The sequence below is a fragment of the Callithrix jacchus genome, chromosome 8 (assembly GCF_049354715.1).
Source record: "Callithrix jacchus isolate 240 chromosome 8, calJac240_pri, whole genome shotgun sequence".
NCBI classification, from domain to species: domain Eukaryota; kingdom Metazoa; phylum Chordata; class Mammalia; order Primates; family Cebidae; genus Callithrix; species Callithrix jacchus.
Window position 1 is genome coordinate 58,680,695 of NC_133509.1, and position 243,111 is coordinate 58,923,805.

Consider the following 243,111-nt stretch of genomic DNA (forward strand, 5'->3'; position numbering starts at 1 on the left):
CTCATGACATGGCAGTTGGGGCTTACCCCATTGTAAGCTATCCAAGAAGCCACAATGGAAACTTTATAACCTTCCTTTGGAAGGAACTGTCACTTCCACCATACCCTATTCATCACACAGACCAGCCCTAATTTAGTGTGGGGACACCAGAAGGTGAGGGTTATATGGGGCTATCTTGGAGGCTGAGTGCTACATTCATTCATTCATTCAACAAATATTAACTAGTACCTATGAGTGCCAGGCACTGTTCTAGACACTGAGGATACAACAATGAACACAACAGACACACCCTTGTCTCCATGGAGCTCACATTCTAGTGATATGTCATTCAATGCTTAAGACAATTTGGGAAATGCTGCATCACAGATATTTAGAAGAGTAAGTGAGAATTATGAATACAGAATGATAAATGTGGCCAGGTGCCACATTTATCTCTATATAGATTTATAATTCATATATGTCTAAATGATGTATATGTGTGTACACACAGATATAGAAATAAATATAGATATGGTACACATAGATATGGTACACACACACACACACACACACACACATATATGTTGGTATATATACATATATTTGCTAGCGTTGTCTGTAAAGAAAGCCTAAAAAAAGTATAATCCCATTAGCAACAAGTGTACTTAGCATCCAGATCTTGATTTCTAAATAACATTTTCCAATAAAGGAACCAGGGTTCCTTGGAAAAATGGTTAATTCTTGAGCTGGGACTGGGAACACATAAGATGATCCTGGAACAACTTGTAATGCCAGAAAATAAAGAAGTGCTTAAAAAAAAAAAAAAAGTCGGGGGAGGGAAGGGGCATATCAAAGGGACACAGGAGCCAACTCAAAAGAGCTCCCAATGGCCAAATCTGGAACAGTTTGAGCAGTATAATAGATAATGATATTGGATTATAACTCCAAGAGTAAAATAAACCTTTGTGAATCCATATTGATGTAAAAGTATTGAATAAATAACTAAATGAGAGAGAAGGAACAAATCTTACCTGCAGAAGAATTCTAATTACAAATGTATAAGGAAAAGGAAAATAGAAAATCACTATTAGATCATCACAATAATAATTGCTACAGACAAGATCCATTGAAGAATGCTAAAATCAGTAGATAAAACTTTAGAAAAAAACAGGACATTTGCAAAACTTTCAAGTATCTGCCCTTAAATATATGAACACCTGAGTGGTTTTCACACACTATCACAAGTTCTTTGTTGTCCCTTTCTCCAGGAGGTGCAGCTTAATTCCTCTTGCCTTGAGTGTGAGCTTGGGGACCTGCTTCTTACAGACTATGGAAAGAGAAAAACAGTAACTTTACAGTAGAGAAACCTCACAAACACCACCTAAACCGAACGGTCAAGATGAAGATCACCAGCAATAAATCATGCTGACATCATGTGCCCCCATATGCTGCAATGGGAAGACACATTACCTCTGTGCTACTTGGGCCAAAATCGACAACCTTAGTCTATTCATGAGAAAACACCAGACAATCCCAGATTGGGGACATTCTACAAAATACCTAATCATGAGTCTTAAAAAGTGTCGAAATTTAAATTAAAAAAAATTTTTTTTTTTTTTCTTAAACAGGGTCTCACTCTGTTGCCCAGGCTGGAGTGCAGTGGCATGATCATAGCTCACTGCAGCTTAGCCTCTGGGCTCTAGCGATCCTCCCATCTCAGCCTCCAAGTAGCTGGGACTACAGGTGTGCGCCACCACGCCCAGATAATTTTTGTATATTTTGTAGAGACACGGTTTTGCAATGTTCCCCAGGAACCCCTAAGCTCAAGTGATTGACCCACCTCAGCTTCAAAGTGCTGGAATTACAGGTGTGAGCCACTGCGGCCCACCCACTTTACATGTTTTAATTCTAAATTTGCTGCAGTCCTAAACGAAAGCTCATAGCAATTGATTAAGAATAGCAGCAGCAGCAGAAGAAGAAATCACGTAAAGGAGGCTGGGCGTGATGGCTCCTGCCTGTAATCCCAGCACTTCGGGAGGCTGAGGCCAGAGGATCATTTGAGGTCAGGAGTTTGGCACCAGCCTGGCCAACACAGTGAAACTCCATTTCTACTAAAAATACAAAAATTAACAGGGCATGGTGATGGGTGCCTTTAATCCCAGCTACTCAGGGGGCTGAGGCAGGAGAATTGCTTGAATCCAGGAGGTGGAGGTTACAGTGAGTGCCACTGCACTCCAGCCTGGGTGACAGAGACTCTGCCTCAAAAAAACCAAAACAAGAAAAAACAGAACAACAAAAAAAGGAAACACGTTAAGGAGTATTATCTGCTCCAGGAGGCTTGACAAGCCCTATACGTATATAGCTCATCTCATTTAATCACCTCCCAACAGTCCTGAAAAGTCAGTCCCATTATTATCCCCATTGTACAGATCAGGAAACTGAGGTACAGAGGGTTTAAGTAATGTCTAGAGTTCCACAGCTTGCCAGAGACAGAGCTGGAATTTGAAGGTCTATTTCCTAACTCCAGGTCTGGAGATCTTTTCCACAGCACTGCAGCTAACACCTTAGCACATGGGTGAAATCAGATGGAAAGTAAACATCCAGGGCAGTCTTCAAATGAGGCAGCCAGACAGGACAGAGATCGAACTTCAGACTTTTAACCAAAGGTTCTGGGATTCATGCTCCCAGTTGGACACTGTTTACTTCTTAAGTAGTAAAATGAATGGGGTTGGATTGGTCCAAATAGTGCCTAAGATTCCTTCCAATTCTAACACTCCAGTAGTTTATGTTTCAAAAGAACAACCTGCAGAGGAGCCTGCAGAAGGGAACACTCCCACTCATGGTGGCCCGACAGAGTATAGGACATGCAGTCCAACCCCCATCCGCCTCCGAAAAAGGTAGAGTTGGGGTGGGAAATATCAGCTGAGTGTGCGTAGAATGAGGGTATTTTTTTTAACTCCCACGGACTCCCTTTCCCTATTGCATTCTTTAGGTTCTTTAAAGATGCTGCTCAGGCTTGGAGAGAAGACTTCTTCATCCTGATGGCAAAGGGCGTCTGTCTTGGTACCTTGCCAATCCCTAGTCCCTAACATGAAAGGTTTTTCCAAGACAGAGTAGGTAAATTTCATTTTTTTTTTTTTTTTTTGAGACAGAATCTTGCTCTGTTGTCCAAGCTGGAGTGCAATGGCACAATCTCGGCTCACTGCAACCTCTGCCTCCTGGGTTCAAGCGATTCTCCTGCCTCAGCCTCCTCCCTAGTAGCTGGGATTATAGGAGCACACCACCATGCCTAGCCAATTTTTTTTTTTTGTATTTTCAGCAGAGATGGGGTTTCACCATGTTGGCCAAGCTGATCTTAGGTGATCTGCCCACCTTAGCCTCCCAAAGTGCTGGACTTACAGGGGTGAGCCACTGCACCTGGCCTCAATTTTATCTTGTGTTATTTTTGTATTATTTTCTCCATCCTCAAAATTTGGACACTTCCTAACTTAGTACTCATTGGCTACTGCTCATAGTCCTGCCTGTTTTTGGGGTTTCCCAATTTGGGGTGGATCTGGCTACACTTCATTTTCTGCCTCCATCAAGACTCCCTATTGTTTCTTTGAGGTTGTGTAAGGTCAAGGCAAGCTTCTTTTGTTCTCCCAAGATGTAGCAAAATGTCACAATTCTTTTTGGCTCCATTTTCATTAGCTACTCCATTTTGTTATTCTATTTGCACTATTTCATCATTGAACAAACTTTCTTTTTATACAGATTTGTCGTGGTTAATTTTATGTGTCAATTTGGCTGAGGTAAGTGATGCCCAGATAGCTGGTAAAATATTATTCCTGGATATGTCTGTAAGAGTGTTTCTGAAAGAGATAGCATTTGAATTGGCAGAATAAATGAAGATCTTCCTTCACCAATGTGGGTCCATATCACCCAATACGTTGAGGGCCCAAATAGAACAAAAAAGTGGAGGAAGAGCAAATTCTCTCTCTTTGAGGCACGTTGTCCATCTCCTCCTACCCTCGGACATCAGAGCTCCAGGTTCTTGAGGGAAGGGCACACATAGATTAGTGTTTTCTGGACAACGAGTTCACTCACTTCTCCTTGTCTGACCCATGAATGTGTCTGTATCTTCTGAGGTTCATTTTGTTCAGATCGTACAGACACCACCCTTCCCCAGGCTACTGAAATGACTTTCAAATTTGGACTGAATTGCACTACTGCAGTCAGCAGATTGTGGGACTTCTTGGCCTCCATAATCACATGAGCCAATTCCCATAATCTCTCTCACTCTCTCCTCTCTCTTCTATTTCTCCTATTGGTTCTGTTTCTTTGGAGAACCCTGACTAACACAGGATGATAGAAACCGCAGGAGAAAATGTTAATACCTGTTGAGATTAGAAAGGCACATACAGTCAAGCCCTATTCTCAAGGCTGCTTCAGCTGTGATAGGAGCTTGTCATATAGCTCCATTTATTTGTTCACAAAGGATTTACTATGTGTTAATTATCAGGCAATGGTAGGCACTCAGGATACCGAGATAAACAAGATATGACTCCTGTCCTCTAGGACTTCACACCTGAGAGATCACTAACTGGTGACTTGAGGTGTTGGTTTGATTGGCAAGGTGCCTTAATAATTTCTGTCTGTTATCTATGACTTGTAACAAACCAAGCTTAGTGGCTTAAAACTACAATGATTGACTTTTCCTCACAGTTCTGTGGCTTAGCCTGGTGATTCTCCAGCTGGTCTCACCTGGGCACACTCATGTGGTTGCATTCAGTTGGCAGTTCAGCTAGTTGGTCCTAGACAGCCTCACTCCCATGTGTGAAGCCTCAGCGGGGGTGACTGGAACAGCTGAGATGACTTTGTTTCTCTCTGTCCATGTGACATCTTTCTGCTGGTATCTCAACTTTCTTCCTTCCGGCTATCCTGGGCCTCTTTACACAAGGGCAGAGCATTCCAAGAGGGTCAAAGCCAAAGTTGCAAAACTTTTTGAGGTCTCAACCCAGTGTTGCAAATGCTACTCCCACTGCATCTTATAGGCCAAAGCAAGTCACAAGGCCAGGCTAGAATGGGAAGGAGGAGGAACAGAATTCATCTCTGATGGGGGAGCAACAAGGTCATATTGTAAAGGGTGGGCAGATAGAGATGGGAGGATTTTGTGGCCATATGTTGCAGTCTACTACAGCTGCTACAGCAAAACAAAATTATGTTTATCATAAACATCAAGTTTACTATGTTTTTTCCTCAACAATGGGGAGATCTGGCAACAGCCACTGGAACTGAGTAACTGCTGTGCCATTTAGACTGGATGTTCCTTCTCTAGTCCATCGTAGTCTCTACCACTTCTTTAAAGAGTTGGGGTCTTGCTCTGTTGTCCAGGCTGGAGTGCACTGGCATGATCATGGCTCACTGAAATCTCATCCTTCTGGACTTAAACAATCCTCCCGCCTCTGCCTTCAGAGTAGCTGGGATTACAGGCACACACTACTACCCCAGCTAATTTTATTTTATTTTTTTGGTAGACATGGGATTTTGCTTTGTTGCCCAGGCTGGTCTTGAATTCCTGGCCTCAAGTGATCCTCTTGCCTAGGCCTCCCTGCTACCACTTTTTAAAGGTGAGGAAATTGGGATCCTAGGGCTAGAATGTAGTAGTTTCTGGGCTACTGGTATCAGAGTCTATGTTTTGTTTTTTTTTTTTGAGACGGAGTTTCGCTCTTGTTACCCAGGCTGAAGTGCAATGGCGCAATCCCGGCTCACCGCAACCTCCGCCTCCTGTGTTCAAGCAATTCTCCTGCCTCAGCCTCCCGAGTAGCTGGGACTACAGACGCGCGCCACCATGCCCAGCTAATTTTTGTGTTTTTAGTAGAGACAGGGTTTCACCTTGTTGACCAGGATGGTCTCGATCTCTTGACCTTGTGATCCACCCGCCTTGGCCTCCCAAAGTGCTGGGATTATAGGTGTGAGCCACCGTGCCCGGCCCCAGAGTCTATGTTTTTAACCACTGTATTCAACGGCCATCACCAAATGGGTTCTATGGATGATGACCTAGGAAACCACTGCTGGGGAGTTACTGAAAAAGCTTGAGTAAGCTCATGCCACAGAGAAAGTGATGCTCTTCAATTAACTAGGGGTCTGGATTCAGGGCTGAATAGGGGATCTGGTGTCTGCTAGATCAGTTTGAAAGTTATTTCAGTAGCCTGGGCCAGGGAGGTGTCTGTAGCATCTGAACCATATGCAACTCAGAAGATACAGACACATTCTTGTGTCAGCCAAGGAGAAATGAGTGAACTGGTTGTGTAGAAAACACTAATCTAAGTGTGCTACTTCCCTCTGAGAAACTTTGTTGGCTCCCTCCTGCCTATACCTGCAAGTCCCAGTGGTAACACACAGTTCCATTAAAAAAAAAAAAAAAGGTTGTAATGTAAACTATGGACTTTGGTTGTTAATGCTGTGTCAATGTTGGGTCATCTATTCTAACAAAAGTATCACATTGGTGCAGGATGTTGATAGTGGGGGAGGCTGTGCACATGTGGGTGCTGATGGGAAGTCTCCTTTCCACTCAGCTTTGCCATCGACTTAAAACCACTTTAGAAATAAATTCTATATACACCAAAAGTGGAGGAGGAGGATGGTTTCTGAGGTGAGTTTAGGAAACTCAGGTAAATAAAGTTGATTTTTTAAAAAACTGCAGGACTTACAGCATTACTTTTCCTTCAGAACGCTGAATATAGTCACAAAACATAATTATGCAATTGTTTTTTCCACTTAAGGCATAAGCTCTGTGAGAGCAGGGCATGTGCTCATTGATGTATCACCAGCACCCAGAATGGCTTGGCACGTGGTGGGCACTTCTCAATACAAGGAAGAAGGAAGAAACAATCAATTCGCAGGGCTTGATGATTGACTGGCTGAGAGAGATGGGGGGCAGTTAGCTTCAGAGTGGCTTTGGTTAGTCATACCCTTCCTGGAGACCCCCCCCAAAACTCCCACTTCCTGTCATTCTCTGCTTGACTACTAATAGCCTGAGACCCCTCAGCCTCCATGGGACCAGCTTTTGCCTTCACCCTGCCATCAGTGGCTTCTAGGCATGTGACCTTCATCCGCTGTGCTCACTGACCAGCCTTCAGACTTCCAGCCTCCTGCATCTACTCCCCCAAAAAGTCCCTTTCACAGCAGCTACTCCCCCAAAAGTCCTTTTCACACTGCTTGGAAGCCCAGCCCAACACACTGAGTTCTGAAACACTGTTGCTCCTTTTTTTTTTTTCATGAATCACCCAAAATGCAGCAGTGCCTCATGGTAGTAAATATGGGTAAGTGTGGGAACTCCCAGGGTCCTCTGGCGTCCTTGGGCAGCCAAGGAGTAGATCCCCCTGAACCTGCCCCCAGGCTTGTTTTAAGAAGGGCTGGAAATACGCCAGCACTGAGGCAAGGCAGAAATCACCGTATCTGGTGTGATGTCGGGACAGACTCTCTTTGCCAGCTCAAGCCAAGATAAACAGTAATTCTAAAGTCCCAGGGATAATGTTTGTTTCAGAAACAAGTCCCAGAGAGAGGTGGGAATAGCCTTTTCATGTAAAGTTAGAACATTCCTGCTAACAGAGAACAATTTCCCCTCTAAGTATTGATATAGTTGTGTAACAACAGGTGTACCTTCTTTCTGTTAAAATTAAAAAATTATAAAGATAATATCTGCTTATTTTTAAAATTCTGAAAAGAATGTAAAGGACTCTGAAGCAGGAAGTGGAAGCCTCCTCTTGTACTCCCTACTCACTCTCATCTTAAAGGCATGCCATATATCTTGTTTTGCAGCCTGTGCCCTTGTGTTCCTCACCGCCCCCCTCCTTTAGGAATTGCTCTGCCCTCTACTTCATTATTTTTATTGGCCACATAATTTACCATGGTACGGGTATTTATCATAATTTACCATGGTACGGGTGCACCATAATGCTGAATAACGATCTAAGCGTGCACAGCCTTCAGTGCAATCATTCTGTTTCTAGGAATCTGTCCTACAGAAACACCTGCACCAGCGTGAAACACTGTAGGTACATGAATGTTCACGATAGGATTGTTTGCTAATAGTGAAATACTAGAGACAATCTGTTCACTTGTAATAATTAAAGAGAGATGAGGAGCCAACCGCTAAGGCATGTATGAGAAACTCTGACTTTAAGAACTCTGTCAAAGAGACAAAAGACCACTATAAAATACTGAACATGAGTTTTCTACTCAGACAAGTTTCCCTTTTGGGGGGCAGACAGGGTGGTATAAGGTTTCCTGTCCTCTAACCTGGACTCCTGGGATCGAAAACTATCGGAAGGCCACTCCCGACAGCAGCAGTAGTAGTTGCTGTCCTCCTACTCTTCTTTCTTTCTCTCCCTCTTTGTTTTTTTAATAGATACAAGGTCTCACTGTGTTGCCCAGGTATCACCTTGGCCTCCCAGAGTGCTGGATTACAGGCGTGAGTCACTGTGTCTGGCCTTTTTTTTTTTCGTTTTAATTAAAGACAAAAGTTAACATGGTATTCTGATTTTGCTTTTAATTTTTGGTATAAATAATAGAGAAATCAAACCAAGTTACACATTTTAAAAACTGATAAGTACCAAAAATACCCTAAAATCCAGAAAAATAACGTGGTATTTAAAAAAAATTAATAAACTGCCCAATACACAGTTTCTGTGACCTCTACCTGTGTGTGGCCATCCCAGGTGAGGTGGCACAGTGGACAATGGGAATATATCTGAGAGGCTTTTCAGCACATCATGACAGACAATAAGTATGCATATGGAAGTTAAGGCAAATCACGTGAACACATCCCACCGAACCCACAATGAATGTGTCTCTAACCTACTTTCCCCACAGCTAAGTCCCAAAAAAGCCTGTGGCTGCTCCAATGTCACTTGACAACAGGTGATGTGTGATGGAGTGGAAGTTGTAAGAGAAAGACAATAGTCTTGAACAACCATGGTTAAAATATCTTTTGCAAATACTATAAAAACACAGGACCATGTGAACACACTGCTGGGTCCCCTCCCAGGGCCTTGGCAGGGGCCTCTGACTTGAAGCTTTAGCTTCCTTAGCAGACACTGTGCCTGAGGGTATGGGTGCTGCTGCATGAACGGGGGTGTTCCCGCCAGCTCTCCTTCCTTGCACTTGGCTTCAAGTTTATCTTTACATGTCTTGGAGATAGTCCCATATTAGGACAAACAGAAGTGCCTAATTCTACTCCCACTTCTTTTGCATGATAGTATTCCATTGTATGAACATCCACATTTCGATCATTTCCAATCTGCCATAATGAATAATGCTGCAAAGAATATCCTTGCTCAGATGGATATTTAGCAGTTGTGAGAATGTATCTATAAAATAGAGTCTCAAAAGTGTGATTTCTGGGTCACAGAGTTGGTCTAGTTGAAATTTTGATAGATATTGTTAGTTGCTGTCCTTGGAGACTATGAAAATATGCCAGCCGGGTGTGAGAGTGGGCAAGGCTGTGTGTTAGCAAACGTTGCTGATCCTTGCAGCATTTTTTTTAAACCTCTGTAAGTAAAAAAAATGGTACCTTGCTGTAGTTTTTATCTGCATTTCTCTTATTAAGAGTGAAGTGGAGCATGGTTTCATATTTTAAGAATCATACAGTTCCCTTTTTGTGGACCGTTTTTATCCTCCGTCCATTTGTCTATGGGTTAATCTTTTTCTTCTTTATTTGTAAGAGTTGTTTAAATACTAAGGAAATTAGCCCTTGATCTGTGATATAATTGGCAAATATGGCAAATATATTCTACTAGCTTTTCATGTGTCTGTTGACTCTTTTTCTGATGTTTGTGTTTCCATGGGAAATTATTCTGTATTTATGTAACTAAAAGTATTAAACAGTTTTAAAATGACTTCTAGTGCGGGTATCATTCTTAGGAAGGCCTGCCTCTCCCAAATGTAATAATATCAAAGTTCTTCCATGGTTTGTTGTAGTACTTTTATGATTTCATTTTTATTATATAAGTGTTTGATCTTTCAGAAATTTGTTTTTCTGTGTGATGTTAGGTATGAATATTTTATTTTATTTTCCCTCAGAAGGTTACCTTATTGTTCCAAGATCTTTTATTGAAAAATATATTTTGGCTGGGCGTGGTGGCTCACACCTCTAATCCCAGTACTTTGGGATGCTGAGATGGGCAGATCACCTGAGGTCAGGAGTTTGAGACCAGCCTGACCAACATGGAGAAACCCCATTTCTACTAAAAATATAAAATTACCCAGGTGTAGTGGCACATGTCTGTAATCCCAGCTACTCAGGAGGTTGAGGCAGGAGAATTGCTTGAACCCGGGAGGTGGAGGTTGAGGTGAGCTGAGATAGCACACTACTGCACTCCAGCCTGGGCAACAAGAGAAAAACTGTGTCTGAAACAAAAAAAAAAAAAAAAAAAAAAAGAAAAATGCATTTTATCTCCACTGATTAAAAAACTATCTTGATTAGAGGAGAAGACCTCCTGGCAAAAACAAACAAACAAACAAAAACAATCTTGAGCATACTATATACTGAAATATAGTATATAGTTGGTCTTATTTTCTAGCTTTTTAGTCTGTTGCATTGAACAGTTTATTTACGCACCAGTTGCTCACATACCTTTAATATGTTTTGATTTGGGGGCCTCTAGCCTCCAGAACTGGGCGAGAAAAATTTTCTCTTATTTTAAGCCACTCACTTTGTGGTAATTTATGATAGTAACCCAAGAAACTGGTACAATGGCAGAGCTGGGATTTGAACCCAAGTCTTGACTCTAAGTCCTGTGTTCTGAATGGGAGCACAGGAATATTCATTTCTGTTCCTAAGAGAGAGTGTTTATGAGGGAAAGAGAAGGGGAAATTAGTATAATTCAGTTGCCTTAGGTCTCCCCAGCCTGTGGGTATTAAGAGATGGAGTATGCTGAATATTCTCTGTGTATTCTTCATTCTTTTCCATCCTGCCCTGTGTCCAGGAGGCTGACCTCAAGGGACAGTTTAGCCTCCCATGGCCTTGCCATTTGGCTTCTGGTTGGGTTTGCCCAGTGCTGGGCATTTGCAAGCCACAGGAAGGTGGCTCCCTCCATGCTGGGCCACAGCTTGCTGGTGGCTGTGGTCTTTACCCAGGCCTATGGCTTCTGTCTTGTGGTCTATGGCTCCAGCTCTTGCCCAGTGGTTGGCTGCAGTAACCACTTCTGCCTTTTCCCTTTCAGGCCTACTGGTGGTAATAGCTTCTTGCTGCTACCTAGCCCTCAAGTACTGCACCAGTCTCTTACTGGTTTTCCTTAACCCCACTCAAATCCCCATAAAAGATCCATTTTTAAAACTTCCTTCAGTCATCACTTTTATGGGTACCATGTTTCCTACTGAGATCCTGGCCACTCTGGGGACCATATTGCATGACACACAGAGAGCAACTCAGGTTTCCTTGACTCTAGCCCTCAGTGCTCATTTGGAGCCACCTTAAGTCCTGACCATTCCCTGTGCTTCTAGGAAGGCACGTCTGCTTTGCAGCCCTCAAGGAATGCAAGTTGCTCAGGGACTATGGCAAAGTCAGGGAGAAGCCTGTCTTCTCTCTGGGTTACTCCTACACAGAGGTCCCAAGCAGGACTGCCTGGGTTCAAGGGCTCCCTGCCCCATCTACAGGAACTTGGATAGGTGTGGATCTGGGCCAGGTATTTGAGTGACAGAACTGCCTCTCTCTCTGAAGCCTTGGAGGGATAAAGATCTATTACTCTGCCAAGCTTACAGGGCAGGCTCCTCCTTTAATCAAGATGAGCTTTCTTCTTAGAGATTCTCATTCCTCATGCAAACAGACTCCTGACAGGGTGTGCTTCCCTGTTGCCAGACATGCCTAGACATATCTAATTCTACTTACACTTGAGCTGGGATCCTTTTATACAGGGTTAGGAAAGTAAATGTGGGCCAGGTTGCAGAAGGCCTCCAACACATCAAACCAGTTTTAACCTAATATTGTAGGCAAGAAATCACTGAATGCATTCTAGATAGGGAGAGACTTGGATCAAGAACTGCTAAGAGCATAGCTTGGTTGCCATCTCAGTGCCCATATTCTTGCTCTCCCTCTAGCTGAAATATCCCCTCAGCAGAGAGGCCCCATGAAGGTATTCTCCATTATGGTACATTATCTATTTCCAGCAGAGTATTTCTCCTTCTCTGAAATCTCACACTCTTTTCTTCTTTTTTCTTCCCTATTCCATGGGGCAGGGAGATCTCCATCTTAGTCAAGGCTATAGTCTCAGGGCATGGCTTATAGTAGACACTCAGTGAATACATGTTAAATTTGTTGAATGAATGAATGAATTTGATCCTATGAATGAATTCAGATGAGGAAGCCCAGAGAGGTCAAGGGACTTAGTGACCTGCTTGAGTCTGCTTTAACTCATTACTGGCATAACTGGGATTGAAACCAGGCTACCTAACCAAATCTGCTACCCCCAGGAGAGGCAGGAGCTCGGGCATGGGTTAGTAAGAACAGTGAGGAGAGGATTTCTGGGAAGGTTTGGTGACATGTTGGCCAGAACTGAGATGGGGAAGAAAAGACAAGCTCTTGGAAGTTGAAATTAACATGCATCAGGTATCTACTTTGTGCCAGGTACTGTGCCTGTGTGGTCTGATTTATACCCTCTGCTGTATAAATCCCAATTTATTATTATCCCAATTTTCATGAGCTAAGGAAATAGGGGCACAAGAGTTTAAATAAATTGCCTGCTTTTACCCATTTATTTATTTTCAATTTTATTTTTGTTAGTCTTTATTGCATAATCATAAACTTAACTGCAATCCAGCTAGGCATGGAAGGGAACAAGGAAAACATAAAGGGAACTGCAGCGAGAGCACAGATTTTAGGATACTGCGAGCAAATGGGGTGGAGAGTGCTCTCCTGAGCTACAGAAAGAATGGTCTGGTGGTTAAGATAAAACACAAGTCAAACTTATTAGAGTTGTCCACAATCAGCAATGGTGATCTTGTTGCTGGTCTTGTCATTCCTGGACCCAAAGAGCTCCATGGCCTCTACAGTATTCATGCCTTCTTTCACCTTGCCAAAGACCACATGCTTGCCATCCAACCACTCCATCTTGGCAGCGCAGATAAAAAACTGGGAACCATTCATGTTGGGTTCAGCATTTGCCATGGACAAGATGCCGAGACCTGTACGCTTTAGGATGATGTTCTCATCATCAAATTTCTCCCCGTAGATGGACTTGTCACCAGTGCTATTACGGCGTGTGAAGTCACCACCCTGACATATAAACCCTGGAATAATTCTGTGAAAGCAGGAACCCTTATAACCAAATCCTTTCTCTCCAGTGCTCAGAGTACGAAAGTTTTCTGCTGTCTTTGGAAACTTGTCTGCAAACAGCTAGAAGGAGATTCAGCCCAAGAACACAGTAGGGTTGACCATGGCTGATACTACAAGGCTCCAGGCGGTGGCAGCGTCTGCAAAGCCCGCTTTTCTCCATTTACAAAGAATTGACTCCTAAGCTTGACCTCTTCCGACCCTCAACATGGCCTCTTTGAACATAGGATTAAACCCAGGAGTTCTCCATGAAGATGGTCACCATGCTTGGGGTTCATGGTCAAATATAAGAGACAACAAGAGCTAAGTATTCATTCAGGGAAGGACTGGGGAACAGGAGTATGTGGCTCTCACCTTGCTTTGTAAGAGAAACTGAAGCACAATAAGGGAGGAGCCTCTTTTGATAAGAGCAGTTTGAGGTGGAAAGAGGGCCAGAGACGGATATTCACCCCAAGGGCCTTTGGCTTCAAGGTACCGTAGAGGGGCAGGACAGGGGGGCCAGGGAGGGTGGAGCAAAAGGCTTTGGAGACACAAGTAACACAGATCACTTTTTCCTTTTCTGGATTCCAATCTAGGGAGAAGAATCAGGGGTGTGGGATGCAGTGGGGTGTCGTAGGCTGAGTCCAGTCCAGACCAGGAGTAGAGGGAGTCCCTCCCTGCCCCCAGCTGGGCCCCTTCCTTGCAGTGGGGTGCTCCTGGTCCCTTGCCTGCACACAAACATACGATGGCCCGGCAGTCCAGATGTTCCAGGGCAGGCCTAACTTAAAGTGTTATGCCTTTTGTCCCCATAGGTATATTTGTGTCTATCAGACTGTGGCTCTTCCTTTAGTTTGGAAAATAAGGACACTGAGGCTGAGACATAGGCCCTGCCCTCCACCCGGCCAGGTTCTGTTCAGGCCTAGAGCTGTATAAGGTGTTCTTTGTGCTTGGGATGTGAGCAGAGCCTCGGTGTTGAAGGTGGCCCCCCAGCCCAGGGCTAGTCCCAGACCACTGATACTATTTGGCTGGCTGGTCAGGGGTTGGTTGCAGGAGACCTCCCAGGTTACATTACTGCCCGGACCCTCTCTCTCCTTCCCCTCACAGCATAACTCAAACGTGCTAAAAAGGGCTTTCATAAACAACTCAAGTCTGAAGACTCTGGCAGCTCTCCCGCCCCTCCAGCCCTGGGGGGCTTCAGGAGGGTCTGGGCTGCCCGCCAGCCCCAGGCTGTCCCTAGACTTCAGTGGGGGGTGGGGAATCAGTGCTGTTACCCTTTCCTTCCTGCTAGGTCTCCAGCCCAGAGTTTCCTTAGGCCCCGGCCTCCCCAGGCTCCCCACCCTACTCTACCTTAACCCTTTCCTCCCAGGGAAGGAGTGGCCGAGGCGTTCTCTAGGGACGCCTGGGAGAGGCGGTTGTGGGTGAGGGAGAAGGTGGGGGCGAAGGGGAGAAATTCCTGTTCCAAATCTCAAAAAACGGTCCCGGAAACCAACCCTCCCCTCCTTCCTCTTCCCCGTCCTCCCACTAGAGAGAGGGGAATATGGAAGGAAACTAACTTTGACCCCTGGATTCTGGCTCTGGGCCCAAAACTTGGGTGGAAGCAGAGGCCTCCGGGACCCTCCCCTCCCCCTCCTCCCCGCCCCGGCTTCCCCTCCCTCCTCTCCGAGCCCTTTAAGCTCTCCAGCAGACTGAGAAAGCGTCGATCCAGGAGGGGCTGGCAGAGTACTGGAGGGGGAAGGCCGGGGGCGGAGGGAAGGGCGGCCGGAGCCCGACCGGTCCCACCCCTAGCTACAATCCCGGCAGGAAGAGCTCGTTGCGGGAGCCGCCGCCGAGGGGGACGAAGCTTGGGAGGGCGGGCGCCCGAGCCTCGCCGGGTAAGTCCGGCCGCGCGGAGGAAGAGGCCTTGCGGGGGGCGCGCCGCGAGAGGAGGGGGCGTGGCTTAGGCGCCGCGGGCTGGAGGCTGGGGGCTGGGGCGCGAGCCGCGCCGAGACCCCAGTGACACTGTAGTCTTCTTCGTTCCAGAAGCGGGCGGGGCAGCCATGCTCCTGTCCGGGGGCGATCCCCCGGCGCAGGAATGGTTCATGGTGCAGACAAAATCGAAGCCTCGGGTGCAGCGGCAGCGGCTGCAAGTGCAGCGCATCTTCAGGGTCAAGCTGAGTGCCTTCCAGAGCCGCCCGGACACCCCCTACTTCTGGCTACAGCTCGAGGGGCCCCGAGAGAACATGGGCAAAGCCAAGGTAAACAGCTCCTCCCCACCCCCACCTATCTCTTCCAGCCAGATGCCTCTCTCCCCTTCCCCTGGGGAGATGGTGGCCTGTAGAGGCACCACCGCCCTCCCCCCGCCTGGATTTAGCAGTGTGGCAGGCAGGTACTGGGCCATCCTCCTGCCTCACCAGATCAGCCTGCGCTCCTTCCTTGCCCGCTCTTTCCCTCTGGTTCCTTCCTTTCCTGCCCCACCCCTTCCCTACGTGTCACCTCTGTCCCTCAAGTGCACTGAGAGCGCCTCCTCGTTGTGTGTCCCCCCCCATGAGCCTTCCCTGGCCAGGGCCCCAGCATCCGCAGCCCCACTTTTCCATCTGGGGAACAACTCAAAGTGCTGCATTGCTGTGGCCTCTGCAACACACCTCTTTGTTCTCCACCAAGACTCTGGAAGGCCCAGGTCCTTCTGTCCTCTTTTAAATCTCCTTAAATCCTGGGCTGCCCCTTAGAGCCTCTGAGTGCTAGGACTGGAGGGCCCCTTAAAGACGCTTCTAGAATGATACTGGCATTTTACAGATGAGGTACTGGTGGTCAGAGAGGGTGAGGGGCCTGCCTGAGGGCTCAGAGTCAGGTAGGTGAGGTGGTGGGGGTTGGACCAGAACCCAGGGATCTGGGCTCCCTGCCTCACACTCTTGATGCCATCCAGCTTCTTGTAGGGGGTCAGAGTGGGGTGCAGCCCTCTTCCCAGATTCCCTGGTCTTGGAGATGGGTGGGAATCTGGGAGGAGGGCTGTGAGCTTTCAGATGAAAGGGCTTGCTGTGTGGGGCTGGATATTGGACAGGCCAGATCACAGCACGCCTGCAATCTCTCTGGCTTCTCTCACAAGCTTTTCCTCCACTTGGGCCTCTGAGATTCCCCTGTCCCCCAAGGTTTCCCTCTTCCCTTAGATTCCTGTATCTTATCTCTTCTTTGTGGGAATGCTGTAGCCTCCCTCTGCCCCAGACCACCTGCCCCCCAACACACACACCTACTGCAGCTGGGTCTATACCTATATCGTAATTGGTCAAGGCCATGGGTGGGGAGGCCCAGAATTCCACCAGCCAGCCGGGCAGGCAGGCTGGGAAGTTCCTCCCTCAACCCCTCTGTGGAGCTGCTAGGTCAGCAGTTTTTCCAATTTTGACGGAGGTGCTAGGAGAGGGAAGGGATCTTCCCAGAGAACAGATGTGCAGGAGGCCTTGAGAGTAAGATGTTTCAGAAGCCGTAGACTAACAAGAGGAGCCTTTTAGGCTCTTTGGGTTCTTGATAGTTTGGTTACTTTGAAAGGCAGCAGCTCACCCTCTTATGGGACTCCCACTTTCTTTCTTTTCCTTTTTTTTTTTTTTTTGAGATGGCATTTTACTCTTGTTGCCCAGGCTGGAGTGCAATGGCATGGTCTTGGCTCACAGCAACCTTCATCTCCTGTGTTCAAGTGATTCTCCTGCCTCGGCCTCCCGAGTAGCTGGGATTACAGGCACGCACCACCATGCCTGGCTAATTTTTGTATTTTAATAGAGATGGGGTTTCACCATATTGGTGAGGCTGGTCTCAAATTCCCAACCTCAGGTGATTCACTTGCCTTGGCTTCCCAAAGTGCTGGGATCACAGGCATGAACCACTGTGCCCAGCCAAGACTCACACTTTCTGAGGCCCCCCACAACCCACTTCTTGCTTAAATCCTGGATTGGCTTCTCCAGGCATGCGTGCTCCATCTCCCTCTGCTGCTTCAGGGTTCTTCAGGCCACAGATCCTTATGCCTCAGGCTCCCACTCTAGGCGCTGCTAATGGAACCAGTGACTCCCTTGATTTCTAGCCCTGTTCCTCCACTCCCCTTTGTCTTCCCTTTGGGAAGGGCATTGTTGAAAAGTGGGAACCCAGCATGAGGGGATTCTGGGTAGCTCCCTGCCTTATTGTACACAATGAGCAGAAAGGACTTTGTTGGCAATTTGGAGCAGGAGGACAGGGAAGGTGGGGAGGATAAAGTTTTGTCTCAGGGGTTAGGGGATCTGGGTTTGATTTGATGTCACCAAGTTACAATCAAGGTAGGAAAGGTATGGTGGGAAGAGTTTGAGTTTGCTAACTGTTAACTGAGTGATCAGTTCAAATAATGTAACCTCTCTTGAGCCATTCCCTCATCAGATGATAATAATCCCTGGTTCATGTGAGAGTCTGCTGAAATCATGCATGTTGCAATACTTTTATAAAATATGGAGAGTTATAGACCATAGATGTTAGCTACTGTTGTTTTTAACTTTTGAGCAAGTCCTTTTCCCTCTCTGAGTCTCGATCTCCCTGTTTGTAAAGTGAAAGTCTTGGATTAAATGCTGTCTAAGGTCCAGCGATCTGACACATGAACGTTTCCCAAGTGTAAGGATGTCTCGTGGTTCCCATAGGGAGGTGGCGTGGCTGACCCCAATCTCAGCTGTAGGAACACAGAATCATACACTTTGTTAATGGCCTCCTGAACATAGGCCAACAGGCAGAGGGGACTCTGGAAGACCACAGGTTGCAGGATGTGGGGAGGGTTGAGGGTGAGGGTGGCTTGCTGGGGTCAAGGGGAGGAGGGGTCGAGAAGGATACAGGCTCATCTAGAGAAGGGCCTGGGTGTGTTTCTATGTGGCCGGTTTTTCAGGAAAATCTCTGTAAAACTTGAGTGTTTTCAAATTGTTTTGTTGTGGTGGGATGAAGAAACATTGAAGACATTGCTGTGAAACACATTCCCAGGCAGCAAAACAAACACTGGGGAGGCCTGGCCTCTGAGGTGAACTCAGTGAGTTGAGAGGCAGGTTTTAGTAATCATCAGCGGGGGCTGGGACAAACCTTGCTCTACCCTTCTGCCCTTTGGCAATGAGGTGAGGATGGGGTGGGGGCAGAGAGGAGACGTGACCGTGGAGGGAGGTGATGGGGATCTCAAAGGCTGTGGCGGTGGGCAGGAGTACCTTCTGGAGACTGGGTTCTGGAGCTCTGGGACAGGGTGTGGCTTGCTGACTTCTGGCTTGGCCATCAGATGGAAAGTGAACTGTCTTTGTTGCACACTAACTGTGAGCAGTACCCTGAGAGTTGGTTGTCATCAGCCTTTGGAGTTGGCTCCTATGGACAGGCTGTTAAAATTTCAGGAATTGTGCAAGTGAGTGTAGGAGTATTTACAGACATGGTGGGAGTATTTATGCCACAGAAATTAGCAAATGCGACAAATCAGGGTTACCCCCCACCTCCGGCAGATTTTTTTTTTTTTTTTTTTTGAGATGGAGTTTTGCTCTTGTTACCCAGGCTGGAGTGCAATGGCTCCATCTCGGCTCACCGCAACCTCCGCCTCCTGGAATCAGGCAATTCTCCTGCCTCCAGGCAATTCTCCTGCCGCCTCCTGAGTAGCTGGGATTACAGGCACGCGCCACCGTGCCCAGCTAATTTTTTGTATCTTTAGTAGAGACGGGGTTTCACCATGTTGACCAGGATGGTCTCGATCTCTTGACCTCGTGATCCACCCGCCTCGGCCTCCCAAAGTGCTGGGATTACAGGCTTGAGCCACTGCGCCTGGCCGATTTTGTTTTCTTTCTTACTTTTTGGTTTCACTGAGGTTAAGGACTCCTTGTTTTTCAATTTGCTTGTTTTTCTTTGTACCTATTGTTAATTCTTCTCACTTCCAGTAGCCTCTCAGTGCAGTTTTCTACAAGGTCAGCCTATCAGTTCAAGGTGTTCTTTTGGTTCTAAATTTTTTTCTTGGAGCCATCTCTCCTGTCTGGTCAGTTGCTTTCCAGGCTGACACAGCTGTCATTCTTGGCATCCTTTGCCTTTTTTCTTTGCTAAATACTCATGTCCTGGACCTTGAAACTTTTTCTTTCTTGGGTTGATGGAACACATCCATCTGTAGTCTCAAGTTAAAAAGATGGTGTAGCAGCAAAGTGTATGCAGATTCCTGCTTTCAACATGCCTGTCCCTTGAGTCACACCCTCCAATCTGAACTAGTTGTCCTGTGTGTGGACAACTGTCACCCTAAAACAGTGCCTGGCATGTAGTCAAGAATTATTAGTTGAATGGATAAATAAATTCTGAGATTTCTCTTTACCATCGTCCTGTAGACTGCCTTTGCTTCTTTCCTATTTTGTTTACTGGAAAACTGCTCTCCAGTGGCTTCCTGGGAAAGGTTTTACAGGAGGAAAAATGCTGAGGTTGCCTGTCCACATTGCATAGCCAAATGATACTTTATTGATAGTTTGGTTGATACCAAATTATAAAAGGGAAACTATTTTCCTTCAGAAATGTGAGGGTTGTGCTCCATTTGAAGGAGTCTGGAGCTATTCTGGTAGCTGGTCATTTGCACGAGATGTTGTTTTCTCTCTGGAAGTTGTCAGTTTTCCCCAATGTTCTGCAGTTTCCTAGTGAAGCCCCTTTGTGTGGGTCTGTTTTCCTCCATCATCAGGCACTCTTGTTGTACTTAGGAGGCCTTCTATCTGGACACTCATGTTCCTCAGATCCAGGAAATTGGGGGAAATACTTAGTGGGTTATTTCCTCTCCTGTGCTGTCCCTGTCCTCTCTTTCTGGAAGTCCTCTACTTTTCATATGTTTTCTCCTCTTTTTCGACTTCAACTTTTTGTTCTTCTTTCGGAAGATTTCCTTAATTTTGTCTTTGAAGTCTTTTCTTGGGTCTTTCATTTCTGCAGTCAAATTTTTAATGTCTAGAAGTCATTTATATTCCCTCTTTTTAAAATCAGTATCCTATGCTTTTAAAACAAAAATTGGAATATATGTATCCTATTGTATTCTTGTTTGGTGTGTACCATGTTCTCTGTTGTCTCTCTGAGGAGAGAAATGATAGTAAGCTTTTTTTTTTTTTTGGTTGGGGGGATGGGGTCTTGCTCTTGTCACTCAGACTGGAGTGCAGGGGCACAATCTTGGCTCACTGCAACCTCCGCCTCCCGGATTCAAGCGATTTTCCTGCCTCAGCCTCCCAAATAGCTGGGGCTACGGGTGCTTGCCACCACACTCAGCTAAGTTTTGTATTTTTAGTAGAGACAGGGTTTCACCATGTTGGCTGGGATGGTCTTGATCTCTTGACTTCTGATCCGCCTACCTTGGCCTCCCAAAGTGCTGGAATGACAGGCGTGAGCCACCACTCCTGGCTGGTAGTAAGCTTTTTGAAGTTTTCTTCTCCTCACCTAGTTTCTCTTCTTTCAGGTTGCTTTTTTTTCCCTTTATGGTTTTGTCTCTGTGTTTTACATTAGAAGTTTTCCTCATAAGACTGATAATCCTTGCATGATAAAAAGTAAAGGACAAAAAGCGGATTGGGAGCAGAGGCTGTGGGCAAGACTTGTTGATTTTGAGCTTGAGTGTACAGACATTGTGCGTATTATTGGTTAGGGACCCCATTTTGTGATTTTTAAGTCTTTGCTTGTGGGCTGACCAGATTTTCCAGAATGTATGCCTCTCTTCTCCAGCCTGGAGGTTCAGGGTCTGGCTGCCAAGCAAATCTCTGAGTGGGAAGAATGAGTTTCTCTGCATTTAGCTTGCATTGTATGTATCACTCTTTGGCCCTCCTCACTCTGTCCTTGTTTTTTGTATTCTACTCACACCTTACATTATGCTGATCAACCTCTGCTCCTAAGACCACGTTTTCAACTCCCAGGGGAACACCCCTCCAATGAGCGGGAAGGTACTTGCCAAGCCTGTGTGTGTGTGTGTGTGTGTGTGTGTGTGTTGGGAGCAGTTGGGCCCCCAGATCTAATCGCTCCTCAGAGAACCTGGTTTTTCATGTTCCCTTTCACTCCCAATTCCAGAGTTTCTTGATGTTGTTTTCTGAGCCTTTTGAGTATCCTGCAGTATAAATTGGGGTGGTTCTGGAAAGTAGACAACGAGCGATACCTGACTTATGAGAGAAGAGAATTCTCATTAGGTGTTAAGTAATGAAGCACCTTGACAAGTACATAGTAGTATTAAAATATTTTGTATAAATGCTTTTATTTAACTTACAAGTTGACTAACGACCTGTGGGATATTGGACAATATATTCTTAGAAATACAGTGCTCTTTTTCTGGCCCTTTTCTATTCATCTGTATCATCTTTCTATCTAGTTGTTCCTGTCTCTTCTCTACTTTTTCTCCTCTTGGAGGAAGAAGGTCTGGGTTGGCTTTAGGCAGAAAAGTTGTTCAGGTATTTTCAGGCTGTAAATGCCTGTTTTTTCCTTATCTTCTCTCGCTCTACAGTATAAACAGCATCATGGTAAGGCTCCTGACTGTGGAGCCAGAGTGCCTGAGCATCCTAGCCTACTAACTGTGTGATCTTGGACATATGGACTTCCTTGCTCATCTAAGATGGGGATAATCGTGTTTCCCTAAAGGGCAGAGAGAGGAATAAATAAGATAACATATGCAAAATGCCTGACACATAATAAGCTCTCACTAAATATTAGTTCAGATTTATTATTTAAAAATTATCACAGTTCCTATATATCTCATAAATTTAAAATATTAGGCCAGGCATGGTGGCTTACACTTGTAATCCTGGCACTTTAGGAGGCCAAGGTGTTGAGTGGATCACATGAAGCCAGGAGTTCGAGACCAGCCTGGGCAACATGGCGAACCCCATCTGTACTAAAAATACAAAAATTAGCTGGGCATGGTGGTGCTCGTCTGTAGTCCCAGCTACGTGGGAGGCTGAGACAGGAGAATTGTTAGTACTTGGGAAGCAGAGGCTGTGTGAACTAAGATCGCGCCACTGCACTCCAGCCTGGGTGACAGAGTGAGATTCTGTCTCAAAAAATAAAAATAAAATGAAATATTGAACAGTTGATGGAACCATAAATATTCTAAGCTCTCTGCAGAAAGACAAAGAAGCTACCCATAATCTTCTTCCCCAGCACATCACTCCATTTTTACATGTTGTTTTCATGTCATTGAAATGGGGGTGCATGGGGTGGAGAGTATTTGTTAAGGTCTGAGACGGTTAGCCCACACCTGCTCAGATTTACCCTTGCTAGGCAGTGGGACCAGATGAAGTTGGGATAGGAGGGGTTGGCTTGGGATGTCCATCAGGTTTTAGACTGATTACAAAGGTGTTAGACATGTATTTCAGGCTCTTTGAGGAAGAGGTTGTAGGTCAGGCCTGGAGCAGTGACTCATGCCTGTAATTCCAGCACTCTGGGAGGTCAAGGCGGGTGGATTACGAGGTCAGGAGTTCGAGACCAGCCTGGCCAACATTGTGAAACCCATCTCTACTAAAAACACAAAAATTAGCCAGGTGTGGTGGGTCATGCCTGTAATCCCAGCTATTTGGGAGGCTGAGACAGGAGAATTGCTTGAACCCGGGAGGCAGAGGTTGCAGTGAGTGGAGACCGAACCATTGCACTTTAGCCTGGGTGACAGAGCGAGACTCCGTCTCAAAAAAAAAAAGGTTGCAGGTCTGTGACCTCAGCCGGGTAGAAGAGGGACACATAGGCCTGAGCAGGGAAGGATGGCCCGGGGACCGAGCAGAGACGCCTGGGTAGTCTTCAGGATGGCTATTGGAGATCCACAATGGAGTATGGTACTGCCAGGGGAAAGCAGGAAGAGGGATGAGAGGGATGACTGTCAAAGAAAGGGGATGTGGAGGGGGATGGGGGCATATGAAATCCACATGGGGTGGCTGATTGGAGGGAGAGCTCATGGGACCACACTGATGGAACTCAGCCATAGAGTGGAAGAACCCCAACCTCGCCCACCCCAGCCACTGCTAAAGATGGCGAGTGTGAGCCCTGTGAAATCTGTGAACTCTAGGACTTGGTCTGCCCAGAAAGCCAGAGGTCTTCCGTCTAGTTAGCTATTTCATGTATGTGCAGGTGCGAGGGTTCCCCTGAACACTGGCCCGGTGGCTTATCTCCTCCTCTGTCCCCTCTGGGCAACACAGTTACTATGATTCAGGGGTACAGGTTGTGCTAGAGACATTCTGGAGGGGGATGAAGCTAGAGTTTCACATGATTACCCTGTAGTCACTGTAGTCAGCCAGAAGATGTGGAAGAAACTCTGGTATCAGAGTCTGTAGCTGTGTGCCCTTGGGCAAGCTGCATAGCTCTTCCGAGCCTGCAAAATGGGAACAGGCTGTGCCAGGGGTCATCCTAAGTACTTCCTGCATATTAACTCACTGAAGTGTCACAGTGGCCCAATGAGATGAAACTATTGCTGTTTCCATGTTACGAATGAGGAATCTCAGGCATGGGGGCAGGGGTGTTGTGTGATTAATAACTTGCCCCAGGTTGCATCAGTTCCTAGCTTATGGAGGGTGCTCAGAAGGGTGCAGCCACTTTCCCCCGAGCTGTCGCACACTTCAGGATTCCCAGGGTGGAACTAGACCTCAGGAGCATCCAGTTTAAACTTCCATTTTATTGGTGAAGAGACTGAGGTGCTGAGAAGATGATAAATGCCCCACAATTAACCTAATCAGTTGAAGTCAAGTTGGAGCTGCAACCTGGGTTCTTTCCCTCCTCTCTCCCAGGCTTCCCTGTTCTGTTGGTGTTCCTTGGAAAGAAATGGGTGTATGAGGGTGCAGGACCAGGGAAAGAGTGGCTGGCCATGGGGGAGTCATTTGGCTCAGGGTGGGCGGTGGTGGTGGTGGGACCACATGGTTAGTGAGCGGCTGGCCTTTTGGGTGTGAGGGCAGATCCAGGTTCATGCCCCTAAAGGGCTGACTTCACTCTGTTCTTCCCACTATGCCCAGGAATACCTGAAGGGCCTGTGCAGCCCGGAGCTGTGGAAGGAGGTTCGCTACCCGCCGATCCTGCACTGTGCCTTCCTTGGGGCCCAAGGCCTCTTCCTGGACTGCCTCTGCTGGAGCACCCTGGCTTACCTGGTGCCTGGCCCGCCTGGCTCCTTGATGGTGGGCGGGCTGACTGAGTCTTTCATCATGACACAGAACTGGCTGGAGGAGCTGGTGGGGCGACTGCGCTGGGGCCCTGCCCCTCTGCTGACCCCCCGGGGGATCTGGGAAGCTGAGGTGACCCGAGCCTTTGGGGCCCTGGTCTGGATCCGTGGTGACCAGCATGCAGGGGACCTACTGCAGCTGCCACCAGCAGTCCAGGAGCTGCTGCTGAGCCTGGTGCGGGATGCTGCGGGCAAGGAAGACATCATCGAGTGGCTCAGCCGCTTTGGCATCTCTGACAGCCACTCTGACCCAGAGGTTTTGATCTGCCCTCCCCAGCAGCAGAAGGAAGCCCCAGCCATGGTGTCTGTGGGAGAGAGTCCTGGACCCTTTCTGGACATGGGGACCCTCCAGAACAGGGGCCCAGAAAATTCAAAGAGGTTATCTAGCCTGGGAGCCACTGGGTCCCTGATCCCAGCTCAGAGCACACCGCAGGAGACAGCAAACCAGCTGGTACGGTAAGTTCTGGAGAATGAGTCTGGCTTCTCTGATCCTACCCCTGCTCCCCTACCCTAAGGAAATAGTAGTAGTTTGGGACCACACTGGCCTTTCACCTTTTCAATGAACTTGGGCTTCCTCCAGGGTCATTTCCAGCAACCAAGGTGGTATGGACAGTGCTCGAGAGGAAGGGTCAGTGCAAGCCACCAGCAGCCAAGACTCCACGAACTACACACAAGCCTTGCTGCAGCAAAGGCAGGTCCAGAGGGTAGAAGACAAACTCCTCTTCCAACCTCCAGTATCAGCCCTGGGTGTGTGCCCACCCTGGAAGGCCTGGACCCCGGGGACAGCCTTTGGGCCATTGTGGCCTGGGGCTATTGCTGCAACCTTCTGGAGGATCAATGAGCTGCATTCTCTCCATCTGGCTTGGCTCCTGTCCCAGGCATGCTTCAATTTCCCCTTCTGGCAGAGGCCACTGGGACCCATTCAGTTGAAGCTGCCAGGGCAGAATCCTTTGCCCTTAAATCTAGAGTGGAAGCAGAAGGAGCTGGCTCCTCTGCCCAGTGCAGAAAGCCCAGCTGGTAGACCAGATGGGGGGCTGGGAGGAGAAGCAGTCCTGCAAAATTGCCCAAGGCCAGAGACTCCCCCAAAAGTTATGAGTTTATTGGTGGTCCCAGGGAGCTCAGATGTGAAGGACAAAGTTAGCTTGGATCTTCCACAGATAGGGCCACCCATAACCTCTACACCCCAACTACAAGCTGGAGGTGAGCCGGGGGATCAAGGGAGTACGCAGACTGACTGTAAGGGACTGGAAGAGGGACCTGCTGCAGTGCTGCCTGCAGGGAAACAGAAGCCCATGGCTCAAGGGGGCCTGACAGATCATTCAGTACCTGGACCTCAAACAGTGCCTGAAACTCTCAAAGTGCCCATGGCTGCAGCAGTGCTCAAAGCTGAAAATCCCCCCAGAACTAAAGTGCCACCTGCAGCTCCCAAAGTGCCTACATCCCAAATGATGCTGGCAGTGCACACAGAGCCTGCAGCTCCCAAAGTGCCTTTGGCTCCAACAAAGCCAGCAGCTCAATTGATGGCCACAGCTCAAAAAACATTTGTGAATCAACCGGTGTTGGCAGCTCAAGTGGAACCCACAACTACAAAAACTCCCCAGGCTCAGAAGATGCCTGTAGCGAAAACATCACCCTCAGGTCCCAAAACACCCAAAGCTCAAATTGGGCCTGCAGCTACAGCTTCCAAAGCACCTGCAGCTCCCAAAACACCTACAGCTCCCAAAGTACCCGTGGCCCTCAAAGTGTCCAAAGCTCCCAAAACACTTGCAGCTCAGAAGTTGCCCACGGATGCAGGGCCAACCTTGGATGTAGCCAAACTTCTGAGTGAGGTCCAGCCTACATCAAGGGCTAGTGCTTCCTTACTGAAGGGCCAGGGGCAGGCTGGAAGGCAGGGTCCCCAGCCCAGCGGCACCTTGGCTATCAGCAGTAAGCACCACTTTCAGATGGAGGGGCTCTTGGGGGCTTGGGAGGGGGCCCCAAGGCAGCCACCTCGCCACCTGCAAGCGAACAGCACAGTGACCAGCTTCCAGAGGTACCACGAGGCCCTGAATACACCGTTCGAGCTGAACCTCTCGGGGGAACCTGGAAACCAGGGGTTACGGCGAGTGGTCATCGATGGCAGCAGCGTGGCCATGGTGTGAGTAGTCACGGGCATGGGGTGGGCTGGGGATGCTCTGGAGCTGGGGCAGGGCATTCCCGGGGGACAGAGTATGGGCATCACTTCCCGACTTCCCTGTGGGTGACATGGGGAAGAGATGGGCGGGAAGTGGTCCATGTTGAGTGGCTCCTGCATGCCAGGCAGTGTGCATGGAATCCTCACAGTAGCCCTCAAGGGCAGATTTCTGGTTTCCCTCTCTATAGATGCTGAAACAGGCTCAGAGGTGGGAAATCTTGTTCAAGGTCCCTGAGCCAGCAAGGGGTCCAGGTGGCCTTTGGGCTCAAATGTGTCCACTGCCAAGGTCCATGCCCTTCCCAGGCTAGCTTTTAAACTTTTAGCCCAAACTTAAGGCCCAGCACAGCTCTCTGCTGTGAAGCTTTTCCTGACCTTGCTGGCCCTTAGCGATTGCCCTCCCTGCACAGCACTTATTGCTGTAGAGGTGTTAGCATAAACACGTGTATGCCAGTTAATTTGCCACATGATCAGATAGTTATCTGTGCAGAGCACACTCCTAGCACACAGTAGGTGGCCAAGGAATTTTTGTTTGCTTTAAAGCTCTCAACTGAGCTCTCTGAATGGAGGGGCTGCCTTCTTCCACTTGTCCTCATTGGACCTGCACACATGAATGCACACAGGTACGCGCGCATGCACGCGCGCGCACACACACACACACACAGTTTCCGGCAGTGCCCCGCACCCAGTAGGTGCTCACAGAATGTCTGAGTATGGAGGGAAGGGGAAAGGGCATCGTTGGTGTCCTCGGTGCTGGCATTGCCTCCTTGCTGCCCCAGGGCTGGCTCTGAGGGAGGAGTGGTGAGGCAGGGCCTTTCCTTGTCCCACGACCCCACAGGCATGGCCTCCAGCACTTCTTCTCCTGCCGAGGCATTGCCATGGCAGTGCAGTTTTTCTGGAACCGGGGACACCGAGAGGTCACTGTGTTTGTACCCACCTGGCAGCTGAAGAAGAACCGGAGGGTGAGAGGTGAGGTGTCCCCGGCCTGCCTGGCCTCCACAGTGTCACCAGCTGTCTTCTCTCAGCCTTGCTGCCCCACTCTCTGCCACCCCAGAGTGGCCATTTCTACCTCACACTCCCTTGATCATTTCTGTCTTCTGCCTTTTGCCCCAGAGAGCCACTTTCTGACGAAGCTACACTCGCTCAAGATGCTTTCAATCACGCCCTCCCAGCTCGAGAATGGCAAGAAGATCACCACCTACGATTATAGGTGTGCTGGTACCCAGGCCTGCCCTCCGGGGCTCAGGGAGTTGGGCCCGCCTTGTGTGTCAGGTGGAGTCCAGCCTGTCTTCTCTGGGGAAATGGAGGCAAACATGTTGAGGGGGCGGGTTGTGCAGAGGGTGGGGTGGAGCACAGGCCTCTGTTGGCAGAGGGATGGGCACAGTGAGGAGAGGGGTTGAGGCTGGCTCTCCCCAAGCCTGGAGTTTTTCCTGACTTTGAGATTCTGGAGTCCATCTCCCTTAGCTAACAGGCATTCTTCCTCCATGACCTGTGAACATGAGGTTCCCCCATCAGATGGTTTGGGCACCCATTCAGGTTGAGGCTTATGTCTCCAGATTGCTTTAGTGTTTTCCTCCCTTGGAGCCCTGGCACTGGGGAAGGTCTGTGCATGGCTGATGTGGATGGGGCCCTGGATACCTAAACCGCTAATTCTTGTCTGCTTGTCACTCCTCAGCATGGCTGTGGGACCACTGCGCTCAGGGGGAGCCTGTGACCCTGCCTCTCTTAGGGCAGGGAAGGCCCTTCCATAGTCACGGGTCTGGGGTTGGAGTTGATGCTGGGCAGACAGAGGTCTTGGTTTCATGTAGGTAACTCTCATGCCAGGCAGGGAGAAGTTCTGTTTTTCCACACTTCTCCCAAGACCTGGCACCCAACCAGGACTGAGAAGGGCTGGGCAGAGAGGCTCGTACATCCTTCTTTGTAGAGCTAGTCCCCTGCATAGTGTCTTTCAGTGCCTTAGCTAAGTTCAGGTGGGTGTTTGAGGGAAGATGGCTTTTCTGCAGACAGTCCCTCTGCTGGGCACTTGTGGAATAGCATGCTTGGGGGAGCCAGAACGGAAAGTTTCAGGGAATACTGAGAAGCAGGTAGCCTTTGCTTTCTTCCTCGGTCACCGCCCTCTTTAGAGGAGAGGTGATTCTTGGAAAAGTGGATTTGTTTATTCAGGTATGTGTACTTATATGTGCTGGCGTATATATGTATGTATGTCTTGACATGTGTATGAATGTTGTGCATTGGTGAAACATTGTAATGGAATATTTGTGTGTATGCTGTGTCACAGGCAGTTACTTAGACACTTAAAAGCATTATCTCATTCAGTTTTATCCTCACGGCAACATGGGGTAGGTATCTTATCTCTGTTTTACAGATGCAAAAACAGAAGTAGTAAATATACATGTGTGAATGTGAGTTTCTCTGTCTGTGCATGTGTACGTATGTGCCTATGTGTATAGCAAGGGTATGTGTTTGTATATACAGCTAGGAGTGTGTGCATCTGAGGTCACCCCTGGATGACCTTGATCCTTACCAGTGATCTCACATGGCTGCACAGAGGAGGAGGTGGGCTTGGGGGTCCTGGATTTCTGAGTAGGAAGGGCAGTGCCTTTGTCTGACACACCTCAATGTGAAGCTGCAAGTTCATTTTCCCAAATGACCCAGGAAGTGAGGGGGCTGGTTATTGGGTCATTAATGACTCCCCCTCTTCCTGCAGGTTCATGGTAAAACTGGCAGAGGAGACAGATGGCATCATTGTCACCAATGAGCAGATTCACATCCTGATGAATAATTCCAAGAAACTGATGGTCAAAGATCGGTAAGGCAGCTCCCCAGAGGCCTGAGCCATTCCTTCCCCTTGGGTGTTAGGCAATCCCTGGCAGGGGAGAGGTTAGGGCAGGAAGAGAGGCCTTGGAGCAGTGGCCACCAGCACCTGCTAGGATGTGGATCTCAGCCCCACGGAGAGGCCAGGCAACAACAGGGTGTGGGGGGGTCAAGGGCTCACAGTGACTGTGCCTCTTCACCCCCTGGGCCCAGCTTGCTGCCTTTCACCTTTGCGGGGAATCTCTTCATGGTGCCTGATGACCCCCTGGGCCGTGATGGCCCCACCTTGGATGAGTTTCTGAAGAAGCCAAACAGGTAATGGGTCAGGCCTCCCCAGCCTCCCAGGCCTTCCTGGGACTGATCAGAAACATCCCCTTAATATTGGCCAACATTTATCTAGAGCTTAATAATGATCAGAGTGATCTGATATTTTCATGTCTCCATACTGTGCCACATGTTTATATGTTCATAAACCACTTATAGTAGGTTTTAATATATACATGAAAGTACATATGTAGAATGTAATTTTAACATTCTCTATGCATCCATTAATGCTATATGTATCTTTCCACAACTGGCATTTGTACTCAATGGTTTATTAGTTTTTTTCAGGTGTATCCTATGCTAATTTATGTATTTCCAGGTAATGGTCATATAGTATTCCATTCCATGAGTACCCTATAGATTTTTCTGTTTCCTTGTGAGGGCCATTTGACCACTTCCATTATATGCTATTGGGTCCAAGGCTGCAGTGAACAGCCTTGCTCTTACTCTTTCTGTCCAAGGGAAGCTGTGTCTAGAATATTCACCAAGTAGATTTTTTCTGTTTATTATCTCATTTGATCCTCACAACTTGAGTTATACATAAATGACCACTGTCCTCATTTTATAGATGAGGTATTTGAGACTCAAGTGACGTTTCCAGGGTCCCGTTGCTGGTGCCAGCAGAAGTGGTTTGCAGTAACTCAGATCCTCTGCTGCCCACCTGCCGGTTCCCAGATCCAGCAGGGGACCTTGGCAGGATGTTCTGGGCAGGGCACTGCTTCTCTGGACCCAGATACCCCAGTCTCAACTTGCCAGTTTGGAAAAAAAGTGATGTGGATGAGGTTTGTCTGCTGTGTCCTCACAAGTCCCTTGTCAGGCTCTCCTTCGCTTGGGTGACCCCCGCCTGCTCCCAGATTGCTCATCCTGCATTAGGCTGGAAGCCGCCAGTCATCTCTGACCAAACCATTATTGGCTTATAGCTAAAGTGTTACTTTGTCAGTGAGGTTTTGATTGGATGGGCCTTCAGAGCACAGATGCACCTCTAATATTGGGGGTCTGGCCCATGCTGGAGGTAGAGGAAGTATTTGTAGGCAGGGTCCCAGCTGTGTCTACGCCATGCAGGTTGTTGGCACTTGGCCCAGCCTCAGGACACTTTGGAATGGGGTTTCCACAGAGGTGCTTTCCCTTTGGAGGACTGCTCAGGATGGGGCTGCCCCTCCCTCTTCCATGTGTTTTGGTGTAGGTTGGACACTGACATCGGCAACTTTCTGAAGGTGTGGAAGACCCTTCCTCCCAGCTCAGCCAGTGTCACTGAGTTGAGTGATGACACTGACTCTGGGCCCCTGGAGAGTCTGCCAAATGTGGAAGAAGTCAGGGAAGAGGAGGAGAGGCAGGATGAGGAGCACAGACAGGGGCAGGGCACGCAGAAGCTGGCTGAGGAGGATGATCTTGACTCTTCGCTGGCATCAGTGTTCAGGGTGGAGTGCCCATCCCTTTCAGAGGAGATTCTGCGGTGCCTCAGCCTCCACGATCCCCCTGATGGGGCCCTGGACATCGATCTCCTGCCGGGGGCGGCTTCCCCCTACCTGGGCATCCCCTGGGATGGGAAGGCTCCCTGCCAGCAGGTTCTTGCCCACCTGGCCCAGCTCACCATCCCCAGCAACTTCACTGCACTCTCCTTCTTCGTGGGCTTCATGGACTCCCACAGGGATGCCATCCCTGACTATGAAGCCCTTGTGGGCCCACTGCACAGCCTCCTCAAGCAGAAGCCCGACTGGCAGTGGCACCAGGAGCATGAGGAGGCCTTCCTGGCCCTGAAGCGAGCCCTGGTGTCTGCTCTCTGCCTCACAGCCCCCAACTCTCAGCTGCCCTTCCGCCTGGAGGTGACTGTGAGCCACATGGCCCTGACGGCCATTCTCCATCAGGAGCACTCAGGGAGAAAGCATCCCATAGCCTATACCTCAAAACCCCTCCTCCCTGACGAGGAGAGCCAGGGCCCCCAGTCAGGGGGAGACAGCCCCTATGCAGTGGCCTGGGCCCTCAAACATTTTTCCCGCTGCATCGGAGACACCCCAGTGGTCCTGGACCTTTCCTATGCCTCCCGGACCACTGCAGACCCTGAGGTGCGGGACAGCCGCAGGGTTTCCAAAGCTTGGTTGATCCGATGGTCCCTCTTGGTTCAGGACAAAGGCAAGAGGGCCTTGGAATTGTCCCTCCTCCAGGGCCTACTGGGGGAGAACCGCCTGCTGACCCCTGCAGCCTCCATGCCTCGCTTCTTCCAGGTTCTGCCGCCTTTCTCCGACCTGTCCACCTTCGTCTGTATCCACATGTCGGGCTACTGCTTCTACCGTGAAGATGAGTGGTGTGCTGGCTTTGGTCTCTATGTTCTGTCACCCACCAGCCCCCCTGTCTCCCTTTCCTTCTCCTGCTCTCCTTACACACCAACCTATGCCCACCTGGCAGCTGTGGCCTGTGGCCTGGAGCGCTTTGGCCAGTCCCCGCTCCCGGTGGTTTTCCTCACTCACTGCAACTGGATCTTCAGCCTCCTGTGGGAGCTTCTGCCCCTCTGGAGGGCCCGGGGCTTCCTCTCCTCCGATGGGGCTCCACTTCCTCACCCAAGTCTGCTCTCCTACATTATATCCCTCACCTCTGGCCTCTCATCCCTTCCGTTTATCTACCGAACCTCCTACCGGGGCTCTCTGTTTGCTGTGACAGTGGACACCCTGGCCAAGCAGGGTGCCCAGGGGGGTGGGCAGTGGTGGAGTTTGCCAAAGGATGTGCCAGTCCCTGTAGTGACTCCCCATGCCATGGGCAAGAGGCCCAACTTGCTGGCATTACAGCTGAGCGACAGTACCCTGGCCGAAATCATTGCCAGGCTGCAGGCTGGGCAGAAACTGTCCGGCTCCTCACCCTTTAGTTCTGCCTTTAACTCACTCAGCCTTGACAAGGAGAGTGGATTGCTTATGTTCAAGGGAGATAAGAAGCCCAAGGTCTGGGTAGTCCCGACGCAACTCCGGAGGGATCTTATTTTCTCTGTGCATGACATTCCCTTGGGGGCCCACCAGAGGCCTGAAGAGACCTATAAGAAGCTGCGCTTACTGGGCTGGTGGCCCGGGATGCAGGAGCATGTGAGAGATTACTGCCGGAGCTGCTTGTTCTGCATCCCCCGAAATCTCATAGGCAGCGAGTTGAAGGTGATTGAGTCCCCGTGGCCCCTCAGGTCGACCGCCCCCTGGTCGAACCTGCAGATCGAGGTGGTAGGCCCGGTCACCATAAGTGAGGAGGGCCATAAACATGTACTTATTGTGGCCGACCCCAACACCAGGTGGGTGGAGGCATTTCCCCTGAAGCCCTACACACACACCGCTGTGGCCCAGGTGCTGCTTCAGCATGTGTTTGCAAGGTGGGGTGTTCCCGTGAGGCTGGAGGCAGCCCAGGGGCCCCAGTTTGCCCGGCACGTCCTTGTGAGCTGTGGGCTGGCCCTGGGGGCCCAGGTGGCCTCCCTGAGTAGGGACCTCCAGTTCCCCTGCCTGACAAGCTCAGGGGCCTACTGGGAATTCAAGCGGGCCCTCAAGGAGTTCATCTTCCTGCATGGGAAGAAGTGGGCGGCCTCCCTGCCCTTGCTGCACCTGGCCTTCAGGGCCTCCTCCACTGACGCCACACCGTTCAAGGTCCTGACGGGAGCTGAGGCCAGGCTGACGGAGCCCCTGTGGTGGGAGATGAGCAGTGCAAACATTGAAGGGCTCAAGATGGACGTCTTCCTGCTACAGCTGGTGGGGGACCTGCTGGAGCTCCACTGGAGGGTGGCGGACAAGGCGAGTGAAAAAGCCGAGAACAGGCGTTTCAAGCGGGAGAGCCAGGAAAAAGAGTGGAACGTGGGTGACCAGGTCCTCCTGCTGTCTCTCCCCAGGAATGGCAGCAGTGCCAAATGGGTGGGTCCCTTCTATATCGGGGACCGGCTGAGCCTGTCACTCTATAGGATATGGGGCTTCCCAACCCCAGAGAAGCTGGGGTGCATCTATCCCAGCAGCCTGATGAAGACCTTTGCCAAGAGTGGCACCCCCCTGTCTTTTAAGGTCTTGGAGCAGTGAGCGGGAGCAGCAGGGGTGCCCCCTGCCCCAGGGCCCTGGGTTTCTGCTGCTGGGCCTCCCCCTGTCCACTGGGGACCCTCAGTTGTGCCTTTTGTAGAGAAGTTGATTCATAAAGCTTTGCTGAATTGCCTTGAACTAGGGACCAGCACCCCCATGGAAACATTCCCCAGTTTGGGGTACTTGGAGAATTTGCTAAAGGCTGTCAGATACTGGTCTCTGGCAGTTTTACACTGGGAAGTAGGGTCCTCCTACTGGGATATACCAGGCTCAGTGTGTTTTCACTAAGTATCCTTTTCCCCTTCACATGTTGTAAGTGTGCGGTGGTGTTTGCACACACACTCACCCTGGAATCTTGCTATCTTGGCCATGAAACTGTGGCTCTGGACCTCAGAATTGGAACCACAGCCCTTTCCCAGGCAGAAACCCCAAAAATGGGCTCCTCCCTCCAACCTGTTCTTTTGGGGACCCTTTGCCCTTAGAATTGTCACAGCTGACATAAAACCGGGCAGGCTGTGGGGAGTGCCTCCTAGCATCATGGTCAGCTTTCTTAAGCCAGGTGTGGCCTGCTCAGCTGTCAGGGCAGGGCTGGCCATGCTCCCAGGCCTTGAGGGCAGTGTCTTGGAGTGGGAGGATGGCTGGCTACGAGCCACCGACTTGTCAGCATGGGTGGGGCAAGGGGGAAATGGGTTGGCCTACCTCATTTGGCTCCAGGCAGTGGAGACAATCGAGACCCTTGCTTTGATGGCGTCCACACCACAGGAAGCAAGGATCTTGATGCCAAGCGTGGCATCTCTACCTGAAGAGCTGCTTCTGTTAGACCCAGGGGCCCCAGCCTCTGTTTTAAGGGGGGAGGGTGTCTGCAACAAGAGGCTGGCACACAGCAAAGTGCTGGCATGGCTCTACCTCCCAACCCTATCCCAAAGCCCACTGCCCTCTGCTACTTCCATCTCCACTGTACCCCACATCCCAGACCCTACAGATTGTGTGATTGCTTCATCTGTATCATCCCTCAAGTCCTGTGGACCTGCCTTCTGGGTAGAGCAAAACCCAGGCTCCCACACAGCCATTCTTTGCAGAGAGCACCCTTGCAGTGAGAATGAGTTCCTCACAGGTAGACTCACCCCTCTGAATTGCTGCCGTTGCTAAGCAAGTGGGCTCCATTTGAAGGCCAGTGCCATGTCACTCTGGCTGGCCTGAGTAGTCTCATTTCTCCAGAAGCTGAGCCAGTCTCCTGGTCTAGTTCAGGTTGCCAGAACGCTTGGTGTTGCAGAGTGCTGGAACCAGTGGAGAACTCGCCATCTTGCTTGTTTTACATCAGAGGAAAGGATCACAGAAGGAAAGTGACTTGCCCAAAGTCACACAGCTAGTTTGTGGCTGAGCTGACACCAGGGTTAGGCTTCTTGATTCCCAGTTCACCATGAAAAGGGTTCTAGCAACAGATTCAAGCTGGAGACTCCTTCAAAATCCTATATCCACATTCTCCAACTATTCATCTCTCCAATCTTCCAGACGAACTATCTGGATGTTGCCCTTAAGCCATTTCTAGCTGTTAACCCTGTCCAGAAAAATGGTTGAGTGACAGCTGAGAAGTGGAAAGGTGAACTGTGGGATATATGGCAGGTGCTCTCTTTCATCCTCCCTGCTGCCCCTTCTTTCTTTTCCTCCTCTGCTCTGCAATGTTATGTCCAGCCTCACTCTCCCTCCCTGGTGCTGTATGCGTTCCCCTTGTTAGATACATTTATGATCACACACCCTTCTTTTAAGTGATTTTTTAAAATTTGATTTGTCAATAAACGAATCAAACTGGAGCTGATGTCCAGTTCTTTGTTTAGCTTCAGTCTCAGTTACGGGGAATGAGGAATGTGGGGCAGTCATGAGGCATGGCTGCTGTATGTTTCCCAGATACACTTGCAGATTTGAAGGCCTGGACAGCACCTTTTCCAGATTATCTGGCCCAGGCTCTTACTATACAGATCAGGAGACCAGGGCCCAGAGTGTGATATGCTTAAGGCTCCATAGCTGGTTCATGGCAGGGCTGGAAGGTAACTCCTACCTTTGGGCTTCTAAGCTGGTATCCTTGGCAGTTCATGTCTTAGAAGTGGGCAGGGTGGGAATGAGAATGAATGATGAGGCCTGGTGCGGTGGCTCATGTCTATAATCCCAGCACTTTGGGAGGCCGAGGTGGGTGGATCACTTGAGGCCAGGAGTTCAAAACCAGACTAGCCAACATGGTGGAAAACTGTCTACTAAAAATAGAAAAATCAGCTGGGTGTGGTAGCAGGTGCCTGTAATCCCAGACACTGCTTGAACCTGGGAGGTGGAACTTAAGTGAGCTGAAATATCGCCATTGCATTCTAGCCTGGGCGATAAAGGGAGACTCCATCTCAAAAGAAAAAAAGAAAATGAATAAATGAATGCTGAGAGAATGGTGTTAGTGCTGAACCAGCTTGATTGTACTGGAAAAATGATAGACCTAGGTTTGAGTCTATATTTGCTACCTATGAGGGGCTGTTTCCTGAGGCCTCAGTTTCCCTATCTGTAAAATGCAGGGTAACAATTCCTAAGTTATGAGATGGTTTAAGGATTACATGAAATAATCTGTTTGAAGAGGTGAGTATGGCCAGGGATGGAATAGCATTCATCACATGTAGCCAACATTTCTCTTCTTCCTGCCCTGGGAACTCTTACAGTTCTCTCCCCTCAGGCTCAGAGACCTTCTTTATTTTTTTTTTTTATTATTTTTTTGAGATGGAGTCTCACTCTCTCATCCAGACTGGAGTGCAATGGCATGATCTTGGCTCACTGCAACCTCTGCCTCTCAGGTTCAAGCGATTATCCTGTCTCAGCCTCCCCAGTAGCTGGGATTATAGGTACCTACTACTATGCCCAGCTAAGTTTTGTATTTTTAGTAGAGAAGGGGTTTCACCATGTTAGGCTGGTCTTGAACTCCTCACCTCAGGTGATCCACCCACCTTGGCCTCGCAAAGTGCTGGGATTACAGGCGCGAGCCACTGTGCCCAGCCTAGACCTTCTTAACCCTGGCCAAGCTTCGTGATTTTAGGCCTTTGCTTTTTGCTGCCTTTCTCACCTGCCCAGGCTTCTGCTCAGCACTGGCAGGGGTATGGGTGGGGGTGGGAACCATCCTTCCTGAGAACTCCCCAGCTCGAGGGTATACCATTGTTCATTCAGTATTTATGGGACACCTACTATGTGCCAGGCTCTGCCTAGGTGTGGGATGGCTAGCAGGTAACAGGAGTGACACGGTTTCTGCCCCTTTGCAGCCCACAGTCAGGTGAGGGAGACAGACCATCCAACAAACAACTGTAGTCAGGGTGTAAGGGAAACAGTGTGGCCTGGAAGCCCATGGCGCAGGGTCCTGGGGTCTCAGCCCACATGACAGTCAGAGAGGTCTTCCCTGAGCCCCTTCACCAAAACTAATAAATTGCTCTTAGTACAGGTCAGAAATGGAAAGGGTCAGCACTCTAAAGTGGAGGGCTGACTGGAAAGGTGGCTTGGCGAAATCCTGTTACTTTTTACTCTAGATAACTTCAAGCAAGCATCAGATTTTACTCACACTGGCTTCTAAGTCCTCTGACAGGGAGGTTTTTCTTCTTTACTGTTCAACAATCTACCAGGTCTGAGCAGAAGTTTGAAATTCCTTTTGTTTTTGGAGGGATGAATTAAAGAGTTTTGTCCACAGTCAAGCACCGTGGACACTCTAGGCAACCAGTCACTGCCTTTCTGGTTTACACCATCACAGTTTTTCCTTCTCACTGAGGCTCTGGCAGGAGGGCTTCCCCAAGTCTCTAACAGAGAAATTATAAAGTTGCCAGTATCCAGACAATCCCATGACATAGGCAACCAATAAAAATAAAGAATATCCCTATCCCGCGCCCCTGTTAAAACTTACATAAATATCTGGCGAGGTTGGGACCACCTAAGCCTTGCTATACCATGCTTTCCTAGCAACTATTTATTAAGTCCATGTGTTCATGAATAAAAAGGAACACACTTGGAAGACAGAAGCTTTATAACAGGTAAATTGCTACAATAAATCAAAAATCCTACCTGGTTTTGAAAGATTGTCCAAGAATCCCTGAGACATGCCCAAGTTTTAACTTGTTTACTAATTCATCTGGTAACATAAACTTACATATACAGAGTACTTGCTCTGTGTTGGGTACTGTTCTAAGTGCTTTCAAACCCTGTGGGGTATATAAAATTAATATCTCCATTTTACAGATGAAGAAAATGAGGCATGGAGAGGTCAAGTAACTCACTGAAAGTCATGTGCGGCCAGCCACGGAAAGGCTGGATTTGAGCACTGACTCCTGTGCTCACCATCTTTTTGTGTGTGTGTGTGTGTGTGTATGTGTGACAGAGCTTTGCTCTCATCTCCCAGGCTGGAGTGCAATGACGCGATCTTGGCTCACTGCAACTTCCACCTCCTGGATTCGAGCAATTCTCAGGCCTCAGCCTCCCGAGTAGCTGGGAATGCAGGCGCATGCCACCATGCCTGGCTAATTTTTGTAGTTTTAATAGAGGTGGGGGTTCACCATGTTGGCCAGGCTGGTCTTGAACTCCTGACTGCAGGTGATCCACCCGCCTCAGCCTCCCAGTGCTGGCTGGGATTACAGGTATGAGCCACTGTGCCTGGCCTCGGTGCTCACCATCTTAATCACTATACTACTGCTTCTCACAGAAGCACATTCATTTGTTTGTTGTTAGAATTAGTCTCCCCTGGCTTAAGCTATGGTCTTTCTACCTGTTATTAATGTACTACATAGTGTCTGCTAAGATGTCTCCATTAAGATACTCCATCCTCAGAAAGATGATTCACAAACTAAAAGGGATTTACCTCTGTTGGGTCTAAGAACTATTCTCTTGGTCCTGATAAGTTTTAACTGAAATGCTGTACTCTTTTTCCAAAGAGTGCCATTTTTCCTCAGCTAATAAGTGGCACTATTTCTTAGGCTTGCACAGTCTTGTGGATGGTGAAAAATGAAGTAGTGGAGATTCCAGGAGCTGAATGTGAAAGACCTCGAAAACCATGTTAAGAAATATGGATTTCACTGGGCAAGGTGGCTCATGCCTGTAATCCCAGCACTTTGGGAGGCTGAGGCAGGCAGATTACAAGGTCAGGAGTTCAAGACCAGCCTGCAACATGGTGAAACTCTGTCTCTACTTAAGATACAAAAATTAGCTGGACGTGGTAATACGCCTGTAATCCCAGCTATTTGGGAGGCTGAGGCAGGAGAATCACTTGAACCCGGGAGGCAGAGGTTGCAGTGAGCCAAGATTGTGCCATTGCACTCCAGCTTGGGTGACAGGGTGAGACTCTATTAAAAAAAAAAAAAAAAAAAGAAATATGAATTTCATTCTGAGGCCCACCTGGAGCCCCCAAAGGGCCTTAGGCAGTGAAGTTTATTTACACAGGTCACTAAGGCAACCACAGTCTGAAGAATTGAAGGGAAAAACTGGAGACCACAGAACCAGTTAGGAGGCTTTCATAGAAATCTAGCTAAAAGATTGTTAGTTTGAGCCAGGGTAGATGGAAAGAAACGAATAGAACCGATGGATGTGAATGAGTAGATATGAGGGTTATGGGAGAGGGAAGAATTAAGAATAATGGCTGTTTTTGGTTTGGGCAAAGGGGAGTTCCATTTACAGATACAGAGAACAAGGGCGGGAGAACGGATTTAGGGAGGAAAGACTAACTTCAGGTTTTAGCATGTAGACTTGAAAGTGGAATATTCAGTGTATGAGTCTGAGTTTTAGAAAGGAGGATCCTGGATAGAGATGACATTGACAGCATGTGGACAGTCATTTGTGCCTTTTTGAGTGTGTTAGGACCAAAGAAGGTAGGGCAGAACCCTGATGAAAACCAACACTTAAGAGATGCAGGGCACAGGCAGAGAGGTGGAGGAAAAGCCAGGGATCGCACAGTTGGGAAGTCAGGGCAGAGAGTGCTTCTGGAAGGAGGGCGTGATCAACAGGGGCAAATGTTAGGGAGAGTCTGAGTGGCAGGAGGACTAGGAAGTGTTCACCAGCTTCAGTAACACGGAAGTTCTGAGCCATGGCTGAGGGCAGTTCAGGTGGGGCAACCGAGGCCATAGTTCACCAGTGATTAAGAGGTGTGCAACTGGAGAGTGTAGACATTTGTACTATGATACTCTGCTTTAAAGAGGAGATGAGCTGACACTAGCTGCAGGAGTAGATAGGGCTGAGGATAACTATATCTATATCTGCAACTACTTCCATGCTTCTCTTCTCTTTTAGATTTAAGAGACTTGAGCGCCTAAACTTCAAGAGCTGCTGAAGGGAAGGAGTGAGTAGAAAGGAGAGTGACAGATAAGAAGATGTCTGGAGGAAATTGGATCCAAGACTGGTGGAAGAAGATAGCAGCTTTGACAGGCACAGAGACTCGACCCCCACCGAGACAGAGAGGAGGAAGCAGAGATGGGGAGGAAGGTGAGGTTGCAAGTGTGGTGGTGGGCAGGGTCCTGCCTGGAGTTTGTGTGTTCTCAGTGAGGTCGAAGGTGAGGCTGTCTGCTGCTGACTATGGGCCATGGGGGCAGAACTGGTGGGGCAAAAGATTTAAGGAGTGAACAGAAGGCAGCAGTGGATTCCGGGGAAGATGAGGGGCAGCTGGCAAAGGAAACCATTAAAGAGTTAGAGGATTGAGGATTGCAGGATTGAGGACCAGATGTGGCTGGAGGCCAAGGATTTAGATCCACCTTGAATCCTGCATCATTGGGACTTCTCTGTAGTAATCAGCTGCCAGGGTATGGGCATAGGGAAGGTGAACAGTTGGAGTCTGTTCTTGGGATTCTTAAAGTCTGAGGAGCTTTTGGTACCTGGAGAGGAACACTCACCACCACCTGTGCTTTACTTATTGTTTAATCTGTTCACAAACCTACTGAAGCAAAAATTGTCTAAACATTTAAACACAATTTCTATGATCAGCAAATCAAAATCTATACATTTAACAAGTCAAATTATTTAAACATTGATTAAAAGCAATCAAATCCTCCTAAATATTTCAATTGAGTCACTAGTAAGTCAGTTTCTCTAAAAGCTTCATTTTGGTAAAGCACACATACCATTATAAGGATTCTGAAGTTCATGACACCTACACTTAAATCTATTATAAAAATGGGCTTGTAGACCTGAGAGATAGATGCTATCTCAGCTCAGGCCAATTTTTGAATTTAGATATCTAAAATAAAAATATATCTCAGTGCAGATCAAGTTTCAGATTATTAATCAGTGAACTTCTGGTTGGGACCTGGGAATTGATTCAGCTTCTAAAATGATTAAAATCTGAGCTGGTATTCATCTTGTATGTATCATGGGAAAGTTTCAAGCCCATACGTTTTCCATGCAGTGGTATTGTAGCTGGATGCCTTTTCTGTCCATGATGCCACCTTTAAGTTTAGTGACTATGATACGCAGATGTCCGGAAGATGTCCATGCCTTAATCCCTGGAACCTGTGAATATGTTATGTTACATGGCAAAATGAACTGTGAATATGCAATTCAGGTTGTGGACCTTAAAACAGGGAGATTATCCCTGAATTATCTGGGTGGGCCCAATCTAATCACACGAATCCTTAAACTCAGAACACTTTCTCCGATGAAGTCAGAGAGTTGTGGTAGAAAGCTAGGCCTGAGAGATTCAAAGTGTGAGAAGGACTTAGCTTGCCATTGTTGGCTAGAGAATGGAGAGGCTAGGACCTAAGTCCTACAACCATAAGGAACTGAATTCTAAATGAGTTTGGAAGTGGATTGTTCCCCTCTAGTAAGGAAGGCCGACCTGCTTATACTTTGCTTTTGACCTTGTGAAACCCTGAGCAGAGAATCCAGTCATGTTTGGTTGGACTTCTGATCTACAGAAACTATAAGATAATAAAGAGTTGTTTTAAGCCACCAAGTTTGTAGTAATTTGTGGCTGGATGTGGTAGCTCACACCTATAATCCCAGAATTTTGGCAGGCTGAGGCGGGTGGATCACTTGAGGCCAGGAGTTTGAGACCAGCCTGGACAACATGGCAAAACCCTGTCTTTACTAAAAATACAAAAAATTATCTGGGTGTGGGTAATCCCAGGAGGCCGAGGCATGAGAATTGCTTGAACTTGGAGGCTGAGGTATCAGTGAGCCGACCTCATGCCACTGCACTCTGGCCTGGTCGACAGAGCATGACTCTGTCTCAAAAAACAACAACAACAAAAAACAACTTCTAGTTGTCTTCCCCAGTAGCCAATCTCCCCTTCTTCTTTATTATACAATTCCCAACTTCTAGCTGGACATGGCTGCCTGAAATAAACACTATAGCTCCTAGCCTCTCTCCCTGGCTTGGTGAGCCCAGGTGCCTAAATTCTACCCAATGAGACAATCAGAAATATTGGGTGCACCTTTCAGAAAGCTTCTTTCAAGGAAAGAGATGTGCTATTTCTTCCTTCCTCCTTCCTGGGGGCTATTAAGCTGACGTAATGGCTGGAGCTCAGGGAGCCATCTTGGGTCATGAGGTGGCAAGCTAAGGATGGTAGAAGAGCGAGACGGGATACTGGGCTTTCAACTGATCAGAAGGCTGCCGTCCATCCCTGGACTCTTATTTGCAGATTCTTTAATGTAAGACAGAAATGATTTCCTATTTTGTTTAAGCTATTGTTATTTTGGGTTTTACTGTTACAGCCAAACCTACTCTTAATCATTTTGCCTAATTAATATCTCATTATAATTAGTGGAGTAATATAGAGGATCCATTTTCCAGGAGCTGAACAATCAAGCCTGAGCAGTGAACAGTTGTCTTTTGGTCATTTGAGTAATTCACTGTCTTATAACACACCATTGAACTGTTTTTTTTTTCTTAGTTGCAAAGTACGCCCAAATAGTCCCATCAGTATCTTTCATTCTTGGGAAAGTGCCAGATCTTGGAATTACTCACAGTTTTCTGTACTCACCCCTCCCTATTTATACAGATAAAGAAAAACAAATGTACCTTACAAACAGATAAAATGCGTACTATATTTATGTTCTTCTACTTATCACAACTAATTAAAAATAGCTGATTATGTTCACTCTTCTTCCCTTATTATATTAACTACCTTTTGGCACACTTTATAGTGACCAATGATTTTGAATATCATTATAGACGCATGGATTTAAAACAGTTCACTTTGTTGCAACTAACTATATTATTTTCCTTTCGGTAATCAAATTGTCAAAGCATGTCAAATGGGAGCCTCTTTAGATTTATTCCTTTGCCTTTTCAGCTTTACTTTGTACATTTAAAAAGTATCTTTGAACCATCCTTTTCTTGGGGTTGCGCTCCTGTCCAATGAGCACATAGTGAGGGCAGTACTGCTAATGCCTAAACCACACACTTGCATCAACTAGAACTTTGCTTTACCTTGGTGCAATTTTTGGAAAAAATGAAAACCCGATTAAAAAAAAAAGTATCTTTGCTTTCTGTCATCAACAACATGTTCTGGGCCTGGAGTTATTTAAGGTGTGCAGCTATTCTCCAAGGAACCTGAGGTTTTTTGGTATATATTTTTTAAAATCGTGACTAATATTTGAAGCACAGCTCCAGTTTCTAAGAATGGATATCAGATTATTCCTGATGTTGTTTTAGGATTAGTGACAGTTCAAAAAGTTATTTCCTTTTAAAACCACAAATTCACCTTGGTATTTCCTATTTAACTCAAACATGGTTAAACTTTTAAAATTTTAGTATGCAGTTTAATATTTATTTTTCTCTACAACATACCTACTTGTATCCTGTAACACTCGATCCAAACTTCAATGGTATCTTCTCTTTAGTGATTGTATAGTGTCTCACTGACCACCATTCTCTAGTCGTTTTACAGACAGATTCATCCAGCCTGGGTCAATGGGACAGCGGCATAAGAAAGAGAGAAGGAGGGTTTGGCATACTGGCAGGAGAGCGTCTGAAGGAATGAATCATGGAATCCCAGGTACTAGAAAGCTTAAGAAAAAGAATATGGTAGTACAGATCAGGAGAAAAAGAGATGATGGGGATAGGCTAGAACAGGTACAGTGAAGATAACTTAGTGAGAGAGCTGGGAGGAAGGAGGCGGCAGTCAGAGTGTGGAGTGACTGAAGTTCAAACTTCAAAGGTGGAGCAGTTTCAGGAGGTGGCCAAACCAGAGGATGCATGGTTAATGATGTTTTCCATGGTCCACCTCCAGCTCTGCACACCCACTCTCAGCTCTGCTCACAGCCAGAGCAAACACACACGCCCTAGTCTCAGGTAGGAAGGTAAGGGCCGGAGTCTATCTGGGATTTAACACAGAAGGACAGCCAGGATTGCTGCCTGCTGGCTGCTCTGCTATACATGCAGAATGTGTACCATGTTCAGACTAGGTCATACACCCTCCTTCCTTCCTCACCAGCCATAGACTCCAGGCCCTTCCCACACTTCTGCCTGTAGCAGAGCCTTTCACCCTAGCCCATACGGTGCTGGTTTAGCTTCTGATAGTGCTGGCTGAGATCCGTGATGCTGGCATTCCTCACAGGAAGAAGCCTGCAGGGTACGCTCAGGCTAGTCCATCTGGGCCCCTGTGGGGGCCTGTCAGGATCACCTGTGCCACCTGTCCCAAACAGCATTGAGCAGGAAGCTGGGGTGGGGGAACAGGAGGAGCAGAGGCTGCAAAGTAGTGCAGATCTCCCTTCTTGCCAAACCTTGCCCTGATCCTAGGGCTGCAGGCAGGAACAGATGCAGCAGGTGGCTGGGAGGGTAACTGGGGATGGGTGAGTGGGAAGGCCAGGTCTGGAGATGCCACAGCTCTATTCTTTTCTTAAACTTGGGTGTTTGGCACAGGGTCCCATGCAAGGAGGTGGGATATAGGCAGCCAGAGGGAGTCTCTCTCCTGCTTCTACTGGTTCTGGGGCAAGAGAGGGTAGAAGAAAGTGGTCAGGGGCTGGATTCTTGTCCTTGAAAGGCTTGGGTCCTCAGAGCGGGAAGATGAGGAAGCCAGAGAAGCTTGAGTATTTCCAGCCACCCAGTAGATTCCCCCGACGCAGGCGCAGAGACACTCGGTCCCCGGGGTCCAAGGGCAGTAGCACAGAGCTGGTGGCTGCCTCCCGGGTCACGTCTGGGTCATTGGCAAAGGCTGAGATGACAGGCCACGTGTTCAACATCAGGCTCACCTGGGGAGGGGAGGCCAGTTAGCCTCCATCCCCTAGCTCTCAGCTCAGGACTCCCACCTTCCCAGGGGCTTCCTCTTGGGAAGCTGGGGCTTATGGGCTCTCCCCAGAGGGCTGCGGGGTGGCCAGCATTGGCCTCTGCACATCCTCCACACTCAATGCCAGGCAGGCCCATTTCTCCCCTGGTCCTGGCCTCCAGGACACAGGTCAATGGAGGGTCCACAGGTCAGCTGGGCTCCACTTCTTCCCCCTCCCTCCCCTCCTGAGGCAGGGATGGGGCCCAGTGCTGAGGTCACCTGGACGGTTTGGCGGTTGTACACCTTCACCACATGGAACCGGAAGCTGTAGACACCCCGGACAGGGGCTACGAAGGAGCCCGAGGCCCGGTCAAAACCACCGCCCTCATTCACCAGCACCTGGGGGAAATGCCCGTGGCTCAGCGGTACCATGGGGATGGTGGGGGGGAAGAGGGGCAGGGGTGGTGAGTAATGAACAGAAGGGGTGGCAAGTAGGAGCGAATAGGAGTGAACAGATTCAAAAGAAATGGTGAGAAGGAGAAAGGAGGGGATTACTGGGTGGAGGGAGGGGAAACCATTGGTGGGGTGGAGGGGCAAACGGCCAGTTTAGGGAAAGATGTAGGAAGCTGTTTTCTTAGCCTGAGGGACAGCAGAGTGCGCTTGGGCAGATGCTTCCAGGTCTGTGCAGGGTCCTTCCAGGTCCCCTGGACAGGGGTAGGGGGATTACCTGGTCAAAGTAGATGGCCCCCGTGGTGCCATTGCCGGTTTCCCCTGCTGGCTCATGGTGGTGGCTTCTGACCGCAGCAAATGCCACTCGCCCAGGGGGCGCCTCTCCCAGGGCTGCTCCCCCGGGCCCCCCTGCAGCAGCTCGGCCAGGCTCACAGACCACCAGGCACTCCCCCTCCAGCAGGACGGGCTCTGACCCCTCCTGGGCCCACCCGGCCCCTAGGGCCAGAAGCACCAGAGCCAAGGGCAGCCCTGGACTGTGTAGGGAACCTGGTAGCCAGTGTGGCTTGGCTCCCAACATGGCTGGGTGGCTCTGCAACCCACAAATGCCCCTGTCTTCTGCCCGCTTTCTGTTTCTGCTCCTCTCCCTGGACTCTCACTGCTGGCACCCTGCTCGACTGCCCTCTCTAGGCTGGCTGCACCCTGTCTCCATACCTGGGTCCCGGCTCGGTCCTGCCTCCCACTCTCACTCCTGCTGTCACTGCAGTTCCCTCCTCCTTGGCAGAGCATGCAGTGACAGCAGTTGGGCTTTGGGAGGGAGAGGAAGGATGAAGCCGCCCTCCCGCTGGACTGGAGGGCTGCAGCCAGAGCTTCAGGGCAGCCCTTCTGGACGGGACACCACTGAAGGCTGGACCTGGCGGGGGATGGAGAACATGCGTGTGTGTGCATGTCCAGAGGCAGCCTCTCAACCCCTTCCTCCTACTATTCCTCCTATCTTCAAAATCCTACAAATCAGCCCTTCTCCGTGGCATCATTCCATTTGTTGGAAGAAAGGGGGTACCCCACCCGGGTAACCGCTCCCCCCGCCCCCCAGCCCCGCCGCCTGGGAAGCTTTGGTGGAAAGTGCCACTATGTTTTGGTGGAAAGTGCTTGGGCCTAGAGCACCACCGGGCCGGTCACGCTCCCTCTTTGGTCGGCCACTTCTTCATTCGCGGGAAACAACTTTCGGCGCGTAGTTCCACTTTCGGAGAAATATCTGCGTGGAACGCGCGAGGACCCCGAGGGCCGGGAGACAGACGGGAGGGCTGGGGAGAAGCGCGAGGAGCCTGCCCTGGAGCCGCCTAGGGGGCTGGGCCCAGCTGCCCGTCAGGGCCGCGGGGCGCAGCGGCGGGGTTGGGAGGAGGGCGCGCAGCCGGGCCCCGAGCAGGCCCAGCCCCGGGAGGAGCCGGGCTGACTCCGCCCCAGGCCAGGAAGTGACTCAAGAAACTGTTTGCGTGCGATGTGGACTAGAGAGGTCCCCGTTGGGTGAGGAACCCGGGAAGGCCCGCCCAGATTCGGGTCCCCTGCCCTAGTCCCCTGGGCTGGGGGCGCGGGCGAAGCGGGGGCCCGGCGGGCGCCGAGAGGACCCGAGGCCGGCGCGGGCGGCGGAGGCGGTAGGGGCGCCCCTCTCCCGCGCCCGGGAGCGGGAAGCGGGGTCCGCGGTGCGGAGCGGGCGGGCCCGGACGGGCCCGGGCGGTGGCAGCAGTCCGCGGTGGGCGGGCCCGACCCGGCCCCTGGGCCCTGGGCGGCGCTCGTGGCGTGACGGAGAGGGACAGCGGACGGCTGGGGGAGGGGTGGGAGTGGCTTGAACCTTGGAAATGGCAGATCAGGGGCCCCAAAGGACAGCCTAGTTCAAGCCCCTGCTGAGGATTCGTCTGTAAAAAGCCCCGTTGGACTCCTGGATATTGCAGAGTCTCCCAGGAGACTCCTTCTGGCCTCCAGGCCGAGTTGGAGCCCCCCACCCTTCCTGCTCAGGGCTTTGGTCATCCTTTTCCAAAGCCCAGACGCCCACCCCAGACAGACAGCCTTGTTTACCCGGACTTCCTCTCAGGACACAAGGCCTGTGGGACACATTCCCTCCCTACCTCCAGTGGACCCAGATGCTTGTCACCTCCTGGGGCTGTTTACCAGCGCCTTAACTAGGTGCGACCTGTTGATAGCTGGTGTAGGCCCAGAGACCAGGATTTGGGTTGAGGGTTCAGTGAGGCTTTGGGCCGCCTTCTCCCCTTCCAGGACTGGGGGCAGCAGCCATGCCTACCTGGGAGGCCCTCCCAGTGTCCCCAGACCGCTTTGCGGTGTCTGCGGAGGCTGAGACCAAGGTTCGGGAACAGCAGCCCCATGTGGAGCGCATCTTCAGCGTGGGGGTGAGCGTCCTTCCGAAGGACTGTCCGGACAACCCCCACATCTGGCTGCAGCTGGAGGGCCCCAAGGAAAACGCCAGCAGAGCCAAGGTGAACTCCCTCTCTCCCCCAAGGCTCCCTCCAGGCACCAAGGACGCTTTCCCCCAGAGGCGGGGGAGAGGAACGGCCTGGGCTGTCTTCTGGTAACCTCAGTGCCTCGGAGTTTTGAGGAACTTTCCAACTCTGTATTAGTTTGGAGTTTTGGCTGAATTTCTGCTGTGATGGCGCAGCCTCACAAAAATCATTCTGTACTCTTTGGGAGAGTAGCCATATCTGGCTGAACAAGTTGGCCCCACCAAGGAATGCACTATGGGGTGGGAGGCTGGGCACCATTTCTTCCTTTGGGATTAGGCTGGGGTTCCAGGATGGCTCAATCATGTACCAGTTTTGTGCTGGGAGTCTCAGTTTCCTTATCTTTAAAATGGGAATAACACCATGTGGATACTCCAGGCATCCTGGAGCTCAGGAGAGAGCAAGGAGCCTGGAGAGGTGCAGTTTACTTTTCCTGACCTTCCCTTCCTCCCAAATAGGAGTACCTGAAGGGCCTCTGCAGCCCGGAACTGCAGGATGAAATCCGCTACCCGCCCAAACTGCACTGCATCTTTCTGGGAGCCCAGGGCTTCTTCCTCGACTGCTTGACCTGGAGCACGTCAGCCCATCTGGTGCCCAGGGAGCCCGGTTCACTGATGATCAGTGGCCTGACTGAGGCCTTTGTCATGGCTCAGAGCCGGGTAGAAGAGCTGGTGGAGCGGCTGAGCTGGGACTTCCTGCCAGGACCATCTCCCGGAGCCTCTCAGTGTCCTGGAGTGCTGAGAGACTTCTCTGCCCTGCTGCATTCCCCGGGAGATGCCCATAGAGACGCCTTGCTGCAGTTGCCGCTGGCTGTCCAGGAGGAGCTGCTGAGTCTGGTGCAGGAGGCATCCAGTGGGCAGGGGCCAGGAGCATTGGCTTCTTGGGAGGGGAGGAGCTCAGGCTTGCTGGGCGCTCAGTGCCAAGGAGTGAGAGCTCCCCCTAGTGACGGCAGGGAGTCCCTGGACACTAGATCTGTGGGACCCAGAGAGTCCAGGGGAGCAAGGGGAGACAGTTATGCTGTGGAGAAGGGAGGGAAACAGGGTGGTCCCAGGGAGATGGCTTTTGGGTGGAAGGAGTTGCCTGGAGAAGAGGCCTGGGAGAGAGAAATAGGGCTCAGGCCACAGTCAGTGGGTAGAGGGGCAAGGGAATCAGCACCCCTGAAAGGGAAGACCCTGGGAAAGGAGGAGGCAACTCAGGGAGGAGGAGGGGTCTGTGTCCACCGTGAGCCTCCTAGTGCCCAAGGCTCCTGTCACAGGGCTGCTCAGTCCCGAGGAGCCTCCCTCCTCCAGCGGCTCCACAATGGGAATGCCTCTCCTCCAAGGGTGCCCAGCCCTCCACCTGCGCCGGAACCCCCATGGCACTGTGGAGACCGGGGTGACTGGGGAGATGGGGGGGACAGGGGAGACAAGCAGCAGACCACGGCACGAAGTCGGGGGCCTCACTGGAAACGAGGTGCCCGAGGGGGCAACTTGGTGACTGGCACACAGCGTTTCAAGGAGGCCCTGCAGGACCCTTTCACCCTGTGCCTTGCCAATGTGCCTGGCCAGCCAGACCTCCGCCATATTGTCATTGACGGCAGCAACGTGGCCATGGTGTGAGTACCTGGTGGGGCTAAGGGCCTAGGGGAGGGAGGATGAGATAGGCATTTTTGTCCACCTTGGGGATGTGTACTGAGGGGCTGGCATTGTAACCAGGGTGTCAAGCCCCTCCTCTGGCCGACCCCTTCCCACTGCAGGCATGGCCTCCAGCACTACTTCTCCAGCCGGGGCATTGCCATTGCTGTGCAGTACTTCTGGGACCGTGGCCACCGTGACATAACCGTCTTCGTGCCTCAGTGGCGCTTCAGTAAGGATGCCAAAGTTAGAGGTGAGTTGGGCCTGGTCTTCTGTGTCCTGGGGTAGGCTCTATTTCTACCTGGAGGAGAACCCTATTTTGTTCTTTTTTAATAGAGAGTCACTTCCTGCAAAAGCTGCATTCCCTCAGCCTGCTCTCCCTCACACCCTCACGAGTCATGGATGGCAAGAGGATCTCCTCCTATGATGACAGGTACTTGCTCCTCTCCTGGCCCCAGGCTTGATATTCAAGGAGCCTAGTTGAAGATTGAGGGAGAGGGAAAAGCTCCTGGTGGTTTATGCTGTTTCCAAGCTTTGGTAGTGAGTAAGGGGCTAGTTATTCCTCTGTGTCCCTTATTATTGGTTAGGTAAACCTGCCCAGCAGCTGTGATGAGAAGAACTGTAGACAACCATGTTTGCTCATTTATCATTCATCAAATAAAGTGATACCTCATTTATATAGTGCTTCACTGTCTAGAAAATACTGGTTTAGTGGAAAGATGGGGAAGCTCGTGACATAAATAGCTGACAGATGTCATCTTTCTGAATTTCTCAACATGCAGAGAAACTTCCTTAACATTCTGGAAAAAACACAGTAAAGGTCAAAATAACAAATAAAATGAAGAAACACAACCCATGAATAATAGGACTGTACAAAACATGGTATAATAGAAATATCACTGGATTTAGAATTGGAAGAGCTAAATTTGAGCCTCAGTAGCACTCCTCATAGACTTTGACTGTGGACCCATGTCTTAGTGAATTATTAACCTCTTTGTCTCAGGGTCCTCCTCCATTCATGTACCCTCCTTGTGAATATATGAAAAAGATAAGGTGTGTGTCTGCCTTGCTCAAGGTGTGCTCAGCAAGACTACAGTGACATTCCCTCCTAACTTAGCACATACGTACTCAAGTGTGGCAGCGGGTGTATCTCCAATCTATAGTCATGGAGACAGAGGGTCAGAGTGGTTACCTCTCTTAGCAAAGGGAAATTAGACCTCAAAACTGTCAGATGATATGAATGAAAATACAAGACACACTTCTACCATAGTCTACATAGGTAATGTGAGAAATGAACAGATTTTAGAAAGCCAATTAACCAAGTTAACATATTTACAAGTTTTTTATTCTCTAGGACATTATTCAGATTTTAAAAATTAGTTTCCAAACCATAGTGATTATATACTTTGTCTTTTCAAACATGTACCTTGTATTCCTTAACAAGTAAATGGAATTCTACAAAATGGTTTACTTTCTCCCAATGTTATTCTACTTATGTATAGATGTCACAGATTACCCAAGATATGGAACCTTCTTTCCACACCTGCATTGAAACAGAATTGAAACTGAAGATTGAGTTCATTTTAATGAATGTTAAAGGCATGTGTCTGCCCAGTTGCGTGGGACCTGGTGGGCAGATAACATAATATAAATTGGGAATTCGCCCATCAACAGTGAATAAGCACAGTGGTGCACATCGTAGGCATAGTGAATAAATGTTGCTGAACAACATACTTTGTAATGAGATCATAGTAAAATATATTTAACCAGAAAATACCGTTTGCATGCCATAAGTGTACCATATACATTTGTAAGTCATTTCCTTAATTTGTTTCCCAGACAGAAGCTCAGAGCCTGATATCTGTCACACCTGATCCTGATTCCCAGTTCCCCCTATACCATGCTGTCTTTCAAATACTAACTGCTCACTTAGTACTAGTGCATAGCCTGCAGGAGGTGGGAACACTGGGAACAAGATCTGATTAGTGACTTTAGAGAGCCGTAAGAAACTATAAATCAAACACTACAGGAACTCAGAGAGAAGGGAGCCCCCTTCTGGCTGGGGTTTTGTGGGAAAGGAGAGATTTGTAAGTTTTTGTATTGATTGAGAAGACTGTGGGATGGGCTGGATCTCTTGGTTTCTAAATCTGTTAAGAACACCACCCACCACCTCATGAGTCCTACCTTGTCTTGTAGAATCAGAATTACTGAAGTGGGGCCCGCATCTATTTTTTTTTTTTTTTGAGACAGAGTCTTGTCACCCAGGCTGAAGTGCAATGGCACGATCTCGGCTCACTGCAGTCTCTGCCTCCTGGGTTCAAGCAATTCTCCTGCCTCAGCCTCCTGAGTAGCTGGGACTACAGGCATGCACCACCACACCTGGCTAATTTTTTTGTATTTTTAGTAGAGACGGCGTTTCACCATGTTGGCCAGGATGGTCTTAATCTCTTGACCTCGTGATCTGCCCTCCTTGGCCTCCCAAAGTGCTAGGATTACAGGCGTGAGCCACCGCGTCCATCCCATCTGTTTTTTAAAGTTCCCCTGGTGATTCTGTTCCTCAGCCAGTTTTTGGAAGTGCCTTTCAGATGGGAATAGTTGGAGAAACCCGGAAGTCAGCATTAGACATATTTGAAGAGCAGAGTGTAACCTGATGATTGATTTTAGCTGGAGTTGAGACTGCAATAGGGAATATTTGGAGATAAGGCTGTAAGAGTGATTTGATCTGGGCTCTAGAAGGCCTTAGCTGCCAGGCCTGGGTGTGTGGACTTTATTTGGTAAATAAAGGGTGAGTGTGGAAGAGTTTTGTGTAGGGGATAAGCATGCTTTCTTGGGGCAGGGCAGGGGAGGCTGGAGGGTGGTGAGTGGTCAGAGGCGGGGAATCCTTGTTAGGAGGTTATGCGTGATCTCAGTTGCAATATCTGAATTACTAGGGTAGTTACGGTGGGCCTGGGAAGGAAGGGAGCAGAGCACAAGGCTTTTGAAAGGTAGGACATGTTGGATTTGCGAGGGATTGGTTGGGTAGGGTGGAAGACAGTGTCAGAGCTAGATCTTACTGTTTACTAGTGAGACGCAAAGTGTTGCGCGAAGGACTGCGGTGAGCAGATTGGATTCATCTGTTTCTTCTGTAGCCCATGAAACCTGTATCTAGTCAGTTGCCTGTAGCTGGGCTAAGGTGGGGTATGGGGCCAGAGCTCCATCACCAGAAGTTGCTCATGGGAATTAGTAACACTTTTGAGGTTGGGGCCTTGGAGTGTCCCAAAGGGTTGCTGTGGTTGTTTTTATTTTTATATATTTGGGGGCATACAAGTACAGTTTTGCTACATGCATAGTGGTGAAGTCTGGGCTTTTAATGTAACTGTTATCCCAAGAGTGAACATTGTACCCAATAGGTAAATTTTCAACCTTCTCTCAGTTGCTGTGGTTTTGGAGACAGGTTCATGGTGAGGCTGGCTGAAGAGAGAGATGGGATAATTGTCTCCAATGATCAGTTCCGGGATCTGGCAGAGGAGTCCGAGAACTGGATGGCAATCATCAGAGAACGGTGAGAATTGGACACAGATGCAGACCTTTTTCTAAAGCTAGTTCTGCTCTGGCCACAGGGTGAAAACTCTGGGAAGGAGGTGAAGTTTTCTTGAAGGATGGAGCCAGCAGTTTCTGGTGATACTGGTTTCAGTTGTCTGGGAGGTGGGCAAGAGCCCCCTCTATGACCATATATTCTCTTTCACCGTCCAGCCTGCTGCCCTTTACCTTTGTGGGAAACCTCTTCATGGTACCCGATGACCCACTGGGGCGAAACGGCCCCACCCTGGATGAATTTCTGAAGAAGCCAGCCAGGTAATCAATCTAGACTCCTTGCAGACAGCTTCACCCTGGCCCTCTCTTGGCAGGCCCGGAGGCTTGGGTGGAAGTCTGACCTCAGTTTTGGCCAGCTTAATTTTGCAGTGGTTTGAGTTACCTTGGCCTTGGCCATGATAAGCTTCCCAGGAATCCTGACGTAGAACCTCCTTGCTGGGAGGGAAACACCTGCTTCCTGTTTCCCTTAATCAGCGTGTTTTATGGAGTTATTTGGAAAATGGTTGCTTATACTGAGACCCAGTTGTATTCTGCATGCCTTCTGCTGACCATTATGTAAGTAATTCATTTAGGACCAGAACTAGATCGTATAATAGTGGCAGAGTTCACCGTGGTTCCCAAAGTACAGTCCATCACCCCTTCAGAAGAGGGTTGATACTGCCACTCAGTGGTCAACTTCAGGAACTTCAGAACTTCTCCCCCAGAGCCAGGAACAGGCAAGATAATTGAGAGGGGTAGCCTACTAAGATCTAATTCCCACCCCCCAGGATGCTCATCAGCACTTTTTGATCTGTTTCTTCCCAGGACACAGGGGCCTTCTAAGACTCAGCATCCTTCCAGGGGCTTTGCAGAACATGGTAAACAGCAGCAGGGGAGAGAAGAGGAAAAAGGTAGTGGTGGCATTCGGAAGACCCGGGAAACAGAGAGGCTCCGACGCCAGCTGCTGGAGGTGTTTTGGGGTCAGGATCACAAGGTGGACTTTATCCTGCAGCGGGAGCCATACTGCCGGGACATTAACCAACTGTCTGAGGCCCTGCTCAGTCTCAACTTTTGAGCCTCACCTGCTTGAGTGGCTGCTGCCCTGTCAGCTCCAGCCGCCTCCAGCTCAGCCCTTTCTGGGAGAGTCTCTCCGGTGCTCACACTCTTATTCAGAGGCACCCTGAGTTGATGCTTTGGATCAGGGAAGCCACTTTGGGACAGGTCCATAAAGTGATCTGATCTTACCGAGTCAGGACCTCAGCCAGCTCTCAAGAGGTTCTGCTCAGCCTTAACTTCTCAACTTTGCCTTAGCACAGGGTTTCGGTAGGGAGTGGGGGCTGCTGGGGAGGATTAGTTCTGGAGACTGAGACTGTTGGCTCCACCTCCAAGCTAAGCTGAGGTGGAGGGCAGGGTGGGTGGGAAGTGACAGGAAGTTAAGCCGTTTTTCTCCCTGGCTGCTGCTCTGGAGGGCCAGAGGACAGGATGCTCCTTGGCTGAGCTCCTGGGTGTATGAAAGGAGATGCAGGGCCCTGGTCGGGCCACAGCATTATGTGGACTGGGCCACAATAGGGTGGAGGGAGCTAGTGAAGAAGGCAGAGGGCCACTTGGCTTCTGGTCCCAGCTATGCCTGTTTGTGACCTTGATTGAGTTTCTTGGGCTTTACTTCCGCCTACAAATCAGGGGTAAAAATACCTGTTGGGAGGAGAAATAAGAACACAGAGGAAAGCTTCTTGGAGAAAAGGTGCTTGGACCAAGTCTCAGGTGTGTTGCCTGTGGCTGCACAGGCTCCCTAACCAAAACCTCACTTTCAGAGAGATGTGGCTCCTCTGTCTCCAGGGTCCACATCCTAGATTTTAACACTGCATTCTCCTATAACATGCCCTACAATGGCTGCATCCCTTTTGAGCAACCTCCAAAATCCACATTTACACAGTAGGTAAATTAGGGACGACTACATTATCAAAATACTCTCAGGGTTCCTATAAATGGCAGCTCTCCTGTTGTATTCACATGTTTGTTTACAGACTAACATATGTGTTGGCAAGTCCCTGGTTAGATGCACTGCACTTGCTGGTGTTGAGATGAACACATCGATTTTTCACCAAATCGATGAAGCCATGCTCTGCAATGACAATAATAATGTGATCTGACCCTAACGTTTTTTCTATGGAAGACATGTTGCATAAAGCAAGGCATACTTCTGCTTTGTGTGTGTGTGTATGGGGATGGGAGGACTTAACGGAAGTTGCACCAGTTGGTTCTAGATGAACCAGTTATCTGGTAAATGAAAAGAACCAGAGTTGGAAGGCACTTGACTGACTACCAGACCAACTCTGCTGTCACTGGCATGCTCTCTCCACCCTGATTCCTATAGGTCATTGCCCTGGATCTGCTTGAAGTCTTCCTGTGCCAGGGAATTTACTATCTCCAAGGTAGCACATTCCCTGTGTAGATAGTATTAATCAGTACTCCTTCCTTTAATGCAGCCTAAAGTATGCTTTTCTGTTACTTCTACCTTTGAGGCTGATCATCCCCCCAGGAACAATACAGAGCCAGTCAACTTCCTGGAGTCCAAGACCAGATAAAAAAGTAGGACAGGTGCCCTTGGGTTCTGTTCTCTGTGGGCCCTGTGGCGAGTCTCTGGACAAGATCTTTTCCAGGCCCTGACTTCCGCCTCCCTCTGAATGGCACAGGCAGTTGAATATTGCACGGAGTGTGTAATGATGATGGGGAGGGTCCTTGGGTCCTCGTGTGCTTACCCCTCCCTTTTTGGTGATTTACACCACTGCACCACACTGACCCAGGCCAGGGGCAGGTGTGTTGGAGATAGGCAGTAAAGGAGGTGACAGTGATTCAGAGATAACCCAGGGTTCCCTGAGAAGAAGAGAGTGCTTAATGTGGCCTGAACTGTTGGCTGGGGGAGCTGTGTCTGGTCAAGATGGCAGATATCATAGCTTTAGGTAGGTAAAAAGGGTCCTAGATGAAAACTTGTGAGGTTTTTTTTTTTTCCTGATAGGGTTGTTTATAGTTCTTGATTGGTTTCTTTTCACTTTCAATGATGGTGGATGTGCAGCAGACCAAAAGTATCTTCTGCCCTTTTGTGCTAAGGGCCCTGGTTGACTGAGTGGTTCCAGTCAGATGAGAGGCAAGCCTAAACTTATGGACAGGGATGCTGGCTTTGTTCTGCTGCAGCCTGATAAACTGGGATCACTGTGTGGTTAGTAATGCACTTGCCATTTGGTTACACAGACTGAAGGCTATCCCATACCTGGGCCTCACCTCTTCCTCTTCTGGCATCCTAAGGGCACTCTGACAGCATCCAGGGTGACTATAGGGCCCACTGGAAATGGATCACCATTCTCTCTTCTAGTCTCTACCTTTATCATAACCTGATGTCTCAAACTTGTGACCAGTTCTATTGGTAGCTGAAGGACCAAGAAGGGAGAGGCTGAGGAGACAGACTGCCCATTATAACTTTCAAAACCCGGTATGGGGAAAAGAATCATCTAGGGTGACATTCCTTGAAATAAATCCCAAGAGAATCTAGGCCAAAGAGATGAGCCAAGGTTAGTGAGATAATTTATTGCCTAAACTGCAGAGCATTCTCTGCACAGCATAAAGGAGAAGTGGGGCAGCAGCAGGACATACAGAGAAACCAAACTGAGAAATATTACAATGAGTTGAAAAGATTAAGGTCCCAACCTGATGAGATTACAGTCTTGAGACAATAAAGTGGAGCAACAGAACAATGGGAAGGAAGAGGACTGGGGAAAGAATCTAGGAACCAGTTGGCTTCAGCTCTCTAGAGGAGCTGAGCCTTTTCACAGTGTCTAACCTGGAAGCCTGTGAGGGACAGGCCTCAGGCCCTTGCTGTGACCTACTTAGGCTATGACTTCCTTCAAGGCAGCCCCTAGCTCTGGGAAGGAATACTGGTAGCCAGTGGCTAGTGTTCGCCGTGGGGTCACCTTCTGGCCCTCCAGCAGCATGATGGCACGCTCTCGCCCAAAGACAGCTTGCACCACAGTGCTGGGGAGAGGGATAAAGGCTGGGCGGCCCAGGGCAGCACCCAAGGCCTGGGCAAACTCAGCATTAGTGGCGGAGGATGGAGCCACTCCATTCAGGACCCCATGCACGTGGTTTGCTTCAAGAGCATGGGTCAGGATTCCTGCCAGGTCCCGGATGTGTATCCAGGGGAAGAACTGTTGGCCTGAGCCGATGGGGCCCCCGAGGCCCAGGCGAAAGGGCAGCAGCATGTGGCCGATGGCACCACCCCCACGGCCCAGCACAACCCCTAGAGCAGGCAAGAGGGAAGGTACAGGAGGGTCTCTCAGCCTTGAAGCAGCCCCACTGCTCCTCCTGGTTTCTGTTTCCCCTTCCTCACTCTCCCCATGCTGTCTCGGCTCTGTAACAGGTGAGCAGTATGGCTCTCTAATACTTTACACCTTCTCCTCTACAGGTTGGCTAGAAGTGGTGGCATCCTTTCACTCTGTAATTGTAATCTCAGCTCTTCTGATCCCATCACTTCCCCAGCCTAGAGAAGACATTCCAACCCTGTCTGATACATACCCAGGCCCCTGGTTCTCACCTGAGCGTACCACCACCTGGCGTGTAGAATCTCCAGGAAGCCTGGCTGCAGCTTCCCATTTGGTTACAAGGTTGGAGAAAAAGTCAAAGTCCCCTCCTGGGCTGTCTTCATCATACTCTGCAGTCAGACTGGGCTGGTAGTAAGCTGCCGGTGGAACATACTCATTTGCTCTGGATGTCCTCGGTCCTGCCTGGCTCTCTGCAGTGGAGGCTCCCCTTGGCCTCACCTTCTTTGGCCCTTGGGATCTCCCCATTTGGAGACAGAGCTGTTTGGATATTTTCCCCTTGAGCTTCTCCATGACCTGAACTGTTCCTTCCCTGGAGGAACTCTTTGGTTGCAGGGCTAAACTTAGAGGCTGCTAGAGTGTAGTGGTTAAGAACAGGAACTTGGGTACCAGGCTGCCTGAGTTTAATCAGCTCCCTCATTTATTAACTGTGACTTCATGCAAATTAATTAATCTCTCTGTATAGAATTTTCACATCTTTAAAATGGGAATCATAGTACCTACCTCATAGGGTTGTTATAAGGAATAAATGATAATAAGCATAAAACACTACAAATAGTGGCTGGTGTGTGCATTATAATTGTTTGCAATTACTTGGTCCCAAAGGTGACTTAACAGCAACTAGGAACTCTGTTCCTAAAGAACTGTGGTGTGAGAAGTAAGGGATTGGGAATAGGTGGACTTTTCCCTGGCGCTAAGAGTGATGCCACTCCCCACTCTTATTCAGGGTCTAAATTTCTTAGTGAAAGTATGCAAAGGTTAGGAGAAACATGCATGGATTAAGGGCCTAGGAAGTCATTTTGCCTGGAAAACCCAGTGCTCTGCTGTGTGCACAGCTACAGAGGTCTGAGTTACCCCCTCCCCCTGGCTAATATAAGGGGTTGGTGATTTGGGGGCATACCTACACCTGTGACTAAGACCCACACCTTGGGAGGTTGTGGGGCTTTGGTGATGGCTTTAGCCAGCAATTCGGTGGTCTCCAGGCGGCTGCTGAGAACCTCTTTCCGGAAAGTTTCATTCCATCTGTAGAAGAAACATGGGAAATAAAAAGCCACTAAATACCTAGGTGCACATATCCCTCTCTCTGTCTTTTCCTGGGAGCTGTTTCATACCCATTTCTAGTAAAACCCTGAATTTTGGCCTAAGAGAAACAGTCGGAGTCTCCTGTAGAGGGAAAGGGCATACATTTCCTTGGCATCCTGAATTTTATGTGAGGACTCAAGCGAACTGGCTGACTGAGTGGAGGAGCAGGTGGGCGTGAAGGAGTAGAGCAGAATGAATAGTCTGGGATGGGTTTAGTTCAGAATCTGGCAGTTGCATTACCCATGGAGGTTCTCATCAGTCGGACACTCTCCTACCTATGCTCTAGTGGGTATCAGCTTTAGGGGCCAGGCTGACCTTCGGAGAGGGTTGAGGATGTTCTCTCCGGCCAGGTTGATGGCGGCATCGCAGCTCGGCAGCCCGGAAGTAGAGAGTTCATCCTGTTGGAGAAAGCACACAGTTCCCCTGCTCCGCCCTACGCTGCCCAACTCTGCCTTGCCACCCCCGTCTAGAGGATGGGCATACCCACGTGATCCGGCCGGGCCCGGGCTGTCGGGAGACGAACGTCACTTCGTGGCCCCTGGCATTCAGCAACTTGGTTAGGGCTGTCCCAATGAAGCCTGTCCCACCACCTGATCGTAAAATACAAATTGTTTATATTCCCGGGGAGTCAGGTGGGGGCGCCTTCCGTCCCCGCTGTGACCCCCTATTCCGGCGCCATCCCATCTGACACTAGACTTCTCCCCACCTCTCGCCCTCCCCGCGTTGCAGAGGTCACAGGTCACAGGGATTAGGGAGACCGGCTTTTCTGGCTAGGAGGCCAAGGCGAGGTTGCCTGTGCACGAGACAGTGCCCTCCCGGAAGCGGCTTCCCAACCCTCAATCTCGGACTAAGCCCGCCCCTCACTCTCCCTTTCTGCCTTCTCTCACCCAGAAGCACACGCATAGCGACTAGGACCTAACGCGCCTGCGCAAGGTTTAGAGTTTACCTCACTTCGGACGCGACTGCGACCTGTCTGCGCATGCCTTTTTTTGGGAAGCGCGTTCCCATCGAGATCTTCATCTTGTGCTTGGCCCTTCTCGGCAACCCGGAAAAACTTGCCTGGCAAGTGAGGCGGGGGGAGGCGCGCGGTGGGAGGGATTAATGGACCCGGTAAGAGCAGAGGAGGTAAGACTTTAGTGTAGAAAACCAACCAAAGCAAACCCAAACCAACAAAACCCTTCACCTAAAACTCAAAGCTACCCAGACTGCAGAATTCTGGATATTTATTAAGTTGGCGGGTCAGTAATGCAAGAGAACCCTTCTACCGGTAATCTGGATTTCTTTCCGCTCGGCCAGTTTTTTCTTCTCCCTCTTCCCGCTGGCTCCTAACAGCATTTAAACATTCCAAAGTTCTCCTCATATTAAAATAACCCTTCTCCAGACCTTTTTCCCTCCAGCTACTATTGTCTTTTTTTTTTTTTTGCCTTCATAGCCGAACTTCCCAAACGTGTGCTTTCCATTTTCTATTCTTATTTCACTCCTATAGGGTTTGTGCCTTTATCATTCATTTCCTCACTCTCCAAGAACAAAAGTTTCACATGTGTCACCAAATCTAATGCCTAGTTTTCAGCTAGTTTTCTTAACCTCTCAGTATCATTGGGCACCTGCTGATTACTTCCTCTCTTTGAAAATGTTTGGCCTCAGTGAAAGACGTTCTCTTCTGGGTCTTTCTCTTACCTTTTTAAAGTCTCTGATGCTCGCTTCACCTCTGCTAAGTTCTCAAAACATTGGTATTCCCCAGAGCTGGGTCCTAGGACTTTCTCTTCCCACTCTGTACTTTCCCCCAGGCATCTATGCCTTGAATTCAGTTACCAGACTTTTACAGAAGACGTATGCAACTCAGATCTCTCCTCTGAGCTCGTAATCCCTATAAAAACTTCTTATTACACGTCTAGTTTTGGATGTCTGAAACCCCGTTGATTTTAAATACTGAATCTCTCCCAGATTTATCTAAGAGCAGTCTTTGAAAAGTTCATGGAACTGCCTCGTGGCAGCTGCCCCCTTCTGCGTGGTCACGCAGAGCTAGTGCCTGGGCCTGGAAGCAGGCTGCAGACCCTCAGCTTCGCCTACGGCCTCCCGACCATGGACCCCTGCAAAGTGAACGAGCTTCACGCCTTTGTGAAGATGTGTAAGTAGGATCCAAGCATTCTGCACACTGAGGAAATGTGCTTCCTGAGGGAGTGGGTGGAGAGTATGGGGGCTAAAATACTACCTGCTACTCAGAAAGCTAAATCAGAAGAAAATGGCAAGGAAGAAAAACCTGATAGTAAGAAGGTGGAGGAAGACTTAAAGGCAGATGAACCATCAAGTGAGGAAAGTGATCTAGAAATTGATAATGAAGGTGTGATTGAATCAGACACCGATGCCCCTCGAGAAATGGGAGATGAAAATGCAGAGATAAGAGAGGAGATGATGGGACAGGCAAATGATGAGAAAGTGGCTGCTATTGAAGCCCTAAATGATGGTGAATTGTAGAAAGCCATTGACTTATTCACAGATGCCATCAGGTTGAATCCTCGCTTGGCCATTTTGTATGCCAAGAGGGCCAGTGTCTTCATCAAATTACGGAAGCCAAATGCTGCCATTCGAGACTGAGACAGAGCCATTGAAATAAATCCTGATTCAGCTCAGCCTTATAAGTGGCAAGGGAAAGCACACAGACTTTTAGGCCACTGGGAGGAAGCAGCCCATGATCTTGCCCTTGCCTGTAAATTGGATTATGATGAAGATGTGAGTGCAATGCTGAAAGAAGTTCAACCTAGGGCACAGAAAATTGCAGAACATCAGAGAAAGTATGAGCAAAAATGTGAAAAGCGAGAGATCAAAGAAAGAAAAGAAAGAGTTAAGAAGGCTTGAGAAGAGCATGAGCGAGCCCAGAGGGAGGAAGAAGCCAGATGACAGTCAGGAGCTCAGTATGGCTCTTTTCCAGGTGGCTTTTCTAGGGGAATGCCTGGAATGGCCAGAATGCCTGGACTCAATGAAATTCTTAGTGATCCAGAGGTTCTTGCAGCCATGCAGGATCCAGAAGTTATGGTGGCCTTCCAGGATATGCCCCAGAACCCAGCAAATATGTCAAAATACAGAGCAACCCAAAGGTTTTGAGTCTTAGCAAATTGTCAGCCAAATTTGGAGGTCAAGTGTAATGCCCTTCTGATAAATAAAGCCTTTGCTGAAGGAAGAGAAATCTAGATCACCTTATGGATGTCACAATAATAAAAGCAGTGTACCTCTGACCTTCTCATCAAGAGAGCTGGGGTGCTTTGAAGATAATCCCTATTCCTCTCCCCTAAATGCAGCTGAAGCATTTTACAGAGGTTTGCCATTAGGGTATTCATTCAGATAATGTTTTCGTACTAGGAATTACAAACTTTAAACACTTTTTAACCTTAAAAATATTTAAAACAAATTTAAAGGATTTGTTCTTACATTTTTCTTTACTAATCATTTTTGATTTTTTTTCTTTGAATTATTGTGCAGGGAAGATACTTAATGTAAAGAAGATTTTTGCTCTAATTTGAGTGAAATAGAAGTTTATTAGTGCGAGGCAAGCATAACTCATTTGAGGATAAAGTCTGCGTTGGATACGTGGTTCCTGAAGCGTTTTGACTTGTCTTTTTACATGCTCTATCTTTATCTTTTTCTTTAAAGGTTTATTTCAGTAAAACTAATTGGGACCACCAATATTTCAGTAGGAACTGGGTAGGGACTGGAAGTATTTGGCAGGGCAGCAGCAATCTTGCTGTGTTTTATATATAGCATGCATCCTTGGGCAGGTTGCCCTTAAATGTTACACTGTGGTGAAGTGATGATTAATTTGTAACGCTTCAGTAGAGTTGGAGTTCTTAGGTCTGTTCTTGTCTAGTATATCTAATAAATGTATCATATTATTTCCACATAGGGGAAATAAGGGAATACTTTTCTCTTTCCTAGTCAAAAAATGCCCAGCACTGTGTCTGCTTTCTATGTTTTTCTCCCTTACTTTTCTTGGGCTAAAGAAAGGCTTTTACTGCCTGTATCATCACTGCTATCATCATTAACAGCATAATTATACAAGCATATTTAATCCTGAGTTTAATTTAATATGTAATACATAGGGTAATTGTAGGGTAATACCCACAACAACTGTAGTTTCTTACTTGGCCATGAGAATGCTTATTTAAGTTCCACTCTGGCAAAATCTTGTCATTATCAAAAGACATTGGAAAGAGGGATTCCCTTTGGTGTTTGGTCTTCTACTTAGAAAATACCTACTGCAGATAGAGTTTATCTTGTAGTATTCATCTTTGTATTTTGAAGATAATAAGGTTTGAATTAAATTGATATACACAGAGGGGAACCAATTTTTTTGATCCAATATAAATAATAAATGAGATAATCCACAGTTACTCACTGTGGAGTTGTTGAGACTATGAAAGACTCATTGTCTTTGTGTTCAGCTCTTCCTTAAATAGTGTAACCTCTGCTTGCTTTCTTTCCCTCTCCTCCCATGATAAAGAAAATGATAAATTTTCTGTTGTGCATTCAGTTCTTATTTTAAATAAGACTAAGTAGAGGCACTGTACCTGACATTGCTACATTTCTACCAGTGTTTCAACTTAAAGTGCTAGTGTTTAAAAACATTTTCAAGGGATAACTTTGCTTATTTGAAGAATTAGTGGTAGGAGCAGTGAAGTAAATTCTGTGGAGTACATTTCTAAAATAGCACATTTCTGAAATCATAAATACGTTTTTTCAGGTTCTAACCCTTTGCTGTACACAAACAGACAGAAATGCATCTGTTATGTAAATGAGAAAAAGGTATTATGCCAATGGAGCATGCTTTTTAAATCCTTTAAAAACACTCGCCAGATAAACTTGCATTTGAGCTTGTGTGTTCTTTTTGTTAATGTGTGTTCTTTCTCAAAATTGCCAATGTGTACTTGGCTTAACTCAAGAACAATTTTTTTCTGGATTCCTTATTTGATTTATTTAACCTAATTATATTCTGATATTGCAAGCATTACCGTAAGTGGGTAAAAGTAAAAGTCTCTCCTTTAGCAACTGAACTACTTTAGTTAAACTTTGGAGCTCTTAGAGTCTATCTGACACTTTGGAGGTTAAAATATTCAAACCTTAGACAATAAGACATGAGAAATTTTCATCTGCACATCTGGGTGTAGGGACAAGTGCAGCTGGTTTGCCGTTTAGGAAGACAAGGGTCTGCAGCTATCACAAGGACTTTGTTCATTGAAATGGGACTGTTTTCCCCACAGCTGCTTCCTGAAACAACAAAAGGGGCTGAGCTAAGTCAATCTCTAGGGCATCAGGTCAACCCTTTTGGGGGTAGGATAAAAAGTCAGAGAGGGATCCTGGCTGCTTCCTCAGCTTGGGCTGAGGCAGAGTAGGATGGGGGATTTGCTGGTGACTGGTGCCTCTGCCCCTTGCCAGTGCTACCTGTGTGAATGTTCCCTTGTTCATTTTGTTTGAACAGATTTTTGTGACTTCTCCTAAGGCTCTGAGATGTTACTTGCTATTCACATCATCATTTCACATATTTCTATTAATATATGGTAGAACCAATCAACCAACCAACCAATCAACCAACCGAAATCCTAATTCTGGAGACACATTAGATAAAGGATCCTAGAACTCTCCCTTCCTTTTTGTAAGATAGTCTGCTCTGACCCCAGGGTCTGGGGCCATAGGAAGAGCATTCCTGAGCCTCCGTCTCTGTGGAAATGCCAGATCTTCTCTAGGAGCTGCATCTTGTCTTTTCCTTTCTCCCTTCCAGTAAAACTTTTAGATGCCCCCATCCCCAGTCTGACCCCTAACCAGACATCTGTTCCCAGTGGGGCCTTTTGTAGGAGCTGAAAGACCTGGCCAACCTCCATCATCAGCTCCATACCCTCTGTTGTTGGCTGGGACCTGCTGTGGAGAACAAGTGCCCTTGAGATCTCTCTTCTCTAGTTTCCAGAACAGTAAATGAGAAATACCCTATTAGGTGCCTGAGAGTACTGGGGAGGGATGGATAGATAGCTAGATAGCTAGATAGATTGATGATAGAGAATGATGTTAGTCTTTGGCCAGGCTGGACCTGAGGGGAACTGCTTAGCTTCAGCAGCTTTTCTTGCACCACCAGAGGCTTCACCAGCCCAGAAATTCCATTTCCTACTCACTCATAGGAAGGGCTACTGGCTGTAGGCTCTTACTACTGTCTGGCTCTGTGCTAGAAAATGGCCATCAGAAGGCTTCTCCTGGGTCTGTTTTCCCCTGGCCCCAGCACAGCCCTCTGAAATTAAACTATGGAGAATGTATTCCCCATCTCCAGTGTGGCTGTGGCCCTTTCCCTATAGTCTACTCAGCCCCATGTGAGATGGGGATAGTGGAAGGCTGGGCCCTGGGGAAGGGACTCAGGGAGACATGACCAGGTACTTGCAGGGAAGATCAGGTTTCTCCAGCTTCTTTCTCATGGCAGAAACTCAATTAGAGGGCCTCCCAGGTGCTGGATAGCTCTGTGCTGGGAGGATGCTACTTACACCCCTCTGCACAGCAGAGGTGATGAGGGCTGGGTCTGCTTTTCTCCCTGCACTCTGATGTAACAAAGGTGTTGTCACGAGGACCTATTAAATAAACACTCATGGTAGTAAATGTGGAGACCAGGCAGCTTTGAAATCCTCAGACACATGTACGTGTGTGTGTGTGTGTGTGTGTGTGTGTGTGTGTATGTGTGTCATGGAAGACACAGGATAAAGTCTGTTGTCTGTGGTCCTGAGGGGTTGAGGCAATGATCACCAGAGCTGGCTCTATCTTTGCTCTCCTGCATATTCTGCCCACTTAGCTCACATTTTGTTATACAATTCAGCAGTTGGCAACCTGAGGGGATCCTAGGGAGAGAGATGTAGGCTAGTCCATCTTCTCCTCCATGGATCAATATAGGCCAGACCCAGCTATAGGAGGCTGGACCACAACCAACATGGGATTTTTGCTGAGTTTAGAGAGAAGGTCACTGTATCACTGAGGGAGCTTGTTGAAGACTTGATTAGATAGAGGAGATTATGGAGAAGAAAGAAAGAAGGCAGGAAAAGAGAAGGGGGTGACCATGACAACAGAGGAGGAGAGAGGACTCAGAGGGTGTCCCCAAAACTTTAAATAATTGGGAGCCAGCCTTGGGCTCAGTATCCAGTTTAGATCTAGGCAGGATCCCTGGGGCACTGAAGCTGAGGATGTAACTAGTGGTTTGAAGGTGGAGTTGAGAGGTTCAGGATGCCTGGTGTGGATTGTGGGGAGGATTACAACCAGAACCTTTTATGGACTGCTCGTAGCACTCCACATACAGGCAAAGGCCAGAGTATTGATTCCTAGATGAAATGCTGTTATATGGCATGGGGAGTTCATTTTGTTGAGATTGAAGAACTTTGAGAGGAAATAAAATCTCTGAAGAAAAGCTAAATTCCATCTACAGAGGTAGTGTGGCTTATTGCCTCTCCTCCATTCTGTTGAAAGAGCTCTCGTCAGTGACTGCTACGTTGCTAAATTCATTGATCTCAGATCACTACATACTCTGCCTCTGCAACATTTGTTTAGCAGAAACAATTTTTTCACTGGTTTCCAGGACATGCTTTGTCCTCCTCTTACCTCATAAGTCACTGCTTAGTCCCCTTGGCTGGCTTTGAGTGTCACCTGACCTCTAAGCATTGGCACACTGCCATCTTTGTCTTTGGGCCTCTTCTCCCTCCTTAGTATGAATTTCACTCCTTAGTATGAATTTCAGGTTTTTGAATAGTATCTAATGAATCCAACTTTCTGATTCCAGCCTGAACATTTTCCCTGAGTTCTAGGCTTAAATATCAAAGTACCTACTCAACGTCTGTATGTGGTTGACTGATAGCCATCTAAACTTAACACACCCCAAACTGTACTCTTGATTTCCATGGCCCCAAACTTGTTTCTTCAGTGGTTCTCCCAGTCTCAGCAAATGGCAGTGTAATTTTTCCATTTGCTTAGGTCAAAATAAAAAACTCGAAGACATCATTAACTTCCCCTGATCCATGAGCAGGAATGGTTGGATTGATCTCTAAAAGAAATCCATATGTGCAATAAACCCATAATTAGGTATCTCACCATGTTTACCACAGTTACTACCTGGTTCAAGTTAATGCCATCTTTGTCTGGATCATCATAAGGGGCTCCTTACTGATTTTTCTGCTCTAACTCTTGCTCTCTTACAATTTATTCTTTATTTGGTAGATGGAGTGATCCCTATAAAAATCAGTCATGCCCCTCTTCTGCTCGAAGTCTTCTAATGGATTCTGGTTTCAGAGTAAAAGCCAAACATCTTACAAGATCTCAGGGAATCCCCAAGACCCCCAGTGATTTGGTCCTCACCTGTCTATATGATCTCACCTCCTGCCTGTCCTGCCCAAGTCACACTGGCTTTTCAGTACAGTGTGACAAACTTGCTTCTGCCCCAGGGCCTTTTTGCTATTCCCCTGCTTGAAATGCCACACCTCCAAATAGCCCCATGGCTCTGCCAGACCTCACTTCCTTCAGGTCTCTAATCAAATGTCTTATTATTTGTCCAGAATATTTAAAATAAGCTTTCTTCCTCACCTTTGAAACTTCTTTTGCCTTCATCCTGTCTTACATTTCATACCACTTATTATTATCTGAAGCATTGTGTATTGTTTATTTGTTTGTCACCTGTCTCCTCTCGCTAGAATGCAAACTCCACCAGAGCAGGGGTTTTATCTACTTTGTTCATTCTTTACCCCTGAATTTTGGAGAGTACCTTCATTTTGTAGATGCTCAATTAGTATTTATTGAGTCAATGAAAGAATGGTGGTTGAGAGTGTAGATCCTGGAAAAAGATTCCCCCAGTTCAAATTCCAGATCTTCTCTTTAACAACTGTGTGACTTTGGGCAAGTTTTCAAACCTCTCTGTACCTTAGTTTCCTTATAGTAATTGAAGATAACAAGTACCTGCCTCATAGAATTGCTCTGAAGATTAAGTTAATACATTTAAATTTCAGATCAGTCCTCAGCACATAGATTTGATAGATGTCAATCATCATCATCGTAATCTGAAATTATTAGCTGGAGTGTTAGAAATATAAGAAGAGACAGAATTTTGGAAATCTGGGAGAAGTGAGAGGATGCAGAACATATGGATGGGATTGGTGGAAGCTTTATGTGGCAGATTGTATTCTTCAAAGATGGCTGCAACAATATCTCAGTTTCACATGCAATTCTGGAAGCTGTTCACTCCTCATCAAGAGGTCGAATGCATGTACTTTCCCTTCGAGTCCAGATGGGTGTTTATGACTGCCTCAAGTGATGTAACTTCCAAGACTAGGTCATAAAAATGCCACACACTTTGACCTTATTTTCTTGAGATGTTCACTTTTAGAACCACCCATCATGTTATGAGAAAGTCCAAACTAGCCCATGTAGACAGACTACATAGAGAGGCCATATGGGTGTTCCTGCTGACAGTCCAGCTGAGGTCCTTGCCAACAGGCAGCAACAACTGCCAGATGTGTGAATGAAGATGCCTCCAGTCCCTTTTGAGCCACCCCAGCCTTCAAGTATTTCCACATGAAGTACTGGATTTCATGGAGCATAGACCTGGTGTCTCTGCTGTACTCTGAAATTTCAGAACCAGGCAATCCATGAGAATAATACTAAGGTTGTTTTGTGATGCTAAATTATGGAGCACTTTGCAGTGCAGCAACAGTAATAGGGTACTCAAGTTCAACTGTCAAGAGACCAGTCAACAGTGTAGCAAATAGATAACAGCCAGGAAAAGCCACACACAGCCAAGTGCGATAAATGGTCCTATTCCATTGCTGGGTCACGGATTACTAAACAAGAGATTTGAAACCCTTAGCGGCATATCTGATCAGCAGGGGTTTAATGGAAGAAGATGATTAGAACATAATTCCAGAGCGAAAGAAAGATATATGGACAAGCACACGAGGTTAAAGTGGTTCTGTGTGTGAGGAAGACATAAGTAATTTTAAAACAAAAATTTATAAAATGTCTGTGGGAGGAAATTACATTTTTGTGTGAATCTGAAAATCACACTCACATATAATAAAACATTCACTGATTTTACGACACAATATACTCTTGGAGGTTGCTTGAGAAGGCAGATTGCCAGATGAATTAAACTTATCTATTTCTTGGCTTACTAGACCACATTTGGCATCCTTTTTTGGGAACCACTGAGTGAGTGAGTGAGGTGGCAAACAAAGAGTACTTTTATTTTTCAAGATTGAATGGCTAAAGCACTGAAACATGAGTGTAAAAAAATGGAGGCACTCTTTTTTTTCTGTTAATATATTTGTATCTTTTTTTTTCTTTTTCATTTTCACACCTGAAGAACAGGAAGTAGACATGCTCTTTATTGTAGATCACCTGACCTGTCCTAAACACTGAGTAAAAAATGAGATTATAGAAGCTGTTAATTGAATATAAGCAGTACTACTTGATGAAACAAATGGTGGAAAATGCCTTATTATGATGGAAATTAAAGGTGATGTTTTTAAGATTTGGGGATATGAAAATAGGCTGGGATATAAACCAGGCCAGGTGTTAGCTATAATTCTTTTAGTAATAGTGTTTATGCCCAATTAAATTCAACATCATTGTGGGAGAAGGGAGATAACTGAGATAAAATAGGAAAATAAGTTAATGAAAAATTGAAAGAATATGAAAAGTCAGTAACCCATAAAAGCCCTGTAAATTACAGACACAGTGGAAGTTCAAGAATAATAATTTTTGGATCAGTATTTTCTTGCACTTAACATTTTTTTCCTTGATGATTAATTGCATAATTAAAGAGGCTGTTACGGGTAAAAATATGCCTCTTAAAATATGGTAAAATTGACTGGGTGAGGAAAAAATGAGGTCACTGAAAAGTGTTAATTATAAATTAGGAAACCAAAAATTCTCAAAGGGACTGAAAACCAACCAAAAAAACCCCCAATACACCAAACTTTTTTTTCTTTTGAGATAGGATCTCTGTCGCCTAGGCTGAAGGGTGGTGGTGAGATCACAACTCACTACAGCCTTGACCTCTTGGGCTCAATTGACCCTTCTGCCTCAGCCTCCCGAGTACCTGGGACTACAGGTGCATGCCAGCATGCCTGGCTAATTTTTGTATTTTTTTTTCTGTAGAGGTGGGGCTTCACCATGTTGCCCAGGCTGGTCTCGAACACCTGGTCTCAAGTGATCTATTCGTTTTGGCCTGGCAAAGTACTCGAACTACAGGCATGAACTACCATGTCCAGCCAAACCAAACTTTTAATTGTAGCATGATGCTATACTAATATAACTCTGAGCAATCACAAAGTGAACACATCCCTGTAACCACCACTCTAGTCAGGAAATAAGACATTACCAACACTTCAGAGCTCCCCCACCCACAACCATGTGCCTCTTCCTAATTCTTACCATCTCCACCCTCACCAAATGTGACTGCCATCTTGACTTTTAGCCCCAAAGATTAGTTTTGTTTGTTTCTGTTCTTTGTATAAATGTACTGACACAATAGGTCTCCTTTTAAGTTTGGTTTTTGGTTTCCTTAACATTGTGCTTGTGAAATTCATCAATGTTATTGTACTAGCAGTTAATTTTTATTGATGGGGAGTATCCCATTGTATGACTGTACCATAATTGTATTCATTCATTCTACTGTTGAAGGACTTTTGGTTTTTTTCACATATCGTGTTGTAAAGAGCATTCTTGTTCATGCTTTATGATGCAGAGATTTTGTTGGGGTATATTCTTAGGCATAGAATTAATGTCATAGGATATGTGTATTTTCAGTTTCTCGGCTGTTACTGAGAAAGTGAACAAGTGATGGAGCTGTTAACTGGCACTTCCTCTAATAGTGTAGGATAGTTCCTGTTGCTCTTCTTGTCAATAGTTATTATTATTCTTTCTAATTTTAGCTGTTCTAATGAGTGCATGTTGCTATTGTTCTGTGGTTTTAATTTCTATTTTTCTAGTTACTAATGAGGTTAGTACCTTTCATATATTTATAGATTAATTGGTTATCTTACTTTTGTTAACTTCCTGTTCATTTCTCTTATCTGTGTTTCATTGAGTTGTCTGGTATTTTTCTTATTGATTGATAGGCACAGCTTGTAAGTTCTGTATATGAGCCCTTTGTTGATACGAGTGATGCAGGATCTTTTCTGGTTCTATGCTTTGCCTTTTTCACTCTCTTAAATATAGGTGTCTTTTTATGAGCAAAAGTCCTTCTTGTAGTCCCATATTTAAAATAGTTTTTCCTTTAAGGCAATGATTCTTAATGATGGGGTGAGTATTTTTCAGGCAATATTTGGGACATACTGAATATCTATCTATCTATCTATCTATCTATCTATCTATCTATCTATCTGCTTTTTTCCTTGTTTATCTGAGATTCTAATTGAATTTGGCATCCTGTTTTCTTCCTCCTAAATCTGGTAACCATACTCCCAGGGGACATTAGAGAATGTACTGAAGGAACTTTGGTTATCATAACTGTGCAGTGATGGCAGGAAATCTGTTGGCATTTCATGGGTAGAGGTCAGGGATACTGCTGAACATCCTACAATGCACAGAGCAGCTCTCCACAACAAAATTGTATCTAGTTTGAAATGTCATTAGTGCGAGGTTGAGAAGCTTGCTTTAAAGTTAGTGCTTTATCTATGTGCCTTGAAGAAATCTATCTAAACTCCAAAGTAATAAAGGTATTTTTCTATTGTATCATCTCAAAGTTTTGTTGTTTTACCTTTCCCACGAAGATCACTTGGAATTAATTTTTGTGTCTCTGAGATAGGGGTCAAATTTCATTTTTCCTCCTAGATATTCACTTGACCCAGCAATATCAATTGAAATGACCATCCTTCCCACTTCTCTGCAGTTCCTCCTTTGCCATAAACCAAGTGTTTATGGATAAAGGTGTTCGTTTCTGATCTCTATTCTGTTCTATTGCTTTAGTTGATTGTGTTTGCATTCACACCATATTTTACTTGTTATTGTAGTTTTAAATAATTCTTGGTATCTGGAATTATCTTTTTTTTTTGCCTTTAAAACATTTATATAAACGTCTGAGGTGCAAGTGAAACAGAACCTGATACAAAGATTTGAGTGCAAGTAGTTTATTTGTGATGTGATTCCTGGAAGCACTGATGGGTGAGTGAAGAAGTAAAACAGAGAAGGAAAGAAGGAAATAAAATATGGGGTATATTAAGGAACAAATTACCTCTGTGGCACCTGGGGCTTTATCTCACCCAGGACTTTTGGAAGATGATGTGGGACATGTCTCAGCACTGTTCCACCAGAAGGGACATGAATGAAATAATGAAACTGGATTATTTATCCAGCAATTCTCATCCATAATGGGTTAAGACAACTTTAGAGACATTAACTCCCTGACATTTCTTGTCTGCTGTGTACTCTGGCTGAGCATGCTCCTGTGGCCTGAGAAACCTTTTGGGGAGAATTGTGGATGATTGGCATAAGAAGGCTTCTGTAGATACTCACTTTGGTGAGCATTAATGACACGTTGGGAGGACACCAACATTATCAGTTACTCTCCACCTTTTGAAATGATCCAGTACCTCACATTGAGTCCGTTTCATCTTGTCATTGATTGTTCAAGGGGATAGCCATTTTGATTTACAAAAAGAGATCTTATAAAGGGAATTGTATTACTCAGGGTTCTTGAGAGAAACTGACCTAGTAGGATAGATATTATTTGTAATTGAGAGAGAGAGAGAGAGGAGAGAGGAGAGAGAGGAGAGAGATTAAAAAATTGGCTTGTATTGTGGAAGCTAGCAAGTCTGAAATCATAGGACAAGCCAGCAGGCTGGAAATTCAGATAAGAGTTTAAGAGTTGATGCTGCAGTCTTGAGTCTGGATTCCTCAGGACAGCAGGCTGGAAACTCAGGCAGCATTTCTATGTTGCAGTCTTGAGGAGAATTCTTTCTCCTTTGGGGAACCTCAGTCTTTGCTTTTCAGGTCTTCAACTAATTGGATATGGCCCACCTACATTATGGAGGGTAAGTAATTTGCTTTACTTAAAGTCTACTGATTTAAATGTTAGTCACACAGATGCAATGCAATCCCTATCTATATACCAGTGATATTTTTCACAGAAATAGAAAAAAATCCTAAAATTTTTATGGAACCACAAAAGACCACAAAAAGCAAAAGTAATGCTGAACAAAAAGCACAAAGGTGGAGGCATCATACTACTAGACTTAAAAATATACTGCAAAGTTGAAACAACCAAAATAGCATGGTACTGGCATAAAAAACAGACACTTAGACTGATGGAACAGAAACGAGAACCCAGAAATTAGTCTACATAACTATAGCCAACTAATTTATGACAAAGGCACCAAGAACACTCATTAGTGAAAGCACAGCCTCTTCAATAAATGGTGCTGGAAAAACTTGATATCTATATGCAGAAGAATGAAACTAGACTCCTGCCTCTCACCCTATACAAAAATCAACTCACAGTTGATCAAACATCTAAACATAAGACACAAAACTGCAAAACTACTGGTAGAAAACAGGAGAAAAACTTCAGGACATTGGTCTGGGAAAATATTTTGTGAATAAGACCTCAAAAGCACAGGCAACAAAAGCAAAATAAACAAGTGGGGATTATATCAAACTAAAAAGCTTCTGTACAACAAAGGAAACCCTATACAAAAGGAAACGACAACAGAGTGAAACTACAACCTACAATATGGGGGATAATTTTTGTAAACTATTCATCTGATAGAGGATTAACATCCAGAATATACAAGGAACTAAAAATCTCAACAGCAAAAAAGCAAAAACAAAACACCTAAAATGAATAAAACATGTACAAATGATCTGAACAGACATTTCTTAAAAAAGACAAACAAATGATCAACAATATTTAAAAAATACTCAACGTTGCAAATCACCAGGGAAAGGCAAATCAAAACCACAATGAGGTATTATGTCACCCCAATTAGAATGGCTATTTGTTTTTCTTTTATTCCAAACTACAGACAGGAATGGGAAAATGGCTATTATCAAAAAGGCAAAAAACAACAAATGCTGGCGAGGAAGTGGAGAAAAGGGAACTGTTACATACTGTTGATGGGAATGTGAACTAGTATAGCCACTATGGAGAATGGTAAGGAGCTTCCTCAGGAAACTACAAACAGAACTACCACATGATCTAGCAATCCCACTACTGGGTATTTATACAAAGGAAAGGAAATCAGTATATTGAAGAAACATATGTACTCGCAAGGTTATTGCAGCACTATTCACAACAAGCCAAGATATAATCAACCTAGGTGTCCAACAACAGATGAATGGATAAAGAAAATGTGGTATATGTACACAATGGAATAAATTCATCCAGCCACATTGAGCCATAACAGAGAATGAAAGCCTTTCTTTTGCACTGGCATGGATGGAATTAGAGGATATTATGTTAAATGAAATAAGCCAAGAACAGAAAGTTAAACACCACATGTTCTCACTCGTATGGGAAGCCAAAGAAAAGTTGATCTCATGGAAGTAAGAAGTAGAACAAGAGGATACTAGATAATAGAGAAGGGGGTGGGGATAGGAGGACATTTGTTAAAGGATACAAAATTAGAGCTAGATAGGAAGAATAAGTTCTAGCATTCTATAGCACTATAGGATGCCTATAGTTAACAATAATATATTTATATAGTTTCAAATAACTAGAAAGAGAATGTTGAATGTCCCAACATGAAGAAGTGATGTTTTAGAAGATGGATATACTAATCAACCTGACCTGATCACTATACAGTATATAAAAACATCACTATGTGTGTACTCCATAAATATGTACACTTACATATCAATAACAAATTTAAAAATGAAAATATCATACAAATATTAATAACATCTTAAAAATATCTTTTTTTTAAAAATTTTTTATTGGATTTTAGGTTTTGGGGTACATGAGCAGAGGATGCAAGACAGTTGTGTAGGTACGCACATGGCAGTGTGCTTTGCTTTGCTTCTCCCCTTCACCCACATTTGGCATTTCTCCCCAGGCTATTCCTCCCCACCACCCCCTCCCACTGGCCCTCCCCTTTTCCCCCAATAGACCCCAGTGTTTAGTACTCCCCTTTCTGTGTCCATGTGTTCTCATTTTTCATCACCCACCAATGAGTGAGAATATGCGGTGTTTCATTTTCCGTTCTTGTGTCAGTTTGCTGAGGATGATGTTCTCCAGATTCATCCATGTCCCTACAAACAACACAAACTCAGCATTTCTGATTGCTGCATAATATTCCATGGTGTATATGTGCCACATTTTTCCAATCCAGTCTATTATCAATGGGCATTTGGGTTGATTCCAGGTCTTTGCTATTGTAAACAGTGCTGCAATGAACATTCGTGTACATGTGTCCTTATAGTAGAACGATTTATAGTCTTTTGGATATATACCCGGTAATGGGATTGCTGGGTCAAATGGAATTTCTATTTCTAAGGCCTTGAGGAATCGCCACACTGTCTTCCACAATGGTTGAACTAATTTACACTCCCACCAACAGTGTAAAAGTGTTCCTTTTTCTCCACATCCTCTCCAGCATCTGTTGTCTCCAGATTTTTTAATGATCGCCATTCTAACTGGCGTGAGATGGTATCTCAATGTGGTTTTGATTTGCATCTCTCTGATGTCCAGTGACGATGAGCATTTTTTCATATGATTGTTGGCCTCATATATGTCTTCTTTCATAAAGTGTCTGTTCATATCCTTTGCCCATTTTTGAATGGGCTTGTTTGTTTTTTTCCTGTAAATCTGTTTGAGTTCTTTGTAAATTCTGAATATCAGCCCTTTGTCAGATGGGTAAACTGCAAAAATTTTTTCCCATTCTGTTGGTTGCCGATCCACTCTAGTGACTGTTTCTTTTGCTGTGCAGAAGCCGTGGAGTTTCATTAGGTCCCATTTGTCTATTTTGGCTTTTGTTGCCAATGCTTTTGGTGTTTTGTTCATGAAGTCCTTGCCTACTCCTATGTCCTGGATAGTTTTGCCTAGATTTCCTTCTAGGGTTTTTATCGTGCCAGGTCTTATGTTTAAGTCTTTAATCCATCTGGAGTTAATTTTAGTGTAAGGTGTCAGGAAGGGGTCCAGTTTCTGCTTTCTGCACATGGCTAGCCAGTTTTCCCAACACCATTTGTTAAACAGGGAATCCTTTCCCCATTGCTGGTTTTTGTCAGGTTTATCAAACATTGTATAGTTGTATGTATGTTGTGTTGCCTCCGGTGCCTCTGTTTTGTTCCATTGGTCTATATCTCTGTTTTGGTACCAGTACCATGCTGTTTTGATTACTGTAGCCTTGTAGTATAGTTAGAAATCCGGTAGTGTGATGCCCCCCGCTGTGTTCTTTTTGCTTAGAATTGACTTGACTATGCGGGCTCTGTTTTGGTTCCATATGAAGTTCATGGTGGTTTTTTCCAGTTCTGTGAAGAAAGTCAATGGTAGCTTGATGGGGATAGCGTTGATTCTGTAAATTACTTTGGACAGTATAGCCATTTTCACGATATTAATTCTTCCTAACCATGAACATGGAATGTTTCTCCATCTGTTTGTGTCCTCTCTGATTTCGTTGAGCAGTGGTTTGTAGTTTTCCTTGAAGAGGTCCCTTACGTTCCTTGTGAGTTGTATTCCAAGGTATTTTATTCTTTTTGTAGCAATTGTGAATGGCAGTTCGTTCTTGATTTGGCTTTCTTTAAGTCTGTTATTGGTGTAGACGAATGCTTGTGATTTTTGCACATTGATTTTATATCCTGAGACTTTGCTGAAGCTGCTTATCAGTTTCAGGAGTTTTTGGGCTGAGGTGATGGGGTCTTCTAGGTATACTATCATGTCGTCTGCAAATAGAGACAATTTGGCTTACACCTTTCCTATTTGAATACCCTTTATTTCTTTTTCTTGCCTGATTGCTCTGGCTAGAACTTCCAGTACTATATTGAATAGGAGTGGTGAAAGAGGGCATCCTTGTCTAGTGCCAGATTTCAAAGGGAATGCTTCCAGTTTTTGCCCATTCAGTATGATATTGGCTGTTGGTTTGTCATAAATCGCTTTTATTACTTTGAGATACGTTCCATCGATACCGAGTTTATTGAGGGTTTTTAGCATAAAAGGCTGTTGAATTTTGTCAAATGCCTTCTCTGTGTCAATTGAGATAATCATGTGGTTTTTGTTTTTGGTTCTGTTTATGTGGTGAATTACGTTTATAGACTTGCATATGTTGAACCAGCCTTGCATCCCCGGGATAAATCCTGCTTGATCATGATGAATAAGTTTTTTGATTTGCTGTTGCAATTGGCTTGTCAATATTTTATTGAAGATTTTTGCATCTATGTTCATCATGGATATTGGCCTGAAGTTTTCTTTTCTTGTTGGGTCTCTGCCGGGTTTTGGTATCAGAATGATGTTGGTCTTGTAAAATGATTTGGGAAGGCTTCCCTCTTTTTGGATTGTTTGAAATAGTTTTAGAAGGAATGATACCAGCTCCTCTTTGTGTGTCTGGTAGAATTCGGCTGTGAATCCGTCTGGACCTGGGCTTTTTTTGAGTGGTAGGCTCTTAATTGCTGCCTCGACTTCTGACCTTGTTATTGGTCTATTCATAGTTTCAGCTTCCTCCTGGTTTAGGCTTGGGAGGACACAGGAGTCCAGGAATTTATCCATTTCTTCCAGGTTTACTAGTTTATGTGCATAGAGTTGTTTATAATATTCTCTGATGATGGTTTGAATTTCTGTGGAGTCTGTGGTGATTTCCCCTTTATCATTTTTTATTGCATCTATTTGGTTGTTCTCTCTTTTATTTTTAATCAATCTGGCTAGTGGTCTGTCTATTTTGTTGATCTTTTCAAAAAACCAGCTCTTGGATTTATTGATTTTTTGAAGGGTTTTTCGTGTCTCAATCTCTTTCAGTTCAGCTCTGATCTTAGTTATTTCTTGTCTTCTGCTGGGTTTTGAGTTTTTTTGATCTTGCTCCTCTAGCTCTTTCAATTTTGACGATAGGGTGTCAATTTTGGATCTCTCCATTCTCCTCATATGGGCACTTATTGCTATATACTTTCCTCTAGAGACTGCTTTAAATGTGTCCCAGAGGTTCTGGCATGTTGTGTCTTTGTTCTCATTGGTTTCGAAGAACTTCTTTATTTCTGTCTTCATTTCATTGTTTACCCAGTCAACATTCAAGAGCCAGTTGTTCAGTTTCCATGAAGCTGTGCGGTTCTGGGTTGGTTTCTGTATTCTGAGTTCTAACTTGATTGCACTATGGTCTGAGAGGCTGTTTGTTATGATTTCAGTTGTTTTGCATTTGCTGAGCAGTGCTTTACTTCCAATTATGTGGTCCATTTTAGAGTAGGTGTGATGTGGTGCTGAGAAGAATGTGTATTCTGTGGATTTGGGGTGGAGAGTTCTGTAAATGTCTATCAGGTTTGCTTGCTCCAGGTCTGAGTTCAAGCCCTGGATATCCTTGTTGATTTTCTGTCTGGTTGATCTGTCTAATATTGACAGTGGAGTGTTAAAGTCTCGCACTATTATTGTGTGGGAGTCTAAGTCTTTTTGTAAGTCATTAAGAACTTGCCTTATGTATCTGGGTGCTCCTGCATTAGGTCCATATATGTTCAGGATCGTTAGCTCTTCTTGTTGTATCGATCCTGTGACGAAATGACGGAATTAGACTTCAGAAGGTGGATAGTGAGAAACTTTTGTGAGCTAAAAGAACATGTATTAAATCAATGCAAAGAAACTAAGAAACTTGAAAAAAGATATGAGGAAATGATAACAAGAATGGATAACTTAGAGAGGAATATGAATGAATTAAAGGAGCTGAAATACACAATACGAGAACTTTGCGAAGCATGCACAAGTTTCAATAGCCGAATTGACCAAGCAGAAGAAAGAATATCTGAAGTCGAAGACCAACTCAATGAAATAAAACGAGAAACCAAGATTAGAGAAAAAAGCGCAAAAAGGAATGAACAAAGTCTCCAAGAAATGTGGGACTATGTGAAAAGACCTAACCTACGTTTGATAGGTGTACCAGAAAAGGACGAAGAGAATGAATCCAAGCTGGAAAATACTCTTCAGGACATCATCCAGGAAAATTTCCCCCACCTAGCAAGACAGGCCAACACTCAAATACAGGAAATACAGAGAAGACCACAAAGATATTCCGCAAGAAGAGCAACCCCAAGGCACATAATCGTCAGATTCAACAAGGTTGAAATAAAGGAGAAAATACTAAGGGCAGCCAGAGAGAAATGTCGGGTCACCCACAAAGGGAAGCCCATCAGACTCACACCACATCTCTCGGCAGAAACACTACAAGCCAGAAGAGAGTGGGGGCCGATATTCAACATTGTTAAAGAAAAGAACTTTCAACCCAGAATTTCATATCCAGCGAAACTGAGCTTCAGAAGTGAAGGAAAAATAAAATCCTTTGCGAACAAGCAAGTACTCAGAGATTTTGTCACCACCAGGCCTGCTTTACAAGAGCTCCTAAAAGAGGCACTACACATAGAAAGGAACAACCAGTACCAGCCATTCCAAAATCACACTAAATGCTAAAGAGCATCAACATAATGAAGAATCTACAACAACTAACAGGCAAAACAGCCACTTAGCATCAAAATGGCAGTATCAAATTCACACATAACAATAAAAATATCTTTATATGGACAAACTACAGTCCATACTTTTACAGTCAGTCCTGAGGTCATTATTAACAGTCATTATCTTCCTTTAGCACCTTTTCTGCATTCCCCACCCCAACTCCTTGGCAAGCCTTTTTCTGTTGGTTTAGGTTGTTTATTTGACAAGGTAACTCAGATCTTTATCTGTAAGGTTACCATGCTATTGTTAAGGTAGGATTGCTGCAATTGTGTGTTATAGTCATCACTTAGTAGAAGCATCAAGAAGTGTATTGTACTGTTTCCTGGGCCACGATTGCCTTGTTGTGTGGCAACAGCTTGATCTCTTCATGATGATCAGGGGAATTTGCTAACTTCACTGTTGCCTGGAGATCTACTGTCAAGAGAAGCTTGACATGACAATTGGCAGCCATAACTGTATTTTTTAGTTAAACCCTTATTGTATCCCTGTCCCTGGTGAAAGCAAATCCCTGACTCTGTGCCTGAAAATAAGGATCTTTAATTAAGTGGGAACTAAAATTGTGGGGACAGAAGAACCAAACTCACTAGTTTGGTTGCTAGGAGTGTCTGCCTTATGCTATGACTTGGTGGCTCTGATATGATTCAGCTCATGATGGACAGTTGTGATCATACATCACCCTTATGTCCTATGGTCAGATACTCAGTGTCTGTTAGCACCCAGTAGCACCCTGGGAGCTACTTTGCCTATGGTAAATAGTTCTCTGCTGCATATGGCATAACCTAACTATGGAACCCTAGAGGTCTGTGGTATAATTCACTTATGAGGGCTTGTCACTCATTTCACAGGTGCCCACGCTTATCTGTCATGGATACCTTTAGCACCCATGGAATCTGTTGGGTCATATGATCAAGTGCCAGGGCTGTTCATACAGCAGTCTGAACCTGCTGCAGGACTCTCTAGTTTTAAGAGATTCTCTAAAAAGCTGACAGTTGCCTTCTGATAAGCCTAATAAATTGGCTGGCACAGTAGTTCAAGAAATTTCTAATCATCTGAGTGGTCAAAAAGTGGAGTAGTCACCCAGGCTTGGGGATCAGCAAGTGGGGATGAGGTAGGAGAATTTACACAGTGGGTTAGGGTTGTACATGGGTAAATTAACTAAATTCCTTTAAATAAATTTTTCAGTTCCTAAGAGAATCAGTGACACACTTGGTTAAGAGTCAAGAACTTTGTGTGACCACAGAAGTCCTTTAACTTTACTGGGTCCTACTCATACAACTAGGATTTTGAATTAGGCAATAGCAATAATAGCTAACTATGTTGAGCCCTTATGTGTTTTAAGCAAGTATTAGCTTGCTTTCAATAACCACATGAGATAGTGTATTAGTCCATTCTCACACTATTGATAAAGACATACCCAAGTCTGGGTAATTTATAAAGGAAAGAGGTTTAATTGCCTCACAGCTTAGCATGACTGAGGAGGCCTCAGGAAACTTAAAATCACTGCAGAAGGGGAAGCAAACATGTCCTTCTTCCCATGGTGGCAGGAAGAGGAAGTGCCAAGCAAAAGGGGGAAAAGCCTGTTATAAAACCATCAAATCTCTCAAGAACTCTCAAGATGAGATTTAGGTGGGGACACAGCCAAACCATGTAATTCCACCACTGGCCCCACCCACATCTCATGTCCTCACATTTAAAAACACAATCCTACCCTCCCAATAGTCCTCCAAAGGCTTAAATCATTCCAGCAAAAGTCCAAGTCTAAAGTCTCACCTGAGACAAGACAAGTCCCTTCTGCCTATGAGCCTGTAAAATCAAAAGTAAGTTAGTGACTTCCTTGATACAATGGGAATACAGACATTGGGTAAATAGACCCATCTCAAATGAGAGAAATTGGCCAAAATAAAGGGACTACAAGCCCCATGCAAATCCAAAATCCAATAGAGCAGTCATTAAATTTTAAAGTTCCAAAATGATCTCTTTTGACTTCATGTCTCACATCCAGGTCATACTGATGCAAGAGGTGGATTTCCATGGTCTTGGGTAGCCCTGCCCCTGTGGCTTTGCAGGGTACAGCCCCCACTCCTGGCTGCTTTCACAGGCTGGCATTGAGTCTTTGTGGCTGCACATGACACAAGCTGTTACTGGTCTGCTATTCTGGGGTCTGAGGATGGTGGCCCTCTTCTTACAACTCCACTGGGCAGTGCCCCAGTGTGAACTCTGTGTGAGGGCTCCCAACTTACATTTCCCTTCTACACTGCCCTAGCAGAGGTTCTCCATGAGGTCTCTGCCCCTGAAGCACACCCCTGCCTGAACATCCAGGCATTTCCATACAATTATTTGAAATTTAGGCAGAGGTTCCCAAACCTCAATTCTTGATTTCTGTGTACCCACAGGCCCATCACCATGTGTAAGCTCTTCTGGCCACATCTGGGATGCAAAGCACCAAGTCCCAAGACTGCACAAAGCAGCAAGGCCTTGGGCCCAGCCCATGAAGCCATTTTTTCTCCTAGGCCTCTATGCCTGTGATGGGAGGGGCTGTTGTGAAGACCTCTGACATACCCTGGAGACATTTTCCCATTGTCTTGGCAATTATTAACATTTAGCTCCTCATTACTTATACAAATTTCTGCAGCTGGCTTGAATTTCTCCTCAGAAAATGGGTTGTTCTTTTCTAGCACATCACCAGGCTGCAAATTTTCTGAACTTTTATGCTCTGCTTCCCTTTTAAACATAAATTCCAATCTAAACCATATCTTTGTGAATGAATAAAACTGTGTGCTTTTAAAAGCACCCAAGTCAAATCTTGAATGCTTTGCTGCTTAGAAATTTCTTCTGCCAGATACCTTGAATCATTTCTCTCAAGTTCAAAGTTCTGCAGATCTCTAGGGCAGGAGCAAAATGCCACTAGTCTCTGTGCTAAAGCATAACAAGAGTTACCTTTGCATAGAGAATGAGCATCCTCATCTCCATCTGAGACCATCTCAGCCTGGACTTTGTTGTCCATATCAGTATCAGTATTTTGGTCAAAGCCATTCAGCCAGTCTCCAGGAAGTTCCAAACTTTCTCACATTTTCCTGTCTTGTTCTGAGTCCTCCAAACTGTTCCAACCTCTGCTTGATACTTAGTTCCAAAGTTGCTTCCTCATTTTTGGGTATCTTTAGAGCAGTGCCCCACTACCTGGTACCAATTTACTGTATTAGTCCATTTTCACAGACTGGGTAATTTATAAAGGAAAGAGGCTTAATTGATTTACAGTTCTGCAGGGCTGGGGAGACCTCAGGAAACTTGCAATCATGGCAGAGGAGAAACAAACACATCCTTCTTCACATGGTGGCAGGAAGAACAGCCAAGCAAAAGGGGGAAAAGCCCCTTATAAAACCATCAGATCTTGTGAGAACTTGCTCACTAGCACAAGAGCAGCATGGGGGTAACTGCTGCCATGATTCAATTACCTCCCACTGGGTCTCTCCCATGACATGTGGGGATTATGAGATCTACAATTCAAGATGAGATTTGGGTGGGGACATAGCAAAACTATGTCAGATAAGTACTATCATTATCTGTATTTTGGCAGTGGCGAAACTGAGGCACAGCTATAGTATGCATTTTGCTCAAAGTCACACAGCTATCGTGATAGCTCTGGGATTTGAATTTAGGCAGTTGGTCTTAGTGCTAGCTTAATCACTGTGGCACAGTATATTTCAAAGATAAGTTTGAGTGTTTCAGCCCTAATTATACAGTGATTCTAGAATGAAATGAGATGACATATGTCACATATTGTCACCTTGCATTATTCTATACAAATGACACCCCTTCACATCTTAATTTTTTCTCAAAACAAGGTTATTACAATTTTTTTTCCCCCAACCAGACCTTGGACAAGCTGTGCTCCTCTGAGGCGGTAACATCAGGCAAATGTATCATAGACTGTGATATCTGACAGGGTATGGAACCAGGCGTATTCACTTTTGTATCCCGAAGCCTGGGACGCTGTAGGCCCTCAGTAGGATTTGTTTATTGATTGATGGCAGGGCTGTGCCAGAGAAACATTTTCACTCGAAAGGTGCCATGCTGCAGGTGGCCAGCTGGGGGAGCCTTAGCCCAAAGGCAGGGCAGGCTGAAACAGGCAGAGGCTGCCGAGTGATTGGCGGTCAGCGGTCCCCAGTCCACCGGGTGTTGGACTGGATGTGAAGGATTGAGTTGCCCCTGAGAGGCCTTGCCTGCCCCGGAGGCTGGTTCCCGCTCAGCCAGGGCATGGGACAGTGGAGAGGCCCCTCTGGAACCTAGGAGGAACCTGCGCGTGTCAAGACAGTCTTAGGGGACAGGAGCTGGTGGCGGGAGGGCAGGCAGCACTCCGAGCACCTCAGTGCGCCTGGAGTGGGACAGGCATTGGGAGGCCAGCGGCCGCGCTGCGTTCTGGGCGCTCGCAGGGCTCAGCAGGGCAGGGAAGAGAGGGGCGTGGACCATGGGCCTGGAGGCTTCCCAGCAGCCAGCCCCTGTGACTGGGAGAAAGTCCTGCCCCTAAGCGGAAAGGCCCCCATCTCCCTAGTGGTGAGAGGGCAGGACCCCGAAGGGGCCCCAAGCCGTGTCTGTCAGTGTGTGCCTCCTTCAGGCGATTTCCCACCCCACCCCCATCTTCTCTGCCATTCAGAGGGGCTGGAGTGTGTAGGAGATGAGGTGGGGAGATTCCCCTTTCCCCAGGGGCCCTGGCAGAGTGGTCTGGCACTGCAGGGGTACATGCAATTAGTGGGTGCACGTCCACAGAACCTGGGTGGGCAGCAACGAGGGGGCTTGGGTGGGCGAGAAGGCCTGAGCTACTTGCACTCATCTTATTCCAACCCCATGCAATGCTGCTCAACCACGAAGTGACTTGCTGAGGCTGGGCGAATGCTCTGTTCCCACTTTACACAGGGAATCCAGGTAGAGACCTGAGAGAAGATAGGAGGAAGAACCCAGAACCCCACTCTCATGAGAAGTGTACTCAGACCAGAGACCTTCCTCTTCTTCATGTTTTATTTTATATTATTTTGTGTTTTTAGAGACAGGGTCTCATTCTGTTGCCCAGGCTGGAGTGCAATAGCACCATCACTGCTAACTGCAGCCTCAACTTCCTGGGCTCAGGCAATCTTCCTGCCTCAGTCTCTTGAGTAGCTGGAACCACAGGTGTGCACCAGCATGCCCTGCTAATTAATTTGTGTGTGTGTGTGTGTAGATGGGGGTCTCACTATGTTGCCCAGGCTGGTCTCAAACTCCTGGCCTTAAGTGATCCTCCTGCTTCAGCCTCCCAAAGTGCTGGGATTACAGGTGTGAGCGGCTGAGCCTGGTTACTCCTTTTTTGACTCCATTTTCCCTTCCCCAAGGAACATGCTGAAGGAGAGGCCTCTGTTAGCTGCTAGTGTGAGTCACAACTCCTGAGGCCCCTGTAGGTGCTTTGGTCCCAGCAGTCCAGCCTCCTACTCTCTTCAGGCCACTTCATCCCCAGGTGCTAGCACCTTCACCCTCTTGCTTTTCCCTCCCAGGGAGTCTCATGAACTGTTTCCTTTGGGGAAGTTGAAGAAAGACCACAGTCAAGCTTGGAGGGGACCATCTCTGCTACTCAATGCCCTAGTAGAGGACCTCCCAGCTGTCATCTCAAAATTTCTTATTCTAGGTACTTGTGGGTGAAGTCTAATTCTAGAGCTCCCCAGAGTTACTTTATCTCCTGGGGCAGTAAAAATCTGCCCATGGCACTGATCTTGGAGGAGACCTCTTATCTTCAGTAACACCGCTTCTGCTGGAGGTAGCAGAGGCCCTGCCATTGTTCCTTCCTGCCTTTGAGTTGTAGCACCTTCTTAGTTGGTCTGGAGAACCCCTCTACCCACACTGCAGGCTGGAGGTCACCTTGCATCCTCCAGCTCCTAGGCTGGGTGAGCCTTAGAGCCTTTGGGTGGACTCCTGCTTTAGTAGCTTAGAAAAGCAGATCCTGGCTCATCTTGCTCCCCTCACTTGCTAGGACTTAGAGCAGAGAGAGAGGACAGCTTTTTTTCAAGTCCCAATCCCTTTTCAGACAGGCAGTACAGTTAAGAGAGGTTTGTAAAGAGCATGGAAGCCTGTTCTGCATAGTGAGAGTCTTGCATACTTGGGACATCAGAACAGCCTCCAGGGGTTCTAAGTGTGTGTGAACTATTCTCAGGGGAGAAATACTGGAGGGCCTTGGGCTGACATTCTAGCCTCTCCACACTGCTGTTGACATCCTATGATGAAGAGGGAAGGCAAAGCTCACCTTCAGGGCATGCTTTGAATGTGGCTGGCCTGGGGCTGGAATGGGAGAATACAGTGTGGTCCTGGCTCTGAAAATCCGAAATTACTCTGGGTCTGTGCCTTAAAGTTGTGGCTTCATGGGGTCAGATTTCCTCTCTTAGAGCTAGTGTCCTGTTCCCTTTAGCAGAACGGAACCCTCTCTCCTCTGTGCCTCCCTGTGATTGCTGACCTGGCCTTAAGCACTGTCTCAGTGGTTAAGTTTTACAGAGAGGGCTGGTTACCTCCCTGGTACCACTCTTTTGTTATTGAACCCTAATTTCCTATTGCATATCTGTCTTTTCTTTATTTACTCCCCATTTTGTCATGTCTAGCTCCCTGCAGCTTTCTGAGAAAAGGTACTTGGAAAGCCATTTTTTTTGAGACTTTCAAAGATGGAAATAGATGTATTAATTCCTCACAATTGATTGGTAAACTGGCTGCTTAAGCATTTCTAGGGTTGAATTATGTTTTCTGGTATCAGGAGTAATTATGAGCAATGAGAGATCTTTCTGTTTCATGATAAACAGACACAATATGATGGACTCTTGGAGAAATCGCTGGTCATAAGAGAACTAGGTGAGGTCTCTGATGAGCCTCCCAAAGTACACATAGCCAAGAAACCAAATCATATCTGAGCCCAGCATACTGGAGCAGTGGATTGGGGCGGCCAAGAACCTTGTCATGTGTGTGGTATAGCTTATAAGTATTTATTTCCAAATGGCTAAGAAATTAACCCAGCACCATTTATTTTTCCATAGTTTGTGTCTTAATTATATACTAAATGCTTTCTTTAGGCTAGAGCCATTACTGAGCTCTCTCTTCAGTTTCATGGATCTATCTGGTCAATTCTTGTAGCATCATATATATTTTAAAGTTTCTCTTCTCTTTATGTATTTATTTTATTTATGGTGTGTCTTAAGAAGCAATCTCAAACTGTCAAAAGGCTCTGATTTTGTTCTTGGGCTACCTAGTGCTTTTGACAGCCTTGGAAGATGCAATGGAAAGCATGTCCATCAATACTAAAAATGCCATGAGTTGGGAAGGAATATGCAAAACCCAGGAGAGCAAAGTGGCAATCTAAAAAGATCCTGCTAATGATTTATTAAAGTCTCAAATGATTATATATACATATAATTTTTTGTTTTTGTTTTTGAGACAGTCTCATTGGGATTATAAGGATTATAGGCACCCACAAACAGACACACCCAGCTAATTTTTGTATTTTTAGTAAAGACAGGGTTTTACCATGTTGGCCAGTCTGGTCTCGAACTCCTGACTGCAGGCAATCTGTCTTCGGCCTCCCAAAGTGCTGGGATTACAGGCATGAGCCACTGCACCCAGTCTCTCTCTCTCTCTCTCTCTCTCTCTCTTCTGTATATATATACACACACTTAAAGGATAGATATAGAGTCTCTCATTTGGTTTAAAGACCAGCTGCACAAGAATAAGAGTGAGGATGCATGCCTTAACAGTTGCATATGTCAAGAACACATGGGGTTTCACTTGGATGCAAAGTCAGCTTGAGGCTGCTCTACGCTGATCAGATACAATGCCTACAGGAACCATGATGGTAACTGCACTAGTGCAGTGGGCTGTTAATTTAACTATATTATGTTATATTTAATTTAATATGTACATGTTAACTTTGCACATTAAACATTAAACACATAGGAAGAATCTTTATTTTTACAAAGCTGTATGTGCTCACCTCACTTTTTTTGAAGCACATGACCAGCTCTCTCGATCTATATTTATTCTCCACTTTTGATAAGGAAAAATTTCAAGAAGTATTTCATTTTTCTCCTTACTTCAAGGAAATCAACAGCACAACAGCAATGATGCATGGAAATTGACACTCTGTGCTGGGAAAGCAAATAAGAGGAGGTGGGATTACCTGTGTGGGAATGAGATGGTTGCATGCTCCTTCTCAACTGAGCAGCCTTCAGCTCCAACTGACATTTGCCGTACGGGAATATGGGTCAATGATTGCCAGAACTGATGTTCAGGAGATGCTAGCAACCTGGATTTCCCCATGAGCGTTCCTGATTTTTAAAATATTGGCAACCATGTTCTTAAAACCTTGTGCAGGACAGGTTCAATGAGCAGGATGCTGGATCGTGATGTCTTAAACATTGTAGCCAGCTCTGAGTACTTTATTTTATTTTAGTTTTTTGAGATGGAGTCTTGCTCTGTTGCCCAGGCTGTAGTGCAGTGGGGCGATTTCAACTCTCTGCAACCTCTGTCTCCTGGATTCAAGCGATTCTCCCTCAGCCTCCTGAGCAGGGTTTACAAGTATGCACCACCATGGTCAGCTAAGTTTTGTATTTTTAGTAGAGACGGGGTTTCACCATGTTGACCAGGCTGGTCCCAAACTCCTGACCTCAGATGATCCACCTGCCTCAGCCTCCAAAAGTGCTGAAATTACAGGTGTGAGCCACCACATCTGGCCAGCCCTAAGTATTTGAAAGAAACAGCAAAAAACTACAGCACATTAAAATTGTGAGAGGAGCTAGAAGCTTGGGAAAAGGGTGGAAGACCCAGGGATGATGTTTCTGAGAAAAGAAAGCTCAGCTAAGATTTGGTACCAGACTTCTGATTGTGTTTGAACTTCCCTCTCAGGGACAGAGCTTTTTTTTTTTAACTGGATACAGGAGGAGGGATGGGATCAGGACTAGTGTTGAAGATACTTTGGAAGAAGCTGTGAGATCTATATAAGCAGAACAAATAATCAACTACTTTAGGACATCAGGATATATCTCTGCCTGGGAAAAGCAGTGAGTTTCCTATCATTGGAGATGTTCAGCAGAGTCTTGAACCAGTTGGGGGTGTCATAAAGAGTACTGAAACACTGGAGGAGGGCATCATGCCCAGTCTTGATAGTCCTATCCATCCCTAAGACCTAATGATTCTACTCTTCTTTAGTTACTGTGGAGTATGTGGGCTTTTCCTTTCCCTAAGCTCCCAGACAAGTTGTACCATTCTTTTTTGCCATTTAAGGCATGCAGTAGGTAATAATTCAATGTATAGGGCTCTAATCCTGGTTGCCCTGGCTTTTGCCCTTGGCAAAGCTTCATAGCATCTCTTAGCTTTGCTTTATTTATAAAAATATGAATGAATACAAAATATCAGTGTGAAGATTAATATGATCCATGCAGCTCTTGTGAGAGGTCATGGAGATCATGACTGTCCAATGGCCTATTGATAGGTCTTTAAAAAAAAATTAAAAAGTTTTTTCAAGTTTTAATTTTTCAGTTTTATTTATTAATATTAATTTTTATGTATTTATCTATTTATTTTTGAGGCAGAATCTTGCTCTGTTGCCCAGGCTGGAGAGCAGTGGTGCAATCTCGGCTCACTGCAGCCTCTGCCTCTCACATTCAAGCGATTCTCCTGTCTCAGCCTCCCAAGTAGCTGGGACCACAGGCACCGGACCCATGCCCGGCTAACTTTTGTTTTTAGTAGAGACAGAGTTACACCATGTTGGCCAGGCTGGTCTCGAATTCCTGACCTCAAGTGATCCACTCACCTCGGTCTCCCAAAGTGCTGGGATTACAGGCATGAACCACCATGCCCAGCCAATATTCATTTTTAAATTGACAAATAAAAATTGTACATATTTATGGTATACAACATGATGTTTCGATACACATATACATTGTGGAATGACTAAATCAAGCTAATGAACATATCCATTGTCTCACATACTTTTTTTGTGGTGACAACACTTAAAATTTATTCTCTTCATGATTTTCAATTATTAAAACACATTGTTAGTAACTATAACCAGCATGTTGTACAATAGGTCTTCTGAAATAGGCCTTTAGCGTTGTTAATTTCCTTCCTGGAATTATGTTACGCTTATACAACTTTTTCACAGGTAAATGACGAATTTGCCCATTGAGTTGAAACCCTTGTCAGGGAAGGTTAGGAGTGCAGATATCACATGTTTTGGATCTCCCCCATGATACCAGGGAATTACAGGTGTGCAGTTTGCAGGCCCTTGCTATGTCCTGCTTTACACAGAGGTGGTTTCTAGTCTGATTTTATTCCACTTCACCCGCGGGCTTGTGGAGCTCCCTTTACTAGTGTTGAGGCCTAGATAAATCATTTTTTATTTGACTATCAAATGGCCATGAGAGACAAACCTCCACTTATAAGAACTTACATGTTTGCAACAACTTTTCTTAGGGAGGGGCAGAGGCTGAGAAGAATTCAAGTGTTGGGCAGTATGTGGAGGGAGGAGTGCCTTGAGGCTATGAGAGCACAGTATTTACAAGCATCAAATGTTCTTGAACATTTTGGAGCTGTACTCTATATAAGCTCTTACAGTAGGATAAGCCTTCTTTGTTTCTCTTTTCAATTTCTTTTTGGTTATCATTTACTATATAACCACTTTAAAATAATTCATAACGTATAAGGGAACTCTGTTTCTCCATCATACCCTTGCTCTATATCAAGTGGGATTGTGAGAGTACAAAGTAGTTAAGGAAATGATAGAATGGAGGAAGGGAACAGCTTGCAGTATCTTAGATGAAGGCTCAGCTTCAGGTCAGGGTTGGGAGTTGGGGATGTCCCTGTTTGATCTCTTTATTTCGGTCTCTGCTTTTTCTGCAGAACCCAGGGAAGCTGGGCTGTTTTGGACTATCACTGTCTAGTGTTTGTGTTGGGCAAGTCCCTTCCCATGGCATGGAGAAAAGCACCCTAATATCTGGGCTAAATCTGCGGATGGTGGAACATTTTTCTTCCCCTTATCAGACCCTAACCTCCATTAACAGGGGCAATGGCACAATGGCACTCTCTGAATCTCTGAATCAAATCTGCAATGATAGTTGATCTTGACTTTTACGGGTGGGCTGATTAAAAAGGCCAATGTGGCACCAACGGCTCTTTCCACACTCCTTGCTCAAGAAGGAGTTGTCTTCTTTGGGCTCACACTACAGGGTAGACCCAGCCTTTGGCCTCAGGGAATCTTTAAAGCTTTTCCTAAGTGGTTCCTCCCAGCTCAGGCTCTGGATGATCCTGAGGATGTCCTCCTCACTCCCCATCTTCTGCCCAATACTATGTCTTGCGGTTTCCCTGCTTCCTGGGGAATGTGCTGTGTATGGGAAAAACAGAAAAGAAGACCATTTGCTGAGCATTTAAGCAAATATTTGAGAAAGCCTTCCTGTATCTTTGTATTTCTTCATTTATTTTTGTAATTTGTGAAAATACTTTAAAAACAATTTTAAGGAGAATAATAAAAAAGCCATCTTTAAGTTACAATTCTGAGAAAATTACCTCCATTTTTGAAGGATTCTTTCCACTTTTCCCTAGAATGTATAGTTTTCCATACTGTTGGAATCAAAGTATATGTACATTTTTGAATATTCTTCTTTCTTCAATTCAGACTATATTGCACTTACAATTAGATTTGGAGTTGGGATGCCCAAGTGCTGAGGCAAGCTGGGAGGCCCCTTGATGTTTGAGCCTTTGGAGTAGGATGGTTGTGGAAGCAGTAGAAGGGCTTCAGAACCAGGAAGTTCATCCCTTCCTGTACCTCTCCTCTACCCCAGGCCCTGGTAACCACCATTCTACTTGCTTCTATGAGTTTGTCTTTTAAGATTATATGACCGAGATCATGCCGTATTTTTCTTCCTGTGCCTGCTTTGTTTCACTTAGCATAACATCCTCCTGGTTCATCCATGTTGTTGCAAATGACATTTCTTCTTTTTAAGGATGGATAATAGTATTCCACTCTGTGTGTGTGTGTGTGTGTGTGTGTGTGTGTGTGTGTGTGTATGTATATGTATTCTTCATCCATTCATCCATTGATGGACACTTAGGTTTATTCCATTTCTTGGTTATTATGAATAGTGCTGCAATAAACATGGGAGTGCAGATATCTCTTTGGCATACTGATTTCAGTTCCTTTAAATATATATCCAGTAGTGGGATTGATTGATCATATGGCAATTATATTTTAAATTTTTGGGTAAATCTCCATAGCTTTTTCGTAATGATTATGCTAATTTACATTGCCATCAACAGTGTATAAGTATTCTCTTTTCTCTACATCCTATCAGTTATCTTTTATTTTTTGATAATTGCCATTCTAAGGGGTGATATCTAATTGTGTTTAATTTGCATTTCTGTGATGATCAGTGATGTTGAGCATTTTTTCATATACCTGTTGGCTATTTGTATTTCTTTTTTTGAGAAATGTCTATTAGGCTCTTTGCCCATTTTAAAGTTGGGTTATTTGCTTTTTTGCTATTGAATTGTTTGAGTTCTTGATTTGGTTTGAATATTAACCCTTTATTAGATGTGTGATTCGCAAATATTTTCTCCCATTCTATTGGTTGTTTCTTCACTCTGTTGATTGTTTTCTTGGCTGCAAAGAAGACTTTTAGTTTGATGCAATCCCATTTGTCTATTTTTGCTTTGTTGCCTGTGTTCTTGGGATAATATCAAAAAATTCATTGCCTGGAGCAATGTAATGGAGTTTTCCCCTATGTTTTCTTCTAGTAGTTTTAAAATTTCAGATTTTATGTTTAAGTATTTAATTCATTTTGAGTTGATTTTTGTATATAGTGTGAGACAAGGGTGTAATTTCATTCTTCTGCATGTGGATATCCAGTTTTCCTAACATCATCTATTGAATAGACTACCTTTTTCTATTGTGTGTCCTTGGCAGCCTTGTCAAAAATCAATTTGGGCATCTATTTTGTATGAGAGAAGTAGCTCAGGGAAAGGATATATGTGGACTCATGGACATGGACATTGGTTAATGACTATCACTCATAACAGCTGGGGAATGGGTGCATCAGCTGCTAAAGAGGTCCTGGGAAGGGCATCAACAAGGTCTACTAAAATTCATTCCTTGCATTGTTCAGATTCTCTTGTTTCTGGACTTCAGGTGGGCAGTTTTTATTTTCTCATTCATCACTGGTGTTACCTCCTCAACCCCCTCCTTCACCCACTCTAACAGATGACATTTATATACATAATTTGGCAGTATACCTTTGCTCAGGATGATCTAATTATCAGCAGAACAAAGGTGAGCTTGTTCCTGGAGGGTACCAACTATATCACTGAGTAAGGACCAGCGCACCTGCTCCAGTTTATACACCACCCCAGCTCCCCTGGATTCTGCTTGCGTTGACTGCTTGCTTTGTTTTTAGGTTGGAGTGGCTCTAGTGGCAACTCACTCTGTTCTCATGGTCATAAATCCCTACTTACTCATCGCTGCCACTGCTGCCGCCACCACAGACCAAGAACCCCACTTGCACAGTGCTACCTGCTAAGGAGAAGTTGCTGTGCCTGAGCACTGGACCACATGGGCTCACACAGACTTCCAACCAGGTAAAAGGGTGATAAGGGCTGCAGATGTCAGCCACGTTTTCTTCTTGACCACCTGCTGCTGGAACAATGGGCCATGAGCAGAGTAGAGTGGTCACGGAGATTGAGAACAGAGGCTATTCATGGGCCCAAGAACATGGACACTCTCACCAAAGTCAATTTGGGTCTTGCCACTGTTAATCACCTAACTTGCCAGCAGCAGAGACTATCCCTGAGTCTTCGAGATGGCACTGCTTTTGGAGAGACCAGGCAGTTATCCAGTGAGAGGTTGACCCCTCTACTTTGGAGGGGATGGACATTCATCTATATCACCTTTGTTACCTGCTCTGGATATGAGTTTTCCTTCTCTGCCTAAAATTCCTCTGCTACCACCACCATATAAGGGCTGACAGATTCACCAATCCATCGACCTGGCTGTCACACATTTTACCTCAGAGCAAAGGACTCATTTTATGGCAAATAATGTAAAATGATGGGCTCATTGGTCTTGTTATATACCATGCAACCCAGAAGCAGTCAACCTAATGGAATGATAAGCTGGCCTGTTGAAAGCTCAGCTAAGGTGCCAGCTTAGAGACGACACCCTGTAGGGTTGAAAGTTGGAGCACTGCTTTCCAGGGTGTGGTACATATGCTGAATCAACAACCAGTCTATGGTTCAGTGTCCCCAAATAGCTAGAATATATGAGTCCAGGAACCAAGGGATAGAAGTAGAATTGATCCCTTTAGTTATCATTCCCAGGGACTTACTTGTGGAATTTATGCCTTCCTGTTTCTGCAAACTCAAATTCTTCCACTTTAGAGGTCTAAGTTTCCAGGAAGAAAATACTTTCTCCAGTGGAGGTGGGAAAGGCTCCATTGAACTGGATGTTGTGACTATCATTCAGCCATTTGGGACTCCTCATAACAGTGGACCAGCAGGCAAAGGAAATGGTTACTTTATGGCTAGAGTATTTGGCCTTAATTACTGTGAGAAGCTAGGGTTGCTGCAATGCAATGGGAGAAGATAGGAGTATGACTGCAACCCAGGGGATTTTCTGGAAGTAGCCCCTATACTTTTCTGCTCACTGGTAATTGTAAATGTGCAGTTACAACAACCAAAACCTAACAAATGCAAAGCACCTAACACCTCAGTCCTCTCAGGGTGGAGGTCTGGGCCACTCTGTCAGACTACAGCACAGGCTCACTGAACTGCTAGATGGTGGAGTGGAGAGAACCTAGAGTGAGTGGTGGAAGTGAGATGCAAAATATCAATTAGGACTCTGGGATCAGATGTGGCAGTGGAGACTGTAGCTTGATTTACCAATCCTTTTTACATCTTTTCAGGAGATTGCAGTTGGCCATTGACACCAATTGCCAGGAAAGACTGTGATGCCTGCTCACTGACCTGAGGGAAATTTTAGGGGCTTAGCTTCTCTGATAGCTTCCTGAATGGGCTGAGTGATGTGACCTGGGAATGGAAAGATGCTTGCTTCCCATGCAGAAACCCTGACCAATGGGATTCTGAAGATGGGTATATGCATGTATCCACTGGTAGAACCATGAGTGGTGCTGCATCCTTAATAGTTAGAATACATGGATGGGGTTTGGAACCAACATAAAGACAAAAGTAGAATAGCTATTAATCCCATCCTGTAGAGATAACCCCCATAATTATGTTGATGAATTACTTCCAGTTTTTCCTATGCATATATAAAATATATAGCTACAAAATTGATATTCTATAGGAAGATTTTTATATTCCTTTTAAAAGCATTACATATATTGAATATATTGAATTTTATTGAAGAGCTAACGATCCTAACACCCAGATACATAAGACCCATAAAGAGATTTAGACTCAACGAGACAGAAAATTAATAAGGATATCCAGGACTTGAACTCAGATCTGGAACAAGTAAACTCAATAAATATTTATAGAGCTCTCCACTTTAAATACACAAAATATACATTCTCTACCTTAAATACACAAAATATTGATCGGCCATTATTAATACCCATTTTTAGAATAAAGCTACATTCCCGTTCTCTCTCCGTCTTTTTCTTCCTCTTTCTTCCTCTCCTTCACTCGTTTTTTTTTCTTTCTTTCAAAAAAAAAAAAGTAAAAAAAGAAAAAAAAAAGAGAAGAATGTAAATGTTTTTTATCAGACTTAAGATTGGTGTTGATATTAATGCTACACAGGTATAATAAAGCATGTCCAACCCCTACTTCCCCTTATGGCCTAAACCAGTCTTTCAGGTTAAATTTTACTGTGTCCTGGCCAAGGAGGAAGTCCATTCAGATGGTTGCAAGGGGACTTCAAACTTTATTTTGTTTTACAAAGCCATGCAGCACCTTGAATGTTTTGCTTTTTAGATACTTCTTAGCAATTCTAGTTCATTGCTCTTAATTTCTTCCTTCCACAAAGTTATAGGACATAGACATAATTTTGCCAAGTTCTCTGCAACTATTCAACAAAGATATTCTTCACCTTAGTTTCTAGTACTTCGTTCCTAATTTCCATCTGAGATGTCATCAGAATGGTCTTTACTGTTTATATTTCTAGCAGCATTTTGATCACAACCACTTAAGTCATCACTAGGAAAATTTAGGCTCTCTCTGTAGCTCTGCTTTTGACTCCTCACCAGAATCACCCTTCAGGTTCCATTCACAACAACAACAACAACAACAAAAAAAGAAGTTTTCCATATGAAATGTTTTTAACACAAATTTTTATGAGTTCAAAATATTCAATCACACAAGTTTATCATATAAGCTTTGTTCCATGTCTGGGATTCCAGATTTTTGTTATTAAAAATGTTGAGATTTAAATTTTTATGCATGAATCTTTGTGCATGTCTTTGATTCTTTCTTAAATACAAATTCCTAGCAATAGTTCACTTGGCCAAAGGTGTTTAGCACACCCTCAGAAGTGATGGGTGTTACCAGCCTCAAGCCCTGGCTGTCCTGTCCCTGTTCTGCCCTGTTTTCTCTCCTCCAGTCAGTCTCCCATGACAAGGGTTTGTATTGAGTAGGCTCTAGGTTTTGGACTTCCTGCTGGTTTGGGTGAAGCCATTTGTAGATGGTTGTTGCTCATGTGGACCTTGTGATGCTGTCTCTAATCTGTCAGTATCTGTTTTGTAACAATGACTCAGTGAGAGGCAATCTTCTCTGCATATCACATGAAAGCTTCACGGAGGGAAGATCTTTTCTTATCGATGTGGACTATGAGGAGGACTCCTTGTGGCATCAACTGCCTTTTTTATATCATGTATCTAAACCAGTGGTCTTCCACTGAGAGCAATCCTTCTTTCCCCCTCCCTCCCTTGCCTGGGGACATTTAGCAATGCCTGGAGATATTTCGGTTGTCACAACTTTGTGGTGGAGAAGGGGGTGTTGCTACTGGCATCTAGTAGGTAGAGGCCAGGGATGCTGTAAACATCTTATATCTTGTTTATAATTCAAAATGTTCTTAGTCATTCTGAATATCACTAAAGAAAAATCAGAATTGGAATAGGGTTGATGATTAAGGCAAGGAAGGATTTGGTGTCATTTCTTGAGCTGAAAGTATGGATCCTGCCTTTCCAGAGAAAAATCTCTTTTTTTCCTCAAATTTTTTTTCCATTTTTCCTCTCTGTCTGTCTCTCTGCCTCTCTCTCTCTTTTCTCGCTTTGTCTCTGTATGTCTGTCTGTCTCTCTCTCTTCCTCTCTCTCTCTCTCTCTCTCTCTCTCTCTCTCACACACACACACACACACGCACACGCACACACACACACACACACACACACCCCTTCCAAATTCTTGGGTGCTTGGACTGTGAATCAGGTTGCTATGTGCAGGGAGAAGAGAGAAGCTGAGAGGGAACACACACTCATGACTGGGAGCTGGATCTTTATTGAGGTTTATTGAGAGTTCTGTGACTGGTAGGACACTTCTGGAGGCTCCGGGTTGTGGCCAAGGGACCAAGGGCAGGCCAGAATGAGTGGCACACACTTTGCTGCTCAGGTCCAGTTCCAGGTTCTGTTTAAAGCTGGCTCAGGATCCAGGGTTAATTTGCCTGCAGGACCTTGTTGATCCAGGGCCGGTAATGGGAGATTCGGGTGAAGACAGCAGGGGGCTTTGCGTCCACCCGTCCGTAGGATACGATGCCCTGGGCCACCCCAGCACACAGAAGAGGGCCCCCGGAGTCTCCCTGTAGGGGGAGGAGAGAGAGAGAGTAGAGCAGAAGGTGAGCCCGGGAAGTCCTCCACTCCTGCCTGCTAGCCAGCTTAGAGTCACAGTGAGACCTAAAGTCAAACCTGGGAGCTGGGGCTCCTCGTTTATACATCTAGTTCTGATGCCCCTTCTTCCTTTCTTGGGACAGTCATCCACATTCTTCACGTTACCCCATTCCCCCAGTGCAGTAGACTGGAATGGACGATCAGAGGCTGTCTTGGGCCATGGGAGGACAGACAGTTCCTGTGATGCCAACCCTGTCACTGGCTGATAGGCTTCTGACCCCATCTTCTAGGAGCATTCTGATCCCTGAACAGTGAGTTTTGGAGAAGAAACCTAGTTGGAGGATCACCTTAAATGCAGATTTTGTCTTCTTGGGATTACCCACACACAGCTGAAGATTGTGGTCAAAGTCTCTGAAGTGGCTGCAGGCCTGGGGATCCATGAGTCTCAGCTTCACCTCTTGCAGAGTGTCTGAGATTGGCTCCGTCACACCTGTTCTTCCCCAGCCAGCCACCCGGCACATTCTCCCAGGTGGGACAAAGTTGAATTGGGGTGGAAGGGGGAGTGTCCCCACGGCCAGTGCCAGGTTGGCTTTCTCCTTCAACTGTGAAGGGAATGAAGGACTGTCAGTCCTCGAAATGGGCTCTGGACAGTTGGAAGTGTCAGGGAGGGACAGGGTGAGTTGCTTCATGTTAGAGCTAAGTCCTAAGAAAAATTCAGGGCAATGAGGACCTGAAGGAGAAGCTTAGGAGAATGGGAAGTGGAAAAGGAGAAGAGAGGTGTTGTCACCTTTAGTAACATGATATCGTGGTGAAAAGTAGACTCGTTATATTTTGGATGACGGAATTGCTTGACAACCTCAATCCTCTGCCATGTGTCTTCTTTCTCTGTTATGTTATGGGCTCCAAGGGTGACTGTTATAGACCTGTTGTGAGTAAGAAGGAAGGACAATGAGTGACAGTGATGGCTTGGGGTTTCTCCCAAGGTGAGCTCATTCTGAGAAAAGGGACTGGGGTCTCTCATTGAATTGCTGGACTCTGCCCATCTTCCTTTTCATTGACCACTTGTGCTGTTTGGGGCTCAGGTTTTTTTTATGAAAGAGCTTTCTGAGGGAAGAGACACAATTTCCAGGACCCCTGGAATTGTTGGAATGTACAGGCCAGGGAGGACTCAGGGGACAGGGTTTGCATTTTCTAATTCAGGGAGCCCATATGAGGACCAGCCCCCTGAAGCAGGAGATATCAGTTAAAGGGGAAAGTGAAGGTCTCGTGTGGACCCTGTTCTCTGCCTCCCATAAAAGGATGGGTTCAGGACCCTGAGAATTAGAGGCCAGTGTTCTTGAAAAGGCCATAGAGGAAGTGGCCCTGAGAATGGGTAGGTCTCTGAAAAGCAAACTGTGTATCTTGAGTAGGGTAGGGGTGAGGGGAGCTACTGCTACAGGAGGGACCTTGGATGGGGCCTACTTTTCCTCCAAAGATGAGCTTAGCTCACAGTGACCGAGGCTCAAGGAACCATTCAGTCATGGACTAAAGTCTTTCAGCTTAAGTCTTCCCTCTCCTGAAGTTGACTGGACCCAGGACCCTCTCTTCAGGCCCCAGTGCAGGTGTATCCCTGGTGCTACTCTGGTTGTTTCTGTCCTGTTTGGAGATAAATGGACCCTGTTGTCTCACCTTCCTGCACAGTGAGCAGCTGTCAGCACAAAGTTCCGTCTTATCAGGAAGGCACCACAAAATTTCGGGGGACCCCTGGAAGTGACAATTTCCAGGAAGGCCATGTAGGGGCGGGAATGTGGCTTGCATTCTGTGCCTCCGATGATCTCCCCTGGAAGAACACAGGCATTGGTACTCTCTCCAATGAATGAACAAATTGGGTTAAAGCTGAGCAAGGCTTCCCTGGAATCTCATTCTCACCCTGTGTTTTGCCCATCTTCCCTCTCCTGTCTCCTGTATTTCATATCTTTCCCCACCCACAACCTCCCACATGAAATGTCATTCTTTCCTCCAGGTGCAACAGCTGGCCCTGCCTTAGTTCCATTCAGATGTTTTCAACTCAGATTTCCCCCACTCCCACCTTGCCCTGGCCCACCCTCCTCTGTCTCTATGTAGAACCCGATGTTCAGATTCCCGTTTTAGGTTTCTCCACAGCCCATGAGTATGGTCAGAGTGAGCAAATCACAAGGTAATGGGTAGCCCTGATGCTCAGAAGATTAAGAGAACATATCGATTTTCCTGGGGATACCCCTCTTTCTTCCACTTGCTCTGGGCTTTTCTGCAATCGAGGTGGGATTCCTCATTCCTGGGAGCTATCCTAGGCTTCAGAGAATGGCAGTGGGTGTGTGTGTGGGGGTGCATCTCCAAAGTGGAAATTTCCTTCTGGGACTCTTAAAGAGAGATCTTGGAACTCTGTTTAAGAGTTAGCTATTTTAGCTCAGGTGCGGTGGCTCATGCCTGTAATCCCAGCACTTTGGGAGGCCGAGGCGGGTGGATCACGAGGTCAACAGATCGAGACCATCCTGGTCAACAAGGTGAAGCCCCGTCTCTACTAAAAATACAAAAATTAGCTGGGCATGGTGACGCACACCTGTAGTCCCAGCTACTCGGGAGGTTGAGGCAGGAGAATTGCTTGAACCCAGGAGGCGGAGGTTGCAGTCAGCGGAGATTGCGCCATTGCACTCCAGCCTGGGTAACGAGCTAAACTCCGTCTCAAAAAAAAAAAAAAAAAAAAAAAGCGTTAGCTATTTTAAGACTAAACATCTTTGTTTCAGGAGCTGATACTGCAGATCTCAGAGGAAAGAACCCCAATACTCACCAGTTTCAGCTCTGGAGTACAGGAAAAAGAGTAGCAGGGGGAGAGGAAGAAGCGGCATCTTTCCAGAGAGGCTGCCTGAGCAAATGCTGGTTTTCCTTTCTAATCTTGGGTTTTATGACTCCCAGCAGGCAAGAGAAGGGCAGGGCTGGTAACCACAGGAACTGCGTGGTGATGTTTTCTTCTCTCAATCTGAATTGGCTGTCTTTCTGATCAGAACTTCCCCCAGAATCACCCTGTGTTTTTTTAGAGAGGAACTTGAGGCCTGAACTCCCAAGTGCTGGTTTCTCAGATGTACCCTCAATGATGGTGCCTTTTCTGGAGTTAGGGGCAGGAAATAGAGGGACCATGTCTTTCTTTTCCAGTTAGGGCAGCTTGTGAAAGGCCCATCAGAAACATGGGGTGGTCTTTGCACTGAACAGTTGGAAGCATGCCTACTTTTTTGGCTATGATCCATAGTCAGAAATGCATATTGCAGAGTCCCAGTGCATGCACAGATGCATGAGAGTAAGCACAAATCAAAAGTTTCAGGAAACAATCTTTATCTCAACCACGTGCAAAGTTCTCTGTTAGTTTCCATTCCACTCTACTCCACTTCACTCCACTCCATTCCATTCCACTACATGTCAAAACCTGAGCAACAACCCCACTTAAAGGATGATTCCTTGCAATTTGAAAAACATTGACCTGGCTGTCTCTCTTCCTCTGAACCATATGTTTTTGGCAGAAGAGAGATCCAGGAAGGGTAGATGTGGGAAAGGAACAGACCCTAGGACAGAACTTTATGCAAAGAGCAATTGGGATTGGAATTCTGAGAGTCTAGGCACATCATATATTGTCACAACTCTTAGAGATATTATTACTTTCATAGCGACCCTATCAATAGGCATTACTGTTATGACCATTATTATGTCATGATATGATATATATATATATTTTATCGGCTATCATGGCTTATGGTTCAGAATTAGATTTTCCCGATTCCAAATCAAGAGCCCTATCTACTCTAGAACTAAAGAGAAATAGAGGAATAGAGTCCTGCCAATGTGGAGGATAAATAAAGATGTAGGAGAAGGGTGTTTGCTCCAGAGATGCTGGGGTTTCCTACTGTTACATTAAGAATCAAGATTTCCACAACAACCTGGGAACACACCATTACTGTCACTTTACAATTGTAGAATTGAGACTCAGACACATTAACATGACCAAGATCACACAACTTATAATATCAGAAGTGGGTTTCAAGCACATACCTGTTATTTTCCCTGGACTTAGAGAAGGGAGTCCACACGATGGACTGCCATTTTCCCTGGAGATTTGTAAGGCATTTAGTTCAAAGGTGGAGATGTGTAGGGAATAAGTGTCTTTTCCAGATCATTTAGCTATGCCCTTGGTCTCAGCTTGGGCTTGTGACCAGAGTGATCCACCCCTAGGTCCTCTGTTGCTTTTAACTCAATTTCCCAAGTTCTATATACAGCTCTTACTCTCTCTAGAATAAAACATTTATACATATTTCTAATGTCTTTTCAAATCTGGGCATCTTAGGTGTCCTTGTACCACTCTTCACTCTCTAGAGGGTTGCCAGAGAATATTCAGAATGCCCAGTTAAATTTGTATTTCAGATGAACAACAAATCATTTTTTAGTTAACTATATCCCAACTATTGAATGAGACATACTAATACAAAAAAATTGTTGTTTATCTAAAATTTGAATTTAACTGGGAGTCCTGTATTTTTATTTGCTAAAGTTGACAACCCTACTCTGGGCTTTCCACCATTAGCAGAAAAGAGGAGAACCTGGAGCTGGAGAAGTCTTGTTCTGTGGTCTTACATCAGTTAGACCAAAAAAGCAGAGGCTTAACAAATCAAAGGTGTTTGTTTTCACTGATATAATTAGAATTGGAAAGGTGGGAAATCTGGGGCTAGTATGATAACCCCATAGCATCAAGATTCAGATCGACCCAGACTTAAGTTTTTCTCTACCTGCCTGGCTGAGGGTGAAGAAATGGAATAGGTACAGCCCCAGTCAGGAGACCAATTTCAGAAACGAGGACTGCACTATCGTCTCACATTTTCTTCTTTGCTCTGTCGTGTGTATACTTCTGTATTTTAAGAGATTTCCTTTTTCTCTTTCTTTTTCCCTTTTTTTTTTGGATATTTTATATGTAGCATGTTGGCAGTGAACTTTATGGTTTAGTGTACAATTATCAAGTTGGGAGACTAGAGAATATCAAATTGAAAATGTGACCAAACTAGTGGTAGAGCAGATCTCACCTGGAGACTCAGTTCTTGCCGTTGAAAGCAGCAACGGTTGAGACTGCATTATTTCAGTTCTGCTGAGTCAAGCCTCATTTTCCTTTATATAAAAGATAGTGAGGAGAGAGGACTCAAGATGGCGCTGTGAGAACAACCCAGGATTGAAGCTCTCGTTGAATCCGCAAAGAGGTGAGTTGGAGTTGCATTTCCAGACTGATCTTTGTTGCCCACAGAATGGGGAAACTCCCAAGTGTAAGGGAGACACGGGACGCCAGGCAGTAAGTCTGCCTGGCGAAGCCAGCAGCCGGGGCGGCGGCGGCCGGCCCTACCCAGCAATCCCCACAGGGCGCGCTTGTCCAGGTGCCCTGTTGAACCGGCAACCTGAGACTTGAGAGGGCTGGACTTGAGACTGAACGAGACTTGGACAGTAGGCCAGCCCAGGGGATTGCAGGGACAGAGCGTTCGGGGTACCCAGTGGGATGAACCGCGATTTCAAACTATCCCGAGCAGCTGGTCCGAGATGCACTGTGGGGGAGGGGCGTCCACCACTACCGAGGCAACCCGCCCCAACTGAGATACACGCCCACTGCTGACGCAGCCAGCCATTGCCGAGGCAACCCGTCTCTACTGAGATACACGCCCACTGCTGACGCAGCCTGCCGTTGCCGAGGCAACATGCTACAACAAAGAGACTCCACCGCAGGGCATGACGGAGACCACAGCAGAGCCTGCAGGAACAGGGCAAATCACACAACAGCAGGGCGGAGACTCGGCAGGCAAACGGTGGCTAGTCTGCCTCCTAGCTGGGCAGGACACCTCAACGGACATCGAAAAATAAAGCCCGAACCCCCCAACACAGAGCATTTGAGAAAAAAAGGATTTTTTTAATGAGCTCTGTTGCAGCAGAATCAAACATAGCAGCCTAACAGCCCTGAATGAACAACAGAGCTCACAGCTCAGAAATTGAGCTCCTAAAAAGAACAGACTATCTCCTCAAGCAGCTCCCTGACCCCTCTATATCCAAAAGACTGACATTTGGCAGGCATCATCCTGGGACAAAGATAGCAGAAAAAGAAACGGGTAGCATCCCTCACTGTGCCACAGCTGCTAGAGGTGCACCCCAGACAAGCAGGGCCTGGAGTGGACCTCAGAAGTCGTACAGTGAAGGGGCTAGGCTGGTAGAAGGAAAACCAAGTAACAGAAATACTTCATCATCAACAATCTGGGTGTCCACTCAGAGACCCAATCGAAAAGTCAGCAACTACACAGACGACAAATGGATAAACCCACAAAGATGGGAAGAAACCAGCGAAAAAAGGAGGAAAACACCCAAAACCAGAACACCTCGCCTCCTAGAAAGGACCAAAACTCCTCACCAGCAAGGGAACAAAGCTGGACGGAGAATGACTGTGACGAAATGATGGAATTAGACTTCAGAAGGTGGATAATGAGAAACTTTTGTGAGCTAAAAGAACATGTATTAAATCAATGCAAAGAAACTAAGGAACTTAGAAAAAGATATGAGGAAATGATAACAAGAATGGATAACTTAGAGAGGAATATGAATGAATTAAAGGAGCTGAAAAACACAATACGAGAACTTCACGAAGCATGCACAAGTTTCAATAGCCGAATTGACCAAGCAGAAGAAAGAATATCTGAAGTCGAAGACCAACTCAATAAAATAAAACGAGAAACCAAGATTAAAGAAAAAAGCGCAAAAAGGAATGAACAAAGTCTCCAAGAAATGTGGGACTATGTGAAAAGACCTAACCTACGTTTGATAGGTGTACCAGAAGGGGACGAAGAGAATGAATCCAAGCTGAAAAATAATCTTCAGGACATCATCCAGGAAAATTTCCCCCACCTAGCAAGACAGGCCAACACTCAAATGCAGGAAATACAGAGAACACCACAGAGATATTCTGCAAGAAGAGCAACCCCAAGGCACATAATCGTCAGATTCAACAAGGTTGAAATAAAGGAGAAAATACTAAGGGCAGCCAGAGAGAAAGGTCAAGTTACCCACAAAGGGAAGCCCATCAGACTCACAGCAGATCTCTCGGCAGAAACACTACAAGCCAGAAAAGAGTCGGGGCCAATATTCAACATTGTTAAAGAAAAGAACTTTCAACCCAGAATTTCATATCCAGCCAAACTGAGCTTCAGAAGTGAAGGAAAAATAAAATCCTTTGCGAACAAGCAAGTACTCAGAGATTTTGTCACCACCAGGCCTGCTTTACAAGAGCTCCTGAAAGAGGCACTACACATAGAAAGGAACAACCAGTACCAGCCATTCCAAAATCACACTAAATGCTAAAGAGCATCAACATAATGAAGAATCTACAACAACTAACAGGCAAAACAGCCACTTAGCATCAAAATGGCAGTATCAAATTCACACATAACAATATTAACCCTAAATGTAAATGGACTAAATGCACCAATCAAAAGACACAGATGGGCAAATTGGATAAAAATCCAAAACCCATCAGTGTGCTGTATCCAGGAAACCCATCTCACATGCAAGGATATACAAAGGCTCAAAATAAAGGGATGGAGGAAGATTTACCAAGCAAATGGAGAGCAAAAAAAAGCAGGAGTTGCAATTCTCATCTCTGATAAAATAGACTTTAAAGCAACAAAGATCAAAAGAGACAAAGAAGGCCATTACATAATGGTAAAAGGATCGATGAAACAAGAAGAGCTAACGATCCTAAACATATATGGACCCAATGCAGGAGCACCCAGATACACAAGGCAAGTTCTTAATGACTTACAAAGAGACTTAGACTCCCACACAATAGTAGTGGGAGACTTTAACACTCCACTGTCAATATTAGACAGATCAACCAGACAGAAAATCAACAAGGATATCCAGGGCTTGAACTCAGACCTGGAGCAAGCAAACCCGATAGACATTTACAGAACTCTCCACCCCAAATCCACAGAATATACATTCTTCTCAGCACCACATCACACCTACTCAAAAATTGACCACATAATTGGAAGTAAAGCACTGCTCAACAAATGCAAAACAACTGAAATCATAACAGACAGCCTCTCAGACCATAGTGCAATCAAGTTAGAACTCAGAATACAGAAACCAACCCAGAACCGCACAGCTTCATGGAAACTGAACAACTGGCTCTTGAATGTTGACTGGGTAAACAATGAAATGAAGTCAGAAATAAAGAAGTTCTTCGAAACCAATGAGAACAAAGACACAACATGCCAGAACCTCTGGGACACATTTAAAGCAGTCTCTAGAGGAAAGTATATAGCAATAAGTGCCCATATGAGGAGAATGGAGAGATCCAAAATTGACACCCTATCGTCAAAATTGAAAGAGCTAGAGGAGCAAGATCAAAAAAACTCAAAACCCAGCAGAAGACAAGAAATAACTAAGATCAGAGCTGAACTGAAGGAGACTGAGACACGAAAAACCCTTCAAAAAATCAATAAATCCAAGAGCTGGTTTTTTGAAAAGGTCAACAAAATAGACAGACCACTAGCCAGATTGATTAAAAATAAAAGAGAGAACAACCAAATAGATGCAATAAAAAATGATAAAGGGGAAATCACCACAGATTCCACAGAAATTCAAACCATCATCCGAGAATATTACAAACAACTCTATGCACATAAACTAGTAAACCTGGAAGAAATGGATAAATTCCTGGACTCCTGCATCCTCCCAAGCCTAAACCAGGAGGAAGCTGAAACTATGAATAGACCAATAACAAGGTCAGAAGTCGAGGCAGCAATTAAGAACCTACCACACAAAAAAAGCCCAGGTCCAGACGGGTTCACAGCCGAATTCTACCAGACACACAAAGAGGAGCTCGTACCGTTCCTTCTAAAACTATTTCAAACAATCCAGAAAGAGGGAATACTTCCCAAATCATTTTACAAGACCAACATCATTCTGATACCAAAACCCGGCAGAGACCCAACAAGGAAAGAAAACTTCAGGCCAATATCCATGATGAACATAGATGCAAAAATCTTCAATAAAATATTGACAAGCCGAATGCAACAGCAAATCAAAAAACTTATTCATCATGATCAAGTAGGATTCATCCCGGGGATGCAAGGCTGGTTCAACATACGCAAGTCTATAAACGTAATTCACCACATAAACAGAACCAAAAACAAAAACCACATGATTATCTCAATTGACGCAGAGAAGGCATTTGACAAAATTCAACAGCCCTTTATGCTAAAAACCCTCAATAAACTCGGTATCAATGGAACATATCTCAAAGTAATAAAAGCGATTTATGACAAACCAACAGCCAATATCATACTGAATGGGCAAAAACTGGAAGCATTCCCTTTGAAATCTGGCACTAGACAAGGATGCCCTCTTTCACCACTCCTATTCAATATAGTTCTGGAAGTTCTAGTCAGAGCAATCAGGCAAGAAAAAGAAATAAAGGGTATTCACATAGGAAAGGAGGAAGCCAAATTGTCTCTATTTGCAGACGACATGATAGTATACCTAGAAGACCCCATCACCTCAGCCCAAAAACTCCTGAAACTGATAAGCAGCTTCAGCAAAGTCTCAGGATATAAAATCAATGTGCAAAAATCACAAGCATTCGTCTACACCAATAACAGACTTAAAGAAAGCCAAATCAAGAACGAACTGCCATTCACAATTGCTACAAAAAGAATAAAATACCTAGGAATACAACTCACAAGGAACGTAAGGGACCTCTTCAAGGAGAACTACAAACCACTGCTCAACGAAATCAGAGAGGACACAAACAGATGGAGAAACATTCCATGTTCATGGTTAGGAAGAATTAACATTGTGAAAATGGCTATACTGTCCAAAGTAATTTACAGAATCAACGCTATCCCCATCAAGCTACCATTGACTTTCTTCACAGAACTGTAAAAAACCACCATGAACTTCATATGGAACCAAAAGAGAGCCCGCATAGCCAAGTCAATTCTAAGCAAAAAGCACACAGTGGGGGGCATCACACTACCGGATTTCAAACTATACTACAAGGCTACAGTGATCAAAACAGCATGGTACTGGTACCAAAACAGAGATATAGACCAATGGAACAAAACAGAGGCACCGGAGGCAACACAACATATCTACAACTATACAATGTTTGATAAACCTGACAAAAACCAGCAATGGGGAAAGGATTCCCTGTTTAACAAATGGTGTTGGGAAAACTGGCTAGCCATGTGCAGAAAGCAGAAACTGGACCCCTTCCTGACACCTTACACTAAAATTAACTCCAGATGGATTAAAGACTTAAACATAAGACCTGGCACGATAAAAACCCTAGAAGGAAATCTAGGCAAAACTATCCAGGACATAGGAGTAGGGAAGGACTTCATGAACAAAACACCAAAAGCATTGACAACAAAAGCCAAAATAGACAAATGGGACCTAATGAAACTCCACAGCTTCTGCACGGCAAAAGAAACAGTCACTAGAGTGGATCGGCAACCAACAGAATGGGAAAAAATTTTCGCAGTTTACCCATCTGACAAAGGGCTGATATCCAAAATTTACAAAGAACTCAAACGGATTTACAGGAAAAAAACAAACAAGCCCATTCAAAAGTGGGCAAAGGATATGAACAGACACTTTACGAAAGAAGACATATATGAGGCCAACAATCATATGAAAAAATGCTCATCGTCACTGGTCATCAGAGAGATGCAAATCAAAACCACATTGAGATACCATCTCACGCCAGTTAGAATGGCGATCATTAAAAAAAAATCTGGAGACAACAGATGCTGAAGAGGATGTGGAGAAAAAGGAACACTTTTACACTGTTGGTGGGAGTGTAAATTAGTTCAACCATTGTAGAAGACAGTGTGGCGATTCCTCAAGGCCTTAGAAATAGAAATTCCATTTGACCCAGCAATCCCATTACTGGGTATGTATCCAAAAGACTATAAATCGTTCTACTATAAGGACACATGTACACGAATGTTCATTGCAGCACTGTTTACAATAGCAAAGACCTGGAATCAACCCAAATGCCCATTGATAATAGACTGGATTGGGAAAATGTGGCACATATACACCATGGAATATTATGCAGCAATCAGAAATGCTGAGTTTGTGTCGTTTGTAGGGACATGGATGAATCTGGAGAACATCATCCTCAGCAAACTGACACAAGAACAGAAAATGAAACACCGCATATTCTCACTCATAGGTGGGTGATGAAAAATGAGAACACATGGACACAGAAAGGGGAGTACTAAACACTGGGGTCTATTGGGGGGAAAAGGGGAGGGCCAGTGGGAGGGGGTGGTGGGGAGGGATAGCCTGGGGAGAAATGCCAAATGTGGGTGAAGGGGAGAAGGAAAGAAAAACACACTGCCATGTGTGTTCCTATGCAACTGTCTTGCATGCTCTGTTCATGTACCCCAAAACCTAAAATCCAATAAAAAATTAAAAAAAAAAAGATAGTGAGGATTATATTCAGTGGGATAATTTTTGTTCTTAGAAACTTTAAGTATGGCAAGGAAAGAATGTTGATGTTGGGCAACCAAGTGATGGATAGGAGTGGACATTTGCCATGTATGTGGCTCCTTAATGTCTCTGGGACACCCTTCCTGTATTAGAGGAATTCCCAATGATAACTTTTGCCTTATTAAGTAGAATCTACAAACTCCCCTTCCTAGCTTCTTTTTCATTTAGGTCATGTGACTTGTTAATCAGACTATTAATCAGATAAAGGGGTGTACAGTTTGACTTAGCAGGGAGTAACATGAGGGAGCTATTATCATGTGGAATGAATTCTTCTAGTGTAAGGATGAGTGGCAGGGGGTCAGCGTTTGTGGAAATAATTGATGATGATTCAGGTATCCAGTGCTGTGTAGAATGTTTGGGCCAACCAAGGGGCAGTGGGACCTTTGCTGCACAGGGCTATGGTGTGTTTTGGACATTGCTTCTGGCTAGTTTGCCTCTAGACATAATCCTATAGCATCTTGGGAAGCAGCTGTTGAGTATGTATAAGAAAGAACTTATCAACAGTGTGTTTTTACAAAACTGTGTGGTTTTACAAAACTGTCTCTGCGGTCAGGTGAGGTAAGTGATTTTCCCATCGCTGCAGATATTGAAGTAGAGGTTGAGTCGAGTCTTGATTGACAGTTAGTAGGACGGAAAGTTTGGGCCTAATGTAGAAGCACTGGCATTTGAATAATGGCAATGATTCCTTAGTCACTATAATGCAGAGAGATCATTTCTTTTCTGAGTTTCCAAAGCATGTATTAGCTGCGCTATTATTCACTTTGACATTTAAGGTGTGAACTTTGCTTTGTGCTTAGATGGGGTGAGCTTGAATCCTGGTTCTGCCTCTAAGCTGTGTGTCTGAACTTAGGAAAATTTTTAAAGTTCTCAGCCTTAGTTACTGCATCCATAAAATATGAAGAATGATACAGTACAAGGCTTTTTGAGAACTAAATATGGTACTCAATGTGAAATGCCACATAAGTGGTTCTTAATAAATGTTGGTTTTGTTCCTTTGTGTTTATCTTATACCACCATATCACTACTTGATGGATAATTGATAGGTATGGCCTCACTGGATATATATATATATATATATATATTATATATTTGATAAAAGAATAAATCTCAAACTTCCTCTAAATTCTCCTAAACACATTACAGATTAACATCAGTTATAAACTTTGGTTATTCCATGCTTTGCCTATAACATGTTTTTTCTGTTCATTCATGTGCCGCCAGGCTGTTTCTTATCCTTTGAGTAATGACTGTGTCTGTCTTGATTGAGCATGTGTATATTTTAACCCTCAAGTTGGCAGATATAAAACACCTAGAAACTTTAATAAATGTTGCATTCTCTTGTAAAGAACTCCTGTGAGTCAGAGACAGCTGATGGCATGGGCTCAGAGTGAGCAGTAGTGCAGTGGAGTAGGCAGAGTACATCTTTTATGGTATTGGCAGATTTTTCCTGAAGCAGACTGGAGCTCACTCTGTGTTTGCCCTTGCAGTAAGCTCTACCCATTTCTATTATTGATATGTCTGAATGACCAAGTTTTTCTGAATTTAGGGTTTAAGTTTAACAGCTACTAGCTTACATTAAACATCTATAGAGCAATTTAAGAGAATTGCTTTCAAATTGATTTATTTTACTATATACTTGCCTTTACTCCTAACACAATAGTTGATGTTTGAACTACTGCACTCTGCACATATATTTTTGAGTGGACAGGGTATCCAGGATAATGAGATATGGAGAGATCATGGGAGATTATTTCCAGTGTTGGGGCAGGAGGAAGATTTCACAGTGTTGTGTGTCCTTATTTCTTTTCCAGGCTCTTCAGCACAAGCCTAAAAACATTTTGCTTTTTTGGGGGATTCTTCCTAAGATTTCTCTTTCCATTCACTATTTCTGCAATGTGCTAGTATTAAAGTAGGGAGAGTCTGAGAGTGCCTTTTATCATAAGTTTGGGCAAAGCTCTTTTATGCGGACGGTTTCTGCTGTAGTCTCTGAGATACTACTGATTCCCTTATTTCAGTGTCAGTCAGGCAGGCCTACTCCTTGGGCCATAATCTTCTGTAACATTGTAGCTGTGATGAATTTATCTTTTCTGGGTGGGCTGTGCGGGAGGTTGTTAAGGCAACAGTTAATCTTTCCATCCCAGGGGTCCATATGATGCTTGTTTACTCTGTGGCTGGTACCAGTGGTGGAGCTGGTGCCCACAGATTCAGCCCTGATCCTCATCATCTTCATTTCTGCTTCCTGTGAGCCAAGCTGTTAGAGTATAATTCCTGGATTGAAAGTGGTTGTATTCTAGTTGGTCCTGCAACAGCTTGATATCTCCTTATTGATATTACTGTATTGTGATATTTCTGTATTGTTCTGGGACCTTAAAGGGTGTCTCATTGGTCTAGTTATTCTTGGTTGCAAGGAGATTCCTTAGTTTCTTGAAGGGCAGATGCTGCTCAGGATGCAGGTATGGTTTTGTAAAGCTGATGGGGAAGATAATGTGAAAGGGAAAGTTATGTGAGACTCATGAGACCAGGTGGTATCAACAGCATGTGTCCATGGCCGCAGAGTAGAGTTAACCCTGCAGGGGTTATTTAGGGATTTTTCAATGGTGTTTCTTCCCAACCACAGTTGGAAGGAAAGGCAGAGGGAGCAAATCAGGACAACGGACAGCTCCCAGTACTTCACTCTTTCTTTCTTTCTTTTTTTTCTTTTTTCTGGGAATGCCGGATTGTTCAAAGAAAATGATTGGCCTCTGGGGAAGGTAAACAGGATGGAAATGCAGGTCAAGAATGGCAAGATCAGGTGAAGTGGACATGGAGAGATGTATAAATAAACTTGCATATTGATTATGTATTAACAGGGATACCTGTTAGGAAATTCCTCTCTCCCAACCCTTTTCTTCCCCCCTGAAACTTGAAGTTCTTTTTTACAATTGCAAACATTCCCTTTAGTGATCTATTATACTACTAAAGGTGGAGAAATCAATACTTCACTTTCAGTTAATGACTGAAGTAAGGAGGGGGCACTGGCTGCCCAGGGAATGGGTCAGTGAGCAATAGAAATGGCAGCCACACAAACAGGCCTTCAATGTGTGTCTTTAAGGAGATTTTGGACACAGACAGCCAGGACCCTATCACTTAAGGGCATCCCTAAAGGCTGGTGAGGAGCAGAGGTCTTCTGTATGATCAGGCTATGGAAAAAAAGGCTTCTCTCTGGTTATGGTCCATGTTAATTTTGTTAAAACTGAGAAGGATAACGTACATACTCAAGAGTGAAAAAATATTTTTCTTTAAATTAATAATTATAAATTAAACATTCATGGAATCATTATCCAGCTCAAGAAATAGAACACTGGCACTACTCTTCTCACTTAGAGAGTAAATCAATTTATGTTAATAATGTACTTGCTTTTGGCTGGGCGCAGTGGCTCACACTTGTAACCCAGCACTTTGGGAGGCCAAGGCAGATCACTTGAGGTCAGGAGTTCCAGACCAGCCTGGCCAACATGGTGAAACCCTGTCTCTACTGAAAATACAAAAATTAGCCAGGCGTGGTGGTGGGTGCCTGTAATCCCAGCTACCTGGGAAGCTGAGGCAGTAGAATCGTTTCAACCCAGGAGGCGAAGGTTGCAGTGAGCTGAGATCATGCCACTGCACTCCAGCCTGGGTTACAGAGTGAGACTCTGTCTCAAGAAGAAAAAAAAGTACTTGCTTTTTTTTGGGCTTCTCTTTTTAGTCTCACCAACTATGGTAAGTCCTTATCTTGCATTTTTAAAGATAAAACCAAAACCAAAACCTGAAGCCTCCAGTCCCACTCTTTGGAGGGATGGGGTAATAGTGGAGCATGTCCAGAGGAGACCCAGGATAGTGTGTGCCACTACATCTGTGGGTGAGGGAGAAATGGGCAGGAGGAGGTTTGAGAGGAGAGGATCCAGAGGAGAGCTTGCACCTGCCTTCATATTTTACGGAGCTGCCATACAGGGGATGGCACATTCTTGTTCTGGGGAGGCTGGAGCGTATAGTGCCTAGGTATGTTGGATGTATATGAGGAAAAATAACAATCACCTGCCTCATGCTGGCATAGCTGCCTGGGTGAGTTCCCCATCACTGGAGCTGGGTCAGGCTGGGTATGTTATAAAGAGGAGCCATGCCCTGAGGGAGAGGTGTGAGTCTTGCCCCAGATGGTGCAGCCATCTCCAGGAATCGGAGCCCAGACCTTCCTTAATCACTGCAGTTCTTGGTATTTTTCTCTTTCTGTGACATGTATCTATGTTGTCTTAGCTGTTCATTGTATCATTCAAGGAATAAAGAGACCAAAAGTAGGAAGAATTAGAACGTTATAATTAGACAGGCCTGTGTTTGAATCGAGGCTCTCCAATGTGCTATCTGACTGTGCCTCACTGAGCTCAGTTTCCTCATTTGTAGAATGATAGTAGGCTATTGTGAGGCAGTTTTTAAATTTTGTTTTAACATTATCTCATACCAATAATGATTTATTTTTGATATACACAGTCTTTGAATTTTAACATGTATATAGGTTTTCCTATAGCCTACACCACTATCAGGATTCATAACAATGTTACCTCCCCAAGCTCCCATGATATCCTTTTATAGTTGCAACTGCCCACTCTCAACCCCTGGCAGCCACTGATCTACTACCCATCACTATAGTTTTGTCATTTTGAGCATGCTATATAATTTGAATCCTACAGTGGGTAACTTTTGTTTTTTTGAGTCAAGGTCTTGCTATGTTGCCCAGACTGGTCTTTAACTCCTGGACTTGAGCAATCCTTCTACCTCAGATTCTGAAGTAGCTGGAACTACAGGTGCACACCATTGCGTCTGGCGACAGTGCGTAACTGTTTGAGGCTGTTTCTTTTCCTCAACATAGTGTCTTTGAGGTTCAGCCATATTGTTGCATGTATCAGTAGTTCGCTCCTTTTTGTTGCTGAATAGTTGTCAGAGTCTGTTTCAGCTGCTATAGCAAAATATGTTGGGCTGGGCAATTTATAAATGACGGATTTTTTTTCTTATAGTTCTAGAAGCTTGGAAGTCTAAGATTAAGGCGCCTGCTGATCTGGTGTCTGGTGAGGGCCAGTTCCTCATAGATAGCACCGTTAGCTGTGACCTCACATGGCACAGACTCTCTCAGGCCTCCTTCATCAGGGAGCTAATTCTGTCATAAGGCTTCCCCACTTATGCCCTAATCACCTCCTAAGGACCTACCTCTTACTAGTATTGCACTGAAGATAGATTTCATCATATGAATTTTGGGGGGACATGAGCATTCAGACCATAGCAGCAGAATATTCTATTGTATGTTTATATTGCAGTTTTAAAAAAAATCCATTTGTGTGGTGAAAGACATTTTGTTTATTTCCAGTTTTTGGTAGTTATAAATACAGCTGCATAAAAGTGTGTATACAGGTTTTTATGTGAACTAGAGCTTTCTGTAAGGCAAACATTAAGGAATTTTTTTTTGATGATTTTTTGATCACCCCAGGTGATCTGCCTGCCTCAGCTTCCCAAAGTGCTGGGATTACAGGTGTGAGCCATTGCACGTGGCAGTTGTGGTTTTAATTTGAATTTTCCTAATGGCGAATGAAGTTGAACATCTTTTCATGTGTTTATTTGCCATCCATAAGTCCTCTTTGGTGAAGTGTCTGTGTCTTTTGCCTAGTTTTGCCTTAACTGGGTTTTTTTCTTACTGTTGAATGTTGTCAGTACTTTATATATTCTGAATACAAGTCATCTGGGTCCTATAGTACATTTAATTTTACAGGAAACTGCCAAATTATTGTTTAAAGTGGCTGTACTATTTTGCTTTCCCAGCAGCAATATATGGTAATTCTAGCTGGGTTGCATCATGCAAATGCTTGGTATTTCAGTACTTTTTTTTTTTTGAGACAGCATCTTGCTCTGTTGCTCAGGCTGGAGTGCAGTGGTATGATCTCGGCTCACTGCAACCTCCACCTCCCAGGCTCAAGCGATTCTCCTGCCTCAGCCTCCCATGTAGCTGGGATTACAGGTGCCTGGCACCATGCCTGGCTAATTTTTGTGTTTTTAGTAGAGATGGGATTTCACCATGTTGGCCAGGCTGGTCTTAAACTCCTGACCCCAGGTGATCTGCCTGCCTCAGCTTCCCAAAGTGCTGGCATTACAGGTGTGAGCCATTGCACGTGGCAGTTGTGGTTTTAATTTGAATTTTCCTAATGGCGAATGAAGTTGAACATCTTTTCATGTGTTTATTTGCCATCCATAAGTCCTCTTTGGTGAAGTGTCTGTGTCTTTTGCCTAGTTTTGCCTTAACTGGGTTTTTTTCTTACTGTTGAATGTTGTCAGTACTTTATATATTCTGAATACAAGTCATCTGTCAGATATGTGTTTTGCAAACATTTTCTTTCAGTCTGTAGCTTGTCTTTTCATTCTCCAACAGTTATTTTTCACAGTGCGAAGGTTTTTTAAGTTTGTTGCATCCAAATCGTCAATTCTTTCTTTTATGGATTGTAGTTTTTGCACCATGTCTAAGAATTTTTTCCCTACTTGAGGATACAAATATTTTCTTCTAAAAGTTTTATTGTTTCACACTTAGATCTATGATCTATTTTGAGTCAATTTTTATGTGCTCAAGACTTAGATTGGATTTCATTTTTCTTCTTTTTTCATATGGTGTAATGAAAATCAAACAAGGCAATGTAGGTAGAGTAGTAAGAGAAAACTCCAAATATGCTACACAGGGCTGGGCCTCAGGGGTGGCAGGAGAGGCACCTTGGACACCTAATCTGAGGAGGTACTTGCTCTCAGGGTCATGCCTGTTTCTCCTTACAGGATTTTATCCTTACCTTTTGTCTCTAAGCACTTCTCTTGCCTCACCCTAGTCCTGGCCCTGGTGGCAGATTCTTGCAGGGAACAGCCTTAGAGATGGAGCAGCTGATGAGTGGGCTCAGGAGCAGGGGACAGTGGCTTGTGAGTAAAGCTCTGGGCCTGTTATTCTAATTACTTCATATTAAAAAAGAGTTTTTGGAAGCAGGTGGAAACTACAGTCTGTGAGTGTGGTTTTACAATCTTTTTACTCATCACAGAGTCACACATTCTTTCCTTGATATGTCCGCATAGCAAAATTTTTGTGAATTTAAAGCCTACTGAATATAAAACAGTTATTAGAATAAATGGCTATTTTTTTTAGAAAATCTTAAATAAAAATAAAAAATTAGCCAGGTGTGATGGCATGTGCCTGTAGTGCTAGCTACTAGCAGGGCTGAGGGAAGAGAATTGCTCAATTGCTCAAACCCAGGAGGTGGAAGTTGCAGTGAGCCGAGACTGTGCCACTGCATGCCAGTCTGGGCGACAGAGCGAGACTGTCTCAAAAAAAAAAAAAAATCTGCCTCCTCTCCTGTGTTAGTTTCCTAGGTCTACTGTTCAAGCCACAAACTACAGGGCTTAAAACAACAGAAATTTATTCTCTCACAGTTCTCAGTTTGAAATCAAGATGTCAGGAGGGTTGGTTCCTTCTGAGGGCTGTGGAGAAGGATCTGTTCCAGGTGTTCCTCCCTCTATCTTTAGTAACATCTGGCAATCCTTGGCATTCCTAGACTGGAAGAGGTACCATTCAACCTCTGCCTCTATCCTCACCTGGCCCTCTCCCAGTATGTGATTCTCTCTCCTCTTTTACAAGGACACCAATCGTATTGATTTAAGTATTCACTCTCTTCCAGTATGACCATCTTACTGATTTCATGGACAAGAACTCTATTTCCACACTGGCTCACATTTGGAGGCATTGGGAGTTAGGGAGTTATTTCTGAGGACGCACACAATATCTAACAATGTCTTCAGTACCCACACATACCAAGCCATGACTGTGTGAGGATAAATGTTTCCAATGGAACTAGGGTGTGGGAGATACCATCCCCAGGTTCTCAGGGGATAGTCTAACATTGGGATCAATTGGAGGAATAGATAGTTTCCTGTTGGACTTTTTGATAGAGGTCCCTGAAACCATGAAGGAGGGACTGGTTGTGTCTCGTGTCTCTGTGTGTTGCCCTCATTTGTCTAGAGGCACTCTGCCCATGGGTTTGGACAAAGTCCTCTTATTGTGGTGGTTCTCCTGCTGACCCTATGATGGTGTGACTTTCTTATCAGCCTTGCTATCATTCAGGCAGTCCCACTCCTTGGGCCCCATTCTCCACATCATATAGTCAACACTCTACTGATGATGATGCTCTTATCTTTTTTGGGGTGCTGCTCTTTCCACATCAGGGCGCCCACACGTTGCTTATTTGGTCTGCAGTAGTGGCTGTGCTGGAAGACCTTGTATTCTAATTTAGCCGCAGGCTCAGCTCAGCTCTCAGCAAGTCTCCACTGGCCCTGCTACTTCTCGTGGGCCAGGCTGGCAGGGTAGCCTGACACCTTGCTCAGTATCTCTAATTCCTTGCTTCCTGGGAAGGAGAGCTGCCCAGGGTATCTGTTGTCCCTTGGACCTGGGAGTAAATACTGGATTGGCTTTAGCTGCAATTCAGTGTGTATTCTGGTCTCCTAAGGAGACACATACGTAGTGTCTCTGCAGTTTGTACTTCACATTTAAAACCCGTATTTAACTACACAGCTAGAAAACATCGTAATGGGAGATTTCAACATTAATATTAGATAGATCAATGAGACAGAAAATTAACATGGATATCCAGGACTTGAACTCAGATCCAGAACAAGTAAACATAATAAACATTTATTGAACTCTCCACTTTAAACACTCAAGATATGCACTCTTATCAGTACCACATCACACCTACTCACAGGTTTAAATGAAATATTGGTTGGCCATTATTAAGCACAATTGATGGTATGAGGGAGGTTTTCAATACCCACCCATTTTTAGGCTGCATTCTAGCCAGGGCAATTAAGCAACACTCCCGTTCTCTCTCCCTCCTCCTCTTCCTCTTTTTTCCTCTTCTTCATTCCTCTCTCTCTCTCTTTCTTTCTTTTCTTTTCTTTCTCTCTCAAAAAAAAAAGAAAACAGGAGTTAGAAAAAGAAGAAAAAAAATCATCCTTTTAACTACTGTCCACCATAAGTTCTTTTCTTTTTGAGATCTCAGTTTTTTTTCTGTTCATATGCTTCTATTTTGCATGAAGTTTGTAGTTAGTGTTGTATATTATGCTTTCTTTATTTCACTTCTGTATTAATCAGTGGGAAAGCTGGAAGCCCAAATCTGTGGGCTGGCAGGCAGGATGGTGGAAGTGGTGGGTCCCTGGTCTGGGGCCAGTAGTCACAAGTCCTTGGAATGCAGTGGTCACAGAGCCATATCTGTCTTCTTAGGCCTTCTAGGGACTGTGGTGGAGCCTGCATGGTGGCCCTTATTTTCAGGCTCCAGAGAGTTACTGAGAGTTGATGTCCTGCTTCCCTTGTCCTAGGCCGTGTAGATGTAAGTCTACTGATCTCATGAGATGCTGGTGGCTGTGACCTCAGAGTGTTTGCAGGCTACTTGGGGGAGGAGATTATGACTAACTTGATGTAACTTAGTAATTCTTCTTCTGGACATTATATCATTCCTGAGGAAGTTGACCGTTGAGTTTGGGTGTGTCTGATGCAGTTCTGGGGTCAGGCTCACCCTGATGTTCTTGCGGATCCCTCTCCAGGGCTAGAATTGCCCTGCTGTATGTTCAGCTCTAGAAAGACCTGATCCCTTCTTTCCCTTGTGACTGCTGCAATGCACAGACTCTTCCCAAGAACTTCTGAGGGCAAATGCTTCTCTGGCTGCACAGTGTTCAGTGGGATGAAAATGGTGGGGCAGGTATTTATAAAAGACACAAGGTATCTGCAGTCCAGGCCCAGGGCCATCTCTGAACACAGTGATGGGAAGTGGCTATAGTGCATCTGTGCCCTGAATCGCAGTAGCTGAGGCATGGGAGGAGCAGTGACAGCATGAGGAGGAAGAGAGAGCAGTGAAGGAAGAAAGGTAACCAGTGCCAATATTACAGGATGTTAAATCCTCTTGAACAGATCAAAATATTTTTTTGATGATTCCATAATCCCATACAATATATAGGGAAGCTGGTAGTCAAGATTATGTCCATGGGCCACTCCAGCATACAGAAGGGGGGCCCCCAGGACCTCCCTCCCCCGGCCATGGGTTAGGATGCCATCTCCCTGTGTGAAGAGAAAGTAGGCACAGAGAGAGAAAGAAACACACTTGCCAAAGTCTGCATCTTTATTGAGGCTTATTGGGGGTATAATCATCAGAGACTTGTTTGCCTCTGGGAGCCTTCCTGGGGTTGGGCTGGGGCCAGGATCCTGGGAAACCCAGAGGCTACTTAGGGAGAGCTCTGGCTTTGGGACTCTGCTTCAGGCTGGCTAGGCTTCTGCAGCTGCCTGTAAAACTTTACTAATCCAGGGCAGATATGAGGAGATTCGAGTGAAGACAGCAGGTGGCTTTGCATCTTCATGTACGTAGGACACGATGCCTTGGGCCACCCCAGCACACAGAAGGGGGCCCCCAGAATCCCCCCTGTGGATTAGAAAAGCATATCATGAGCCGATGTCATCTTTTCCAGAGTCAGACCAGGGATCCTGGCTCCTCATGGAGTCACAAGTTAGGGGTTGACGCCTTATTCCTTTTTCTGGCATAGACCCAAAACTCAAGATCCTGTTTCCCTGCACCTTTTTCCTTTCTCTGCTGGACCCCTGTGTAGGAGACTGGTTGGGTAATTTAGAGGCAGGACATGGGTATGGGAAGATGGAAGCCAGAAGGAGGCTCCCAGTTCACACATCCTAAAACCCGTGAACACAGACACCCATCACTGTACTAGGCACATTCTTGACCACCCTTGCCCCAACCTCAGGAGAATGCTGTCTCCCTGTGTGGGGAGGAAGTGTAGGTCTGTGGTCACCTTGAGTACTGATCTTGTCTTCCTGGGATTGCCCACACAGATTTGCAGTCTATGACTGTAAAACAGAAAGTGGGAGCAGGCCTTGGCATCCATGAGTCTCAGCTTCACCTCTCTCAGAGTATTTGACACTGGCTCTGTCACTCCTGTGTTTCCCCAGCCAGCGGCCTGGCACATTTTTCCAGGTTGAACAAACATAGATGGGGTGGGCAGGGGAATTGTCCCCACAGCATGGGTTAGCTTGGCTTTGGTTTGTAGCTGTGAAAAGAGGGAGAGGGTCCATGGACTGCTAGTCCCAGAGGGAGGGGGAGCGATGTGGGTGGTAGAGGGTTTCTGGGAAAGGCTCTCAAGTTTCTCCCCAACAGGGCAATGATGACATGGGAGAAGGGCACAAGCCAGGAGAAGGGGTAAGGAAGGGGGAACTGAGAAGTGCAAGAAAGATAGTGGTACCTGTAGTAAGATAATGTCATTGAGTTTGGTAAAAAAGTCATAATTTGGGTGACGAAATTGTTTTTTGACTTCTATTTTCTGCGACGTGGATTCTTGCCGTTTCATGTCATGAGCTCCCAGAGTGACAGTAATAGTCCTGTTGGTAGGGAAAAGAAAGTCAGGAAAAGGTGCTGGTCTCTTAGAGAAGGGCCTATTCTGAGCAAAGAAACTCCAGGCCCTCGTCTACCACAGTGCAAGGGCATCTGGGGAACTCAGATTTTACATAGGTTAGAAGTTCCTCCCAAGGGTTATAGTTGTTTTGGGAAGCACAGGGTCATGGCAGACACATGGGACTGAGGGAGGTTTGTTGGCACCAGGATGACAGGGCAGTGTTGGTCTGTCTGGCGCTGGGTTGACCTGGCCTCTGGAGAGGGAGATGACAAATGAAATGGCAAGTTCCTCCGAATATACATTGCCGACCATCTAGTAGTGAGCAAAAAAGAAGAACCTCTTTCAGGCCACTTCAAAGTTGTGTGTAACTCTGGTTCCTACAGTTTCTCACATGAAAAATAGCAAGTTGGGCCGGGCGCGGTGGCTCAAGCCTGTAATCCCAGCACTTTGGGAGGCTGAGGCGGGTGGATCACGAGGTCAACAGATCGAGACCATCCTGGTCAACATGGTGAAACCCTGTCTCTACTAAAAATACAAAAAAATTAGCTGGGCATTGTGGTGCGTGCCTGTAATCCCAGCTACTCAGGAGGCTGAGGCGGGAGAATTGCCTGAACCCAGGAGGCGGAGGTTGCGGTGAGCCGAGATCGCGCCATTGCACTCCAGCCTGGGTAACAAGAGCGAAACTCCGTCTCAAAAAAAAAAAAAAAAAGAAAAATAGCAAGTTAAAGGTGTCTTACCTTCCTTTACAATGAGCTGCTGTCATGACAAATTCCTGACTTAGGAGGAACCCACCACAGTTGAAAACATAACCCTGGTTGGTGAAGATCTCCAGATGGGCCATATAGGGGTGGGAGTGTGGCTTAGACTCAGTGCCACTGATAATCTCCTCTGAAACAGAGAACCCCAAGTCCCCAGTTACAGGATTACAGAGTCTTGCAGCAGAGCACTGGGTGAGGAAGATGGATTAAAGCTGAGGGATTCCATCTGAACCTCCTCCTTATCTCTTAGGGAGCTCAGCCTCCCAGGCATCCTTTTATTGGCTTTCCTTATCCCAATCCACCCTGACTATCCTCATCTTACATTCAAAACACAACAGCCAGTCTTGATTCTGAGTTGTCATTTCCTTTAGACATTTCCTCATGTCCTCATCCTGCCCTCCTCAATACGAGAAAAGGGCCGTGGATAAGAAATGAGGGCATTTTGAGCAAAGTAGGTTGAGGGAAACTTCCAAAGTCAGTCTCTGATTCTTTCTCCACTCTGGTCTTCTTGTCCCTGAGACACTGTCATGAACTGCAGGAAAGAATATGACTCTTCTAGGCAGAGATCTCCCTTCGGAACACTTGCTGAGATATCCTGCAGCATTATTTTAGGCTCTTCTCTGACCCAGGTTAACGATTTTGGAATAGGGGCTGAGGACCTAGAGGATAGGAAGTTGCACCTTAGACTCACCAGCTCCGGCTTCAGGAGGCAAGAGGAAGACCAGCAAAATGAGCAGGGCCTGCATTTTCCCTGTAATACAGCCCATGCTGACCATGATAAGTCCTTCTGTCACTCCCTCATTGACCCCTGCTTTTATAGTCTTAGAAGTAGAAGAAAGGGAAGGGCTTGATGCCACAGAAACCACCTGATCACATTTCTGTCTTTCATGCTGACATGGTTATTTTCCTCATTAGAAATTCTCCGGACTCCACTCTCTGCTCTGGTGGTGTAGAACTTGCTGTCAGTTCCCAAGAGTCCTAGGATGAGGCATGGACACTTGTCATTCAGAGCAGCTCTCTAGAAGTAGAATAGTAACACACATGGAGGGGGGAGTTTTAGGTGCTGTAGCACCCATTCTAAGCAGGGATTAGGGAACTTTTCTGTAAACAGCCAGGTAGGAAGTATTTTTGACTTTGAGAGCCAAACAGTCTCTGTAGCAGCTATTCAACTCTGCTGTGTGCACAAAAGCAACCATGGACAATTTGTAAACTCTGGATGTGAACATCTTTCAGTAAAACTTCATTTACAAAAGGAGGTGGGAGGCTAATTTGACCAGATGATAGTTTTCTAGACCCTGATCTAGGTAGCAGCCCTTCTTTAAATTCTAACAATCAAAAGAAAGGAATGTGGTGGTAAGAGGAGGAAGGAAAATGGGAGAATTTATTCTTATTTAAAATTTTTTCTCTTTCTATATTTATTTTTACTGAAACAGAATTCATATACCATAAAATCACCCTTTGAAAACATACAATTCAGTGCCTCTTAGCAAAATCACAAGGTTGTGCAATCATCACCCCTATTTAATCTAGAACATTTTTATCACCCCATAAAGAAACCTTTATCCATGAGAAGTCACTCCCATTCTCCACCTCTCCACAGAGGGAGGGTCCATGGAATGCTAGTCCCAGAGAGAGGAGGAGTGATGTGGGTGGTAGAGGGTTTCTGGGACAGGCTCCCAACCCCTGGCAACAAATAATCTATAAATAATCTGCTTTCTGTCTCTATGTATTTTGCCTATTCTGGACATAAATGGAATTATATAATGTTTGGCTTATTATGTCTGGGTTCTTTCACCAAAAATAAAGGATGAATTTACGATGGGTTCGGCACTGCTAGGAATTTACATGTATCTTCTCATTTAATCTTTATTAACAGTCTTTTGGGGTTAGTGTTATTATAATACACAATTATGGAGCACTCAATGGAAGTTCAGAATGTCACATAATAGCTGAGCCAAAATTTAATTTGTCTGGTTCTGAAATTCATACTTTTTCCATTCCACTAATATGAATAATAAGGGTTGTGGGATGAAGAGTTAGCCCAATGAATGGAGAAAAAATAGAATGTATAAAGGAGAACACTTGTGTTCTCTAGAGGGGTTGGGGTTATCCATTTGTGCATTGAGAGTCACACTTTGTTTGAGAATAAATTGATACCTGCAGCTGTCATTATTTGAAGTTACCCTGGACTCTTGTTATTTTATGTGCCACTGGGGAAGAATAAAGGTGTTCCAAATCGAACAATAATGCATCATTGATTACTAGGTTCATTTCTGTTATGAAGAGGTTAAAATGAGAAAGATTGTGCATTTTTTAACCCATGACATATGGTAGAGTTCAGATGTATGCTTTATCTCATTCACCCTCAAATCAAGCCTGAGAAGTATTATTGTTTTTATTTTACAGGTGAGAAACTGAGACTCATATAATTTGAATCACTTGACAAAATTTTGTGACAAAATATAAATATAACTAGGTATCGAACCTATATCCAATTGCATGATCTTTCCTTACATCATCCTGCTGTCCTGGACTGTAGAAAGAAAACAAGACCAACAACAAGCCATTTTCCTCAATTTTTATAAGGCATGATCCATATTATTATAATTTTAACATTTTTATTTCATTTTAGATTCAGTGGGTACATGTGCAGGTTTGTTAGTTACATGGATATATTGTGTGATGGTGAAGTTTGGGCTTCTAGTGAAATATTGTACTGAATATATAATTTTTCAATTCCTCTTCTTTGGAGTTCCTGGTATCTACTATTTTCATCTTTATGTCCACGTGTACCCATTTTTTAGCTCCTAGTTATAAGTAAGAACATGCAGAATTTGATTTTCTGTTTCTGGGTTATTTCACTCAGGATAATGGCTTCCAGGTCCATCTATGCTGCTGTAATGGACATGATTTCATTCCTTTTTATGGCTGCATAGTATTCCATGGTGTGTGTGTGTGTGTGTGATAACCATACAAGTGCAGGAATCTTTGAGCTGTAACAATTTCTTTTCTTTTGGGTAGGTATCTAGTAGTGAGATTGCTGGATTGAATGCTAGTTCTATTTTTTGTTCTTTCAGAGTCTCCATACTGTTTTTCATAGGAAATTTACACTCCCATCAACAGTGTATAAGCATTCGCTTTTCTCTGCATCCTTGCCAGCATCTGCTTTTTTTTTTTTTTTTGACTTTATTAATAGCCTTTCTGACTGGTGTAAGATGGTAACTCATTTTGGTTTTGATTTGCATTTCTCTCATGATTAATGATGAGCATTTAAAAAATACAGCCGGACATGGTGGCTCATGCCTGTAATCCAGGCACTTTGGAGGCCAAGGCAGGCGGATCACCTGAGGTCGGGAGTTCAAGACCAGCCTGACCAACATGGTGAAACCCCATCTTAAAAAAAAAAAAGTTGTTGGCTGTTTGTCTTCTTTTCAGAAATGTCTGTTTATGTCCTTTGCTCATTTTTTTTTTAATATGGAGTCTTGCTCTTTTGCCCAGACTGGAGTGCAGTGGCATGATCTCGGCTCACAGCAACCTCCACCTCCCAGGTTCAAGTGATTCCCCTGCTCAGCCTCCTGAGTAGCTGGGATTATGGGTGCCCACCATCACGCCTGGCTAATTTTTGTATTTTTATTAGAGATGGGGTTTCGCCCTGTTGGTCAGGCTGGTTTGGAACTCCTGACCTTGAGTGATCCACCTGCCTCAGCCTCCCAAAGTACTGGGATTACAGGTGCGAGCCACTGTGCCTGGTTTTTGCCCACTTTTTAATGAGGTTATTATTATTATTACTATTTTTTGTTTGTTTATAGAAAGTTATTTAGAGAGAGAGAGAGAGAGAAAAAAAAACGGAGAAGAGAGAAAGAAACAGCTAACTCTCATGCTGAGTGAGAGAATCCAGAAAGATGGAATCCAGGAGAGGGAAGCAGCTTCCACACTGAGTGGAAGGGAATATAGAGAGATGGAGTTTAGGAGGGGAAGACAGGCTTCCATGAGAGAGTGTGGAAGGGGACCTCAGAGGAAAAATCCAGGAGAGAGAAAGATGGCTTCCATGAGAGTGTTCACGGAAGGGGACCCAAACATGGAGTCCCGAGGTTATTATTTTTTTTCTTGTTGATTTGTTTGGGTTTCAAATACATTAGTCCTTTATTGAATGCACAATTTGCAAGTATTTTCTCTCATTCTATATGTTGTCTGCACTGTAGGTCTGTCTCATTCTGTAGGTTCTCTCATTCAGTAGGTTGATTTGCTGTACTGAAGTTCTTTAGTTTAATTAAGTCCCATTTTTCTATTTTTGTTTTCATTGCATTTGCTTTTGAGGTCTTATTCATAAATCTTTACCCACGCCAATGTCCAAAAATAGTTTTTTTCTAGATTTTCTTCTGGGATTTTTATAGTCTCAGGCCTCACAGGTGAGGCCTCCCGAGTAGTTGGGACTACAGGTATGCACCACCAAACCTGGCTCATTTTTTGTATTTTTAGTAGAGACTGGATTTTGCCATGTTGGCCAGGCTGGTCTCGAGCTCCTGACCTCAAGTGATTTGCCTACCTCAGCCTCCCGAAGTGCTGGGATTATAGGAGTGAGCCACCGCCCCTGGCTCTTATTTTGCTTGCTTTCTTCGGTTGCAGATTCATTGCAGACCTGAGAACAGCTGGGTTTATGTTGTTTCCTGCTCTGTCTTACCTCCTTTCACCAGTCTACCCATTTATTCAGTGTTCATTCTAAGCAGTCCTTAAACCGTCCCTTTCCCATGGGTTTGGGCACAGTCTCTTAATCTGGGATGCTTCTCTCATTAAACCTTGTGATGCTGCCTGTCCCTTCTCAGCATTGCCCAGGCCAGCAATGGCAAGTCTTCTGCATCTTAAAATCAAATCTATCAGTGGTGATCTTCTCATATCTGGTGGGATTTAGAATAGGTCTTTAATGTCACAAACTGTCCTTTTCACATGCCTACATGAAGCTTGTTTGACTTGTGGTTGCTGCCAAGAATGGAGGCAGCCAACTCCTGAGCCAGTGTGGCATGAGTCAGAGGGCCAAGCCTCAAAGTATCTTTTATGTGCCCCCCATATGTGGTGTCAGTTAAGGTGAGTACTCCCTTAATGAAGGGACTACTCAGGAGTCTCCCTTTAGCTCTCCAGGATCTGAAATCACTGTTGTCTCAGGTAATGATTCTTCCTTTCATTTGCTCTTTATTCCTGTATTTCTTTATCTCAACACATACATCCAGGAAAACCTTTCTCCTTCCCCTAGAAGTTATGCATGGATGACACAGTTCTGAACATTTGGCTAGTCTATTGATACTGCCATAGGGAAGTGCTCTAAGTATAAAGATCTCTTGTGAAAGACTGATCTTTCAGTGCCTTTAAGGTGAATGTCATAAGGAGAAAGGAGTGGTGAATTTCTCAGGACAAATGTCCCTGATTAACAGCAAAGATTGCATTGTCGAGACTTGGGAAAGGGTACATCTTTTTCCTATAAAAGCCTTATTCACACCATGCATTTGGGAATGAGGTGAAGTAAATATTAATACATAGTTAAGAGCTCTGGAATTAGACCGCATTGCAATCCTGGTAACACCCCTCACTAGCTTTGTGACTTTGGGTGCATTTCTTTCTCTCTCTTAGCTCCCCATTTTCACATCTGTAAAATGTGCTTAATGATAGTGAGGATTAAATATTTTTTTTGGAAAGTATCGGGCATAGTAAGTACTCAAAGTTAGTTATTAGTATTAACGTTATTAGCCCCCAAGATCACTAACCTCTTCCAACCTCTTCCAAGAGCTTGTGAACCAGAATTGTTTTCCTTTAAGTTGCACCGGGACTCTAAAAGCCCAAAGAAATAAAAAGAGAACCTCTTAGTCTTCCACCTGCCCCAATCCTATCACAGTATCTGAGAGATTCTGGGAGCCACCATTCTGTTCCCAGCCCCTACTCTGAGGAACAGTGGTTCTGTGTACTGGGGCTTCCCAGCCTTGTGAGAACAACATGCTTTCTGTGTTACACTGAGGCAGTTAGTTGCATCCTCATTTTGTGTTGTGGGACCTCACATGCCACTATTTCTGTGTATTCTTCCAGTTGCTCAACTCCCCCTAATTTTATAACCTTTTCTCTATGGCCTGGATTCCATGAGAACCACCTGATACATGACTAGCTCTATCTTACCCAGCCTCAACCTTCTATTCTTTTTCTCCTGCTATCTTATGAGTTCTTTCAATGACAATATTTGTGTCAGCCTGACTATCAAAATTCTCTATTCCTCCCAGGTTCTGGGGTTCTAATACAATGCCACTCACTCACTAGATACCAGACCCTGGTGAGACAAAGAATATCACAGTCTGCAAGCTCATAACTACAGTGCAAATAGCCACGTGCTTCATTCAGTGAGAGATGTATAACATGCTGTGGGGTGATAAGAGAAGCTCTTGAATCTGTCATGGGAAGACAGTGACAGCTTCATTTGAGCTGAGATCTCAAGGGTAGGTTAGATTTTTATCATTAGACAAGTTGAGACAGGGCTTTCTGTGCAGTAGTGACCTATGCAAAGAAGGCAAGAGAAAGGATGGGTGGTTGTGGAACTACATAAAGTATCCAGCATAAAGTTGAGTGAAAAAGGGCAGCAATGGTGGAAGATGAGGCTGGAGAAGAGCTGAGTTAGGAAGGGCTAATATGCCATGAAATGTACCTCCACTAGAGATAACTGTTAGCCTGACTGACTTCTGTGATAATTCCTTACTTTTTTTGAATACATTTGGCTCCTGAGCTTGGAAAAGTGAAGTAGTTATATTTTTTACCACCTGCATGTGTACCTCTACAAAATATAATTTACTTTAGTCTATTTTGAGTATTATATAAATGGGATAATATGTATGTATTATTTTGTAACTAACTTATTTCACTTAATATTATGTATGTGGGATCTGTTTATGTTGTTGTGTGTAGGTCATTGTTTCCATTGGGTGAATACCACAATTTACCTATCCATTTTACCGATGATGGACATTTGTCTTCTATCTTGTTTCTTTAAATTATGCATCTAATGCCAGGAAAAGCATTCTTGAACATGTGTCCTGGTGCACATTTGTACATGACTTTATGGCCTGTTATCTAGGAGTACGATCATTGGGCCAAAGCATATGCATCTCTTCAGATTTAATAGGAAATGCCAAACCGTTTCCAAAATGATTGTACCAATTTATGCTTTTAGCAGCAGCTTATGAGACTTCTTTTTGCACTATAGCTACACAAACATATATGGTATTTTCAGGCAGTTTAAAAGAAACTTTTTATTGAAGAATGATACAAGCATACCAAAGTGTACAAATCTTAGGTGTAGTACCAACATATTGTTACCAAGTGACATACTCATTAAACTGCAACCTAGATCAGATGATAGACCATTGCCAGCATCTCAGAATTCCTTCTCAGATACTGCCTTTCTTTTCCTGAAACGTAACTTCTACTTTGACTCCTGTTGCCTTAGATTGATTTACCTGTTTGTTTACTAGTTGTTTGATTTACCTTTTTATTTAAATAGAATCAATAAATAAGTACCCTTTTGTGTCTGGTTCCTTTAGTTTAACATTATTAAGATTCATCCATGTATTTGTGTGAAATGTTATTCCTCAATTCTTATTGACAATTACTGTTCATTAAATGATTACACTACAATTTACATATTAATCCTACTGGATATGAAATTTGTCTTAATTAGTCAATTTGGTTTTTGCTGTGGGGACTGGATCTGCTCTGAAACTTTCTTATTCATATCTTGGGTACATAGATGTATGCATTTCTGTTGTGTATCTTTAGAAAGGAATTGCCATGCTCAACATAAGCATTCATTGAACAAAATATTTTTTCTTCAAAGTGATTGTACCACTCCCATCAGTAATGTACATAAGTTTTGGTATTGTTGGTATATTCTGGTGCCACTTCTGGAGGTTGTATAATGGTATCTTATTGTGGCTTTAAATTTGCATTTATCTAGAGACCAACAGGGTTGAAAAATGTTTTATATATATACTGGCTAGTTCAATATCTATTGTGGTAAGTGTGTATTTAAAATTGTGTTCATGTAAAATTGCATTGTCTGTATTTTTCTTACTGATTTATGGTTCTTTGTATATTCTGGATGTAAGTCTTTTGTAAATACATTCATTGCAAATGTTTTCTTCAATTTTGTGGTTTGCCTTTTTACCCTCTTATCTTTTGATGAACAAAATTCTTAATTTTAAGATTAACTCACTTGACACATAAATTTTGTGTATATACCAAAATGAATGAGGACATTTTTGCAAGTGTTCATATAGAGGCAGCAGAGACATTCCAGGTCAGAAAGTGAGAGATGCATAATGCAGTGTTAGCAAGGTGCCATCCAGTTGCGTTGTGGGAAGCTGATTGCTATGGCAATGACTGGAGTAAAAATGTGGGCCAAGAGAATGTGAGTCAGGTACAAGAGGTACTTAATATGCACATAGATATTTTAATCTGCCTTTATATTAATGGAGGTGCCTGTTGTACAAACAGAAGCTTTCCACTATGATTGAGAATTTGTTTTGTTGATTATTGCTTTATATATTCTGAAGTTATGTTATTAGATGCATATGGTTTAGAATTATTAGTCTGCTCAATGAATTGACCCTTTAACATGATTAAATGTCTTCTAAAATCTCTAGTAATATTCTCATCTTTAAAGTTTTCTCTGTGAAGTTAGATCAGCTTTACTTTTTTGTTAGTGTCTGCAAACCATCTATGTTTTCATCTTTTTACTTTCAACTTTTCTGTATCATTATATTTAAGGCATTTCCTTGTAAGTAGTGTATGCTGTTTTTCAATACAATACGATAATTTTTTCTTTTAATTAGCTTATTTTTGGGGTGCAGTTTTGGTTGTAATGTCTAATATTTATTGAGCACTTACTATACATTATGCTAGGCACTACATTAAATGCTTTTCATATGCTCTGCCATTTAATTCTTACCACAACCCCATTTAGGTAGTAATTGATATAGACTACAACCCTACTACCTGTTTTCTGTTTGTTTCACCTGTTATATGTTCTTTTTCTTTCCATTCTTATCTTCTCTTGGATTTTCTTAATTATTTAATTTGGCATCTTTTTCTGCTTCCTAGTTATATGTTATTTTTCTATTCTTTTAATAGTTGCCCTGGAGATGAAAAATAACGTCTTGACTTACTAAAAGTAGTCTAAGTTGGTACTCTTTCCACTTCCCAGATAATTCAAGGACATTAGACGATTTTAACTTATTTATTCCCCTTTAATTGTTTATGTTATCATTGTGACATATTTAAAATACTACTGGGACATTATTGTTATTGCTTTATATAGATAATATTTATTTAGATTTACTCATATATTTATCATTTATTTCAATTTTATTCATTCTTATATTTGAGTAATTTTGCTGAAAAAATATTTTATTAGTTTGAATAACTTTATATAAATATTTTTCTTGTGGTTCTTTTGGCAAAGAATTTTGTCAGTTTTCTGTTTATTTGGAAATATTTCACCTCCAGTATTAAAGAAAATGTTCTTTAGATATAGAATAGTAAGTTGGTAGCTATTTTTAAAAAGCACTAAATATATATATGTGTGTGTGTCTATATATGTATGTGTGTGTATATATATATATATTCAGCACCTTAAATGATAGTATTATATTGCCTTATGGCTTCCATTGTTCTTATAAGAAGAAACCAGGTTCCAGTCTTATTGCTCCTTTTTTACTCTACTAAAATGTTTTCAGCATTTTACTATAATATGGCAAGGTGTGTTTTTATTTTTCTTTTTAAAATTTATAGTTTTAAAATTTTGTAGCTTGATGTATTTTATTAGTTTGAAAATTTCTTGGTCTTTTGAACTTCAAATAATGTTTCTGTTTTATATTCTCTTTCTCTCCCTTTTAAGACTTGACCTTCATTTTATGTTAGAACTTCTTAACTGTTTTCCATGTGGCTCTTTTTGTATTTTATATTTTTTTCTATGATTTAAAAGCTTCTAGAAGCCCTACTCAACCATAGTTGGTTCAGAAGAAAAATGGAAAACACATAGTAATCACTGGTCCATAACAATTATGAAATCCCATTGGGTAAATGATACAAAGATAAATCCATTAGCTTCTGTATCTTCACCCAGGGAAGGGCTTCCCAATGTAGTGTTTTAAGTATCAGGTTCGTATGCCTTAGCCTTCCCTGTAAAGGGCTTCACAAAAGAAATCCAGGCCCCTTCTCCAGTCTTATCTTCAGTCTCTTTCCTTTAGGTCCTTCAGTACATTTCCTCTTTCTCTCCCATATCATGCTGTTCTGTCACTTCTGGACCAAGACTTATACTCTTTCTCCTCTCTGAAAAGGCCTTCCCTTCTTGAGCTTTTTGGAAAACTCTTCCTCATTTTGCATAACTCAGCTCAACTATAACTTTCCCCTGACATTAATCTGCCTTCTCCCTTCAATAAGACAGAGTAAATTTCTTTCTTATTTATGTTCTAACAGCAATTTACACCTACATCTATTGTACCTTTTACTGTATTGTTATAGATAACCCTTTGTATATCTACTGCTTCTATGGTAATTTGGGTGTCTCAATCAAGGACTTTATCCTGTTTGTCTTTGAATCTCTAGAACCTAGCAGGGTACTTTATACATGGGGAGTCCTCTCTGACTGTGGTTGAATTACACTGCTGAGTTTATACCTATAGAAGCTGCCTCTGATCATGCAATGTAGGACCCTTGAACAATCTTCTCATGACTTGAACTGGATTATGTGAGGTTGAGAGGTGACGAGTTAGTAAGGAAAACATTCCTGAAGTCTTTAGAAGATTAATATGGCTGTTGAGGTGTGTTAACTGTATTTTGCCAAGCTCAAACATAAGGATGGGAAATACAGAGGAAGGCAGCTGGGCTATGGTAAGAAGCCAGAAACCAGGCCCCAGTTCTCTAAAAGAGTGTCTAGAATTTGCTGGATAATTGGGACATATGGTGATATAAATAAAATATAGACAGGAATTTTAGCTTTCAGGACTCCTGAGCAGACCCAAACTTGGGTAAAGGAGGGCTTTGTGATCGCTTTGTTAAGTGAGTTACTGTGGTGGTAGTGAAGTAACTCATTAACTCCATATTTCCTTTTCTTTTTTGTTGTTTTGGGCTTCCACAGTGTAAATGAAATGCTCTTAAAACATGTCTCTAAGCTGTGTAGCCAGCAGGGATGGATGTGTGAAGTCTGAACATCTTTTAAGGTACAGTTTTTGAGGAGTTCTTTGTTCTGGTGAGCCTTGGGGGAAATAATGACTAGTCTTATTATTTGCATTTAACACATTTCTGGGTGAAAGTCATCAGCTTTCTCCAGGGTTCTTCTTGAATTGGGGGGAATCCTGGGAGTCACTTGGAATTAGATGAAAACCAGATAGGGATGTTGGTTGTTTCAGGTTCATCACTTTCTATTTGTCAGCTTCATCAAAGTCATGGGAGGTTCTGAACTAGACGGAAGTGCTCTTTTTTTCTACCCTGTCAGTCAACTGTTTCAGAGAACTGATAAAAGAAGTCATGCTTTCCCCCCAAAGGAAACGTAAAATGGTCCCAAGATAAGGATGACATACCAGGACTCCTGTGTCTACCCTTTTGTCAGAGCTCACTGCATGAGAAGAATGGTGGCCGTGTTAGGAAGATTGGCCTCTTAGCTCATTCTTGAGGTGGATCTTCATTTGAGCTCCCACTATGTCATAGAACATGCCTTCTACCAGTGGTCATCTTTGCTACATTGCTTGTCATGTTATGTCAGCATTAGCAGCACAAAATCCAAGAGAATCTCATCTTAGGACTTCCTCCCTAAGCTCTGAGGAGAGTTTCCAGAGGAGAGGGTCTTGTGTGGTATATGTACTCCCAGCTGTATCAGAGGACCGGTGAAAAACAGAGAGGTGGAGAGTAGAGGTGTTTAATTTTAGAACTCAATAGAATTGCCCTACACTGATGGAGAAAGTGTATGTGACAACTGTCTTTAAGCATTATACAGACCATTAGGTGGCAGATGTGTTCTTTGTACACATGGTTTTATGTAGGGTGTAAAAGGAAGGTGGCTGAATTCTGTCTATTATCTGCCCAGGTTTGCATCTGAGTAGCCAGATGTTTGCTTAGCTATTGGGGAAGGAGTGGCTAAATGAGTCTGTAGGCCTTTTGCTCCTCTGAAAGATCACATCTCTGGGCTGGAAAAGCACTGGCCTCGCTGGGAGACCAAGGTTTCAAACCTGGCTTTAGGGGTAACTCAATAAATGGCCGTCTGGGGTCACTTTCCTTTCTGTGCCTTGGCTTCTTCATATTCCAAAGGAGGAAGTTGTTCTCCATCAGTAAGCTTCAATGCCATATACTTTTAAGGCCAGAAACCTCCTTTTCAAAGGAAATTTCATACTATGCCTATACCTAAAAGAGATAGAGACATGCTCTTCTGATTGATGTGAAGGACTGTGGGGCTGGAAATAGCTAACTTACTGCTTTTCTCCTTTTTCCCACTTCCCAGAGCTCCACAGAGGAGAGCATTGGAACAAGATGATAACGAAGCAAACAATCTTTCATTCTAGAGCCAGTGTATTTCTAAGATCAGTGAGGTAATTTAAGTTATAAGTATAGTGTGCTTTATAAATGAGAGGTGTGATTATTGTTCTGGAATTAGAAGGTTTTAAATTCTGGTAGACACCTAACCACGTCTAGACCATATAGGATTTAGAAGATGGGACACCAACCTGTGGCTCCCAGATCCAGGACACCCTAAATGTTAACTGTTAGTGAGAACAGCGTGTGTTTACTCTGTGTACCACTGGATTTCCAGTGCCTAGCACAGTGCCCAGTATATGCTAGTTGTTCAACGTTTATTTAATAACCAATGGTAGGAGTATAGCCTTCCTGTTATTCCACAGAAAGAATCTCCTTTAACTGAAGAGGGGGCTGGCAAGAGAGTCTTATACTGGGATCCAGGCTGTGGGTTAAGACTAAGGAAGGATAGGCTGAAAGGGGCTGAGGCCACTGAGTGGCGAGGAAGCCAGTAGTCCCTGATCCCATGGGGGATGCTGTGCTGGATATGAGAACCAAGCTGACTGTGCTTTGATGAACAGTGTGTCTTGGACTCTAAGGCTGTTTCTCTTGTTCAGTTGTCCAGGGACTTCTTGGTACAGGCAGCAGCTTGGCCTTTGGACTCCTTTAGGGTAGCCCTGGTCTAAGGGAAGTAAGGAAGGGGCCTGGAGGATTTTCTGATACAGACAAGGCCCTGAGGGTCCTATCTTGGCCTTCATTCTCCAGGGTTCCTCAGGTCCTTCTCTCATGCAAGTTATAACCCTCTGGTTGGGGGTGATGATGGTGGAGAGAAGATACTCTGGATTGACCTAATGTAGAAGGCATAGACTTTTTGGCAGGTACATCTAATGGTTTTGGCTTCCTCTGGAAAGAATGATAAATACATACCTGTATCTTTAAAAATTTTTAATAATTTGCTATAGAGTAAGATTTGATTTGCGTAGGTTTGTTTTATCAATTCAACTATTTCTGTTACCACACTGACCCCATTCTATCACCATAAACTAACAGAATTTGACAGTAAAAGAGTTAGGTACATTCCACCCCTCCCACATCATACATTCATAAACTTTATCTTACTCTTATTATTTATCCATTGCTCTTTTGTTGCTACTGATTCAGTTCATAGGATGAACTGAATGATAGAGAAGTTTCTGTATGAAATATTTTGGTCTTGTTGCAGAGTGAAGAACAAACAGGCAAGTCATGTGGTGGCTGACAGAGCTTCTTTGCAGAAGTGGAATAAGTCGCTATGCTCACATGGCAATGGTCAAAATGAGACACATGCCCTAGCTTGGCTTCTCAGGGGTGGGGGCATACAATCTTCTCCTAAGGAGGTATACTGTGGAGTGGAGCAGCATGTATTTTGAAAGATAATGTAATCTACTAAAATAATTTGATTGTTTTCATGGGTTTATAAGACATGTATTGATTTTTATATTTTGACCTTTTATCCATCAGTTTTGCTGAGCTCCCTTATATGTGAATTGCTATCTAAAGACAGGAGTTGTCTCTACTTGAAACACCAACTTGTGTCTTCCTTTTCAATTTCCAAATCCTTATTTTTATTGTTGCATCGATTAGGACGTCAATGCAATATCAACTAGTAGAAATAGTAAGAAACATTTTTTAATGTTTCTGAATGAACATAAATGCTTAAAATGTTACCCTTGTATAAGATACAATTGATATGATTTAGACAGTTTCCTTTTATTTTTGTCTTCCAAAAGACTTAAAAAGTTAATCATTGAGTGTTAAATATATAGAAGTCACCATGCTACAATGTGGTTGTCCCTAGGTTATGCTGTGGGGAAGAAACAACCCCCAAATTACAGTGCTTTTAATAACAACAAAAAAAGATTTATTTCTTGCTTCTATTACTTGTTGGCTGCAGATCTGCCTAGGCTACATTCTAGCTGGGTTTCTACTCCATGACTTCATAATTTTGGGATTTAGGAAATTGTTTTATTTGTAAAGTGAAGTCTTTTTCTTCCAGTGTGACAATCATAGGCTTTGGAGTATTTAGACTATTTATTTGTAACATAAGTATTAATATCATTGTGTTTAAATCTACCATCTTATTATTTTTTATTCTATTGTCTCATATGCTCTTTGTTCCTCCCTACCACCATTTTCTTGGCTTTTTGGGATTTAGTTTTTTTTTTGAGACAGTGAGACCTTGGTCATATTGGGGTCACCACCTGAGGCGTTGATCACCCTCTGCAGAGGTTTGTCCTGCAGACGCTGACTCAACGATGAATGAATGAATATACTTTCACACACAGTACAGTTATTTCAGGTGGGCTAGGGCTGGTTGTCAACTGCTTTGAGAGGGTGATTGCAGCTAACCAACCCTAACTTCCTGTATCTTCTCACATTTTTTCAGTATAGATTAATATCAGGTTCTAAGTCAACATGCTTGTGGATAATTAACCTGGTTAAAAGTGATTTTATGAATGATAAAAGCTTTTGGTTCTGGGGCTCGGAGTAAACACCATTAGCAGGTAATTCCCCTTTGACCTCTCCCCTGAGAGGACCATCCAGCACAAAGTTTACATGAACAAACAAATTAAAATAGAGCAAAGGGATGCGGGGTAAACAGACTTAACTGGGGAAGCTTTATTGTCCCTATCTTTTACCCTGTGACTTAAAATTCTAACGTAATGAACTGGCTCCCTTCAGCCCATTCCATTAAAAGCTTTTGGCCTTCCAAAAGGTCTGAGACTATAATCTTCTAACTTTTCCTAGTATTTCCCCAATATTTTGCCAGCCACCCTGAGTGAATCTCAACAAGAATTTGAGGGTCTTTCTTTATTACTTGGGCTGGAATTCAGTGGCACAAACATGGCTCACTGCATCTTCAACCTTCCAGGCTCAAGTGATTCTCCTGTTTCAGCCCCCAAAGTAGCTGAAACTCCAGGCACCTGCCACCTAATTTTTTTGTAGAGATGGGTTATCACCATGTTTCCCAGGATTGTCTTGAACTTTTCAGCTCAAGCAATCCACCCGTACCAGCCTCCCAAAATGCTAGGATTATAGACATAAGTCATGGTGCCTGGTATAATTTGGGGTTGTTATGATCCTATGTAATCATCACAAGTGGCTTGCAAAATATTCCTCTTTGTTTTATTCTTGTAACATTCTAATCTTTTTTTTTTTTTTTAAAGAGATGAAGTCTTACTGAGTTGCCAAGGCTGGACTCAAACTCCTGAGTTCAAGTGATCCCCTAGCCTCAGCCTCTCATGTATCTGGGACTAGAGACATGTGCCACTGAGTCCTGCTGTTTTATTCTTTTAAGATGGTTGTTCTAGGTACCACCCTTGTTGCCAGTGTGAATGTGCCTGTGGAGGCCACCAGCACTGTACCTGCCAGTGTTCTACCCAGCTGACGAGCATGCATCCCACTGCACTACCACTGATGCTGGCATATGCCAACAAGCATGGAACCCACTGCCACTGCCCAAAGAAGTGCTTTGGCTGGCACCACCTATTGGAGTATTGTGGCCAGAGGCATAGGAACACCTTGGTCTCTCCAGTGTAGCAGGTTCCTAACCTCAAGGGGCCAGAAAACAAAGCCAGCAGCTGAATACCACCCCTCTAGAGTTAGAACATGCAGCCCAGGAGTGCTGATCTGAGCCGTGGTCTCCTAAAACCTTCCAGAAATAAAGCCATTTGACTGAACCCACCATCAAATCCCCAAGGACATCAAGGAAGATAAAAGAAAATTTAAAAAAAATTCCATCCAATGGATAGCAACTTCAGAGATTGAAGAAATATCAGCCCACACAGTTGAAAAAGCCAGAGTCTTTGTATCTTCAGATGACTGCACTAGTTCCCTGGCAATAGTTTTTAACCAGGCTGAAATGACAGTAATAGAATTCAGAAAATATGGATACGAGTGAAGATCACTGAGATTCAGGAAATTCGACTCCCAATCCAAGGATTCTAAGGAATACAATAAAATGACACTGGAGATTAAAGTGAAATGGCCAGTTTAAGAAATAACCAAAATGATTTGATAGAGCTGAAAAACTCACTTCAAGAATTTCAGAATATAAGTGTAAGTGTTAACAGTGGAATTGAACAAACTGAGCAAAGAATCTCAGAACTTGAAGACTTGTTCTCCAAAATAACTCAGACAAAAATAAAGAAAAACACTCTGAAGGGAGTGCTAACTATGGAAAGGAAAGACCATTATTAGCCCCTACAAAACACATTTAAGTACATAGACTGGCAATACTATAATGCAGTCACATCAATAAGCCTGCATAATAACCAGCTAACAGCATGATGACAGGATCAAATCTGCACATATCAATATTAACTTTGAATGTAAATGGGCTAAATGCCCCAATTAAGAGGCACAGAGTGGCAACTTGGGTAAAGAAGCAAAACCTAATGTTATGCTGTCTTCAAGAGACCCATATGGCATGCAACAACACCCATAGGCTCAAAGTAAAGGAATGGAGAAAAATTTACCAAGTAAATTGAAAACATAAAAAGGCAGGTATTGCTACTCTAATTTCAGTCAAAACAGAGTTTAAGCCAACAAAGATTAAAAAAAGACAAAGAAGGGCATTATTTAATGGTAAAGGGCTCGATTCAACAAAAAGATCTAACTATCTTAAATATATATGCACCCAACACAGGCACACCCAGATTCATAAAGCAAGTTCTCAGAAACCTATGAAGAGATTCAGATAACCACACAATAATAGTGGAAGTCTTCAACACCCCACATATAGTATTAGACAGATCTTTGAGGCGGAAAACTAACAAAGATATTTGGGACCTGAATTCAACACTTGATAAAATGGACTTAGTAGCCATCTCCAAAACTCTCCACCCTCAAATAACAGAATATACATTCTTCTTATCTACACATGGCACATACTCTAAAATCAACGACACAATCAGGCATAGAATGATTCTTAGCAAATTAAAGCCCTAAATCATACCAACCACCTCCTTGGACTACAGTGCAATAAAAATAGAAATCAATACTAAGAATGTTGCTCAAAACTACATAATTACATGAAAATTAAACAACGTGGTCCTGAATGACTTTTGGATAAATAGCAAAATTCAGGTTTAAATCAAGAATTCTTTGAAACTAGTGAGAACAAAAATACAACATATCAGAATCTCTGCAATACAGCTAAAGTAGTGTTAAGAAGGAAGTTTATAGCACTAAACATCCACATCAAAAAGTTAGAAAGATATCACAGGAACAATTTATCATCACAACTAGAAGAACTAGAGAACTAAGGGCAAACCAACCCCAAACCTAGCAGAAGACAGTAAATAACCACAATTCTAGCTGAATGGAAGGAAATTGACACAAAAAACATACAAAAGATGAATGAACATAAGAGTTTGTTTTCTGAAAGAATTAATAAGACAGACTACTAGTGAGACTAATCAAGAAAAAGAGAGAAGATCCAAATAAACACAGTAAGAAGTGACAAAGAGGATGTTACTTTTTTATTTCTTTAAAACACCAACAGTGTACAAGAATTCCTTTTTCTCCACATCCTCACCAGCATTTGTTATTGCCTGTCTTTTGGTTATAAGCCATTTTAATTGGAGTAAGATGATATCTCATTGTAGTTTTCATTTGCATTTCTCTGATGATCAATGATGTTGAACACCTTTTCATATACCTGTTTGCCATTTGTATGTCTTCTTTTGAGAAATGTCTGTTCACGCTTATACTCACTTTTTGGATTAGATTGTTATCTTTTTTTCCTGTAGAGTTGTTTGAGCTCCTTATTTTTCTGGTTATTCATTCCCAGTCAGATGGGTAGTTTGCAAATATTTTCTCCCATTCTGGGGGTTGTCTGTTTACTTTGTTGACTGTATCCCTTGCTGTGCAGAAGCTTTTTAACTTGACGTGATCCCATTTGTCCATTTTTGCTTGGGTTGCGTGCTTGTCGGGTATTGCTCAAGGAATTTTTGCCCAGACCAATGTCCTAGATACTTTCCCCAATGTTTTCTTGTAGTAGTTTCATAATCTAAGGTCATAGATTTAAGTCTTTAATCCATTTTGATTTTATTTTTGCATATGGTGAGAAACAGGGGTCTAATTTTATTCTTTTGCATATGGATATCCAATTTTGCCAGCATCATTTATTGAAGAGACTGTCTTTTCCCTAGTGTGTGTTCTTGGTACCTTTGTTGAAAATAAGTTCACTGTAGGTGTGTGGATTTGTTTCTGGGTTCTCTAGTCTCATCCATTGGTCTATGTGCATACCTTAATGCCAGCATCATGCTGTTTGGTTACTATGGCACTGTAGCATAATTTGAAATCAGGTAATGTGATTCCTCCAGTTTTGTTCTTTTGGCTTAGGATAGCTTTGGCTATTCTGGATTTTTTTTGGTTCTACATAAATTTTAGGATTGATTTTTCTATTTCTGTGATGAATGTCATTGGTATTTTGATGGGGATTGCATTGAATCTGTATAATGCTTTAGGTAGTATGGACATTTTAACAATATTGATTCTTCTAATCCATAAACATGGGATATTCTTCCATTTTTTTGTGACCTTTTCAATTTCCTTCATCAATGTTTTATAATTTCTTTCTTTCTTTTTTTTTTTTTTAGACAGAGTTTTGCTCTTGTTACCCAGGTTGGAGTGCAATGGCATGATCTCAGTTTACCGCAACCTCCGCCTCCTGGGTTCAGGCAATTCTCCTGCCTCAGCCTCCTGAGTAGCTGAGATTACAGGCACGCACCACCGTGCCCAGCTATTTTTTTTGTATTTTTAATAGAGACGGGGTTTCACCATGTTGACCAGAATGGTCTTGATCTCTTGACCTCGTGATCCACCCGTCTCAGCCTCCCAAAGTGCTGGGAATACAGGCTTGAGCCACCGCGCCCGGCCCCCTGTTTTATAATTTCTATTATAGAGATACTACACTTCTTTGGTTAAGTTAATTCCTAGGCATTTAATTTTATGTGTGGCTATTGTAAATGGGATTACTTTTAATTTCTTTTTCAGATTGTTCACTGTTCTCATAAAGAAATACTACTGATTTTTGTAGGTTGATTTTGCATCCTGCAATTTTACTGAATTTATCAGCTGTAATAGTTTTTGGTGGATTCTTTAGGTTTTTTGAAATATAAGATCATATCACCTGCAAACAAGGATAATTTAACCTTGTCTTTTCTGATTTTTCATGTCTAATTACTCTAGCTAGGACTTCCAGTACTATGTTGAATAACAATGGTGAAAATAAGCATCCTTGTTGTGTTCCAGATCTTAGAAGAAAGGCTTTTAGTTTTTCCTCATTCAGTATGATACTAGCTGTGGGTTTGTCACATATGGCTTTTATTATGGTGAGGTATGCTCCTTCTATCCCAGTTTCTTGAGTATTTTAATCCTGAATAAATGTTAGATTTGATCAAATGCTTTTCTAAAGCATCAATTGAAAAGATCATATGGCTTTTTTCCTTCATTCTGTTGATATGATGTCATATTGATTGTGTATGTTAACCATCCTTGCATCCCAGGGATAAATCTCACTTAGTCATGATGAATGATCTTTCTAATATATTTTTGAATTTGGTTTACTATATTTTACTGAGGATTTTCACATCAATGTTTTTATTAGTTTATCTTCACACTGCTGATAAAGACATACCCAGGACTGGGCAATTTAAGAAAGAGAGAGGTTTAATGGACTTAGAGTTCCACATGGCTGGGGAGGCCTCACAGTTATGGTTAAAGGCAAGGAAGAGCACATCACATCTTATGTGAATGGCAGCAGGTAAAGAGAGCTTGTACAGGAAAAATCCCCTTTATATAATCATCAGATCTCATGAGACTTATTCACAAGACAGCACAGGAAAGACATGCCTCTATGATTCAATTACTTTCCATTGGGTCCCTCCCACAACACATGGAAATTCAAGATGAGATTTGGGCGGGGACACAGCCAAGCCATATCATTCTGCCCTTGGCACCTCCTAAATCACATGTCCTCACATTTCAAAACCAATCATACCTTCCCAACAGTTCCCTAAAGTCTTAACTCATTTCGGCATTAACTCAGAAGTCCACAGTCCAAAGTCTCATCGAAGACAAGGCAGGTCTCTTCTGTCTATGAGCCTGTAAAATCAAAAGCAAGGTAGTTACTTCCTACATACAATGGGGTACAGGTACAGCCATTTCAAATGGGAGAAATTGGCCAAAACAAAGGGGCTATAGGCCCCACGTAAGTCTGAAATCCAGCTGGGCAGTCAAATCTTAAAGCTCCAAAATGACCTTCTTTGAATTCATGTCTCTCATCCAGGTCACGCTGTTGCAAGAGACAGGCTCCCATGGCCTTGGGCGGCTCTTTCTCTGTGACTTTACAGGGCATAGCCTTGCTCCTGGCTGCTTTCATGGGCTGGCATTGAGTGTCTGCAGTTTTTCCAGGCACACAGTGCAAGGTGTCAGTGGATCTACCATCCTGGGGTCTGGAGGACAGTGGCCCTCTTCTCACAGCTTCACTAGGTGATGCTCAAGTTAGGGACTCTGTGTAGGGGCTCCAACCCCACATTTCCTTTCTGCAGTGCCCTAGCAGAGGTTATCCATAGGTGCCCTGTCCCTGCAACAAATGTCTGCCTAGACATCCAGGTGTTTCCCAAACGTTAATTCTTGACTTCTGTGTACTTGCAGGCCTAACACCACATGGAAGCTGCCAAGGCTTGAGTCTTGCACCCTCTGAAGTCACAGCCCAAGCTCTGCATTGGCCTCTTTCAGCCACGGCTGGAGCAGCTGGGATGCAGGGCACCAAGTCCCTAGGCTGCAAACGGCACAGGGACCCTGGTCTTGGTCACAAAACCACTTTTTCCTCCTAGGTCTCTGGGCCTGTGATTAGAGGGGCTTCTGTGAAGACCTTTGATATGACCTGGATACGTTTTCCTCAGCTGTGATTTTCCTACTAGAACTTGCCAGCTCCTCTGTAAAAACAACTCTGCCTGTCTCAGGTACTTCTAATGCTATTGTATCTTCTGATCATGTAGGAGGACAGTTTCCCTACAGCCTGGATTGTTGTAGAGCTGTTTTTACTCTGGACCCCACTCAAAACTGGCAGCCGTGCAGATTACTCAGTAAATGGGTAAGAGCAACATGCTCAAATATGGTATATGTGGACAAGAAGTCCACTGTGTCCTTTTTTTGTTGTGGATGTTGTATAAGGTGTAGCAACTTGTCCGCAATTTTAGAGGAGATACTTTACATGCTCCACATTACTGGGATATTAGAAACTTAACTAATGTCCATCTCAGAAGGTTTACAGGGCTGTTCTCTATCCCCTGATATGCTTGAGTCTTACTAATACATCTAGCATTTCCCTATTTAACAATGAATTTTCTTATTTACCATTTTCATGTAGAATAATGCCATCCATATAATGGACCAGAGGTGTGTTCTGTGGAATATCAGGATAATCAAGATTTCTCAATGATATTGTGACAATGTATTGGTGACTTGCCATAGCATTAACATAAGACAAGTTTTATATTTGTCCCTACCAATGGAAGGCATACTGCTTTTGGTGATCCTTGCTGATAATTTTTAAAAAATGATGGTTCTGGATCAATATATTCCTATTAGGCACCAACGGTTGGGTTGATTTGTCTCAGTAACAATACAGCACCTGGAATCAGAGTTGGGATTTGCACTGTCATCTGATTAAGAAGAGAGAATCCATAGTCATTTTCTAAGATGCTTGTTGCTTTTCTAAAGCCATATAGGTGATATAAATGGGGATGTGGTAGAAATCACCAACCTTGTATCTTCTAAGTCTTCAATGTCCTGGATACATTTTCCTCAGCTGTGATTTTCCTACTAGAGCTTGCCAGCTCCTCTATGATGGCATTTTTCTTTAGGATTCCCCAGAGATGCAGTTTGCTTTCAGTTTAATATCTTGTGGGGTAGGGATTGTTCTGGGTGCTTCTTATCATAATAATCCTCATTCTACACTTTGGCGAAACAAAGTGGGAAATTTGTCATTGCTGTACTTATTTATTCTTACCAGACATTCTGGGTAGATTGCCTGATAAAAATAGAATGCTCAATTAAAATTGAAGTTCAGATAAACAATACAATTTTTGAAAATAAGTATGTCCCAAGTATGTAAAATATTGCACAAGACACACGTAAGCAAAAAAATGTATTTGTTGTTTTTCTGAACTTCAAGTTTAACTGGATGTCTTGTATTTTTATTTGCTAGATCTGGCAACGCTAGACAATAACCACTTGATGACTCAGTAGTCCCACTAGGTTTACCATGAGATGGACACTTGTGGAAGGTTTAACAAGGGCCCCTCAAAGATGTTCACATTCTAATCCTAAGAACTCATCAATATGTTACCTTATATGGCAAAAGGAACTTTGCAGATGTGATTAAGTTAAAGATATTGAGATGGGAAAATTATCCTGGATTATCTAGGTGGGCCAAATCAGAAGAGTCATTGTAAAAGGGAGGTAGAAGAGTCAGACTCAAAGGAAATATGGAGATGGAAGCAGAGGCCAGAGTGATGTTATTATTGGCTTTGAAGATGGTAGAGGCCATGATCCAAGAGTGCAGGTGTTCTCTTGAAGCTGGAAAATGTGGGCAAATAGAGTATTTCCTAGAGTTTCCAAAAAGAAGCTGACACCTCGATTTTAGCCTGCTGATACTGATTATGGTCTTCTAAGCTCATGATTCTGAGATAATATATTTGTGTTAAGTCAATAAGTCTGTGGTAATTTGTTACAGCAGCAATAGAAAGTAATGCCTTTCCTGACCTCCGTTAGTCTCCATTCTGACCAGGGAACTATGGTGGCAATTATGACTAGTGAAGTTCAGAGCCTATAGTTAACAACCCTAGGAAGATCTGGGTTTTCCCTCTTGTCTATATACATTCACCATGGTAAATGGCTGCAAACTCTTCTGCAGTCAGCCTAAAGAAAATTTACAGGATATACCTGTGCCCATTATGACACCTGCCTGTTCAACTGAGGAGATCTAGGTCTTTTAATATACTCAGAGGTAAGGACTAGCAGTAAAACCATATTATGATGCCTCAGCTTAGATTTCTGCCTCCAGATCTAGAATTATTTTGTTTGTGTAAGTCGGCAATACTTTAGTGGGTTGCCTGTCTGCTTCATTCCTAGGGACACTGTGCCAAAATGCATGGGATGCATCTCTGGAATGCATCTTTTAGCCAGAATGAAAATGAAAACATTCTTCAAAATGAAAGAATCGCTTTTTTTTGTTGTTGTTGTTAATGAGAAAATGGGTACCATGGCATGATAAATTTCTACCTTCTTTATTCTATCTTCTACAAAACTGTCAGCAATTCCAACAGTTATAAAATAATGATGTTTATAATTTTTAGGCATACATTTTTATGTGTGTTGTTTTCTTTTGTTTTGCTTTTCTTTCTTTCTTTTTTTTTTTTCGAGACAGAGTTTCGCTCTTGTTACCCAGGCTGGAGTGCAATGGTGCGATCTTGGCTCACCACAACCTCCGCCTCCTGGGTTCAGGCAATTCTCCTGCCTCAGCCTCCTGAGTAGCTGGGATTACAGGCACGCACCACCGTGCCCAGTTAATTTTTTGTATTTTTAGTAGAGACGGCATTTCACCATGTTGACCAGGATAGTCTCCATCTCTTGACCTCGTGATCCACCCGCCTCGGCTTCCCAAAGTGTTGGGATTACAGGCGTGAGCTACCACGCCTGGCCCGGATTTCTCATGAATGGTTTACCACCATTCCACTTGGTACTGTCCTCATGATTGTGAATAAGTTTCCATGAGATCTGGTCTTTTAAAAGTGTGTGGCACCACCCGCCTTGCATTGCTTCTGCTCCCACCATGTGAGATGCCTTGCTTTTTCTTTGCCTTCTGCCATGATTGTAACTTTCCTGAGGGCTGCCAAGTAGCTGAGCAGGTGCCAGCATCATACTTCCTGTACAGCTCATGGAACTGTGAGCCAATTAAACCTCTTCTCTTTATAAATTACCCAGTCTCAGGTATTTCTGTATAGCAATGCAATATCTGAAATATCAACACCTGACCCAATCCTTTCTCCTTTCTGCCTTAGCTATTGGGTTATCATAATTTTATGACTTTTCAATTAAGTTGGTGAGGCTTCAAATGCACAAAGTGTGCATGTGGAAAAAGAATTGTGTTCTTTTGCATTGGTTTCCATTGTGTAAAACACTCTCTTGACAAAGTTCTGCTGTTGAGGTTTACTGAATAGGGAAGAGTGCAGATATGTTAGAAGTGCTGGGTCTGGCTTCTGGGCTGGTCACCTTCTGGAGTTGAGTACCCTGGGGTCTGTAGAGACCTTTTCAGCAGGGAAGCAGAGACAAAGAGCTGTATTGGAAGTGCTGACTGTCAGAGAAAGACCTGAGGATGAGATGAATGCCCTTGGGGTTTCCTGGGGACTGAGTCCTGAGACTGGGCAGTGCTCTGAGGCTCTAAGTAAATGTCACAGAGAGAAACGACTGAATGAGAGACTTTTCTACTACTGCTCCGTTCTCCTCTCTCCTCGCCAGCAAGTATTCTTTCTATTTGCCAGTGCAAACATTTAATGATGAGACTGTTATCTCCCAGAGCATGCCAGTAATAGATAATTCCTATGTGTAGGCAGTTAGTGAATACAGAGAGAATAACTGAGGATTGTTAAAGATTTATTATTGATTAACATTTTGTTGATAAATGGCTTACACTGAATATTAGACAAATGACTTTCTGATAAGAGATAGACATAAAATAATGGTCAAATTCACCAAAGCATTTCTCTGTATAGCCAGTTGGATTTGATAAAATGTCTGGATTATTTCATTTAAGATTATGAAAACTGCAAAAGTTCAGATGGTAAATGTCACCCTGAAAAGAGTAATTAACATTTCTACTTACCTAGGAAAACCTCCCAGCTGATTCTCTGAGGTTACTTTCAGAGGTGTTTAAAGCGTAATTTTAAATTACGTGATTTCAGTAATCTTTTGTTTGAATAGAATATTGATGTAGACAGTCATGTGCTCATCTGCAGGGCAAATGTATTGTTATTTTAGTCAACATTTTGTGAGGTGTTTTATATAACTTCAGAGTATCAAAAGTTGTGAGGCAGATCTTCATCACATTGGTGATTTTAAATGCTGATGTTTAAGTACAGTGGGGTTGGTATAGTGTAAGGAAGGGTTATAAACCAAAAGGTGACTGAGGGAGGTCTCAATCTAACAGAGGTTTATTCAGCCAAGATTGAAGATGGACCAAGAGAAAAATATAAGCCACTGTGACCTGTGCTTTTTTCTAAGGGGGTTTCAGGAACTTCAGTATTTAAAGGGGAAAGAGCAAGTGGGAAGGTGAAAATGAGAGAGAGTAGGACATGAGACAGATGGTTATGTTCTTGTAAGGTTAGCCTCAGTAAATCTATATTTTACACAATAAAGTAAGTATGTGGAAAAGTGAGCAGAGGAAATGAGGTGATGCCACAGGATTGTGAATTATAGCTGTTTGGAAAGAAATAAAAAGCATTTTTTTTCATGACTCAGTTCCCAAGCTTAACTTTCCTTTTAGAATAGTGAGGTTTGGGTCCTGAGAATCTATTTTCTTTCACAAGGTTTAGGACAAGGATGCTGTCTGGTGATGGATGCCGGGGTTCTTGGCTATTGTGAATAGTGCTGTTATGAACACGAGTGTTCATTAGCTATTTTTAAAGAAGCCAATCTTTTAACTTTTTCTTTATTCTAGTACTTGTATGGTTTAATGTTTTTTGCATGTAGATCTCTGATCCATTTGAGGCTTATTTTGAAGTATGGTATGAGGAATGGATCCAATTATATCTTCTCTTCTCTAAATATCTATCTAGTTGTTCTAATACTATTTATTAAAAATTTGTTGTTTCCCAGTGATTTAGGATGCCACCTTTTTCATACACTAAACTAGGTCTTTTAGGAATTTTCAGTTCTGTCTTTTGAGCTGCTAGTCTTTTTTTTGGCAGGCAGGGGGATGGGTCTTGCTCTATCATCCAAGCTGGAGTGCATGGTTCACTGCAGCCTCAACCTCCTGGGTTCAAGCAATCCTTCCACTTTAGCTTCCCAAGTAGCTGAGACTGCAGACACATGCCACCATGCCTGGCTAATTAAAAATTTTTTTTTGTAGAGACAGTGCTTCCCTATGTTGGTTGCCCAGGCTGGCCTCAAACTCTTGGGATCAAGATACTCCCATCTTGGCCTCCCAAAGTGCTGGGATTACAAGCATGAGCCACCATGCCTAACCTGAAGCACCAGTCTTTGTGCACACTGATGACATGCAGTTTTAATTAGAGCATACCTTAATATCAAATAGGGGCAATTCTTCTGGGGCAGAGAGCCTCGCCCTGGGGAGAGGCATGTCCTTCCACCACTCCCCAAGGTGAAGGGGAAAGTGAAATGGAGGGAGACAGGGGAATGAGTGGCTTAAAGGAGGAAAGAAGCTTGTCTAGATCTCCAGCATCTGGGGGTTTCAGTTTTTCTGGGAAAGGCACCCAATTTTTTGGGAGGAAGTCAACTCAGCCCTGGCACACATTTGTTGCATGCTCACTATGGAACTGAATGTTTGTGTCCCTCAAAAATTCCTATATTGAAACCTAATCCCCAATGTGATGGTATTAGGTCGGGCCTTTGGATGTGATTAGGTCTTAAGAGCAGAGCTCTTTAAATGGGATTAGGGCCCTTGTAAAAGAGACCTCAGAGAACTCCCTTGCCCCTTTTGCCATATGAGGATATAGGGAGAGGATGTCTGTGAACCAGAAAGCGGACCATTATTAGACACTGAATTTACTGGTGACTTAATCTTAGCCTTCTTAGCCTCTAGACCTGTGGGAAATAAATTTGTTATTTATAAGCCACCCAATTTGTGTTATTTTGTTGTATCAGTCCAAACAAAATAAGTACTGAGTGACATTTAATGAACAAATGAGGAATTGGTTTTTTACACTCCGTGGACATTTATTAAGGCTCTGGCAACCCCATGGAGCTGGCCTGTGTTCCCTAGAAGAAGAGTCAGTCACAGGGCAGTGTCCATCTGATCCAGCTGTTCCAAGCGTCTCATTGTTCTCCTTATCCAGGACAGGAAGCTTGTGACCCTGGTGAAGACTGCTGGAGGAGTCGCTGTCTGACTTCCGTAGGAGACGATGCCATGGGCGGCATTGCGACACACCAGGGGGCCTCCAGAGTCCCCCTGTAGGTAGAAAAGGGAAGGGACACTGAGACAGGCCTCCCTGCTCCTGCTGCCCTGAGCCCTGGGCTCACAGAGAAGGCGTGGGGAGGCTCTTCAATTACTGGGTGTGTGTAAGTTGGAAGATCGCTGGGGTGCAGGAATCAAACCTCTGGGTCTTTTCGGTCGCTGGGCTCCAGCTCTGCCAGGGTTACTATCTCCAGCCCATTCCGAGTCAAGGTACCTCCCCAGTCTCCAGGGGGGTTGCCTATGTATGTGTTCTGGGTCTACCTTCTATTCCCCTAGAGACCAGGTTGATGGGGAAAACAATAACCAGGCCACCCTGGTCTGGCCCCCAGGCTGAGGCTGTGGGGATGCAGCCTGTTCCCACTGCCCTGGCTTTGAACGGACCCCTCTGTCCCAGGCTGTGTTGGGCAACGCCCACTGCCTTACCCTGAAGGCAGTCTTCCTTTCCCGTGGGTCCCCCACACAAAGCTGCGTTCGGCTGTCGTAGGCCCTGTAGGTGCGGAAGCACTGCTCATCCCTCTGCACTCTCAGCTGCACCTCTCGGAGTCTGTCTGTTCTCTTCGTCAGGCTGACCAGGCCCCAGCCGGCCACAGTGCACAGCGTCCGTGGACGCAGTCTCTCCGGGGTTCTAGGCAGAGCCACTGGGCTCACGTTTCGATTCCGTCTGATTCTTCGGCTTAGCTGGAGGAAGAATGTAGGCATTCCCCTTCAGCTGGAGCCCCCAGCCCTTGCCCTCACCGTCACCCCGGAGCCCTGCCCTCACTTCCTCTTCCATGATCCCTGGACACACTAGGAAGTTGCCAGAGGGCCAGGTAGATGGTACCTGCAATAACATGATGTCATTCCGGAAGTTCTGTGGATCATATTGAGGGTGGCGGATGGCTCTGCGCACAGGGACACGTTGCTGGGTCCTTTCCCGTCTCCGCACATTGTGTGCCCCCAGGATGACATTTATAGAGCTGCAAAGGCAAGAGGTAGGTCTGGGATGCAGGAGCTGGGGTCCATCAGCTCTGCAGGGCAGGCGGACAGCCGAGGGCAGGGCTGACGCTAACCAGAATCGAGGGGATGGGAGGTCCCTGGGGCTCAGCTGTATGCTCTTTCTCAGGAGCTCTGAGCTAGAGATGGCAGGGAGTTAGTGACAGTCAGGTTTGTTCCCCCAGATTAAATTGATAAATAGCTCGTTTATATTTTGAGCCCCACTATGTGTCTTCCGTCTCTTTCTCTTGCTCTTTTTAATCATGTCCTCCTTTCCTCCTCATTTACATTGGCCTGTTCTCGCCTGCAAAAACTCACTTGCTCTCTTTCACCCTTTCATTGCTACAACCCTTCTTTCAGATGGCTCCTCTGATGAGCTCCTCAGGGCTGTGTTCCTGGCTGACCAGGTAGCTCCTTAGCTCTGTACCTTCCCCAGCAGTGAGCTGCTGTTAGCACAAAGTCTTCTCGCACCAGGAAGCCGCCGCAATTCTTCCCACCTTCTGGAGACTGGATCTGAAGAAACGCCATGTAGGGGCGGGAGTGGGGCCTGGTTTCCTGGCCTCCGATGATCTCCCCTGGAAGGAAGCATTTGGCACTTACATCTATGCTTGCTGAATCTGCTGTGTGGGTACCAGATTAGTGGTTCCAGAAAGGCAAGAATATGGGGACGGCAGGAGAGAAGGTGAAGGAGGGGGAGGAGTTGGTGCTGAGGGTTGGAGTCTACAGGACACCAGATTGGGAGGGGACTCCAGGGTTCTACAGGAAACACTGCTGGCTTGAAAGGATCCCCTTTCCCCATCCTAGGCCTCAGCTCCCTCCTCCTCCCCAAAAGAGGGAGAACAACCACTGTTCCAGGCAAGGCCAGCTTTAGCCTCAGGTATTGAAGAGATGCTTTGCTGTAAGTACAGGGTTGTCCCTGAAGTTCCGTTATACTTTTATCCTCATGGAGCTTCCCAGAGCTCTCTGAGTCCAATTCAAGACGACCTGGGCCTGGTGTTTAAAAATCTAGGTGTGAGCTGATGGTACTGTTATTGCTGTATCCTTACCTCCTAGGTAGGCTCTGACACATGCTGCCAAATTATTTATATAAATCATGTTTTTATAGCACTTACAGTGTGAGGGAAATTCCAAGACATTTAAGTACTCTAACTTACTTAACTCTCATGGCAACTCTACAAGGCTGGTATTAATATTATCCTCATTTATAGATGAGAAACCTGAGGAAATATGAATTCAAATAAGTTGCTCCACAGTACAGAATTAGGATATACCAAGGCAATCTGGCTCAAGATGCTTTGTGATGGGGTCAGGCCTCTGAGGGTGGGAATGGTCACTCACCTGCCTTAGCCCCTGGAGGTAGGAGAAAGGCCAGCAGAAGCAAAAGCGGCTGCATCTTTCCTGAAAGGCTGCCCAGTCAGCTGCTGCTGTGCTTCCTCCTGCTAGACTTTAAGGCCTTGAGAGAGGAAGTAAGGGGTGGGGACAGGGATTGAGAATTCGCAGTCCCATTCTCCTGCTACCATGATAGATTTCATCACCCAAGGCTGCTCAGGAGGTTTGCCCACAAACTGCCAGAAATCTGGTTGAGAGGGAATAATCCAAGCCAACATGGTGTGCTTCTGTGCCACTGCTGAGTCAGTGTCAAGAGCAGCAGTATGAACCCAGCACAACAAGGAGGGGGCTTTGGGCAATGTGTCCAGAGCCCTCAATCCATCAAATTTCAGAATGCTCCAGCAAAGCAAGAAAGCTGGCAGCTTCCCACTTCCTGTTTTCTATTCCTCTGGGATTAGAGTATCAGTCCTTTTTAATTTCTGGGTTTCTCCAAATGAATGCAAGTTCCCTGGATTGCTTATCAGTATATGCTTAGTAAGTCTGGGACAAGGATGAATAAAAGGGTGTGGTATGGTGAGGGATGTGGGTAAGAACATCAGGAATAAGTTGAAGGGGGCAGAAAAGAAAAGGGTAAGCCTGCCTGCTTTTACTCTTTGGCCCAAGACCACCCTCTGAGACCCCTGTTGCTCCCATTCCTTTCTAGAAGTTGTCAAGTCAGATTGCATAGACACTCTCATGAGTGGGTGAAGGGTGCTGCTGGAGAAAGAAAAGGAAGAATAAGGCTCTAACACTCACAATTACTTTCTCAGGTCACTTGAGCCCTCAGTGAAAATTACGACACACTGAAGACTTCTATTTGCCTGCTTCCTACCAAGGTTAAGGTCTTTGTGTTCCAGGTGGTTCGTTGGTTGCAGAAAAGGCTTAGTGACTTGGTTTTATTGGGAGCTGTCATATCCTAGCTGGAAAATATCTAAGATCCCATTTCATTGATGACATCAGAGGCCCATCAACCTAATCCCAGGGGCCATAGTTCCTGAGAAGGAGGTACATTCATTGCTGTGCTACCTATAAGAGAAGGAGAGCCACAAACTCAACAGTGGGAGAAAAGAACAGCAAATGACTGGAGAGTAACACAGTGGATCATCAAAAACACTTAAAAATATTTAGAAGATTCTGTGTATGCACAGAAAACCGTGGTAATTCAGTATAACTTTTGCAGAAATAGCAGAACTGAAGATTAATACAATTCCCAATCCCTTTTTTCTGTCTTTTATTTTTAAAATATTTTACTTATGTATTTATTTTTAACTTTTATTTTAGGTTTTGGGGTACATGTGAATGTTTGTTACATAGGTAAACACGTTATAGGTATTTGTTGTACATATTAATCACCCACATATTAAGCTCAGCACCCAATAGTTATCTTTCTGCTTCTCTCCCTCCTCCTACAGCACTGTCTGTTGTTTTCCTCTTTGTGTTCATAAGTTCTTATCATTTAGCTCTCACTTATAAGTGAGAACATGTATTATTTGGTTTCCTGTGTTAGTTTCCTGTGTTAGTTAGCTTCCAGCTCCATCCACGTCCCTGCAAAGGACATGATCCATTCTTTTTTATGGAATACATGTGGTACATGTATATGTACAACATTTTCTTTATCCAGTTTATTGATGGGCAGTTAGATTGATTCCGTGTCTTTGCTATTGTGAATAGTGCTGCAGTGAACATTTGTGTGCATGTGTCTTTACAGTAGAATGACTTATATTCCTCTCGGTATCTATCCAGTTATGAGATTGCTGGGTTGATGGGTGGTTCTGCTTTTAGCTCCTTGAGGAATCATCATACTGCTTTCCACAGTTTTGTAGAACTAATTTACACTCCCACCAACAGCATATATGTGTTCTCTTTTCTCTGCAACTTTGCCAGCATGAGTTATTTTTTTGACTTTTTAGTAGTAGCCATTCTTATTGGTGTGAGATACAATTCTCAGTCTTTATGGAGTGTAATAGGCCCTCTTGAAAATCTCATGAAAGTTAAGAGTCCTTTCCTTACACATAAATATATAATTATTTTACTTATTTTTTTTAGAGCTGCACAGAGTTTATCCTCTTCTCTTGTACAGGCTCTATACAATTTGTTTATGCATCTGAAAAGTAACATGACGAAGACGGAAACAGACTAGTATAGCACCTTTATTAGTGCCTTAGCGTTTGGCATAATTTTAATTTATTTAAAATTTACAACATTTTATTTTATTTTAAAAATATGATATTAACTTAAAAATAAAAGAAAGGGATAAAGTAAAACTTGCACATGTTAATAAAGAGGAATAAAAGATATCCATTCAGTCATGTAATAAAGATTAATTAGGAAATTTCATTAATAGTGACCTAGGATTTCATGCAATCTTCTCACTAAAAGGAATCAAAGCTGTTTAAGATATCTGAAAACCTTAAAAGCCTTGAACTACCAGCATTGAAATGACGATCAGATCAAGCTGAAGGAATAATCAGAGTCTAGTTAGGAAGCTACGTTCGTTCCAAGGAATGTGCTGAATTCACAAAATTTCAACTTTTTTTTTTTGATAACCACACTAAGGAGAAATCTGTAGAAAATAGTTAAAGAATGGCTGTTACCCTTCCCTTTATGGGACTAGCGTAACCTCTATGCCAAACTCAATAAAGACTATATAGAAATGAAACATTACAGATCCATATAACTTTTGAATATTGATGCAAATTAAATCAATCAATAAGCAAGTGTATATTAATATATCATAAGTAATTTGGGTTTATCCTAGGAAAACATAGTTGACTTTTCATTTGAAAAGCAATATCACTGTAACACATATGAACTGATTAAAGAAGAAACATCACGCGATTATTTAATTGAAACAATGAAGTCTTCAAGCATTGACTAAAATTTACCCTTATTTACTTAAAATATTCTTAGAAGACTAGGAATAAAAAGAAATGTCTTTAATCTGATAAAAGTTATCCACAAAATTCCCACAGCAATCATTATGCTTAATGGAAAAGATTTGTTGAGAGCAAAACATTACAAGAATGCCTGAATATAGATTATTATCAGTTCTGCTCAACAGTACATGACAGGTTTTAACCAGTGCAGTTAGGCAGGAAATGGAAATGAAAGGTATAAAGACAGGAAAAGAGGAAACAACATTGTAATGATTTGAAGAAATGAGAGTATATGTAGACAATCCAAAAGCATCTACAGGTAAATTGCCATAATTAATAAAAGTTTACAGATTTGCTAGAAAAAAATCAATTTTGAAAATTAATCATATTTCTACATGTACTGCAACACTGTTAGAAAGAAATTTTTAGAAACTAATACTTAAATGGCATGGAAATGATCAAATAACTAAATATAAATCTAAAAGAATATGTGAAAGACCTCTTTGGTGAAAATTATAAAACTCAACGAAGAGACGTTCAAGAAGACCTAAACAGAGAGAGTCCATGTTCATAGATTAGAAGAAGACTAAATATTGTAAAAATGTCAGTTCTCCCAAAATTGATCTATAGATTCATTTCACCAAGAGGTATTTTATAGAACTTAACTGATTGTAAGTATATTTGGAAAACAAATGGCCAATGATAGCTAGGACACTTTTAAAGAATGAGAATAAGGTGGAAGACTTGTTTTAGGAAACAAAGCCATAGGAATGAAGTTAGTGTGGTATTGATGAGGCATAGAAACATAGACTAATGAACCAGAAGTAAGAACTCCACACACGTGGACATTGACATAAACATAGATGGATACTTGATTTATGGTGGATGTTGCATCTTTCATCATAGTAGAGAAAAGGCTGTTTTCTTTTTTTTCTCCAATAAATGGTACTTGGATAATAAAGTACCTTTATGGTGTCCTATAGAGATGCATATTTTCTATGTGGAAAAATTAAGCTTGATCTTATTCTCTCAAAATATCAAAAAACCTAATCCAGGTGGATTATGGATCCAAGTGGGAATAATGATTTAAAAATATAATGGAAGAATATCTTCATGATAGGTAAAGATTTAGATACTGTATATAATAAGTACTAATAATGAAGAAAAGGACTGATGAATTTGACACTCAAAATTGAGAGAAACAAAAGACTCTTCATAGAATGGGCAAAGATGCTTGAAATACACATAACCAACAAATATATATTCAAATTATATAAAGAGCTTATACAAATCTGGCCAGGTGTCGTGCCTCACCCATGCCCAGCACTTTGGGAGGCCAAGGCAGGCAGATCACTTAAGGTCAGGAGTTGAGGACCAGCCTGACCCAACATGGTGAAAACCCTTCTCTACTAGGAATACGCACAAAAAAATTAGCCGGGAATGGTGGTGCATACCTGTAACCTCAGCTAACTTGGCAGGCTGAGGCAGGAGAATTGCTTGGGGGAACTGGGGAGTCTGAGGTTGCTTACTGGGCAACAAAGCAAGATTCTGTCTCAAAAACAAACAAACAAAAACTTGTGATGAAGAAGATAATTAACTTAATAAAACAATAGTCAAAAAACTTGAACAGTTTTATCTCGTAACAGGAAATCAAAGTGGTCAATAAACATGAAAAGGGGTTATTCTCACTAGATATTAGAGAAGCACCCATTTGAAGCACACTGAAGGCCAGGTATGGTGGCTCATGCCTGCAATCCCAACACTATGGGAGGCCAAGGTGAGGGGATCACTTGAGCCCAAGAATTTGAGATGGGGTGTGATGGCATGTGCCTATAGTCCCAGCTACTTGGGAGGCTGAGGTGGGAGTTGAGGCTGCAGTGAGCCATGATTGCGCCACTGCACTCCAGCTCGGGTGACCAGGTAAGACACTGTCTCAAGGAAAAAAAGAAAAAAGAAAAAAAGTGATACCAGTTACAGCTACCCTGTTGCCTCTTTTCCCAATCCTAGGCATATATTCTAGAGAAACATCTGGTGTAAATTTTTACCAGATACATGTCCATGAATTTCATAGCAGCATTGTTTATGATAGTCTCAAACTGAAAACACTTGGAAGGTGCACCAACAGCAGCATGAATAATCAAACTGTAATATATTCCTATAATGGAATATTGCATAGCCATAAAAATGAAACTCTATCTTTATGCAGCTATGCAAATGGATCTTACAAGCACAGTGTTAAAATGACCCAAGAAGGCAACTTTAACTTTATTTACATAAAATTCAAAACTAGGCAAAATGAAACTATATTGGATAGAAATACACACACATATATATATGGTAAATGTATAATGAAAAGCAAGGAAGTAGTTATCACCAAAGTTGGAATAGTAGTAACTCTGGAATTGGAGGGCAGAGAGGGCATTTTGAGTGGAAGGAGACATATGGAAGATTTCAATAGTGTTGACCATATCCAATTTCCTGACATAAAATGTAGTGTTGCCTTATAAGTATTCTTTAAACCCTCCATTTATGTTTTGTGAACTTCTCTTGTGTGTATGTTTTATAATACTTTTTTTTTAAAAGTCTCATTGCCAGAGGATGGGGATTAGAGAGAACATTTGGATGGACAGGGGAATACATAAGAATAGAGTGGGGCATATGCTTTTTATTTTAATAAAAATTGTAATATTTGAACAGAAAGACCAATATGTTTCACAATATCCATAGCTGGTTACATCTGCTTTTGACTGTTTTATTACATTTCCGTCAGTTATGATTTTTCTCCTCTGGGATGTTGGGACATTAAGATAAGGCATTTTCCACCTCCTCCCTGGGCCCCATAAGCCACCAACAATGCAAATCCTCTGAGAAGGCAGTTGCCAGCTTTTGCTGGGTCAAATCCCCCTTTCTTCTTCTGATGCTAGTCAGTAACCAATCTAGTTCCTCTTGGTTTTGCAGGGGACCAGCATAGTACTGAGGCTCTTCAGACCCTCAGGGCTACCTTAAAATCACTCTTAAAAGATCGTTTTGGAAGCTCCTTAGGAAGTTCCTACTGATGAGCTTGTGATTGCTTTATTGTCAGTGCTGAGAGAAGGCTGTGCCAGAGCTGTTGTCTTCAGGGAGCCAGATGCTTTCTTGCCAAGAATTGGCCTGTGTTGTCATTCTTGTAGGGAAGAAAAGGTGACAAAGGAAAGAATGAATGCCTTAGAGGGTCCTGAAATACATAAATTGTTGTAGCAAATTCACTGGGAACTGCTTAAAATCTTCAAATCAGAGTAGTTAAAAGGAAACAGGCAATGCAGAAGCCCTGGATATGGCAGAGAAAGGTTTGTAAAAAGACTCCGGGTTCTTCATGTTTCCTGGCAAAAAGCTTATGTCTAAGATTGAACAATGCTGCTGAGATCCTGGGTAAATGTGAGAAAGAGGTGAAGGTGATACTATGTGTGCATGTACACACACACACACACACACACATATACACTATTACATATATATGTAATATGTGTGTGTGTGTGTGTAAAATTTTCCATATCAGTTCCTCCATTGGTGAACATTTAGGTCAATTACATATCTTTGCTATTGTGGGCAGTGCTGCATAAACATGGAAGTGCAGGTATTCCTTTGAAATACTGATTTCCTTTCCTTTGGATAAATACCCAGTAGTGGGAATTCTGGATCATGTAGTAGCTGTATTTTTTTTTTTTTTTTGTGACGCCTCCATACTGTTTTCCATGATTGCTGTACTAATTTATATTCCCACCAACAGTGAATAAGTTTCCTTTCCTCTGTTTCTTTGCCAGCATTCCTTATATTTTGTCTTTTTGACAATAACATTATAACTGAAGTCAGATGATAACTCATTGTGGTTTTGATTTGCATTTCCCTGATGATTAGTGATGTTGAACATTTTTTTCATATCTCTGTTGGTCATTTCTATGTCTTCTTTTGAGAAATGTTTATTCAGATCATTTGCCCTTTTTCATGGGATTATTACTACTACTATTATTATTATTTTGCTGTTGAGTTGAGTTCTTTTTATATTCTGGATGTTAGTCCCTTGTTGGGTGAATAGTTTGAAAATATTTTCTCTCATTTTACAGGTTTCCTCTTTATTCTGTTGTTTCTTTGCTGTGCAGAGCTTTTATTTTAATATAGTCTATTTTGTCTATATTTGATTTTGTTGTCTGTGCTTTTGAGGTCTTTTTTTCTTTTCTTTTTGGTGATAGAGTGAGACTACAGGCGCCAGTCTGGAGTGCAGTGGCATGACCTCGGCTCACTGCAACCTCCACCTCCTGCTTTTGAGGTCTTAACCATAAAATCTTTGCCTAGATTGAAGTCCTGAGGCATTAGTCCTACTTTTTTTTCTAGTAGTTTTATAGTTTTGGGTCTTAAATTTAAGACTTTAATCCATTTCAAGTTAGTTTTTGTATATGGAAAGAGATAGAGATCTAGTTTCATTTTTCTGCATATGGATAGCCAGTTTTGCCAGAATCATTTCCCAATTTATGCTCTTGTCAACTCTGTCAAAAATCAGTTGGCTGTAAATACATGGATTTGTTTCTGGGTTCTCTATTATGTTCTATTAGTCTAAATGTCTGTTTTAATGCCAGTGGCAAGCTGATTTGGTTGCTATAGCTTTGTAGTATATTTTAAAGTCAAGTAGTGTGATGCCTCCAGCTTTGTTCTTTTTGCTGAGGATTACTTTGACTATTCAGGATCTTTTTTGGTTCCATATACATTTTAGGATATTTTTCTCTGTCTGTGAACAATGTCATTGATATTTTGATAGAATTTGCACTGAATCCATAGACAGGGATTGCTTTGGGTAGTATGGTAATTTTAAAAATATTAATTCTTCTTATTCCTGAGCATGAAATGTCTTTTCATTTCTTTTCTTCTTTATTTTTCCATAAGTTATTGGGGTACTGGTGGTATTTTGGTTACATGAGTAAGTTTTTTAGTGGTGATTTGTGAGATTTTGGTGCACTCATCATCCGAGCAGCGTACACTACACCTACACTGTACTTGTAGGGTTTTATCCCTCTTCCCCCTCCCACTTTTTCTCCCAAGTCCCCAAAGTCCATTGTATCATTCTTATATCTTTGCATCCTCATAGCTTAGCTCCCACAGTGAGAACATACAATATTTTGTTTTCCATTCCTGAGTTACTTCATTTAGAATAATAGTCTCCAATCTCATCCAGGTCACTGTGAATGCCATTAATTCATTCCTGTTTATGACTGAGTAGTATTCCATTGCATAAATATACCAACTTCTTTATCCACTTGTTGACTGATGGGCATTTGGGTTGGTTCCACGATTTTGCAGTTGTGAGTTGTGCTGCTATGAACATGCGTGTACAAGCATGTTTCTTGTATAGTGACTCTTTTCTTCTGGTTAGATACCCAGTAGTGGGATTGCTGGATCAAATGATAGTTCTACTTTTAGTTCTTTAAGGAATCTCCACACTGTTTTCCATAGTGGTTGCACAAGTTTACATTCCCACCAGCTGTGTAGAAGTGTTGCCTGTTCACTGCATTAATGCTAACATCTACTTTTTTTGAGTTTTTGATTATGGTAATTTTTGCAGGAGTGATATTGCATTGTTGTTTTGATTTGAATTTCCCTGATCATTAGTGTTGTTGAGCATTTTTCATATGTTTGTTGGCCATTTGTAAATTTTCTTTTGAGAATTGTCTATTCATGTGCTTAGCCCACTTTCTGATGAGATTGTTTTTTTCTTACTGATTTGAGTTCATCGTAGATTCTAGATATTAGTCCTTTGTCAGATGTATAGATTGTGAAGATATTCTCCGACTCTGTGGGTTGTCTGTTTACTATGCTGACTGTTCCTTTTACCATGCAGAAGCTCTTTAGTTTCATTAGGCTCCAACTATTTATATTTGTTTTTATTGCATTTGCTTTTGGGTTCTTGGTTATGAAATCTTTGCTTTGGCCAGTGCCTAGAAGGGGTTTTCCAATGTTATTTTCTAGAATTTTTATAGTTTCAGGTCTTAGGTTTAAGTCCTAATTCCATCTTGAGTTGATTTTTGTATAAGATGAGAGATGAGAGTCCAGTTTCATTTTCCTACATGTGGTTAGCCAATTATCCCAGCACTATTTGTTGAAAAGGTATCCTTTCCCCATTTTATGTTTTTGTTTGCTTTGTCAAAGATCAGTTGGCTGTAAATATTTGGGTTTATTTCTGGGTTCCCTATTCTGTTCCATTGGTCTATGTGTCTATTTTTATACCAGTACCATGCTGTTTTGGTGACTATTGCCTCATAGTATAGTTTGAAATCAGGTAGTGCGATGCCTCCAGATTTGTTCTTTCTGCTTAGTCTTGCTTTGGCTATGTGGTCTCTTTTTTGGCTCCATATGAATTTTAGAATTTTTTTCTAATTCTTTAAAGAATAATGGTGATATTTTGATGGGGATTGCATTGAATTTGTAGATTGCTTTTGGTAGTATGGTCATTTTCATAATGTTGACTCTACCTATCCATGAGCATGGGATGTGTTTGCATTTGTTTGTATCATCTATGATTTCTTTCACTAGTGTTTTGCAGTTTTCCTTGCAAAGGTCTTTGACTCCTTGGTTAGGTATATTTCTAAGTATTTATTTATTTAGCAGCTAGTGTAAAAGGGGTTGAGTTCTTGATTTGATTATCCACTTGGTTGCTGTTAGTGTATCAAAGAGCTACTGATTTGTGTACATTAACCTTCTATCTGGAAACTTTACTGAATTTTTTTTTTATCAGTTCTAGGAGTTTTCTGGAAGAGTCTTTAGGGTTTTCAAGGCAAACAATTATATTGTCCACAAACAGTGACAGTTTGATTTCCTCTTTACTGATTTGAATGCTTTTTATTTCTTTCTCGTCTGATTTCTCTGGCTAGGACTTCCAATACTAGGTTGAAGAGGAGTGGTGAGAGTGGGCATCCTTGTCTTGTTCCAGTTCTCAGAGGGACTGCTTTCAACTTTTCTCTATTCAGTATCATGTTGGCTGTGCGTTTGTCGTAGATGGCTTTTATTACATTGAGGTATGTTCCTTGTATGACAATTTTGCTGAGAGTTTTAATCATAAAGTGGTGGTGTATGTTGTTGAATGCTTTTTCTGCATCAATTGAGATAATTATGTGATTTTTGTTTTTAATTCTGTTTATATGATGTATCGCATTTATTGACTTGCATATGTTAATCATCCCTGCATCCCTGGTATGTAATCCACTTGGTCATGGTGGATTATCTTTTTTATATGTTTTTGGATGCAGTGAGCTGGTATTTTGTTAAGGATTTTAGCATCTGTGTTCATCAAGGATAATGGTCTGTAGTTTTCTTTTTTGGTTATGTCCTTTCCTGGTTTTGGTGTTAGGGTGATGAGGGCTTCATAGAATGAATTAGGGAGGGTTCCTTCTTTCTGTATCTTGTGGAAGAGTATCAAAAGGATTGGTACCAATTCTTCATTAAATGTCTGGTAGAATTCTGCTGTGAATCCATCTGGTCCTAAACTTTGAATGGTCTCTTGTGTTTCAGTGACATCAATTGTAACATCTCCTGTTTCATTTCTTAGTGAGGTTGCTTGGATTTTCTCTCTTCTTTTCTTGGTTTATGTTGCTAATGGTCTATCAATTTTATTTATCTTTTCAAAGAACCAGCATTTGTTTCATTTATCTTTTATATTTTTTTGTTTCAATTTCATTTAGTTCTGCTCTGATATTAGTTATTTCCTTTCTTCTGCTGGGTTTGGGTTTAATTTGTTTGCATTTCTCTAATTCTTGTGTTGTGACCTTAGAATGTCAGTTTGTATCTTTCAGTTTTTTTTTTATACAGATGTTTAGGGCTATGAACTTTCCTCTTAGCACCACCTTTGCTGTATCCTAGAGGTTTTGCTAGGATGTATCATTATCGTCATTTAGCTCAATGAATTTTTAATTTCCATCTTGATTTTGTTTTTGACCCAATGGTTATTCAGGATCAGGTTATTTAATTTTCACATATTTGCATGATTTTAAAGGTTCTTTTGGGTTTGGTTTCCTGTTTTATTCCACTGTGCTCTGAGAGAGTGCTTCATATAATTTCAGTTTTCTTAAATTTACTGAAGCTCATTTTATGGTCTATCTTGGAGAAAATTCCATGCACTGTTGAATAGAATGTGTATTGTGCAGTTGTTAGATGAAATCCTCTGTATACATCTGTTAAATCCATTTGTTCCAATGTATAGTTTAAATCCATTGTTTCTTTGTTGGCTTTCTGTCTTGGTGACCTGCCTAGTGCTGTTAGTGGAGTATTGAAGTCCCCCACTATTATTATGTTGCTGTCTATCTCATTTCTTAGGTCTATTAGTAATTGTTTTATAAATTTGGGAGCTCCAGTGTTAGGTACATATATTTTAGAATTGTGATATTTCCCATTGGACAAAGTCTTTTACCATTATATGCCCTTCTTTGTCTTTTTAACCATGGTTGCTTTAAAGTTTGTTTTGTCTGATATAAGAATAGCTACCCCTGCTTGCTTTTGGTGCCCATTTTCATGAAATGCCTTTTTCCACCCCTTTAAGTTTATGTGAGTCCTTATGTGTTAGGTGTGTCTCTTGAAGGCAGAAGATTGTTGGTTGTGAGATTTTTATCCATTTTGCAGTTCTGTATCTTTTATTTTTAATACTTTATATTCTGGGATACATATGCAAAACGTGCAGCTTTGTTACATAGGTAGACATGTGCCATGGTGGTTTGCTGCACCCATCAACCCATCATATACATTAGGTATTTTTCCTAATGCTTTCCCTTCCCTAGCCCCCGACTCCCTGACAAGCCCCAGTGTGTGATGTTCCCCTCTCTGTGTCCATGTGTTCTCATCAACTCCCACTTATGAGTGAGAACATGCAGTGTCTGGTTTTCTGTTCCTGTGTGAGTTTGCTAAGAATGATGGTTTCCAGCTTCATCCATGTCCCTGCAAAGGACATGAACTCATCCTTTTTTATGTCTGCATAGTATTCCATGGTGTATATGTGCCACATTTTCTTTATCCAGTCTGTCATTGATTGGCATTTGGGTTGTTTCTAATCCATTGCTATTGTGAAGAATACTGCAATAAACATACGTGTGCAGGTGTCTTTATAGTAGAATGATTATAATCCTTTGGGTATATACCCAGTAATGGGATTGCTAGGTCAGGTGGTATTTCTGGTTCTAGATCCTTGAGGAATGGCCACACTTTCTTTCACAATGGTTGAACTAATTTACACTCCTACCAACAGTGTAAAAGCATTCCTATTTCTCCACATCCTCTCAGCATCTGTTGTTTCCTGACTTTTTAATGATTGCTATTCTAACTGGTGTGAGATGGTATCTCATTGTGATTTTATTTGCATTTTTCTAATGACCAGTGATGATGAGCTTTTTTTTCATGTTTGTTGGCTGCATAAAGGTCTTCTTTTGAGAAGTGTCTATTCATACCTTTTACCCACTTTTTGATAGGGTTGTTGGTTTTTTTCTTGTAAATTTGTTTAAGTTCCTCTGTCAGATGGATAGATAGCAAAAATTTTCTCCCATCCTGTAGGTTGCCTGTTCACACTGATGATGGTTTCTTTTGCTGTGCCAGAGCTTTTTAGCTTAATTAGATCCCATTTGTCAATTTTTGGGTTTTGTCCCATTGCTTTTGGTGTTTTAGTCATGAAGTCTTTGCCCATGCCTATGTCCTGAATGGTATTGCCTAGGTTTCTTTTCTAGCCTTTTTATGGTTTTAGGTTTTATATTTAAATCTTTAATCCATCTTTAGTTAAATTTTGTATAAGGTATAAAGAAGGGTTCCAGTTTCAGTTTTCTGCATATGGCTAGCCAGTTTCCCGAACACACTTTGTTAAATAAGGAGTCATTTTCCCATTGCTTGTTTTGTCAGGTTTGTCAAAGATCAGATGGTTGTAGATGTGTGGCATTATTCCTGAGATCTCTGTTCTGTTCCATGGGTCTATATTTCTGTTTTGGTACCAGCACCATGCTGTTTTGGTTACTGAAGACTTGTAGTATAGTTTGAAGTCAGATAGCTTGATGCCTCCAGCTTTTTTTTTTTTTTTTGCCTAGGATTGTCTTGACTATATAGGATCTTTTCTGGTTCCATATTAAATTTAAAGTAGTTTAATTGTAACATTTATGGCATTTCCATGTTAGTATTAAGATGTGAGATACTGTTGCATTCATTGTGCTATTTGTTGCCTGTGTACTTTTTTTCCTTTTTGTTTTTGCTTTTGAACTAGTATTTTTGTTTCATAGGTCCTGTGTGATTTACACTTTAAAGAGTTTCTGTTGTGATCTGTTTCCAGGATTTGTTTTAAGATTTAGAGCTCCTTTTAGCAGTTCTTATTGTGGAGGCTTGGTAGTGGCAAATTCTCACAGTATTTGTTTGTCTGAAAAAGAATGTATCTTTCCTTTATAATGATGCCCAGTTTTGCTGGATACAAAAATCTTGGCTGGTAATTGTTTTGTTTGAGGAGGCTGAAGACAAGGTCCCAAAACCTTCTAGCTTATAAGGTTTCTGCTGAGAAATCTGCTGTTAATTGGATAGGTTTTCCTTTATAGGTTACCTGGTGCTTCTGTCTCACAGCTCTTAAGATTCTCTCTTTCTTCTTAATTTTAGATAACCTGATGACAATGTGCCTAGGCAATGATCTTTTTGTAATGAATTTCCCAGGTGTTTTTTGTGATTGTTGTACTTGGATGTCTAGGTCTCTAGCAAGATTGGGAAGGTTTTTCTCAATTATCCCCCCAAATATGTTTTCCAAACTTTTAGATTTCTCTTTTCCCTCAGAAACACAGATTATTCTTAGGTTTGTTTGTTTAACATTATCCCGGACTTCTTGTAGGCTTTGTTCATATTTTCTTATTCTTTTTTCTTTGTCTTTGTTGGATTGGGTTAATTCAAAGTCCTTGTCTTTGAGCTCTGAATTTCTTCCTTCTACTTGTTCAATTCTATTGCTGAGACTTTCTAGAGCATTTTGCATTTCTATAAGTGTGTCAAATGTTTCCTTAATTTTTGATTTTTTTTTGCTTTAAATTATCTATTTCCTTGAATATTTCTCCCTTCACTTTCTGGATTTTTTTTTTTTTATTTCCTTGCATTGTACTTCACCTTTCTCTGGCTTCTTCCTGGTTAGCTTAATAACTAACCTCCTGAATTCTTTTTCAGGTAAATCAGGGATTTCTTCTTGATCCATTGCTGGTAAACTAATGTGATTTTTTTGGGGTTGTTAAGGAGCCTTATTTTGTCATATTACCAGAGTTGGTTTTCTGGTTCCTTCTCATTTGGTTGGGCTCTGTCAGAGGTAAGGTCTAGGGCTGAAGGTTGTTCAGATTCTTTTGTCCCATGGGGTGTTCCCTTGATATAGTACTCTCTCCCTTTTCCTATAAATGTGGCTTCCTATGAGCAAAACTGCAGCGATTGCTGTCTGTCTTCTGGATCTATCCACCCAGCAAGTCTACCCAGCTGGTTCTGGGGGTCATCTGCACAGAGTCCTGTGATATGAACCATCTATGGGCCTCTCAGCCAAGGATACCAGCACCTGTTCTGGTGAAGGTGACAGAGGGGTGAAGTGGACTCCATGAAAGTTCTTCACTTTGGTGGTGTAATGCTCTATTTTTGTGCTGGTTTGGCCTCCTGCCAGGAGGTGGTGCCTTCCAGACAGCATCAGCTGTGGTAGTATGGAAGAAACCAGTGATGGACAGTGTCCTAGAACTCTGAAGATTATATGCCCTTTGTCTTCGGCTACCAGAGTGGGTAGGGAAGAACTATCAGATGGTGGCAGGGCTAGGCATCAGAGCTCAAATTCTCCCTGGGTGGGTTTTGCTGTGGCTGTTGTGGAGAATGGGGGTGAGGTTCCCAGGTCAATGGTGTTGTGTACCTAGGAGGATTATGGCTGTCTCTGCTGAGTCATGCAGGTTGTCAAGGAAGTGGGGGAAATTTGGCAATCACAGGCCTCACCCAGCTCCCATGCAAACTGAAGGGCCAATCTCACTCCCACTGTGCCCCCCTAACAAACCTGAGTCTGTTTCCGGGCAATGAGTGAGCTGGGCATGAGAACTTGCCCCAGGCTACCCACTTCCCTGGTGTGAAAGAAAAGGGCTTCAGTTCTTTCCTCGCCTGTGGAGTCTGCACACTGGATTCATGCCCTTCCCTGATTTCTGGCCAGGAGGCTTCTTGCCCCATTCAAATTATTACAAAGTTCATTTGGAGCTTTCCTTCTCCTTGTGGTGTTTTCCCGTTGCTCCTCTGGCCACCCTCCCAGTGGATCCCTGTGGTACCTGGCAGGAATGGCTTGCCTGGGGACCCAGGGAGCTCTCAGAGCCTTTCTGCTGCTTCCTCTACCCCTGTATTTCTCTCAACTCTCTAAATTGACTCAGTGCCAGCTAAGGTTGAAAACTTCTTCCGTAAACAGAGTTTCAGTTTCTCCAGTGCGAATGTGTGTTCAGGAGTAGAGGATTTCCCTTTTCAACTTCCACAGTTGGAGCACTCACAGTATTTAGGGTGTCTCCCTACATGGTCATGCAGGAGCAGTTTGCTCTTTCAGAGGTCTGTGGGTCCTTTCGGGGTTGCTGGTTTGTTTTTGTAGTTGATATGGAGAAAAAAATCACAATGTGAACCTCCGCGGGCTGCCCTGTCTGTGTGAGTTGGAGCTGCAATCTAGTCCTGCCTCCCTTCTGCCATGATGATTTCTAATGTCTTTTTATTTCTTTGTGTCATTTTCATTTTATTTTTCAATGTGCTGGATTTTTCCCCCATGTGTGGGATTTATTTGTTATTCTTTTCAGTGAAGTTTCTACTTTTTTCAGTGTTAGTCCCATTTGATTCAGTGTTTTCAGCTCTTGTGAGTTTATAGGGTTCTGTCACATTTAACTCACTAGTGGTACTATTTGAGAGATAAGGATCCTAAACAAAGTTAACAGGGTCACTGTTATATTAACTGTCTCACACTTGAACTGTAGCATTTCTTAGGTTTGTGGACTGAGGTTCATGTCTTCTATATGAAGAATAAACAAAACTAAGGCTGCTCTGGTTGTCTTCTTCCTTCCTTCCTGATATGGTTTGGCTCCATGTCCACACCCAAATCTCATCTTGAATTGTACTAATCCCCATGTGTAGTGGGAGGAACCCGGTGGGAGATAATTGAATCATGGGGGCCAGTTTTTCCTGTGCTGTTCTCATGATAGTGAATAAGTCTCATGCGATATGATGGTTTTATAAAGGGGAATTTCCCTGCATAAGTTCTCTTGCCTGCCGCCATGTAAGACGTGACTTTGTTCCTACTTTGCCTTCCGCCATGATTGTGAGGTCTCCCCAGCCATGTGGAATTGTGAATCAATTAAACCTCTTTCCTTTATAAATTACCCAATCTCAGGTATATCCTTATTAGCAATGTGAGAACAGACTAATACACTTCCACACCTCTGGACACAGACTCCACTGAGCATAGATTAAAAACCTCAGGACCTGAGAATCTCCAAGTTTCTTCTAATATCACACACTATCCTGGAATCAAACCAGATCATGCATGTGAGGCTACAGGTAGAATACAGAGAATTTAATTATTTTCAAAACAAGACTTGTGGATTACAAATACATATCCATTTGTGCAAACTGACCTGCCTGGTGGAAAGAGAAGAACCAGGAGAATCGAGATGAAATTTATTATTGTAAATTTTCCAAAAGCAGAGACAGAGACTATTATATGCTTGGCACAAAGAGAGATATCAGAAGGATTTGTCTATTGATAAATGGCATAGTGGTGCTCCCAGCCTAGTAGCCTTGGAGCCCTCTGGTGCACAGCTGCCATAACTCCAGATTGCCAACAGTGGGTGTCTGGGTCTGAGGCCAGGCCAGGCTGAAAGAGGTTGAGGCTGCTGAGTGGTGATGCTGAGGCTGCTGAGGCCATGACTGGCTCCACAGAAGGTGATGCCTGAGCCCCTGGGGAACGCTGTGCTGGACTGAGGGCCTCAGCCAGCCCTTCCCAGGTGGAAGGTGAGAGCTGGCTCCTCTGATCAGCATCAGGTGGGCTGGCAGCCCAGGTCAGGCTGGGACAAGCAGTAGGGGAGAATTTACACAGAACTTGGAACTCTGTTATGGAAGATGAGAGAGAGGCTGGCTTCAGAGCAGGGTGAGCTAGAAGGGAAAGAAACTGGTGGTGAGGGCACTTGAGTGAAAACACTAGGGAGCTGGGAAGGCCAGCCAGGAAGGAAGGAGGTTGACTGAGCTCAGTGCTGGGCCTAGGGCAGGGAAATGAGACCTAGGGACAGAGGTGCATTTTGGCCTCCTAAGCTGCAGGCAGGCCTGGCTTGGGAGGAGCCTGCCTGCCCCTGGAGGACAAGCCCTGGAAATAGGAAACTGGGTGCTCATGACATGGGCCCTGGCCTCCTGGGTCCCTGGAGTTATTTGCTTTTCACTTCCCTGCTCCATTCTCTGCCACATTGTTAGTGGAGCAGTTGGTTGGTTTCGAGATGATAAGAAATTCCTAAGGTCCAGAGAGGTTTATTTATTTATTTTTTTGTGGTGGGGTGGTGAAGATTGTTTGTAATGGAGTTCAAACTAGCTCTGACAGAGGGTTCAGTATCAAAGACACATGATTGAGAAATTGGTGAGAAATCCGTACAGCATAGGATTTAGGGAAGAGAGAAAGCTGGGGGAGAAAGGAGGAAGCAAAAGCCTGAAGTGACAGCAGACGGATGCCTGGAACAGCATCGTTACATTCTGAAGATGGTTCAATGAATAAATAAGAACTTCAGTCATATTTACGCTAGAGATCCATTTATTATAGCCCTGCAATCCGGGATGTCCACCCCCATGGGAGTCTTGCCTCTGTACCAGAGAAGATGGTTAGGCCCAGAGGAAGGTTAGTCTCATGCCTGCTGTTACAGGCACTTCATTGTTCTCTTTATCCAGGGCAGGAAGTGTGAGACCTCGATGTAGACTCCTGGAGGCATCCCATTGTTTTTCCCATAAGAGAAAACACCTTGGACCACGTTCTTACACACGAGGGGCCCCCCGGAGTCCCCCTGTGAACAGAGAGAGGAAAGACTGAGCTGGCCTTTCCTGGGATGGGTGGTCTCTGTTAGAGGTTGTGTGTGACATCACTGCCAGCCTCCCTCAGTCCTGGGTCTCCAGCATGGCCCTGGCTGTGCTTTCTGGCTCTCCCCAGACCAAGCCTTTCTCTGCGATTCTCAGTCACTCTGGTGATAAGTGACTGTGGGATGACAGATCCTTCTCCTCCAAACACCCCAATCCACCTAGTCTTTAGGAGTGGATGAAAGACTGGATTCCTGGGGGAAACAGGGAAACAGGCTACCCAAGCACTGGGCTGGGAGCATGAGGATCTGTCCACTGCCATTCCCCAGAAGTCCCTCAAATTCCTCTCTCCCTGCAGTCCTTCTGGGTAGAGGCTGGAAACCCAACCTTGAAACCGGTCTTTGTCTTCTTCGGATCCCCCACACAAATCTTGGTGGCTCTGCTGTAATAGGCATGGAAGACATATTCACATTCCTGGTCCTTCTGCACTGTCAGCAACACTTCCTGCAGTGTGGTTGCTAAAGTGCCCATTGAGACACGGCCCCAGCCAGCCACGCTGCACACCTGCCCTGGTTTCACCTGGGCCTTGCTGCTGGGTTGCCGGAGGGTCTGCACAGCTGAGGTCTGCTTGGCTTTTCTCTCCAGCTGGTGGGAAACAAGCAAGAAAGTCAAGGTCAGGCAATGGCCTTCAGGACCCCAACACAGTGATGGGGCTGCACCATCTTCCATCTCCTCTGAGGCACAGGGACAGGTCAAGAGGCTAGGATGGATATGAGGGAAGGGCTGGGATCATAGTGGGAGTGGAACCAACTGGACCAAGATGAGCAAGAGTGACAGGAGTGTGCCTCACCTGCAGTAGCATGATGTCACTGGAGAAGATCTCAGGGTTATAGGCTGGGTGGGGGAAAGCTCTTCTCACAGGGATGAACTGCTGGGTCCTCTCCTGTTCCTTGATATTATGGGCCCCCAAGGTGACATTTATGGAGCTGCACAGAGAGCAGAGTGAGGATGGGGGTAGAGTCATAGGGGATACAGCCCAGGAGCAGTAAGAACAGGTGACAGCTGGGGCAGGGCAGGGCTGCAGCTAAGGGGAAGTTGAGGGGACAAAAGGGCTCCAGGGTGGAGTGACTGTGCCCTGTGCTTCACAAAGACATGAAGAGTAGGGCGTCTGGGGGCTTTCTCTTGCCTTCAGGAAATATGGAATTGCTCAGTTTTGCATTTTGACCCTTAATGCACGCATTCAACATTCACCACTGCTTTTATTTGACCCGTGTATGAAACCATGCCACTTGCTTTGACTTCTGACCCTCTGAGCCTGTCCTATTTCTCAGCCTTTCGTCATCCTAGTCCTATCATCCTAGGTGGCTGCTCCGATGAGCTTTCATGGGCTTGTGTTACCAGGAACTCTGAAAGCTCTTCTGGGCCGCAGTCATCCGGGAAAGAGCAAAGGTCCTTGTAGGGGGCTCAGGAGGTGAGCTGGTGCTGCTCCTCACCTTCCCCAGCAGTAAGCAGCTGTCATCACAAAGTCCTTCCTCACTAGGATGCCACCACATCCCTTACTCTTCTTATCCAGAAACTGAACAAAGGCCATATAGTGGTAGGAGTGGGGCTTGGCCTCATGGCCCCCGATGATTTCCTCTGAAAGGAAAGCCTGGAAGATAAAGTAGCTGGGGATGGCTGTGGTCAGGGGAGAAGGCTTAGAAAGACAGTGATTGAGGGCAAAGTCTTTTGTGTGCTGCAGATGGTGAGGGAGGGTCCTCCTGAGCTCTGCAGGCAGCACTCCTTGCAGGTAGAATAAGCTTTTCTGAACTTCAAATCTTACAGTCTCCTCTGAGAAAGAAGGGACAGTGCTTGACTTCTGCATCCTGCTTCAGAAACGTATGGAGGAAGAAAGATCTGTTTTCACAATGGGAGATTCCCAAAGGATGCTGGACAGAACTTCCCTGGTTCCTCCTTCTGAGTGAATCTTTCTGATCCCTCTGAGCCGTTCCTATCCTCCTGATTGGTGCCATTTTCTAATGATCTACCCATGAGCTTCTGGAGTTGGATTTTCTAAAATTCTCATGTCCAAGGGTCTAACACATTCTTGGTCCTCAGTAAGTGTTCTTTGGCTGCATAAATGAATAGCCTTTGGTTGAGGTTTGGTGGGGGTAATGCTGGTGGAATTCAGGACATCAGGGATATTAGAGGGGGTTACCACCAGGTCACTGGAGTGGCCAAGGGCCTGGAAAGGCAGAGGGAAGTGGCGAAACCAACTAAAAATGGATTGCAAAGCCTGTGTGGAGCCAAGGTAATGGGAGAGCTATGGACACAGTCGTCTTGCCACCTCTGAGATCAGTTTCACCATGACCTTCTCTCCTGGGCAAGGGTAATTGGGTGGGGGCACTGAATAATTTAAATGGTTCTTAAGCTGGGTCCAGTGACAACTCCCATGACTGCAACTTGGTGTCTGAGATTCCCTTTCCTGGGTTGGAGTGTAGGATAATAATTACTTATCTTTTTTTAGCTTCACATTCCCCATCAAGTGCCTTTCTAAGAATAACTCACACCCCAGGTCATAAAGAACAGGTCTAGGGAGAGGGTAACACCTACTGAACCTTTTAGGGAATCCCTTCGTTTTTTGATCTTTGCTGAGACTATCTAGCCTCATATTTATAAGTCTGGGTGTGGAATGGGAGCTGGGTTCAGATTGATGAAAATGCCTGACCAGTGCTCATGGGTGCAGGTTGTCTTATAGATAGGTTCAGGCCTCTGGAATAGGGATAGTCACTTACCTGTCCCAGTCCCAGGGGGCAGAAGAAAGGCCGACAGGAGCAGGAATGGCTGCATTTTCTCAGGAAGGCTGCCTAGGTCAGAGCTGTTGGTGTTGACTCCTTCCAGAAGCAAATCCTGGAGGAGGATGAAGGAGGGGTGGGTACAGTAACTTCAGAGACCTCCTAGACTTGTCCCCTTCTGGTTTCTATGGGTGTCATTATAGAAGGTGGTTTATTAAAATTCTCCGGCTTGGTTTAGGTGGACATGGCACTGTCACCACATTTACACTCCTGCTGCTGAGTAACAATGTAAAAGCAAGAATAAAGAACAAGGAGGTGGAGCTGTTGAAGCTGTGGCTGCAGCTAGCAGGAAGGCTGGAATCCCAGAAGCTCCTCAGTGACGGAAGAACCAAGAATATCTCTTTTTCTCAGGTGTTGGCTCTTTTTCTACTCGGATAAACTCATGAATAATTATTTAGCAAACCAGATCCCGGGATATGAGAGACATGGTTCTTGCCCTTGAAGAGTTGATGGTTAGCAAGAGTAGACTGAAAATCTGTGGTTAGAGCACAAGATAGTATGCGTCATGGTGCGGAAATCTGCTTGTTGGTGTGATATGGAGGCTGGACTTGCCTTAGCAGTATGCTGAGTTGCACACACCCAACAAATACTCTAAATGGCAACCCATTTCTATCTTACCACTATTTCATGTTTGTAGTTTTAGAATATTTAGAATCCCCTCTTTAAATGTAAATATTCTGTGACAAAGAGAACTTCTCTTATTCCACAGTTCTGCAAAAAGTTCTGGACTTGATATTTATTGGACCAAAATGAGTCATCATTGAGTCCATTGAAATATAGTGGCCTGATTGCTTTATGCTTTGGTTATTTAGCCCTCCTTAAGCTGAGGTGGGGACTGTCCTACCCCATCCATGGTGCCTATGAATGAGGAGGGGATTGCCCTTGAGAAACACTAGTTGTTGTTGCCAGTTGATGGGAAAAGGGATGCTGATCATTCTGATAATAACTGTCCACTAAATATTCTCTCAGTGTTCAGAGAGCCATGTCTCTGATGACCATTGGCTCACAGCCATAGGCTGTCCATAAACAAAAATGTATATATGTATAAATATACATATATAGTTAAATAGAGAACATGTAAATGATAAAATTAAATTTACCAAGAATTCCACCACAAGAGATCATCATTAATGTTTAAGCATGTTTCCTTCTACTATTGTTCTAGATATTCATAAAGTGCTAATCCTGCTGTTACTTTAACAGAATTGAGATAGAACTTTAGGTGATAATCTTTTTGTGATGGATTTCCCAGGCGTTCTTTGAGCTTCTTGTGTTTGGATGTCTAGATCTCCAGCAAGGCCAGGGGAATTTTCCTCAATTATTTCCTCAAATAAGTTTTTCAAGGTTTTAGATTTCTCTTCTTCCTCAGGGACATCAATTATCCTTAGGTTTGGCTGTTTAACATAATCCCAAATTTCTTGGAGCCTTTGTTCATTTTTTAAAAATTATTTTTTCTTTGTCTTTGTCTCATTGGGTTAATTTGAAAACATTGTTTTTGAGCTCTGAAGTTATTCTTCTGTTTGTTCTATTCTATTGTTGAAACTTTCCAGTGCCTTTTGTATTTCTCTAAGCATGTCATTCATTTTCAGAAGTTGTGATTATTTTTTCTTTATGATATCTATTTTTCTGGAGAATTTTTCGTTCATATCATATATATATATATAAATATATATATATATACACATATATACATTTCTTTAAGTTGTTTTTCACCTTTCTCTGGTATCTCCTTAAGTAGATAATCCTCTGGATTCTTTATCTGGCAATTTAGAGATTTCTTCTTGGTTTGGATCTTTTGCTGAGGAGCTGGATCTTTTGGGGATGATATAGAACTCTGTTTTGTCATATTACCAGAATTACCTGTCTAATTCCTTATCATTTGGGTAGATTATTTCAGTGGAAAGGTCTGGAACTCACGGCCTGCTGTTCAGATTCTATTATCCCATGGGGTGATCCCTTGATGTGGTGCTCTCCCTCTTCCCCTAGAGGCGGGGCTTTCTGACAGCTGAACTGCATTGACTGTTATTGCTCTTCTGGGTCCATCCTCCCAGTGGGGCTACCAGGTGCCAGCTGGGGAATGTCTGCAGGGTCCTGTAATGTGATCTGTCTTTAGATCTCCCAGCCATGGATACCAGCACCTGCTCTGCTGGAGGTGGCCGGGGAGTGAAGTAGACTCTGTGGGAGTCCTTGGTTGTAGATATGTTTAATGTGTTGGGCATGACTTTGAGGATTACATGATCCTAGAGAAAAATTTTACTCCATGCCATAAGAGTGCAGTGCTGTGTATATTTGAGACAGGGAGGCATTAACTTCAAGCTAGTGTTTATGTTCAACTCCCAGGCAGTACCTTGTATTAACAACAATACTTTGAAGGGGTGGCTTCTGGGAGTGTTTGGCAGGGTGAGTTTAACACAAGGCAACCTTCATTCAACAAAATATACTCTATTGGTGGCCTCCAAGCCCATAACTTCCTAACATTCACAAGTCCAGGAAGTTTTAAAAACGATGGATGTAGCAGTAACCGAGTGGCCTGAATATTAGAGGCATTTATCCATTTTTCCAGCCCGTGTGAGCCTTCCTGATTCTTGTTTCACTCTGTACAGGCAGAATCAGATACTTTTTTAAAAATACACACGCTTTTTTATTAGTATAGATACCTTCACAGTCAATACTGTAATTTTTAGAGGAATTCCACATTATTACATCAACTGTGTGAATTTCTAACAGAGGCAAAACTGAGCACCATAGTTTAAAGTAGGAAGACCATGCTTGAGGACAACAGATGTTCATTAAGGATGCACGATTGGTTTGAGAAGTTTTTAAGCCTAGTCCTCGCCCTCCTCCTCCTCAAACTCCCCTTGTTCATCGGCCATGGCATCCTAGTACTGCTGGTACTCAGACACCAGGTCGTTCATGTTGCTCTCAGCAGATACTTTTTAAACAAATGAAAAGAAGCCTGCACTAGTTGTCTTCTTCCTGTTCTGCTGCTCTTTCCCCTAGGTGAAGAGGATGCTCCATTGAACAGTTTGACAACTTCATGTCTAGCAACTAAATGATTAAAGTGATTTTCAAATCCCATACACTGCTGTTCTGGAGTCACACATGACAATATTCATACAAACTGTATGAATATCTAGCCCCTTTCACATATCTTCCTACCTAGGATACCCAGAGACCCATGTGGTTTCATAAGGGCCTTGCCACTAAGATGCCAGCCCACCTCATGCCCTGGCAGAGAGGGGCCTCAGAAAAAACGGAAATAAAAATAAGATACAAATACTTTATTCCCATAGATTTCCATATACAGCTAGATCTTGTGAACTAATCTGAAAGATGGAAAGGGAGTGAAACAATTTGTATGAAAATTCTCAACATTGTCAGTTTGATTTGGGTTCAGATGATAGCCTGCTATTGTGTTCACTTACTATCCTCTATGCTTGGTGTGTAGTAAGTACTTAATGATTATTTGCTGGTTGATAGAAATAAATCAGCAAATATTGCTGCAGGAATGAGCCCTTTTGAACTCAAATCCTGATGCATGAATGAGCCCTTTTGAAGTCAAAGGGCTGATGTAGCCCAGGTGGCCAGCAGGGAATCTTAGCCTAGAGGCCAGCAGTGACCAAGAGGAACAGGTTTAAAGGGGCTCAGGCTGCTGACTGCCTAGGTGGGCAGTGAACCTTGAGTGTATGGGAGGACACTGGGCTGGATGGGAGAGGTTGAGCTGGCTCTATCTAGGGAAGAGATGGAGCCAAGGGTTGGAGAGAGACCCTGCCAGCCTTGTCCTCCCTGGGTCCTACCTGCTGCCAGTGCAGGCCTGGTTTTTTTGAGGTCCCTCTCTGCCAGGACATGAGGTGGTCTGGCATTTCAGTGGCAAGGCCCTATGGAACCACATGGGTCTCTGGGTATCTTAGGTGGGGAGATATGAGGAAGGGACAGATCAGATCAGCGTGGTCTGGAGAGGACAACAGTTGGTAGATTCTGAGAATGTTCAGCAGGGATGAAGAGAAGGGCAGCCAAGAGGCTGGAGGGTGAGCTGAGCCTGGAAGGCAGAGAAAGGAACTAAGCCCAGGGGAGAATGAGGAGCCCCAGTGGGATGTGAGGAGCTAGGTCCCATGGTATTATCCCTTTTTTCTCTGTCGTGTAACACTGGAGAAGTAAATAAGAAGTTTACTCTGAGCCCCACAACCAAAGTGGTCCACGTTGTCTCCTGATGGTGATCAGCTTCAGCCCTGGCAGAAGGGCAGGCCCTGTCGAAACTGGTATGGATAAGAAAGAGCTGGGCATCAGCTTTGAGTGGGTGTTTGGGGAGGTGGCAAGGGGTGAGGGAAGAGGAGAAAGCAGAAAGCAGCAAAATTGTGTCATTGGCCTGCATAACACAGACCTGGTGCTTGTGAATGAGGGTCAATGAATAAACAAGAAACCAGCCTTTCCACTCAGCTTGGAGGTATTTATTCAGTTGCTGGCACCTCTCCCAGTATAAATCTGGACTCAGCTCCAGAGAAGGTGGTTCATCACAAAGGGAGCTTAGTTTGCTTCCTGTAGTTAGTGGCATTTCCTGGTTTTCTTTTCCTTTCGTTTTTTTTTTTTTTTTTTTTTTTTTTTACATGGAGTCTTGCTCTGTCACCCAGGCTGGAGTACAGTGGCATGATCTTGGCTCACTGCAACCTCTGCCTCCTGGATTCAAGTGGTTCTTCTGCCTCAGCCTCCTGAATAGCTGGGATTACAGGTATATGCCACCATGCCTGGCAAATTTTTGTATTTTTAACTGAGGTGGAGTTTCAACATCTTAGCCAGGCTGGACTCAAACTCTTGACCTCGTGATCCACCTGCCTCGGCCTCCCAAAGTCCTGGGATTACAGGTGTAAGCCATCGTCCCCGGCCTCATGGTTTTCTTTATCCAGTGTACAAAGCTTGAGACTTTGGTGAAGGCCCGTGGAGACTTGCCATTGCGTGGTCCATGAGAGACAATGCCCTGGGCCACCTTGTTACACACAAGGGGGCCTCCGGAGTCCCCCTGTGAATAGAGAGTGGAAGGATTGAGCTGATGCTTCTCTTGGTCCTGCCCTTTCTGCCATCTCAAGCCCCCTCTTAGTGAAGGCCAACTTGCACAGCCTGTACATGGGAGACCAGAGGGCAGGGCAGGCTCCTGGTGGTCTCCAGGTGCCAAATTCTGGCCCTGGACATTGTTATTGCTTCACCTTATCCCAGGGGCCAGCCTCTGTCATCTCCCCTAGATCCCAGGTATGTGGGACAATTGGCTGAAGCAGGCAAGGAGGGCTGATACCCAGCATGGAGTACCAGCTGATTAACCACGTTGGGTATCAGCCTCTGAAGACATACCTGATTGTAATTATTGCACCCCCAGTGATCATAGTTTCCTAATATCTGTGACCTGTGGTGGGTGGGGTGTTGCAAATTCATCCTTCCAAAGGAGCACCAACCACCATAAGCCTCCTGGTAAGTTTGCAGAGGCCCTAATTTCTCCCCAGCTCTGTCTGTTCCCCTTTTCTTTTTCCAGAGAGAAAGATCACTGTCTAGTGGGTGAAGGAGTTCCCCACTGCTTGGGTCTCCAGGTCTCAGATCTTCCCCAAACATCTTTCTCCCCAGAGCCAATCCAGGCAGATACGTAGTCTTACCTTAAAGGAAGCCTTTTTAATCTCTGGGTCCCCCACACACAACTCAACTGTACTGTCGTAATAATTGCGTAAGCAGGATTCACACTTTCGATCTTCCTGCACCGTCAGGTTTACCGCCTGTAGTGTGTGTGAATATGTTCCCATGGGGGTTGTCCGTCCCCAGCCGGCCACACTGCACACCTGCCCTGGCTTCACCTGGGCTTTGCTGCTGGGTAGCCTGAGGGGCTGTACAGCTGTGGTCCTCTTGGCCTTTCTCTCCAGCTGTTGGGGAAGAGGCAAGAAAGTCCAGGTCAGCCAATGAACTTCTGGGCCCTGACACAGTGATGGGACAGTGCCGTCTTCCCTCTCCTCTGAGGCACAGGAATTGACCAAGAGGCCAGGATGGAAAGGAGGGGAAGGCTGGTGTCACAGTGGGAGTGGAACCAACTGTACCAAGAAGAGCAAGAGTGGCAGGAGTGTGCCTCACCTGCAGTAGCATAATGTCACTGGAGAAGTTCTCAGGATTATAATCTGGGTGGCAGAAGGTTCTTCTCACAGGCATGCTCTGCTGGGTCCTCTCCTGTTTCTTGATATTGTGGGCCCCCAGGGTGACATTTATAGAACTGCACAGAAAGCAGAGTGGGGATGGGGGTGGAGTCATAGGGGATACAACCCAGGAGCAGTAAGAGCAGGTGACAGCTGGGGCAGGGCAGGGCTGCAGCTGAGGGGAAATTGAGGGGACAGTTGGCCTCCAGGAATTGGAATTCTGGTAATTGCACCAGGTTTCTCAGGGGTTGGTTCCCCCTAGAGACACAAGTGAAATTACTTCAGATTGCATTCTTATGCCAAAGTATGCCCCAGTTCTATATATGGCAGGCTTGGTCACTCTGCTCTTTCTTACTTCAGCAGTGCCTCTGGAACTGACCTTCCCCTCTCCTCACAAGCTTACCTGCCCTTTTCTCACCCTCTAAGGAGCCTTCCTGGTATATGTGCTCCCAGGAGCCCAGGGGGCTCCTTGAGAAGAAGGCATGGGTCTCTGTGAAGTGTTTCCAGGAGGGCATGGGGCTGTTTTCTGCTCCTCACCTTCCCCAACAGTGAGCAGCTGTCAGCACGAAGTCCTCTCGTACCAGGAAGCCACCACACCTCTTCAGAGACTCCTGATCCCAGATTGCAAGATAGGCCATGTAGGGGTGGGAGTGGGGCTTGGCCTCATGTCCCCCGATGATCTCCCCTGAAGGAAAAGTCTGTCTGCTTGTGTGCACCCATGCAGTCTGCTGGGTGAGTTCCTGCTTGATGGTTCCAGAACTCCTGGGCAGTTGGGAGCCTGGGATAGCCTGGAGTTGGGAGGGGCCTGGAGGAAGGGGCTTCAATTTCCTGCTCTGAAAAAGGGAAGAATAGCAGGCTTTGGTCTGAAATCTTTCTTCCATATGTAGTTGAATGCGAGCATACCTGTCTTAGGGACAGTGAAATTCCAGAGGCTCCTGATCATTCCTCTCCTGACTTTGCTTTGTTTCAAGTGAGTTTCCAAGACCCTTAGGAGTCTTGTGGTGTCTAGGATAGTGCTGCTTTCTAACGGCCAGAGTGTTAAGTGGAGGGCTCTAGATACTGTCACATCCTATTTCCTAGAGCCTGACATGTGCTGGGTGCCCAATAAATGTTCCTGGCTGCATGATGGACTGGCTCCAGTTAGCCTCTGGATGAGGGCTGGTAGAGCAGTGCTGGTGGAATTCTAGAAAGCAGGGAAGTTGGGGCCTGCCACAGTGCCTCATCTTCAGAAAGAAGGGAGCCACTAAAGACCAGAGAAGAAAAGCAGAATTGGAGAATGGGACTGAGCAAACGCATTAACAGTGCTTTGAGGACAGTGACTGCACCAATTCTGTAGGCAGCTGAGCTCTGGGTTTCTCTCCTAAGAAGACAGTGAGAGAAGCACCTGTCTTATCTCAGAAACAGAAGCCAGGCCCACTCTAGAATAATTTAATATTTCGTCCTCTGCCATTTACTTCTAGGAAAGTACCACTCTCCAGGTGACAAAGGTGGGCTCTGAGGAGGGGATAGCACCCACTGGCTCTTCTCGAGAACAGTGTTTTGCTCTGCCATTCCTGCTGATAGTTTATCCAGCATCACTCTTGGGGGGTCTCGGTAGGATGGGAGCTGGAGTTCAGAATATTCCTGGTAGATAGATGGATCAGGAATGTGAAGAAAGGGCAGGGGACCTGTGGGATGGGGTTGGGCCCCCAGGTCACTCACCTGCATCTGCCCTGGGCAGCAGGAGGAAGGCCAGCAGGAGCAGGATTGGTTGCATCATCTCAGGAAGTCTGCCCTGGTTGGAGCTGCTGTTGTTTCCTCCTTGCTCTCTTTTAGCTCTTGGGAGAGGAAGGAGGTGGAGTGGACTCAGTGACTTCATGTTCCTCTTTGGTTTTGCGGTGCCTGATCACAGAAGGTTTTCTATGAATGCTGCCCACCCCCACTGCCTCTGCCTGATGACGTCCTCTGGGGGCTTGTGTGAGAATCGTGCAGTGACCACATCAGCACCCACAGCTGATGACTCAGAGTGGATCACCTATTCAGCCTAGAGCAGGAACCCAAGCTCATGAGGTGGACTGTAGGATGTGGTAACAGCCAGTAGAGATACTAGAGCACTAGAAACCTGAGTTTCCAGTGACAGAACCACCAATGCTTTCATGGCCAATCCATCAGGATAGTTTCTTTAGTGAGTATGTGTTTGAGCCCTTCTCTTGTGCTAGAACAAAACATGTTGGAGATGTGTCTCTTTCCCTTAGAAAGAGGAGATAGAGTATAGTTTGGGGAGGGCTATGGTAGAGCAATACACAAGGCAGTAACAAAGCATGGCCACCAACTACTAGACCCATTTATTGTTGCAGCTTCCTTTCTAAGGGATTTCTAACATCCACTATTTAGGTAGAAATGTTTAGTGTGAGAGGCCACCTCTTTTCTGAATGCTTTCAACAGAACTCTTGTACTTGACATTTTTTGGGCCTAAATTAACAAATTGCTATGGTCCTAGGAGTTGAATCCACTTTGGATAGGCTGGGATCAGTCCACTCAAACCACTCAAACCAAGAATGAGAAAGGGCTGCTTCTCTAAAGGATGTTTGGGATGCTAAACTGCTGATATCATGTGAAATGAGGAAGCATGCCAGGCAGCCAAAGATTAGTAGTTGTCATTTTTAGTGTTCTGTCTCCTGTCCAGAGAGCCACACTTCTTACATATCAAGCTCAGCACATAATAGGCTTACAGTAAACATTTGCTAAACAAACTACTCTAATGCTTTCCCTCCCCTAGTCCCACACCCCTGACAGGCCCCAGTCTGTGATGTTCCCCTGCCTGTGTCCATGTGTTCTCGTTGTTCAACTCCTACTTGTGAGTGAGAACACGCAGTGTTCTGTTTTCTGTTCCTGTGTTAGTTTGCTGCTGATCATTCCTCTCCTGACTTGCTTTGTTTCAAGTGAGTTTCTAAGACCCTTATGAGTCCTGTGGTGTCTATGATAGTGCTGCTTTCAAATGGCCAGGGTGTAAATGGAGGGCTCTAGATACTGTCATATTCTATTTCCTAGAGCCTGACATGTAGTGGGTGCCCAGTAAATATTCATGGCTGCATGATGGACTGGCTCCAATCAGCCTCTGGACAAGTGCTGGTAGAGCAGTGTTGGTGGAATTCTAGAAAGGTGGAAACAAATCACATGAATCAAACCACATGGAGAGACTTAGTTGTTCTTTTTTTTTTTTTTTTAATTGTACCTTAGGTTCTGGGGTACATGTGCAGATCATGCAGGATTGCTGCATAGGTATATACATGGCAATGTGGTTTGCTGCCTCCATCCCCCTGTCACCTATATCTGGCATTTCTCCCTATGTTATCTTTCCCCAACCTCCCTACCCCCCGCTGCCTCTCCCCTAGTCCTCCGCAACAGACCCCAGTGTGTGATGCTCCCCTCCCTGTGTCCATGTGTTCTCATTGTTCAACACCCACCTATGAGTGAGAACATGTGGTGTTTGATTTTCTGTTCTTCTGTCAGTTTGCTGAGAATGATGGTTTCCAGATTCATCCATGTCCCTACAAAGGATACGAACTCATCGTTTTTTATTGCTACATGGTATTCCATGGTGTGTATATGCCACATTTTCCTTGTCCAGTCTATCATCGATGGAAATTTGGGTTGGTTCCAGGTCTTTACTATTGTAAACAGTGCCGCAATTCAAGAAATGGTGCTGGGAAAACTTGCTAATCACATGTAGAAAAATGAAACTGTATCTCTATCTCTATTTATACAAATCAACTCAAGGTGGATTACAGACTTAAGATAAAATTGATAGTTCATTAGCTAGCCTAACCAAGAAAAGAAACACTTTCCCTCATCCTCAATAGAACAGTTGAGGCAAATAGCAAGCATAAAGTAAGTGTGGATTTAAAAGCAAATATACCAGGATTGATGTGGTGACTTACAGATGTAATCCTAACACTTCAGGAGGCTGAGGTGGGAGGATCACTTGTGACCAGGAGTTTTAGGCCAGCTTGGCAACGTAGCAAAACTCTGTCTCTACAACAAACAACAACAACAACAAAACACTATCCAGGAATGGTGGCACATGCCAGTAATCCTAGCTACTAGGGAGACTGAGATGGGAGTTCAATTAAGCCCAGGAGTTCAAGGTCGCAGTGAGCTATGATCATGCTACTGCTCCCTACCTGGGTGACAGAGCAAGACTCTTCTCAAAACAAATGAACAAACAAACAAACAAACAAACAAAAACAAATATATTAATAGCCATATTAAATGTAAACATTCTAAATACTCCAGTTAAAAGTTAAATAATAGCAGATAAGTTATAAAAACAAAACATAAATCTGTGTGCAGTGCAGCAGATTTTGAAAAGTTGAAGGTAAAAGAAAGGAAACATATTTGCTATATTTATAGTAACCAAAAGAAAACACTTATAGGTGCATTAATACCAGATAAAATTGACAAACAAAAATTGAAAGAACTCCAAGAATAAATAAATCCATCAGTGTCTCAGAAATTGGCACAATAAAGATGATTTAAACAGTTCATTTAATAAACTAGGCCTAACAGTTCTAGAACACCATACCCACCCACTGCAGAATACATATTTTTGTAAGTTCACTCAGAAACTTTGCCAAAATCAATCACTTACTGGGCTGCAAAGCAACTCTTGAGAAATTTCAGAGATGTATTTTTTTCAAATGTTGTCTAGTCACAACATAATTAAGCTAGAAATCAATGAAATAACTGTAAAAAAAACCCATAATATTAGAAAAAGAGAAACAAACTTTTTTATTTATTTTTAAACTTTTAAATAATGTATGTCAAAACAAAATTTATTAAAAATGAAAAGTTTTGAACTAATAATAGCATTTATTAAAATTGTGGAACTCAGCAATAGCAGATAGAGGATATTTTATAGTCTTAAAACTCGTAAATCACAACAAACTGAAATTATTGAACTGATCACATATCTCAGGAACTTTAGAGATTAATAAGTGAGATAAATTCAGTAAAGTAGGAGGAAGAAATAATAAGAGACAGCAGAAATTAATGAAATAACATGCAAACATACAATAGAGAGATTAAATACAGCAGAGATTAACCATTTGAAAGGGCTAATAAAATTAACAAACCTTTGGAGAAATTAATTAGGAAAAAAGAGAGAAGGCACAAATGTTTAATATCAGGAACTCAAAATAGAATACTTTTACAAATGCTTGGACCATGAAAAGATAAGCCAAGAATATTATAAATACATTTATGCTAATAAATTTGAAATTTTAGACAAAATAGAAATATCACCACCTAACAATATGGACTTAAAAAGAAATTGCAAAGTTGAGTAATACTAGAACAATCAAAGAAATTGTGGCAGCAGTCAAAAATTTTTCTATATAGGGAACTGACCTAGATGACTTTACTGTTAATTTCTACTGAAACTGAAGAAAGGAAGACTTTTATTATTCTACAAAGTTCCCCAGGGAAGAGAAAAAGGAACACTACCCATCTCCATTTATAAGATTGGCATCACCTTGATTCAAAGAACAGAATAAGGAAGGAAATTTATAAGTCAATCTCATGCATGATTCACTGAATCAAAGCCTTACATAAAGTATTAACTCTCAAAATTAGCCCAACAATATAGAAAAAGGTTGATACATCATGAGCAAGTTGGGTTTTCAGATCTAAGAATGCAAACCTTATTTAACCTTAGACAGACCAATTAATATACTTTGCCACACATATTTTAAGAGAGCAATAATAAAGTTATCTCAATAAACATAAGATATTTTGATAAAATTTAACATCTACTCATAACAAAAATACCCTTTTAGTAAACAAAAATGGAAATACATTTCCTTACCCTAATAAACAGTGTTTGTAAAAGGTACCTAAACCACTTAATCCATCTCTTCTCTAGTAAGAAGATGAAGGTTTCCATCTTTCCCACAAGAACAAGAAAGCCTTTCTCTCCAGGCTAATTTTCACACAAACCTGTGATTCTGGTATTCTCCTACTAGCTCTCTTCGTTGAGCAGCCTTGAATTTGGAAGTTCTCCTCGTGGGATGCTGTTAGGGAAATCTATCGAGATTAAAGAGAGAGGATGTGAATAGACTAAAGAGAGAAGCAGAGCTAGATCAGAGATTGGGAGAGTTACCGGCGCTAGAAGGTCTTTTTCTGCCTTTAATCACAGCTCATCAGACCAGATTCTCTGCTCTGACATGTGTTCCAGTGTTTGGAGACCTGGAGCTTTCTTGTTCAGGGGAGATCACCAGGGCACGGAGACCAAGCTCTACTCTTTCTCTGCTAGGGCATACCTGAAAATTACTGTTATGTAGTGGGTCCAGGAGTGGTAAATCCCTGACAAGAAGGATCATTATAATGGTCTCTCTTGAGTTGCACAGTGAAAAGGTTTTGTCTTCTTCATGTTTTAGGGAAACCCAGGATCAGACGTTTATGGAGGGCAATGTGGGGATAGTAGTTTGGGTTCAAAAGTTCCATTCATTTTTGAAGGAAAAGTGAGAAAGAAGAGGAACTGAAATTCCTAGTAATTCTCGGATATTATTCCCTATAGATAACCTCCACCTAGGTCCCCTCATCAAGAAAGGTTTATGCCTTAGTCTTCATGGTCCAGGGCCAGGCCCTCTAAGTCATCTGCTAACTTAATGTTCCATGACTAAATGAGCAGTATGATTTCCTTTTCTCTCTCTTTCTCTTTTCTTTCTCTCAGTTGATGCTCCATCTATACCAGGTTGCTGGTCCATATTTGGACTTGGATGAAATAGCACACTATGAGGCATAAAACCTGGCTTCCTGAGTGGCAGCTGAGGGGAGAGATGTAGCTGAACCAATCAGCTACAACCTCATTCCAGTGCCCATACTTACACAGTGGAAAACCCTCCAAACCCCACTTCTGAGAGCCCACTAATTCTAGATTTCACATTTCCCAAATCCTGTATGAGATTAGTTCTTGCTTGGTTCAGAGACACTGTTTTACAAGTAATGTTCTCCCTTGCCTAGCAAGCAATAAATTTAGCTTTTTGTTTCAGACACTGAGTGCTATTCTTTCCTGTGACAGTCGTTGAAATTGTTCTAGAGAAGTAAGTCCTACATGCTGAATGTCCAAGCTTGCTAAGCAACTTGCCTGGTCTCTTAGCAACTTGTTGTGAAGTAGTGGGCAGCTATGGTACTATAATACATCAAATTGCATTCCATCTTTACATGACTCATTCTTTTTCCTCACTGTCATTGTACTTCCCAAACAAATTGTTATCATTTTTATTCTTGCTTCAGGCTCTGCTTTTATAGGAGTCCGGATAGGACAAAGTGGGAAAGTACACTTTTTGATACTTCTTCCTTCATCTCAGTTTGGAGGTTAAAGGTAAGAGGGAGTCTTTTCATAAATTAAAACAAGACAATTTTCTTGGACATTATGCCATTAAAACTTTTTCTCAGCTGAGCGAGGTGGGGTGTCCTACAGTACCAGCTACTCAAGAAGTTGAGACAGAAGGATTGCTTGAGCCTGGGTATATGAGGCTGTAGTGTACTGTGATCATGCCAGTGAATAGCCACGGCATGACATAGCAAGACCCTATCTCTAAAAGAAAAAGAAAAAGTCTTTTATCTCCTGGCACTTTTTAATTATTTCTCCCCTCTGTTTAACCAAGGTTTGTGATGGAGGGTCTTTTCTCTTTCCATTTTATGATACTTTTCTGGGAGACTGACCAGGAATTTCACCTAAATACTTCCCATTGGTAGAGTAAAGCCAGCACTGCAGCCTTATAAAGAACATTCTGGGGGGAGGACTCAAGATGGCGCTGTGAGAACAACCCAGGATTGGAGCTCTCATTGAATCCGCAAACAGGTGAGTCGGAGCTGCATTTCCAGACTGATCTTTGTTGCCCACAGAACGGGGAAACTCCCAAGTATAAAAAAGACACGGGACGCCAGGCAGTAGGACTGCCTGGTGAAGCCGGCAGCCGGGGCAGCGGTGGCCGGCCCTACCCAGCAATCCCCACAGGGCGCGCTTGTCCGGGTGCCCTGTTGAACCGGCAACCTGAGACTTGAGAGGGCTGGACTTGAGACTGAACGAGACTTGGACAGTAGGCCAGCCCAGGGGATTGCAGGGACAGATCGTTTGGGATACCCAGTGGGACGAACAAAACCGCGATTTCAAACTATCCCGAGCAGACGGTCCGAGACGCTCTGTGGGGGAGGGGCGTCCACCACTACCGAGGCAACCCGCCCCAACTGAGATACACGCCCACTGCTGACGCAGCCAGCCATTGCCGAGGCAACCCATCCCTACTGAGATACACGCCCACTGCTGACGCAGCCTGCCGTTGCCGAGGCAACATGCTACAACAAAGAGACTCCGCCGCAGGGCGTGGCGGAGACCACAGCAGAGCCTGCAGGAACAGGGCGAATCATACAACAGCAGGGTGGAGCCTCGGCAGCCAAACAGTGGCTAGTCTGCCTTCTAGCTGGGCAGGACACCTCATCGGACATCGAAAAATAAAGCCCGAACCCCCCAACACAGAGCATTTGAGAAAAAAAGGGTTTTTTTTTAATGAGCTCTGTTGCAGCAGAATCAAACATAGCAGCCTAACAGCCCTGAATGAACAACAGAGCTCACAGCTCAGCAATTGAGCTCCAAAAAAGTACAGACTGTCTCCTCAAGCAGCTCCCTGACCCCTCTATATCCAAAAGACTGACATTTGGCAGGCATCATCCTGGGACAAAGATAGCAGAAAAAGAAACAGGTAGCATCCCTCACTGTGCCACAGCTGCTAGAGGTGCACCCCAGACAAGCAGGGCCTGGAGTGGACCTCAGCAGTCATACAGCGAAGGGGCTAGGCTGGTAGAAGGAAAACCAAGTAACAGAATTACTTCATCATCAACAATCTGTGTGTCCACTCAGAGACCCAATCGAAAAGTCAGCAACTACGCAGACGACAAGCGGATAAACCCACAAAGATGGGAAGAAACCAGCGAAAAAAGGAGGAAAACACCCGAAACCAGAACACCTCGCCTCCTAGAAAGGACCAAAACTCCTCACCAGCAAGGGAGCAAAGCTGGACGGAGAATGACTGTGACGAAATGACGGAATTAGACTTCAGAAGGTGGATAATGAGAAACTTTTGTGAGCTAAAAGAACATGTATTAAATCAATGCAAAGAAACTAAGGAACTTAAAAAAAAGATATGAGGAAATGGTAACAAGAATGGATAACTTAGAGAGGAATATGAATGGATTAAAGGAGCTGAAAAACACAATACGAGAACTTCGCGAAGCATGCACAAGTTTCAATAGCCGAATTGACCAAGCAGAAGAAAGAATATCTGAAGTCGAAGACCAACTCAATGAAATAAAACGAGAAACCAAGATTAGAGAAAAAAGCGCAAAAAGGAATGAACAAAGTCTCCAAGAAATGTGGGACTATGTGAAAAGACCTAACCTACGTTTGATAGGTGTACCAGAAGGGGACGAAGAGAATGAATCCAAGCTGGAAAATACTCTTCAGGACATCATCCAGGAAAACTTCCCCCACCTAGCAAGACAGGCTAACACTCAAATGAAGGAAATACAGAGAACACCACAAAGATATTCTGCAAGAAGAGCAACCCCAAGGCACATAATCGTCAGATTCAACAAGGTTGAAATAAAGGAGAAAATACTAAGGGCAGCCAGAGAGAAAGGTCGGGTCACCCACAAAGGGAAGCCCATCAGACTCACAGCAGATCTCTCGGCAGAAACACTACAAGCCAGAAGAGAGTGGGGGCCAATATTCAACAATCTTAAATAAAAGAACTTTCAACCCAGAATTTCATATCCAGCCAAACTGAGCTTCAGAAGTGAAGGAAAAATAAAATCCTTTGCGAACAAGCAAGTACTCAGAGATTTTGTCACCACCAGGCCTGCTTTACAAGAGCTCCTAAAAGAGGCACTACACGCTAGGAGAGATATACGACTCAAGATGGCGCTGTGAGAACAACCCAGGATTGAAGCTCTCACTGGATGCACGGAGAGGGTGAGTCGGGAAAGCATTTCCAGACGGATCTTAGTTGCCCACAGAACGGGGAAATTCCCAGGTATAAAAGAGACACGGGACACCAGGCAGAGGTCTCCGCTGGCATAGCCGGCAGCTGGTGCGGCTCCGGCCTGCGCCGGAGCGCAGAGGCGCTCCACAGCACTCCATACAAAAGCGCACTGTTACGGGTGCCCTGTTGAACCAGCAAACTAAGACCCGAGAGGGCTGAACTTGAGACTGAACGGGTCTTGAACTGTGACCCAGCTCAGGAAATCCCAGGGACTCAGCGTTTGGGGGAGTGCAGTGCGACAAACAAAATGGTGATTCTAAACGCTCCCGGTGAATAGGTTTTTTTTTAAAGCACAGCTCCGCGGGGGAGGGGCATCAGCCATTACCGAGGCAATCAGCCCCTACTGAGGTACACGCCCATTGCTGACGCAGCCTGCTGCTGCCGAGGCAACCAGGTACAACAGAGAGACTCCGCCACAGGGCGTAGCCCGTGGCAACAGGGCGTAGACCACAGCAGAAGGGTGGAGCCTGCAGGAAAAGGGCGAACCTCACACCAGCAGGGCGGAGCCTCGGCAGGCAAAAAGTGACTAGACTGCCTCCTAGCTGGGCAGGACAGTGAGGCAGACACTCACAAGGAAAGCGCCAACCCCCCCCAGACAGAGCATCTGAGGAAAAAAAAGGGGTTTTCTTACGAGTTAGGTTGCAGCAGAACTAAACATAGCAGCCTAGCAGCCCTGAATGAACAACAGAGCTCACAGCTCAGCACTTGAGCTCCTACAGACTGTCTCCTCAAGCAAATCCCTGACCCCTCTGTATCCATAAGACTGACATTCGGCAGACATCATCCTGGGACAAAGATAGCAGAAAAAGAAACTGGTAGCATCCCTCGCTGTTCCGCAGCCGCTACAGGTGCACCCCAGACAAGCAGGGCCTGGAGTGGACCTCAGCAGTCGTACAGCAAAGGGGCTAGACTGGTAGAAGGAAAACCAAGTAACAGAAATACTCCATCATCAACAGTCTGGGTGTCCACACAGAGATCCAATCAAAAAGTCAGCAACTACACAGACAACAGGTGGATAAATCACAAAGATGGGAAGAAACCAGCGCAAAAAGGAGGAAAACACCAGAAACCAGAACACCTCGCCACCTAGAAAGGACCAAAACTCCTCACCAGCAAGGGAACAAAGCTGGACGGAGAACGACTGTGACGAAATGACGGAATTAGACTTCAGAAGGTGGATAATGAGAAACTTTTGTGAGCTAAAAGAACATGTTTTAAATCAACGCAAAGAAACTAAGAACCTTGAAAAAAGATTTGAGGAAATGATAACAAGAATGGATACCTTAGAGAGGAATATGAATGAATTAAAGGAGCTGAAAAACACAATACGAGAACTTCGCGAAACATGCACAAGTTTCAATAGCCGAATTGACCAAGCAGAAGAAAGAATATCTGAAGTCGAAGACCAACTCAATGAAATAAAATGAGAAACCAAGATCAGAGAAAAAAGCGCAAAAAGGAATGAACAAAGTCTCCAAGAAATGTGGGACTATGTGAAAAGACCTAACCTACATTTGATAGGTGTACCAGAAGGGGACGAAGAGAATGAATCCAAGCTGGAAAATACTCTTCAGGACATCATCCAGGAAAACTTCCCCCACCTAGCAAGACAGGCCAACACTCAAATGCAGGAAATACAGAGAACACCACAGAGATATTCTGCAAGAAGAGCAACCCCAAGGCACATAATCGTCAGATTCAACAAGGTTGAAATAAAGGAGAAAATACTAAGGGCAGCCAGAGAGAAAGGTCGGGTCACCCACAAAGGGAAGCCCATCAGACTCATAGCAGATCTCTCGGCAGAAACTCTACAAGCCAGAAGCGAGTGGGGGCCAATATTCAACATCCTTAAAGAAAAGAACTTTCAACCCAGAATTTCATATCCAGCCAAACTGAGCTTCACAAGTGAAGGAAAAATAAAATCCTTTGCGAACAAGCAAGTACTCAGAGATTTTGTCACCACCAGCCCTGCTTTACAAGAGCTCCTGAAAGAGGCACTACACATAGAAAGGAACAACCAGTACCAGCCATTCCAAAATCACACTAAATGCTAAAGAGCATCAACATAATGAAGAATCTACAACAACTAACAGGCAAAACAGCCAGCTAGCATCAAAATGGCAGTGTCAAATTCACACATAACAATATTAACCCTAAATGTAAATGGACTAAATGCACCAATCAAAAGACACAGACTGGAAAACTGGATAAAAAGCCAAAACCCAGCAGTGTGCTGTATCCAGGAAACCCATCTCACATGCAAGGATACACAAAGGCTCAAAATAAAGGGATGGAGGAAGATTTACCAAGTAAATGGAGAGCAAAAGAAAGCAGGAGTTGCAATTCTCATCTCTGATAAAATAGACTTTAAAGCAACAAAGATCAAAAGAGACAAAGAAGGCCATTACATAATGGTAAAAGGATCGATGAAACAAGAACAGCTAACGATCCTAAACATATATGGACCCAATGCAGGAGCACCCAGATACATAAGGCAAGTTCTTAATGACTTACAAAGAGACTTAGACTCCCACACAATAATAGTGGGAGACTTTAACACTCCACTGTCAATATTAGACAGATCAACCAGACAGAAAATCAACAAGGATATCCAGGGCTTGAACTCAGACCTGGAGCAAGCAAACCTGATAGACATTTACAGAACTCTCCACCCCAAATCCACAGAATATACATTCTTCTCAGCACCACATCACACCTACTCAAAAATTGACCACATAATTGGAAGTAAAGCACTGCTCAACAAATGCAAAACACGAAAAACCCGTCAAAAAATCAATAAATCCAAGAGCTGGTTTTTTGAAAAGATCAACAAAATAGACAGACCGCTAGCCAGATTGATTAAAAAGATAAGAGAGAACAACCAAATAGATGCAATAAAAAATGATAAAGGGGAAATCACCACAGATTCCACAGAAATTCAAACCATCATCAGAGAATATTACAAATGGATAAATTCCTGGACTGCTGTGTCCTCCCAAGCCTAAACCAGGAGGAAGCTGAAACTATGAATAGACCAATAACAAGGGCAGAAGTCGAGGCAGCAATTAAGAGCCTACCACACAAAAAAAGCCCAGGTCCAGACGGGTTCACAGCCGAATTCTACCAGACACACAAAGAGGAGCTGGTACCATTCCTTCTAAAACTATTTCAAACAATCCAAAAAGAGGGAATACTTCCCAAATCATTTTACGAGACCAACATCATTCTGATACCAAAACCCGGCAGAGACTCAACAAGAAAAGAAATGTGGGTGAAGGGGAGAAGGAAAGAAATGCACACTGCCATGTGTGTTTCTACGCAACTGTCTTACATGCTCTGCTCATGTACCCCAAAACCTAAAATCCAATAAAAAATTTAAAAAAAAGAACATTCTGAGATTCTCAGCCCAAGTGTTGGAAGGAAGAATATCTTGGACTTTGATATGGTTTGGCTCTATGTCCCTTGTAAGTTTCCTGAGGCCTCCCAGCCATGCAGAAATCTGAGTTGATTAAACTTCTTTTCTTTATAAGTTACCCAGTCTCAGGTATTTCTTCATAGCACTGTGAAAACAAACTCATACATGCCTTCTACAGGCAAAGCATCTCATTGGGAAAATGAGATGTCTCTACTGGCAAATAATTTAGTGACAAAGGAAGAGCTGGGGCTCAGTCCTTCAGAAGAAACTGCTGGCCTCAAAGAATATTGTCTTTTATTTCATGCTTCCATATACTTCATTATTCTTGTATTACAGTTATGTGATTATTTAGTCATACAATGATGGCCATAACAGCCAAAGAATCACTGAATGTAGACTATGGTGTGCTCAGTGACAGCCTTGAGGGCAATGGAGTGCTTTTATGTTGTCAGGGAATGATGTAGATGATAGGAAATGTTGCAAAATACACAAGATGTGGACTTTAAGACATGGGATGAATATGGAGTTTTTTTTTTTTAAATTTTTTATTGGATTTTAGGTTTTGGGGTACATGAGCAGAGCATACAAGACAGTTGCGTAGGTACACACATGGCAGTGTGCTTTGCTTTCCTTTTCCCCTTCACCCACATTTGGTATTTCTCCCCAGGCTATCCCTCCCCAGCTCCCCCTCCCACTGGCCCTCCGCTTTTCCCCCCAATAGACCCCAGTGTTTAGTACTCCCCTTTCTGTGTCCATGTGTTCTCATTTTTCATCACCCGCCTATGAGTGAGAATATGTGGTGTTTCATTTTCTGTTCTTGTGTCAGTTTGCTGAGGATGATGTTCTCCAGATTCATCCATGTCCCTACAAACGACACAAACTCATCATTTCTGATTGCTGCATAATATTCAATGGTGTATATGTGCCACATTTTTCCAATCCAGTCTATTATCAATGGGCATTTGGGTTGATTCCAGGTATTTGCTATTGTAAACAGTGCTGCAATGAACATTCGTGTACATGTGTCCTTATAGTAGAATGATTTATAGTCTTTTGGATATATACCCAGTAATGGGATTGCTGGGTCAAATGGAATTTCTATTTCTAAGGCCTTGAGGAATCGCCACACTGTCTTCCACAATGGTTGAACTAATTTACACTCCCACCAACAGTGTAAAAGTGTTCCTTTTTCTCCACATCCTCTCCAGCATCTGTTGTCTCCAGATTTTTTAGAATATGGAGTTTTAAGGAGAGTGGTAGTGAGAAAAAAACCAATAGTTTGTAAGTTACTTAGTAGATACTCAGAAGACTGTTGAAGGATGAGGGATAGAATAAAATAGTGACTTTCCAGTAGCTTCTTGGAATCTCCAGAGAATCAGCTTGGAGAAAATACAGAATGAATTAATTAATTATCTGCAAGTGAATTTTTGCATTTTCTCAGTTCATGCAACAAGTCCATGCAACTTTTTATGTCTCTCTATAGATAATTTGATTTCTGACATTTGATCTCATCCCCTTTGTCTTTTGTGTTAATGGTTACTTTAAACTGAGTGATGTTCAGGCCCCTTTCTGCATGTCTACCTTCCACCATTAAGGTTCCTTTCTAGGAAGGTGACATTCTAAAAGTGAAGACTAATTGTGTATCCTCAGTGTTGCTTTTTCTATAAAGAATAGATTTTCATCTTTAGGAGTTCCACCAACTCTGTCTATTTAATGTAATTTCCATCCCAGTTTTTTCTTTATCATAAAGATTTCTTTATTATAAAATGATTGCACACTACATGCCTGATGCTCCACCTCAATGTTTGCCTCTGGCATCTTGCTTTCAACCTAAACTCTGACCAGATGGAAAGGAGAAGGGCACAAATGACACACTTGGGGAAACCTGCAACAGGCAGACACCAGGAGCATGGTGGGTGGAATCCATGTGTGAAAACCCTCTGTGCTATGGCTTTCAGATGGATGGTAGACATCCCGACATGGCCTGAATCACTCATGATAACAAACCCTGACAACATTTTCAGTGCTCTAAATTTGACAAAAACAAGATAATACTTCAAAGACATGTCATAGAAAAATGCAAAATATTGAGGGGATGAGTTAGGGCTGAGAACTTATTGTGATTACTCAATAACCACAAACTTGCAATTAACTGCTGCAACCACAGATCATCCTTCTAGGGTTCACTCTGTAGAAACAGCCGTTGATTTTTTTTATAGTCATTGTAGCCACAGCTGGAACCTCATAAAGAGTTCATGGTGGGCCTTCGATCAAAGCGGAAGATGCTATTTCTTGCAAATTATGAATATTTTTGTTGCTGTGAGCTGATATATGGGATAGCCAAATTATAGCAACATTGGAGAATCAGTCCCTTGAAAAGGGTTTTCACATAATACAGATGAAGATGGAAATGTCTCAAGTCTGGGAAATTCTTTCATTTAAAAAAGATGTATTAAGTACTTGTCCCCTAAGTGTTACTGTCAAAGCACTGGGAATGAAATGGTGAACACTAACAGATTTAGCTTCTGATCTTGAGCAGTGAGACATACATTGACCGAAGAGAACACACTTATATGATTATAAATGGTGGCAAGTAATCTGAAGAAAAAAAATCATGAGAGAGTATGATAGGCGAATTTGACCTTATATAGGGGCCAGGAAAGACTTTGCCAGTAATGCAAACATACAGCTGAAGATGTAAAGTGTTCTCTTGTCTGTTAAACAAATCATCTTGAGGCTTCACATATATAGAGTTTCTGGAGTGTTCTGAGAAATAATGAGAAATTATGCTCAAAAATAATTTCTTCTATTTTCCATCATTATGTGGAATTCAAAGGTAATTGGCAGAAATCGATAAAGTCTTCAAAAATGTAAATCTTCTGTTCAACCAAAGGTACCATAAAGTGTAAAAACAAGTCTGGAATGGGAAATAATATTTATAATGATTTACCTGATGAGAACTGGTATCATAGAGTTGCTTCACAGAGTTGCCAGAATGAGATTTTCATTTTAAAATCAGATTAATGCAACTTACCTTCTAAATGCTGTCTAATATTTTCAAATTTCATATCAAATAAAACCTAAGTTTCTTAAAATGCTAAAAGTGAGAGTGCAAGTGGGGTTTGGGGAGGCCTCAACGAGCTCAATCTTGTCCGAATTACTAACTCTTCCATTTGGTAACAGAATAATACAGAATTACTTGAGGTTATCAGGAAATGCCCAGTTTTGATTCTCCAAGCTGCATTTGCAGGGGCTGTTTGGCACACTCAGAGTACCTTGTGTGTGTCTCCCTTTGGTCAGGTCTCTGTTTGAATGCTGCCACCTCTAGGAGCCTCCCTTTACTCCCATGATGTTTAGGCGGGGTTTCCACCATACTTCCATGTCTTTCTAACTTCATTATACAACTTACGATGACTTTGGATTGCATTGTCATAACTTACTGGCAGATGGCACATCTCCTTTAAACTATGAACGTTTTAAGGGCAGGAGGCATGCCATTTAACCTTTGGATTCTGAGCCCATAAATGTTCTGGATGGTAGAAGCTATTTGTTTCTGGGTCTATGCCTGCAAGCCCGCGGTGTTATGGGGCCTCCAGGAAAGAGAAGGGCTTAGGACCATTTCATTACAAACCGCACACGAAGGGGACAGGACTCTTAGATGCAGCACTAAAGAGCATGTTCTGATCCTGCAAAGAGGACAGGAAGACATTTCTGCAGCTAGGTCACCCAGGGGACAGACAGTGGGCAGAATCTAGAGCGGGGAAACCCAAGCGACAACCTTGGGACTGAGAGATGGACAGCCTGTCTGTGGTGAGATCAGCAACACAGGGTGAGGTACTAACTAATAAAGAAAAAAAGTTAAAGTTTATTTTTTATCAGTTCCCCAAATGAGTAAAAGTCCAGAAAAGTCTCTGTGTTTATAAGAATAATAGGTAAAATAGTAAATGATAACATAGCTAATATTTATCAGATGTTACTAGAGGCGTGGCTTTTTTCAAAGTGCTTTATGTGTATTAACCCATCTAATTCTTAAAACAAGCTCTTGAGTGGGTACCATTACGAGGAAACCAGAGCAGGGGTGTGTAAATATCTGGCACAGTACCTCAGAGCTAGAGGTAGAGCTGGGTTTCAAACCCAGTGGTGTGGCTTGTAACTGCTATGCTCAAATGCCACTTCTAAGTGAATCCTTAATCTTGTAAGTGTTGTTTAGATCTGAGGTGTTTTTGATGTGCACTTGAACCATTGTTACCAGAGATTGTGATTGAAGAGGGAAACATCTCTCCATATTGTTAAATGTTGGTATATTGGTGTCCGGGTATGGTGGCTCACGCCTGTAATCCCAGCACTTTGGGAGGCAGAGGCAGGCAGATTACTTGAGGTCAGGAGTTCGAGACCAGCCTGACCAACATGGTGAAATCTTGTCTTTACTAAAAATACAAAAATTAGCTAGGCATGGTGATGGGCACCTGTAATCTCAACTACTCGGGAGGCTGAGGCAGGAGAATCACTTGAACCTGGGAGGCGGAGGTTGCAGTGATCCGAGATTGCACCATTACACTCCAGCATGGGTTGCAGAATGAGACTCTGTCTCAAAAAAAAACCAAAAAACAAAAAACGGTGGTATACTGGGTATACCAAGTTTGAGACTTTGGGCACACCTGTACTTTCATGTAAGAGACAGTTATTGATGACCCAGGCTGGGAGCTTTAAATAGAAGTCTAGATGCTATTTTCCACCAACTTCAAACCTGTAGAGGATGACAGCTGAATAGAGGAATACCAGCATCACTGTGTTTATATAAGGGGCACATTACATAGAATGTTTTTCTACAGGAAAAGAGAAAGGGTGGCAGCAAATATAGCACAAAATAGTCACGCTGAAGGGCAAAAGGGAATGCAGTAAAGAGACTGTTGTGGGAAGTTAGCCTCACTTCCTTACCACCTCCTCTAGTTTCCTGACATTCTATCAGTTGAAATCACCCAGGGGGCCTGACAGAAGCTTTGGCAGCTTCTGTGGACAGGAAGTTGACAGGGAACCCAGGTCATGTTTATTAAGAATTGGGAGAGGTCTTCTCTGGGGTGTCTCTGACTGGGTTCAGTCACATCTGTGGTGGCTGCTAGGGTGAAATAGACCTTCTATTACTTTGTGGTCTCCTGCTGCAGACTGGTGATCCTCATTTTGATTTTATGCTTTCTGCAGAGGGCACAGTTTATGAAAGGCAGTTACTACAGATGGAATGTTGAGGTGGGTTGGAGCCGATGGTAGTCATATACAAGTGGAGCTCCTGTCCAAGAGGCTTCTGTGGGCAAGAAGGCCACAAGAACTCTGCTGGCCCATATGGTGCCATTCTACAAATTAGAAAAAGGCACCCCCTTTTCTGAGATCTCTTACTTCCATCTATCAGAAAATTATCACAGTATACTGGCTGAGTTAGAACAGGGCACTTTGTTAAAATGCGTTGTTGAATTTGTCATAATAAGTATACAAATTGGCTGATGTCTCCAGTGTGAACAATCACCCTCTCAGGTGGGTAAGGCCTGTTGACCTTTAAAGTTCCTCTCTAAAGGAAGAGAGCACCTGTCCTTCGCTTGGGTCCCTCCAACTGGAGGATGAGACCTAAGCTTTGACTCACTTGACAGTTTCTCAGATCATTAGCCTAAGCCTCCTCCTTATTATTACTAAGTCCTTTTTTTTTTTTTGCCTCCTACTAGCCCAGACTTTTTCTTATCACGAAAAGCTGAACCAGTCTTCATATTTCTTGGAGGAACGCATGAGAAGAAAATACTCCTTCTTACAGGGTCCACTGAATTTCCTGATATTCCACTGATGTTTTGTGATCCTTAAGGCCTGGTCTACCCTGATATCCCAGGTCAAATCCAGGTGAACATTGTCTTAAGCCCCTTGGCCTGCCCACAGATCCACCTGGTCTTGTTTCCACCCAGTCCTCTGTGTCTTCTGATTGGATTGGTGTTCACGCCCTGAGTATCTGAGCCTTTGAAATAATCTTGAACCTGATCCAGAAAAGGTTTAATGTCCTAGGAGAGAGATATCTCAAAAACTCTTCAAGTGACCCTGAACTGCTTCCTGCTCATTTTTCTCAACTATTACCCTTGAACTTCATGGCATTTGTGGCAGACAGAATCCTAAAATGACCCCCAGTGATCCTCACCCTTGTATAATCCCTCCCCTCTGAGTGTGGTTGGAATCTGTGAGCAGGCTGGAATCTGTGGCTAGGATGATTATGTTACATTGTACAGCAAAATGGGGGCTGTCTGGGTAATCTAATCATATGATCCCTTCAAAAGCAGAGAGTGTTCACAGTTGGTTGCAGCAGAGAAAGTCATACATAGAGGTTGCATGTTTGAGAAGGATTTGAGGTACTCCTGCTGGCTTGAAGATCCTGGGGGTCCTGTGCTGAGGACTGAGAGGAGCCTCTAGGAGCTGAGAGCTGCTCTTTACTGAAGGCAGCAAGAAAATGGGCCTGCAGTCCTACAACGGCAAGGGATGGAATCGTGTCCACAATGAGTTTGGAAGCTCATTCTTCCCCAGAGCCTTCAGTTGTGAGCTCAGCCTGGCTGACACCTTGATTTTGGCTCTCTGGGATTTGGGCAGACAGCTCAGTTGAGCCTGCCCAGACTTTTGGCCTACAAAACTGTGAGATATTAGGTGTTACATTAGGGTGTTGAATTTGTGGTAGTTTGTTACAACAATAGAAAATGAATAAGCATTAATCAGAGATAGTCCACCTAACAGAATCTTGATATGTTCTCAGGGTAAAGCAAGATAAAGAAAAGATGAGGAGAAAAAAGGAAGACAACAGCAATCCCACCTGGAATGTGACCTAAAGAAATAAAAAATGACCTTTCTTTAATTTTTTTTCCTAAGTTAATTTACTCTGCCTCATCTGAATCTTTCATTTCCCCCTTTTCCATTTCCTCTAACTTTTGTCTCACACCTAAATTGAGACTGTGCGTGGAGTACATAGGAGTGCATGAATAAGAGGCGTGGGATAATAACCAGCAGATATTTATTGAACATCTATTCTGCATTTAGTAATATTTTTAGTGATTTATAGAAATTCACTTAACCTACGAGAGTCCTGGGAGACTAGGCTATTACTATGATTGATGGTTTTGTAGTTGAAACTAATGCACAGCCAGGTTAAGCCAAGTTTGTGTGTTTAGGTACTGGTAGAACCAGGCTTCAGATCTAGGCAGTCTGGCTGTAAAGTGTGCAGACTTAACTACTACACAGAAAATCCTTATCCAAGTTAAACTTCCTTTTGGTATTACAATATATCTCATGTATGCTGTTAGATTCCAAGCCCTCTTTAAACCTCCCTGCACCATCTGCATAGTGGCCGTTCCCTGGTCCTCTTAGAGATCTCCTGATACACAGGATAAGGTCAGATTTCCTGCACCTCTTAGCAGTGGCGATGGTGGGGAGTGGTCTTGTGATTTTCTTGCATCAAGAGTTGCCTTGAGCAGATTTCTGAGTTAAATTGAGAGGGAAAAGTCTGCGAGAGAAGGTTTTATAGCTCACCGGGGCCCCAGCAATAGCCAGGCTAGGTCAGGAAGGGAAAACATCAGGTCAAGGACTGAAAGAGAAAGTGCCAAGGTGGTAGAGTCTGAGGGTCATGGAGACTCGCCCCTGCATAGCCCTGCTTACTGAGATTCCAGGGTAGAGCGCTCCTGCCACAGTCAGCATGCACACAGTTGTCAACTCTGTCCAGACAGGGAGCCCAAAAGACCTCTGCCCCACCCCCAGTCTGATTTTAAAAAAATCTGGTGGTTTCAGAATTAGTTTCCTGTCACTGGCTGGGGGAGATTTCATAAAGCCACAGGTGTTTCGGACACTAAATTAAGAAGAAACATGATAAGCTTATGGCTTTTCCCACTAACCTTTCAGCTGCCCCCACACGAGGACATGGTGAGATAGGGTGGGCCAATTTTTTTTTCCTGTGCATTATCACAGTTCTGGTTGCATGAGTCCCCTCCCTGGTGTCTAAGCAACCATATCCAAATATCTCTCACAGGTCCAAGCTGTATCCGGGGCTCCCTATATCTGGGCTGCCAATCTGAAGTACATAGTTTCATTACAGAGTCCAAACCTGTCTTCCCTGGGAGATGAGTTTTATTAAGATCCCTCCAAAGCATCCTTAAGATTTTCATGGTTCACGTTTGTGGAGAAGGCTGTAAGATTCAGCGCTTTGGGGATATTATTTGGGGCTGACATTGATGGCTGCTGCCCAATACCCATCTCTTCTTCTTCCTTACTAAAGAACTTAAATTTTTCTTGAGTCATAAAGTACCCAGCTAAAAATATTCAAGTTTCTGAGACTCTTTTGCATGTAAGAATTTACAAGTGATACAATTCTAGCTAATGAAAGTCAACAGGCAAGTTTTCCAGGAGAGATGTTTTTAAAGTGTGTCTTCTCTTTAGTCTTTTGTCCCTTTCTCATCCTGCTGGGAACTTGAACATTCTGCTTAGAGGAGGAGTCATCTTATGACTATGAGATGATAAGATTGAAGGCTTTTCTCTCCCTCTTTCTCTCCCTTTTACTAGTTGGCTTTCTTTTTTTATCTCCATCACAATGTCTTGTTTCCAGTCTAAATTTTCTGCTCATGGAATAGCTCGTGATGCTCTGGTGAAGCACTCTATTGGATTCACTATCTCGTTATGGTTTCTAGAGGATGTCACCCTCTCTACGGAATGTTCAGTGATATCTTGTTCATGTGGAGATGTGGGTCTGGAAACATCTTGCATCTGGAAGTGAGAGGGATAAGCTCATTACAAAGACCATAGGGCCCATACATTGTCCTAATAAAATTTTCTGATCTCATGGAAAGGAATCTTCTTATTAAGGGAAATAACAATAAATGCCTAATGCTCTTAGCTTAAATTAAAAAAAAAGTGAAAAAAGCAAGAAGAGAGAAAAAGGAGAAAGAAGAATAAGGAAAGAAACAAAACAGAGGGAAAGGAATCATGATGAAAAAACAGCCAGAAGCATTAGAAAGTAGCAGTGGAGGTGGAAACTTGTGAAGGGCTGCCAGGGCCAGCCCTGAAATGCAAAAAAGAGAAGTCCTTGGCAGAAGAAAGCGGAATCATCTCTGAAAGCTTAGCGGCAGAACACATCTGACTTTAAGAACCCTCCAAAAGTATTACTGTGCCACAGTAATTAAAGATCCATAAAATATTGGCTGTTTTTAGGGATATTTAGATACAAGGCAAGCTAATGAAAGTCTTTTTATAAAGTTTCTGAAGCTTGCCTATTTCTCAGCAGGTAGACTAGAAGATTCTCTGTAATACAGGAGAAGCCAATTCACATCACGGTAGAGTTTTTACTCCCAGAAAGTAGTGTGAATACAAGTAGGACTACTATTGACAAAGTTATTCTGTTATGAATATCAACATTTAAAAATTAAAGGTAAAAATTAAAATAATAGTAAAGACAAAAAAACTTGGTAGAGGTAAGCATACAGAAGTGTTGTCACATCAACTCAAATTTTTTTCATGGAGGTTATGTGATGGCAATTCTCAGAAATGATGGATGATTGAGTTCCTTGTAGAGTATGAGTATCTTCAAGATTTGAGCCCCATTTTGTGTAGCCAGCAGGATTTAAACATTGATAATTAAGACATGTTATATTTGGAAATGTAAATGTTTAATGTATCTGTACACTAAAAGAAACAATAAATAAAGTTAAAAGACATAAATTCCAGAGCAATCGATCCCCATAAAGCATGTTCTTTTGGCAAAAGATACGTTTGGCAACAGATTGACCCAAGTTTGAATATCAGCTTGACCATTTACTAACTTTGTGACTTAAGACCAAGTTATTTGAACTCCTTGAGCTGTTTCCATGTACGTTAAAAAAATGTCAGCACACAGGACTGCTAAAACGATTAAACGAGATAAAGTATGTGATATATTATGCCCAGAACTTGGCATAAACCAATTTAATGATGTAGTTTTGCCCACGTAAATGCTGGTGAACTTTACATCTTCATTCTGAGCCAAATACATAAAGCTGACCTAGTGTGCAGATTTTAACCCTACAGTTTCCCCTGCATATGCCAGCCATTCAGAAATTTGAACAACTCTTATGTTCCCCTTAATTTTTTAAAAAGAGGCTGTCTTTTTCTTTTTCTCTTCTGAGATTATTTCAAATCTTCTTATCTATGTCAAATTTTATCTTCACTTCTTATTGACCCAGTGGTCTTATTAACCATCTTCATACTCCACAACATTCTTCATGGTAATCTAGACATAGGCTGTTATTTGGAATAGGAAATCATCATCAAACTGGTTTATTCTGCAGACACTAGTCATGTATGAAACCTCCTAACTTAGTACCTGGAACAAATTGATGTTTAATAAACTTGTGTGGAATATAAGTCATCATAATGTTAAAGATTCTGTTAAAAATTATAAATATTTCAACATATGAAACACAGAGAAAATAGTACAGTAATACCCATGCACTCATCATCTAGATTAAACAATGATCAAGGTTTACCATATTTTAAAAAAAGCTACTTTAAGTATTGTGCACTGAAACCTGTTCTGAGTGAAATATCAGAAAAAATTTGGAAAAAACTATGACCTGGCTTTACCTCAGCCATGGCATCACATCCCTTCTTGTGACACATAAATCATGGGTGGGCTCTCCAATAAGCTCACCACAAACGCCTGGAATCGAATGCTGGGAAAGGTGAGGAGGACATGCCTTCACACTTCAGGCCCAAAGAGATGAAAGTTGATGACGAGGTGACTGTGGCTGATTGTTCCAGTAATGTGCAAATCATAGGTCACATCTTTTAAGTACTATTCTGTCATGTCAAATGAATCCAACCATATTATAGCAAAGGCTTTTCTGGAAGGTGAAAAATTTACATGCCATACTCCACTTTAATTAAAAACAATGAATGAATGTAAAGTCCACACAGATGAATTTTTTCAGGAAAAATGACAGGGTTTCACCACTGGGGCCTGTATTCCACTTCATTTGTGTTAGGAACCTTTAGGACAACCCTCACCCACATGTGAGGATATGTAGGTTGAATTTCCATTATCGACTTGATGATTCTCATATATAGAGGTCCGTTCCAGAATTCTCTCTCTAGCTCCAGGTTGATAATCCTAACTGACTTATGGCACCTTAAGTTGGATGCTCTATGAACAAAGACCATCCAACTGAAGGTCAAACTCAAAGGTACAAAACTGGGCTAATTACTTCCTCTCTCTTTCCAAACGGAATCTTCTGGAATACCTCAGTATTCTTGAGTTTAACTTTCACAAAGCACTCCTACCTTTAGAAAACCGAAGTAAAATCCATATAACATAAAATTAACCATCTTAAAGTGCACAGCCCAGTAGGATTTAGTACATGCACAATGTTTTGAAGCCATTATCTCTGTCTAGTTCCAAGACATTTTCATTACCCCAAAAGGTAACTTACGTACCCATGAAACATTCCTCCATTTCCCTCAGCCCCTGAAAAACACAGTGTATATCTGTGGATGTATCTATTCTAGATGTTTAATGTAAATGGAGTCATGCAATGCAACCCTTCGTGTTTGGCTTCTTTAACTCAGTGTAATGTTTTCAAGGTTCACCCATATTGTAGCATGAATCAGTACTTCATTCTTCTTTAAGGGTGAATAATATTCCATTCTATAGATATATCACATTTTGTTATCCATTCTTCAGTTGATAGACATTACTCACTCTTAGCTATTGTGTGTGGTGCTACTATGTTGAGCAACTGTCAAACTGTTTATCATTTTACATTTACATTCCACATTTTACATTCCTGCAGCAATGTACAAGGGTTCTAATTTCTCCACATTCTTGCCAACACTTGCTTTCCTTTTAAACATTACCTTTTATTTTTTTAGCTATCCTAGCAGGCATGAAATTGTATCTCATTGTGGTTCTGATTTGTGTTTCCCTAATGTCTCATGATGTTGAACCTCCCTCTCCCTATCTGCCCATGTCTAGTCACGTGACATTAGGAAGAGGCAAATTTATAGGTCATTTTAGAAACATAACTGAAGTTGAGGACAATGCATTCTTGGACACTAACCTTAATCCTGGCTTCATTTATATTAGCACCCCTGTTTCCCCTTTATTTCTAATTCTTCATTTAAAATTTTTATTTATTATGTGGTATACAATTTTTGTAGGCTACCTCTTTTGTTTTTTTAAAATCCAGAGCATAAGTAAATTTAAAAGTCCTATGTCATTTACTTCTTATCCTTTTTTAAAAAAACAAAACAAAACAACTTTTATTGTTTTCTTTAAGCACACATAAACTATGCTTATTTTAGAAATTTAGAAATTAGACTCAACAAGTCAAAAAGTAAAAGGAGTAAAATAAGAATCTTCTATAAACCCACCACTAACCATGATCAGTATTTTGGCATAATTCTTTCAGCCTTTACCTACCTACCTTTATATATCATCTGTCTAGCCACACTATTTATTTTTTAAATGGAATTATATTATAAATTCTTTTTTATAACATACTGTTTCATCTAACAATATATTATGATCATTTTACTTCATAATTAACTATACTGCCATGGTTGTAAATTTTTAAACTTTGATTTGCATTATCACTGGAGTTACCCATGAAAATAAGGATTTCAAGTCAACTCCCAGAGCTTCTGATTTCATCATTGGGATCCACACCAGAAGTCTGTATTTTTTACAGTCTTCTGAGTGATTCTGATATGGGCCATCCTTGGGCTCTTTGAGATTACTTCCACACCACTAATTTTAACTATTGCTGAATTCTTCATTGTGTGGATACAGCACTATTTATGCAACCAGTTACTTATTTGTGGTCATTTAGATCATTAGTATTTTTTCATTATTAACACATCTGGTGTAAACATCCTTATGCCTGCAACTTTGCCATCATCCATGACTGAGCATTTGCTGCTTATACCCAAACTGTGTGGTATGTTACAGTGTTGGGGCTCGGTGAGCACTCCTCCCATTCACTGAATGGAAATTGAGATGCAGACGCTAGAGAAGGCTTCTCAAAAAGCCACAGGAGGCCCTGGAACGTGATTGAGAAGATTTAGGGTTTCATAGGAGAAGTGGAAAGGGAAAGCAGCTCAGTGTGTGAGGAAGTGAGATTCGAATTCCATATGCTTAAGACTGGAAAGAGTTTATACACCTGGGGCCCAGCCAGCAAAGTCTCTTATTTCTCTAGAAACTAGGAGAGGGACTAAAAGAATCCCCTTTGTTGAAAATTTCATAGTAGGGCATCAGCCTTGGGTCAAAAAGAAGGAATAATGGGAGGAGAGAGAGCAGAATGAGACAACACAGCTTTCTGTCCCAACACAGCTCATGGAAGAGAGGCCAGGCAAAATGAAAGCATTCTTTGTGCTAAAAATTTATGAGAGATACCAAGATACAAATAGAGTTTCTTTGGTGTTGAAATGTCAAAGAGGTGTAGCCACCGTTTAGGGATGTGACACATTGAGGTTTGGGTGCTTTAAAGAACTTCAAAGAAAACACAGCATCTTTTTGGGTTTTGATGGCTGGTGTCCATTTAAGAGACATTAGAGAAGATGGTGATTCAATGGTGTCAACACAGATAGTGCTGAGGTGCTTTGATGTAGCTTTGCAGGCAGTGTCAGCCTCAGCAGGAAGGAGCGTGAGCCAATGTCGAAGAAGGGAAAACCTAGAGCTCCGGGCATTGGCCAAGGACTTGCGTGTGAGACTTGTGATGCATCTCCTTTGAGGGACTTTCAAGAATTATGTGGAAGGAGGGAAAAGGTAAGGATGTGAGTAATGTACCTGGAACCCCCAAATTCTACATTAGCAATGGAGACAAAAGCCAGAAAAATTCAGGTCGCTCATGGACCAGTGCAACAAGGGCAGTGCCCACCTGAGAAGTAGTGGAGAGCAGTGCAGGCCTGGAAAAGATTGCTCATGTCCATGTGGTGTGCGTGATCACAGGAGTGGGTGAGGGAAAAGGTATCTGCTGAATCATTTATCAGAAGCCCCTCAAGAGTGACCAGAACCCCAGGTTATTTCTTAGCAAACTCAGCCTCTTTTCTCATTTTGAGGTAGGTGAGGAAAACCAATTTTCCCCTCCACCCCCATTTCCCCTGCTCCCCACCCTAAGAACACTGAGAGTGAATGTTTGCCTCTGTAATGGAATCAACTCTACGAAAACTCCCTCGGCATCCTGCTCCATGTTAAAACAGAACATGATTATGGGCAAGGGAATGGAAAGGGGTGATCTGGGACTGAGGTCACTGCTGAGGATGGACTGTCCCTGTGCAGAAAGAGCTTACGGACTGGCCCTGTGGAGAAACAGGTACATGCAGTAAGTAAAGCACACAACCTCTAGGTGTCTGGGTTGGTCCCAGCAAAAGCCTGAGTGACCAGAACCGGATGCAGCAGCTTCCTGTTTGCGATTTCACAAAACTCTGCAAAAAGCAGCAAGCTTTTCCAACCAGATCAAGATTACACTTGTCTACTTAAATTTATTCATTAGTCTGGGGAGAATTACCATTTTTAAAACTTCATGTGTTCCCATCTGTAACATTCACAACATTTTGGATTCAAGTAAGAGAAACCTGACATAGTAGTGCAAACAATAAAGGTTTCTATTTCTGATATGACAAGCAGTCTGGAGGTGAGCAGTCCAGGGCTGCTGAAGTGACTGTGCAACGTTTCTCACAGTGCATCTCATCAGTGTCTTGGGCATCTGTTCATATATGTTGATTTTTCTCCTTTTGCTTAACTGCTTCCTTATCTCAAGATGGTTGCAATTACTCCAGGGATCATGTCTCAATTTCTATCAGGAAAAAGGAAGAAGAATGAGGGTCGATGCCGCACCTAAAAAGCAAAACAAAGAAATAAAAAAACAATAAAATAGAAACGACCTCAGACTTCTGTTTACCTTCTGTTGGTCAGAACTTTGTAAAGAATTATGCCTATCTGAAAGAAAATTGAGCAAAAACACATTTTATACTCCTCTCTCCCTAAATTGCGGATTTTGTTAGCAAAAAAGGTGGCGACAAGATTTCATATAGATAACTTGTAGCTCTGCTACACCATCAATATTGTATATCTTTTCAATTTATTGTCTTCTTTTATGTTCTTTATATGCTTTTATTATTTTAATCTGTAAATGTCTTAAATATCGATTGGATTTTTTTCTAGACATCCTGTACTTTTATTACTGTTACTGTTAAAACACACATTTTCATTGGTTGTTGCAGAGGAATTGGTTTTTGTATATTGACCTCATTAAGTATAATTAGTTGTACTAGTTTGTAGACTCTCTTGGGTCATCTATGTAGAGGAAGACAGGCATATCATCTGTGAAAATTACTGCTTTATTTTATTTTCCAAGCCTTACATTTACTCCCTTTTCTTGTCTAATTGATAGGTTGGGACCTCAAATACAAGCCCAATTAAAAGGAGTTCATGCAAAAGGGGTGATTTTTATTAGGAAAGTGGCAGTGGAGAAAAATAGAAGTGACTATGTTGCTGAGGCACTTAGGAAATGGAATCGTAGGGACGTGGTGATGGATACATTTGTGGAGTAAGAAAAAGGTAGAAGCCAGTTTAAAAAAAAAATTGTATTTTGATGTAATTTCAGGATTACAGAAAAGTTGCGAGAATAAGACAAAGAATTTCTGGGTACCCTTCACCAAGATTCCAAATGTCAACATTTTCTACATTTCTCACTCTTTCTCTCTTTTTATTTATTATTATTATTATTAAGCTCTGGGATACATGTGCAGAACATGCAGGTTTGTTACATAGGTATATACATGCCATGGTGGTTTGCTGCACCCATCAACCCAACATCTACATTAGGTATTTCACCTAATGCTATCCCTCCCCTAGCCCTCCAGCCCCAGACAGACCCCGATATGTGATGTTCCCCTCCCTGTGTCCACGTGTTCTCATTGTTCAACACCCACTTATAAGTGAGAACATGCAGTGTTTGGTTTTCTGTTCCTGTGTTAGTTTACTAGGAATGATGGTTTCCAGCTTCATCCATGTCTCTGCAAAGGACATGACCTCATCCATTTTTATGGTTGCATAGCATTCCATGGTGTGTGTGTGCCACATTTTCTTTATTCAGCATTTATGTGACCAAAAAACATATGAAAAAAAGCTCATTATCACTGGTCAGTAGAGAAATGCAAATCAAAACCACGATTAGAGATACTATCTCATGCCAGTTAGAATGGCGAGCATTAAAAAGACAGGAAACAACATGCTGGAGAGAATGTGGAGAAATAGGAACGCTTTTACACTGTTGGTGGGAGTGTAAATTAGGTCAATCATCATGGAAGACAGTGTGGTGATTCCTCAAGGACCTAGAAATAGAAATTCCATTTGACCCAGCAATCCCTTTACTGGGTATATACCTAAAGGCTTATAAATTATTCTCTTTCTCTTTTTCTTTCTTTTCTCTCTCTCTTTCATTTAAAAGTAATTTGCAGGTATATTTGCCTTTCTAAACCTAAATTTTTCAGTGTGTTTTTCCAAAAGCAAAAATTTCTGTTTTAAACCCTGACTGTTATTAAAATCCAAAGTTACTATTGCTATATGCTATTATTTAATCTATAGAACATTTTCATATTTTTCCAATTGTTCTAATAATGTCCCTTATAGGAAAAGAAAATCCAAGATCACGCATAGCATTTTGTTGTCTTTCTCTCTTTAATTTCGTTTTCATCTGGAGCAGTTTCTGGGTCTTTCTTTGTATTTCATGGCTTTGATAGTTTTTAAGAGGACAGGCTGTTGTTTTGCAGAAGGGCCCTCTGTTTGGGTTTGTCTGATGGTCCCTAGGATCACATCCAGATCATCCGGATTGCAGACTTTTGGCAAGGATCTCACAAGAGTGATGTTGAGTTTTTGCATCACATCAGGAGGCTCTGCTGTCAATGAGTTCCTTTACTGGCAATGTCACATTCCATCAACTGGTTAAAGTTAAACCTGCTTGGTTTATCCAGTAAAATAGCAAATTTACCAATTTACCTTCTGTAATCAGTTAAGTATCTTGTGGGGAGATACTCCTTAAATATTCTCCCACTAGTTGCAATGATTCTTGCCTAAAAAAATTATTAATAAGATGACTGACAAATGATTTTCTGATGTTGTCATTCCTTCTACATCTATTATTAGCCAACTTTCTTCTGTAAAGAAAAGTCTTCCCTTCTCTCCTACTTATTTGTTTATACTTTCATTTATTTATATCAGTGTGGACTTTGGAATCCTTACTTTATTCAATAGGTTATAATCCTATTATTTATTTTGATGCTCAAATTGTCCCATATTTCAGGAAGTAGTCAATTTTAATTTTCAGGTGTTTGGCTTCGACAACTGATTGAGTGAGCCTGCTTTTACTGAAATAAGAAACCAAGGAGAAGGAGAAAAATGTTTCCCATTGTTGCTTTACTTTGCATCCTTTGATTGCTTGTGAACTTTAAGCCACATGTATTTATCTCCTTTTGTGAATCATTTATTCATATCCTGTGTCCACTTCTCTATTTGTTGTCAGAATCTTTTATTGTTTAAGGATATCAGTTTTTCCTTGACATAGATATTATAAATTGCTTATTGAGAGGATACAATGAATTAGAAGCTGTACCAACAATCTTATTTAACAGTCACGACAATCCTCTGACATAGTACTGTTATTATTTTCATTTTAGAGATGAGAAGGCAAGAAGGCTTAGAAATATTGCCCCAGATCGTCGGCTAGCAACCACTGAAAGCCCATATCTGTGACACTAAAACTTTGATTCTTCATCTATAATTGTGCATGCTGCATGTATGGAAAGCTTTTTACATTTTTTTAGAATTCTGAGAAATCGAATGTCATCCCCAGAGCCCTTTTAAAGTTGCAACCACAAGACCAATTATTGTAATTACAGCTTAAATTCAGAGTTATTGTATCTAGCATATCAGTGTGAGATGTATCATCATATTTATGCCGTAGCAACATTCTACATTTATACTTGACAGTTCATTTAGGACTCAGGAAAATAAATATGTGAAGTAAGTGAGTGCTCACATTAGTGCTTGTTGAGGATGAAGTGACATCTAGTGGACACCTGGTAAGGGTCACACACTTTGCAAAGATGACATGGTTAGGAAAATTAAGACCGCTGGCTGAGAGCACAGCAACCCGGGAGGCCTCCAACCCAAACCCCAGGAAGCACCTCAGCCTTTTATCTGGGAAACAGAAGGTTCAATAAAAATGGTCTCTTGGCAGGACGTCGTGGCTCACACCTGTAATCCCAGCACTTTGGGAGGCCAAGACAGGTTTATTGCTTGAGCCCAGGAGCTCCAGACCAGCCTGGGAAATACGGTGAAACCCCCCCTCTACAAAAAATGCAAAAATTCGCCAGGCATGGTGGTGCTCGCTTGTAATCCCAGCTACTCAGGAGGCTGAGGCTGGAGGATGGCTTGAGCCCCCCAGAGTGGTTGGGGTGAGCTTTGATTGCACCACTGCACTCCAGCCTGGGTGACACAGCGAGACCCCAACTAAAGAAAAAAAGTGTCTGAGGCCCCTTCTGGCCCTGACTTTCTGGAATTCTCCCATTCTTCTATAATAGGCACTTCTTGGTTTCGCTCATTTTTGCTTACTTTATTTTTCTTTCTCTTACTCTTTCATGTGTCCTCTCTCCTTAGCTTCATTTTTCTCCTCTGATGTGCCTTAAATCTGCCAGGAGCTCCCTTTGGAAAAACTCTGCCTGGCCCTATTAGCCACCTGATCAAAATGGTCATACGTTGGTGGCCTGGGGGCTACTCTCCTTAATTTGTAATCCCAGAACCCCTGATTTACACAGCAGGGGAGGGAGGGGATCTGTGAACTCCTAAATTGCCGCCTTCCCGTTCCCGCGACTGCTCTGACTGTCTGCATGGCGCCCTCTAGTGTCCAGACTGAGCTCTTTTACTGTCTAGACCAGGGAGTCCAGAGATTTTTTTTTATCCCCCACGTGAGGGAGCAATTCAGGGAAAGTAAAACTTAGTAAAAGACATCATTCTACCTTCAAATAATAGTAATTTCACCGAGTTCCAAGAAAAATGTACATTCTTAAAATTTATATTGTACAACTTATTGAATAGATGATCAATTAGAATATGGGAAGAAAGGTTTGATTTCTAAAATATTAATAAGCATATTTGATATAGTAACCCAGGGGAAGCAACTAGTCTCTTATTTCTTATGTTCATACAGTCCTGTCCTTTAGACATCCCTAAGAGTGTGCATGTGTTTAATCTAAGTTCAGCACTGAAATAGCTGGAGGGAGCTATCTCGAACCCTAACCTTTCTGTGAAGCCCCAGATGGCCCACTTAACTCTCCACATGTACCCGATAGACAAAACAAATGCAATTGTGTGTAAAGCAGAACTCACGTTTCCTCCCGTCCTGACCCTGCTCCACCCCATTCCCCCTTGGCACCACCATCCATTTAGTCCCATAGGCCGGAAGCCTAGGAGTCATTCTTGAACTCTCTCTTTGCAAAGCTTGCATCCAGTTCACTGGTCATTCCTGTTAGCTCCACCTTCAAAATATATTCCAAATATAGCCACCTCTTACTGTGGACTCCGCTACCACCTTATTCCAAGTCCCCATTATCTTTCTTCTGATAACAGCAGTAACATTCTAAGTGGTCTACTTCATTTCTCCCCTCCCCGTCCCCACTTGTTTCATTTAACAAGCAGAGCAATCTTAGAAAAACGTATCACATGTGTTCAGAACCCTCCAATGACTTCCTGTCTCAGAATTAAACTGCAAAATCCTTCCCATGGCTACCCTCTGACCTTGCCCTCATCCACTCCTCCCACCCCTCATTCCTTTCCAGCTGCAGGAACGTCCTTTCTGAGATGCTCTATCTCCAGATCTTGATTTTCTCCTGTGCTTCCTTCAGGTCTCTACTCGAATGCCGTCCCCTCAAACAAACAAACGAACAAACAAAAAACCCAACTCTCTTAGCCATCCTGTCACAGGGAGCCACCTCCACACTCTCTAGTCTCATATCCTGATTGATTTTTCTTTCAGCATTTACCCCTGAGAGCAGGTTCCCTGTCTTGATGTGTTCGTACTCTGCCCTCCCTAAGATGTCACTAAGATGTCAGATTCAAGGCCAGAGCATTTGTTTTGTTTCTTGCTGAATCCTCAGCTTTAAGCACATAGTGGCCACTCATTGATGGATTAGGGAATAAATAAATTATTAGTGTGAACCATGTGAAATTGTTGACATTCTAAAAATTCTGACCCACAAAAATAGCAATTCAAATAATTCATCTTCATATATAATATTGGTAGCATTTTATACCTAGGGAAACTGAAACTCAATGAATGAACGAGAGGCAGACTGGGAGCATTTCATTTCATTCATGTAACACAGAATTGTGTTCTAGACACTGCTAGGTTTGGGAGCCATTGCGGAGAAGGGCTTGCCCCATCTCCTAACTCAGCCACTCTGCCTTTGTGGCTAAAGGATCTCTTGTCAGCTCTGGCTGGCAGGAATGGGCAGGGCTACCTGTGAACCCAGCACATCCACCACCTCTCTGCAGAAGGGCCAGTCCAGGGCAGTGTGGACTGCTCCCCGTGCTTCTGTGACCTCTGGCATCCTGGGTCCCTGCCTGGTAGGCCTTGACCCTATTTCTTCTGTCCCAGAGGAAATGTAACACTGCTTCTGTATAGTGCCACCCCTCAGTCTATCCCCAATCTCCTCTTCAATGTTGTGAAGCTGGAAAGGACACACACAGGCCACTCTCTGGACTGCTGATCCCCATGCATTGCTGACCCTCAAAAAAGGGTCTGGATGGGAAACTGCACTGATCCTCCAATACTTCCATGCTCAATAAACCCTCTATGAGTTGGAAAGAAATTCAGAAATGGAGAAGTGGGCAGGTTGACCTATTTTGCTTTCACAGCAAGGGATATATAGCGCCAGGGTGATGGTCAGGGTTGATTATTAGATTGGTGAAAAAGTTATTGCTGTTTTTGCCATTACTTTTGCACCAATCTAAAAAATGTATCAAACTTTTCTCCCCCAGACAGCTGGCCCTCTGAGTCACAGTGGGAGCAGAATGCCATAGGAAGGAGGTGGAAAATGAAAAAGCCACAAGATTGCCTCTTTCTTTTAGCCCTTTTCCAAGCTCTCCTTAAATTTTCAGCTTCTCCCCTTGATCATTTTCCCCAAACAGGGCTTTGTTTCAGAATTATTAATAACTGGAAAAGTTTCCCTTGTCTCTTTAACTGGCATTTTGCTTATCCTGTGGCTTATTGAGTCCTAGGGGATTTATGCCCTATAAATTAATAAGACTATTATTATTATGTAGCTCTATTCAGAGCATTAGTTGAAGGAGAGAAGTGACATTTTTCTTTATTTGCTTTAGAAATGTGTTGCAGTCACAATAGCTCTCCTCCTGCCTAGGATTAATGGCATAATTATTCACACCAGGCAACAGAGATGGAATGAGTTTGAACTTGGCATGAATTAATGCACCAAAATATGCCTCTTGTTCTCACTCACTGCCTAATTAATTCTGAATTATGAAATTCTCGGTGAGCTACCCAAAAACATGGTCACTGGATTCCGGTGCAATTATTCTTTCTTTGCAATAAAAATCAAGTGATTTGATAGTTATGAGCTGTTTGAAAAGAGAATGTCTATTTGAATATCCTGGGAAGGAGAGAGCAGACCTCATAAGGGATTTTCCTAGAGGTTTTATAGTAAATAACCTGTATATGATGGACGTGCAAGGGTTCCCAGAGGAGACTGAACTTTGCATGAACCAGCTTTACTGCTAGAGAAATACAGGGCTTAGGAGTACTGTGCCTTCATGTCTAAAATTTACACTATAGAAGGCCATGCCTTTGGATTAGGATATTTTGTTCAGAGGTTCCCAATTAAATATGAATGAGTTGTCCATGGAGAGTGGCACAATCACCTACCAACCCCCAAGACAGAGTAAGGAGAACTTGCCACTGCATGGTCAACTTTACTCACACTTTTGCTCACATCTCTTATGGGGATAAAGAATCATATGAATTATTGGAACTCAGTATCATGCTCAATGTGGCTCTGTCTAGTCCTCTCCTGCAATTCCCCAGCATACTTCCAATAAAATTCAAAGTCCCGAAAATGTTTTTAAAACCCAAGATAATCTGGTTACTGCTTAACTTATTTCTTCTGCTGTGACTACATCTGGGGGAACATGAGATGAAACTTGGGTGTGGCAGGAAAATGAAAATGTCTATTTCTATTATTTTATAAACATGTGATCTTCATTTCCATTTTAATAATGTATGCAATCATATAGTATGCCACTATTGCACGTGTATTTTATTACTAAATATTTACAGAGAGGGAATATGTGCTCTAAAAATATTTGTAGGCCACTTTTCTGGGTTGCTGTCTGTTTCCAGGAAGTTCTGAGCAGGGTGGGGGTAGTGGGTGTCCATGGTGGTGAGGAACACAGAGGGAGTGGAAACAGAAGGGAATAAAATGTTGACAACTTGAGTCTGTCTGGGTCTGTGGGTGAGGCAAATATGTAAGTGTGACTGTGAGGGTCAGTCTTCTCAGATGTGTGCCTGGTGAGAATTCTCAACTTGCCACTACCATGGCAAATAGTGGCCTGAATTAGTTTCAGGACAGTACTGGGCACATAAAGCTCCTGCCTGACAACAGCCTCTCCAGGCCCAGGTCTTGCCCTCGATGTTGGCCTCCCTAGGCCATCTCTGCCTGCCTGCCTGCCATGGAGGCTAAGGTCTCTAAAGACATACTTATCCATCCAAATTCAGGAGAGGGCCAGGTTGGGAATTGCTTCCTCATTCCTTTCCTTCCTCCTATCCTCAGTCTCCTCACATGCATTTGCAACGGTGTGCTCCTGCATGCACACCCAGTGCAGATACACACTTCCGCACTTAGAACTTCCCATCTGCTCAGAGGAAGACCTGGCTTGAAACTAAAGAGACAGAAGAAATGATCCATTCTAGATCTCTCATTCTGTGGAGTAGGAAACAAAGACTGAGAGATATAAAACACAGTCGTTCCTGGCAGAACTAGGATTAAATTATCTAGTCTCTTGACTTCCAGCCTCTGGAATCCCCACCCCTCCATGGAAGCCATTTTATCTCATTTATGCCCATTTTCTTACAGGGAAGCTTTTACTCAGAAGGCTGGCTGCATTCTCACAATACTAGGTCTTTAGAGCACTGTAACCCAGGGGGTCCTCAATAAGGAGGGTGCACATAGATGTGCCCTCCACATGCAGCATCCGCTTTTCCTTCAGTTTCGTACAACGTGATCCTCATTCAGCAAAGCCTGTGAAATACATTCCAGGAAGCACTTCTTTTCTCTTTATTTACAAACCTCTATGAGTCCTCCCAACCCCTGTCCTCCAACTAGCAGGTCCCCACTGCCTTACGGAGCAGGAGCCTAAGCAAGTACTTGAAGCCTAATTGATCTGGATGTTTAGAATCAAACTTCATTAGCTGAAATTACTGCAGTTTGCCTAATTTGTTTCTCTATGTGAGCTCTGATAAGGTTGGTTTAACATCTTCTAAACTGTGGTGTTTATCATCATCAATGCCTACTCAAATTACCCCTGCAGAGTAATGGGCCAGGAGGAAAATGGCTTAAAAGGTATAGCTGTTTTGTGTGGATATTCCTATACACACCATACACAGTGTGTGGTGTCCAAGTCACTACAAAAAAGCACTTATTTCCACAGGGCAACTCCACTTTTTAAAAATAAAACACTGTCAGAAAAATCCTGTCAATCATCAATATTCAAACATTTTTAGGTGTTAGAAGTTCTATACATTTTGAGATTTTTTTTTTCTGTGCATAGACAGGAATAAACCCATTGTTTAGTTATTTTTCCAGTCTGCTAGAAACTTTTGACTAACCTGTGCATGTGTATGTGTTTGCAAATACACATATTTATGTTTGCGAACAAAACATTAATCTAAAAGAGGTTTGTCTCTAAGAATGGTTCTATTGATCTATCCCAAATACAAATGAAGTTTTTGCATGATTGAAAGTTGTATTGAGTCTCTGGAAGGAACAATGGTTGCTTTTATAAGGAGAGGTGCTGAGAGGGAAACTTGCTCCTATGAACCCATTTATCTATGTATAATTGCACATATTATTTTATCCAAAAATTAAAATATGCACTGTCAGTAACAATAATTCCAAATAATCATTTTCCATAATATAATAACCTGTTAGTTGTGCTCTCTCTCTCTCTCTCTCTCTCTCTCTCTCTCTCTCTCTCTCTATATATATATATATATATATATATATATATCGCTTATATTTTTATGTACACACAAATATGTCATTTCAGTGTGTTCTGGCAGTAGCCAGGTAGGTGTTTGAGAGTTGTATTGACAGTCTGTCCATTGGTCATTGCTTTAACACGGAAATTGAATGTGAGAAAGCATGGCCAGCACTGAGAATATGGAGATTTATTTTAACATCATCACACCTACTTCAGTATTTTGTGTCCTTCTCCAAGGATGAATGAACATTTCATTCATTCATGTTGACAGAAGCTCTGGTTTCAAAAGGGACCAGCCAACATCAGATTTGTGTGTTTTTTAGACGGTATAGATAACCTTTTTATATTGATAAGAATCAGCATATTTCCCACATTTCCTTGTACTTCCTTTTTTTTTTTTTTAATTGGAGACCAAGTCTCTCACTGTCTCCCAGACTGGAGTGCAATGGTGTGATCTCGGCTCACTGCAACTTCCGCTTCCCAGGTTCAGGTGATTCTCTGGCCTCAGCCTCCTGAGTAGCTGGGATTACAGGTGCCCACCACCACACTCGGCTAATCTTTTCTATTTTTAGTAGAGACGGGGTTTCACTATGTTGGCCAAGCTGGTCTTAAACTCTTGACCTTGTGATCCTCCTGCTTTGGCCTCTCAAAGTATACCCACTTGTGCTAGAAATGGAAAATTCAGAAAATGAAACATATGGAGAGCCCAAACACCATGCATGCACAAATAGGGAACTCAGGTAATAAAGCAAAATTTGTCTTTCTTAATTTGTTATCCACATGATTGTATCGATTCTTGACTTAAATACCAGGCATCCCTGGACTGACTGCATGGGAGTACAAATGATGTAGGGAGTAATTGTGATCACACTGACATGTGTATTTAGGTTTTGCTTGACAGTTCTCACCAGGGGAAACGTGAAGCACATGGGCCCTTGTCCCTTTTCAAAGTCTCCCCCACATCTGATATTTTAAGGAGCCTTCCAGGGGTCACTCTTCACTCAAGGGTCACTCTAGAATACCTCCGAACTGCTTCTCACTCCTCTGGCAGCTTGTGCTTTGCTGTCGTTCACTTGCAAGCCTTTTTCCAGGTACATCCCCCAGGTTGGCATGACAGCACCAGGGCTGCCCACCTGGCTCAGGAAATGCCACCCATCCTGTGCGTGGGCCCTTGCTGCTGCCATCCGCTTGCCAATGGAGAGGGAAATAGCCATGGTCTTCATTGGGTCTGACTCTTACTGGGATCCTGCAGCCAGGTTTCATGACCCAGAGCTGCTCCAGTGCTTCTGCTTTTTCAGAAAACAGCTGTATTCAGATAATTCACATACTACACGAATTGTCCATATAATTGTTATTATAATTGTTATATAATTATATAACAGTTGTAATTGTTATTATAATTATTAATAAAAATTAATAACAGAATACCTGGCTACTGCCAGAACACACTGAAAAAACACTGATTAAATCAGTGTTTAAATGGATGATTTGTGTAGTATGTGAATTATCTGAATATAACTGTTTTTTGAAAAAATTAATAATAATATTGTGTTAATTTAAATAAATTTTAAAGTGTATACAATGGAAAATTTGCCATTTTAACCACTTCTAAGTGTACAATTCAATGGCATTAATTACATTCATGCTGTTGTGCAAGCACCACTATTTCCAAAACTTTTTTGTCAACCCAAACAGAAACTCGTAACCATTAACAAATAACTCCTTATTTCTCCCTTCCCCAACCCTTGGCAACCTCTAATCTATTTTTTACCTATGAATTTGCCACGTTCTAAGTACTTCCTGTATGTGGAATCATATCCATAGATTCTTATCCTTTTATTTTGGCACCTTTCATTTAGCATAATGTCTTCAGATGCATTCATGTCGTAGCATGTGTCAGAACTTTATGAATTTTAATGGCTGAATAATATCTTGTATCGCTATATCACATTTGTTTTTACGTGTTCATCTTTTGATGAATATTTGGGTGGTCTCCACCTTTTGGCTATTGTGAATAATGCTGCTATGGAAATTGGCTCACAAGTATGTATTTGAGTCTCTGCTTTAAATTTCTTTTGAGTATATACCTACAAGTGCAATTGTTGGATCATATGGCAATTCTGTGTTTAACTTTTCGAGGAACCACCAAACTATTTCCCACAACAGCTGTATCATTGTACATTCCCACCAGCAATGTGTGATGGTCAATGCTTTTACTTTTACACAATACCACGTTTCCCTCCAAGGCAGGTAAACACAGATGGGGCTTCTTTGAAGGGGCAGTTTCAGTTCATGGGTGGATGCTCAGAGGTACCTAGTGCCTCATTCTAATCTGGCTTCTCTTTGTTCCTTCAGTTGTCTGCTAGTCATACTTGTTCATGCCTGGCCCCCGGTTATTGATATGGCTTGAGTTCTAGTCCCCAAACCTTTTAAAGCCTTAGTGCAAATTAGACAGAAAGCATGGATACAAGAAAGGGGACCTACTGCTAGTTCCAGACCCAAATCTCTACTTTGGTTTAGCTGGGTGAAACTTTTAATACTGTTTTCTCATAGAGACTGACCTGATGGCTCTATCTGAAAAGGCTAAACAATTTAGTGAAAAACATCAGTCATTCATTCTATGAGTTTTGAAATGGTTAATAAGCTGTGTGAGTCCAGGCCCTCTAAGAAGCAGGCACCAAGATGGGATGAAGGCCGGACATGGTAGCTCATGCTATGATCTCAGCACTTGGAAGCTGAGGCAGGAAGGTCTTTTGAGCCCAGGAATTTGAGATCAGCCTGGGCAACAACATAGGTAGACTTTGCCTCTACAAAAAGTTAAAAAAAAAAAATTAGCCAGGCACCATGGTGCACACTTGTGGTCCCAGTTACATGGGAAGCTGAGGTAGCAGGATGGCTTGAGCCCAGGAATTTGAGGTTGCAGTGAGCCATGATCACACCACTGCACTCTAGCCTGGGCAACAGAACAAGACCCTGTCTCAAAAAAAAAAAAAAAAAAAAAAAAAAAAACTTATCTATCAATCTATCATCTTTAATAGAAAAAGAAAGAAAAAGAAAAGAAAAGAAAAGAAAATAAATGGAACGAGACCTGCAAAAGATCTCTTTGGGAAATGCCTGAGGTCAGCAGGGAGTCAAAGGGGCCAATAGAGCCATCAGTTTGAGGCATAGGTCTGACTCCCAGTCAAAGTTGGGCATCAGAGGAGGCCCTTATCTCCTAGGAATGGGCCTGCCTCAGTGCCTGTCATGCTCAGCCTTGAGCTAGAAGCATCCCTGGGAAGGTAAGGTCTCAGCACAAACACGATGATGGGTTTCAGAGCAATAGCTGGGGCCACAATCTTCTGAAAGCTGGGGCCACAAACTCTGAAAGGTGCAGTTTCATTGAGATAATCAAGCAGGTTTGTGCATAGTGACATTTAGAGTGATTCTTAGGAGATTTGTGAGAAAACAAAATTCGACTGGCAGGATCTTTTGGCATTTCCTGTCAGAGACCGTCTCTCCTGACAGCCCTCTAGAAATTTCACACTATACTGTATGTACTTATCACAGCAGCCTGACAACACCTCACCTTCCAAAGTGCTTGGGTCTGCGGTCAGCTATGTGTTAACTTCTTGATCAAAGCGGGGAGTGCTAACTAGAACACTACTAACAGAAAGTCACTTGGCACTGAATCTGCTGAGTACCTTTAGCTTTGAGCACTCTGACAACTATGAAACCACTCTATTTTGATTAAGTCCCTTATCCAAATGGCTCAAGTGGTGGAGTCAGAACTGGAAAACAGAGCTCCTGATGCTCAACCCAATGCTTCTCTCAGTATTTTTCAATGGTAGTTTGTTTTCCCCTTAAGTTCTCCTTCACTGTTAGAGATAGTGTGGAAATCCCCTGGGACCTGTGGGCATCTAAGAGGGATGTTTTGCTCACTGTGGGGAGAGGACTTCATTCTCTGCCATCTCACCTGACCTCTGATGCCTGCCTTTACTATTTCCTCCTCATTAACATCTTTGCCCAATTATCCTTTGTCTCTCAGCATTCTCTCTCAGTTCCAGCCACAAACCTTGGCTGTGTCATCCCTGCTGCATCTGGCTCTCCTGGCTTGACCCAGAGTCCCACTGGGTGGATCAACCAGGAGCTGTCTCCACATTGGACACAGCCTGGGGCCTTCCCACCCTTGTGCTAAAGGACCCCATCTATGAAGGTTGGGACCTGCAGCTTGGCCACACATCAAGGAGAGAATTGCTGATGTCATGGAATAGGCTTTTGAATTCAGCAGACCTAAGATACCTTCTCACCCTCAGAATCCATAAACTTTTAGAACTCTATTCGTAGCAGGAATGTACTCTTCTATGTAGCAATGAACTGAATGAGAGAAAATGCATTGACTGCCGACAGGGCAAGGAGTTTGATTTATGAGGGGGCCTATCAGGCTCGGCAGCAAATTTTCACTGCTCCTCCTGCTGCGGTACATTAGTATTCAGCTGTTGCAGAGTTTTAAATAGTACCTCTCCCCTCGAAGGAAAACTTCAAGGTCCATTGTTTACTGAAGCCTACAAATTCTCCCAGGGCATCAAATGCTAGACTGTCAGCCCCAGGGTCAGGGAGGCTGTGTTTACACAGTTCAAGGAGAGCCTAGGGAAGGTTTTTTTTCCCTGCTTTCTCTGCATGCTCCTGGGAAGGGAGTCTTGTGTTTGCTACGCTGTCTCTCCTCATTGGAAATGGGGACAATGCAGTTTTTGCTCTCTGGAAAAAACATTTTTACATATAAGACCATGTGATATATAATTCTGTTTTCATTTCACTCTTACTAAAAACAAAATGGAGGCACTGAGACATTTTGGTCACGCAAGATACAAGTCAAGGCTGGACGTACAAACAGCAACAGCAGGACTCCGTGTTTGTAGAGCCTAATACAAGTTGGAAAGCCTTTCGTGCTTAGAAACGGATTCCATCTTAAATACATCTTGAAGGGTTACAGGGCAAATGCGGTCATCTCCACTTTATTGGAAAGCATTCGTTCTTTTAGCAAACAAGTATTTAGTACTTACTAAGATTTTCTTCCTAATTTTTATTGAGTGCCAGGCACAAGCTACTTGCTGTCTAATCTAATGCCCAGAGTGACCCTGTGAAATAGCTGCTACTGTTAAACCCATTTGGCAGATGAGGAAATGAAATCACAGAGGAGTGATATGGGATGGCAGAGCTAGGATCTGAGTTTGTACAGTCTAACTCCAGAACCAGTGCTCTGGACTGTTCTGTGGTACATACAAGCAGTCTATAAACCACATGAATAAATAATAATAGAGCTGATAAATGCTATGAGGGAAATGTCCAATGTGCCACAAGAAAATAGAGCAAGAGTCCTAACAATCTAGAGACTGAGGAAAGGCTTCTCTAAGAAAATAACAATTAAACTGAGGCCCGAGGAAGAGGTAGGGAAGCTCAACGAGGGAGCAAGGCAGGGAAGAGGGGAGAGAGGGTGGGAAGAGTGTGCTAGAGAAAGAGAATAGCACAGGCAAAGTCTGAGGGATGGGAGGAGGCTGCACTGTGAAGGACTTGAAAAAAGCTTGGGTCTTTGCTGTCTAGAGAGCATGGGGGACAGAGAGAAATCAGGTTAAAGAGATAGGCAAGGTAAGGCTTCATGGTTCATATTAGGAATTGACTAAAAGCACTGGGAATTCACTGGAGGGAAGATTTCAGCTCATGGAGAGGCATGTGGCAGCTGTGAGGCGAGAGGATTAAAGGAGGCAAAAGCGGAAGTGGAGAGAGTGGCCAGGTAACCAAGACAGGAAGTGGTTATAAAGAGAAAGGAGCAACCCTGCTGATGTTGAGGAGGTAAAGTTGAAATGACCTGGTGACTGCTGTGAGCTGGGAGGAAGGGAAAGCAGACAACATCCAGATGCATGGCAAAACCCCTCAGTTGATAGTGATGCCATTTCCTCAGAGAAAACACAAGAGAAAAGCCAGGTTGGTGATGTGGGGAATAAATAGAACACAAGTGAAATTTTGAAAAAGTTGAATTTCAGATGTCAGGGAAATATGCAGAGAAACACATGAATCTGGAGCTCGCAAGGGAGTTCTGTGCTAAATATACACATCCATGAGTCACTGAGACGAACCCCAGGGAGGATTAAAGATGAGGCCTGGATTATAACCCAGCACACCACCATCTTTCAAGTTCCAAGGTCCTGTAAAGAAGGGAGACCTGCAAAAGGAGAACGAAGGGGACAAATCAAAAGTGAGAAAAAAAACAGAACAATAAAGTTAATGAAAAGGGTAACAAAACCGAAAAGGGAACATGTAACTAATATGAAGACATCAGGTAAAATGAGGATTGAAAAGTGAACACTGATTTAGGTTTTCAAGGGCATGAGTGGCCTTAGCAGGGGCCACTTTAGTGCCCTGCTGGGTAGAGACATTATGTTACAGTGAGTGGAGGAGGGAGGGAGTGTAAGGTAGTGAATGGCAGAATGAGTGGACAATGAGTGAGTAAAAAGAAAGTGCAAGGAAGAGTGAATGAGTGGAGTAGTGAGTAGAGGAGTGAGTGAGTGTAGGAGTGAGTGGAGTGAGTGTAGGAGTGAGTGAGTGTAGGAGTGAGTGGAGTGAGTGTAGGAGTGAGTGTAGGAGTGAGTGAGTGGAGGAGTGAGTGAGTGGAGGAGTGAGTGGAGTGAGTGTAGGAGTGAGTGAGTGTAGGAGTGAGTGGAGGAATGAGTGAGTGGAGGAGTGGAGGAGTGAGTGGAGTGAGTGAGTGGAGGAGTGAGTGGAGGAGTGAGTGAGTGGAGGAGTGAGTGGAGGAGTGAGTGAGTGGAGGAGTGAGTGAGTGGAGGAGTGAGTGGAGGAGTGAGTGAGTGGAGGAGTGAGTGGAGGAGTGAGTGAGTGGAGGAGTGAGTGAGTGGAGGAGTGAGTGGAGTGAGTGAGTGGAGTGAGTGAGTGGAGGAGTGAGTGAGTGGAGACCAAGATTGCTGACAAGAACTCACAGTATTTCGCTGTTGTGAGGGAGCTCCATGCTGGGAAAGTGTCCCTGGAGGCTGCATGGTAAGCCATGGTTTCAGGCAGGTGCACAGGTGTGCCTCGTGGAGGGTAGTAGTTTTTCAGCCACAAGTAGGGACTAATTCTTCGGTAACAAAACTTCCTGCTGCTGACTTCTACCCTGTGTTAATTTGAAAATGTTTTCCTTGAGGGAGTAATATTCTGGGTCAGATTTTAGAATTTTCCTTCAGGTTGGACGTGTCTGTCTTACACATAACTGGTCCTACAATAATGTAGAATTCATGTCTACATTTCTGTTTCAGGCCTTTTGGTCCATAAGAAAATTTGTTGTCTTAGATAAGAGAAATGAAGACCATGCTCAGGTTATGTGCATGCATTTAATTAATGTGTAGCGTCTAGTTTTGTGGCATTTAGGAAAGAGTTGCATGAAGGGGAGGGTATTTTAGGAAATCTAAGACTGAGCACTGGTTTGTCCATGAACTGTGGCTGTGACAAAACCCTCTTCTGCATTTGGGGTCAGGTGCAAGTCTAAGTGAGAAGTAGGCAGCATTTTTGTGTGCTCAGCACAAACCCCAGGAGTCCTGATGGACATTTCATCACGATGCACAATGGAAGAGTCTTGATGAATGTCAGAGAGAAGGACAGATTGTAATGCCATATTCATTCAAAGCACTCACTTGCCTATTATTCCCATCCAAGAGTCATTCGTTTTTTATTTGAGAACTATATTAAAGTATAACAAGAATGAAAGGTGGGCTAAGAAATCTTATTGCCCACGTAAATGTTCCCTTCTGCTCCTATCATTCTTCAAAAAGAAGAAGACACATTGTTCCATACTTGTAGAGGCCCTGCTTCTGAGGGACCCAGGGATATGTTTGGAAGACCCAGCAAAAAAGGAAAGAAGCTTTCTAATTGTGTGTGTGTGTGTGTGTGTGTGTGTGTTCGGAGCCAGTTTGTAAATTTAGATCACAAAATTCCTGAAGAAGTTCAAGGTAGGGTTTCTAGAATGTTGCAACACTCCATAAAAAGGAAAAAGTCAACTGTTTGCCTGGACTTAAAAGGCGTGTTTTAAAACACATTACCTGGATTTACTAAATGTTTTGTCATTGAGTAAATGTAACCTGGTCTAATTTCATCCTAACTTGGCACCCATAGATTGCTCTGACCTCCAGCTGTTATTATAACCTGGCTTATGGTAAATTGGGTCATTATATAAAACTTTTCAGTAGCCTCATGTCTCAGGTTGTTTTAAGCACTTCTGTCTGTATGGTAACTCGTTCGTTGCAGCTCCCAGAACTCCACTTCCTCTTTCTATCTTCTTCATGTGGTAGCAATAACAGTATAGGATAAAGCTAAATAGTACATTCTTCTATGAGATGCCATCACATTCAAATGAAGCTCAACTGTTTGAGGCTTTTGATTCTGCATGTAACAACCTATTTGATGAATCAGAAAGGAGGGCAAGCCATTTGACTTAAGAGAAAGGGCCAGTGCGTTTAAGGGTCTTTGTCACAAAGCAATGGCTTCTTGAATGGTATTTTCCCAGGTCTGGAAAGCAACTGACCTCTGAGACAAGTTGAATTTGCCTCAAGCCTCACTGCATTATGCCATTAGAAAGAAGCTGAGTGAAGCCCAAAGATGATCAAACTGTGCAGCCTACCTGACTTCTTAAATCCCTTTGTGGAAAGAATCCTTAATTGCGAAATTTCTCCAAGAAATTTAATTTGCTCAATTTCTTAATAAATCTTCCTGTAATTTCTCAGTGGACCATGCAGACAATATTTACTTGATTTGAATAAATGACTAACAATATGGATAAGGAAGCTTCTCTTTAAAGTGTGTCCATTGATTAATGACTTGGGCAAGATTCACTTTATGGTTCTTGGCTGCCTTATTAGTCATTTTATAATCATGAGTTTTTGTCACTTGAAAATTCAACTTTCTCTGTGGAAACCCAGTTGCAGTCACGTGTTTTTTACTGTTAACTAGGGAGAATGTGACCATACTCACCCTGTGACAATTCAATGACTTTGCCTTTGGAAAAATTTACTAAGCTTTTTGATAGTGCACCCTTGAAGAACACTGCCCAATAATATGGAGAATCACAAAGCTGGGCAGGCCCTTAGATCTCTTCCAGCTGAAACCGCTGATGTACAGAAAAGTAAACTGAGGCATAGAGCCAACAACAGGGTTACCTGCATTGTTAGGCTGCCCACCCTAGATCAGTACAAGCTTCTTCTACTAGGAAATACATGAGCTTTTGTCCCAAATTTACCTTCTGGTTGGGGAAGTAAAACTGACACATGTAAACATGTAAAGATAGCACACAGCAAGATATCAAGTATAACCAGATGTAGCCCATACTCAATGTAACAGGTTGCATTTTACAGTCATGCTGGATATTAGGACCAGTCCACAGTTCAGGTTGGAAAACAAAGCAAGCTTTGAGTCAGAGCAGAGCAGCAACAACTGTCATTCTGTGGCACAACATAAACCTGGGCCACCTGCCATTTCAGTCTGGGTTGCATGTGGCAAAATTGTCAAATGGATCAGACAGAGGGGCTCCAGGATGCAGAGAACCCAGCCTAGAACCACTATGACAGGAAGGTCAGAAAAGCCTGAAGCTCTTGTCCGGCAGGACTTTCTTCTACCTCATTCTGGCAGTGTCTTTCCAAACAGGAGGCTGATACGGTACAGGAGCTAGTAGCACAGGTTCTAGAGCCAGGTGGACCTGGGTAGGTCCCAGACCTGCTACTATGTCATTGTGTGACTTTGAGCACTTTATTTTACTCAAGTTTCATTTCCTCATCTGTAAAATGAGGATATAATTAATGCCTGCCTGACATAATTCTGTGAAGATCAACTGAGTTAATGAATGGAGGTAAAACATTCAGCAGTTTCTGACAATGCTTATTGCAAAGATCTATTACTAATATACTCAAATCAACTATGCTATTAGCAATGAGAGAGTGTGTGTGTGTGTGTGTGTGTGTGTGTGTGTGTGTTTCCATATACTGTGTTCTGGCTGTTTTAGCCATCAAGGAGAGATTTGATTTATGGGATTCAGTTGGTTGTACAATGAATAGCCATATAATAGCTGGAAACAACAAATGATGTTAAGGTGGAATCATAAGGAACAGCTCATTTGTAAGTGGTCCTGTCGATTGTTAGATGTTTATCAATCGGCTTCTTTTTTACAGGCACAAAAAAGACTACATTTCCCAGGCTGCCTCACAGTCAGGTTCAGGCTATTTGACTAAATTATGGACAGTAAGATGTGAGAATTCATGTGCACCACTTCCATGTTGACATACACCCACCTGATGATTCCCTACTCTTGCCACTCTTTCTTCTCCTTTCATGGTCACGTGTTCCAGATGGAGTAACCACTAAATGGAATGAGCACATATCCCTTAGTTATTGCTTGTAGTAGAGCCAAGGAATGCAGTTACCTACACTTTATAATATTGCATGATCAAGAAAGAAATTTTTATTGTGTTAAGACTCTGATTGGAGATACTATAATATTAGGATAATAATTTAAAGATTATTATGGAAACTAGCGTTAATTATCCTAATGCCTAATTGTGCAGACTGGCTGACTAGAACTGTTCAAATGCAAAGAAAATGAAGATAACAAAAATGTCCATATTGAAATAATTCAAAGACCATGGTTAATAATAGTCAATTGTATTAATTAAAGTACAAGCCATTTTTAATGTCATGCCCAAAATTATGTTATTGGGTTGAATTTACTTTTGATTTTGCTGTTAACCAGTTTTTTTTTTTTTTAAATAATACCCCAAAAGGCAACATTCTGACTTGGGACTGAAAACAGGGTGTATGTTCAGTTGTTGCCAGAAAATGCCCTTCACTATATGCTGCTGAGTGAAAAACAAAAGCATATTTCAAAAAGTACAGATTGACTTCATTGAAAAAAACTATTACAGTGTCTACAGTGATGTTTCTCATGGCAGTGGGGTTATAAATAGTCACGTAATTTTTTCCTGTGTACTTTATTATGTTTTGTAAATCTTCCTCAAAAGCACATATGACTTGTAAACAAAAAGATAGTAAAAAGCCGTCTTTATTATTTAAATATTTTTTATTTCAAGTCCTTTATTCTTTTGCAGATAAATAATCCCTGATATTACTAAAGTAGAAAAGCAACAATAAAATAGACTATTCATATAGATTTTGATAGCAAAATCTTGCTATACAAAGAATTTTATCTTTGAGCTTAAGGGCTTGAGCAAGTCAAGTCACATCATTAGTTCCAGGTTGTGGGAGGAAGTGCCACAGCTGAGCTAGCAGTACCGAGGTGATTTTCAAAAGGAGGGATTTTAAGCTGAAATAGCAGAAAGACCAGAACATTGGCCTGAAATACCTATGTTTGCTTTGGAAAAATACCAGTAAGAAAAAGTTCACTGTAAGAAAGATATTTCTGGTGCAGTTTCTTTAATAGTCTTCTAGTGGCTTAAGTATTCTTCCTTTTTTTTTTAAATAAAAAACTGCTTTACTGAAGTATAATTGATATATGAAAAACTTCTCCCATATTTAATGTATACAATTTAATGTTAAGCCATAAGCATGCACCTGTGAAGCCATCACCACAATCAAGGTGGTAAACACATCTATCACCCCCAAAGATTTCCTGGTGCCCACCCCTTCTTTCTGCAGGTAAGAACAGGACATGAGATAGAACCTCTTAAATGTTTTAATTGCACAATACAACACAGTATCATTAACTATAGAAACTGTGTTGCACAGCAGATCTCAGGAAGTTATTCATCTTGAACAACTGAAGGTTTTTACCTACCGAGCAACAGCTTCCTATCTATCCCTGCCCAGACCTACCCCAGTCACCATTCTCTGCTTCTATGAGTTTGACGATTTTAGATACCTCACATGAGTGAAATCAGGCAGTCTTGCCCTCTCCGATTAACTGATTTCCCTTCATATATTGTCCTCCAGATTCATCTATGTTGTCACATATCGGAGGATTTCTCTTTTTTCAATGCGGCATAATATTCCATTTTATATATATATATATATATATATATATATATATTCTGCATTTTCTTCAATTAATTCATCCATCAATATGATTTAGATTATTTCCATATCTAGAATATTGTGAGTAATCCTGCAATGAGCAGGGAGTGCAGATATCTCTTTGAAATTCTGATTTAAATTTTTTGGATCTATACCCAAAGTGGGATTGGTGGGTTATATGGCAGTTCTATTTTTAATTTTTTGGGGAGCTTCCATACTGTCTGTCATGGTGGCTGTACCATTTTACTTTCCCATCAACAGTATACAAGGGTTTAAATTTTTCCACATATTCACCAATTTATCTTTTGACTTTCTGATAACAGCAACCCTAACAGGTATACAATGTGCATCATATACCATGACCTAGTGGGATTTATCCCTAGGCTGCAAGGATGGTTCAACATGTGGAATTCAACTAATGTGAATTCTGTGTCCCTTCTGTGGCATTGCATCCCCTCCTATGTGACTAGGTCCTGGTGAGAGAACCAAGCTCTCTCTTGCCACACTGCCTTGTCTTAGAGCCTGCAGATATCCACTGTTGCCCAGTCATGCCCCAGCATAGCATTCATCTGCTGTGGGTGCAGATGGCTGGGAACTGGGGTGGTCAGAGACAACTGAGGAGATGGGCTTTTCTCCAGTTGGACGTAACTCTGGTCAATGACAGTAGTTCCTTCTCTGTAATAGCTTGACCCCTTTGTCTTGGCCTAAGTTTGGTTTTCTCTCACCCCACTTATATCCAACCTAAGTTTAGTCTTCACAAAACTTCCTGAGAAAGTGTTTGAACTCCAGCACACAGTTGCAAAACCTTCACTGAGCATTTGCTAAGTGCTAGCATGGAGTTAGGCCTGGTGACTCACTCACACTTGATCATGACATCTGTATAGTATCACTGCATGTCACTCACACTTGATCATGACATCTGTATAGTACCACTGCATGTCACTCACACTTGATCATGACATCTGTATAGTACCACTGCATGTCACTCACACTTGATCATGACATCTGTATAGTACCACTGCATGTCACTCACATTGGAGAAAACTCAAGCTCAAATGCCTGCCTAGATGTTCTTTCTTATATTAACTTTAAGGATGCCAAAGTCAGCCTAGCAGATAGACTGAAGATGGGCATTGTTTTCCCTCACTGACATGATTTGTTATTTAAATTATTATAGTGGAAGGCATAGAATGGGGTTCTGATGGAAAAACCTCCAGCTAGCTTGTACACTGCCATTCCCTCTGTCACAAATACTTGGAGCCAATGCAGGCATAGCAAATGAAGCAGGTCTCTGGCACTTTTTCTCACTTCAGGGTGAGTGGAAAGGAAAATATTATTTCTCAAAAGTTTTTTCTTCTATGGACTTCTGCACAGAACATGGCTTTCCTGAGGTGCCTGGCTACAGGTGCAGTATGTCGTATTGCTGGATGAGCTTATACTTTCCCCCAGCCAGAATATGTCATTTGCTAGTCTTGACACTGTAACCCACATCCTCATACAGTCTATTCCTTTGGCTTAGATTTGTACCTAAAAACAAATAAAAACCCTGTTAAAATGTGTCTTACCTCCAGAGCCACCTTATTGTTCAATGGACGATTGCATTACTGAAGGAACCCAGAATAGGAACTTCCTCGATTACTTATTTGCGATGAATCATGCTCTGTCATCCAGTGGCATTCTTCCTAGCTCTGTTAACTTTCCCTCTATGTGTGTCTGCCAATGAATATTCTGATTCCGCAAGAGTAAAGATTTTATCTTACTTTTTTTTTGTATAGTCTGTAGTGACCCAGAATTCTTTAAGGAAGGTGCTGAGTGGATATTTTCAGTGGGGCTAAATAATGATTTTCTGCTGCTCTCCATTTATTTCTTAACTCAGTTTAGATTTAGAAATGATTAGAGTTGATACTAAAGACCGTTTCATCCTATCCCCAAACCCCAGCATTGTGTAAATAAGAAAACTACACTAGTTATGAACTACCCAGGATAACACCCTCATTAGTGGAAGCATCAGGACATGGCTTTTCACTTCAGTGCTCTCTCTATTACAGAGTGCAGTATCCAGGCATCTAATGGGGTCAGGAGGAAATGGGACATAAAATAGGTAAGTTCTGTAAAGGAGGAAGCACCAGGAGAGTGAGGTAGACTCTGAGGCTGGGAAAGGGGAGGGAGGCTACCAGGGATCATGGTGAAATCTAAAGGTAAGAACAACAAAAGAGGAAGGAACATGGGCGAGAGCAGCAGGAATGGAGAGGCAAGCTTCATTTAACTGCTCTTTTGCCAAGGTCTGAGCCAGCTGTGGGAAGTTACCGTATTTCAAAAATGGCAGCAACAGTGCCTCAGATCCAATCAGCTCCTCTACAGCAGGACCTTACCACATCCCCAGCAGGAGGTGTGTCTAGTTCTTTTCCCTTGAACCTGGACTGGCCTATGACTTTCTAGTAACCAGGAAAATGTGGCTAAAGGGGCATATGTGACTTCTAAGTCTAAATGTTAAGAAGGCATATGTGACTTCTAAGTCTAAATGTTAAGAAGGCAGCCAGCTATTGTCTGGTTTTCTTGGAACATTTGCAGGGGGTAGGGGTGGGGAGCAGTGGGGGCAGCCAGCTGCCATGTAACAAATCCAACTAGCCTGAGACCATTGTGCTGGAGAGGTTGCAGGTGGGCACTCCAGTAGACAGTCCCAACTGAGCCCAGCTTTCCAGCCATCCCTGCCAAGGTGCCAGACATGTGAATAACCCCACCTGCGACTCTAGACCAGGCTATCTGCCAGCTGAACACCACAGAGTGACCTCACTGATGCCTTTGGAGTCAGAGGAGGGGGGTAGAAGAATTGCTCTGTCAAGCCTGACTGAATTTTTGACATATATGACCTGTAAAATATAGTAAAAAAGGTTTTAGAGAATTAAGTGCATGCCCACACGTACAGGCTTGGGCCCCGGGGACCTATGGTCGGCAGTCGGCCCCACCTTCTGTTTGCAGGTGTTGTAAGTCATGGTATAGCTCAATGGAAAATCCATGTTTAGTTCAGTGTGCAAACAGGAACTGATTCTACTTGAAAAGGGGAATCGAAACACCCCACATGGGTACCACAGTGCAAAGGAGAAGGTTAATTGTGGAAAAAGATGATGCCAAAGCACATGGTCCCAGAATGCTCGGCCCAGAGAGACACAGAGTTGCACTCCTTCACAGCCATGTTCATAATAAGATAGCATATTCCCAGTATACTGAAGCAAAATTTTTCTGTCCAAAATCCCTCCTGGATATAGAAAGGCACATGAGTCTCCTTTTTGTGCTGGAGTTCTGAAAGTTAGAGCTGGGCATGGAGAGGGCATGGGTGTGTCAGTGTGTATGGAATATTGTATTTCCAAAGATAGCGTCAGCAATATCTCCTCTCTCACTTGCCACTCTTCCATCAAGAAGGTAGTCTGTTCTCTCTCCCTTTGAATCTGTGCCAATCTTGTGATTCTTTTGAGCAATGAAATGTGGTGAAATGGGACCTTGAGAAGCCTGGCAGCTTCTGCTATTGCTCTCTGGAGGAAGTCAGCTTTCATGGAAGAAGTCCAACTCTCTTAGAATGACCATGCCACGAGAGGCCAACCTTGCCATATGGAGAGGCCTCGGGGAGGGGAACTCAAGCCCCCAGCTGACAGCCCTGGCTGGATCACAGCCGCCAGCCAACACCAACATGTTGCCAACAACGTGAGGAATGTTGGTGTGGTAGTGGGTCCTCCAATTCCAGTCGAGCTGTCCCAGCTGACTACACATGAACAGAGGTGGGCTTTGCTTGCTGAGACCTGCTCAAACCACCGAACCATAAACAAATAAATGGTTCTGTTGTCCTGGGCCATGAAGTTTGGAGGTGGTTTGTTATGTAGTCATAGCTAACCAAAATAGGAGGAAAAGACATAGAGCTGGCCTGTGCGCGTGGACGTACCGTGATGGGGGTATGAAAGTAAGTTCCAGGACAAAGGCCTGGAAATCCAGGGACAGGCCATAGCATTGGATTCAAAAGGGGTGACTGAGAGTCATCAAACAGATCACAAATGGAGAGTTTGCCTCAGAAATTCGAGAACATAGAACAGGGGACAGATACAAGGAGAGGATACCAAGGCAATGGTTAATTAAGTTTGTGGGTTATTTTTTAAAAGTGTCAGATCAAGAAGGATTTTTGAGGGATTTTCTCTGACCCCCTTCATATAAATTGCTTAAAGGATACAACTAAAGCAAATATAAAATAAATATTTCTAAAATTTGATTTTAATAGGACTTTGAAGCAAGCTTATATCCCAGTCCATGGCAGGGGCAAACAGCAAAGAAAGGCCATCACTCTGCCCTTACCTGTGCCAGGTAGCATCCCATGCAGTCCTGGTGGCTGAGGCAGAACGGGGTCAGGATTCACTGTAATGCATTGTTGTTTACATAGTAAATTTTATATGGGTCTAATTTCTTGCAAGGGCCCTGTTATCTTCATAAAGCCTTGACTTAAAGAACCCTTCTTTAAGGGTTTGTGTGTATGATATAAATACACATTCAGGAGGGACCTTGTGGATATGAAGATTCTAGTACTCAGAATCTGTAAATAGCTAGGTAAGCGCCACCATTTGTAGAATTCTTTTTTTTTTATATATATAAAGTATTTTTATTTGTATGAGATGTTTGGATTGGCTCAAATGCTTAATACTTTTTTTTTTTTTAATTTTTTATTGGATTATAGGTTTTGGGGTACATGAGCAGAGCATGCAAGACAGTTGCGTAGGTACACACATGGCAGTGTGCTTTGCTTTTCTTCTCCCCTTCACCCACATTTGGCATTTCTCCCCAGGCTATCCCTCCCCACCTCCCCCTCCCACTGGCCCTCCCCTTTTCCCCCCAATAGACCCCAGTGTTTAGTACTCCCCTTTCTGTGTCCATGTGTTCTCATTTTTCATCACCCACCTATGAGTGAGAATATGCGGTGTTTCATTTTCTGTTCTTGTGTCAGTTTGCTGAGGATGATGTTCTCCAGATTCATCCATGTCCCTACAAACGACACGAACTCATCATTTCTGATTGCTGCATAATATTCCATGGTGTATATGTGCCACATTTTTCCAATCCAGTCTATTATCAATGGGCATTTGGGTTGATTCCAGGTCTTTGCTATTGTAAACAGTGCTGCAATGAACATTCGTGTACATGTGTCCTTATAGTAGAACGCTTTATAGTCTTTTGGATATATACCCAGTAATGGGATTGCTGGGTCAAATGGAATTTCTATTTCTAAGGCCTTGAGGAATCGCCACACTGTCTTCCACAATGGTTGAACTAATTTACACTCCCACCAGCAGTGTAAAAGTGTTCCTTTTTCTCCACATCCTCTCCAGCATCTGTTGTCTCCAGATTTTTTAATGATCGCCATTCTAACTGGCGTGAGATGGTATCTCAATGTGGTTTTGATTTGCATCTCTCTGATGACCAGTGACGATGAGCATTTTTTCATATGATTGTTGGCCTCATATATGTCTTCTTTCGTAAAGTATCTGTTCATATCCTTTGCCCACTTTTGAATGGGCTTGTTTGTTTTTTTCCTGTAAATCTGTTTGAGTTCTCTGTAAATTCTGGATATCAGCCCTTTGTCAGATGGGTAGACTGCGAAAATTTTTTCCCATTCTGTTGGTTGCTGATCCACTCTAGTGACTGTTTCTTTTGCCGTGCAGAAGCTGTGGAGTTTCATTAGGTCCCATTTGTCTATTTTGGCTTTTGTTGCCAATGCTTTTGGTGTTTTGTTCATGAAGTCCTTGCCTACTCCTATGTCCTGGATGGTTTTGCCTAGATTTCCTTCTAGGGTTTTTATGGTGCCAGGTCTTATGTTGAAGTCTTTAATCCATCTGGAGTTAATTTTAGTGTAAGGTGTCAGGAAGGGGTCCAGTTTCTGCTTTCTGCACATGGCTAGCCAGTTTTCCCAACACCATTTGTTAAACAGGGAATCCTTTCCCCATTGCTTGTTTTTGTCAGGTTTATCAAAGATTGTATAGTTGTATGTATGTTGTGTTGCCTCCGGTGCCTCTGTTTTGTTCCATTGGTCTATATCTCTGTTTTGGTACCAGTACCATGCTGTTTTGATTACTGTAGCCTTGTAGTATAGTTTGAAATCCGGTAGTGTGATGCCCCCCGCTGTGTTCTGTTTGCTTAGAATTGACTTGGCTATGCGGGCTCTGTTTTGGTTCCATATGAAGTTCATGGTGGTTTTTTCCAGTTCTGTGAAGAAAGTCAATGGTAGCTTGATGGGGATAGCGTTGATTCTGTAAATTACTTTGGGCAGTATAGCCATTTTCACGATATTAATTCTTCCTAACCATGAACATGGAATGTTTCTCCATCTGTTTGTGTCCTCTCTGATTTCGTTGAGCAGTGCTTTGTAGTTCTCCTTGAAGAGGTCCCTTACGTTCCTTGTGAGTTGTATTCCAAGGTATTTTATTCTTTTTGTAGCAATTGCGAATGGCAGTTCGCTCTTGATTTGGCTTTCTTTAAGTCTGTTATTTGTGTAGACGAATGCTTGTGATTTTTGCACATTGATTTTATATCCTGAGACTTTGCTGAAGTTGTTTATCAGTTTCAGGAGTTTTTGGGCTGAGGCAATGGGGTCTTCTAGGTATACTATCATGTCGTCTGCAAATAGAGACAATTTGGCTTCCACCTTTCCTATTTGAATACCCTTTATTTCTTTTTCTTGCCTGATTGCTCTGGCTAGAACTTCCAGTACTATATTGAATAGGAGTGGTGAGAGAGGGCATCCTTGTCTAGTGCCAGATTTCAAAGGGAATGCTTCCAGTTTTTGCCCATTCAGTATGATATTGGCTGTTGGTTTGTCATAAATAGCTTTTATTACTTTGAGATACGTTCCATCGATACCGAGTTTATTGAGGGTTTTTAGCATAAAGGGCTATTGAATTTTGTCAAATGCCTTCTCTGCGTCAATTGAGATAATCATGTGGTTTTTGTTTTTGGTTCTGTTTATGTGGTGAATTACGTTGATAGACTTGCGTATGTTGAACCAGCCTTGCATCCCCGGGATGAATCCTACTTGATCATGGTGAATAAGTTTTTTGATTTGCTGTTGCAATCGGCTTGCCAATATTTTATTGAAGATTTTTGCATCTATGTTCATCATGGATATTGGCCTGAAGTTTTCTTTTCTTGTTGGGTCTCTGCCGGGTTTTGGTATCAGGATGATGTTGGTCTCATAAAATGATTTGGGAAGGATTCCCTCTTTTTGGATTGTTTGAAATAGTTTTAGAAGGAATGGTACCAGCTCCTCCTTGTGTGTCTAGTAGAATTCGGCTGTGAACCCGTCTGGACCTGGGCTTTTTTTGTGTGGTAGGCTCTTAATTGCTGCCTCAACTTCAGACCTTGTTATTGGTCTATTCATAGTTTCAGCTTCCTCCTGGTTTAGGCTTGGGAGGACACAGGAGTCCAGGAATTTATCCATTTCTTCCAGGTTTACTAGTTTATGCGCATAGAGTTGTTTGTAATATTCTCTGATAATGGTTTGAATTTCTGTGGAATCTGTGGTGATTTCCCCTTTATCATTTTTTATTGCATCTATTTGGTTGTTCTCTCTTTTATTTTTAATCAATCTGGCTAGTGGTCTGTCTATTTTGTTGATCTTTTCAAAAAACCAGCTCTTGGATTTATTGATTTTTTGAAGGGTTTTTCGTGTCTCAATCTCCTTCAGCTCAGCTCTGATCTTAGTAATTTCTTGTCTTCTGCTGGGTTTTGAGTTTTTTTGATCTTGCTTTTCTAGCTCTTTCAATTTTGACGATAGGGTGTCAATTTTGGATCTCTCCATTCTCCTCATATGGGCACTTATTGCTATATACTTTCCTCTAGAGACTGCTTTAAATGTGTCCCAGAGGTTCTGGCACGTTGTGTCTTTGTTCTCATTGGTTTCGAAGAACTTCTTTATTTCTGCCTTCATTTCGTTGTTTACCCAGTCAACATTCAAGAGCCAGTTGTTCAGTTTCCATGAAGCTGTGCGGTTCTGGGTCGGTTTCTGAATTCTGAGTTCTAACTTGATTGCACTATGGTCTGAGAGGCTGTTTGTTATGATTTCAGTTGTTTTGCATTTTTTGAGCAGTGCTTTACTTCCAATTATGTGGTCAATTTTAGAGTAGGTGTGATGTGGTGCTGAGAAGAATGTGTATTCTGTGGATTTGGGGTGGAGAGTTCTGTAAATGTCCACCAGGTTTGCTTGCTCCAGGTCTGAGTTCAAGCCCTGGGTATCCTTGTTGATTTTCTGTCTGGTTGATCTGTCTAGTATTGACAGTGGAGTGTTAAAGTCTCCCACTATTATTGTGTGGGAGTCTAAGTCCTTTTGTAAGTCATTAAGAACTTGCCTTATGTATCTGGGTGCTCCTGTGTTGGGTCCATATATGTTTAGGATCGTTAGCTCTTCTTGTTGTATCGATCCTTTTACCATTATGTAATGGCCTTCTTTGTCTCTTTTGATCTTTGTTGCTTTAAAGTCTATTTTATCAGAGATGAGAATTGCAACTCCTGCTTTTTTTTGCTTTCCATTAGCTTGGTAAATCTTCCTCCATCCCTTTATTTTGAGCCTTTGTGTATCCTTGCATGTGAGATGGGTTTCCTGGATACAGCACACTGATGGGTTTTGGATTTTTATCCAATTTGCCAGTCTGTGTCTTTTGATTGGTGCATTTAGTCCATTTACATTTAGGGTTAATATTGTTATGTGTGAATTTGATACTGCCATTTTGATGCTAAGTGGCTGTTTTGCCTGTTAGTTGTTGTAGATTCTTCATTATGTTGAAGCTCTTTAGCATTCAGTGTGATTTTGGAATGGCTGGTACTGGTTGATCCTTTCTATGTGTAGTGCCTCTTTCAGGAGCTCTTGTAAAGCAGGCCTGGTGGTGACAAAATCTCTGAGTACTTGCTTGTTTGCAAAGGATTTTATTCTTCCTTCACTTCTGAAGCTCAGTTTGGCTGGATATGAAATTCTTGGTTGAAAGTTCTTTTCTTTAAGAATGTTGAATATTGGCCCCCACTCTCTTCTGGCTTGTAGTGTTTCTGCCGAGAGATCTGCTGTGAGTCTGATGGGCTTCCCTTTGTGGGTGACCCGACCTTTCTCTCTGGCTGCCCTTAGTATTCTCTCCTTTATTTCAACCCTGTTGAATCTGACGATTATGTGCCTTGGGGTTGCTCTTCTTGTGGAATATCTTTGTGGTGTTCTCTGTATTTCCTGCAATTGAGTGTTGGCTTGTCTTGCTAGGTGGGGGAAGTTTTCCTGGATGATATCCGGAAGAGTATTTTCCAGCTTGGATTTATTCTCTTCGTCCCCTTCTGGTACACCTATCAAATGTAGGTTAGGTCTTTTCACATAGTCCCACATTTCTTGGAGACTTTGTTCATTTCTTTTTGCGCTTTTTTCTCTGATCTTGGTTTCTCGTTTTATTTCATTGAGTTGGTCTTCGACTTCAGATATTCTTTCTTCTGCTTGGTCAATTCGGTTATTGAAACTTGTGTTTGCTTCGCGAAGTTCTCGTATTGTGTTTTTCAGCTCCTTTAATTCATTCATATTCCTCTCTAAGGTATCCATTCTTGTTATCATTTCCTCGAATCTTTTTTCAAGGTTCTTAGTTTCTTTGCATTGATTTAATACCTGATCTTTTAGCTCACAAAAGTTTCTCATTATCCATCTTCTAAAGTCTAATTCCATCATTTTGTCACAGTCATTCTCCGTCCAGCTTTGCTCCCTTGCTGGTGAGGAGTTTTGGTCCTTTCTAGGAGGCGAGGTGTTCTGGTTTCGGGTGTTTTCCTCCTTTTTGCGCTGGTTTCTTCCCATCTTTGTGGATTTGTCCGCTGGTTGTCTGCGTAGTTGCTGACTTTTCGTTTGGGTCTCTGAGTGGACACCCAGAATGTTGATGATGAAGTATTTCTGTTGCTTGGTTTTCCTTCTACCAGTCTAGCCCCTTTGCTGTACGACTGCTGAGGTCCGCTCCAGACCCTGCTTGTTTGGGGTGCACCTCTAGTAGCTGTGGCACAGCGAAGGACGCTACCAGTTTCTTTCTCTGCTCTCTTTGTCCCAGGATGATGCCTGCCTAATGTCAGTCTTTTGGATATAGAGGGGTCAGGGAGCTGCTTGAGGAGACAGTTTGTACTTTATAGGGGTTTAGTTGCTGAGCTGTGCACTCTTGTTCATTCAGGGCTGTTAGGCTGCTATGTTTTATTCTGCTGCAACAGATCTCATTAAAAAACCCCTTTTTTTTTTTTTCTCAAATGCTCTGTGTTGAGGGGTTTGGGCTTTATTTTTGGATGTCCGATCAGGTGTCCTGCCCAGCTAGAAGGCAGACTAGCCACTGTTTGGCTGCCGAGGCTCCGCCCTGCTGTTGTGTGATTCGCGCTGTTCCTGCCGGCTCTGCTGTGGTCTCCGCCACGCCCTGAGGCGGAGTCTCTTCGTTGTAGCGTGTTGCCTCAGCAACGGCAGGCTGCGTCAGCAGTGGGCGTGTATCTCAGTAGGGACGGGTTGTCTCGGCAACGGCTGGCTGCGTCAGCAATGGGCGTGTATCTCAGTTGGGGCGGGTTGCCTCGGTAGTGGTGGACGCCCCTCCCCCACAGAGCGTCTCGGACCGTCTGCTCGGGATAGTTTGAAATCGCGGTTTTGTTCGTCCCACTGGGTATCCCAATCCCTGCAATCCCCTGGGCTGGCCTACTGTCCAAGTCTCGTTCAGTCTCAAGTCCAGCCCTCTCAAGTCTCAGGTTGCCGGTTCAACAGGACACCTGGACAAGTGCGCCCCGTGGGGATTGCTGGGTAGGGCCGGCCGCCGCCGCCCCCACTGCCGGCTTCGCCAGGCAGACCTACTGCCTGGCGTCCCGTGTCTTTTTTATACTTGGGAGTTTCCCCGTTCTGTGGGCAACAAAGATCAGTCTGGAAATGCCGCTCTGACTCACTGTTTGCGGATTCAACGAGAAGAGCTCCAATCCTGGGTTGTTCTCACAGCGCCATCTTTCCATTTGTAGAATTCTATCTTCACTGTGTCTATTTCCAACTGTGTACCCTGTGTGGTATGTTAGCATAGATCATAATTGATGCATTATCACCTTAAAGAAATTGGATTTATTATTCCATCTCTTGCTTCAATCACATTCAGAATATTCTAAATTTCTAGTGTCTCAGCAAAAGCTATGCTGAGGATTATGTTAGCCCCGTCCCTTAACAGAGCTTAGCCTAAGCTTAATTATGGAATATTCCAAGGCTGCTTCTTGTTTCTGCAGCCATTTTTTGTAATATGTTGTTCCTTTTACCAGGGGAAACAGGAATACCATGTCCTGTGATAACTAACCTCAGTCCTAGGGTGCCATGGAAGCCTGCCCCCTCTCATGTGCATTATGCTCCTCACCTGCCCCCTCATCCACGAACACTTACTCATTTTGATGATGTAATATGTGAGATATTTTTTGAATAATTTTTGACACAGTAACATGTTCATAATGTTGTTTACTTGAAAAGGAACATAACGCTATGATAAACACAGCATTAAAAATGTAATAGAAGTAGAAATTCCATTATTTAAACTACTAATGGCAACATTTCTTTTAGGGAGAAACTGTTCTGCAAATATAAAATAATTTGTTCTGCTTTAGAAAATAACGTGATAGAGGCACTTGACTTAGAAGGAAAGGCCTGAGGGTGAAGAGTTGGTAGGAGTATAAGAAACAGCAGGCAGTGGCTAAATTGCTCTGCAGGAGCCCAGAAACAGGGAAAGAGAGCCCAGAGGTATTCCCAGGCTGAGGACAGTAGGGCATATGATGGCTGGTGGGGATCCTCTGGCAATGCGGATGGCCAGAGGACACTGTGAGGAAGGCCTGGCTGATGTTTTATTTGAAGCTATATGCTGCAATATACACTTTCACTCTCTGGTCTTCAGTTACCACAGTCACAAATATAACAGTTGTGTGTGTGTGTGTGTACATATGTGCTTGTGCATGCACTCAAACATGCACAAATGTGTGTTTTGGGGAAGGAGGCAGATCTGGCAATAAGCAGAGATAACATTTATGGAGGCAGAAGCTGGAACCAAGAACTGACTATGAGAAAATAGACTCCTTATCAATCTGTAGAAATTTAAGGAGGGCTTTGGGCTTTTACAAGTAGAGAACTGAGGTTTGCACCATTTTATCCAGACCTCAAAATCCATAATTATGTAGCTGGAAAGAAGAATCAAGTGTTAAGATTCGTTATCTCTTGGTGGTGGGGATAATTTTCTTCTTTAGGGTGTTTTCTATTATATTTTCTACATTGAGCATTTAGTATTTTTAAAATTAGGAAAAGTTTTTAAAAACTGCACTCATTCTGAATGTTCCTGAATTTAGCCATAAGTTGGGAAGGACTTAACAAATTAATCTCATACCTGGTGTTAGTGACTAATAACATATAATGAATGGATAATAATAAACATGTGCAAAACATTGTGTTTTAGCAGGGGCCTCCTGGAGACTGTAATTCTGAAGGGCAAAGGAATATAATTTCAAGTAGAGGAAGACAGCATGACTCAAGTAACTCCATATTTGACTTATCTAAAGACGTATGTTGCCCGTTAGCTAAAGGTGTGGATAAACTCTGGAAATGGAAGGAGAATTGTATCTCATGAGTGATATTTGAGAAAAGCAGAAGTTCTCAAGGCACCCAGAAACGTACCTGTGGAAATTCTGCCTCTGTCTGTGAAAATTGGCACCAATATTTCCTACTGGGCTCTTCAGCTATCATGAATTGTTTTCTCTTGGATTTTAAAAAATATACGCTGGGCGCTTTACTCTTCTTTACCCTCCAGAGTGGATAAAATCCCTAATAGCTTGAAGCCCAAGATTTGTGAACATATGTTTTATGAGGGCAGGGGCCGTGCCTGTCTTCCCAGCTGCCTCCTGAGGACCTAGAACAAAGCCTGGGACAGAGAAGGATACAATAGCGACTGATAATCACTTATTTTACTAAGCGTTTACAGTGTGAAAGGGCTTGTTCAAAGGACCTTAAATATACTCCAAGCGTCTCATGCATCCTTACAACATGCTGGTGAGGCAGATAAATTTTTTATCCCTATTTTGTAGATTTAAAAAGCTGGGACACAGGGAGATTAAGTCACTTACCCAAGTTTGCACAAATGGCAAATTGTGAAGCCAGCCGTAAACTCAGACTGCCTGTGTTTATATTCTGATGCTTTGGTAGCTGCTGTATAAATGGAAGGTAGCTAGAGGAAGGGAGGCAGGGAGGAAAATGTCAGTCACTTCGAGTTATTTTTCTTCCCCTTTGGCAAGAGGATGCTGCAGAGGTCAATAATTCCCTCTGAATTCAGGTGGGGTCCCTTTGAAAATGAGCGACAGAGAATTTTGTGTTTCTCTATCACGGGAATAGGAATTTGACTCCCGGCACCCCCATCTCAACCCCTGACACTGGATGAGTTATCTGCGGTCAGCCTTGCATTTTTTTAGCTTTTCTTTGGAGATGTATCAGGTGACAAGCTGGTCGGTGAAGCAGTTTCCCGAAGAGGCTGCGCCCTTCCCTGAACACTAGAGGGCAGTATTTCAACAGGCCTGAGGATTTTGAACGCATCATTAAGTATGCTTTCATTATTTTCAGGAAAAAAAAAAAAAAAAAAAAAAAAGAGCCTGTTGGACTGATTATTTCAGCTCAAGAATTTGAGAGTCCAGGGTAGGATGCATTTTAATGACTCCAGGGAACCGATCAAATTAAACACATTATCCAGGATTTTCTTCCCTGGCCTCCTCTCACCCGCCTTCTCAGTGCTTCCGTCTGGGCTGCATGAGTCGCAGCCCTGCGCCCCGAATCGTCTGGCTTGCACAGAAGCAGCCCTTGCTGAAGAACCCAGGGCCAGAAAAGGCCTCAGCAGCTTGTCTTGGCGCAGATCCTCCAAGATCACCTTCCAGCAAGACAAACTTAACCGTTGAAGGTTGTGTGCCTAGCCAGCATACCTGCAGCCGGATAGGATGGCCCTTGGCAGGGAAAAACCAACCTAGTCCTGGCGGCTGCCACATCCCCGAAGACCTAGAGCTACACACTCAGCTGGGAGCTTTGCATATGTGATCTCTAATCGTCTCAAAAACCTTGCAAGAAAAATAGTTTTACCATTTTGCAGACAAAGAAACAAATACAGAGAGGTTAAAAAAAATGTGCCCAAGGTCACAAAACCAGCAAGTACAGAACTGGAACTCACATCAGAATGTCCCGCCGCAGAGCCTAGGATACACATGCCATCTACCTATAGCCACTGCCTCTCCCTCTCTTAATCCCTTAAATTCCCATAGTTGGCCAGAACATTAAGTGGACACACTGCATAATTTCCCTTGAGGGGAGGATGGACAGAGGCATCTACTTTGGACCTTGAGAGTGTAAACTTCAAAGTTTTATTCATTCTCCATCCCCTGCAGCTCCTGGAATAAACTGACATTTAATGGTTGCTCAGTGCTGTAAAGATGAACTTTATTTAATTTAATAATATTCTGTATCTCCTTCAGTTATTTGACAGATTTACTGATCATTGTGAAGAAGTTTTTTCACTTTTATATAGGAGCTGTTTCTGCTCAGCTTCTTGTTAAAACACCCTTAGAAACCCATAAGTAAATGTTGTAACTGCATTCTTAGCTTTATTCTCACTGATAAGAGATATAAGTGATTTTTAAAAGGCAGAACTAACTAATCAATCCAAACAAGCAGCTGTAATGTGATTTTAGAGCAATCTGCATGATAAGAGTTGGCCAAGGAGAAATAATTTCCTATAGCAGTGGGGTAACGTGCAAATGAAATATACACTCCAGGCTCCCTCACATCACAGAATGTCTGAGAAATGCCAAGCATAATGTGTTTATGAATGGGAAAGCCAATGGTGTTATATTTTCTCTCAGGTTATTCTCAATCTCATTTTCAGAAGGGACAAAATAGCTCTAAACATTTCTAAATATTTTACTCCATATGGTCCAAATCCCAAGCTTAAAAATATCTACCAACTGCCCACAGAAAAGGTGTTTTAACGAAAAATAAAGAATCAATTTAATTGGAAAATCTCCTTAGGAAAGTTTTCTCAGTGGTAAAATATTGGCTGCCTGCCCTGTGGTGTAGTTGAATGTCTTCTAGCAAAGGCTGGACAATTATTCATTAACCATGTCATGGAAAGTTCACAGTTGGTGGAATGTTGAAATGGGTGACCCTGGGGGATGTTTCCCTCACTCTAAAATTCTAGAAAAGGAAGCACAT

General features: G+C 43.5%; 8 protein-coding genes, 1 long non-coding RNA gene, 1 other non-coding gene and 1 pseudogene across 21 annotated transcripts; 5 read left to right on the forward strand and 6 right to left on the reverse strand.

Moving 5' to 3' along the window:
- Positions 1 to 15,079: 15,079 nt before the first annotated feature.
- NYNRIN (NYN domain and retroviral integrase containing) lies at positions 15,080 to 35,539 on the forward strand. The gene is made up of 9 exons (XM_002753687.7): positions 15,080 to 15,141; positions 15,290 to 15,504; positions 24,190 to 24,848; positions 24,973 to 26,529; positions 27,401 to 27,531; positions 27,676 to 27,772; positions 29,270 to 29,371; positions 29,590 to 29,691; positions 30,884 to 35,539. Exons 2-9 carry the CDS (start codon positions 15,307 to 15,309, stop codon positions 33,729 to 33,731), a joined length of 5,694 nt encoding a protein of 1,897 aa, XP_002753733.4. The 5' UTR covers positions 15,080 to 15,141; positions 15,290 to 15,306; the 3' UTR covers positions 33,732 to 35,539.
- Positions 35,540 to 39,853: 4,314 nt separating this feature from the next.
- On the forward strand, positions 39,854 to 58,187 carry KHNYN (KH and NYN domain containing). 7 transcript variants are annotated; one of them, XM_054239824.2, is made up of 8 exons: positions 39,854 to 40,202; positions 47,639 to 47,856; positions 48,336 to 49,471; positions 49,613 to 49,743; positions 49,827 to 49,923; positions 52,903 to 53,031; positions 53,223 to 53,324; positions 53,868 to 58,187. In XM_054239824.2, exons 1-8 carry the CDS (start codon positions 40,091 to 40,093, stop codon positions 54,115 to 54,117), a joined length of 2,175 nt encoding a protein of 724 aa, XP_054095799.1. In that variant the 5' UTR covers positions 39,854 to 40,090; the 3' UTR covers positions 54,118 to 58,187. The 7 variants fall into 7 exon arrangements, with proteins under 7 accessions (XP_054095799.1, XP_054095800.1, XP_054095801.1 ...); XM_054239825.2 differs by having other exon boundaries at positions 52,924 to 53,031; XM_035260242.3 differs by lacking the exon at positions 39,854 to 40,202 and adding an exon at positions 46,842 to 46,891.
- On the reverse strand, positions 40,614 to 46,813 carry CBLN3 (cerebellin 3 precursor). 2 transcript variants are annotated; one of them, XM_054239828.2, is made up of 3 exons: positions 46,082 to 46,813; positions 45,200 to 45,319; positions 40,614 to 44,906 (listed from the first exon to the last, which is right to left on the reverse strand). In XM_054239828.2, the coding sequence occupies exons 1-3, from the start codon at positions 46,313 to 46,315 to the stop codon at positions 44,709 to 44,711; spliced, it is 552 nt and encodes a 183-aa protein (XP_054095803.1). In that variant the 5' UTR covers positions 46,316 to 46,813; the 3' UTR covers positions 40,614 to 44,708. The 2 variants fall into 2 exon arrangements, with proteins under 2 accessions (XP_054095803.1, XP_009004102.1); XM_009005854.5 differs by lacking the exon at positions 46,082 to 46,813 and adding an exon at positions 45,648 to 46,046.
- On the forward strand, positions 43,039 to 43,164 carry LOC118145406 (U4atac minor spliceosomal RNA). Its single transcript, XR_004730524.1, has one exon. It is a non-coding gene; the product is annotated as a U4atac minor spliceosomal RNA (small nuclear RNA).
- Positions 56,605 to 59,631, reverse strand: SDR39U1 (short chain dehydrogenase/reductase family 39U member 1). The gene is made up of 6 exons (XM_002753690.5): positions 59,602 to 59,631; positions 59,198 to 59,304; positions 59,030 to 59,112; positions 58,533 to 58,654; positions 57,628 to 57,771; positions 56,605 to 57,333 (listed from the first exon to the last, which is right to left on the reverse strand). The coding sequence occupies exons 1-6, from the start codon at positions 59,615 to 59,617 to the stop codon at positions 56,924 to 56,926; spliced, it is 882 nt and encodes a 293-aa protein (XP_002753736.1). The 5' UTR covers positions 59,618 to 59,631; the 3' UTR covers positions 56,605 to 56,923.
- Positions 59,632 to 59,685: 54 nt separating this feature from the next.
- LOC144577375 (uncharacterized) lies at positions 59,686 to 242,317 on the forward strand. Of its 2 annotated transcripts, XR_013521121.1 has the most exons (3): positions 138,314 to 172,205; positions 185,291 to 185,378; positions 240,326 to 242,317. It is a non-coding gene; the product is annotated as an uncharacterized LOC144577375 (long non-coding RNA). The 2 variants fall into 2 exon arrangements; XR_013521122.1 differs by lacking the exons at positions 138,314 to 172,205; positions 185,291 to 185,378 and adding an exon at positions 59,686 to 59,839.
- LOC144577374 (hsc70-interacting protein pseudogene) lies at positions 59,846 to 73,609 on the forward strand (annotated as a pseudogene). The gene has a single exon (XR_013521120.1). The product of XR_013521120.1 is annotated as a hsc70-interacting protein pseudogene (transcript).
- On the reverse strand, positions 96,831 to 100,059 carry CMA1 (chymase 1). Of its 2 annotated transcripts, XM_002753692.7 has the most exons (5): positions 99,972 to 100,059; positions 98,834 to 98,984; positions 97,953 to 98,088; positions 97,513 to 97,767; positions 96,831 to 97,137 (listed from the first exon to the last, which is right to left on the reverse strand). In XM_002753692.7, the coding sequence occupies exons 1-5, from the start codon at positions 100,027 to 100,029 to the stop codon at positions 96,994 to 96,996; spliced, it is 744 nt and encodes a 247-aa protein (XP_002753738.1). In that variant the 5' UTR covers positions 100,030 to 100,059; the 3' UTR covers positions 96,831 to 96,993. The 2 variants fall into 2 exon arrangements, with proteins under 2 accessions (XP_002753738.1, XP_078190762.1); XM_078334636.1 differs by lacking the exon at positions 96,831 to 97,137 and having other exon boundaries at positions 97,366 to 97,767.
- CTSG (cathepsin G) lies at positions 148,474 to 151,144 on the reverse strand. Its single transcript, XM_009005848.6, has 5 exons — positions 151,067 to 151,144; positions 150,156 to 150,303; positions 149,577 to 149,712; positions 149,180 to 149,434; positions 148,474 to 148,750 (listed from the first exon to the last, which is right to left on the reverse strand). Exons 1-5 carry the CDS (start codon positions 151,119 to 151,121, stop codon positions 148,577 to 148,579), a joined length of 768 nt encoding a protein of 255 aa, XP_009004096.2. The 5' UTR covers positions 151,122 to 151,144; the 3' UTR covers positions 148,474 to 148,576.
- On the reverse strand, positions 168,867 to 172,069 carry GZMH (granzyme H). Its single transcript, XM_009005847.6, has 5 exons — positions 171,795 to 172,069; positions 170,514 to 170,658; positions 169,871 to 170,006; positions 169,408 to 169,665; positions 168,867 to 169,010 (listed from the first exon to the last, which is right to left on the reverse strand). The coding sequence occupies exons 1-5, from the start codon at positions 171,847 to 171,849 to the stop codon at positions 168,867 to 168,869; spliced, it is 738 nt and encodes a 245-aa protein (XP_009004095.1). The 5' UTR covers positions 171,850 to 172,069.
- GZMB (granzyme B) lies at positions 176,041 to 179,807 on the reverse strand. Of its 2 annotated transcripts, NM_001267748.1 has the most exons (5): positions 179,717 to 179,807; positions 178,553 to 178,700; positions 177,957 to 178,092; positions 177,491 to 177,751; positions 176,397 to 176,868 (listed from the first exon to the last, which is right to left on the reverse strand). In NM_001267748.1, exons 1-5 carry the CDS (start codon positions 179,769 to 179,771, stop codon positions 176,656 to 176,658), a joined length of 813 nt encoding a protein of 270 aa, NP_001254677.1. In that variant the 5' UTR covers positions 179,772 to 179,807; the 3' UTR covers positions 176,397 to 176,655. The 2 variants fall into 2 exon arrangements, with proteins under 2 accessions (XP_035114507.1, NP_001254677.1); XM_035258616.3 differs by having other exon boundaries at positions 176,041 to 176,868; positions 178,553 to 179,801.
- Positions 242,318 to 243,111: the final 794 nt, after the last annotated feature.

Bases quoted from the DNA above. Each gene is read 5' to 3' on its own strand.
- CTSG (XM_009005848.6), bottom strand. From the start codon at position 151,121: ATGCAGCCGCTTTTGCTTCTGCTGGCCTTTCTCCTACCTCCAGGGGCT. The intron at 150,304-151,066 runs GTGAGTGACCAT...GCTTCCTTCCAG, and splicing joins ACCTCCAGGGGCTAAGGCAG to GGGAGATCATCGGAGGCCAG. The intron at 149,713-150,155 runs GTACAGAGCTAA...TTGCCTTTGCAG, and splicing joins GCAGCTCACTGCTGGGGAAG to CTCTATAAATGTCATCCTGG.
- GZMB (XM_035258616.3), bottom strand. From the start codon at position 178,896: ATGGAAGAAAGATTTCAGACCAAAGCCTGCTATTCTTCCCTTTTTCAG. The intron at 177,752-177,956 runs GTGAGGCACACT...CTTCCCCAACAG, and splicing joins GTGACATTATGCTACTGCAG to CTGGAGAGAAAGGCCAAGAG. The intron at 176,869-177,490 runs GTAAGACTACGT...CTCTATTCACAG, and splicing joins TTAAAAAGGCTTCCTTTAAG to GGGGACTCCGGAGGCCCCCT.
- CMA1 (XM_078334636.1), bottom strand. From the start codon at position 100,029: ATGCCGCTTCTTCCTCTCCCCCTGCTACTCTTTTTCCTGTACTCCAGA. The intron at 98,985-99,971 runs GTGAGTATTGGG...GTGTTCTTCCAG, and splicing joins GTACTCCAGAGCTGAAACTG to GGGAGATCATCGGAGGCACA. The intron at 98,089-98,833 runs GTGAGACAACAG...TACTCACAACAG, and splicing joins GCTGCTCACTGTGCAGGAAG to GTCTATAACAGTCACCCTTG.
- GZMH (XM_009005847.6), bottom strand. From the start codon at position 171,849: ATGCAGCCATTCCTGCTCCTGTCGGCCTTTCTTCTGCCCCCTGGGACT. The intron at 170,659-171,794 runs GTAAGTGACTAT...CTTTCCTTTCAG, and splicing joins GCCCCCTGGGACTGGGACAG to AGGAAATCATCGGGGGCCAT. The intron at 169,666-169,870 runs GTGAGGCACACT...GTTTCCCACCAG, and splicing joins GTGACATCATGCTACTGCAG to CTGGAGAGAAAAGCCAAGCA.
- KHNYN (XM_054239824.2), top strand. From the start codon at position 40,091: ATGTCTGGAGGAAATTGGATCCAAGACTGGTGGAAGAAGATAGCAGCT. The intron at 49,472-49,612 runs GTGAGTACCTGG...TTCCCACTGCAG, and splicing joins GGCAGCAACGTGGCCATGGT to GCATGGCCTCCAGCACTACT. The intron at 53,032-53,222 runs GTGAGAATTGGA...TTCACCGTCCAG, and splicing joins ATGGCAATCATCAGAGAACG to CCTGCTGCCCTTTACCTTTG.
- NYNRIN (XM_002753687.7), top strand. From the start codon at position 15,307: ATGCTCCTGTCCGGGGGCGATCCCCCGGCGCAGGAATGGTTCATGGTG. The intron at 15,505-24,189 runs GTAAACAGCTCC...CACTATGCCCAG, and splicing joins AGAACATGGGCAAAGCCAAG to GAATACCTGAAGGGCCTGTG. The intron at 24,849-24,972 runs GTAAGTTCTGGA...GGCTTCCTCCAG, and splicing joins ACAGCAAACCAGCTGGTACG to GGTCATTTCCAGCAACCAAG.
- CBLN3 (XM_009005854.5), bottom strand. From the start codon at position 45,947: ATGTTGGGAGCCAAGCCACACTGGCTACCAGGTTCCCTACACAGTCCA. The intron at 45,320-45,647 runs GTAATCCCCCTA...CATTTCCCCCAG, and splicing joins GGGCCATCTACTTTGACCAG to GTGCTGGTGAATGAGGGCGG. The intron at 44,907-45,199 runs GTGACCTCAGCA...TCCCCTCCCCAG, and splicing joins ACAACCGCCAAACCGTCCAG to GTGAGCCTGATGTTGAACAC.
- SDR39U1 (XM_002753690.5), bottom strand. The intron at 59,113-59,197 runs GTATGCCCATCC...TTTCTCCAACAG, and splicing joins GGCCCGGCCGGATCACGTGG to GATGAACTCTCTACTTCCGG. The intron at 57,334-57,627 runs GTGAGAACCAGG...TGCCTGCTCTAG, and splicing joins CCAGGTGGTGGTACGCTCAG to GGGTTGTGCTGGGCCGTGGG.